Below are 288,358 nucleotides of genomic sequence, written 5' to 3' on the forward strand. Positions count from 1 at the left end.
AGTGGTTTATCCCCACATTTGGGGTATCAGCGTACTCAAGACAAATTGTACAATAACTCTTGGGGTCCAATTTCTTCTGTTACCCTTGGGAAAATAAAAAATTGGGGACGAAAAGATCATTTTTGTGTAAAAAATGATTTTTTATTTTTACGGCTCTACATTATAAACTTCTGTGAAGCACTTGGGGATCGAAAGTGCTCACCAAACATCTAGATAAGTTCCTTGGGGGGTTTAGTTTCCAAAATGGGGTCACTTGTGGACGGTTTCCACTGTTTAGGCACATCCAAACGAGAAATAACACCTGCAGACCATCCCATCAAAGTCTGCATTCCAAAACGCCACTACTTCCCTTCCGAGCCCCGACGTGACAGTAGTTTTCTCCCACAAATGGGGTAGCGTAGCAACATACTCAGGACAAATTGGCAACAACTTATGGGGTCCAATTTCTCCTGTTACCCTTGGGAAAATAAAAAATTGGGGACTAAAAGATCATGTTTGTGGAAAAAATGTTTTTTTTTTTTTAATTTTCATGCCCGGGCGCTATAAACTTTAGTGAAATACCTGGGGGTTCAAAGTTTTCACTACACATCTAGATAAGTTCCTCGGGAGATCTAGTTTTCAAAATGAGTCACTTGTGGGGGCTTTCACTGTTTAGGCACATCAGGGGCTCTCCAAACGCGACATGGCGTCCGATCTCAATTCCAGCCAATTTTGTGATGAAGAACTCAAACGGCGCTCCTTCCCTTCCGAGCTCTGCCATGCGCCCAAACAGTGGTTTATCCCCACATATGGATAATAGATCATTGTTGTTGAAAAAATTTGATTTTTTTAATTTTACGGCTCTACATTATAAACTGTGAAGCACTTGGAGGTTTAAAGTGCTCTCCACACATCTAGGTAAGTTTCTTGGGAAATCTAGTTTCCAAAATGGGGTCACTTGTGGGGGTTTCCATTGTTTAGGCACATCAGGGGCTCTCCAAACATGACATGGCGTCCGATCTCAATTCCAGCCAATTTTGCGTTGAAAATTCAAACGGAGCTCCTTCCCTTCCGAGCACTGCCATGCGCCCAAACAGTAGTTTACCTGTACATATGGAGTATCAGCGTACTCAGGACAAATTGTACAACTTTGGGGTCCAATTTCTCCTGCTACTCTTGGGAAAATAAAAAAATTTGGATCTGAAGTAATTTTTTTGTGGAAAGTTAAATATTCATTTTTTTTTAAAGAAACAGAGTTGAGAGTTGACCAGTGATTTCTCATTTTTACAACATTATTTTTTTTAAACATTCTAAAATTTCCTGTGAAGCACCTGAAGGGTTAATAAACTTCTTGAATGTGGTTTTGCGCACCTTGAGGGGTGCAGATTTTAGAATGGTGTCACTTTTGGGTAACTTCTATCATATAGACCCCTCAAAGTGACTTCAAATGTGATGTGGTCCCTAAAAAAATATGATGTTGTAAAAATGAGAAATCGCTGGTCAACTTTTAACCCTTATAACTCCCTAACAAATAAAAATGTTGGTTCCAAAATTGTGCTGATGTAAAGTAGACATGGGGAAAATGTTATTTATTAAGTATTTTGTTTGACATATCTGTGTGATTAAAAACTCAAAGTTGGAAAATTGTGAAATTTTCTAAATTTTCCATTTTTTTCACAAATAAACGCAAGGCATATCAAATATTATGCCAAATATTACCACTATCATGAAGTACAATATGTCATGAGAAAACAGTGTCAGAATTACCGGGATCCATGGAAGCGTTCCAGAGTTATTACATCATAAAGGTACAGTGGTCCGAAAAGTTAAAATTGGCCTGGTCATTAACATACAAACCACCCTTGGGGGAAAAAGGGTAAAGTAGATATCAAATGGATATCGTAGTGTGTCAAAGTATATTAAATTGATTACTGCCACGATTCTCAGTAATCAAAATGAAACAAAGTGCAATATCTCTTTTATAAGTCAATTGATACGTTAATCAGAATTGTTCCATTATGCCTATTATTTATAGGGACAATAATTATTCTCTTTTATAGACTTTTTGATACACCTATCTACTATATAATTGTCTAAGGGTCACTTCCGTCTGTCCTTCTGTCTGTCACGGATATTCATTGGTCGCGGCCTCTGTCTGTCATGGAAATCTAAGTCGCTGATTGGTCGCGGCAAAACAGCCACGACCAATCAGCGATGGGCTCAGGTCGGGCCGCCCCTTCCTCCCCGCAGTCAGTGCCCGCTCCATAATCCCCTCCAGTCAGCCCTCGCACAGGGTTAATGGCAGCATTAACGGACCGCGCTATGCCGCGGTGTAAAGCACTCTGTTAACGCAGCTATTAACCGTGTGTGACCAACCTTTTACTATTGATGCTGCGTATGCAGCATCAATAGTAAAAAGATCTAATGTTACAAATAATAAAAAAGGTTATTCTCACCTTCTGACGTCGCGGCTGTCCTCGGCAGTGCAAGCGGCAGGTTCCGGTGCCAAGCATGCTATGCGAGAAGGACCTGCCATGATGTCATAGTCATGTGACCGCGACATCATCACAGGTCCTGCGCTCATACCAACCCTGGGACCGGAAGCTGCTGCATGCAACGCACACAGGCGCTAGGACTTCAAGGGGCCTTTGGAAGGTGAGTATATGTTTATTTTTTATTTTAAGTCAATTCTTTTTTTTAACAGGGATATGATGCCCACATTGCTATATACTACGTGGGCTGTGCAATATACTACATGGACTGTGCAATATACTACGTGGCTGTGCAATATACTACGTGGGCTGGGCAATATACTACATGAGCTGGGCAATATACTACGTGGCTGTGCAATATACTACATGGGCTGGGCAATATACTACGTGGGCTGGGCAATACACTACGTGGCTGTGCAATATACTATGTGGCCTGTGCAATATACTGCGTGGGCTGTGCAATATACTGCATGGGCTGTGCTATATACTACGTGGGCTGTGCAATATACTACGTGGGCTGTGCAATATACTACGTGGGCTGTGGTATACACTACGTCACCTGTGTTATACACTATGTCACCTGTTATACACTACGTGGCCTGTGTTATATACTGCGTGCGTGGGCTATTATATACTACGTGGCTGTTATATGCTATGTGAGCTGTTATACACTCCGTGGGCTGTGCTATATACTACGTGGCTGTGCCATTTACTACGTGGGCTGTTATATAGCACAGCCACGTAGTATATACTACTTGGCCGGTCGCGAACAATCAGCGACAGGCGCAGTCCGGCAGCGAATTGGTGTGGGATTTGAACCACACTTCGCTAATTGGTCGCGGCCGGCCGAATCCTGTGTATTCAATGTATTATTCTAAAATCTTCATAAATAAACTACATACATATTCTAGAATACCCGATGCGTTAGAATCCGGCTACCATCTAGTTATTTATATAGGACCTATTATTTACAAGTTCAATAATATTTATTCTCTAGTATTGACAATTTGATATGATAAACAGTACTGATTTTTGTAATATAAAGAACGAGAAACATTTTTCAAATAAAAGTTATGTTTATTGATCAAAATCATTTACATTTTATAAAGACGTATTAATAAATTTCATTGTTCAATTAGATTCAATCAGTTACATCACATTTCTTGAACTCCACAATACACCGAAAATAAACAAATCAAATCAATTATCACTGAAAACTCATTGCTAATAGTATTACAATCATATAGATTGCACATTGTAGGTCCGTTAAAAAGCTACAAATGAATATAAACACATTGTGGAGTCAGAGTACTGAATACAAAGGACACTGTACTATATCTAATTATGTTGAAGGATCTGAGAGATCTAAATAAACATGACTTATTGCCTCAGCTGATGTGTTCGTGGGAGACCGCTTTCATACAAACACATCTAATTTTAAGTTGAAAGAAGTAAATTGAGGCAAGTGTCAGCTGTTTTCAGTTCAGTGAAGGATCTATTCATAGTGACAGAGACCTGCATATTTGGTAATTATTGAGACTTGCAATTTTTAAAGTTTGAACCAACTGAATTGCGCATTACAAAATCAAACTACAAGGTGGGCCATTTATATGGATACATCTAAATAAAATGGCAATGGTTGGTGTGAAGGAAGCCCTGTTCCTCCCACGTCACCAATCCGTGACGTCACTACACAGGCACAGCTCTCCGGCACCCCCTTTGTCTCTCAGGTCAGTAAGGGAACTGCACCTAGAGCAAATGGCCGCCGGGGAGGCTGCCCTGTTACCCATGCTGGGTATTCTAAGATTCGCAATCAGAGTAAAAGGATCAGCCTAAAATTAATTTATGATTTAATTGCCTTAAGGGCGCACTAGTTAATTACAAGAAATATACAATCACAATATATCAAGAGTTACAGTCAGAGCAAAATATAACAATAATAATACAAGGCTTAAAAGGTATACAGCTGGAGGTCAATTTACCAGGTTGAAGGTCGCTTGTGGAAGCCGGGGGGCTTGGCGTTCTGCAGGTCCACGACTTAGTTGCCGGGCAGCCCCCAGAAAGCGTGTGCTTGCTCCCCTCTGGCTGGCATATGCCCTGTTCCTTAGTTAGTCATCTCCTTCTGTGTGTCACACTCTCCAAGTGTCCTCAGCTCTTAAACCTTGCTGTGCCCCTCTGCCTGTAGCTGGGTGGTCTTAGCAATCTCCACCCCTCTGCCTCCCTGCAAGATTCATTCCAATATCTAATAAATGGGATAACTTCTCTCAGGATGATCGGATCAGCACACGGGCAGTACCAGCGCCTGTGGTTTGTTCTGCCGGTCGTACTGGGATCAAACCTGGACCCATTTGGTCCCTGTGGGAGGCTGATCCCTATATCTCGGGTTTCAGACCTCCCACGGACACGGGAGTCGCACTGTTAGATGCACAATTTCTTTAGGGCGAGGGGGATATTTTTATGAGCCGGTACCTCGGATGATGCGTCCATAATTCACGATTCCATGTTGGAGACGGTTTGACTGGACGGCCATAATAAATGTGTATCCTGTGACCACTTGACATGCGTGCTATAATTAAGCCCCCAAGCACTTCCAAGCTCCCGGCTGGTGTGGCTTCCTCACTGAGCTTTGAAGTGCTATCTGCCTGCCAAATTGTGCTCAGCCAATTAACATACTGAAAGGAACTTTATTCATTAGAAAAGGTGGGGGCCAGGAGCACTCTTCTCTGCAGACCTGTGACCAGGAGACAAAATGGAGTTACGCCAATCTCTGTTAGTATGCCCGTCCAAGATGGCGGCTGTTCCCTCATCACAGTTGGTGATATCAACTTCCTGTTTGTGGCACATTAGTATATGGGAGGGGGGAAACTTTTCAAAATGGGTGGTGACCATGGTGGCCATTTTGCATCCAACTTTATTTTTTCCAATGGGAAGAGGGTCATGTGACATCAAACTTATTGAGAATTTCACAAGAAAAACAATGGTGTGCTTGGTTTTAACGTAACTTTATTATTTCATGAGTAATTTCCAAGTTTATGATCACTTATAAAATGTGTTCAAAGTGTTGCCAATTGTGTTGGATTGTCAATGCAACCCTCTTCTCCCACTCTTGACACACTGATAGCAACACCGCAGAAGAAATGCTAGCACAGGCTTCCAGTATCCATTGTTTCAGAAGCTGGTGTCATCTGAAGGCAATTGTCTATGCTGTAAAGATGCGAGATGTGTAGCATCTGAAATAACGGATACTGGAAGCCTGTGCTAGCATTTCACTTTGATTACTGGGAATCGAGGCAGTAATTAATTTAATACACTTTGATACACTACAAAATCCAGATGATATCTATTTAATACACTTTAATGTCAATTTAATATATCGTGTCAGTAATCTTTTAATATACTTTAATATCAATTTGATATCTATTTAATACATTTTAATATCAATTTGATACACTTTGATGTGACTTTGATATCAATTTGATAGGGGGCAGGGCAACTGTCAGATTTCTTTTGACGAATCATCCCTCCCCCTTACTACTTTTGTCTTCTCTGGAATTAATGTGAAAAAGACAAAAAATAGTTTTTAGTTAGATATTTTGTTGTTTTTTTTTTCAGTACAATGTGATTTACAGTCGATGAAAGAAAATTTGTTTTTTGACCATTGTTTTGTTTTTTGTAGCTTTTGGTTTGTTTCTGATGAAAATAAAAGATGTTTTGTCATGACGGGTGCTTTTAGTTTTTCCTCTTTCCATGTGAAGTGCATCAGATGGAAAAAGGAAGATGTATTTTAGCTTCAGGTATTTGTTTTTTTTTCCTTGTGGATTACATCTGATAAAGAAAGAAGATGGATTTTAGCGTCAGATATTTATTTGTATTTCATTGTTCCTCGTGGATTACATCTGATGAATAAAAAAAATTCTTTTTAACAACAGTTTTTTTGTTGCTCGTTGAAGATTATATCTAATGAAGAAATAAGATGGATTTTAACGTGGCTATTTTTTAGATTTTCATTGTGCATTGTGGATTACATCTGATGAAAAACGTAAAGGGATGTTTTGCTTTGGGAATTGTTTCATTTTTCCATGTGTTTTACATCTGATGTAGAAAACAAATGGATTTTAGTGTCGGCTATTTTTTCCTTTTTTGTAGTTCCTTGTGGATTACATCGGATGAAGAAAGAACATGGATTTTAGCTGTAGCTATTTTTCTGCTTTTTTTTATTTTTCCTTGTGGATTACATCTGTTAAAGAACATGAATTTTAGCGTTGGCTAGTGTTTCGTTTTTTATTGCTCCTTGTGGATTACATCTGATGAAGAAACAAGATGGATTTTAGCACCTTTTTTTGTTTTTCGTTGTTAGATGTGGATAACATTTGATGAAGAAAGAAGATGGATTTTAGCGTCGTCTAATTTTTTGTTTTTGGTTGTTCCTTGTGAATTAAATCCGATGAATAGAAGATGGATTTTAGATTCGGGTATTTTTTCATTGTTTCTTGTGGATTATATCTGATGAAGAAAGAAGATGGATTTTATCAACAGATATTTTTTCCTTTTACTTTGTTTTTGTGGTTTACATCTGATGTAGAAAGATGGATTTTAGCGGCGAGTATTTTTTCATTTTTCGTTGTTCCTTGTGGATTGCATCTGATGAAGATGGATTTTAGCATCAGGTATTCTTTCATTGTTTCTTGTGTAATACATCTGCTGAAGAAAGAAGATGGATTTTAGCATCAGCTGTTTTTTCATTTTTCATTGTTCCTTATGGATTACATCTGATGAGGAACGAAGATGGTTTTTAGCAACGGGTATTTTTTGTTTTTAGTTGTTTTGTCGACTACATCTGATGAAAAAAGATGGATTTTAGCTTCGGGTATTTTTTCTTTGTCCCTTGTGGATAACATCTGATGAAAGAAGATGGTTTTTAACGACAGGTATTATTTTGTTGTTCGTTGTGGATTACATCTGATAAAGAAAGAAGTTGGATTTTAGCGGCGGCTAATTTTTGTTGTTTTGTTGTTCCATGTGGATTAAATCTGATGAAAAAAAGATGTATTTTAGCTTTTGGTATTTTTTTGCTGTTATTTGTGGATTACATCTGGTGAAGAAAGAAGATGCTTTTTAAAGGCTTTTTTTCATTGTTCCTTGTGGATTACATATGATGAAGAAAGAAGATGGATTTTAGCATCGGGTATTTTTTCGTTGTTTTTTTTGGATTGCATCTGATGAAGAAAGAAGATGGATGTTAACGACGGGTATATATTTTTTTTCTTGTTCCTTGTGGAGTAAATCAGATGAAGAAAGAAGTCAGTTTTAATTACAGGTATTTTTTGTTCATTTGTGTTTCTGGTATGATTATATTGTCACGCACAGTGGGGGAAAGCCTAAGTTCAACATCAAGGGATGATCGGAAGGAAGTTCAGACACTAGGGAAAGGGTGAGTGGAGACCCCTAGGCAGATCTAATAACACCCTACCTGCCCAACCGTCCCTAAATTGGTTCCTCACCTATCTTGAGTATGAAACCTAAGCCCTGTACCGCCCTAGAACTAAGCTGTTGCGGCTCCTCAGTATTATTGCTGTGGGGAGACCTGCACATAGCAGCAAGGGAGTTGAGCAAAACACCGGGTTACTAACCAGGTTACAAACAGGACCTGAACCATCCGATAGAGTGGGAGGTGGTCGGGGGCGGAGCCAGATGCCAGGGTGCAGAGGAGACGATACACACAGGAAAATACTCAAACAAGGTAAGATCAGAACAAGATCACGAATTACCAAAGGGTAGAGACATGGGATTGTCAGAAGAGAAGCCAGAGGTCAGAAATCCTAAAGAACAAACGAGCACATTAACGCACGGAGAACAAGGAACACAATTACAAACCGAGCAGACACTCCAGGGGTCAGGCACACAGACTAGAACGAAAGTATAGCTGACAGGAAATCCTAGTTTGGAGTGAGTATAAGTACCCCTCCCAGATCCAAAGGGAGGCCAGCAAAATTAACCCTGAGAGAACAGGACATTAACCATATCCTAACCTCTTAATGGGGGGTCCACTAGACCCCCAGGCTTCTAAGGGCACCTGGCATGAAAAGCCCACCCCAGTCAATCAGCGTGCACAGAACTGTCCGGAACCCATGACCGATCCTCAATGGAATATCCCTTCCAGTGGAATAGGTACTGAAGCCCCCGGCACACCCACCTTGAATCAGTGATGCGCCCTACCTTGTATTAAAGCTGACCCTCTAGCAACACTGGCAGAACACTGGATGAGGAATCCTCTCTAACCATCCCCACAGGTTTTAATAGGGATCTGTGGAAGACATTAGATATTTTGAAGGTGGCAACTGCAATCTATAGGCCACGGGCTGATCACCTACACAATCTTGTATGGACCTATAAACCTGGGGCCCAACTTCATGGAGGATATCTTAAGTTTGATGTTAAGGGTAGACAACCACACCTTCTCCCCCACAGCCAATGCAGGAGCTGACCCCCTCCTCCTGTCCGCCAAATGTTTGTACCTCTTCTGGACTTTGGAGATGTTCCCTTGAACCTCCTTCCAAAGGGTTATTAACTGTTGCACCATACCCTCAGCACCAGGGCAACCAGAATCCATGTGGGAAAATTCTCCAAACTGCAGAACAAACCCATAATTGACCTGAAAGGGAGATTTACCAGTAGATTGATTAATACGACAGTTAAACGCAAATTCTGCCATGGGCAATACCTCACACCAGTCCCCCTGTCTGTAAGAGGCCAGGCACTCAAAATTTGTTCCAACGACTGATTCATACATTCAGTCTGTCCGTTAGATTCCGGGTGATAAGCTGAGGAGAAAGACAACGTAACCCCCAACCTCTTACAAAAAGCCCTCCAAAACCTGACCACAAATTGCACACCACTGTCAGACACCACATTCTGTTACCCCATGCAAATGAACTATTGTTTAATTCATGTTTTGGGTCATTTCAATCTCTTATGTCTTGAGGTTCATTATTTGATGTTATGGCTCTCCTCAACAATGGACCACATCAGTGTTCGGATGCACAAACTTAAGGTACCGTTACACTAAACGACTTACCAACGATCACAACCAGCGATACGACCTGGCCGTGATCGTTGGTAAGTCGTTGTGTGGTCGCTGGGGAGCTGTCACACAGACAGCTCTCTCCAGCGACCAACGATCAGTGGAACGACTTCGGCATCGTTGAAACTGTCTTCAACTATGCCAAAGTCCCCCTGCAGCACCCGGGTAACCAGGGTAAACATCGGGTTACTAAGTGCAGGGCCGCGCTTAGTAACCCGATATTTACCCTGGTTACCATTGTAAAAGTAAAAAAACAAAAAACAAAAACAGTACATACTCACATTCTGATGTCTGTCACGTCCCCCGGCGTCCACAGGGTTAAAACGGCTTTCGGCAGGAGCGCTGCTATTGCATGTGCTGCTGCCGAGAGCTTCCCTGCACTGAATGTCTCAGCGCCGGCAGTAACAGCAGTGACGTCACCGCTGTGCTCTGCTTTACGGCCGGCGCTGACACATTCAGTGCAGGGAAGCTCTTGGCAGCAGCGCGTGCATATTAGCAGCGCTCCTGCCGAAAGCAGTTTTATCCCTGTGGACGCCGGGGGACATGACAGACATCAGAATGTGAGTATGTAGTGTTTTTTTTTTTTAACTTTTACAATGGTAACCAGGGTAAATATAGGGTTACTAAGCGCGGCCCTGCGCTTAGTAACCCAATATTTTCCCTGGTTACAACTGAACACATCGCTGGATCTGCGTCACACACGCCGATCCAGCGATGACAGCGGGTGATCAGCGACCAAAAAAAGGTCCTGATCATTCCCATCGACCAATGATCTCCCAGCTGGGGCCTGATCGTTGGTCGCGGTCACACATAACGAGATCGTTAGCGGGATCGTTGCTACGTCACCAAAAGCGTGACGTTCCAACGATATCTTTATGTGTGACTCAGCCTTTAGACCCCTTCAACATTAATGGACAATTGACACAGGAAAGGGAAATAAACCAGCCCTTCTTTGTATTCCCATTAAGGTAGTTTGTGTCATATTTCTCAAAGGACCAATATCGGATTTTAGAAAAAAGTCACCTATTTATTTTATTTTTTTAGATAGGTTCTCAAATTCTTTGATGTTGGGTAAATATTTGGATAACATTCCCCAGTGTATTTTAACAATTGTGGCATTTGTCCACTCTCCTCACTATAAGTTTTTACCAAAGTTCTTTTAAGTTCCTTTCTATTCGTTTTTTGCTTTAACAGTTAGCCTATCCAATGACATGACTTTTTCCCCATTGTGTGTCCAACAGATTTTTGGGGTATCCCAAAATTTTAATTTATTTTGTTAACTCCATCAGGGAATTTGTGGATTCAAAATTGTCGCTTACTATCCTTCTTGCTCTAAGGAACTGCCTATATGGTATTGACTCCAGTGTTTTCTTTGGATGTTTATCTCATATTTCAATATGTCATTCTTGTCTGTGGGTTTCATATGAAGTGCAATACTTAGCTTATTACATTTTGTTCCACCCAAACGTCCAAGAACTGTACACATGTTTTAGAGTGAACTAAGGTGAATTTTATAGTTGGGTCTATTTGATTCAGAAATAGATGGAAGTCAAATAACTCTTCTTGTGTACCCATCCAGAGGAGGAAGACGTCGTTATTGTATCGCCACCACGCCAGTACTTTCCGTAAGTGGTGGGACACAGACAAAGTCCTCCTCCAATATGGTCATTACAGTGGTTACATAAGCAGGTGCCTTATTTGCTCCTATTGCGGTTCCCCCGTTTTTGCATATAAAAGCCCTCCCCAATGTAACTCCCATTTAAGAATAATATCCAATAATGAAATAATAAACTTCACCTTTTTTGATAATCTTAGAAGTGAGTTTCCTTTTTACTTGTGTTTGGCCCCTTTCAATCGATATATAAAGACAGGTAACGTCGGAAGACGCCAGGATAACGTCTTTAGTCAGTTCTACCTCATTTAATTTCAACAAAAAATCTGTAGTATCTTTCATATAGGATTTAGATTCCTTAGCTAAAGGAATAATGATTTTATTCAAGAAAAAACCCATTTTATTGAAAACTGAATCTACCATCGAGAAGATTGGCCGTCCTGGCAGATTTTCAAGTGATTTATGAATCTTCAGGAGAATGTATAGCATTGGTGTCACCGGATACTCCACAAACAAATAATCAAAGATCCTGGTTCCTTTATGGCTATATCTGGAATCTGTTTTATTTCTTTCTGTATATCAAATTTGGGGTCTCGATTCAGGTTCTGATCTACATCCATATCACTAAGTTGTCTCTTGATTTCACCAATGTATGCTTGTTTGTCCGTGACGACAACAGAACCCACCTTGTCAACCGGCTTTATAGATAGAACGGAGGTCACCAACACAAAAAGGGGACTTGAAAATCCTCCAAAAATTAGAAGAAAAAAAAAAAAAATCACAGAAACAAAAGCAGAGATGATTACCTGCTCAGGCCTCCAAACAAATGCACTGACAGGGTGCAGCGGACCCGAATAATGATGGCAGAAACACGTGCAGCTATACCGATATAGCAATCACTCTCCACCTACCAATCCATGGAGGGGGTGACTGCTTGGTATATTAGTGCACAAAATATATAAGATAATCTGTAGGTGGTGTTATTCACATAGGCAATGTAGAGCATCTGGCTAACAGCCTATTAATAGCGCACATACAGGCGGGTCGCCCAGTGCTACAACATGCATGCTGTGTGAACAGAGGCCACAGTTTACAGAGCAATCAGGGTCCAACTGCACCCTGTAAGCTAAAGTGCAAAAAAAACATAATATATGTAAGGTGTTCGTTAATATTGGGACCACAATACGTAAGCTGCCAACCCGCATCAAGGGTGCACTAATATACCAAGCAATCACCCCCTGCCTAAACAGTGGAAACACCCCACAAGTGACCCTTTTTGGAAACTAGACTCCTTTGGGAACTTATCTAGATGTGTATTGAGCACCTTCAAACCCCCAGGTGCTTCACATAAGTTTATAACGTTAAGCCGAGAAAGTAGAAAATCTAATTTTTCCCACAGAAATCTTTTATAGCTACAAATTTTTTATTTTCACAAGGGTTAGGCCGGCGTCACACTGGCGAGTTTTACGGACGTAAGAGCGCAGAAACTACGTCCGTAAAACTCGCATTACATACGGCACAATTATTCTCAATGGGGCTGCTCCTATTAGCCGTATATTACGGTTCAGTATTATACGGCTTTCTACGGCCGTACAAAATCGCAGCATGCTGCGTTTGTCAGCGTATTGCGCTAATAATACGCCAATGAAAGTCTATGGGGGCGAGAAAAATACGGATTCCACACAGACCTGCAGTGTGACTTGCGAGAAATACGCAGCGGTGTTAGTGAAAAGTCGGTAATTCAATTGCCGGCTTTTTCCTTCTCCTTCACAAACCCGACATGATATGAGACATGGTTTACATACAGTAAACCATCTCATATCCCCATTTTTTTTGCATATTCCACACTACTAGTGTTAATAGTGTGTATGTGCAAAATTTGTGCACTGTAGCTGCTAAAATAAAGGGTTAAATGGCGGAAAAAATTGGCGTGGGCTCCCGCGCAATTTTCTCCGCCAGAGTGGTAAAGCCAGTGACTGAGGGCAGATATTAATAGCCAGGAGAGGGTCCATGGTTATTGGCCCCCCCCGTGGCTAAAAACATCTGCCCCCAGCCACCCCAGAAAAGGCACATCTGGAAGATGCGCCTATTCTGGCACTTGGCCACTCTCTTACCACTCCCTGTAGCGGTGGGATATGGGGTAATGAAGGGTTAATGTCACCTTGCTATTGGAAGGTGACATTAAGCCAGATTAATAATGGAGAGGCGTCAATTATGACACCTATCCATTATTAATCCAATTGTAGGAAAGGGTTAAAAAAACACACACATGATTAAAAAGGATTTTAATGAAATAAACACAGCGGTTGTTGTAATAATTTATTGTTCTCGCAATCCATTTGCAAACCCTCGCTTGGCAAAATAATAAACGCACAATATACATACCTTCTGATGTCAGATCACGTCCCACGATGTAATCCATCTGAAGGGGTTAACTAATATTACAGGCAGGAGCCCTGCTAAATGCAGCTGTGCTCCGTGCCTGTAATCCCCCGGCGAATGAATGAAATGTAGGTCAATGACCTACATTTCCTTCAGTCGCGGTGATGCGCCCCCTGGTGGATGTCCTCATATGACCTGGAGCGTGGGAAAAAGTTCCCAGGCTGCAGTTCATGAGAACATCCACCAGAGGGCGCCTCACCGCGACTCAATGTAAGTACAGATCACTGCTTTCCTTTCAGCACCCGGGGGATTACAGGCACGAGCGAGTGGTTTATCGCAGCTGTGCCTGTAATATTAGTTAACCCCTTCAGATGGATTACTTCGTGTGACGTGATCTGACATCAGAAGGTATGTATCTTGTGCGTTTATTATTTTGCCAAGCGAGGGCCTGGAAATGGATTGCGAGAACAATAAATTATTACAACAACCGCTGTGTTTATTTCATTAAAATCCTTTTTAATCATGTGTGTGTGTTTTTTAACCCTTTCCAACAATTGGATTAATAATGGATAGGTGTCATAATTGACGCCTCTCCATTATTAATCTGGCTTAATGTCACCTTCCAATAGCAAGGTGGCATTAACCCTTCATTACCCCATATCCCACCGCTACAGGGAGTGGGAAGAGAGTGGCCAAGTGCCAGAATAGGCGCATCTTCCAGATGTGCCTTTCTGGGGTGGCTGGGGGCAGATGTTTTTAGCCACGGGGGGGCCAATAACCATGGACCCTCTCCTGGCTATTAATATCTGCCCTCAGTAACTGGCTTTACCATTCTGGCGGAGAAAATTGCGCGGGAGCCCACGCCAATTTTTTCCGCCATTTAACCCTTTATTTCAGCAGCTACAGCGCTGAAATTTTGCACATACACACTACTAACATTAGTAGTGTGGAATATGCAAAAAAAAAGGGGATATGAGATGGTTTACTATATGTAAACCATGTCTCATATCCTGTCGGGTTTGTGCAGGAGAAATGAAAAGCCGGCAATTGAATTACCGGCTGTTCACAGATATCGCGCTGAATGAAATCTAAATACAGAATATATATATATGTGTCTCAATGACATATATATATATACTGTATATATGTTTTAATGAACATTTGAGCACATAAATCCATTAGATGTCGGTTTTGCAAGCCTGCGCGAAAATCTCGCAGTACGGATGCCATACGGATTACATACGGAGGATGCCATGCGCAAAATACGCTGACACACCCTGCCTACGGATCACTATTTTGGGAACATTTCACCGTATTTCGGCCGTATTACGGCCGTAAAATACGGACCGAATTGTCTTAAGCCGAGTGTGACGCCGGCCTTTCAGGAGAAAATGAACCCCCAAATTTGTTGTTTATTTTCCCTTAGTTCACTGATGCCCCATATGTGGTCGAAAGCTACTTTGAGGCACAGTGCAAAGTTCAGCAGGGAAGACACACCATATTACAGTGCAGATTTTGCTGCACTTGTTTAAGGGTGCAATGTTACATTGGCAAAATGCCTGAGGTGCCAGAACAGAACCCCCATAAATGACCCCATGTTACAAACTAAACCTCTAAATGAATTCATCTATGGGTGCAGTGATTATATTGACACCACACATGTCACAGACTTTTATACCATTGGGCAATGAAGAAAGAATAATTTACATTGTTACCACCAAGATTGTGTGTTCGCCCCAAGTTTTACATTTTCATACTGGGAAATGGGTAAAAATGGCACCAAAATTTGTCCCACAATTTCTGCTGAACGTAGAAATACCCCATATGTGGATGTACAGTACTGCTTAGCCATACGGAGAGACTGAGCGCTATTTGCCTCCTGGAGTGCAGATTTTCCAAGAATAGTTTGCGGATTCCATATAAAGAGTCCCTAAGTGCTAGAAAATAATAATAATAATAATAATAATTTTTATTTATATAGCGTCAACATATTCCGCAGCACTTTACAATTAAGCGAGGACATGTACAAACAATAAATTCGGTACGAGTTAAGACAATTTAAACAGTGACATTAGGAGTGAGGTCCCTGCTCGCAAGCTTACAATCTACAAGGAAATGGGGGGACACAATAGGTGAAAAGTGCTTGTTATTTCAGGTCTGGCAATTATAATACATAGGGATTTTCATGCAAAGCTGCATGATCCGGTCATCAGCCCGTGTGTTTAAGTGCAATAGTCAAGTATCAAGTGCAGTTAATCGTATGCATGGAGGGTGTGGAGACAGATGAATAGTAGGGTGCAGATTCAGAGTAATATTTGGAAGGAGGGAACAGGGCAAAGTTAGTTTACTGAGTAGTTGATGTGGTAGGCTTGTTTGAAGAGATGTGTTTTCAAAGCGCGCTTGAATAACTCGGGGCTAGGTATTAGTCTGATCGTCTGGGGAAGTGCATTCCAGAGAGCTGGCGCAGCACGAGAGAAGTCTTGGAGACGGGGGTGTGAGGTTCGGATTACAGGGGTGAGAAAAGGGTCGGATTCTGGAGATGTTTTTAAGATGCAGGTGACAAGAGCGAGTGAGTGATCGGATATAGGGAGTAAAGGAAAGTTCGGAGTCGAATATGACCCCAAGACAGCGGGCATGCTGCTTGGGAGTTATGGTTGAACTTTCCAGGGTAATTTCGATGTTTGGTAGAGTGAGGTTAGTAGAAGGGAGAAACACAAGAAGTTCCGTTTTGGAGAGATTTAGTTTCAGGTAGAGGGAGGACATGATGTTAGAGACCGCAGACAGACAATCCTTGGTATTTTGAATTCGGGTAGGGGTGATGTCGGGGGAAGAAGTGTATAATTGGGTGTCATCAGCATAAAGAGGATACTGGAACCCAAATCTGCTGATTATTTGTCCAATAGGGGCCGTGTAAAGAGAGAAGAGGAGGGGGCCTAGGACTGAGCCTTGCGCAACCCCGATAGTAAGGGGACGAGGAGAGGAAGAGGAGCCGGCAAAAAATACAGTGAAGGAGCGGTCAGAGAGGTAGGAGGAGAACCAGGAGAGGGCTGTGTCCTTGAAAAGCAGAATCCCCCCTCAAGTGACCTCATTTTGGAAAATATAACCCTTTTGGAATTTATCTACAGATGTACTGATTATTTTGACTCCATGGGTGTTTTCCAGAAACAAGCAGCAGTGGATGTTGCGGATTGAAAATTATAAACTGCAGTGGTAGTGACCAGTACGCTGTAGTGACTAGTACATTATGCCCAGCTTATGCTTTAGGAGACACACACACACACCTGTAAATTAGGCAGGCTCTCCTCACTACAGAAAAGCCAAACAAGTGGGCGCTAAACGATGTATAGGCACACTGGGGCTCCGAAAGGACAGGGTCATTTGGATTTTGGAGTGGAGAATGTGCTAAATTTCTTTTGGGGAGTGAGGAGACATTAAGCTTTTAAAGAGCCTTTGTGCTACCCGTAACAGGGAAGCCCACTATATTTCCGTTAACAGAACACGGACCTGAGTGGGGACATGTTTTTTGTGGATTGAGTTGACGCTGTTATTAGGAATATTTTACATAACATTTAGGATCACATTTAGCCGGCACTCTACGCTGAGCACTTACATCGGGGATTCCATCTAAATCTCTGAGTGACGAGAAGATGAAACTCCCGATGGATACATTCACTATAATGAGGCAGCAGAGTTACTTTGGACTCCGTACGGCCTCTGTCCAGCGTTATCCTTTTCAGACGTGCACATAACTGTGGCTAATGGCACTTTTAGGCAATCTTAAAAAGACAGATACCGCTGGATCACAGGTCAGATGTCATCCACAGTGCCTCCATCTGCCTCATAGGGAATGTTCCGCTGTGTGTTCTGTCTGACTCACGTATTTCAGAGATTTACACGGAAACCCTAATGTAAGTGCTCAGAGTAAAGTGCAGGATAAATGTGCGCCGAGTCTTACTGTGATCTTTGGGAGGCAGAATGAAAAGACCAACAACATATGAAGAATTGGGTTTATTTATTTTTTATGCCGTTCCTCGTGCAGTATAAGTGATTAGGCGACTATTTTTAGGGACGGTGCAATTACTGCGATACCAGATTTCTATTGGGTTTTTAGGTTTGGCTGCTGTCACAAACTAAAATACACTTTATTGCGAAAATTAGTTTTTGCATGACAATATTTAGACAGTTATAATTTTTCCATATTTCAGCCGACAGTCATGTGGGGGCTTGTTTTTTGCGGGACGAGTTGACATTTTTATTGGTACCATTTTCAGGCATGACATTTTTTGATCACTTTCTATTCCAATTTTTGTAAGTTAAAAAACAAAAAGCAATTCCTGAATTGCTGGTTTTTATTCATTCTGTTTTTTTATACCGTTAAGCGTGTGATAAAATTTAATAGCTTTATTCCGGGAGCTATGCTTATTTTTCTGCTGATGGAGCTGTATGGCAGCTTGTTTTTTGCGGGACAAGATGCAATTTTCATTGATACTATTTTTATTTACATTCATCTTTTTGATTCCATTTTATTGCACTTTTTTCAGTGGAATGATAAAGCATTGTTTTTGCCTCGTTTTTTTTATTTTTTACGGTGTGCACTGAAGGGGTTAACTAGTGGGACAGTTTTATAGAGCGGATCATTACAGATGCGGCGATACCAAATAGGTGTACTTTTATTGTTTATTCACAAATGTATTTATTGGAAAAATGTGTTTTTTTCAGTTCTTTATATGAGGATTAAAAAAAAAAAAAAAAAAAGAAGAAGATCTTTGGTCTTGCTCTCTGCAGGCACTGCGAAGCCACCTTCCCTTAAGGACCCAGCAGCCATCTTGTAGCCGGGGGTCTCCATGGAGGCCATCAGTGCAGATATAAATATAAATTGTTCTTTTATTCTATAAACTACTGACATCATGTCTCCAAAGTTACAAGCAATAAATTTTGCATTTATATTCTGAAAATGAGAAATGGTCAAAAAAAGAAAAAAAAAAAAAAAAAGTGCTGGCAGACCTCAAATAATGCAACGAAAACAAGTTCATACTCATTTAGAAACAGTACTAATGTTTTAACTCAGGAAGAGTTCAGAAATCAATATTTTGTATAATAACCATGATTTTTTTTTAATCACAGCTTTCATGCATCTTGGCATGCTTTCCACAAGTCTTTCATACTGCTTTTGGGTGACCTTATACCACTCCTGGTACAAAAACTTAAGCAGTTCTTCTTTGTTTGATGGCTTGTGACTATCCATCTTCCTCTTGATTACATTCCAGAGGTTTTCAATGGGGTTCAGGTCTGGAGATTGGGCTGGCCATGACAGGAATTTGATGTGATGGTCCTTCATCCACACCTTGATTGACCTAGCTGTGTGGCGTGGTGCATTGTCCTGCTGGAAAAAAAAAACAAACAGTCTTCAGAGTTGGGGAACATTGCCTGAGCACAACTATTTTTCCAGGATAACCTTATATGCAGCTTGATTCATACGTCCATTGCAAAGATTAACCTGCCCAATTCCAGCCTTGCTGAAGCATCCCCAGTTCACCGCTGATACTCCACCAAATTTCACAGTAGGTGCAAGACACTGGCTTGTATGCCTCTCCAGGTCTCGGTCTAACCATTAGATGACCAGGTGTTGGGCAAAGCTGAAAATTAGGCTCATCAGAGAAAATTACCTTACTCCAGTCCTCCATGGTCCAAACCTTATGGTCTTTGAGAAGAAAATGAGAGCCAGGCTGAAGTTTGCCATTGACGAAAGGCTGTTTTCTAGCTTTACATGACCTCAGTCCTGCCTCTAGGAGCTTGTTACGAATGGTTCTTGCCATGCACTTCACCCCAGCTGCTACTTTTTGTAGCTCACTTGATGTCATTGTCATCCTGCGGTTGCTGAGTGACATTCGAAGAAGAGGACGGTCATCCCGGTTCAGTGGAGAGTCGTTTTTGCCCTCTGCCGATCTGTAGCTTTGTTGTCCCCAATGTCTGTAGATTGACCTTATTGCAATTGACTGCCGTCTTAGAAATTTTAAGGATAGCGGCAACATGACGCTCACTGTGTCCCTCGGCTAGTATAGCCAGAATTGAGCCCTTTTCCTCACTCAAGACTTTTCAACTCTTTTGGCATATATAAAAGTTATTTTTTCATTCCTATTACTTTTGGGATATTACTAGCACTTGTTTTTCCATCCAGCTTGTCCTATTGCAAGAGGATTGTGAACACCACACCAGTGTTTTTTACACTTTCTTTCGTTAAATAAGATTTGGTTCAGGTGATCACCTAATCAGAAGCACATTAAGTAGAATGAGGTGTACTCTGGTTGGAATTCAACTGACACTGGAATAGCTGTCAGACATGTAGAAAAGCTAATTTTTTATAAAACTGTGCAGTGGTCTAAATTTTTGCCAGAGCTGTATATACTGTTATTATTATTTTACCATCTAGACAGCTGGAGCAAGGTTGAATTCTTTGCGATGTACTGATCTCAATATGTAGCCTCTGGGATTCCATAAAGGTAGGGAGATTCACAGCAACAATGGCACTGCACTACCTATCCACAACAGTAATTAACCCAGTCTGATAGGAAGATCAGTTTATCAGATATGGCAATATGTTAAAAGGCATCATCCGAAAAGGACAGGCGCCTAGTATAGTAGTTACTGTAGGCGCCAAAGTTGCAGAAGGAGAGTAGTTGCTCCCAAAACAAGGGTGCACAGGAACAGGAGACCAAGCATATCGCTGGAAATAATTGGTGCTTCCCCCAAAAAATGGATAGAGCCATGAGGCAGATGCTTGCACATACACCTGTGTGGAACCTCCTCTCACTTATCCACTGCTGAGTAGGAGCATGATGGAAGCAGATGACCGAGGATGGCATCAAACGTCCACAGCAGGTTAATGGCAACAGTTTCCTGGGTAACTGGCAAAAATGATTTGGGAGTATTTTTAGTGTCAGAACAAGATGTTGGTGAAGCTGCACAAGCTCAAGAAAACCTGCATGGCTAAGCTGTACACAGGATGGAAGACAGGACAAGAGAACCTATGTTCCCGGTTGTTATCTTAGAAGCGCACGCACGCACACACACACACACACACACACACACACACCCCACTATAAAATTTTATGCATTTTGGCTCGTAATCTACATCTAATCTTCTGGAATAGTTAGAAGTTATGAATATGCCCCTTAGTGAACGTTATAAAAATATGGCCAAGATAACCTAACAATTACTGTGGGCCAGGGTGGATTGATTTAAATCACGCCGATTTAAATCATGATTTAAATCACGATTTAAATCAAAAGATTTTTTTCTATTTAAATCGGATCGATTTAAATCATGATTTTAATCATGATTTAAATCACTGATTTAAATCAAAAGGTTTTTTTAATATAAATCACGATTAAAATGAGAAGTGAGAGCAGTGCGCATGTGCGCCCATAGTTACACGGACGAAACTAGGGGCAACGATCTAACGCCAGGGTGAGGGGGGGACCCCAAAGTAAGTAAAAATCTTTTTTGTTTTACTATATGGCAATAGGTAGGTGTTTAAAAGCAGCATGTCTTAATTGTATAAACTATTAATAGCCTCCACATTTTGTTCATACTGCCCCTTTAATTCCACACTTCTAGCTTGGTTTCACTTTTGGTTTAGTTTCTTTTTCCATTCAGTTGACATGCCCAAACTTGTTGGATAGTCAGCAGTACTTGGCTGTAGTAACAATCAAACTTCATAAGTGATCTGTGTGAGCCATGGCAGGTCGTAAGAGAGACCCTATTTGGGTTCATTTTGTTGAGATGCCAGCAGCAGATCTTGGAAAGAAAGGTGCAAGAGCAAAGTGCAAATACTGTCAAAAGGATATCCAAGGACTTGTTTGCCGTTTGAAATCACATTATGAAAACTGCAACCAGAAGGGAAATGAAGATGTTGATAGTGAAGTGTTTCTTTGGTCATCTTCATCACCGCACTTCTCATGATGTTGCCTCATTCACGCCACCAGGCCTTGCATCTCTTTGTTGCATCGTTTGCATTTTGCACGCATGCCTGCCTTACCGATAGGCGAAGGAGCTTCATTAAAATATTCCCAAACTGGGTCTCTTTTACGGCCTGCTGCCATTATAAGGAAAGAATGTAATAAACCTCAGATCGTACACACAAACAGATCCAGACTTGTCTGTCTGTGGCTATGCTGCAGTATTGTGCTCAAAGTTTCACTTTCATTTTTTTGTCTGCTTGCCCTTCCTCCTCAAAACACTTAGATTCACATTCTTCTTGTGTTGTGCAGATCTATTCCACTCCAAACAATCAGAAACATATTGTCTAACTTCTTGGACTTGGCACTGAAGGGGTTGATTCTGTATTCATAGGTTTGTAGAACAATAGGATTAAGGTCTTTTTCTCAACTCTGTTCATGTTGTAACATTTTTGCCATGAAGAAGAGGCTGGGACCTCTGCAGAGTCAAATTCAGTTTTGAGAACTGCGTAAGTAAAGCGAGCGTCTGTGATAATATAGGAGAGAAACTGCCCACTAATCCTACAGAAACCTCTGGAAGAGCATGGCATTGTGAATGTTACACATATACAGCCTTTATTCTACTGAGTTAAACAACTCAGCTTTATCTCATGATGGAAGAACCTTTGGATGGTAAAATATTTTTCTCAAAAAGCAGTTTATTGAAAAAAATCCAATTTAAATCAAAAAAATCCGATTTAAATCAAAAAAATCCGATTTTTTTGATTTTTTTTAAAAAACATTGATTTTTATCCACCCTGCTGTGGGCTGAATAAAATAAGGATGACATTTGCACTAGAAAAAAAAGTGTACTTTATTGTAACTTTAAGCAAACATGATAATCTAGTGCAGTATTCAGATCAGACCTCAGTTCTTGCCACATTTGGGATGTTTAGTCAGAGTTTGATAGGACTAGAAAACAAATTTAGTAAGACATCTAGCACACTGTATTTGCAGACATAAAACACAAAAGCACAGACTGTCAATCTGCATAATTCACTACTAGTTAGCATTTACTATCCTTGTAACTATAGTAAAAATGTGTTCATCTACACATACACACAATTTCATCTATTGACAGCAGTTTAATCTAATAACACGATTTAACACATACTCAATTGTAAAGTCAGCCATGAATTTAGAAAAAGGACCCTAAAATAATGTTTTTTGGAAAGCGATATCTAGCAAAGCGCAAAGATATGGGCAAACTTAGCACCATTTATACAATTCGCATTGAGTGCTCCCATACATAGTCACACTACTTTCATAGAAACCCAGGCACATATGGATTTACACCAAGTTACTGGTGAAAAGATGGGCTTTGCCTGAGAATCATTTGCTGTGGATAAGTAAATGCAAAAGTCAATACACTATTAATAGATATAAAGTTGAGCAATTGTTGCACCGGAAGATTGAATTTAAAATACAAGAGGTTTGGTACTTTACATAAAGAAAAATATTCCTTTGCTTGTGCATGGACATTACTACTGCATGCTCCTAGCATGAGAATTGATGATCTAGAGATTATATTAATGCTGGCAGTGACTTAAAGGAAGGCAGAAATTCAATAAACCGTACTAGCACAGCAGTTGGTAGCAGAACTGCCAGCACTAATAAAGACCTGAGTATTGTGGCAGGAGGCATAAGTACTTCTGTCCTGTCTGTAGTTTAGTGGGTCACACAGATGAGTCTGACTAGAGAATGTGGGATTAAGTTAGAAGCTGAGGTTGATACAGGATGAGGTGAAAGTAGTGAGGTCACTGATCTTCTGAAGACTCTTCTGCTGTACCCCCCTCATCATCGTCTGCCTGAGAAGATAAAAAAAAAAATGTTTAAAGTCTTGCTTTTCAGATTTTAGTTATGTTATGACCCATTTAGCATTTTAGAGAACAAAGCACAGTAAAGACCACAAGTTACCAAAGCCAGTTGTTGAAATGTACACCAGAAAAATTAAATCAATCATAGCAATTCCTTTTTGAACAAACAAAGGTTCACTTTAAATCAATAGATCTAAGAATAATAATAAGCTCCACAACTGGATGTGTTTATCTCACTGCAGGAACATTTTATTTAATCTAATAAATGTTCCGCTGCTGTGTACTGTGTAATGGCCGTGCCTGACTGTACAGGAACATGGTCTGATCATACCACATACTCAGTGTATATGATATAATAGTACATATATATTGTAGCGTGGCTAAAGGTTGTATAGTTGATGGGAGGTATGTATCCCATGTCGGGGCCCCACCTTAGCAACTGTACGGTATATACTCTTTGTCGCCATCGCTCTCATTCTTTAAGTCCTCATTGTTCACATCTGGCAGCTGTCAATTTTCCTCCAACACTTTTCCCTTCACTTTTTCCCCCATTATGTAGATAGGGGCAAAATTGTTTGGTGAATTGGAACGCGCGGGGTTAAAATTTCACCTCACAACATAGCCTATGACGCTCTCGGGGTCCAGACGTGTGACTGTGCAAAATTTTGTGGCTGTAGCTGCGACGGTGCAGATGCCAATCCCGGACATACACACATACATACATACACACATTCAGCTTTATATATTAGATATACCTGCATGTAATCTCCTGTATATAGTATATACCTGTGTGTCATCTCACCTATATATAGTATATATCTGTGTGTCATCTCCTCCTGTATATAGTATATACCTGTATGTCATCTCCTCCTATACATAGCATATACCTGTGTGTCATCTCTCCTGTATATAGTATATATCTGTGTGTCATCTCCTCCTGTATATAGTATATACCTGTGTGTCATCTCCCCTGTAAATAGTATATACCTGTGTCATCTCCTCCTGTATATAGTATATAGCTGTATGTCATCTCCTCCTGTATTAGCCCTCGTTCACACGTTATTTGGTCAGTATTTTTACCTCAGTATTTGTAAGCTAAAATGGCAGCCTGATAAATCCCCAGCCAACAGTAAGCCCACCCCCTGGCAGTATATATTAGCTCACACATACACATAATAGACAGGTCATGTGACTGACAGCTGCCAGATTCCTATATGGTACATTTGTTGCTCTTGTAGTTTGTCTGCTTATTAATCAGATTTTTATTTTTGAAGGATAATACCAGACTTGTGTGTGTTTTAGGGCGAGTTTCGTGTGTCAAGTTGTGTGTGTTGAGTTGCGTGTGGCGACATGCATGTAGGGACTTTTGTGAGATGAGTTTTGTGTGGCGACATGCGTGTAGCAACTTTTTGTGTGTCGAGTTGTATGTGACAGGTTAGTGTAGCAAGTTGTGTGCAGCAAGTTTTGCGCATGGCGAGTTTTATGTGTGGTGCCTTTTGAGTATGTGCAAGTTTTGTGTGAGGCAACTTTTGCATGTGTTGCAACTTTTGTGCATGTGGCAATTTTTCTGCGTGTGCAAGTTTTGCGTGTGGCGAGTTTTCCATGAGGTGAGTTTTGCACGTGTGGAGAGTTTTGCATGTGGAGAGTTTTGCGTGGCGACTTGTGTTTCTACTTTTATGTGGCGAGGTTGGTGTATGTGTGGTGAAATGTGCGGTGAGGGTGGTATATGTGTTCGAGCATGTGGTAGTGTGTGGCGCATTTTGTGTGTGTTCATATCCCCGTGGTGGTGTGGTGATTATCCCATGTCGGGGCCCCACCTTAGCAACTGTACAGTATATACTCTTTGGCGCCATCGCTCTCATTCTTTAAGTCCCCCTTGTTCACATCTGGCAGCTGTTAATTTGCCTCCAACACTTTTCCTTTCATTTTTTCCCCCATTATGTAGATAGGGGCAAAATTGTTTGGTGAATTGGAAAGCGTGGGGTTAAAATTTCACCTCACAACATAGCCTATGACGCTCTCGGGGTCCAGACGTGTGACTGTGCAAAATTTTGTGGCTGTAGCTGCGACGGTTCAGATGCCAATCCCGGACATACATACACACATACATACACACATTCAGCTTTATATATTAGATATATATACACACACATACACTGGGTGTGAGCGCAATCGCGATCTGCCCATGCCCATTAACTAGTTAATCGCCACTGTCAAACTGACAGCGGCATTTAACAAGTGCTGCCGGCCGGAAGTACGCGCATCGCTGCCCCGTCACATGATCGGGGGTCATCGGTGAGTTGTCATCATAACCAGAGGTCTCCTCGAGACCTCTATAGTTGTTGATTGCAGATTTAGACATTTTTCTAATTTTGGTTATAGACATTACCACAATGAATTTTAAACAAAACAATTCAGATGCAGTTGAAGTTCAAACTTTCAGCTTTCATTTGAGGGTATCCACATTAAAATTGGATGAAGGGTTTAGGAGTTTCAGCTCCTGAACATGTGCCACCCTGTTTTTAAAGGGACCAAAAGTAATTGGACAGATTAAATAATCTTAAATAAAATGTTCATTTTTAGTGCTTGGTTGAAAACCCTTTGTTGTCCATGAGTTCAAGACTTCAGGCAGTCATAGCCATCACCAGACACGGTTTCCTCCTTTTTGATGCTCTGCCAGGCCTTCACTGTGGTGGTTTTCAGTTGCTGTTTGTTTGTGGGCCTTTCTGTCTGAAGTTTAGTCTTTAACAAGTGAAATGCATGCTCAATTAGGTTGAGATCAGGTGACTGACTTGGCCATTCAAGAATATTCCACTTCTTTGCTTTAATAAACTCCTGGGTTGCTTTGGCTTTATGTTTTGGGTCATTGTACATCTGTAGTATGAAATTACAACCAATCAGGTTTGCTGTATTTGGCTGGATCTGAGCACACAGTATGGCTCTGAATACCTCAGAATTCATTCGGCTGCTTCTGTCCCGTGTCACATCATCAATAAACACTAGTGACCCAGTGCCACTGGCAGCCATGCATGCCCAAGCCATCACACTGCCTCAGTCGTGTTTTACAGATGATGTGGTATGCTTTGGATCATGAGCTGTACCACGCCTTTACCAGAATGATGGAAAGAGAAAAGTATGGCAGAGGTTGATCTTGGTTACATCTGTCCAAAGAATGTTCTTTCAGAACTGTGCTGGCTTTTTAGATGTTTTTTTTTAGCAAAGTCCAGTCTAGCCTTCCTATTCTTGATGCTTATGAGTGGCTTGCACCGTGCAGTGAACCCTCTGTATTTACTTTCATGCAGTCTTCTCTTTATGGTAGATTTGGATATTGATATGCCTACCTCCTAGAGAGTGTTGTTCACTTGGTTGGCTGTTGTGAAGGGGTTTCTCTTCACCATGGAGATTATTCTGCGATCATCCACTACTGTTGTCTTCCGTGGGCGCCCAGGTCTTTTTGCATTGATGAGTTCACCAGTGTTTCTTTCTTTCTCAGGATGTACTAAACTGTAGATTTTGCCACTCCTAATATTGTAGCAATTTCTCAGATGGGTTTTTTCTGTTTTCGCAGCTTAAAGATGGCTTGTTTCACCTGCATGGAGAGCTCCTTTGACCACATGTTTACTTCACAGCAAAACCTTCCAAATGCAAGCACCACACCTCAAATCAACTCCAGGCCTTTTATCTGCTTAATTGAGAATGACATAATGAAGGGATTGCCCACACCTGTCCATGAAATAGCCCTGGAGTCAATTGTACAATTACTTTTGGTCCCTTTAAAAACAGGGTCGCACATGTTAAGGAGCTGAAACTCCTAAACCCTTCATCCAATTGTAATGTGGATACCCTCAAATGAAAGTCTGAACTTCAGCTGCAGCTGAATTTTCTTTAAAATTCATTGTGGTAGTGTCTATAACCAAAATTAGAAAAGCATTAAGCTACTTACAGGTAGCAGCATTTTTCAGAGGCCCATGACAGCACTATGAGAGAGGGGATCCGCCCTTAAGGAACAGGAAACCTACAGATACAAAAAGGGCAGCTCCTCTCCCATGCATCAGTTGTATTTCAGAGCCTTGAGAGGACTACCGCGGTTAGTGGCATACACATATACATTATATACATTTTGAAAACGAAAATATTCTATTAAATTGTAGCTAGACACCATACGTGAGATCTACATAACACACTATATACAAATTAGGAAGTGCAACCCCCACGTGAATAGGGAGGGAACTAAGGGGGCTGTCATGGGCCTCCGAAAAATGCCGCTACCTGTAAGTAGCTTAATGCTTTATTCGGACTCCCATGACAGCACTACGAGAGATTTACAGAGATGTAAGCTACCTTAGGGAGGGACTATAGTCTGCAGCACCCTTAACCCGAAGGAGAGATCAGAGGAGGACCCCAAATCCAACCGATAGTGCTTAAAGAACGTGGAAGGGGATGACCAAGTGGCCGCCTTACATATTTGTTCCACCGATACTCCAGATCTTTCTGCCCAGGATGACGCCATGGCCCGGGTGGAATGTGCCTTTAGATTCTGCGGAGCTGGCCCCCCACACGCTGTATAAGCCATAGAGATAGTTTCCCTAATCCATCTAGCCAGTAAATATTTTGACACTCTACAACCTTTCTTTGGACCTTGGAAGGAAAGAAGCAGTGCCTCATCCTTCTTCCAACTATCGGTGACTGAAATATACTGTAGAAGAGATCTCTTAACGTCTAACGTATGAAGCTCCTACTCTTTAGGATTAGATGGATTAGTAACAAAAGATGGTAAAACTATCTCCTGTGACCTATGAAACCGTGTTGCTACCTTTGGCAGATATGCTGGGTCTGGTCTAAGGACTACCCTGTCAGACAGGAACTCTGTATATGGGGGAAGCCTGGAAAGTGCCTGGATATCCCCTATCCTGCGAGCTGAGGTTATGGCGATCAAGAAGGCTATGGCGATCAAGAAGGCTGTCTTAAGTGTCAACATTTTAATCGAGGCCTCTTGTAGAGGTTCAAATGGGGGTTTTGTTAGTGAGGATAGAACTAAATTTAAATCCCACGGAACCGATCGGTCTTTATACACTGGTCTAGTTCTACAGACTGCCTTCATAAACCTCGCTATCCAATAGTTGTTAGCTATATTACAGGAAAACAGGGCACCCAGAGCTGAGACCTGTACTCTAAGGGTACTAGTAGAGAGTTTTAGCTCAAACCCCTTCTGTAGAAACTCTAAGATTTGTTGTATCGGCACCCCTTCTTGGATATTAAACTTTGAAACGGTCAAGAACTTCCACCAAGTCCTAGAGTAGATTTTTGTAGTTATTTGTTTCCTACTCTTTAGGAGCGTTTCTACCAAGTTCGGAGAGAAGCCTATATCTACTAACAGTGACCGTTCAAACTCCACGCCGTTAAATGGAGCGCTGCCACTTGTGGATGGGAGATTGGTCCCTGAGAAAGTAAATTCGGGATCTCTGGCAGTACCCAGGGATCCGATACAGACATTGTCCTGAGCCAGGCAAATCAGGTTCTTCTGGGCCAAAAGGGGGCGATAAGAATGACTTTTGCCCGATCTTCTCTGATTTTCCTCACCACTAGAGGTATCAGATTCAGTGGTGGGAAGGCATAAGCCAGTGGAAAGTCCCATTTTATTAGAAATGCGTCCACCGCCAGGGGATTCTCTCTGGGATTCAGAGAGCAAAAAAGTTTTACTTTTCTGTTGCCTCTGGTGGCGAACAGATCCACCACTGGTTGACCCCATCTGTGGATGACACAGTTGAAAATGTCTTCGTTGAGAGACCACTCTCCTTGTCTCAACATGTTTCGACTTAGGAAATTTGCTGTTATATTTTCCTTTCCTTTGATGTGGAGAGCTGTCAAAGATTGAAAATTGAGCTCTGCCACCTGGAACAAGCGATCCGTGATCTGCATTAATCTCTCGAAACGTGTTCCCCCTTGCCGGTTTATGTAGGCGACTGCCACTCTGTTGTCCGACAGAATTCTGACGTGCTGGCCCTGCAGATATATGAGGAATTTTTTAACAGCCAATTCAATTGCCAACAACTCCCTTTGATTGGATGAGAATATTGTGAAGGGTTCCCATTGTCCCTGGACCACCATGTCCCTCATATAGGCTCCCCACCCCGAAGAGCTGGCATCTGTGGTTATCACCTGGGTGACATTTACTATCCAGGGCACCCCTGCTGATAAATTCTGTTTGTCTAACCACCACCTAAGGGAATTTAGTGTTATTGGCCCAAACGTTAATTTCCCATTTAACACGCCATTTAAGGCTCTGTCATGGAATAAAACTTTTTGCAGGGATCTGGTGTGGAACTGAGCCCACTTAACAGCTGGGATGCAAGATGTGAGTGACCCAAGTAGGGACATTGCTTGCCTAAGTGTCATGGAGGGTGTTTTAATTGCTTTTAACACAACTCTGAATTAGCTCTATTTTTTCTATAGGGAGAAGACACTGCTGTGTTACTGAATTCAATATTAACCCAAGGAATTTTTGCATATTTAGAGGCTGTAACTTAGATTTTTCGAAGTTTATGATCCAACCCAGATGTTCTAGTTTAGCTTTAGTAATCTCCCATTGTGACAGACAGTGATCTACTGAGTTCCCGACAATGAGGAAATCGTCTAAGTAGGGGATAAGGACATGTGATTCCCTTAAATGCGCCATGACTTCCGCGATTATTTTAGTGAACACTCTAGGAGCAGAAGTTATCCCGAAGGGGAGTGCCCTGAACTGAAAATGTTGAATCCTTCCCTCCATTAGCAGTGCTACCCTCAGGTATTTTTGAAAATCAGCATGAATGGGTACATGATAGTAGGCATCTTTCAAATCCACTACTACCATAAAACAGTTTTCAAAGAGCATTTTTATTGTCGAATTGATGGACTCCATTTTGAAAGTATGCTTTACCAAAAACTTATTGAGACCCTTAAGATTAATAATGGTTCTAGAAGTGTTATCTGGTTGTGGGATTAGGAAAAGGGGAGAGTAAAACCCTTTCCCTGCCTGGAAATACGGTACTTCCACCAAAACATTTTTAGAACAAAGAGTCCTCACTTCCTCTTCCAAGGCAATTTGTTCAGTGGGAGATGCTGATGCATGGGAGAGGAGCCGCCCTTTTTGTATCTGTAGGTTTCCTGTTCCTTAAGGGCGGATCCCCTCTCTCGTAGTGCTGTCATGGGAGTCCGAATAAAATGTTCTCTGTCCAAATATATATATATATATATATATATATATATATATATATATATATATATATATATATATATATATATATATATATATATATATATATATATATTCGCCGCGTTCAGAATCGCCCGATCAATGAAAAAAAAAAAAAAAAAAGAAAAGAGGATTACCCTGATCGCTAAACAGCGTAGCGAGAAAATAAAACCAAACGTTTTTTGGTCGCCGCGACATTGCATTGAAATGCAATAACGGGCGATCAAAATAACGTATCTGCACAAAAATGGTATCATTAAAAAAGTCAGCTTGGCCTGCAAAAAATAATCCCTCAGGCAACCAGAGATCACGAAAAATGGAGACACTACGGGTATTGGAAAATTGCACAATTTTTTTTTTTTTTAACCAAACTTTGGAATTCTTTTTTCACCACTTAGACACCAAATATGTCTAGGTTCTCTTTTATCTATGAACTCGTAATGACCTGGAGAATCATAACGGCAGGTCAGTTTTAGCATTTAGTGAACCTAGCAAAAAAGCCAAACCCCCCCCCCCCCAAAAAAAAAGTGTGGGATTGCACTTTTTTTGCAATTTCATCGCACTTGGAATTTTTTTACCCATTTTTCTGATACACGAGACATGGTAAACCCAATGGTGTGGTTCAAAAGTACAACTCGTCCTGCAAAAAACAAGCCCTCACCTGGCCATATTGACGTAAAAATAAAAAAAGTTATGGCTCTGGAAAGAAGGGGAGGGAAAAACAAAACAAAAATCTCCAGGGGTTAAACAACCACAAGTTAGATTTAATCAACCAAGGTATCATTTTAATCAGTACAACAGCGCTAACCTTCAGGTTTTAAATGAAAAAGGGAAGCAGCAAATTGGTGAGAAAATTAAAAAGTGCCGTCAATCCTGCACACAGCAATGTGCCAGCACGGTCTTCACAGTGCTCGCTCTGTTGTCGGCTTATAAATTGTAATAAGCCACCCACAGAGCAGTGTCACTATACCCAGCAGTGCAGGAGACTAATCCTGCCTCTGGTCTCTGCTGGATATAGTGACACTGCCATGTTGCCAGCTTACTACTATTCTAGGAACAGAGACGTGCATAGACGAGACAACCCCTGAAATGAGCATTACTGATTTGACTTCATTTCAGGGAGGGGGCATGGGCTATGACAGTGACCACAGCCTCTGCCGGCTGATGACACCGAGTAGCTCAACACACACTGTGATTCTCAAATGAATAGTCATCAGACTGGAAATAGAAAAAAAAAATACATTAGGTGTTAGTGTAGTTAGGGAATGGTTGGAAATTTTTAAACCAAGTATATTAGAAAATATCTAATATAGTGCAGGTTGGGACCTGTTCGAAGTCTCTATAGACTGCACCTGTGCAGTGTGGCTGACTCAAAGACAAATCCAGCGGTGACAGGGAGGAGGATGAAGATGGAGGAGAGCAGCGCCGGAGATCGTGGTATGTATAGGCGCTGACTGCATATTGCAGTCTCCGGCACCAGGAGGACATACCAACCGCAATCTCCATCGAGGCTGGAGGAGGAGTGTGACGCCAAAGTCAGCTCCTGAGCATAGCGCAATCTTGGCACCATTTTGTTGAAGACAAATTTGCAGCGTCTTCAACAAAATGGCACCAATAACAGTATTAACACATGAGGACTCAAATAACGCAGACGATGCGCTGCAGGGTATGGGGGGGAAAGGCAAGAAGTAGTGTTTTGTATGTATCTATGGATGGCTGAATCAACAGCAGCGCAGGCAAGATGGGGAGCCAGGATGGAGAAGCATAGACCATGAAGTGGGAGCATATTCCAGGATAGTAGAGGAGAATGGGGAAGCATATTCCAGGATGGTGGACCAGGATGGGTTGCATATACTAGGATGGAAGAGCGTATTCCAGGATGGAGGACTAGAATAGGGGTGCGTACTCCAGGACGGGGGAGAGTATCAGGATGGATGAGCAGGATGGGGGAAGAATTCTGCTTCAGTCATGGGGACAGGGGCGGCGCTGGTCAGTCATCGCTCCGAGAACACAGAGCAGCTGCTGTAACAGTGCCCCTGACCGACCGCTACTCCCTTTGTAGAGCCAGTGTCAGGGCCAGGAGCACAGGTACATCGGCCATTCTGCATACTCAAGAGCACCACCCCCGCCACCATGACTGAAACCAAATGCTGGTGGGGAGAATAAAGTCTATTTTCTCCTAGCTGCATTCAGCTGCGTGCAGGCCCATGCTGCCATTAACTTGCAAATTAACCACATATTGGCAGGTTACGGTAATAGTGTTACTTCTGACGACAAGATCCCTTTAATTTTGTAGTACAATACTTCAATGAAATGGCACCGGAGTCCGTGCATGCGCATACCAGTCTATCTGGCGAATTTTTATTTTTTTTAAGACACTGTCTGCCAAATCCTCTGATGATGCTGTAGTACAATACTTGTACAATATAGCTCACTGATATAAGATAATGAGGGGGCCCTGGCTTCACTTGATGCAGCGAAGGCTTTTGATTCTGTAGAGTGGCCCTTCTTGTCTGCATGTCTCCAGAAATTCACATTTGGCCCTAAATTCACCAATTGGGTCCACATGTTGTATACAACCCCTACAACTCAATTACTAATCAACATTTCATCCGATCCCTTCCCCCTTGGAAGGGGGATGAGGTAGGGCTGCCCTTTATCCCCTGCCTCATTTGCTTTAGCCATAGAAGCTTTAGCAGTAAGAATACGCTCCACATCAACAATTGTGGGCATTACCATAGCAGATCAAACTGATACTATTGGTCTACACGTGGACAATATGGTAATATTTATGGACAAGGTTGAAGAAATTTTACCACAGGTCATATAAACAATAGACACATTTAGGAAATATTCCGGACTCTACAGAAATTGGGGTAAGTCAGCACTAATGCCTCTCCAACATTCATCAGGTGTCCATTTGAAGAAGCTATCCCTACTCCAGACTATGTCTCAATGTAAATACCTGGGCATTTTTTATACAGAGATAGCAAAAATGAGTTCCCATCTAACATCTCCCCCCTGCTTGACCACGCTAAACTTAAATTCACACAATGGAGCAAATTACAACTTTCATTGGAAGAATACATCTAGTTAAAATGATTCTACTCCCTAAATTTAGGTATATTTCAACATAGGGGGTACCCTACCCAAGTCTCTTTTCAACTCAACTCATTAATCACTGGAATTATCTGGGGAAACTCTAGGCCTAAACGTAAATTGTCAATTCTACAAAGGACAAAAAAAGCAAGGCAGGGTAGCGCTATCAGACTTCTTTTTATACTACCTAGTGGGACAGCTTAGGGCAATTGACTCATGGATGCCAGATACTGGTACTCCTCTGCCTAAACCACTTTGTGTGCAATGTGAGAAATACATGCAGCTAAACGCTCCAGTCCCAAGTACCGGCGGCAGTGCCAGGTATTGATGCACGGGTTTCTCGCATTGCACACGCAAGTGTGACCCTGGCCTAACTCAGAGAATCACTTAGCACAAGCAGCAGGGACAAAGTGTTCAGTTTTTCTGTCTACAGAAATCCCAATAAACATTCCTAGGATGTTACCCATCCTTAAGCTTGCCCACACAATCTGGAGACAAGCTAAAAAATCGTAGTTACTTACCGATAACGGTATTTCTCTGATCCCATGATGGCACCACGGAGAGAGGGGTCCGCCCCAGGGACAGGAAACCTACAGGTGAAAAAGGGCGTACCTCTCTCCCACATCAGTTGGTTTACAGAGCCTTTATACAGAACTTCAGCTGCAACTCAACATTTGCACAAATTAAAATTTAACCAATTCAACTTAACAGAGGCACCGTGACTAAGCTAATGACTAATACATTATAGTGTGCACACCTGTGTGTGAAAAGGGAGGGAATATACGGGTGCCATCATGGGATCAGAGAAATACCGTTATCGGTAAGTAACTACGATTTTCTCTATCCCCCATGATGGCACCACGGAGAGATTTGCATAGATTGTAACTCTTAGAGAGGGACCACTGCCTCTAGAACCCTTCACCCAAAGGTGAGATCTGAGGAGGTCAAGTCTAAGCGGTAATGTTTGAAAAATGTAGATTGGGAAGACCAAGTGGCAGCTCTACATATCTGTTGTATTGATGCGCCAGCTCTCTCCGCCCAGGATAATGCCACTGCTCTGGTTGAATGGGCTTTTATATTCTCCGGAATGGTTGCCCCACAGGATGAGTAGGATAGAGTGATGGCGTCTCTTATCCACCTCGCCAAGGTGGCTTTCGATGCTTTCTGTCCCTTCCGTGGACCCTGGAAGCAGACAAACAGAGCCCTATCCTTCCTGCACTCCCTAGTGGCTGACAGATATTGGACCAGACACCTTTTTACATCTAGGGTATGCACTGTTTTTTCCCCCTCATTTTTGGGGCTGGGACAAAAGGAGGGCAAAGAGATCTCTTGGGTTCTATGAAATTGTGACGACATTTTAGGGAGGTAAGCCGGGTCAGTCTTAAGAATGACTATCTTCGAGAATCTGAGTAAAGGGTGGGCATGCAGACAGCGCTTGTATATCGCTAACGCGACGGGTCGAGGTTAAGGCTACCAGGAGTGTGGTTTTTAAGAGATAAAATTTTTAAAGGAGCGTCTGCCAGGGGCTCGAAGGGAGGTTTGGTTAGAGCATTTAGAACAAGGTTTAGATCCCAGGGAGAAGAAGTATGGAGGGGAATAGGCCCGGACCTACTTGAAGCTCTAATGAACCTCATGATCCAGCGATTTCTGGCTAGATCATGGTTATACAAAGCCCCCAAGGCTGCTACTTGAACCTTTAGAGTGTTTGTAGCTAGACCTTTTTCCAGTCACTTCTGCAGGAACTCAAGGATTTTCTGTATTGGGATTTCCCCTGTTGGGTCTGCGCCGGATACTGACATGAATTTTTTCCACACTTTCCCATATATTTTGGTGGTTACAAGTTTCCTACTCTGTAATAGAGTGGATACTAGATTGGGGGAGAAACCCTTATCGCTTAGTAGCTTCCTTTCAAAAGCCAAGCTGTCATGTGTAGACTCTTTACATTGGGATGGAAAACTGGTCCCTGAGATAACAGGTTCGGAGTGTCTGGTAGGACCCAAGGGCTTGATATGGACATTTTTCTTAGCCACGAAAACCATATTCTGCGGGGCCAGAATGGAGCTATTACTATCACTGTTGCTCCGTCCTCCCGAATCTTCCTCAGCACTAAGGGAATGAGGGATATCGGAGGGAACGCGTAAGCGAGACTATAGTTCCAGGGAATTGTGAAGGAGTCTAGCACTACTGGGCCCCCCCGGGGATCAATTGAGCAGAATGTGTCTACTTTCTGGTTTTGACTGTTAGCAAACAGGTCTATTTCTGGATGTCCCCAACGTTTTATGATCTGGTTGAACACTGATTGTATTAGCTCACACTCCCCTTGTTTTAAGCATGTCCTGCTCAAGAAATCTGCAGTTCGGTTTTCTCAACCTTTTATGTGGAGAGCTGTCAGGGATTTTAGATTGTGTTCTGCTATGTGGAATATGGATTGGGTTACCCCCATTAATGCTGACCTGGTGCCCCCCTGGTGGTTTAGGTATGCTACCACTACCTGGTTGTCCGAAAAGATTTTTACGTGATGGGAGTAAATGAGCTTTAGAAAGTGCGTTAGGGCCAGTTTTACCGCTAACAGTTCTTTCATGTTTGAAGAGGCTAGCTGTTGATTTTGGCTCCAATTCCCCTGTGTCACTTGATCGTCTATGTGTGCTCCCCACCCCCAGGGGCTTGCATCCGTCGTTAGGATTTTTTCCGTCGGTAGTGCCCAAGGAACCCCTTTGGTTAAATTCACTGGGTCTGCCCACCATAGTAGGGAGTGTATCGTGTTTGATGAGATACTTAATCGCCCGTCTAAATTTCCACGCAGAGACATGCTTGAATCTAATGTTTCCCATTGCAGGTCCCGGGTGTGACATTGTGCCCACTGTACTGCCGGGATACAGGCGGTCATAAATCCCAACAGGGACATCGCTATTCTTAGAGTAGTGACCGGGGATGTTGTCATCTGTAACACTATCTGTGTCATTTTTTGGATCTTCCCCTGTGGAATATAGCATTTCTGCGTGGTCGAGTCTAGGACTATCCCCAAGTACTCCTGTACCTGGGTTGGCACTATTCTGGATTTGGGCATGTTCAGTAGCCAACCTAGACTCGTCAGTGAAGCTATGACCATCTCCAACTGTTTGCAATGTTGGGATGAAGTTCCTGCCACCAGGAGATCGTCCAGATAGGGAACTATTAGGACATTCTGTTCCCGTATGTGGGCCATTACCTCTGACATTTTTGTGAATACCCGTGGTGCGATGGCTAACCCGAAGGGGAGAGCCCTGAATTGGTAGTGTTTCACTTCCCCCTGGATAGTCACTGCCAGTCTGAGGTATTTTTGATGGTTGTTGTGGATAGGCACATGGTAATACACGTCTCGTAAATCTAGAACAGTCATGAAGCACAAGGGAAAGAGCATCTTTACACAAGATTTTATTGTCTCCATTTTGAAATGTTGAATCTCGAGGAAATTGTTTAATCTTTTGAGATTTATGATCGTCCTGTGCGATCCGTCCGGTTTCCTGCGAAGGAAGAGGGGAGAGTAGAAGCCCATACCTTTCTCCTGGTAGGGGACACTCCCTTCTGAATTAAGTTCAAAATCTCTTCCTGAAGAGCTGACTGTTCGTGTGATTGTCTGAGGTGTTATCATGAAGGAATTGCCGGGAGGGGTGTGGAATTTCAGTTTGAGACCTTCTCTTAAGGTACCGTTACACTAAACGACTTACCAACGATCACGACCAGCGATGCGATCGTTGGTAAGTCGTTGTGTGGTCGCTGGGGAGCGGTCACACAGACAGCTCTCCAGCGACCAACGACCAGGGGAACGACTTCGGCATCGTTGAAACTGTCTTCAACGATGCCGAAGTCCCCCTGCAGCACCCGGGTAACCAGGGTAAACATCGGGTTGCTAAGTGCAGGGCCGCGCTTAGTAACCCGATATTTACCCTGGTTACCATTGTAAAAGTAAAAAAAAAAAAAAAAACACTACATACTCACCTTCTGATGTCTGTCACGTCCCCCACCGGCGGCTTCCCTGCACTGAATGTGTCAGCGCCGGCCGTAAAGCAGAGCACAGCGGTGACGTCACCGCTTTTTTTTATCCCCGGCTTTGTCTAAGATGTCATCTAATGTTGACCCAAATAAGAACTCGCCTTCACATGGTATTGAGCATAATTTGGTTTTTGTTTGCAAATCCCCTGGCCAGCATTTTAGCCACAGGGCACGTCTTGCGGCGTTTGAGAAGGAGGCTGACCAGTCTGGCTGAATCTACTGATGCGTCGGCCAAAAAGGCTGCCGCACCTTTCATAACAGACACTGACTTTTGAATTGTCTCTCTTGAGACCTTTTCTTTTAATTGGGAATCTAAGTGCTCGAGCCATACCATTAAAGCGCGGGCAGTACAAGTGGCCGCAATGGCCGGTTTTAATCCACCTCCTGCTGCTTCCCAGGAGTTTAGAAAGTTTTGGCTTTTTTGTCCATCGGGTCCTTTAAAGGTACCCATGTCTTTGAATGGCAGGGCGAATTTTTTAGAGGCCTTTGCTATGGCCACATCTAACTTTGGCGCCTTACTCCGTGATGAGCAGGCTGGGTCGTCGAAGGGGTATTTCCTCTTGGGGGTTAAGAGAACTTTTTTGTCTGGTTTCTTCCATTCTCTTTTAATTAGGGAGTGAATCTTTTCATTTATTGGGAACGCTCTCCTTTTCTTTTGTTCCAGACCACTGAACATTATATCCTGCGCCGTTTTTTTAGGGCGTTCGTCTACCAGACCCATTGTTGCCCTGACGGCTTTCACGAGGGCGTCGGTCTCTTCGATAGGGACGCAACTGCATCCCCCTTCTGAAGATAGCGAAGAGGACTCGGAGGCTGATGAATCACTAGAATCGGATATTTCACTCTCTGACTCCTCCATACTGGATTCAGGGCGTTTTTTCTTTGAGGTCTTAACGCCCTTAAGGGCACTCTCCACCTGGCTCCTTATTAGTGACTTTAGGTTTGAGGCAAACGCCGGGCATTCTTCCCGAATTGTTTTTTCTATGCAATTGCTGCATAGCTTTTTCTCCCATGAGGAAGGTAACTCTTCCGGGCATATAGCACACACTCTGTGCTTTGATTTGGTTACACATTTCTTTCCCTAGAAGAAAAGAGTATCTCTGTATTAAACTCAGGACTTTCACGTAGATCACTCACCCTCCTGTGGACAAGAGATACCGTCTCGGGCCTGGGGACTATATCCACTGCTGGATTCGTCACAGGTCGCGTGGTTTTCGCAGAAGCTCGGCTGCGTTGTGACCCTGAGCGTCCACTGCTGCTGCGCTGCTGAGAGGAAGTGTTTCCCTTGCGCTGATGCTGTGTCCGCTGTACCTGCGCTTGCTCAGGAGATAACTGTATAATCTCCTGCGCATCCTGCTGCTCCTGGTCGCTCATAGTGGCCTCCGCACTGTGATTAGTGCAAAGGAGGTTTGAATTGTCCACATTTTCCCGCCTGGAGGCGCTCCCTTTATGCTTTGCGCCGCCGACGGAAGTGATGATCTGCGCATGCGCACTGCTCGTTCTCATAAGGGAGAATATAAGCGGGGACGCGCGCCCCTCAGCGTTCTGCCTGCCGGCGCCCGCCCGCACACATGCTCGCCCTGGCAGCGATGGCGCCGGCGTTTCAGCGGTCCCACGTGTCCGGCGTCTCTCCGCCCAGGACTCCACATACCGGCATCTCGCCTGGGACCCCATGGGACGGTAGCCGCCGTTACCGCTGTGCAGCGGTACGGAGGCTCTCGGTGACTGCCGCCACCTGCCTTCTTCCTCTTTTTTTTTCTTTTTCTCTCTGGGGAAGGCAGACTTAATCCTCTTCACTGCCTCCCCCTCCTCACTCACCCTCCAGGTCCGCCGAGCCCAGCGGTGGTGCTTCAGGGAAGGAAAAAAGGGGGAGAGAAAAACCGCTCGACCCAGCCGTGACAGGGCGCCCCCTGCCAGGAACCGAACAGGATCAGCCCCTGGTTTCCACGAAGGATCTTCAGGTACGTGCTGTAGGTTCCCCGTCAGGGACAGGAAACCAACTGATGTGGGAGAGAGGTACGCCCTTTTTCACCTGTAGGTTTCCTGTCCCTGGGGGCGGACCCCTCTCCATGGTGCCATCATGGGGGATAGAGAAAAGTAGTTGATTTCACTGAGATTGTGGCAGAAATGCCACTCTGGCACAACACATACTTCAAATCTCTACAAGAACATCCCTCCTCTTACTTTCAATACATTTCTGGAGATCCAGAAAGCAAAGACTTATATAATCAAAATATACTAATGTATTTGGACTGCGTACTGAGTCTGTATATGTTCTAAAGAGCTCAATTCTTCAGATACCTACAACTTAGGTCAGCAATCAAATCCTGTATAGGTACAGGCACACATCTTTTTTTTTTTTCTCAGACAAATTTTTTTATTAAGAATATCACAGTATTCATAGTACAATAATACTTTCATTTTAGATTTTAACTGTAACAAACCCCAACATCACCAACTTATCCCCCCACCCCCTCCCATTTAGACAGCTCACACTCTTTCATTAACATATCCTCCAAAGATGCATATTAGCCATTATCCCCAACCGTAACCGCATAGACAATACTTCCTCCAGATCTAGGCTGGTCATGATCCTCGAAGCTTTTCCCCTTTCTAGTTCATTTCCAGCCAAGGAGTCCACAATTTGTCAAACACCCCCATTTTCCCCCTTTTCTTGTAAACCCCTTTTTCTAGAGCAAGACCATGCTTCACATATTTAAGGTATTCTCCCTCTTGAAGGCGAACCGGTTCCTCTTTTATCCAATTCCTCACTATTACTTTTAGAGCCATATATATTAATCTAGCGATTGTTATTTTCAGGGAGATATCCACTTTAATTTCCTTTACATAACCCAGCAAACAAACCACCGGTTCTCTTGGTACCACACATCTATAAGATCCTTCCACACGACTCAAAACCACCAACCAAAAAACAGCCAATCTTGGACACGTTCACATCATGTGAAATATTTCTGCATTTTCATTCTTACACCTCGGGCATTCAGAGTTAGCTTGCAACCCTGCCTTATACAAAACATCCGGAGACTTATACACTATTTAAAATATAGAGCTGAGACAACCTATACGGTTCACTCAGTGACAATTTTGGTATCCATTCCAGCACAGATTCCCACGTTTCATCCGCCTTGACCATCTGCGTCAACATACACTTCCACCTCCTCATAACGCACTCCCGCAGGAACCAATACTGACACTCCCTTTGAATACGTAGAGAAAGTAGAGTGGTACGTTTACTGTATCCAGCGCCTACATAACACATCAACCCTATCACGCACCAAGTGTGTCTCCAGCAGACATATCATAGAGACCCTTTGATCTTGAGCATACTGTAAGCTCGCCGCCCGTCTGGTCTTATCCGCTAGGCCTCATACATTCCAACTCAATATTTTCATACGGTCCCCCATCATGCCACTCATTCTTCAAAATATCCTCACTCCCAAATGCAAGCTGTCTAAACCCCCCTGCCGCCCTTTCAAATCCCAGCTCCCAACCCTAACCTCCCCACAACTATAACTTCTTCCTCTCATCAAGAGCGGGGCTCCTCTGTCCATTGCAAACACTCTTCCTTAGTTTACCCTCTCCTCCCGCCACCATAAAAAAAACAGAATTCTTAACAATTACATAACAAAGTAAAGAAATTACAAAACATAATTGCAGTACACCGTTTAAGCCCTTCTTCTCCCTCCATATTAACTATTACTGCACCAATCAATCAAAATGGCCAAGCTCAACACCTCAAAAGTTGAAAATAACCCAATTATTGAGCAGGTATATTATATACATAGTTCTCCTCCTCCAGAGACAAGGGAATAACACGTATCTGGGTCTCCACTGATTCTCAGTCTCCTTTAGCTTTTAATTTCTTAGCATTAATGTCAATCCACTGGGTAGCGTCCTCTGGGTGAGTATAATATAACCTCTTTCTCATCTTTCAGGATACATTGGGTGCTTATCTACAGCATTCCAGAATGCTGTAAATAAGCCTCTGATGCTGGTGGGCTTAGCTCATCGTTGATTTTGGGATCGTTGATTTTGGGGTTGACAGGTTCCCTTTAAATCACAGGACCACAAGATTATATCTCCACTCCATACACCTATCTACTATCAGCAATCATGGGCTCTACGCCTTTGGCAGTTAAGGGAAAATGGCAGCTCTTGATTCCTAACATTCAGGAGGAGGACTGGGAGGAGATGCCAAGGTCCTCAATCAAGATTTCCCCATCAGCTAACAAAATGACACAATTATATGTAATCCATCAAGCATATCTTACACCAGCTAAATTAGTAAAAATGGGTCATTCTCAGACCTCGGAATGCCCGAGGTGTCATGAGTTGGAGGCCGACTTCATATATATGATGTGGAGGTGTACAGTAATACATTCTGGCAGGAGGTTACCACCTTCTTGTCATCCCTAACAGCAATACCAATTCCCCTGGATCCATTAGTGTGCCTGTTTGGTGTTGTGGAAGATGATAATTGGGACCATTATATTAAAATATTTCTCCGAGAGACGCTATTTTTGGCCAGGAAATTTATTGCGCCGAAATGGATGGGTAGTTTACAGTCAACACAGATCCTGGGTAGAACTTGTTAATTCAGTGATTCCATACAAAAACACAGTCTATCAAAATAGAGGGTGCCCTGGGAAATTCTATAAAATATGGGACTTCTGGAACTCAACACCCATCACTATCTAACAAGTGCCTAAGAATACTGACGTGGAGGGGGGTTGTGCCCAAGCCACATTTACAGGTGCGTCGGGTTTTCCAGCAGAAAAGTTATTCTTTAGTTATTGTTATGTAAATGGTTATTGGATATCGATCTCCAAGTTTCGAGGTCGAAATTATATGCGATCCCGTAAATATATGAGATAAGTTAGAATGAGTGGTTATATATTTCACATACATCTAACCACAGTATAACATTGCTGGACGGTTAATGATCAGACATGGGAATTAACACGTAGTAATTTATACATTGATGCTTCTAATTTTGTAAACCACTGTAATAAAGTATACTCCTGTTAATGGACATGGGAAATGTGTTTGTACCGCATTTTTCACGCCATTAAACGCACTTTTTTCCTCCAAATTTGGGAGGCAAGGGTGGGTGTGTCTTATGGTTGGAATGTAGCATGTGGGGAGGGGGCAGCGGCGGAGTGGGATCACAAGAGGCAGGAAAATGTCCCCGCTGCAGGAATCCGGTCCTGATACTTAGGGTGAAGGAATATTCATTAGCCGCTTCCCTGCCCACCTGTCATCGCAGAGCAGTGAGCAGCAAATGAATATTCTTTCACTTAAACAGCAGACCCACATGGTTTCCCCAGCGCCTGATTCCTGCAGCAGCTGGGGAGATCTGTGTCCGGTGAAGGAGGGGGCAGGAGCACGGTGCCACAGGAGGGAGGGATGTCGCATACCTGACAGCACTGATGCAATGCTGAGTGCTCTGTGGAGGACGTGTGCAGAGGTCATTAAGAGGGCGGGCTGGAGCATCTCTTAACCGCACAAAGCCCTGCCTCTTCATGTCGTCATCACAGGTCCTGCAGACACCTCAATACAAATGGTGCAGCTTTGTCTTACATGATCTGTTGTGACACTGTATATTCAAATTCGCAGACAGTGGCTGAAAAAAAAAATGCTGCCGGAAATGTACCAATAAAAATACTCGCCAACTGGGCATAGAAAAGGTTCAACAGCTAGTCTTAAATTATAAGCTTACATAGATAGGTAGTAGCTCAACTAATTTGCCATTGGACCACTCCTTTAACGTCTTAGCATCAAGTCTGGTCACATAGTGCTTAGCATAAATGAATATTCCTCATTGATGCGGTCTTTGATAATCATAGAGGTAATTTAAACACTAAATTTAGTTGTTGTGGAGTGTATTCATTTTGCAGCAACAGATTTGGAGCAAAATGTAAGCTTTTTAAATGAAAGTTATATTAACTTTACTTTCACGTTATGGGTTAAACATGTTTTATGGAACTTCGTCTTGTAAAAATTTTGGAAACTTCAGTGAGAATGAGTAAGGCCAAGTTCACATTTGCGTTAGTCAGAACGGCATAGGGCTGCGTACTTTTTCCCTTCATATCCGCACAGCTGCGAATGCGTACTGCGTACCTATCTTTAACATTGCATTCAACGCATGTCCCTGCGTACCCAGAGTTTCGACGTGCCCGCCGACCGCACAGGAAATTGCTGCGTTCCCATACAGTCAGTGGGCACATCAAAACACCGCATCCAATGCATGTCCCTGCGTACCCAATGTTAAATATAGGTATGCAGGACGCATGCGCAGCTGTGCGGATATGAAGGGAAAAAGTATGCAGCCCGAATGTGAACTTGTGAATATAAATGTGAACTTAGCCTAAGGGGTGAAAAAAAAAATTGCTGGCCTCAATTTTTTTTTTTTTTTTTTTTTTTTTTTAACTGTTGTATTTTCACAACTCAAAGTTAAACTTCTGTGAAGCACCTGGGGGTCCAAGGCGCTCCAACCATACATCTAGATACATTTGAGGAGTCTAGCTTCCAAAATAGCATGACTTGTGAAGAGTTTCCACTGTTTTGGCACATCAAGAGCTCGCCAAACGTGACATGGCGTTCGCACCTGATGTGAGCGGTTGGCTTCTGTAGCTCCTCCGCTGTGACCCTGCATTTATCCTGACATAGGTCCTCTCTGGGAGCCGGTAATGCGGTGCACTGCTGAGGGAGGATACCGGAGGTCGGTCCCGACGCTCGATGCTGTGGAGAGATGCGGATATGGTCTGGAAGCGGCAACAGGACGCCAAGGCAGGAGTGGCGAGTCGGACCCAACATGGCGCTGACAGTGTGGAGGCGGCAGAAAGAGCAGACGCTGCAAATGCCTCCTACGCAAGGAGGCTAGAGGTGGCTGCCAAGCTGGAAAAGTATGCCTGGGTGGATGGAGCAGGGAAAACTATGGCTGATGAGGAAGAGGAACAGGCTGTAGAGAAAATTAAAGAGCAAGGAGAAGGTTCAGAGGCTGATACGGAACAGAGGGGCCAGAATAGGGAGGAAGAAAGGCAGGAATACGAAGAAGTGGAGCAGGAGACTGGAGGAGCCTATAATAGGGGAGCCGACATTGCAAAACATTTATGATTTGATCAGATCATGCAAAACTGCAATAACGACCCTTAGGCTGCCGTTACACTATCAGTATTTGACATCAGTATTTGTAAGCCAAAACCAGGAGTGGGTGATAAATGCAGAAGTGGTGCATATGTTTCTATTATACTTTTCCTCTAATTGTTCCACTCCTTGTTTTGGCTTACAAATACTGATGTAAAATACTCACCAAATACTGCTAGTGTGACGGCAGCCTTAAGGCCCCGTCTCACATAGCGAGATCGCTGCTGAGTCACAAGATTTGTGACGCAACAGCGACCTCAGTAGCGATCTCGCTATGTGTGACACGTACCAGCGATCAGGCCCCTGCTGTGAGATCGCTGGTCGTGTCGGAATGGCCTGGACCTTTTTTTGGTCGTTGAGGTCCCGCTGACAGCGCTGAATCGGTGTGTGTGACACCGATCCAGCGATGTCTTCACTGGTAACCAGGGTAAACATCGGGTTACTAAGCGCAGGGCCGCGCTTAGTAACCCGATGTTTACCCTGGTTACCAGCGTAAATGTAAAAAATAACAAACAGTACATACTCGCCTTCTGATGTCCGACAGGTCCCTTGCCGTCTGCTTCCTGCTCTGACTGCCGTACAGTGAGCGCAGCACAGCAGTGACGTCACTGCTGTGCTCTGCTCTCACTGTACGGCACTCAGAGCAGGAAGCAGACGGCAAGGGACCTGACGGACATCAGAAGACGAGTATGTACTGTTTGTTATTTTTTACATTTACGCTGGTAACCAGGGTAAACATCGGGTTACTAAGCGCAGCCCTGCGCTTAGTAACCCGATGTTTACCCTGGTTACCCGGGTGCTGCAGGGGGACTTCGGCATCGTTGAAGACAGTTTCAACGATGCCGAAGTCGTTCTCCTGATCGTTGGTCGCTGGAGAGAGCGGTCTGTGTGACAGCTCCCCAGCGACCACACAACGACTTACCAACGATCACGGCCAGGTCATATCGCTGGTCGTGATCGTTGGTAAATCGCTATGTGAGACGGGGCCTTTACACAGAGTGGATGGGACAAAGGAAGAAGTGAATACAATAAAGGCAGAGATTACCAAAATGGATAAGAGTGGGTGAGGTGGAGGAGAGAGTAAGCGTGCTGGAGGATCAACCCTCTAAAATGCAGAGGTCTCGCACTCCGTGCCTGCAAAAATGTGCTGCTCTGATTAATAAGAATGATGATCTGGAAAAATAAATCAAGATCAAGGAGGAATAATGTGAGAATTGTGGGCATCCCTGAGAAGACTGAAGGAAATGATCCTACAAAATGTATTGAGAAATAAGTCCGTGACAAGATAGGTGTTGATAACCTGTCTAAGTTATTTGTGGTGGAAAGGGCACACGTGTTCCTATGAGACCTCTCCCGCCGGGGTTTTCCCCCTCATACTATCCTTGCTAGGATCCTTAACTATAGAGACATACCATACTGAGGAGTGCCTGTACAGCGGAGGACATGTGCATTAATGGCCAAAAGATTTCTATTTATCCAGATTACTCGGCTGAGGTGCAAAAGCAGAGAATGAGTTATGGATCGGTTAAAAGAAGATTGAGGGACCTGAACTTGATTTACTTTACTCTTTACCCTGCAAAACTAAGTTGTAGCCCTGGAGGCGGTTCACTTCTTTCCAACACCAGAAGAAGCCACTAAGTGGCTGGACTTGAATAAAAAGCATTAAGCTACTTACGGGTAGTGGCATTTTTCGGAGGCCCATGACAGCACTACGAGAGAGGGGATACGCCCTTCAGGAACAGGAAACCTACAGATACAAAAGGGCGGCACCTCTCCCTATGCATCAGTTGTATATTAGAGCCTGAGAGGACTACCGCGGTTAGTAGCACACAAATATTATATACAGTTTATATACAAAACTAATCCAATGCAAATACCATACGTGAGATCTATATATATCTCATTATATACATTATAGGAAGTGCAACCCCCACGTGAAATAGGGAGGGAACTAAGGGTGCTGTCATGGGCCTCCGAAAAATGCCGCTACCCGTAAGTAGCTTAATGCTTTATTCGGACTCCCATGATAGCACTACGAGAGAATTACAGAGATGTAAAACTACCTTAGGGAGGGACTATAGCTTGCAGCACCCTTAACCCGAAGGTGAGATCAGAGGAGCACCCCAAGTCCAACCGATAGTGCTTGAAAAAGGTGGAAGGGGACGACCACGCAGCTGCCTTACATATCTGGTCGATTGATACTCCAGATCTTTCCGCCCAGGATGTAGCCATGGCCCTGGTGGAATGCGCCCTCAGATTCTGCGGAGCCAGACCTCCACCTGCAGTATAAGCCAGAGAGATAGCCTCCCTAATCCACTTCGCTAGTGTGTACTTCGAAACTCTAAGCCCTTTCCTAGGACCTTGGAAGGATAAAAATAACGCATCCTCTCTCTTCCAAGCGTTAGTGACTGATATACAGTGCCTACAAGTAGTATTCAACCCCCTGCAGATTTAGCAGGTTTAAGGTACCGTCACACTAAACGATATCGCTAGCGATCCGTGACGTTGCAGCGTCCTCGCTAGCGATATCGTTTAGTTTGACACGCAGCAGCGATCAGGATCCTGCTGTGATGTCGCTGGTCGCTGAATAAAGTCCAGAACTTTATTTGGTCGTCCGATCGCTGTGTATCGTTGTGTTTGACACCAAATGCAACGATACCAGCGATGTTTTACACTGGTAACCAGGGTAAACATCGGGTTACTAAGCGCAGGGCCGCGCTTAGTAACCCGATGTTTACCCTGGTTACCAGCGTAAAAGTAAAAAAAACAAACAGTACATACTTACATGCGTCCCCCAGCGTCTGCTTCCTGACACTGAGCGCCGGCCCTAAAGTGAAAGTGAAAGCACCAGCGGTGACGTCACCGCTGTGCTTGTTAGGGCCGGAGCTCAGTCAGTGTCAGGAAGCAGACGCTGGGGGACGCATGTAAGTATGTACTGTTTGTTTTTTTTACTTTTACGCTGGTAACCAGGGTAAACATCGGGTTACTAAGCGCGGCCCTGCGCTTAGCAACCCGATGTTTACCCTGGTTACCCGGGGACCTCGGCATCGTTGGTCGCTGGAGAGCGGTCTGTATGACAGCTCTCCAGCGATCAAACAGCGACGCTGCAGCGATCGACATCGTTGTCGCTATCGCTGCAGCGTCGCTTAATGTGACGGTACCTTTAGACATTTGGAATTAACTCGGCATTGTGACATTTGGACTGTAGATCAGCCTGGAAGTGTGAAATGCACTGCAGCAAAAAAGAATGTTATTTCTTTGTTTATTTTTTTTTTAAATTGTGAAAAGTATTTTCAGAGGGTCATTTATTATTCAACCCCTCAACCCACCAGAATTCTGTTTGGTTCCCCTAAAGCATTAAGAAGTAGTTCAGGCACAAAGAACAATGAGCTTCACATGTTTGGATTAATTATCTCTTTTTCCAGCCTTTTCTGACTATTTAAGACCCTCCCCAAACTTGTGAACAGCACTCATACATGGTCAACATGGGAAAGAAAAAGGAGCATTCCAAGGCCATCAGAGACAAGATCGTGGATGGTCACAAGGCTGGCAAGGGGTACAAAACCCTTTCCAAGGAGTTGGGCCTACCTGTCTCCACTGTTGGGAGCATCATTCGGAAGTGGAAGGCTTATGGAACTACTGTTAGCCTTCCATGGCCTGGACAGCCTTTGAAAGTTTCCTCCCGTGCCAAGGCCAGGCTTGTCCGAAGAGTCAAGGCTAACCCAAGGACAACAAGGAAGGAGCTCCGGGAAGATCTCATGGCAGTGGGGACATTGGTTTCAGTCAATACCATAAGTAACGTACTCCACCGCAATGGTCTCCGTTCCAGACGAGCCCGTAAGGTACCTTTACTTTCAAAGCGTCATGTCAAGGCTCGTCTACAGTTTGCTCATGATCACTTGGAGGACTCTGAGACTGACTGGTTCAAGGTTCTCTGGTCTGATGAGACCAAGATCGAGATCTTTGGTGCCAACCACACACGTGACGTTTGGAGACTGGATGTCACTGCATACGACATCAAGAATACCATCCCTACAGTCAAGCATGGTGGTGGCAGCATCATGCTGTGGGGCTGTTTCTCTGCCAAGGGGCCTGGCCATCTGGTCCGCATCCATGGGAAGATGGATAGCACGGCCTACCTGGAGATTTTGGCCAAGAACCTCCGCTCCTCCATCAAGGATCTTAAGATGGGTCGTCATTTCATCTTCCAACAAGACAACGACCCAAAGCACACAGCCAAGAAAACCAAGGCCTGGTTCAAGAGGCAAAAAATCAAGGTGTTGCAGTGGCCTAGTCAGTCTCCTGACCTTAACCCAATTGAAAACTTGTGGAAGGAGCTCAAGATTAAAGTCCACATGAGACACCCAAAGAATGTAGATAACTTGGAGAAGATCTGCATGGAGGAGTGGGCCAAGATAACTCCAGAGACCTGTGCCGGCCTGATCAGGTCTTATAAAAGACGATTATTAGCTGTAATTGCAAACAAAGGTTATTCCACAAAATATTAAACCTAGGGGTTGAATAATAATTGACCCACACTTTTATGTTTAAAATTTATAAAAATGTAACTGAGCAACAAAACTTTTTGGTTTGTAAGATTTATGTATCTGTTAATAAATCCTGCTCTTGTTTGAAGTTTGAAGGCTCTAACTTTTTTGCATCTTATTAAACCTGCTAAATCTGCAGGGGGTTGAATACTACTTGTAGGCACTGTATTCTAACAGGCATCTCCTAACATCTAACGTATGGAGTAGTTCTTCCTTAGTATTAGAGGGGTTAGGGAGGAATGATGGTAACACTATCTCCTGTGATCTGTGAAAATGTGAGGCAACTTTTGGCAAATAGGCGGGGTCCGGTTTTAGGACTACTCTGTCCTGTAGAAACTCTGTATACGGGGAGAGTCTAGAGAGCGCTTGTATGTCCCCTACCCTACGAGCAGATGTTATTGCTACCAAAAATGCTGTCTTGAGGGACAATAATTTAACTGAAGCCGAATGTAAGGGCTCAAACGGTTCTCTAGTCAAGGCTGACAGGACTAGGTTGAGATCCCAAGGTACCGACCTGTTCTTGTGTATAGGTCTAGCTCTACTAGAAGCTTTTATAAACCTTGATACCCAATAATTATTAGCAATGTTACAAGAAAACAGGGCCCCTAGGGCTGAGACTTGTACTTTTAACGTACTTGTAGATAGATTTAGCTCTAACCCCTTCTGCAGGAATTCTAAAATTTGGTTAATTGGTAACCCTTCTTCGATTCTAAAATCTGAAGAGGCCAAGAACTTCCTCCAGGTTCTAGAGTAGATCTTTGTTGTTATATTTTTTCTACTCTTCATAAGGGTATCAATTAAATTTTGGGAAAAACCTCTGTTTTTTAATAATGACCTCTCAAACTCCATGCTGTCAAATGGAGCCCCTTCACCTGCGGATGGGTGATCGGACCTTGATGGAGTAAATTTGGAATGTCCGGGAGTACCCAGGGGTCTTCCACCGACATGGTCCTGAGCCAAGCGAACCAAGCTCTCTTGGGCCAGAAAGGGGCGACCAGTATGACCCTTGCTTGGTCCTCCCTTATCTTCCTGACCACAAGAGGTAATAGGCCCAGCGGGGGAAATGCATAAGCCAATTGTAAGTCCCATTTGATCAGGAAGGCGTCCACTGCCAACGGATTCTCCCTGGGATTCAGGGAACAGAATTTTTTTGTTTTTCTGTTGTCCCTGGTGGCAAACAGGTCCACGTCTGGATGACCCCACATGTGGACAATGTGACCGAAGATGTCTTTGTTCAGGGACCATTCCCCTTGTTTTAAGGTGTTGCGGCTTAGAAAGTCCGCTTTTATGTTTTCTTTCCCCTTTAAGTGCAGAGCAGTTAAAGATAGTAAATGGTTCTCTGCTGTCTGGAGAAGGCGGTCCGCTACTCCCATCAGAGATTCGGAATGTGTTCCACCCTGGTGATTTACGTAGGCTACTGCCACCTGGTTGTCGGAGAGGATCTTGACGTGGTGACCCTGTAGATACACGAGGAGTTCCTTAACTGGCAATTCAATAGCCATTAACTCTCTCTGATTAGAAGAGGCTGATGTTTGAGGGTCCCATAGCCCTTGAACTACGATGTCACCCATGTGTGCCCCCCATCCCGTAGGGCTGGCGTCTGTTGTTATTACACGAGTCACATGCGTCACCCAGGGAACTCCTGCCGATAGATTGTCTTCTACTAGCCACCATCTGAGAGATGTAAGCACTACCGGACTTAACTTCACCTGACCCTGCAAGGACCCCTGTAAGGCTCTATCATTATCCAGAACCTCAAACTGTAAAGGTCTGGTATGGAATTGGGCCCAACGGACGGCAGGAATGCACGAAGTTAGGGATCCTAACAGTGACATAGCCTGTCTAAGGGTCATGGATGGTTTATTAATTAATCGCCTTTGACACCTGTTGTTGAATGTGGAGCAATTTATCAGGCAGCAGACAGCATTGTTGGGTTTCTGAATTTAATAACAGTCCGAGGAATCTCTGAATTTTAGGGGGCTGTAAACGGGATTTGTCATAATTTATAATCCAGCCCAGACGTTCTAGTTTGACTATGGCTGTCTTTGCTTGTGAAAGGCAATGATCTGCTGAATTCCCCACAATAAGAAAATCATCCAGATAAGGTATTATGAGGATATTGAATTCCCGCAAATGTGCCATAACCTCAGCGACTACTTTAGTAAATACCCTAGGTGCTGCTGAAATGCCGAAGGGAAGGGCTCTATATTGAAAACGACAAACAATTCCCTCTATAGACACCGCCACCCTCAGGAACCTCTGGAAGTTCTCATGGATAGGTATATGATAGTATGCGTCCTTAAGATCTACAACTACCATAAAGCAGTGTTTGAACAACATCTTTATTGTAGAACTGATAGACTCCATTTTGAAGGTTTTATTAACCAGGAACTCATTAAGGGATTTAAGATTAATGATAGTTCTAAACGACTTATCTGGTTTTTGAATCAGAAATAAAGGAGAGTAGAACCCTCTTCCTTTTTCTGAATCTGGAATCTCAATCGGCACTTTTTTAAGACATAGATTCACGACTTCCGCTTCCAAAGCTGTCTGTTCCACAGTGGAGGAACGTAAGGGGGTGAGTTTAAATTTATCACGAAGCCAGTGGTTAAACTCCAGTCTCAGACCGTCTGATATAATGCCTCGGACCCAGTCACTATTAGTGATGTCAGACCATACGGAAGAGAAGGCTGCCAATCTCCCTCCCACAGGGATTGCTAGTCATTGGTCTAACTTTTTCCGTTCTTTTGAGGAACGGCGGAACATATAGCCCGGACCTCTCTTGCGTCTATCCTCCCATCTGAAATTATCTCTAGAGGGTGAGGACGCGCGTTTCCTTCCGCGACCAAACCTCCTCCTGTTGAAAGGGCGACGGTAAGATGCTGATGCCAGATTAGGGAACTTCTTATCATCTCCTGCTTTTTCAAGCAACTCGTCCAGATTTGGTCCGAAGAGATATTCCCCCTTGCATGGGATAGCGCAGAGCTTGGATCTTGACTGGATGTCACCAGACCAACACTTTAACCATAAGGCTCTACGAGCCGCGTTGGAAAGACCTGCTGCTCTGGCCGCCATTCTGACAGAATCCAATGAAGCGTCCGACAGGAAGGCCGCAGCATCTTTAATTACTGGGAGCGCATTCAGGATTGTATTCCTGGACGCACCTTCCTTAAGTTGTGACTCCAACTGATCCAGCCAGACCATTAAAGATCTGCCTGTACATGTTGCGGCCACTGCTGGTCTCAGAGATCCGGCCGCCATCTCCCAGGTACCTTTAAGGAAGGTGTCTGCCTTCCTATCAAGTGGATCTTTAAGGGTCCCCATATCCTCAAAGGGTAATGAGGCTTTTTTGGACGCCTTCGCCACCGCAGCATCTAGTTTAGGGGCCTTGTCCCAGGTATCAACGGCTGCATCCTCAAAGGGATACCTGCGTTTTAATGCTGGTGGTAACGAGCCTTTCTTCTCCGGTTTCTTCCACTCTCGGAGAATTAAATCCTGAACTTTATCAATCACCGGAAAAGATCTACGTCTTTTATGGTCTAATCCGCTGAAAATTATTTCCTGTCTGGAAGGTTGCGTTTTAGGCTCTTCCAGGCCCATCGTACTTCTGACTGATTTAACTAGTTTATCAACTCGGTCCAGAGGTAGACAAAATCGGCCAGAGTCCTCTTCCGATGACGAGGAAGAGGGAATAGAGCCATAGAAACCTTCCTCTCTTTCTTCCTCCGAAGACTCAGAGATTAAGGGAGTTTTATGTTTCGAACCTCCCGCCTGGGATAGAGACCGCAGGGATTCCCTTACTTCCATACGGATCATCTCTTAAGTTAGCCGTACTTGCAGATTCTTCCGCTACCTAGGGGAGGACAATAAGGTGATACCATCTATCCGACCTGATGTCCCTTAACCCCTACCACACCTGTAGACCTCACCGTCTGCTGTATACAGGGGGCACATAATTTTTTGGGACAAGAATCTGGTAAAGGGATTCCACATAGGGCGCACTCCTTATGTTTCGTCTTTGCACTTTTCTTTCCCTAGAATGACAAAGTATAAGGGGGGCCCGCGTCACTGAGTGAACATTCACGTAGATCACTTACCAGCGTACGCCAAACAAAGGTACCGGAACACGAGGGGGTTCTTTCCCAGTCGAAGCTCTCGATCCCTGCTTGGACGAGCTTTTGCGGCTGGACTGGTCACTCCTGACATGCTCCTTCTCCAAGGGCTTCTGTCGCACATCCAGTAGCTGAGGCTGCTCACCATCACTCACCATGATGGAAATGTGGCCAAAAGCAGGGCTCTAAATCCGACACCTGCTTAAATCCCCCTGAGTTCCGGTCAGCAGGCTGCCTGGCATCATCCCATTGGTTTCTGCTGACCAGACCGCAGCTGGGAGGTCAGCGGTGGTTAATGAGGAATCCGGTGTCCAGGATCGATGGGCGCCGCCATCTTGGATAGACTGCGCATGCGCAGCCATCCAGTGACCCGGAAGCGCCTGCTGACTCCGCCCCCGGCGTCACAGCACTCCGGAAATGCTCCTGAGAGCGGTGCAGGACGCCGGAGATGTACAACAGCGCTCCGGTCGGCGTTTCTCTCCTGCCACCGCTACCCCACCACACCGCCGCACTGCTGCATGGACCAAGGGGGACGGTTATACTCACCAACGCCGGCACAGAATGGAGATCAGGAATCCTCCGGACCCTGCTGCAACACGCCACCGACGTGCAGTCCAGCCAGGACCACCGTGGCGTCTCCAGGGAGATCCGCACCGGCCGAGGTAGGAGACCCCCCCGCTACCAGATTCGGCCGGCCGGCCTGGGATCCATTACGAGGATTTTCATCTGTAGGATCCTGTCCCTCCAGGAACAGGAAACCAACTGATGCATAGGGAGAGGTGCCGCCCTTTTGTATCTGTAGGTTTCCTGTTCCTGAAGGGTGGATCCCCTCTCTCGTAGTGCTGTCATGGGAGTCCGAATAAATAAACTTGTAGTTGATAAGGAGGGAGGGAAGTGAAAGGACGATGATGAAGATGTGGTTGCCTTAGGCTACTTTCACACTAGCGTCGGGCACTGCACGTCGCAATGCGCCGTTGTGGAGAAAAAATGCATCCTGCAAAGTTGCCCACAGGATGCGTTTTTTTTTTCCATAGACTTATTAGCGATGCAGTGCCACACGTCGCAACCGTTGCGTCGTGTTTTGGCGGACCGCCGCCACAAAAAAAGTTACATGTAACTTTTTTTGTGCGTCGAGATAGCCATTTTCGACCGCGCATGCGCGGCCGAAACTCCGCCCCCTCCTCCCCGGACCTTGCAATGGGGCAGCGGAAGAGTCGTAAGACTGCTTCCGCTGCCCACATCGGGCATTTTTTGCACAGTATGCGTCGGTACATCGGGCCGACGCAGCGCGACGGCCCCGTACCGACGCTAGTGTGAAAGCAGCCTTATAGAAGCCTTTGGACTCTGTTTTATTAGCTGTTGCGGATCTCAGGGGGACTTATTGAAATAATGGTGCTTTATGTATGTGGAGGGGTTGGCGAGGTGTTAATAGTTACATAGTTACAGCGGTTTACAGTCACTGCGGGAAGGCTAGCTAGATGCTGGACTACTCACTCTCTGATAAGAGGTGAAATATAACAGCGGATTAGTTATGGTTTACAGTGTTAATAAATATTGGGGAGGGTCGGGGTTCATTGTAGGAAAACGGGACTTACTGCATATAGAGAGCAGAACTCTATTTTAAGGGGTCAGGAATTTGCATATGTGAGGTTATATGGTGGGAGACAAAATTAAAGCTGGAATACAAGAGGACTGTCGGAGGGAACTCGGAAAACGGCAATTATGGAATATGTGAGAAAACGATGCCCATATGTCACTTGTCTCCAGGAGACTCATTTACTCAAAGAAAAGGTGAAAGTGTTGAAAAGGAGGTGGATTGGAAAGTCCTATTCTACGCATTCTTTGTATGCTAGGGGGGGTCTCAGTATTGATAGGGGCATCCACACCCTTTGAAGAAATTGAGAGCTATGTAGATAAGGAAAGGCAGTATGTTCTGATACTTTGTATAATTTATGGGCAACCATTATGTATCGTGGCTGTGTATTTCCCACCCCCATATTCTGGGAAAAAGGTACAAGAAATATTTGAATTATATAAACGGGGTATGGGATTACCACTGTTAATTATTGGAGATTTCAATAATGTGATGGATGGTGGGACAGCATTAGCAAGGTTTGAGCAAGGGCTTTAAAAAACAGTTGGCATTTGGGAACTATATGAAAGAATTGGGGATGGTGGATCTCTGGAGAGTGGGGAATGAGAACAAAGTTTGTTACTCCTGTTATTCTGCAACTCATGGGTCTCTTTCCAGGACTGTCCTAGCACTAGGTAATGATTTATTGACGCATATGGTTTGTTCGGTAGAATATCTTCAGAGAGTGATTTCAGATCACAAGCCTATAGAGTTACTAATTAAACAGAAGGGAGGGATGTTTGGACAGGGTGGTGGGTGGAAATTTCATCCCTTATGGCTTGAGCATATCAATATGGATAATATCAAGAAGGAGATTAAAGAATATTGGCAGTTTATCGAGAATAGTGCTGATAAGCGGATAGTTTGGGATGCAATGAAAGCTTTCCTGAGGGGCCTCCTTTTTAGGGAGACCTCTAGATGTAAATCCAAATCTAGGATGGAAGATAGGGAAGTCAGAGACATTAGAAAGGGCAGAAAGATATGTGTTGGGTCCATCAGAGGTGACTCAATGTAGATTCAGGGAAGCCCAGGAAGTGATTAATAAGTTGCACATGAAAAAAGCGGAGAGAAGAAGAAAATTTGAGAAACTAAGAGGGGGAAAGAGTGGGACACTTGCTCTCGGTAGTAACAGCGGCAGAGAATGACTCGTCGTATGTATACAAAATAAGGACAGATGAAGGGACTGATGACAGATATAGAGGATATTTTGGGGGAAATTAGAAGATTTTATGAACAACTGTATTCATCTGGATTGAGGGCCACATTAGGGGACATAGACTTCCTTGGTGAGGCGAGACTTCCCAGGATTGGGGATTATGATAGGAGGAGGTTGGATGAACCTATAACGGAAGAGGAGATTAAAATTGCTATCATGTCAATGACCAATAACAAGGCCCCTGCAGCTGATGGACTTCCGGTTGAGATATATAAGAATTTGATGGATGTATCAGTGGCTAAATTAAAGGTAGTGTTTGATGAGGCCTTACAGAAAGGGGAGCTGCCGGAGTCCATGAGAGGTAATAGTGGTGGTTATTTTGAAGGAAGGTAAGAACCCGGGGTTGGCGGAATCCTATAGGCCGATTTCATTGCTGACGGCAGGTGTTAAGATTTTGTCTAAGGTAGTGGCTAACCGTTTGGCAGGTGTGGTCCAGAATCTTGTTCATCCTGATCAATCTGATCTGGTTTTATACCAAACAAGTCTACAGCCACAAATTTAAGTAGACTATTCTTGAACTTACAAATGCCGTCGGACAATGGGGTTAACAGGGTTGTGGTATCACTGGATGCGTGTAAAGAGTTTGATAGTGTTGAATGGTCCTATCTTTGGGAGGTATTGAGATCTTTTGGTTTTGGGCCGACTGTTATGATCCTTAGTGGTTGAGGATCACAAATTACTCCAGCTAAGTAACAAACATAGGACAAGCTCTAGGGAGGTGGCAAGCAGGACTGACCGCAAATCTGAACCTAACCAAACACACTAGAAGTAGCCGGTGAACGTGCCTGAATTCCTAGACGTCTCGAGCCAGCCTAAGGAACTAACTACCCCTAGAGAGAAAGAAAGACCTCTCTTGCCTCCAGAGAAATAATCCCCAAAGATATAGAAGCCCCCAACAAATAATAACGGTGAGGTAAGAGGAAGGCACATACACAGGGGTGAAAGCAGATTCAGCAAATGAGGCCCACTAATACTAGATAGCAGAAAATAGAAAAGGGAATCTATGCGGTCAGTAAAAAACCCTTACAAAATATCCACTCTGAGATTTCAAGAACCCCCACACCAACTAACGGTGTGGTAGGAGAAACTCAGTCCCCTAGAGCAACCAGCATGCGAAGAAATCACATTTTAGCGAGCTGGACTAAAAACATAATGAACACTGATAATCAAAAAATGATCAAACAAAAACTTAGCTTGTCTTGGAGAGACTGGAAGCAAGGTAGACACACGGAATCTGAAGAGCACTGAATACATTGATAGCAGGCAAGGAACTGAGTATCCAGGTGGGCTAAATAGAAAACCAACCAAGGATAACGAACCAGCTGATGAAGCCAACCTGCAAAAGGACAACACTACACAGTACCGCTTGTGACCACTAGAGGGAGCCCAGAAATAGAGTTCACAACAGCCGACCTTTATTTCATGGGTGAGACTATAGTATGCTTCCCTGACTGCTAGGGTGAGAGTCAATGGACAGTTGTCTGGAAGTTTTGGCCTGTATAGGGGGGACGAGGCAGGGGTGTCAGCTGTCTCCGCTACCTTTCGCGTTGGCAGTGGGGCCCCTGGCACAGACAACTAGAAATGCGGGCTCGGTTCAGGGGTTTCAGTATGGTCTAATGGAGGAAAAAATAGCTCTGTATGCAGATGACCTGTTGCATTTTTTTGGAAGACCCGGGAGAGTCCTTCTTGGGAGCGATGAATATTCTTAAGACATTTGGAGATATATCGGGTGTTGAAATTAATTGGGAGAAGTCTAATATTTTGGTGGTGGATAAAGCGTGTGATGATATTCTGATATCAGGGGAGGGTAGTAAGTTGACAGTGGTTCAACAGTTCAACAGTGGGTGTCCAGATGTCTCTTCCTCTCTCGAGATATGTTGACCTGAATTTGTACTCATTGCTGGATAGATTTAGGAAGAAAATAGGGGCATGGTGCAGATTATACCTCTCAGTGGTGGGAAGGATAAACTTAATTAAAATGATTCTTATGCCCCAATTACTGTATGTACTGCATAACACCCCCGTTTGGTTTTCCCGGAAGTGGTTTCATACCATTAATTCTATATTTCGTGACCTTGTCTGGGGGAAGAAACAGCCAACAATTAGGCTAGAATTGCTCCAGAGGCCAAAGGACGGAGGTGGATTGGCACTTCTGAACCCTTGGATTTAACTTTTTGGCAGCGCAGGGTCAACAGATGAGAGGGTGGACAGAGGTGAATGGAGCGGGCTCGGTTCAACAGATTTTGGTTTGGTTATTGGGAAGGGATCCATTAGTTAAGGGCTTGGAGGCAGGTAGTTTTAAAGTTTGGAATGGCCTATCCTACTTTTGACATTATTTCAAAGGGTGTGGGAGGCAGTTAAAAAGACAAGGGAAGTGGGACTCCTAACAAATCTTTCCCCAATATGGCACAACGAAGTATTACCGGAATTAAAATGGGGGAATTAAAAAATTGGAAAATACTGGGTATTCAATATATGGCCCAGATGCAAGACGCACAAGGACTGACATCTTTTGAGGCACTGCAGGAGAGCTACGGGCTGCTGGAGACTTGCAGGTTTCAATATGGACAGCTGAGACATGCCTATTTAGCACAGAGTAAAACAGTTAACATGGAGATTCATAAAGACATTCTGGTTGACTGTTTGTGCAAAGGGAGGAACGAAAGGGGTGGTTTCAGATATCTATAGGGATTAGCTTTATACCTTCAACATATGCCCAATTAAAGCAAAAGAAATGGGAGGAAGAGCTAGGAAGGAGAGAGGAGGATAAATGGGAAGATATCATGGAATATATCCCCCAGTTATCATTAAGTAAGCCGGGTAGACTCTCACAAATATATGTACTCCATAGAGTATATAAAACTCCAGATAAGCTGTATAAAGCTGGGCTGAGACAGACCTCTGGGTGTCCATGGTGTCTGTCCAAGGGGGCAGGGATTCTGCATATGTCATGGCAATGTCCGAGGCTGAACCCGTATTGGCTAGATGTAGGGGAAGCATATGGCTGTAAAATTGAAAGGGATCCTGTGATATGTATTTTGGGTTACGTGGAAGAGATTCGTATGCAAAATTATCATAAACTGGCTATAGACAGATTATTGTATGTTGCGCGAAAGCCAATTGCCAGACACTGGTTGAGTGAAGAACTGCCGACGCTGCGAGAATTCTATAGACAGTGATATGGTTGTTAATATGGAAAAGGGTATTTACGAAAAAAAGGAAAAGTGTGAAAACCTTTGAAACACTATGGAAACCGTGGATGGAGAGGAGCAGATCCCAATGGGGTGTCGTTTTAGTATGTAGGCACTGTATGTTATTGTCCAATTGCTGTTCATATAGGTATTAAGGGGGGGTGGGGCTTAAGGGATTGTTTCAAAATCTGTAAACATGTCTATTTCCGTTTTGACACAATTGTGTTTGTCTGTCAATTTGAATACTGTTAATAAAAATTGATCTGATCTAAAAAAAAAAAAAATTATTGGATTCCTGCCAATATTGCATTCAAAATGTCAAACTGTGCTCCATCCCTTCTGAGAACTGCTATGCGCCAAAAAGTGTTTTCTCCCACATATGCGGTATCGGCGTACCTTAGAGAAATGGTACAATTCTTGGGGTTCATTTTCTTTAGTTACCCTTGTGAAAATTTGAAAAAAAAATTTGTTCTGAAGTATGTTTTAAAAAAATAAAGTAGTTCATTTTATTCATTCCACATTGCAAAAATTCATGTGAAGCAAGTTTTTTTTTTTTCCACGAACGCAAGTCTTATTGGATAAAATTTTACTACTATTGTGAAGCCCAATGTCACGAGAAAAACTCAATCAGTGAGATCCACTGAAGCTTTCCAGTTATTACTACAAAGTGACACTGCTCAGAACTGTACAATTTTGCCTGGTCATTAAAGTGAAAACAGGCTTGGGGGGGGGGGGGGGGGGGATACAGAGTTAATATATAAAACACATTTGTTTTCGCTGCCTTCGTAAATGTCTGATCAAAATATAACATTAATTTAACTCTATCATTAAATGCAGCACAGAGAATGAAAAAAATCAAAATGTCAGAATTACCGTTTTCGGGGCAGACATGACATTGCAATAAGAAGTGATTTAAAAATCTTATCTACCCCAAAATGGTATCAGTAAAAACACTAAGCTCAAGGCAAAAGAATAAACCATCACACAGCACAATATCCCGAAAATGCCCCCCTCTCCCCCCAAAAAAGTGTTATGGGTCTTGGAAAAGAGAGACAAGCAAAGGTTTTTTTTATATTTAAGTGGTGAAGAAAATTCAGAAATTTGTTAAAAAAAACAACAAACAAACTGATACTTCTCTGTTTAATCACACGGATCTGGAGAATCACATTGACAAATCAGATTCACCACATAGGGAACATGATAAATAACGCCTCCTCCTCACTGCCACCCCGCCCCCCACAAAAAACAAAAAAGTGAAATTGTACGCTTTCAATTTCAATGGAGCTTCCCCCCCCCCCTGCTTTTCAGTGAATCACTTGATAAAATGAATGAGGTTATTCAAAAGCACAACTCATCCAGCAAAAATCAAGCTCTCATACAGCTGGGGGGGGGGGGGGGGTGTCGGCGTTCTGGCTACTTCAAGTTTTTTGACCTGCAATTGTTTTATCGAGATCATCCGACAGCTTTAACGGGTGGAGCAGCAGTCTATACGAGGAATAACACTTTGCTACTCATGCACAAGCTGTGCAAAGTCATTTGTGCCTGACCAGCAAAACTTGTAATAGAAAGAAAAAGAACATGCCCACAAAAATGGGAACACCCGCAACAAGTTAAAGATATGTACTTTATTATCAGATCCAAAAATGAACAATTAAGCAGGACACAACAATTAAAAACCACCAAGAGTACATATGCTAGTCGTGCCTTAACCCATTCATGACCTTTGGATTTTCCGTTTTTCAGTGTTCGTTTTTCGCTCCCCTCCTTCCTGGAGGCAAAACTTTTTTATTTTTCCGTCAATATGGCCATGTGAGGGCTTATTTTTTGCGTGCCAAGCTGACGTTTTTAATGGTGCAGATACGTTCTTTTGATCGCCCGTTATTGCATTTTAATGCAATGTCGCGGCGACCAAAAAAAAGGTAATCTTGGTGTTTCAAATTTTTTTTTTTTTTTTTTTTTTTACACACTACACCGTTTAGCGATCAGGTTAATTTTTTTTTTTATTGATCGGGCAATTCTGAACGCGGCCATACCAAAATACGTGTATATTTGTTTTTATTTTGAATGCGGCGAAAGGGGTGTGATTTAAACTTTTATTTATTTTTTTAATTTTTTTCATATTTTAACTTTTTTTTTACTTTTGCCATGCTTCAATAGCCTCTATATTAACGCCACAGTTCCAGAGTGACTTGTCAATTCAAACCAGACAACCCCTTTAATCAAAATTTAGAACGCTGCTCCAAAAGGCCCCAATGTTTACACAATCCCATATGTGCACAAGACAAAATTATTTTCTGGAGCACATCTGGGTTACCTATTTTACTGTACATACACATATGGAGGGGTTTTTCTTTCCTTTATTGGTTTTGGAGCAGAAGTTCTCCAAATTCTCAAAAACTTGGCGTTTCTGGTAAGTTTAATCTCTGCAAAAATACTAGTGTGCACCTACAGTTAGAGAAATTCTGAGAGTTTTATAAGCTCTGTAGAGAAGATTATATCTGAAAGTCTGTGCATCAGACTGAACTTGATTGCAAGTGAAACTGAGTCCTAGAACTAACCCCTCAGACACGTGTCCCACATCTTTCCTACTTTGCCCTTTCCTCAACAGAAAATTCGTAAAAAGGGGTTATCCAGACTTGGACTCAAGTCTGTCACTATGACTGCATACTTGTAAATTCTCACAGCACGATCAAAGCACAGGTCAGGATTTGGGAGCTGGTGATCATGTGACTGGAAGTATGGCTTGCATACCTTTGGCCACTTTCCGACTAGACGTGCCTGGCCTCCCTCAATTTGCTTGTATTGAGAAAGGCCGTGCACGCCTAGTCGACATGTGACCGCATTAATAGAAATCGCACACCTGCACACTCCCAGAGAATCCAAACAGCAGACACTGTGCGCTGTGATGATTCACAAGTCACGTACAGACTGCAGACATAGAACCACAAGCCTGAACAACCTCTTTAAATGTGAGGAAAGTAAGTTTACAAAGGGCAGACATTAGGTACCTGGTTGTTTCTGCAGTGGCAACGAGTCCCTGCCCCCCCTGCAAAGTCTCTAGACTAGGTGTTTTATTGCCCCCAAATGAGCTCTCAATCTCTCGCAAAAAAAATAAATAAATAAATAAAACCACATAGGGGCAATACCAAGATGAGAGCGGCAGCATTATAATTTTAGCTGAATTGCTTTTACCCATCACTGATGTCAGGGGATAACACCAAGTGTTTCTCTTAAGTTGTACCACCTTTTAATCCGATTTAGAATAAAGATATTTAGCTTTAAATGTTTAGCTGCAGAGAACATACTGAAGGGCAAGGAAAGGAAGAAAGTCGGCTGCCAGGAGAAACTTAACAGGTTCCGACTTCCGGTGAGCTGTACAGGATGAAAGCCTAATATTCTGTCTACACATTAGTGTATGTACTTGGTTGTTAGACTAAGGTTCCTTTTTCCCACCTTCATATAATGAGAGGGATGTAAGAAGCGAGATGAAAAAGTACCGTAAAATCGAGAATTTTGATGGGTAAGCATTATGTGTGAAAGCATTACAAATTACTGGAGTGCTTCTTTAAACACAGACATGTGTACATAAAAGCTGCAGACCGATTCATTAAAAAAAAAAAAAAAAAATCTTACTGTACTCTGAAGACACTTACTTGCTTTTTGGGTGCTTTATTTTTCCCACTGTCAGATTTCTGAAGGGAAAAGAAATATACGACAAACCTCCAATTAGTAAAGAGACTGAAGTCACATACAGTACATTTGGAGTTGCAGTACAAGTTTTTAAACCTGCCGTTCTATTCATATTGGCTATACATTTGTACTGTTCGGGTCAGTCTGTTAATTTTTAAAATTTAGCTACTCTAAGTGTATTTGAATACCAGTTGCATTTAAATGTATGTGAACATGGTTGGTCAAAAACAAATGAAAAATAAAAAGCAAAGCTTTGGTTTTCTAAAGAAAATAAAGCAAAGGGTTGTAAAGGTTCACTTATTGCTATATTTTTTCATTCTACACCGAAATAACTCCCATTACATGTTGTAGTGAAAATATTTATACAAAGCCCATATTTGTTTTGTTTTATGCAGTTTATTGGTGTTCCGATGAGGGTTCATTTCACGCCATAAAACAAATGGCAGATACATCAACGTTATAAAATAAAACCATTGGTCAGATTGTTTTTGCGTCTGCTTGCGTAAATAGCCATTAGTTGATCTAGTTTATCAATTGCTCCTTTGGTATTATAATCCAATGTCATCTGTGGCTTTGTCATCCCAATAACTTACTGTACTGTCATGGTGCATCATGCTTTTCAGACTGACCTGTTTGATTTTTGGGGGAATGTAACCACTGTTGTATCTCCAGTACAGTAAAATGTTGAACTATGAACATATTTTACCAAGCATACCATGCGGAAGATCAGACTTGCTTTTTCCTACAGTACCCAGCATTGCAAGTTTTCATTTTAGCAACAGCTGATCCAGTTGGCGAGATGTAAAAAAAATTCACATTTAAGAACACATTTGTGCACCAGTTTGCTTCATTGTCTTAGTTAATAACCCGCCCAACCCATCCTCATACTTAGACCAAAAGATTCCCAGCACCTATATCTCTTATACATGCACAGAAATTGTAAGATATGAAGTTTCAAAAGTCCCACATTTTAGAAAATTTTAACGGACATCCTGTATTTTGATAAATGTTTTTTTCGTATGGAATTGAAATCAACTAATGCGAATCATGATAGATGGCTGTGAATTACCCATCCACTATATTGCCAGTAGTTTCATGGCCAAAAACTAAGTTTTGCGCAAGAAAATCTTAATGTAGTGATCCCATATGCCTTCCTCTAGCATCCCAAACAAGCAAATCAATGAATAACAGGGAATGGAAATTAAAAAAGGTAGATAATAAAGTAGTCACCTCATTAGAAAAGGATAAAACTATTGAGCAAGCCAAAAAGATATGCACAAAATCTGCATCCCAAGTGACATCTTAGACCAGGGGTGGGGTAATTTTTTTTCTGCGAAGGGCCATTTGGATATTTATACCATCCTTCGGGGGCCATACAAACTCCACCCACAAAGTACATCCTGATTCTGGCACTGGTGTCAGGACGTAATCTTTCATTGCATGCCCTTCAGTGTTCAGTAGCGAACAGTGTGTGTGCGCGTGCGTGCGCGCCAACAGAGCAAGAAGAAATTATTGAGCTGGTGGCAATCAAAATACAGCTCCCTGCCCAAGAACGCAGTAACTGAGAATCTGCTCGGGGGCCTGATAAAATGTCATCGAGGGCGGTAAATGGCCCTGAGGCCTGAGGTTCCCCACACCTGCCTTAGACATTGAGGTAAAATAACACCCCATTGAAATAATTGAATGAGTGTAAGATATAACTGGTAAATTATATATAGTTGAGTAATCTTATTGTTAGTAGGAGTAGACTAGAGTAGGGACTCCAAGATCCCCTCCCACTCCACCTCCTTAATATTTGGGATTAAGAGTCTCCATTTATATATTACTATCAATGTAGTTAAATTCAAGCCTGTAGATAATAGATGTGTATAGACTGAATGTGATGGTGTGATATGCTATGTGGGTATCATTTTTGTGTATATTTCTATTTTACTTATTTTCATGATGTTCTCTTGTAGAAGGAGTTATTTGCTAATTGATAAATGGCTGTTGCTGCCATCTGATATCAGCCCCCACAGCATTGTATTGTTTGCTAATATGCTAATGACATGTTGACCTAGCTTGTTGAAACAATGAGCCCCTGAGACCTTCCCCCTCCTGACCTGTGAATAAGAAGGGAGACTTAAAAATATCAGGGCAATGAGACACAGATCAGTCCTGTGTGGAACGATGATGTGTTCACAGCATCTCAGAGGATAGCATAGTCCATATACTCTTCTTTCTCTCTGTCTGCTGGATTGTTGGACTTTCATCCTGTTACTGAACTACATTCGGATTTTGGACTATTTTATCCTTTGTGTGGTGGATCGTATATGGACCTTTCGTATTTTTTCCTTAATAAAGGTCTTGGAATTGTTTACTATACTCTAGCTCTGTTGATTGTGTGATACCGGAGAAGGACCCCGTTACACTGGATATTAGACCTTGCGAACCCTGAGATATAATAACAATCAAGGGATAGTATGATATGGATCTGTTCACATTCAGATTTGTTGTTAGATGATATTGAAGTGCAACCCTGAGCTGAAGGTATCTAAAGAACTGGATCTTGGAATATGGTATTTAAGTTGTATGCTCAAACTACGGTACAGTAATATATTTCCTTCAAAAAGGTCTTTCAAAAAACACACATTACCAATATTCCACAAAGAAGCAGATGGATGTTCCATCAAGGTCAGAAAATATAGGTTCCCCCACAATAGCATTTCAGCCATGACACTATTCCTAGACTGTCTCCACACTAAACAAGCTAATTTAAGTAAAGGCCGCGGGTTGGGGTGGGTGGATAATAGATTTATCTAATTCCAAAAGGCTATTAAACATTCAGTTCTAGCTGAACATGCCAAATGGTTCTCCGCTAAAAATCAGGCATCCAGTTATGGATTGCCTTAAGTTGACACACCAGATAGCACAAATAAAATTTAGGTAGAGCAGTCATTTTTTGGCCTCTAGAGAGGATAATTTAAGTTTTGATCTGGAATTACCCCAAATAAAACATGGATATCAACGCGTTAAGAGATTTAAAGAAGGACTTGGGAACTATTACTGTGCTATGTTGCTACATAACTAAATTTAGGGAGCAGGAATAAATAAGTATAAATCAAGTTTCTCTGCCCTGGCACAGATCATAATAATTTACACCACAAAGAAAATGTAAGTTTCACATAATCTAATAAGGGAAACATTAGTGAGAAAATCTCTTCTGTAGACTTTTTGAATAACAATGCCCAACAAACAGGCTCTCCATGCTTGTGTTGTGACAGTGAAAGTGCCGTGACATGCAGCTGCAGCGCTGGACAGCAGATCAGCCGAAGCGATCCAGGTATCAGCATTCCCTACGCAGATTTTTTGGTAAGCGTTATAGCTTGCTGAATAAAGAGGGACCCAGACAGATTTGCTCATCTCAAGTCAATACACAATGCAGCCAGTGTTCAAAGTGGAAGGGTAAATGGATCACGCGCCACAGTGTATACACATGAATGTGCATTTAAAAAAAAAAAAATTGGAGGAAATACACCAACATAAGATGCCGTATATACCCGAGTATAATCCGACCCGAGTATAAGCCGACCCCCCTAATTTTGCCACCAAAAACTGGGGAATTTTAATGACTCAAGTATAAGCCTAGGGTGGAAAATGAAGCAGCTACTGGTAAATTTCAAAAATAAAAATAGATACCAATAAAAGTAAAATCGAGATATCAGTAGGTTAAGTGTTTTTGAATATCCATATTGAATCATGAGCCCCACAATGCTCCATACAGTTTATGATGGGCCCTATAAGATGCTCCATATTAAAATATGCCCCATATAATTCTGCACAAATGTTGATTATGGCCCCATAAGATGCTCCATAGAGATATTTGCCCCATATGCTGTTGCTGCGATTAAAAAAAAAAAACAAAACAAAAAAAAAACCCACATACTCACCTCTCGTCACTCAGGCCCCCGTCACTTGCAATACTCACCGGTCCTCGTTCCAGCCAGGCTGTGTCTTCCGCGTCCTCTGCACTAACGTTCAGGCAGAGGGAGCGCACTAACAACATCGTCACGCCCTCTGACCTGTGCGCCACTGCAGAGGATGCGGAAGATGGAGCGGCGCCGGAACCAGGAGAGGCGACTATCGCGCAATGCTCCCCCTCCCCATTATACTCACCTGCTCCTGGTGCGGACCCTGCATCTCCGGGCGCTAACAGATTCTTTCAGCATTGAGTGGTCACCGTTACCGCTCATTACAGTAATGAACATGCGGCTCCACCCTATGGGAGTGGAGTCTAGTCCATATTCATTACTGTAATGAGCGGTACCATGTGACCGCTCAACGCTAGAAGAAGCGGTCAGCGCCCTGAGATGCAGGGACCTCGCCAGGAGCAGGTGAGTATGTCACAGTCGCCGCTCCACCTCCCTCGCCGACCCCACAGGGACAATAGCTCGAAAATGGGCTGAAAATCTCGGCTTATACTCGAGTATATACGGTACCTAAAGTTATGCATCAGGTTCAAAGGGTCAGATTAGATCCATTTCATTTGTAATGCCCCATTCAGTACTACATCAATACAAATTAGCAAAATGAAAAGACACAGTACCTGTGTATGGTGATGAGACAGAGCCACTGGACATAAGGTGTGGATGGATGGAGCGTCCCCCCTCACCCAGATATATGTTCACCACATAGCTTCTTCTAGAAGCACTTAAGCTTCCATGAAGGTCTACCCAATGTTTTGTCTAATCGGAGAGTCCGCATCAGCGGGCTATGATCAAAGACTCCTCTAATCCCATGTTCTCCACTTTCCAGCCAAACCACCACATTACTAGAGCCAAATATATATAGTCTAATCTTAATAGTGTGAATCTTGTTGATGAATGACATGTACAGTGGGTACGGAAAGTAGTGAACCCCTTCAAAATTTTCACTGTTTGTTTTATTGAAGCCATTTGGTGAATTCAAAAAGTTCAATTTTTTTCCCCATTAATGTACACTCTGCACCCCATCTTGACTGAAAAAAACAAAAAACAAAACACAAATGTAGCAATTTTTGCAAATTTAATAAAAGAAAGTGAAATATCACATGGTCATAAGTATTCAGACCCTTTGCTCAGACACTCATATTTAAGTCACATGTTGTCCATATCCTTGTGATACTCCTTGAGATGGGTCTACTCCTTCATTGGAGTCCAGCTGTGTAATTAAACTGATAGGACTTGATTTAGAAAGGCACACACCTGTCTATGTCTGAGTGCATGTCAGACAAAATGAGAATCATGAGGTCAAAGGAAAGGCCAAGGAGCTCAGAGACAGAATTGTGGCAAGGCACAGATCTGGCCAAGGTTACATCAGAATTTCTGCAGCACTCAAGGTTCCTAAGAGCACAGTGGCCTCCAAAACCCTTAAATGGAAGAAGTTTGGGACCACCAGAAGTCTTCCTAGACCTGGCCATCCAGCCAATCTGAACAATCGTGGGAGAAGAGCCTTGGTGAGAGGTAAAGAACCCCAAGATCACTGTGGCTGAGCTCCAGAGATGCAGTAGGGAGATGGGAGCAAGTTCCACAAAGTCAACTATCACTGCAACCCTCTACCAGTCGGGCTTTCATGGCAGAGAGGCCTGACGGAAGCCTCTCCTCAGTGCAAGACATAAGAAAGCCCGCATAGTTTGCTAAAAAACACATGAAGGACTCCCAGACTATGAGAAATAAGACTCTCTGGTCTGATGAGATGAAGATAGATCTTTTTGGTGATAATTTTAAGCGGTATGTGTCGAGAAAGCCAGGCACTGCTCATCACCTACCCAATACAATACCAACAGTGAAACATGGTGGTGGCAACATCATGCTATAGGGGTGCTTTTCAGCTGCAGGGACAGGACCACTGGCTGCCATTGAAGAAAAAAATAAATGTGGCCAAGTAAAAGATATCTTGGATGAAAACCTCTTCCAGAGTGCTCTGGACCTCAGACTTGGCCGAAGGTTCACCTTCCAACAAGACAATGACCATAAGCACATAGCTAAAAAAACAAAGGAGTGGCTTCAGAACAACTCCGTGACCATTCTTTACTGGCCCAGCCAGAGCCCTGACCTAAACCCAGTTGAGCATCTCTGGAGAGACCTGAAAATGGCTGTCCACCAACACTCACCATCCAACCTGACGGAACTGGAGAGGATCTGCAAGTAAGAATGGCAGGGGATCCCAAAATTCAGGTGTGAAAAACTTGTTGCATCAATCCCAAGAAGACTCACGGCTGTACTATCGCAAAAGGGTTCTTCTACTCCATACTGAGCAAAGGGTCTGAATACTTATGACCATGTGACATTTCAGTTTTTCTTTAAATAAATTTGCAAAAACTACTACATTTGTTTTTTTTTTCCAGTTAAGAGGAGGTGCAGAGCGTACTTTAATGAGAAAATGAACTTTTTTTGAATTTACCAAATGGCTGCAATGAAACAAAGAGTGAAAAATTTAAAGGGGTCTGAATACTTTCCGTACCCACTGTATTCTTTCACTAATGGGTGATGTAACCTCCACAGATCAATCCATTACTCTGACAGAACAGTGGAGAATTATGTAATCACGTGAGGGCTATCTGTTCTATGAAAATTACTGGCCATGATTTAATTAAAATCATCCATGAATACAACGTGAGCATCAGAGTAATTTATTGCAAAACGCACTGCATTTTGGATAATCGTTAATTTAGTCAGAGGTAGATTGTAGATACATAACACATTCTTTAGAATTGATGGCATTTACAAAAACAAAACTGTCCCTCTGGATCCCTACGAGCAACTCTAATATACCATCTGATGGCCTTATGAACTAGAAGAGAAACTCTCCTCTCAAGTTACTTGTGTGGAAGAAAAGTATGTACCCATGGTTTTTTTTAACCATTTGCCTGCGTCTCTAGTAAGATGTGTTTCCACCATAACCAAAATATGCAGATAATCTTTGATCTGCAAAAATACCTTAATCCTTTTCCCGTGGGGCGGGGAAATTTAAGGCCTCTCACAATTCAAGTCATACATTTCAATTGCGAAGCTATGTGTGCGATAAAAAGGGGGGGAGAGAGTGGGGGCATATTAGGCATTTCAATATAATAAGGCCCTCTGAGCATACAGTTGTGCTCAAAAGTTTACATACCCGGGCAGAATTTTTGCTTTCTTGTATGATAACACCTAAACTTTTTCTCCACTCATGGTTAGTGGTTGGATAAAGCCAAATTACCGTGTTTTCTCTTTTTCAAATCATGGCCCTCCACATCGCGGTCCAAAGGCAAAAAGCTGCATAATACACCAGAGCTATTAGGTGAGTTTTAACATCGTGCTCTACCCGCAAACCGGTGGCATCCGGGCATTTGCTTTTAACACTCAACTGGTGAGGTGGGGTTTTTGTCACGCAACTGGTGATGTGGGGTTTCCTATACCCCAGTGTTTAGAAATCTCTTATTTTTACAGAAAATGCAAAGATCACGTTTGTTTTAATCGTTTTCTTATTGGCAATTGATTACACATGAGTATAACAAGTTTTTGACACCCACAAGTATCGGAAAATGTACGGTAATACTTTGATAAAAATAAAGAAGTTTTCAAAATTTGGAAATGTGTAAAAAAGAATTACATGAGTGGAGATGTGGGGTTCAGCAAGGCCAAGACAGCACTTAGCGACAGCTAGCTCTGTTATGCGTGGCCAGAAGAGAGAGGCCTTGACGACATCCTGTTGACAAGGAAATGGATGGAAGCTAGTGAGACACGTATCCTCATACCAGCATTTTTCAATGAATGGCAGCCGAACAATAATTCCCTGGCGTGTGGGAAACCCCACCTCACCAGTTGAGGGTTAATGATGCGGTTTATTGATTGGATACTGCATCAACACTATTGGGAGTGAGTACATCTCTATTTAAGGAGGCATACAACAGTTTTTTTTTTACGTATCACATCTTTGATATGGGTCATGAAAGGACCTGTCAGGATAAACATCTGGTTCCTTGTCATTGCAGGAGCTTGTTACTTTTCCCCCGTAACTTTACACCCCTGATGAACCCCCAACATGGGGTAATTAACACATAGGGAGGAGAATACATCTACTTGTGGGCAATATAGCAGCCTTAGGCCGGCGTCACACTAGGTGTATGAAAATACGGTCCGTTTTTTTATGGCAGTAATTGTCCCAAAACACTGTTCCGTATTCAATGCGAGGAAGCGATTTTTTCGCACAAATTTATCCGTGTGTCATCCGTATGGCGATTTTTTTCTCGCAGGCTTGCAAAATGGTCATATCATGGATCCATCGGCTCAAATATTCTTAAAAACATATATACAGTGTATATGTATGTGTATATGCATGATATATATATATATATATATATATATATATATACACACACACACACACACACACACACACACACACATACATACACATACACACATATTCAATTGCCGGCTTTTCTCCTATCTCCTTCACAAACCCGACGGGTTGTGAGACATGGTTTACATACAGTAAACCATTTCATATCCCTCCTTTTATTACATATTCCTCTTTACTAATGTAAAAAGTGTCTTTGTGTCAAATTTGGGGGCTCTAGCTATTAAATTAAAGGGTTAAATCCCAGAAAAAAATTGGCGAGGGCTCCCGCACAATTTTCTCCGCCAGAGTGGGAAAGCCAGTCACTGAGGCCAGCTATTAATAGCCTAGAGAGGGACCATGGTTATTGGGCCCCCCTGGCTAAAAACATCTGCCCCCAGCCACCCCTGGAAGATGAGCCTATTCTGGCACTCATCCCACCACTACAGGGGAGTGGGAAGAGAGGCTATGGGGTAATGAAGGGTTAATGTCACCTTGCTATTGACTGTAAAACTTGGTGAATGAATGGAACTCATATGAACTCGAGCGTGGGAAAATATTCTGTAAAGTTCCCACACTCGAGTTCATATGATTTCATCCAGCAGAGGGCGCATCACCGCGACTCGAGGTAACTACAGTACATTCCCCTGCATTCCATTCATTCACCAAGTTTTACAGTCAGGAGCAGAGCTGAATTAGCAGAGTTCCTGGGTGTAAAATGATTTAACCCCTTCAGATGGATTTACAGAGTGGGACCAGACTAACAACGGAAGGTATGGAATATTGTTGTTTGTTTTTTTAACTTTATTTCAGGTGACAAGGGTCTTCAGGTGGATTAAGAGTATAATAAAATATTAAAACACCATGTGTCTATTTCATTAAAATACTTTTTAATAATGTGTGTGTTTTATTAACCATTTCATACTATTGGATTAATAATGTATAGGTGTCATAATTGACACCTCTCCATTATTAACCTGGCTTAATGTTACCTTACAATAGCAAGGTGACATTAACCCGTCATTTCCCCATATCCCACCGCTACAGGGGAGTGGGAAGAGAGAGGCTAAGTGCCGGAATAGGCTATTAATATCTGCCCTCAGTCACAGGCTTTACCACTCTGGCAGAGAAAATTGCACGGGAGCCTACGCCAATTTTTTCCGGGATTTAACCCTTTAACCCCTTCCCGACATCTGACGGTATAGTACGTCACATGTCGGGACCCCCGCTTTGATGTGCGCTCCGGCGGTGAGCGCACATCAAAGCCGGGACATGTCAGCTGTTTTGAACAGCTGACATGTGCCCGCAATAGGCGCGAGCAGAATCGCGATCTGCGCGCGCCTATTAACTAGTTAAATGCCGCTGTCAAACGCAGACAGCAGCATTTAACTACCGCATCCGGCCGTGCGGCCGGATATGAGCGCATCGCCGACCCCCGTCACATGATCGGGGGTCGACGATGCTCCTCCATTGTAACCATAGAGGTCCTTGAGACCTCTATGGTTACTGATTGCCGGTGGCTGTGAGCGCCCCCCTGTGGTCGGCGCTCACAGCACACCTGCAAATCTGCTGTGTAGCAGCGATCTTATGATCACTGCTGCATAGCAGAGCCGATCGGGCTGTGCCTGCTTCTAGCCTCCCATGGAGGCTATAGAAGCATGGCAAAAGTAAAAAAAAAAAAAAGTTTTTAAAAATGTGAAAAAAATAAAAAATATATAAAAGTTTAAATCACCCCCCTTTCGCCCCAATCAAAATAAATCAATAAAAAAAAAAACCCCAACACATATTTGGTATCACCGCGTTCAGAATCGCCCGATCTATCAATAAAAAAAAGCATTAACCTGATCGCTAAATGGCGTAATGAGAAAAAAATTCGAAACGCCAGATTTAGGTTTTTTTTGTCGCCACGACATTGCATTAAAATGCAATAACGGGCGATCAAAAGAACGTATCTGCACCAAAATGCTATCACTAAAAACGCCAGCTCAGCACGCAAAAAATAAGCCCTCACCTGATCCCAGATCACGAAAAATGGAGACGCTACGAGTATCGGAAAATGGCGCAATTTTGTTTCGTTTTTTGCAAAGTTTGGAATTTTTTTTCACCACTTAGGTGAAAAATAACCTAGTCATGTTAGGTGTCTATGAACTCGTAGTCACCTGGAGAATCATAATGGCAGGTCAGTTTTAGCATTTAGTGAACCTAGCAAAATAGGCAAGCAAAAAACAAGTGTGGGATTGCACTTTTTTTGCAATTTCACTGCACTTGGAATTTTTTTCCCGTTTTCTAGTACACGACATGCTAAAACCAATGATGTCGTTCAAAAGTACAACTCGTCCCGCAAAAAATAAGCCCTCACATGGCCAAATTGACGGAAAAATAAAAAAGTTATGGCTCTGGGAAGGAGGGGAGCGAAAAACGAAAACGGAAAAAGCTCCGGGGGTGAAGGGGTTAATTTAATAGCTGGAGCCCCCAAATTTGACACAAAGACACTTCTTACATTAGTAAAGAGGAATATGTAATAAAAGAAGGGATATGAGATGGTTTACTGTATATAAACCATGTCTCATATCCTGTCGGGTTTGTGAAGGTGATAGCAAAAGCCGGCAATTGAATTACCGGCTTCTCTGCCATCTAGCGCTGAAATTATATAAATATATATATATATATCTCCATCTCTATCTCTCACTGACTTTCATTGGCGGATTTTTTGCGCAATACGCTGACAAAAGCAGCATGCTGTGATTTTCTACGCCCGTAACATACCGTATATTACGGATGCGTAATATACGGCAGATAGGAGCTGCCCCATAGAGAATCATTGGGCTGTGTGCAATACATATTTTCTGGACGTATTTTCTGCGCTCATACGTCCGTAAAACTCGCTAGTGTGACGCCAGCCTTACACTTGGGGAATGTCCTTGTAAGGGCAGGAACAATGGAGGGGTACGACAGGGGATTGTATTGTAGGACCAAACAACCTCCATCATACACAGATTTATTTTGGCTCCTGCGCCTTCAAACCTGCTGAGGATAAAATAAACTGTATATTGGCAAGACCAAATCATTTTCTATTTTTGAGCACTGGTTTATCTTGAGCACTAGCACTTTATCACATCTATTGCTGGTCGTCACATTGCTTTTATTATATAGTTTTAGGTGACATTAATAAAAGTTCTATTTTATGTTATTAGTTATAGGTTCTCTCCCTGCTGTAAACTTACAGTCTCCCCCCCACCTCAGAAGTGGGGCACTTATATCCGGCACACTCACCGCCACGCTCCCCAAGTAGCCTGCTGCAACCCAGGCACTTCGGGGGGAGACTGTCAGCTATCAAATACCTTTGGCGGCACCTGTCCACAACACAGTCTGTGGGGTTCGTAAGCTGGCCACCTCATCTGAGGATTTTGTTCCCAGGGATCCACATGCCGTACCAGATCAATGCCCACACAGCAGCAGCTCCTCTGATGTCTGGTGGTTACCGCCTTACCAGAGCTATAATTACAGGCCCATGGAGATAACAGGAGACCAGTATATTGAGGATAATAATCAGGATGGCGGGAGCTCAGCACACATGCGACCTCTCAGCTCCGCAGCAGCGCCACATCCTCCCCCTTCCACGCCTTACTCTGTATGTATTGTTTGAACGGGCTCCTATCTCAGAATGCCACACGTTGTTCATCCACAGTGATTTTCACCAGTACTGTATAAAATTTGGAAGAATCAATTTACCCCAAACTTCTCAAGTAGCGGCTAGTTATTAGAGAATTATCTGATGCTAGCAGAGTACAACTTTACTGCCAGGGAAGAAGGCTGCAAGTTCCAAATTACATTTTTGTTTTTAAACTAAATTGCTTGCATCAGACTAGTTGTCCGGGTATTGTGCCTCATCAGATTCAACTTCAGAATCAAATTCTCGTTATCACTTTCCCTGCTACTTATGTGGTTCTAATCTTCAGATACCTTCTCCAGTTGGATGATATATTCTTCAGCATGAGGTGTTGGCAAGCTTTTACAGTTCAGCTTCACTCAATGGACATCTTCGCCACATTTTTATCAAACTTTCCAAATAATGGACACTCAACTTTCATGGGGTAAAAATCATTGTTGTGTAATAAAATAGTATAATAACATTGCAGCAAACAACCAGTTTAGCAACAAGAGCTTATATACACTACAGCGAAACAAACTTGCACAGACCTGTTCTCAAAACCCATCTATCTGCAGTGACTTGCAAATGGATAGAGCACATGGACTGGCAGGAACTGAAAAAAGCGACAAAACACTTGACAATAAATAATCCACAATTATACTATAAATCATTTGACTGAAAATATGGCAGGAGATTTGGTTAAAATACTATCGGGTCATATTGACAAACAGTACATATGCACTTATTTCATACCTTTAAATAAAAAAACAAAAAAAAAAAAACACCTCATAACACCTACCCATAAACTCATCTAACCACGATTTCCAGATCCTCAAATAATCTGCAGCTTTAAACTTTTTTGGGTCAAAAAGACCCGAACAGTACCGCAGGGTTATAAAAGTCACAAGTCAAATCTGTCTTGCAGCTTATTTGCATAGTTAATCAAGGACACTTTCAAAAACGGTCAAGAGTGGTGTAAAATTGCAGCGATGCATATTTCTGCACAAAAGAAAAGAAAGGTACTAAAGGATTTGATATTTTGAATATTCTATAACTAGGATGGCTGAAAAGGCCCCTCCTACTTGTAAAATGTGGGTATTTTAGCCACATTTCATAACCAGGCATACAGCCATGAAGTCTCAATCACAACATAGGAAGTAGTATAGGTCCATAGAGCAGAGCAGGGTGAACATAGAGTTCTATTACATTATGACATTTTGTTGTCTATATTTTATATATCTCTAACAAGCGAGTACATTCCTCACATTTTTGTAAATATATCTTTTCATTGGACAACACTGAATATATGACACTTCGATACAAAAGTAGTCAATGTACAGCTTGTATAAGTAAATTTGGTGTTCCCTCTAAATAACTCAACACAGCCATTAATATCTAAACCGTTGACCCAATTAGCCATTTTCCCTCCCTGGTGTCATGACTCGGTGTTACAAGGTTTCCGTTGTGAACAGTAAGCAGGCGTGTTAAATTTGGTGTTATCGCACCTCATGGCAAAGAACTGAGGATCTGAGAAAAAAATTGTTGCTCTACATAAAGATGGCCTAACCTAGTAGAAGATAGCAACACCGTGAAACCGAGCTGCAGGATAGTGGTCAAAACCACGGAGCGGTATAACAAGACAGGTTCCACTCAGAACAGGCCTCACCATGGTTGACCAAAGAAGTTGAGTGCATGTGCTCAGTGTCATATCCAGAGGTTGTCTTTTCAAAATATATATGTGTGAGTGCTGCCAGCATTGCTGCAGAGGTAAAAGGGGTGGGGGTAGGAATCAGACTATAAGACCGCATGCCACACACTGCCTCAAGTTGGTCTGCATGGCTGTCATTCTAAAAGGAAGCCTCTTCTAAAAATGTGGGTTCATTGAGGGACCCATGAATGCCAACATGTACTATGAGATGCTGCACGATTCCCCCCCTTGCAGACACCGGGCCTCAGGGCAGTATTTCAACATGACGACCACTGCCTTGCAAAAGAAACTGAGGGTACAGGTACTAACTGGCCATGCATGTCTACAGACCTAAACCCTATTGAGCATCTGTGGGGCATCCTCAAATGTAAGTGCAAGGACTCGAACATAAGCGTGAAAGTGGATTCCAGTGGCAACCTGTGAAGCTCTAGTGAACTCCATCCATAAGAGTTAAGGCAGTGCTTAAATAATGGTGGCCACAAAGTATTGACACTGGTTACAATTTGGCCATTTTCACATCGGGGTGAAACTCACTTTTGTTACCAGATGTTTAGATATTAACCCATTCATGACCCAGCCTATTTTGACCTTAATGACCTGGCTATTTTTTGCAATTCTGACCAGTGTTCCATTATGAGGTAATAACTCAGGAACGCTTCAACGGATCCTAGCGATTCGGAGATTGTTTTTTTGTGACATAATGGACTTTATGTTAGTGGTAAATTTTGGTCGATAATTTTTGCGTTTATTTGTGGGAAAAAAAAACAAACAAAAAAACGGAAATTTGGTGATAAATTTTGAAAATTTCGCAATTTTCTAATGTTTAATTTTTATTCTGTTAAACCAGAGATTTGTGTGACAAAATAGTTAACAACATTTTCCACATGTCTGCTTTACATCAGCACAATTTTGTTAACAAATTTTTTTTGCTAGAAAGTTAAGGGTTAAAATTTGACCAGTGATTTCTCATTTTTACAACAAAATTTACAAAACTTTTTTTTTTTTTTTTTTCGGGACCACCTCACATTTGAAGTCAGTTTGAGGGGTCTATATGGCTGAAAATACCCAAAAGTGACAACCATTCTTAAAAACTGCACCCCTCAAGGTGCTCAAAACCACATTTAAGAAGTTTATTAACACTTCAGGTGCTTCACAGCAGCAGAAGCAACATGGAAGGAAAAAAAATGAACATTTAACATTTTAGTCACAAAAATGATCTTTTAGCAACAATTTTTTTTTTAATTTTCCCAAGGGTAAAAGGAAAAGCTGGACCCCAAAAGTTGTTGTCCAATTTGTCCTGAGTACACCGAAACCCCATATGTGGGGGGGTACCAGTGTTTGGGCGCACGGCAGGGCTCGGAAGGGAAGGAGCGCCATTTGACTTTTTGAATGAAAAATTGGCTCCAATCTTTAGTGGACACCATGTTGCGTTTGGAGAGCCCCTGTGTGCCTAAAGACTGGAGCTCCTCCACAAGGGACCCGATTTTGGAAACTAGACACCCCCCCCCCATGGAACTTATCTAGATGCATAGTGAGCACTTTGAACCCCCAGGTGCTTCACAAATTGATCAGTAAAAGTAAAAAAAGTACTTTGTGAAAAAAAAAAAAAAAAATTTCTTTTAGACTCAATTTTTTCATTTTCACATGGGCAACAGGAAACAATGGATCCTAAAATTTGTTGGGCAATTTCTCCTGAGTACACAGATACCTCATATGTGGGGGTAAACCACTGTTTGGGCGCACGGCAGGGCTCGGAAGGGAAGGAGCGCCATTTGACTTTTTCAATGAAAAATTAGCACCAATCGTTAGCGGACACCATGTCGCGTTTGGAGAGACCTGTGTGCCTAAGCATTGGAGCTCCCCCAAAAGTGACCCCATTTTGGAAACTAGACCTCACAAGGAACTAACCTAGATGTGTGGTGAGCACTTTGAACCCCCAAGTGCTTCACAGAAGTTTATAAAGCAGAGCCGTGAAAATAAAAAAAATTTTCCCCTCAAAAAATAATTTTTTAGCCCGCAATTTTTTATTTTTACAAGGGTAACAGGAGAAATTGGACCCCAAAAGGTGTTGTCCAATTTGTCCTGAGTACACGGATACCCCATATGTGGGGGTAAACCACTGTTTGGGCACACGTCAGGGCTCAGAAGGGAAGTAGTGACGTTTTCAAATGCAGACTTTGATGGAATGGTCTGAGGGCGTCACGTTGCATTTGTAGAGCCCCTGATGTGCCTAAACAGTAGAAACCCCCCACAAGTGATCCCATTTTGGAAACTAGACCCTCCCAAGGAACTTATCTAGATGTGTGGTGAGCACTTTGAACCCCCAAGTGCTTCACAGAATTTTATAACGCAGAGCCGTGAATATAAAAAAAATAATTTTTTCCCACAAAAATAATTTTTCAGCCCCCAATTTTTTATTTTCCCAATGGTAACAGGAGAAATTAGACCCCCAAAGTTGTTGTGCAGTTTTTCTTGGGTATGCTTATGCCCCATATGTTTGGGTAAACCACTTGGAAGGGAGGGCGCACCATTTGACTTTTTGAACGCAAGATTGGCTGGAATCAATGGTGGCGCCATGTCGCGTTTGGAGACCCCCTGATGTGCCTAAACAGTGGAAACCCCTCAATTCTAACTCCAACACTAACCCCAACACATACCTAACCTTAATCCCAACCCTAACCATAACCCTAATCCTAACCCTAACACAACCCTAACCATAACCCCAACACACCTAACCCTAATCTTAACCCTAATTCCAACCCTAACCCCAATTCCAACCCCAACCCTAAGGTTATTTGCCCACGTTGCGGATTTTTCCGCACCTTTTTTGGAAAAATCCGCAGGTAAAATGCACTGCGCTGTACCTGCGGATTTATCGTGGATTTCACCTGCGATTTTACACCAACGGATTTCTATTGAGAAGCAGGTGTAAAATTCTGCGGAATCCACACAAATACAACGCAGCGTTTCCACACAGTATTTTCCGCACCATGAGCACAGCGGATTTGGTTTTCCATAGGTGGAATCGGCACGCGGGGGGAGCTGAAGACCAGTTGGAGGGGAAAGGAAGGCAGCGGAGGACAGGACGGAGGGGAGAGGAAGGCAGTGGAGGACAGGACGGAGGGGAGAAAAGACTGACGGCGGTCTCCAGCCGTGGCTGATAATATTGCAGCATCGGCCATGGCTGGATTTAAATATTTCACCACGTTTCATTGGTGAAATATAACGATTGCTCTGATTAACTGTTTCACTTTCTACAGCCAATCAGAGCGATCGTAGCCACGAGTCACCCCCCCCTGGGCTCAAGTACAAGCCCCCCTGTTCCTGCAGGTCGGGTGAAATTTCAGTTAACCCTTTCACCCGACCTGCAGGAATGCGATCATTCTGTGACATCATATGCGTCACAGGTCGGATTGGCACAGACTTTATGATGCATACGCTGTGTCGCAGGTCGGGAATGGTTGTGTGTTAGAGGGTACACCAAATTTCACTGTTCTACAAGCTGTTCACCAACTACTTTATATTGTATCAAAGCGTCATATCTTCAGTGCTGTCACATGAAAAGAAAATAATTACATATATGTGAGGGGGGCAATATTATGATATACTGTAAGTGTTACAGATTCTCTCTGCCTCAGTATATAGTGAATGGTTCCATCGGGGTTACGCCTGAATCACATTTTTGTGGGATTTACATGGAAACTCCGTTATAAGTGTTCAGCATAAAATATATAACACAAGAATGTGATTCCAGCCTTATACTGAAAAAGAACAATAATCTTATGCACCCAAAACTATTACCACTAAACACCCCAAAACCTTGCGTCAAACGAGCTCAGGTCAGTCACTGGCCACTGGAAATATAGGGGTTCCCACATTAATGGTAAAACAAAGGCTCTGGAAAAAAAAAGAGACATGGCTCCTGTTCCCTCAAATATAATCCAGTAAAAAGCTGCATGCCCAAATCTAAATGCCACCCTCCTGAGCTCCACTCTGCTGAAACTGCAGTAAGCAGCCACATGTTTGGCATTCTTGTACTGGGGAGAGCCAACTTAATTTAAGGGATGCATGACAGATTTGCAATTTTCCAGAACAAAAACTATGGTATTGATGTTACAAAATAGTTGCTGCAGCCGTAGCAGAATTCATTTGGAGTTGCAATTCTACAATGGAGTCTTCCCTGAAGAATGCACGCCACCGAAACGCACGTAGGGGTTGTGGCACCATTGCTGATCACAATCTACTATACCCTCTTAAGCATTGTATATGTATATATTGTTAGCACCTCCGGTTTCTTTTCCATTGCATGGTAAGCCCTATGCACTTTATAACTGACTCCGTACAAACAGGTCTACACTTTGTCCATTAAAGTTTGGTGTAAACATTCATCCTTATTTAGAATTTGCCTTGTTGCTATTTTGATATAGTTTCCTGCTGAGCTGTGGTGCCACAAATACTGTATATTTCTTGCTTGCTACTGAGCATACCGGCCCACATGCTTTTTTACTCTTTAATGACTTGTGTCTCAATAAAGGTTTTTGTTATATTGTAGTTTTGTGTGCGCCTTTTTTTCTTCATACGTTCTGAATGGAGTCACTTCTGCTGTTTTGGTACCTGAGGGGCTCCACAAATGTCAGCTGCAAACTATTCCATCAAAATCATTGTTCAAAAAAACATTGTGCTCCTTCCTTCTCAACCCTGACGTGTGGACAAATAGTTTGACGACAGCACCGTGTTTGGGAGAAATTGCACAATAAATTGTGGGGTCCAGTTTCACCCATTATGTCTTGTGTAATCAACAAATTTGCAAACAAACATTTTAGTAGTAAAAATGTAATTTTTATTTTCACGTCCCAATGAGATCAAATTCTGCGACGCACCTGTGCGTTCCAAATACTACATCCCTAGATGAAGTCCTTAGGAAGTGGAATTTCCAATATGGGGTCACTTGCGGGGGTTACAGCTAATCTGACACCTCATGGTTTCCACAATCTATTCAAATGGAATCTGTGTTCTAAAAAAAAAAAGTAGCGCTCCATTCCATCCAATCCCTACCATGTGCTTAAAACAGTACTGTGCAAACTATGTGTGGTAAAAATGGATAACAAATTAGGGAGTCTATTTTCTCCTATTACTCCTCGTGTAAATAAAATTTGGTGCCAAGACTGTATTTTAGTGTGAAAAAAGTAATTTCTGTTATAACAAATTATAGTTTTGCGAATTACCTGTAGGTTACAAATGCTCAATACACCTCTAGATGAATTTCTTGAGGGGTCTAGTATTCAAAATGGGGACACTTGTGGGAGGGTTTCTGCTGTTTTGCCATGTCAGGGGCTCTGCCATATGCCCAAACAGCAGTTTTTGACAACATATGGACATCTTAGTGTACAAAAGAAATTTTGTTGAATTATGGGGTCCGTTTTCTCCAATTATCTATCGTGAAACTTAAAAATTTTGGGCAAAAAACATAAAAAAAAAAATTCACACCCACATCTTACAGAGTTATGTGAAGCATCTATGGGTTCAAAATACTAGAGACACTCCCAGATTAATTGCTTGAGGGTCTAGTTTCCAATATGGGGTTGCTTATGGGGGGCGGGAATCTGCTGTTTTGGTACCTCAGGGGCTCTGCGAAGACCATGTCTTATATGCAGTCTGTTCCAGCCAAATTTACATTCCAAATAACAAATGCCGCTTCCTCCCTTCTGAGCCTTGCCGTGTGTCCAAACAGAATTTTTGACTAACAGATGCCGCTTATTCCCTTCTGAGCCTCGCCATGTGTCCAAACAGAACTTTTTGACTACATGTGGGGTATCAACTTGCTCAGAAGTGGGTGACAAACTCTGCAGCCCCTTTGGAATATTACCTCTTGCAAAGGTGAATAATTTGGGACTAATGCAACATGTGAAAAAAAAAATCATTAGAGGACGACCTAATGTTATCAAATTCTGTGCTATACCTGTGGGTTCAAAATACTCCTGGATAAAGTCCATGAATGGTGTAGTTTCCAAAATGGTGTTAGTAGTCAGAAGTTTCTGCTGTTAAGGCACCCTGCAAATGCGACACGACACCCATAATCTATTTATGTTCCTAAATTCAAACAGTGGTCCTTCCCTTCAGAGCCCTACCACTTTTCCAAACCGGTTTCTCACCACATGTGGGGCATCAGTGCGCTCAGAAGAAAATGGGTAACAAATTATGGGTCCATTTTATTGTGCTACTCGCTGCAAAACTGGGAAAAAAAAAAAAAAGAAGAAGGGGTTAAAGCAACATTTTAGAGTAAAAATAATTTTTTTCATTCCGCTTTCCATTAAGCGTAAAGTTCTAAGGGATCTGAAAGGCATCTACCGTATAAGGGTTTTCCCTTAGGTTTAGTGAACAGTACTTTCACTTTCCTGCTCCATTTGTCAGCAAACAAGTCTACACTGTGTGCAGAATTAGGCAAGTTGTATTTTGATCACATGATACTTTTTTATTAACATTGTCCTACTCCAAACTGTTCATGCTGGGGAGCCAACTACTACCAAGTAAATCAGGTGATGTGCATCTCTAATGAGGATCGGTGTTGTCTAATTACATCAAAACCCTATATAAGGTGTGCTTAATTATTAGGCAACTTCTTTTCCTTTGGCAAAATGGGTCAGAAGAGAGATTTGACGGGCTCTGAAAAGTCCAAAATTGTGAGATGTCTTGTAGAGGGATGCAGCAGTCTTGAAATTGCCAAACTTTTGAAGCGTGGTCACTGAACAATCAAGTGTTTCATGGCAAATAGCCAACAGGGTCGCAAGAAGCGTGTTGGGCAAAAAAGGCGCAAAATAACGGCCAATGAATTGAGGAAAATCAGGAGTGAAGCTGCCAAGATGCCATTTGCCACCAGTTTTGCCATATTTCAGAGCTGCAATGTTACTGGAGTAACAAGAAGCACAAGGTGTGCGATACTCAGGGACATGACCAAGGTAAGGAAGCCTGAAAAACAACCACCTTTGAACAAGAAACTCAAGATAAAACTATCCCCTGAAACGGAGTTTAGGGACATCTTGTTTCAGTCTGTTGCAGCTTAGAAAGTCTGGCTTGGTGTTCTCTGCCCCCTTTATGTGCAGCAATGTTTGGGATAGAAGGTATTGCTCTACCAGCTGGAAGACTTGGTTGCTGCTTTCATTAGGAAGTGGGATCTGGTCCCCCCCCGGTTGATATTCGCCACTGTAGCCAGGTTGTCTGACATGACAATGTGGCAACCAAGGAGGGAAGGAAGAAGGCCCTTTAGAGCTCTTCCTACAGCCCACAACTCTTTCAGATTTGACAATTGACCATTCTCAAAGAGTGACCAAGAACCCCGAATTGTGAGATCTCGCAGGTGTTGTGATCATGTTGCTCACAGGCTTTATCCATTAGACCCCTGATGTTAGGCTTGCCCTGTGTCCACTACAAGAGGGAGTTTCTGGTTTCTAAAGTTCCACCTTCCCTTCTAAGCGTCTTTAGCAACATGTGCGAGAAAGTTTCCAACTGAAGCTGCCTCCTGTGGAGTTGGGCCACATCACCGCTGGGATGCAGGATGTTAAGAGTTCCTAACAAGGACACTGCCTTTTGTAGGGTTATTTTCGGAACTTCAATTGCTGCTGAGGCAAGGTCAACTAGCTTGTCTACCGTATATACTCGAGTATAAGCCGAGGTTTTCAGCCCAAATTTTTGGGCTGAAAGTGCCCCTCTCGGCTTATACTCAAGTCACGGTCGGCGGTGGGGTCGGCGGGTGAGGGGGAGAGAGCGTGTCGCATACTCACCTAGTCCCGGCGCTCCCCCTGCCTGTCCCAGTCTTCGGTGCCGCAGCTCGTCCCCTGTTCAGCGGTCACGTGGGACCGCTCATTAGAGAAATGAATATGGACTCCACTCCCATAGGGGTGGAGCCGCAAATTCATTCCTCTAATCAGCGGTAACGGTGATCGCTGACAGAGGAAGAGGCTGCGGCACCTGGAGACCAGCTGTCCGGGATAAGGAGCCAGGGACGCCGGGAGCAGGTAAGTATCTCAGTTACCTGTCCGCGTTCCACACGCCGAGCGCCGCTCTGTCTTCGCGTCCTCTTGTTCTGACTGTGCAGGTCAGAGGGCGCGATTACGCATATAGTGTGCGCGCCGCCCTCTGCCTGATCAGTCAGCGCGGAGAGACGCCGGGACGGGACGCTGAGGAGCTGCAAGCAAGAGAGGTGAGAATGTGTGTTTTTTTTTTATTGCAGCAGCAGCATTGTATATTGCACAGATTTATGTGGAGTATCTATGGGGCAACGGTGCAGAGCATTATATATATGGCACAACTTTATGTGGAGCATCTATGGGGCCATAATCAAAGGTGCAGGGCATTATATATGGCACAGCTATCTATGGGGCCATAATCAAAGGTGCAGAGCATTGCATATGGCACAGCTTTCTATGGAGCATCTATGGGGCCATAATCAAAGGTGCAGAGCATTGTATATGGCACAGCTTTCTATGGGGCCATAATCAAAGGTGCAGAGCATTGTATATGGCACAGCTTTCTATGGGGCCATAATCAAAGGTGCAGAGCATTTTATATGGCACAGCTTTCTATGGAGCATCTATGGGGCCATAATCAAAGGTGCAGAGCATTGTATATGGCACAGCTTTCTATGGAGCATCTATGGGGCCATAATCAAAGGTGCAGAGCATTGTATATGGCACAGCTTTCTTTGGAGCATCTATGGGGCCATAATCAAAGGTGCAGAGCATTGTATATGGCACAGCTTTCTATGAGGCCATAATCAAAGGTGCAGAGCATTGTATATGGCACAGCTTTCTATGGGGCCATAATCAAAGGTGCAGAGCATTGTATATGGCACAGCTTTCTATGGGGCCATAATCAAAGGTGCAGAGCATTGTATATGGCACAGCTTTCTATGGAGCATCTATGGGGCCATAATCAAAGGTGCAGAGCATTGTATATGGAACAGCTTTCTATGGAGCATCTATGGGGCCATAATCAAAGGTGCAGAGCATTGTATATGGCACAGCTTTCTATGGGGCCATAATCAAAGGTGCAGAGCATTGTATATGGCACAGCTTTCTATGGGGCCATAATCAAAGGTGCAGAGCATTGTATATGGCACAGCTTTCTATGGAGCATCTATGGGGCCATAATGAACTGTGCAGAGCATTATATATGGGGCAGCTTTATGTGGAGCATCTATGGTGCCATAATGAACAGTGCAGAGCATTATATGTGGCACAGCTTTATGTGGAGCATCTATGGGGCCATAATGAACAGTATGGAGCATCTATTTTTAATTTTGAAATTCACCGGTAGCTGCTGCATTTTCCACCCTAGGCTTATACTCGAGTCAATAAGTTTTCCCAGTTTTTTTGTGGCAAAATTAGGGGGGGTCGGCTTATACTCGAATATATACGGTAATTTGTTCTTGGGTAAAAGTGAAGACTGAAGTTCGAAAGGTAGAATGACACAGGAATACTGCATTCTTACTCAATTTAGCCTTGATTTGTGAGCATTTACAATCCAGCCAAGATTTTCTAAGATGACTCCTTAGATTTCCCCAGTATCAGGAAGTGATCAAGGTAAGGAACAATAATTGTGTTCCGGAAGTGAAGGTAGGCAGCAATCTCTGCTATTAACTTGGTGAACACAGATAAGGATTTGTGGATAATCTGCGCTGCTGGTATCCCATATAATAAATCCAAATCCAGACAAATTACATGCCGTTATTCTTTATTTAGTCTAGGCTTTTCAAAGTACTACAGACTTCATCAGGACAAAAAAGCAGAGTTCACACCACAATGCAGTTACATTTAATTATATTTGATAAATTTAACTGCATTGTTGTGTGAGCCATGCTTTTTCTGTAGTACTTTGAAACGCATATACTAAATAAAGAATAACAGCATTTACTTTGTCTGGATTTGGATTTATTATATGGGATACCAACAGGTCCAGGTTATCTAGGAAATGTGAGCCTATGGTTCAGACTATAAAAAGCTAGGTTACACAAATAAGTGTTCACATGTGAAGGCAGGCCAAGGGCTGATGTGATCCATAATTAATTTCTCCTCCTCTCAGGAAAACAGACGATAAATACCTCTAACGTTTCCTTCTAGTTATTTATCCTTTATTTTATTACAGTTTTTGCGTTTTTGTGTTTAGCTTTGTGTTTACTTTGTTATATGTTTATTGTAATCACTGTATATTTTTACATTAAAGCTGAAGGCTTCTTTCACATTTACGTCAGTACGTGGCAGTCGCTAGGCGTCGGCGTGACATAACGACGGACGTTGTGAAAATTCTGTGCAAGGTGCATAGTAAAGTCCCAGGGAGGAGGAGGTGGAGTTCTGGACGCGCCTGCGCACTTAAAATTGCAGGACCCGACGTACGAAAAAACGTTCCCTTGAACGTTTTTTTCGCTACGGCGGTCCGCCAAAAACCGACGCATCCAGTGCACGACGTATGGAACGTGTGTCCATACGTCGGTAATACAAGTCTGAGGAAAAAACGCATCCTGCGGGCAACTTTGCAGGATGCGGTTTTTCAACAGAACGACGCATTGCAACGCTTGGCAAAAGACGGAAATGTGAAAGTAGCCTAACCCCTTTACCTCCAAGGGTGGCTGGCATGTTAATGACCAGGCCAATTTTTACAATTCTGACCATTGTCCCTTTATGAGGTAACTCTGGAACGCTTCCATGGATCCCGATGATTCGGACATTGTTTTCTTGTGACATATTGTACTTCATGATAGTGGTAAAATTTCTTTGATATGACTTGCGTTAATTTGCGGAAAAAAACAGAAATTTGGCGAAAATTTCTCGATTTTCCAACTTTGAATTTTCATGCCCTTAAATCACACAGATATGTCACACAAAATACTTAATAAGCAACATTTTCCACATGTCTACTTTACATCAGCACAGTTTTGGAACCTACATTTTTTCTTGTTAGGAAGTTACTACGGTTAGTAATGTGGTGTTCCACATCAATGCAATATCTGGGGATATAATTGAGAAGTCTCTGATGCCAACTGTATCAGGCCAACTTCATCCCTCTTAACATGTATTACAGCCGATCTTCAAAGATATGGGAGAGCTAGGTTGTCCTGGTTTGGTAGAATAAATGTCATCAAAATGGATATTCACCCCAGACTGTTGTACCTGTTCCAGGCAGTCCCGGTGATACTCACAGGTAATTTTTTTAAGCATCTAGACACAGTCTGTAGTAAGTTCATATGGGGACTGAAGAGACCTCAACTTGCTTGCTGACTGCTTAGCAAACGCAAATCAGAGGGCGGTACGGGCATGCCGAACTTGAGAAACTACCATTGGGCCTTGGACTGGATTCATGATCAGGGAGGAAAATAATGGGTCTCAATAGAAAGATCTCTTTCACCACTGGCACTGACTTCGCTACTTCGGACCCCTAAGATACATTGTAACTGGACCAACTTTCTACCTTTTCTGACACATGATCGTGCCAAAATAGGAGTCCCATATTTTAAAGTAGGAGTTTCTCAAACAGCCCCGGGGTCCCATGACCCCAGTGTTTGACAATCCAGAGTTTCCCCCGGGGGTTGGAGTAGGGTAGTTTTTGGTGTGGTCCAACACACCTAAACTCCGAGTGATGCACATTTCTAGGACATTAGAGGGACAGCAATCACTGGCAGAACTGAGGGAGGAATTTCCAGATCTCCACATCTCATGGTTTGCATATTTGCAACTACGTTCCTTCGTGTCGTCCCCCCAGCCGGCTCCTTTAAACGAGACAGATCTGACGCCACTGTAATCATTGATGATGCAAGAGACGACCCTTGCACACTCACTCAATCTCAAAAGTATACTCAATTCTTATGTCAGAGAGAGCTGAGAGTAAGTCACGGTTTGCCTTGGATTAGGAACGGGAGATTGGGCTAGAGTTTTCTTTTGAGCAATGGAAAAAAGCTTTATTTTGTGCACACAGGCTCCCTTTGGCTTGTAGGGCTCATGAAACAAACTTTAAACTTTTAACTAGGTGGTACAGATGTCCAGCCCATCTTCATAAGATATATCCACTGGTATCTGACCTCTGGTGGAGATGCGAGGCATCTGAGGCTACCATGCTCCACATCTGGTGGGATTGTCCATCAATTAAAAAAAGACTTTGGAATAAGCTCTTTGAATGATGTCACCAGAAACCTTTGAATAAAATTCAAAGTAACCCACAGCTGGGCCTACTGTCAATGATCGCAGGCTCCTTCAGGAGCATCAAGGTAGGACTCCTAAAACATTGCATAACGGCCACTCAACTATCATTCCTAGGAAGTGGCGTTCTAAGATAGCCCCAAGTATCGAGGATTGGATAGCTGAACTGGATTTCCTATATAGAATGGAGAGGCTATCCACCGTTTTGACACAGTGCAAGGATACATTTGACAAAACATGGCAGGAATGGATTAGGTTTCACAAATCGTCGGAATTTCTAACACTCTTGGAGACAAATTAGCAAAGTAGGGTAGAACAGAGAGGAAGTTAGCACAAACGGGGGAGATTCTACTCTTCTCATACTTCACCCCTCAGTTCCCTTCTCTTCACCCCTACTTTCTTCCGTCAGACCTACTATTTCTTCCTCTCTTTACCCGATTGTCTTGCAGTTGTACTTGACTGTTTTGCTTTTCCTTGCATGGATACTTTTTGTATGTTATATATGAAAAAATCCAATAAAAACTGTTTACGAGAAAAGTTGACCAGCATTTTCTCATTTTTACACCATTTATTTTTTTTTTTACGGACCACATCACATTTGAAGTCACTTTGAGGGGTCTATATGAGAGAAAATACCCAAAAGTGACAACATTCTAAAAACTGCACCCTTCAAGGTGCTCAAAACCACATTCAAGAAGTTTATTAACCCTTCAGGTGCTTCACAGGAATTTTTGGAATGTTTAAAAAAAAAAAAACATTTTACTTTTTCACAAAAATACGTACGCTACTTACCTGGTAGCAGTGTTTTTTCAGGAGCCATGACAGCACAACGAGAGAGGGGATCCGCCCTTCAGGGACAGGAAACCTACAGACATAAAAGGGCGGTACCTCTCTCCCGCATCAGTTGGTTCCAGAGCATGAGAGGACCACCTTGGTTAGTAACACAGATGCAGCATACAATTATGTACATTTTATTATATGAGTGAACATGGAAGAGGAAAAACACGAAAGTGACACATCATCCAAGAAAAGAATAGGGTAGAGAATATAAGGGTGCTGTCATGGCTCCTGAAAAAACACTGCTACCAGGTAAGTAGCGTACGTATTTATTCAGTCGCCATGACAGCACAACGAGAGACTTTCAGAGAAATAAGAAACATTAGGGAGGGATAACCGCCTCAAGTACCCTTCTCCCAAACGTGAGGTCTGAGGAACTACCCAGATCTAATCTGTAGTGCTTAAGAAAGGTAGAAGGAGAAGACCATGTGGCCGCCTTACATATGTCTTCTATCGATACTTCTGCTCTCTCCGCCCACGAAGATGCTACGGCCCTCGTGGAGTGTGCCTTTATACCATCTGGAACTTCGTTGCCACCTGTCGTATAAGCGAGAGAGATCGCCTCCCTGATCCATCTGGCTAAGGTGTTTTTAGATACTCTAAGACCCTTCCTCACTCCCTGATAAGCTACAAATAAGGAGTTATCTTTTTTCCAGCTATTCGAAACAGAAATATATTTAAGGAGGCATCTTCTTACATCTAAGGAATGAAATCTACGTTCCTTATCATTGGAAGGATTAGAGCAAAACGAAGGTAGGACTACTTCTTGTAATCTATGGAATTTTGAAGCAACTTTTGGAAGGTAGAGGGGATCAGGTCTTATGATTACTCTATCCTCCCTAAACTGCATGTATGGTGGATGTCTGGAAAGTGCCTGTAGATCACTAACCCTTCTTGCAGATGTGAGAGCGACCAAAAGGGCTGTTTTGATAGAAAGGATTTTTACAGGGATAGTATCGATAGGCTCGAATGGAGCTTGCTAAGGCGGAGAGTACTAGATTTAGGTCCCATGGGACTAACTTTTGTTTTATGATTGGTCTGGACCTAGTCACTGCTTTAAAAAACCTAGAAATCCAGTGATTGTTGGCCAAATTAAAATTGTATAGCGCCCCCAAAGCCGATACTTGAACTCTGAGAGTACTTGTGGCCAGGCCCATCTCTAGACCTTTCTGTAAAAATTCAAGAATCTGATTTATATCTGGTTTTTGGTCAATCTGAGCCCCTGTACTAGAAAGAAATTTTTTCCACACTCTAACATAGATGTTTGTTGTAATGGGTTTTCTACTCTTAAGGAGTGTATTTATTAGACCTTGAGAGAATCCTTTCCCCCTTAGTAACAACCTCTCAAACTCCACGCTGCTAGGTGTAAGTTGGCTACTCGCGGATGGAGGATTGGGCCTTGGGAGAGCAGATCTGGCAATTCTGGAAGAATCCACGGTTGGCAGACAGACAACTTCCTCAGCCACGGGAACCATGCTCTTTTGGGCCAAAATGGGGCTATTAAGATTACCCGGGCTCTGTCCTCCCAAATCTTCCTCAGAACTAATGGGATTAGGTTTAGAGGGGGAAAAATATAAGCGAGACTGAAGTGCCATGATATCAGAAAAGCGTCTACTGCATATGAGTTGTCTTTTGGATTTAGGGAGCAGAACTGATGTAATTTTTTGTTCTCCCTGCTGGCAAAAAGGTCTATGTCTGGACAACCCCACATCTGTATGGTCTGCTCGAAGACAACCGGGTTCAGCGACCACTCCCCCTGTCTGAGCATGTTGCGGCTTAGATAGTCGGCTTTGGTATTGAGACTTCCTTTTATATGAAGAGCCGTTAGGGAGAGAAGATGTTCTTCGGCCATCTGAAAAATATGATTTGCGACCTTCATTAATGAACTGGATCGCGTACCTCCTTGACGATTAATGTAGGCCACGGTTACCCGGTTGTCCGATAACAGCCTCACGTGTCGACCCTGTAGGGGTATAAGGAACCTTTTTAAGGCGTTTTGTACGGCCAATAGCTCTTTCAGATTGGAGGATGAGTCCAGCTCAGACTGAGACCATAACCCCTGAACGCAATCCTCCCCTAAGTGAGCCCCCCAACCTTTAGGGCTAGCATCCGTAGTTAACACTCTGGATATATGATTTGTCCAAGGGACCCCCCTACAAAGATTTGATGCGTGTGTCCACCAAACAAGTGAATGCGTAGTTTCCGCAGAAAGTGAAAATTTACTGTCGAGGTGAGCTTTTAGACGACAGGAATTGTGTAAGACGTCCCATTGTAGTGTTCTGGTATGGAACTGCGCCCAGAGAACCGCCGGGATACAAGAAGTGAGGGAACCCAAGAGCGACATTGCACTTCTCAAAGACACTAAGGGATTGTCGATTGCCCTGGTGACTAGTTGTTGAATCTTAGTTATTTTTGCATCCGACAGGCGACATTCCTGCCGGCTAGAGTCTATAATAAATCCCAGAAACTCTTGTGATGTTAGGGGCTGTAGACGTGATTTTTTAAGGTTGATAATCCAGCCCAGTCTGTGCAATGCTCCCATCACCTTCTCTAGCTGATCCTTGCAATGTAATTCTGAATGACCTACAATCAGTAAATCATCCAAGTATGGGATTATTAATATGTCCTGTTCATGCAGGTGTGCCATAACCTCCACCATGATTTTTGTAAACACCCGGGGTGCGACAGCGACTCCGAAGGGAAGTGCCTGATATTGGAAATGCTCTACCGTGCCGGCAAGTGAAACCGCCACCCTAAGGAATTTTTGGTGATCTACATGTATTGGAACATGGTAGTAGGCATCTTTGAGGTCTAAGATGACCATAAAACAATGGTTGAAAAGTAACTTTATTGCCGTTTTAACTGATTCCATCTTGAAGGATGGAATCAACAAAAAATTGTTCAGTCCTTTTAAGTTAATAATTGTGCGATATGAACCGTCAGGCTTTTTGATAAGGAATAGAGGGGAATAGAACCCCCTACCTTCCTCTTCTGTAGGGACTCTAATCAGAACCCTCTTCTGTTGGAGTTCCCGGACTTCCGACTCCAGCGCCAACTGCTCTGTAGAGGAGGAACGAACAGGTGTCATCTTAAACTTGTCCTGAGGAATATGGTGGAAATCAAATTTTAAGCCCATTTTCACAATGTCTAGAATCCATGGACTGCTCGTGATCTGTACCCAGGCCGGGTAGAAGGCCAAAAGCCTACCCCCCACCTGGTCCGCCAGTCATTGTGGTTTCTTGAAATCTCGTGAAGGATTAAATATAAATCCTTTACCCCTTCTTCTGTTACTGTCGTATCTGTTAGAATCCCTGTTAGAATCTCTGTTGGGTCTTCTGCGGTCAGACCATCCTCTATTGGAGTCCCGTCTGTAGAAGGGTCTTCCTAGAAAAGGGAAGCGTTTCTTACTATCTCCCGCCTTTTCTAACAGTTCATCCAGGACAGGTCCGAACAAATGAGCTCCTTCGCAGGGAATGCTACACAACTTTGTTCTGGCCTGCAAGTCCCCTGGCCAGCATTTTATCCATAGCGCTCTCCTGGCTGTGTTAGATAACGCTGAGGACCTGGCAGCCAATCTGACCGAGTCTGCTGACGCGTCTGAGAGGAAAGCTGCAGCATCCTGTATTATAGGCATAGAGGCTAATATTTCAGATCTGGGAACTTTATCCCTGAGCTGATCTTCAAGGTGACCTAACCACACCATCAAGGATCGAGCTGTACAGGTGGCTGCTATAGCAGGCCTCAAGGATCCAGCCGAAGTCTCCCATGCTCCTTTAAGGAAGCTATCAGCTTTCCTGTCTAATGGGTCCTTAAGGCTCCCCAGGTCGTCAAAGGGAAGAGATGTCTTTTTGCACGCTTTGGCGACTGCCGCATCTAGTTTCGGGACTTTATCCCATGAGGATGAAGCCTCCTCCTCGAAGGGATATCTTCTTTTAAATGCAAGCGGAAGTGACCCCTTTCTCTCGGGCTTCTTCCATTCCTTTGAAATCAGCGTTTTAACCTTATCGACGACTGGAAAGGCCCTTCGGGATTTTCGCTCTATACCCCTGAACATAACGTCCTGAATGGAGCACTCTGCCTGGGTGTCCTCTATCCCCATCGTACTGTTGACCATCTTAACCAGATGGTTGACTCTATCAAGGGACAGACAGGCCCGACTAGACTCCAATTCCTCAGAGGAGGCAGATGATGGAAGGGACCCCGAGCTCAGCTCCCCCGAGTCCGATAGCACTTCTGATACAGGGGATGAATTTTTAACTTCAATTATACGAGATCTGGATCTTACAGAACTTCTAACTACTTGTCTAACCATATCCTTTATTGCAGAGGTTAGATCAGGAGCCTCTTCCTGTAGTAACTGTTGTATACAGGATTTGCATAAACTTTTTAAATGACCATCCGGAAGCGGCTCTGCACATTCGGCACACTGCCTATGTTTGGCCTTAGTTAGACATTTCCTCCCCTAGTAAGGAGAGAGGGAATATAAGGGGAACAATCAATCAATAAGTGAACTTTCACGGAGATCACTTACCCAGCCAGAAATGAGTGGTACCGTAGACGGGGGGTCCTTCGTAGCCGATGATCCCTTACGGCTTGAGGACTCTGGTCTTGGCTTCTGGGCCTCTTTAGCTCCACCAGCGCGGCTACTGCCACTAGACCGACGCTGGGAGCTTCTCCGAGGCTTCTCAGACTGAAGTGGCTGCTGCTGGCCGCTCTGAGTTCCTTCTGGCGACTCCATTATGGACTGCGTTCGGAACACTTAGCAGCCCATGTGCGCAGCATTAAATAAGCCTCCATGCCCCCAGGGTACCACCCCCAGATGGGGTTCAGCAGGGAACTCCAGGTGCCGGTGACGATATGCATATCGTTAGGGTCCACTGCTCCGTGCTGCGGCGCCGCTGCCCGCCGATTGGACCGACGGACCCCCCCCCGGGCCCAGGCACGCCCCAGACGCCGGCCGACGGCGCTACTGCACATGCCCGGCCGCGTCATCAAGCCGCACCGCCGCCGCGTCATCCGGACACGCCCCTTCCGGACGCCGCAGCGGCCGCAAGCAGAGAAGCAGTTCAGGACGGCAGTAGACCCCCCGGACCGATATGGACCCCCACCGCAGGGCACGGGCAGACCCGGAGGACTGGCAGACGCAGCACCAAGCCCCCCATACAGCAGGTACAGCTGCGGCCACCATAGCCACCATAGAAGCCAGCCTATATTCTAAGGCTGCTTCCTCCTGCTGACACCTACACAGGCAGTCCCCCTGCCGTGTGGTGCTTCCTGCCCCCTGAACAGGCCGAGGTAGGGGACCCCCGCTACCTGCATCAGCGTGTCAGGAGTTGGATCTTCATATCTTCGACCTTCTTCACTAGGCCTGCCTGAAGAGGTTCCACTGTCAGGGACAGGAAACCAACTGATGCGGGAGAGAGGTACCGCCCTTTTATGTCTGTAGATTTCCTGTCCCTGAAGGGCGGATCCCCTCTCTAGTTGTGCTGTCATGGCGACTGAATAAAATTTACTTCAGATCCAATTTGTTTTATTTTACCAACGGTAATTTGTCCTGAGTACTCTGATACCCCATTCATGCTGGTAAACCACTGTTTGGGCACTTAGAGCTCGTAAGGGCATGAGCGCAGTTTGACTTTTTCAACACAGAATTGGCTGTAATTGAGATCAGATGCCATGTCGCGTTTGGAGAGACCCTGATGTGCCTAAACAGAGGAAACCCCCTCCAATTCTAACTCCAACCTTAACCCCAACACATCCCTAACCCTAATCCCAACCCTAACCAACTCTAGCCCCAATCCTTAATTCAGCACCAACCCTAACTTTAGCCCTAATTCTAACTAATGGGAAAACTGAAATACAATTTTTTTATTTTATTATTTTTCCCTAACTAAGGGGGTGATAAGGGGGGTTTGGTTTACTATTTATAGCGGGTTTTTATGTTTGGCAGCTGTCACACACTAAAAGACACTTTTTATGGCAAAAAATAGTTTTTGCATGACCACAATTTGAGATCAATAATTTTTCCATATTTTGTCCCACAGTCATGCGAGGTCTTGTTTTTTTGCAGAACGAGTTGACGTTTTTATTGGTACCATTTTCGGGAACATGACATTTTTTGATCACTTTCTATTACGATTTTTTGGAAGACTGAATGAGCAAAAACCAGCAATTCATGAATTTTTTTTTTCTTTTTTTTTTTTTTTTTGGGGGGGGGGGGGGGGGGGGTGCATTTACAAAGTCTGGTAAAATTGATCTGGCGGTTTTATTGTTCAGGTCAGAATGATTACAGCGATACCTCATTTACAGTCATGGCCAAAAGTATTCACACCCCTGAAATTCTGTCAGATAATACTCAGTTTCTTCCTGAAAATGATTGCAAACACAAATTCTTTGGTATTGTTATCTTTATTTAATTTGTCTTAAATGAAAAAAACACAAAAGAGAATGAAGCAAAAAGCAAAACATTGATCATTTCACACAAAACTTCAAAAATGGGCCAGACAAAAGTATTGCACCCTCAGCCTAATACTTGATTGCACAACCTTTAGCCAAAATAACTGCGACTAACCGCTTCCGGTAACCATCAATGAGTTTCTTACAATGCTCTGCTGGAATTTTAGACCATTCTTCTTTGGCAAACTGCTCCAGGTCCCTGATATTTGAAGGGTGCCTTCTCCAAACTGCCATTTTTAGATCTCTCCACAGATGTTCTATGGGATTCAGGTCTAGACTCATTGCTGGCCACCTTAGAAGAAGTCTCCAGTGCTGTCTCAAACCATTTTCTAGTGCTTTTTGAAGTGTGTTTTGGGTCATTGTCCTGCTGGAAGACCCATGACCTCTGACGGAGACTGTTATGATCCGGTGACCTTGGAGCCGCATGAAACTTTCTCTGGAGTAGGTGGAAACTGTACTGACCGCAGATCCTGAACTAACACCGCAACTAGAAGTAGCCGTGGGGTGTGCCTAACAAACCCTAGACACCTCGACACAGCTGGAGAACTAAATACCCCTATAGATGGAAATAGGAATACTAGCTTGCCTCAGAGCAGAACCCCAAAGGATAGGCAGCCCCCACGAATATTGACTGAGTAGGAGAAGAAAAGACACACGCAGGCAGAAAACAAGATTTAGCAAAAGAGGCCACTCTAGCTAAATAGGAAAGGATAGGACAGAATACTAGGCGGTCAGTATTAAAACCCTTCAAAAAATATCCACAGCAGATAATACAAAAAATTCCACAATCTAACTAAAGACGTGGAGTGAATATCTGCAACCCCAGAGAATCCAACAAGACTGAGAAAATACTGACACAATCTAAGCTGGACAAGAAAACACAAAAGAATAGCACTGAATTATGAAGCACACAGCATGCGTGCCACAGAAACAAAACCAGACACTTATCTTTGCTGATTTGGCAGAAAGGCAGGAGAAACCAGGCAGAGGTCCAACACCTCCCAACAACAATTGACAACTGGCAAGGACTAATAAATCCTGCACACCTAAATACCCCAGTCAGAACTGCAATCAGCAGATACACCTGACCAGGACTGCAACTCAGGGACAACTGCATTACCACCTACAACCACCAGAGGGAGCCCAAAAGCAGAATTCACAACAGTACCCCCCCCTTGAGGAGGGGTCACCGAACCCTCACCAGCGCCCCCAGGCCGATCAGGACGAGCCAGATGAAAGGCACGGACCAAATCAGCAGCATGGACATCAGAGGCAAAAACCCAAGAATTATCCTCCTGGCCATAACCCTTCCATTTGACAAGGTACTGAAGCCTCCGCCTCGAAAAACGAGAATCCAAAATCTTCTCAACCACATACTCCAACTCCCCATCAACCAACACAGGGGCCGGAGGATCAACAGAGGGAACAACGGGCACCACATGTTTCCGCAATAAAGATCTATGGAAGACATTATGGATAGCAAAAGAGGCAGGAAGGGCCAATCGAAAAGACACCGGATTAATAATCCCAGAAATCCTATAAGGACCAATAAACCGAGGCTTAAACCTAGGGGAAGAAACCTTCATAGGAACATGACGGGAAGACAACCAAACCAGATCCCCAACCCGAAGCCGGGAACCAACACACCGACGACGGTTAGCAAAACGTTGAGCCTCCTCCTGAGACAACACCAAATTGTCCACCACATGAGCCCAAATCTACTGTAACCTGTCAACCACAGAATCCACACCAGGACAGTCGGAAGGCTCAACCTGCCCAGAAGAAAAACGAGGATGAAAACCAAAATTGCAAAAGAAAGGCGAAACCAAAGTAGCTGAACTAGCCCGATTATTAAGGGCAAACTCGGCCAATGGCAAAAAGGCCACCCAATCATCCTGATCAGCAGACAAAGCATCTCAAATAGGTCTCCAAAGTCTGATTAGTTCGCTCGGTCTGGCCATTTGTCGGAGGATGAAATGCTGAAGAAAAAGACAAATCAATGCCCAGCCTAGCACAAAAGGCCGCCAAAACCTAGAAACAAACTGGGAACCTCTGTCGGACACAATATTCTCCGGAATACCATGCAAACGAACCACATGCTGAAAAAACAACGGATCCAAATCTGAAGAGGAAGGCAATTTAGGCAAAGGCACCAAATGAACCATCTTAGAAAACCGGTCACAAACAACCCAGATAACCGACATCCTCTGGGAAACCGGAAGATCAGAAATAAAATCCATAGAAATATGCGTCCAGGGCCTCTCAGGGACCGGCAATGGCAAAAGTAACCCACTAGCACGGGAACAACAAGGCTTGGCCCGCGCACAAGTCCCACAGGAATGCACAAAAGAACGCACATAAAGTGACAAGGAAGGCCACCAAAAGGACCTACCAACCAAATCTCTGGTACCAAAAATACCAGGATGACCAGCCAACACAGAACAGTGAACCTCAGAAATCACTCTACTAGTCCATCTGTCAGGAACAAACAGTTTCCCCACAGGACAGCGGTCAGGTCTATCAGCCTGAAATTCCTGAAGAACCCGCCGTAAATCAGGGGAAATGGCAGAAAGGACCACCCCTTCTTTCAGAATGCCGACCGTTTCAAGGACCTCAGGAGAATCAGGCAAAAAACTCCTAGAAAGGGCATCAGCCTTAATATTCTTAGAACCCGGAAGATACGAAACCACGAAATCAAAACGGGAAAAAACAAGGACCATCGAGCCGGTCTAGACTAGACAGACTGTCTAGACTCGAGGTAAATCAGATTCTTATGATCAGTCAGGACCACAATACGGTGCTTAGCTCCCTCAAGCCAATGTCTCCACTCCTCAAACGCCCACTTCATAGCCAACAACTCCCGATTGCCGACATCATAATTGCGTTCAGCAGGCGAAAACTTGCGGGAGAAGAAGGCACACGGTTTCATCAAGGAACCAACAGAATCCTTCTGAGACAAAACGGCCCCTGCCCCAATCTCAGAGGCGTCAATCTCAACTTGAAACGGAAGAGAAACATCCGGTTGGCGCAACACCGGAGCAGAAGTAAATCGGCGTTTAAGCTCCTGAAAGGCAGAGACAGCCGCAGGGGACCAATTCGCCACATCAGCGCCTTTCTTCGTCAAATTGGTCAAGGGTTTAACCACGCTGGAGAAATTAGCAATGAAACGGCGATAAAAATTTGCAAAACCCAAACATTTCTGAAGGCTCTTCACGGGTATAGGTTGAATCCAATCATAAATGGCCTGAACCTTAACCGGATCCATCTCCATAGATGAGGGAGAAAAAATGAAGCCCAAAAAAGAAACCTTCTGCACCCCAAAGAGACACTTAGACCCCTTCACAAACAAAGCATTGTCACGAAGGATCTGAAATACCATTCTGACCTGTTCCACATGAGACTCCCAATCATCGGAAAAAATCAAAAGATCGTCCAAATATACAATCAAGAATTTATCAATATAAGTCCGGAAGATATAATGCATGAAGGATTGAAAAACCGATGGAGCATTAGTGAGCCCGAATGGCATCACAAGGTATTCAAAATGGCCTTCGGGCGTATTAAACGCAGTTTTCCATTCATCACCCTGTTTAATACGAACAAGATAATATGCCCCCCGAAGGTCAATCTTAGTAAACCAATTAGCCCCCTTAATCCTAGCAAACAAACCAGAAAGCAAAGGTAAAGGGTATTGAAACTTGACCGTGATCTTATTCAAGAGGCGATAATCAATACAAGGTCTCAACGAGCCATCCTTCTTAGCAACAAAAAAAAATCCCGCTCCCAACGGTGAAGAAGATGGCCGAATATGCCCTTTCTCCAGAAACTCCTTAACATAACTCCGCATGGCGGTATGTTCAGGCACAGACAGGTTGAAAAGTCGACCCTTAGGAAACTTACTGCCTGGAATCAAGTCAATCGCACAATCACAGTCCCTGTGCGGTGGAAGGGAACTGGACTTGGGCTCATCGAATACATCCTGAAAATCAGACAAAAACTCTGGAATTTCAGAAGAGGAAGAAGAGGAGATTGACATCAAAGGAACATCATTATGAACCCCTGACAACCCCAACTAGTCACAGACATAGACTTCCAATCCAACACAGGATTATGTACCTGCAACCACGGAAAACCCAGCACGATAACATCATGCAAATTATGCAACACCAGAAATCGACAATCTTCCTGATGGGCTGGCGCCATGTGCATGGTCACCTGTGTCCAAAACTGAGGCTTATTTTTAGCCAAAGTGTAGCATCAATCCCCCTTAAAGGAATAGGGTTCTGCAAAGGCTGCAAGGGAAAACAAAAAAAAAACACTCCCCCCCCCCCACAAAGGGAAGGAGCACCATGTTGTAGTGTACATTTTGTGGTTATGGCTTGCAGAAACCTCACAAGTGACTCCATTTTACAAAACTACAGTTCTCATTGAATTCATTCAAAGTACTGCAGTGCGCAGGCGCCGGAAAGGTCAGAGAGGCCCGGCGCCTGCGCACTGCAGTACTTTGCGCTGCCCTCAACAGGGCAGGCAAAGTACGCCTGCGCCGGAGCCACGGCGTAAAGACCCGAAGAGGACGTCATGGAATGAAGATGGGAGGCGCCGGAGCGGACCGGAAACACCCATCCGACCGGACCGGGACCGCCCCTGGGTGAGTATAATCTAACGTCTTTTTCTCCTCTTTCAGGTAACATCGGCAGCTTATCTACAGCATTACAGAATGCTGTAGATAAGCCCCTGATGCCGGTGAGCTTACCTCACCAGCCATTTTGGGGGTGACAGGTTCCCTTTAACTACCGCTTCCGGCCGCGCGGCTAGAAATGCGCGCATTGCCGACCCGTCACATGATCGGGGTCAGCGATTCGTCGGAATAGTAACCAGAGGTCTCCTTGAGAATCACACGAGTGTAATACAAGTGGGAAGGACCCGAGTGGAAACTTGGTGATTTTTTTCTAGATTCAATTGAAGCTTGAAGCTTTTTATTGGGAATATTTTACATAACATTTTGGATCATAGTAATCCAGCGCTCTACGCTGAGCACTTACATTGGAGTTTCCAACTAAATTGCCGAGTGACGAGATTCAGACGAGGAATCAATTCACTATAAGTAGACAGTAAAGTGACTCTGGACTCAGTCTGGTCTCTTTACAGCGGTGTCCAAAACTGGTCGACCACACTTATGTGCATGCTTAAAAAGAGTGACACCGCCAGGTCATAAGCCAGACAGCATCCACAGTGCCATCTGCCTCATAGGGAATCTTACGCCTGGGGTTCCATCTGAATCATGCATTTCAGAGATTTACATGGAAACCCAGATGTAAGAACTCAGCGTAGAGCATAGGATAAATGTGAGCAGAACCGTACTGCAATCTTTGGGAGGTATAATGAACAAATCATGTAGTTATATGAAAGCTTGTTTTTAGTGGGATGAGCTGACGTTTAGCGGTACCATATTAGGGAACATGATTTTTCATACCGTTCATGTGGTAAAAATAAGGCAGCTTTATTCTCTGGATTTACCGCAATGCCACTTTTTAGGTTTTGGCTCTTTACAATCTATTTTGCAGAAAACAGTTTTTTGCACAGCTTTATTCAGAGATCTAACACTATATTGGGCTTATTTTTGGCAGGACAAGATTATGTTTTCAGCTATACCATTTTTAAACTTGACTTTTTGATGGCTTTTTTCAGTTTTTTTTTATTCAGTGGTACGATGAAAAAGTTGGGAGTATGCCACTTTTTTCTCTACCCCAGTGTTTACTGAAAGGGGGGGGGGGGGTGTGTTCAACTAGTAGAACAGTTTTGTAAGTCAGGTCGTTCGAACGTTGCATTGCCAAATGTATACTTTTGCTTATTTTTCCTTTTACATAAATATATTATTGGATTAATATTTTCTTTTGTACTTTATTTTGACTTTTCTTTTTTTAACTTCCCCTGCTCTGAGGCTATGTGCCCACGTTGTGGATTAGGCTCAGAAATCTTTGTGCGGATTCTGCATCGCTTGGCAGAAAACGCAGGTGCAGATTTGTCGCTTTTTTGGTGCGAATTTACTGCGTTTTTTACCCCTACGGATTTCTTAAAGGCTGTGTGCACACGTAGAATGGTCCACTGTGGATTTTTCAACAGCGGATTTGATAAAGCTTGCTGCGTAATGTAAACCGATGCGTTTCCGCGCATTTTTTTCGGCAGCATGGGCACAGCGTTTTCAGTTTTCCATAGGTTTACATTGTACTGTAAACTCATGGGAAACTGTTGCGGATCCGCAGCGTGTGCACAGAGCCTAATTGAATGGGTACAAAAACGCTGCAGATCCGCAAAAAAGAATCCGCAGCATTTGAGCGCGGAATTTTCCGCACCATTAGCACAGCGTTTTTTCTCATTGATTTACATTGTACTGTAAATCACTTGCGGATCTGCAGCGTTTCTGCACGGTAAAAAATGCTGCGGATCCACAGGAAATCCGCAACGTGTGCACATACCCTGATACTCTCCAATGCTTCTGCATTGCAGGGCATCAGATCGTAGTCTCAGACAGGGAGGAGACACATCAGCTCTTGCTGTCAGTAGAAGCTTCAAGGCCAGTGGCTGTCATTCGGCAGAAGGTCACCATGGAAACCATCAGAACAACACGCAATTGCACTGTGTCAATCAGAACAAACCACAGCCCATGCTGGTCACATGTAAAGGATGGGCTGTAGTCTAAAGAAACACTGCTCCTGAGACATGTGCCTCAACAGACAGGAGCAGTATCATAAGCACATATACCTAGACAAGCCCAGTAGAAATTTATGACAGGATCATAAAAGGCTCCTCTTTGGCTGAATGAGCACAGAAGCTGGAGAAAAAAAAATTATTTGTTTCCAGACAGCTGGGGAGAAGGTTTTCTCTTATCACACACTTTGAGGCTATGTTCACACATCAGCAAAAACCTGATCTCTTGCCAGAGAGAAAGGAAATTAAAAAAAAAAAAAAAGGGGATGCCGACATGCAGGTTTTGTTGGCTGTTTTTTTGCTGCGTTCTTTAGAATCTCAAAGTTCAGCTTTGCTTCCACCATGCAAGCATGAATAATACAAGGTGTTAGGCCAAGACATGAATCCATAAAACCATTTTTTTTTTGTCAATTTGATAAAATTAGTGGAATATGATTTGTCTGAAAAAAAATAAATAAAAAAACAGTTCTGAGATAAGATATGCAAGTTCTACACAAGGAAAAAAAAAAAAAAAAAGTGGTGATCCACCTAGTTTTATACCCACCTTACTATTTGCAGTTCCTTGGTTTGCCTTTCCTTTCTTTGTACTGCCTTTAGGACGACCACGTGGACGCTTTGTAGTAGGAGAACCACTTGGCTCCTGCACACAGATTTTAAACATTTAGGCACTAGTTGCTTGAAATGATGCATCATGTAAAACGATTCACAGTCAAACGCAAAAAAGCCAAATACTAGTCTATTTGTGAAAAAGTAATTAGTAACTCAACCCATGACCATTACTACCAGAAAGAAGGGTTATCATCACCATTAGATGGAGGTCAAACAGACATCTTAAAAGAAAATCTATGCAATCACTTATGTAAGCGTTTTGCATAAATCACTAAAAATTATATTGCCAGTGACTGACTGCTGTTTAATGTCGTCAATAGAATAATAAGTTTTGAGTTTCAGTTAACTATTCTGTTACAGCATATTTACCATCTCTACATTGAAAGCCAAGCCATGCACTGCTGCCATCCGTTAAGAACATGCACTATTCACAAAAAAGTTAGGGATATGTGGCAGTGAGGATATGGCTGCTTACTAAAGACTATAGGACAAATGGAAGCAGAGCGGAGTCAACACCTCTACGAGAGAGACTTTCTAGCATGGAGCACCTGTTTTGCTGTGTTTTATTAGATCTTTTCTTCCTGCGCTTTATTAGTGATTTGCTTGCTTCTCAGTTCCTCAGGAATCAATGTTCCATTCAGTGACAGCTATACACAAGATCTAGCCTGCTCATCTTCCTCTGCTTACTAAGGTTAGACAGACTGCTAAGGGTAAATGTAAAGCAACCATCCTGTCAATCCATTGTTTTACCAGCCTAGGCTCATTGTGTGGATGTAAATAGTAGACCCAGGGGAGTGGTCACCATAGGGGGTCTCACATCAACCCCATATGATGGAATATGCTTTGTTCTGTGAGCTAAAGAAAAATGTTTAAGGGGGAGGGGAAAAATAGACACAGGGGTTGAATCAGGCAGTTTTTGAGAGACTTTGATATGAGAAGATCTGAGCTGGGATGGATGGATGATCTATGGAGTTTTTGGACATTGTATGTTGGCCATCTACATGGATTTGTTGTACAACCATGGATGTATGGAATAAAAATATTTGCATCGTTAACCTGCCTAGTTGATTATTACAACCCACAACCTCAGATCTTCACAGTGGCTTTCAAGGCAAAATTTCAGGATGAACCTAAAAGTCATTCTAACCTTTTCAGGTTAACTTAATGTGACCTCTAAACTTCCGAATGCACATGTCAAACTGTTTAAAGGGAACCTGTCACCCCCAAAATCTTTCTGTAATGCTTTAGATAAGCCCCCAATGTATCCTGAAAGATGAGAAAAAGAGGTTATATTATACTCACCCAGGGGCGTTGCCGCTGCGGTCCAGTCTAGCGCCTCCCACCTTCTTACGATGACGTCCTCTTCTTGTATTCACGCTGCGGTTCCTGCGCAGGCGTACTTTGTCTGCGCCTGCGCACTGCAGTACTTTGCTCTGCCCTCAACAGGGCAAAGTACGCCGGAGCCGCAGCATGAAGACAAGAAGAGGACGTCATCCTACGAAGATAGAAGGCCCCGGACGGGACCGCGATGCCCATCGGATCGGACCGCAAAACCCCCCCCCCCCCCCCACAGGTGAGTATAATCTAACCTTTTTTTTTTTTTCATCTTTCAGTATACATCGGGGTCCTATCTACATCATTACAGAATGCTGTAGATAAGCCCCTGATGCTGGTGGGCTTAGCTCATCTAAGATTTTGGGGGTGACAGGTTCCCTTTAACCCCTTTCTGACCTCGGACGGGATAGTACGTCCGAGGTCAGAAGTCCCGCATTGATGCGGGCTCCGACGGTGAGCCCGCATCAAAGCCGGGACATGTCAGCTGTTTTGAACAGCTGACATGTGCCCGTAATAGATGGCGATTCTGCCCGCGCCTATTAACTAGCGGCATTTAACCGGCGCTTCCGGACGGAAATGATCGCATCGCCGACCCCCGTCACATGATCGGAGGTCGGCGATGCTTCAGCATTCCTTGAGACCTCTATGGTTACTGATCCACGGTAGATGTGAGAGCCACCCTGTGGTCGGCGCTCACAGCACACCTGCATTTCGGCTACATAGCAGCGAACATCAGATCGCTGCTATGTAGCAGAGCCGATCGAGTGGTGCCAGCTTCTAGCCTCCTATGGAGGCTATAGAAGCATGGCAAAAGTAAAAAAAAAAAAAAAAAAAAAAAAAAAATATATATATAATAGTTTAAATCACCCCCCTTTCGCCCCAATCAAAATAAAAAAAAAAATAAAAAAAAAACCTTCACATATTTGGTATCGCCGTGTTCAGAATCGCCCGATCAATAAAAATAAGCATTAACCTGATCGCTAAACAGCGTAGCGAGAAAAAAATTCGAAACGCCAGAATTACGTGAGGGCTTATTTTTTGCATGCTGAGCTGGCGTTTTTAATGATACCATTTTGGTGCAAATACGTTCTTTTGATCGCCTGTTATTGCATTTTAATGCAATGTCGCGGCGACCGAAAAAATGTAATTGTGGCGTTTCAATTTTTTTTCTCGCTACGAAGTTTAGCGATCAGGTTAATCCTTTTTTTTGATAGATCGGGCGATTCTGAACGCGGCGATACCAAATATATGTAGGTTTGATTCTTTTTTATTGATTTATTTTGAATGGGACGAAAGGGGGGTGATTTAAACTTTCATATTTTTTTTATTTTTTTTTTTTACTTTTGCCATGCTTCAATAGCCTCCATGGGAGGCTAGAAGCTGGCACAACTCGATCGGCTCTACTACATAGCAGATCGCGGCTATGTAGCTGAAATGCAGGCTTGCTATGAGCGCCGACCACAGGGTGGCGCTCACAGCAGGCTGGGATCAGTAACCATAGAGGTCTCAAGGACCTCTATGGTTACCATTCTGATGCATCGCTGACCCCCGATCATGTGACAGGGGTCGGCAATGCGCTAATTTCCGTCCGGAAGCGCCGGTTAAATGCCGCTGTCTGCGGCATTTAACTAGTTAATAGCAGCGGGTGAATCGCGATTCCACCCGTCGCTATTGCGGGCACATGTCAGCTGTTCAAAACAGCTGAGAAGTTCCGGCTTTGATGCGGGCTCACCGCCGAAGCCCTGCATCAAAGCGGGGTATCGGACCTCGGACGTACTATCCCGTCCGAGGTCAGAAAGAGGTTAAGAATAAAGTCTCAATGAAATAATGAAACACACAGGTTTAACATCTTTATAACAATATCAATCCAAGCAAAGCCCTCGCTCTTCTGAAAAAAAAAATCCAAAATAAAAAAACAACAATATTCCATATCTGTACAGTCAAGTCCCATGCTGCAATCCATCTCAAGGGGTTAAATAGTTTACAACCCGGAGCACTGCTAATGCTACCGGGTCGAGCTGTATACCACCCACGGAGGAATGAATGAAAAGCTGCCTGCGCAGCCTCCCCGCCTGCCCAGACATGGACTCAGCGTGGGAAAGTTTCTTAACATTTTCCCACGCTGTCAGTTCACCCCGGGTCAGGCAGGAAGTCTGCACAGCCTCAGTGACGTCAGTGAGTCATGGAGGCTGGCAGACTCCCCACTGTATATTTGTTTTCATGAATATTTGAGCCCATAGATCCATTATATGTCCATTTTGCAAGCCGGCGAGAAAATCTCAAAAATACGGATGCTTACATGCGAGAAAAATCGCATCATCGCACTGCACACTGATGACATACAGATCACTGTTCAGGGAACATTTCTGCGATTCCCGTCCGTGTAAAACAGACAGATTTTTTTATACGTTGTGTGTGACTCCAGCCAAAGGCTGATAAGTGGACATCCTTTGGCCACATCCCAGACTGATGACTGCTTAATTGTGAACAATAGGGTTGAGCGAAACGGGTCGTTCATTTTCAAAAGTCGCCGACTTTTGGCAAAGTCGGGTTTCATGAAACCCGATCCGACCCCTGTGTGTGGTCGGCCATGCGGTACGCGACTTTCGCGCCAAAGTCGCGTTTCAATGACGCAAAAAGCGCCATTTCTCAGCCAATGAAGGTGAACGCAGAGTGTGGGCAGCGTGATGACATAGGTCCTGGTCCCCACCTCTTGGAGAAGGGCATTGCAGTGATTGGCTTGCTGTCTGCGGCGTCACAGGGGCGTTCCCGCCGACCGCCATCTCACTGCTGCTGATCTGAGCTTAGAGAGAGGTTGCTGCCACTTCGTCAGAAGCAGGGATAGCGTTAGGCAGGGTCCATTAACCACCAAACCGCTTGTGCTGTAGCGATTTCCACTGTCCAACACCACCTTCGGTGTGCAGGGACAGTGGAAGCTACATTTTTTTTTTTTTCCTCAGCGCTGTAGCTCATTGGGCTGCCCTAGAAGGCTCCCTGATAGCTGCATTGCTGTGTGTACGCCACTGTGCAAACCAACTGCTTTTTTCAAAGCACAAATCCTCTTGTTCCTTCCTTTCTGCACAGCTATCTTTTTTGTTTGTCCACACTTTTTATTTAATTTGTGCATCAGTCCACTTCTTATTGCTGCCTGCCATACCTGGCTGAGATTACTGCAGGGAGATAGTAATTGTAGGACAGTCCCTGTTTTTTTGTTTTTTTTGTGGGAGATTAAGATTGGCATTTCTGCTAGAGTGCCATCCCTGTGTGTGCCATCTCTCACTCAGTGGGCCATAGAAAGCCTATTAATTTTTTTGCTTGATTTGGGTTCTAAAATCTACCTGAAAAAAATCACTACATCAATCATTGGGAGAAAAATATTGGCCTCAGGGCTTGTGTGCCACTCCTGACTCCTGTGTGTGCCATCTCTCACTCAGTGGGCCATAGAAAGCCTTTTTTTTTATTATTATTTGGTTTCTAAATTGTCCCTGAAAAAATCATTTTATCTTATTTGGTTTCTAAAGTCTCCCTGAAAAAAAAAAAAAAAAAATAGGTGGGAGATTAATATTGACATTTGTGCTTGAGTGACAGTCCTGCGTGTGTGGCATCTCTGTGATTTGGTGCCACAGAAAACAGAGTGTGTAACATTGGGCCTGATTTTCCTTGTGGTCTCACCAACCTGTAAAGGGATATTGAAATCATACTGAAGTTATAGCTCACCGTGTAAGTTGTTTGACAGCAACAAATAAAGTTACTTTGGTTAAGTTTTTAAAACAATGAGGAAGTCTTGTGCAAGAGGTCGTGGCCGTGGGCGTTCATTGTCAGCTGGTAATGATGGTAGTGGTAGTGGAGCATCAGGTGGTCGTGGGGATAAAAATATTCCACCTAAGTCTGGAGCTGTGGAGCCAGGTTCGTTGTCTGGCTACACAAGGCCTCGAACGCTCTCTTTTCTGGGAGTAGGAAAACCGCTTTTAAAGCCGGAGCAGCAACAGCAAGTTTTGGCTTACCTTGCAGACTCAGCCTCTAGCTCTTTTGCCTCCTCTTCTGAAACTGGTAAATGTAAAAACAGCGCGTCGCTTGTGGATGTTCACGGTCAGACACAAGTCGCTTCCTTGTCCTCTTCAGTAAAAACAACAACAAGAGAGAAGGATGCAGCAGGCGACACAACGGGTTACTCCATGGAGCTCTTTACACATACCGTCCCTGGCTTAGAAAGTGAAACACTTAACAGGCCATGCCCATTACAAGTAGATTCTGACATGGAGTGCACTGATGCACAGCCACAGCCAGAGTACTATGCTGCTCCTTTGACTCAGACCACAACATTGCCCTCTCAGGGTACTGATCCACAATCAGACCCTGATGAGACTATGTTGCCCCGCCACGAACGCTATACCACCGACCGACACAGTGACACAGACGAAGTTGCACACGAGCTTGAAGAGAAGGTAATAGATGACCCAGTTGTTGACCCCGATTGGCAGCCATTGGGGGAACAGGGTGCAGGCGGCAGTAGTTCAGAAGCGGAGGTGGAGGAGGGGCCGCAGCAGGCATCAACATCGCAACAGGTTCCATCTGCCGGTCCCGCATCTGGGCCAAAACGCGTGTCAAAGCCAAAACCTGTTGGAGGACAGCGTGGCCATCCGGTTAAAGCTCAGTCTGCAATCCCTGAAAAGGGATCCGATGCTAGGAAGAGTGCAGTCTGGCATTTTTTTAAACAACATCCAATTGATCAGCGCAAAGTCATCTGTCAAAAATGTTCAACTAGCTTAAGCAGAGGTCAGAATCTGAAAAGTCTCAATACTAGTTGCATGCATAGACACTTAACCACCATGCATTTTCAAGCCTGGACTAACTACCAAACGTCCCTTAAGGTTGTAGCACCCTCGGCCAATGAAGCTAGTCAGCAACGCAACATCATTTCCGTCACTGTAAGGCCACCATTTTCCGCACCACCGGCAGTATCTGTGCAGGTTTCTTTGCCAGCCAAAAGCAGTCAGGGTCAGGGAATCACCAGTTTTGTAGGAGGAAATATTGCATCTAGGGCACCGGCGGAAACAATACCGTCTCCAACCGTCTCTCAGTCTGCCATGTCCACCGGCACACCCGAAAGTACCACGATCTCCAGCTCTCCAGTCCAGCTCACCCTACATGAGACTCTGGTTAGAAAAAGGAAGTACTTATCCTCGCATCCGCGTACACAGGGTTTTAACGCCCACATAGCTAGACTAATCTCGTTAGAGATGATGCCCTACCGTTTAGTTGAAAGCGAAGCTTTCAAAGCCCTGATGGAGTACGCTGAACCACGATATGAGCTACCCAGTCGACACTTTTTTTCCAGAAAAGCCATCCCAGCCCTGCACCAGCATGTTAAACAGCGCATCGTCCATGCACTCAGGCAATCTGTGAGTACAAAGGTGCACCTGACTACAGATGCATGGACCAGTAGGCATGGCCAGGGACGTTATGTGTCCATCACGGCACACTGGGTGAATGTGGTGGATGCAGGGTCCACAGGCGACATCAATTTAGGGACAGTTGTGCCTAGCCCACGGTCTAGGAAACAGTTGGCTGTAGGCGTTCGCACCCCCTCCTCCTCCTCCTCCTCGTCCTCCTGCAGAAGCTACAGCTCTTCCACAGAACGCAGTCTGCCAACCACTCCATCGGCAGATGACACTGTTGCACACCAGTTGTCCCATTATGGGCCAGCTACTGGCAAGCGTCAGCAGGCTGTATTGGCTATGAAGTGTTTGGGCGACAACAGACACACCGCGGAAGTTCTGTCCGAGTTCTTGCAACAAGAAACGCAGTCGTGGCTGGGCACAGTAGATCTTGAGGCAGGCAAGGTAGTGAGTGATAACGGAAGGAATTTCATGGCTGCCATCTCCCTTTCCCAACTGAAACACATTCCTTGCCTGGCTCACACCTTAAACCTGGTGGTGCAGTGCTTATTGAAAACTTATCCTGGGTTCTCCGACCTGCTCCTCAAAGTGCGTGGACTTTGCTCACATATCCGACGTTCGCCTGTACACTCCAGCCGTATGCAGACCTATCAGCGGTCTTTGAACCTTCCCCAGCATCGCCTAATCATAGACGTTGCAACAAGGTGGAACGCAACACTGCACATGCTTCAGAGACTGTGCCAACAGAGGCGGGCTGTTATGTTTTTGTGGGAGGATACACATACACGGGCAGGCAGTAGGATGGCAGACATGGAGTTGTCAGGTGTGCAGTGGTCGAAGATACAAGACATGTGTCAAGTCCTTCAGTGTTTTGAGGAATGCACACGGCTGGTTAGTGCAGACAACGCCATAATAAGCACGAGCATCCCCCTAATGTGTCTGCTGATGCAAAGTTTGACGCACATAAAGGATCAGGCTTCTGCACCAGAGGAAGAGGAAAGCCTTGATGACAGTCAGCCATTGTCTGGTCAGGGCAGTGTACAGGACGAGGTAGCGGGCGAAGAGGAGGTGGAGGACGAGGAGGATGATGGGGATGAGTATATTTTGAATGCGGAAGCTTTCCCGGGGGCACTGGAAATTGGTTGCGTGGCAAGGCCGGGTTCTGGTTTTTTGAGGGACACAAGTGACGTAGATTTGCCTGAAACTGCCCCTCAACCAATCACAACCGGAGATTTGACAACTGGAACTTTGGCCCACATGGCGGATTATGCCTTACGTATCCTAAAAAGGGACACACGCATTACGAAAATGATGAACGATGACGATTACTGGTTGGCCTGCCTCCTTGATCCACGCTATAAAGGCAAATTGCAAAATATTATGCCACATGAGAACTTGGAACTAATATTAGCAACCAAACAATCAACTCTTGTTGACCGTTTGCTTCAGGCATTCCCAGCACACGTGATCGTTCTCACACGAGCTCCAGGGGCCAGCAGACTAGGAGTGTTAGGGGTGCACACATCAGAAGTGGCGTTGGACAGAGGGGTTTTCTGACCAGGTTGTGGACTGATTTTGCTATGACCGCAGACAGGACAGGTACTGCTGCATCAATTGAAAGTGACAGGAGACAACATTTGTCCAGTATGGTTACTAACTATTTTTCATCCCTTATCGATGTTCTCCCTCAACCGTCATTCCCATTTGATTACTGGGCATCCAAATTAGACACCTGGCCTGAATTGGCAGAATATGCATTGCAGGAGCTTGCTTGCCCAGCAGCTAGTGTGCTATCAGAAAGAGTATTCAGTGCTGCTGGTTCAATATTAACCGAAAAAAGGACTCGTCTGGCTACCCAAAATGTTGATGATCTAACATTCATTAAAATGAACCACAACTGGATTTCGAAATCTTTTGCCCCACCTTGCCCGGCCGACACCTAGCTTGCCTATGAAAAGCTCTTGCCTGTGGACTACTGTGAATTACTTTTCTAATGTCTAATTTGCTGCAGCTGATTGTCCAGCATACGACATGTTTACACCTCCCTAAATGGCCAAACTCCCCACACGGGGCCGTGGTATCGCGACTTGGCGCAAGCACCCGTGAGACTGCTGTTTGTCTGAAGAGGTGGGTGTGCTCGCTTTTGGTCGACGGCATTGCTACTGGGTCCCTCATAGTACAATAAAGTGTCTCTGGCGGTGGTGGTGCGCACCCAACGTCAGACACACTGTTGTAACATGAGGGGCCCTGGGCCTGTACCGCCGGCCACAAGAGAGTTCACCCACCCCCAGGTCAAACATTGCTCTACCACTACCACAGTTATCTCTCACACTTCCACCAATGTTTAGTCTATGCGCTGACATCCTTCCATACCTGCCACTGACAATGCCATTGTGTTGACATGTATGATGGTACTTAACATAGTCAGGGGCAGTGTCCTCTATTTACCACAGTAAATACTTTGCGCTAAATTAGTAGGTCTGAAACAACACAGAGGATCCCACCCCTGAACCTAATGATTGCACCCTTTAGTGTTTTTGTTTTGTTTTAACGCGAGACATTCACATTTATTTGTTGTTTTTGACTACTAACTGGCAGACACTCATTACAATCGGCCTCCGTTGACCAGACCACTGCTGCCCGTGTACCCCTGGAACCTATTTTACAGTGCCTACAGCCAGCCCATTTTATCATGTTAGGCCTTCCAAGCCTGTCTGCGGTCCCTCCTTCCACTAGGCCTCCACTGACCTGACCACTGCTGCCCGTGTACCCCTGGAACTAATTATAAAGTGCCTACAGCCAGCCCATTTTATTATGTTAGGCCTTGGAAGCCTGTCTGCGGTCCCTCCTTCCACTAGGCCTCCACTGACCTGACCACTGCTGCCCGTGTACCCCATGAACCTATTTTACAGTGCATAGAGCCTATTTTTTTATTTTATTTAATATTAATAAAGCCATGATGGACTACGCTGTACCACGCTATGAGCTACCCAGTTGACAATTCTTTTGCGAGAAAAGCCATCCCACCCCTCCACCAGCATGTTAAAGACCACATTGTCCTTTCATTCTGTCAATCTGTGAGTCCAAAGGTACACCTGACAACAGACACATGGAGCGGTAGGCATGGCCACGGAAGGTTACGTGTCCTTTGTGGCGCAATGGGTTAATGTATTGGATGCATGGTCCACACAGGGGACAGCCTGGTAAGTCTGTCTGCAGTCCCTAATTCAAGTTGTCCTCAAATGAATAAATCTGAGCTTCCACCTTCTGGCTCTCATTAAGTGCTGTTTTTTAAAAGATTGGTGGTTCCGGCCTACTAACGGTGTCTGCCCCTGCCTGGTGTTGTCCTCAACTGAATAAAGCTGAGCTTCTACCTTCTGGCTCTCATTAAGTGCTGTGTTTTAAATAAAAAAAATGGTGTTCAGGGCCTACTAACGGTGTCTGCCCCTCCCTGGTGTTGTCAACTGAATAAAGCTGAGCTTCTACCTTCTGGCTTTTGGCCTACAGTAGCAAATATTAAACTGCATTTGGCCTATTAGTGTGTTTGGGCCCTTAAAACAGTGTCTGCTGCTCCTGGGTTTGCTACTCCACTCAACAAAGCAATGCCGCCTGTTTAGTCCTGTTACCAATTTTGAACTGCATTTAGCCTACTTTATTCTTTGGCCCTATATCTGTTTCCTCCTCATCCTGCCCATTCCCCAGCCACTGCTAGATGAGTCTGCTGGTACATTGACCTAGACCACTACATTCCCCTTGCACTCTACACAGCCAGAATCTGACCCTGCTGAAAGTAAGGTTCCCCTTCCCGCATGTTATACCACCTTACACAGGGACAAAGAGGAAGTTGCAGATGAAAGTGCAGGTTCCTTCATCAGGTGGGGGGGGCATACTCGTTGGCGACGTCACTGGCACAGGGCCCCTCAGAGTACGCAAAAGTGTCGCTGCTGGTGGGAGGCGCCCCCGCCGTGCAAACACACCGCTGTACTTTGAGGGGCCCTGTGCCAGTGCCAATGCCAACGAGGGGGCCTCCCTGCTTGCTTAGGATCACAGCACTTGCAAACTTGACATACTTACCTCTCACTGCTCCACCGCCGTGACGTAGTCCACGTTTCCTGGGCCCACTAAAAGCTTGAACCAGCCCTACCCTCCACAACTTTTGCAAAATGACCCCCAAGTTCCAATGCCCAACTATTATTATAAAGTTAATTAAGATTGACAAGCTTCAGAAACAAGAGTGGATGTTTTTGGCATTAAAATGGGCACTGTAGGTGTTTTCCTGGCCTCCACTCACTGCCGACTATGCTTCCCTATTGACTTGCATTGGGTTTCGTGTTTCGGTCGATCCCCGACTTTTAGCGATAATCGGCCGACTGCACTCGACTCGACTCTGGACAAAGTCAGGTTTCACAAAACCCGACTCGACCTTAAAAAAATGAAAGTCGCTCAACCCTAGTGAACAATGCTCTTTGGAACCAGATGATGAATGCTACAACTGCAGGCACATATAAAGGAGGTGAGAGGCACCCAAGTTTCATGTCAGACCACTTGAAACAGCTTATATCGGCAGTGTTTGCGTGCAAGTCAACCTGTAAGGGTAACCAACCACACCACCAGGCACAAGCGTCATCCTCATGGGGCAAGTAGTATCTACACTGGACGAGGGACCAGTGGGCCTCAGTTCTGTTCACTCATGAAAGTCTATTCATGCTGTTCAGAAATGATAACTGCCAATGACATTGGGCAGGTGTGTCTAGTCACTACAGAACGGACCTTCACTTTGTGAATGGTAGTGACAATCTCATACTACTTGAACAGCATTAATCCAGTCATTGTGCACAAACACAGACCTAACTTCAACTTCATGGATGACAATGCTCCAGCTCAAAGTCATTAAGGAACGAATGCTGGTGACTGGGGTACCTCAAATGGAGTGGCATGCACTTTCTCCAGACCCAAATCTCATAGGAAACCAATGGGATCAGCAAAGTCGCCAGGTAAAGGCTCCTAACTCTGTACTCCAGATCCTCAATAACCTGAGGGCTGCCCTTCAAGAGCAAGATACCATACAATAACTCAGCTTGTGAACAGCACGAGCCCTGGTCTTCAAGTTGTAATAGATACTCAAGGCCACATGACAAGTTACTGAAACGGACATTTTTTGTTGGAGTATACCCACCACTGTTGGCTTTGGTTTCAATACATTGTTTCTAATGAAGAAATGACCACTGCATGCATGCTTCTACGTAAACCATCAGGGTATGTGCACACGTCAGGATTTTTTGCGTTTTTTCCGCTATAAAACCGCGATAAAAACGTGAAAAAAACGCTAACATATGCCTCCTATTATTTACAGTGTATTCCGCATTTTTTGTGCAAATGTTGCGATTTTTTCCGCGAAAAAATCGCATCGCGGAAAAAAAAGCAACATGTTCATTAAAAATGCGGAATTGCGGGGATTCCGCACACCTAGGAGTCCATTGATCTGCTTACTTCCCGCACGGGGCTGTCCACACCGTGCGGGAAGTAAGCAGATTATGTGCGGTTGGTACCCAGGGTGGAGGAGAGGAGATTCTCCTCCACGCACTGGGCACCATATAATTGGTCAAAAATAAAAGAATTAAAATAAAAAATAGTCCTATACTCACCTTCGATGTCCCCCGCAGTGTTCCCACCTCACCGCTGCATGCTGCCGCTTCGGTTCCTATAGCTGCTGTGCGGTGAAGGACCTGTGATGACGTCACTGTCTTGTGATTGGTCGTGAGCGGTCATGTGACCGCTCACATGACCGCGACGTCATGGAAGGTCCTGCGCGCACACACCAGCTATAGGAAGAGGAACGGACGCCGCTGAGGAGATGTCTGGGTGAGTATAAGCATTTTTTTTTATTTTTTTTATTATTTTTAAACATTCTATCTTTTACTATAGATGCTGAATAAGCAGCATCTATAGTAAAAAGTTGGTCACACTTGTCAAACAGTATGTTTGACAAGTGTGACCAACCTGTCAGTCAGTTTTCCAAGCGATGCTACAGATCGCTTGGAAAACTTCAGCATTCTGCAAGCTAATTATGCTTGCAGAATGCTTAAAAAAACCGCGAAAAAAAAAAACGCAAAAAAAAAAAATGCGGATTTCTTGCAGAAAATTTCCGGTTTTCTTCAGGAAATTTCTGCAAGAAATCCGGACGTGTGCACATACCCTCACTGTAGTAGTGTGAACTTTGTTTTCCATAAATTTCACCCAAAAGCCAAATATCCCTAACTTTTTGTAAGTAGTGTATATTAAACTCAAAACATCAGATTATCCTGACAAAGATTAGAGTTCATAGTCACATAAGAAAACAAAACCTCACAATGGATGAGAAGACATAGGCACAACAAGTCATTTAAATTAGAAGAAAAAAAAATGCAAACAAGTTTTGAGTCCAATAATCACATTGGAATATAAAAAGTAGCGCCCGTGGGAAAAAAAATCTAGTTAAGTGCTAGTGTAGTTATTGTAGTGTTATTTAATAACTAGATGGAGGCCCGATGCTATCGCATCGGGAGGGCGGTAAGGTCACGATGTCGGCAGGCTTTGCAGCATTGAGAATCTCTTCCCTCCATCTATCCACTCTCTTTCCCCATGCACTGACTTCTCACATCTGTCCTCTCTTCTTTGACCTGTCTACCCCATGTGCTATCCCCAGGGCCGGACTGGCCATTTGGCAATTCTGGCAAATGCCAGAAGGGCCTGTCTGGTTGTGGGCTGCCTGGACTGCTACGTTGTTAAAGGGAACCTGTCACCACGTTTTTGGAAGATGGGATAAAAATAGCGTTAAATAGGGGCAGAGGTGGGCGTTACATTAGTGTGTGTGTTATGCGTTTATTACCCACCTAAGTTGCCGAAATAACTTTGCAAAGTCTCCGTTTTCGCCTGTCAATCAGGCTGGTCAGGTCGCATGGGCGTTGTCTTCCCCCAGATTTGGCGTAGTTTTCCGTTGGTGGCGTAGTGGTGTGCGCATGCCCAAAGTCCGGAATCCTCTTCCAGGGGATTTAAAATAGCGCGGTGTTCGTTATTGCATTGGTGATCGGTGGGCGCGGCCATCTTCCTTTGGCCGCGCGTGCGCAGAAGCGGCGCTCTGCTGGCCGCGGATTCAGGAAAATGGCCGCGGGATGCCGCGCGTGCGCAGATGGATATCGCGGCGGCCATTTTCCTGAAGCCGCGGCCAGCAGAGCGCCGCTTCTGCGCACGCGCGGCCAAAGGAAGATGGCCGCGCCCACCGATCACCAATGCAATAACGAACACCGCGCTATTTTAAATCCCCTGGAAGAGGACTCCGGACTTTGGGCATGCGCACACCACTACGCCACCAACGGAAAACTACGCCAAATCTGGGTGAAGACACCACGCCCATGTGACCTGACCAGCCTGATTGACAGGCGAAAACGGAGACTTTGCAAAGTTATTTCGGCAACTTAGGTGGGTAATAAACGCATAACACACACACTAATGTAACGCCCACCTCTGCCCCTATTTAACGCTATTTTTATCCCATCTTCCAAAAACGTGGTGACAGGTTCCCTTTAAGAGAATCAGTGTTTTCAAGACACCCACGCTGTTAAGAGTTGTGACGGAGCACAAAGTTGCTTACTCCATCACTTACCCCAGCATGCCATGGGTATCATTAGAAATATTGGTCTAGTAGTAAATCTTCCTTTCCTCCATCCAGGGTAATATTAGTAACATATCCCATCTGGTTCTTGGGGGCGGGGACAACATGGGCCTGTGTGATTTCAAATGCCAGGGCTGAATTTCATCCCCAGTCCGTACCTGGCTATCCCCCTTGTCTGCGTTCTCTCCTTCCTATGCTGTACCGTTTGAGCCGTTTACCCACTGTGCTGTCTCTCTCACCCCTGGGCGCTTTCTCTCCCCCATCTGCTGACTTCTCCTCTCATGTCATCTCTTTGACCTGTGTACCCCATGTGCTCTCCCCCTTGTCTGCTCTCTCTCTCCACCACTGTGCTGTCTTCTTCCCTCATGTGTTCTCTCGTTTGAGCTGTTTACCCCGTTTGTCCTCTTTCCTATGTGCACTCACCCCTCCCCCCTGTGTTAAAATGAAAGCAAAGTAGGTAAAGTTAAATCAGACCGCCGCCATCTTTGTGCAGACAGATAGCGGCGGTCACATTAAAACTGCATGCGCTCCTCCTGTACAAAGATGACGATGGTCAGAATCATTTGGCTGATCCCGGCGGCAGCGTGTTCGACAGTGTTCCGCTGGTGGTAATGCGCAAGAGGCTGGTACCACCAGCAGTTTCCACATTGAGACACCCATCACTTTGGTGTCCCAATATGGCGGTCGGTGAACTTCCACAGCTTGGAATTCTGGGATCCGAACACCTCTGGACGGAACAGGATATGATGACATTACAAGGTAAGTATATATTAAGATAACTCAGTCTTTTCTACATTACAGGGAATCACTGTTTTAATCAGTAGTTTATCACTAGAGAACTAGTAAGCCTTTAGGTAGTCAAGCATATGCATCAACTCTGTATAACCTCATCGAATCCACTGATTTGCAGCTTTCAGTGTACACAGTACATGGGCAGAAAGCTGTCAATGGTGTGGGTTGGCTTATACAGAGCTCAGCATTCAGATAACTGGTGGATCTGCAGCAGAAAAAAAGTGTATTAAAATGACAGCAAGCAGCCTAGCAAGTCCCACACCGCTGGAACCAGGGTCTCTGCCCCTACATCATGCTGCTCACAGATGGAGCAACAAGACCCTGGTGACATTCCATTTAAAAGGTGTTCTCCACCCCAGATGCAGGCAGTTTTGTGTATTTCGCTGTGCAGCACAAGGCAGACAACTGTAGTGATTTTTTTTTTTAATCTTCTTACTAGCACTTTACAATTTAACCCCTATTAAATTCTTACGCTGCTGAACGAAGAGGATTTTATAATTACATAGTATACTCAGAACATAAGCCATCAAATGATCTTACCCTGCTTTCCTTTGAATCAATCACTGCCTCTGATTGGGAGGACACTTTAGTTGGTTGATGTGAAGGCTCCTAAGTAAGGTAAAGACTAGGTCAATACACAATATCACGTTAGAACAAGTTGCACAACATCAAAAAAATTACACTTCCAAGTCAAATGCAAGGAACATGTCAACCGTTGTGCTGTCTGACAGGGGCTAGAAGAGGCAAGAGAGCACTCATCATGGTTAGGAGCTTAAAGGGAACCTGTTAGCCTTTTTGGCCGATATAAGGATATAAGACATGGCCACCGCCTTTCAGGGCTTATCTACAGCATCCTATAATCTATTCTATAATGCTGGAGATAAGCCCCCGATCCGACCTGCAAGACATGAAAGATTTCCCATCTTCTTGCGATAAGTACGCCTGCGCAGGAGCGCGATGCTGGGGAGCCTGTGAAGCAAGCAGGAGGGCAGCATCACAAGAAGATGGGAGGCGCCGGACCTGGAACTGTGACACCCATCGGACCAGACCAAGACCACCCCCCCCCCCCCCCCCCGCTCCCAGTGAGTGTAATATAACTTATTTTTCTTCACCTGCAGGTGGGACAGGGGCCTTATCTACAACATTATAGAATGCTGTAGACAAGCCCTGATAGGCGGTGGCCGTATATTAGCCCCTTCGTGACAAAGCAAATTTTAAAAATCTGACCAGTGTCACTATGTGATAACTCTGGAACGCTTCAACAAATTCCAGTGATTTTGATACTGTTTTTTCATGACATCATACGTTATGATGACGGTAAATTTAGGTTGATATGTTTTTTGTTTTTTTTTTAATACACATAAAACAGAAGTTTGACAAAAATGAAAAAAAAAAAAAAAATTAGCAATTTTCAAACTTTGAATGATTATCCCTTTAAAAGGGAATCGGTCACCACTATTTTAGCATATCATGTAAAAGTATCATTTTATGTAGTGTCAGCTCTGCATTATACAAGTACTTTTTATACCCCTTGACTCCCCACCAATGATACATAAATACAGTTTTTATTCCTCCCGCGGTGTATGTAAATATGCTCAGTCGGATGGGCGTGGCTTATTGTCCATCTCTCCCCCTCCTGGCTTGCTCTACGCCTTCCTTTTTCGGGTTAATTCCTGCGTTCGCGTAGAGTTACTGCACGTGCGCATTCAAATGGTGCCTCGCGCATACTTGTATAATTCTGGGCCATAGAGAGCCACGGTGAATGTGTAATACTGATTTCATTCTTTGCCCACAGTTGGGCAAAACATACTGCGCAAGAGGCCATTTGAATGTGCACAAGCGGTAACTGTACGCCATCTGCGATATTCACAGAGACTAATACTTACAGCAAGACGTGGGGGGGGGGGGGGGGGGGGGCTGGTGGAGATGGACAATAAGCCCCGCCCATAGGACCGAGCATATTTACATACACCGTGGGAGGAATAAAAATGGTATTTATGCATCATTGTTGGGGAGTCAAGAGGTATAAAAAGTACTAGTATAATGCGGAGCTGACACGAAATTGAATGATATTTTTGCATGATATGCCAAAAAAGTGGTGACAGATTCCCTTTAATTCAGATAGTCATACCATAGCAAAACATTAAATACCGTATGTACTCGAGTATAAGCCGACCCGAGAATAAGCAGAGACCCCTAATTTTGCCACAAACAAAAACTGGGAAAACTTAATGACTCGAGTATAAGCCTAGGGTGGAAAATGCAGCAGCTACTGGTAAATGTCAAAAGTAAAAATAGATACCAATAAAAGTAAAATTAATTGAGATATCAGTAGGTTAAGTGTTTTTGAATATCCATATTGAATCAGGAGCCTCATATAATGCTCCATACAGTTCACGATGGGCCCCATAAGATGCTTCATATTAACCTCTTTACCCCCAAGGGTGGTTTGCACGTTAATGACCAGGCCAATTTTTACAATTCTGACCACTGTCCCTTTATGAGGTTATAACTCTGGAACGCTTCAACGGATCTTGGCGATTCTGACATTGTTTTCTCGTGACATATTGTACTTCATGATAGTGGTAAAATTATATATAACTTGCGTTTATTTGTGAAAAAAAAACTGAAATTTGGCGAAAATTTTGAAAATTTTCACAATTTTCCAACTTTGAATTTTTATGCCCTTAAATCACAGAGATATGTCACAAAATACTTAATAGGTAACATTTCCCACATGTCTACTTTACATCAGCACAATTTAGGAACCAAAATTTTTTTTTGTTAGGGAGTTATAAGGGTTAAAAGTTGACCAGCAATTTCTCATTTTTACACCACCATTTTTTTTTTTTTTTTTTTTTTTTTTTTTTAGGGACCACATCTCATTTGAAGTCATTTTGAGGGGTCTATATGATAGAAAATACCCAAGTGTACCCAAAACTGCGCCCCTCAAGATGCTCAAAACCACATTCAAGAAGTTTAACCCTTCAGGTGTTTCACAGGAATTTTTGGAATGTTTAAATAAAAATGAACATTTAACTTTTTTTCACACAAAATTTATTTCAGCTCCAATTTGTTTTATTTTACCAAGGGTAACAGGAGAAAATGGACCCCAAAAGTTGTTGTACAATTTGTGCTGAGTACGCTGATACCCCATATGTGGGGGTAAACCACTGTTTGGGCGCATGGCAGAGCTCGGAAGGGAAGGAGCGCCATTTGACTTTCAATGCAAAATTTACTGGAATTGAGATGGAACGCCATATTGCGTTTGGAGAGCCCCTGATGTGCCTAAACATTGAAACCCCCCACAAGTGACACCATTTTGGAAAGTAGACCCCCTAAGGAACTTATCTAGATGTGTTTTGAGAGCTTTGATCCCCCAAGTGTTTCACTACAGTTTATAACACAGAGCCGTGAAAATAATTTTTTTTTTTTTTTTCCTCACAAAAATGATTTTTTAGCCCCCAGTTTTGCATTTTCACAAGGGTAACAGGAGAAATTGGACCCCAAAAGTTGTTGTCCAATTTATCCTGAGTATGCCAATACTCCATATGTGGGAGGGAACCACTGTTTGGGCGCATGGCTGAGCTCGGAAGGGAAGGAGCACGGTTTTACTTTTTCAATGCAGAATTGGCTGGAATTGAGATCGGACGCCATGTCGCGTTTGAAGAGCCCCTGATGTGCCTAAACAGTGGAAACTCCCCAATTCTAACTGAAACCCTAATCCAAACACACTCCTAACCCTGACACACCCCTAACTCTAATCCCAACCCTAATCCCAAAAGTAAATGTAATCCAAACCCTTACTTTAGCCCCAACCCTAACCCTAGCCCTAATGGGAAAATTGAAATAAATACATTTTTTTAATGTTATTATTTTTCCCTAACTAAGGGGGTGATGAAGGGGGGGTTTGATTTACTTTTATAGCATTTTTTATAGCGGATTTTTATGATTTGCAGCCGTCACACACTAAAAGACGCTTTTTATAGCAAAAAAAGTTTTTGCGTCTCCACATTTTGAGACCTATAATTTTTCCATATTTTGGTCCACAGAGTCAAGTGAGGTCTTGTTTTTTGCGGGACGAGTTGACGTTTTTATTGGTAACATTTTCGGACACGAGAGTTTTTGATCGCTTTTTATTCCGATTTTTGTGAGGCAGAATGACAAAAAAAACAGCTATTCATGAATTTCTTTTGGGGGAGGCGTTTATACCGTTCCATGTTTGGTAAAATTGATAAAGCAGTTTTATTCTTCGGGTCAGTACGATTACAGCGATACCTCATTTATATCATTTTTTTGTGTTTTGGCGCTTTTTATACGATAAAAGCTATTTTATAGAAAAAAATAATTATTTTGGCATCGCTTTATTCTGAGGACTATAACTTTCTTATTTTTTCTTTGAGGACGCTGTATGGCGGCTCGTTTTTTGCAGGACAAGATGACGTTTTCAGCGGTACCATGGTTATTTATATCCGTCTTTTTGATCGCGTGTTATTCCACTTTTTGTTCGGCGGTATGATAATAAAGTGTTGTTCTTTGCCTCGTTTCTTTTTTTTCCCCCCTACGGTGTTAACTGAAGGGGTTAACTAGTGGGACAGTTTTATAGGTTGGGTCGTTCCGGACGCAGCGATACTAAATGTGTACTTTTATGGTTTTGTTTTTTTTATTTAGATAAAGAAATGTATTTATGGGAATAATATATTTTTTTTTTCTTTATTTAGGAATTTTTTTATTTTTATTTTTCCACATGTGGAAATTTTTTTTTTATATTTTTACTTTGTCCCGGGGGGGAAATCACAGATCGCTGATCTGACAGTTTGCACAGCACTGTCAGATCGGCGATCTGACTTACAGTGCTGCAGGCTTACCAAGCGCTTGCTCTGAGCAGGCACTCGGTAAGCCACCTCCCTCCCTGCAGGACCCAGATGCCGCGGCCATTTTGGATCCGGGGACTGCAGGGAGAGGAGGTAAGAGACCCTCGGAGTAACGCGATCACATCACGTTGCTCCGGGGGTCTCAGGGAAGCACGCAGGGAGCCCCCTCCCTGCGCGATGCTTCCCTGTACCGCCGGCACACCGCGATCATGTTTGATCGCAGTGTGCCGGGGGTTAATGTGCCGGGGGCGGTCCGTGACTGCTCCTGGCACATAGTGCCGGATATCAGCTGCGATAGTCAGCTGACACCCGGCCGCGCTCCCCCCGTGAGCACGGCCGATTGCGCTGGTCGTACTATCCCGTCGGTGGTCATACGGGCCCACCCCACCTCGACGGGATAGTACGTCCAATGTCAGAAAGGGGTTAAAATATGCCCCATATAATGCGGATTATGGCCCCATAAGATGCTCCATACACTATTATGCCCCATATGCTGTTGCTGCGATAAAAAATAAATAAATAAAAATAAATGACATACTCACCTCCCGTCGCTCAGGCCCCCGACACTTGCTATATTCGCCTTTCCCGTTCCAACCGCCGGCCGCCGCTGTGTCTTCCCCGTCCTCTGCACTGACTGTTCAGGCAGAGGGCAGCGCACACACTAATCGCCTCATCGCGCCCTCTGACCTGAGCGTCACTGCAGAGGACGCGGAAGACGGAGCGGCGCCGACGGTGGAACAGGGGACAGGTGAATATCGTGCACTGCCCCAGTCATACTCACCTGCTCCTGGCGCGGTCCCTGCATGGCCCTGATTCTCCGGGCGCTGACAGCTTTTTTCCTGTATTGAGCGGTCACATGGTACCGCTCATTATAATGAATATGCGGCTCCACCCCTATGGGAGTGGAGTCGGGTCCATATTCATTACTGTAATGAGCGGTACCATGTGACTGCTCAATACAGGAAGAAGCTGTCAGGGCCCGGAGAACCAGGGACATGCAAGGACCACGCCAGGAGCAGGCAAGTATGATTAGACAGCTTTCGCTCCCCCTCTCCTGCCGACCCCTGGGAATGACTCGAGTATAAGCCGAGTGGGGCAATTTCAGCCTAAAAAAAAAATAAAAAAAAAAAAGGAATGGGCTGAAATTCTCGGCTTATACTCGAATATATACAGTAATATTTCCCACATCTCTGCTTTACATCAGCACCATTTGTAAAATGTTATTTTATTTTGTTAGCATTTTAGGAGGTTTAAAAATGGAGCTGAAATTCTTAATTTTTTCAAGGGAATTTACAAAAATGTACAAAATTATTATTATTATTATTATTTTTTTTTTTATTATTATTTTTTTTTGGGGGGGGGGGTCTATCCATGTTTGAAGTGACTTTAGGGGTCCTATATATTGGAAGAACCCCAAAAGTGATACCATTTTAAAAACAGCACCCCTCGACATTAAAATTTTCTGTCACAGTTTATTAACTAGGGATGAGCTAATATACTTGTTACTCGAGATTTCCCGAGCACACTCGGGTGTCTTCCGAGTATTTTTTAGTGCTCGGAAATTTAGTTTTTCTTGCCGTAGCTGAATGATTTACAGCTAGTACCCAGGCTAAGTACATGTGGGGGTTGCCTGATTCCTAGGGAATCCCCACATGTAATGTAATCAAGCAGGCTAGTAGCTGAAAATCATCCAGCTGCGGCGAAGAAAACAAAATCTCCGAGCACTAAAAAAAACAAACAAAAAAAAAAACCCGGAAACCCGGGAGGACACCCGAGCGTGCTCAGGAAATCTCGAGTAACGAGTTTATTCGCTCATCACTATTATTAACCCTGATTTTCAGCAATTAATGCAAAGTGACACAACCAAATTAAAAAGTGTATTTTTACCAGCTAAATGTTGCTGACTTTTGAACAGGCCACTGTAGCTGGCAGACTAAGGCCGTTATTTGGTCATTAATTGCCATGGCAAACATCAGGACCACACAATCGTGATCTCAGGGTTCCGATGGGGATAAAGAGGAAGAAGCCACACTCTTTTAAACATTTATATGATATAGTCATTATTGACAGCAGCATCTAAGGGGTTAAACATATGGACAGCGACAACACTGATCATGGCTGATGCAGCAAATTGTAACCCTGTAGTGTACAGCAGACAGCTGCTGGATTGTCACCTGTATGGGAATGCTAGTCTATTATATCTCAAGTCAGTTAAAAGACGTATTGATTGTCATTAAGGGGTTAAATCGGCCAAACCACAAGGACAATTTTATATTACAGGATGATTTATGTAAACTAGAAGCTTGGGCTGATAAATGGCAAATGAGCTTTAATGGGGATAAATGTAAGGTCATGCACTTGGGTAGAAGTAATAAGATGTATAACTATGTGCTTAATTCTAAAACTCTGGGCAAAACCATCAATGAAAAAGACCTGGGTGTATGGGTGGATGACAAACTCATATTCAGTGGCCAGTGTCAGGCAGCTGCTACAAAGGCAAATAAAATAATGGGATGCATTAAAAGAGGCATAGATGCTCATGAGGAGAACATAATTTTACCTCTATACAAGTCACTAGTGCGACCACACTTAGAATACTGTGCACAGTTCTGGTCTCCGGTGTATAAGAAAGACATAGCTGAACTGGAGCGGGTGCAGAGAAGAGCGACCAAGGTTATTAGAGGACTGGGGGGTCTGCAATACCAAGATAGGTTATTACACTTGGGGCTATTTAGTTTGGAAAAACGAAGGCTAAGGGTTGATCTTATGTTAATGTATAAATATATGAGGGGACAGTACAAAGACCTTTCTGATGATCTTTTTAATCATAGACCGGTGACAGGGACAAGGGGGCATCCTCTACGTCTGGAGGAAAAAAGGTTTAAGCATAATAACAGACACGGATTCTTTACTGTAAGAGCAGTGAGACTATGGAACTCTCTGCCGTATGATGTTGTAATGAGTGACTCATTGCTTAAATTTAAGAGGGGACTGGATACCTTTCTGGAAAAGTATAATGTTACAGGGTATACATATTAGATTCCTTGATAAGGCGTTGATCCAGGGAACTAGTCTGATTGCCGTATGTGGGGTCGGGAAGGGATTTTTTTTCCCCCATGGTGGAGCTTACTCTTACCACATGGGTTTTTTTTGCCTTCCCCTGGATCAACATGTTAGGGCATGTTAGGCTATGGGTTGAACTAGATGGACTTAAAGTCTTCCTTCAACCTTAATAACTATGTAACTATGTAAACCAAGTGACAGGTTCGCTTTAACTATAGTAGGCGCTGAGATGCTGATTAATATGATACACAATGTGAAGGGATCCGCTCAGTGGCTGCTGAATACTCGCCTTATGAAGATCAGAAAATGACCTCTTCTGTGCTCCAGTGTGCTATGGGGTGGGACATGTTGCCCGTTAACAGTGGGAGCCGGTGTCCTGCGTGCAGGACTTCAATAAAATGGTGCCGAAGGAGGAACATGCGCAGAGCGAGATCTTAACTTAGCCAAAATATATATCCGAGCATGTAATGCCTCCACAGCTCCCACTGTGCATGCGCCATCAACACAATGATGGCAGAGGCACATAATTTTAAAAAGGACGCAGGTCACCGAATAATCAGTGACCTGTATAAGAAACAAGGGAGGCTGGTGGGTGGGTGGAGAACGAGAAGACGAACCTGCCCCCAAGCACCGAAGACATTTTCTGAAAACTTCATTAGGTGAGTATTCAAGAGTCATTGAGCGAATCCCTTCACATTAGGTATCATATTAATCTGCATCACAGTGCCATTATACCCATGCCTTTAGTATATAGGGCTTAATCCTGCTGAGAGGTTCTCTTTAACCCCTTCATGACCCAGCCTATTTTGACCTTAATGACCTGGCCATTTTTTGCAATTCTGACCAGTGTCCCTTTATGAGGTAATAACTTAGCAACGCTTCAACGGATCCTAGCGATTCTGAGATTGTTTTTTCGTGACATATTGGTCTTCATGTTAGTGGTAAATTTAGGTCGATAATTTCTGCGTTTATTTGTGAAAAAAAATGAAAATTTTGAAAATTTTGCAATGAAAAGGTATTTTTTTTTTTTCCACAAAAAAATTATTTTAGCCTCAATTTTTAGCCTTTCAATCCTGAGTACGCCGATACCTCATATGTGGGGGTAAAACACTGTTTGGGCACACGGCAAGGCTCGGAAGGGAAGGTGCGCCATTTGACTTTTTGAATGGAAAATTAGCTCCAATCGTTAGCAGACACCATGTCGCGTTTGGAGAGCCCCTGTGTGCCTAAACATTGGAGCTCCCCCACAAGGGACCCCATTTTGGAAACTAGACCCCCCAAGGAACTTATCTAGATGCATAGTGAGCACTTTAAACCCCCAGGTGCTTCACAGAAGTTTATAACGCCGAGCCGTGAAAATAAAAAATAATTCTTCTTTCCTCAATTTTTAGCCCGGAAAATTTAATTTTCCCAAGGGTAACAGGAGAAATTGGACCACAAATGTTGTTGTCCAGTTTGTCCTGAGTACGCCGATACCCCATATGTGGGGGTAAACCACTGTTTGGGCGCACGGCAGGGCTCGGAAGGGAAGGCAGGCCATTTGGCTTTTTGAATGGAAAATTAGCTCCAATCATTAGTGGACACCATGTCGCGTTTGGAGAGCCCCTGTGTGCCTAAACATAGGAGCTCTCCCACAAGTGACCCCATTTTGGAAACTAGACCTCCCAAGGAACTAATCTAGATGTGTGGTGAGCACTTTGAGCCCCCAAATGCTTCACAGAAGTTTATAACGCAGAGCCATGAAAATAAAAAATATTCTCTTTTCTCAAAAATGATTTTTTAGCCCGCAATTTTTTATTTTCCCAAGGGTAACAGGAGAAACTGGACAACAACGTTTGGGGTCAAATTTCTTCTGAGTACGCTGATACCCCATATGTGGGGGTAAACCACTGTTTGGGCACACGTCGGGGTTCGGAAGGGAAGTAGTGACGTTTTGAAATGCAGACTTTGATGGAATGCTCTGCGGGTGTCACGTTGCGTTTGCAGAGCCCCTGATGTGCCTAAACAGTAGAAACCCCCCACAAGTGACCCCATTTTGGAAACTAGACCTCCCAAGGAACTAATCTAGATGTGTGGTGAGCACTTTGAACCCCCAGGTGCTTCACAGAAGTTTATAACGCAGAGCCGTGAAAATAAAAAATCATTTTTCTTTCCTCAAAAATAATATTTTAGCCCGCAATTTTTTAATTTTCCCAAGAGTTACAGGAGAAATTGGACCCCAAACTGTTATGACCCCAATGGCGAGGGTCTCAGAGGAACTAGTAAGTCTGCAAAGTACAAAAAAATCCAGCTCATAGGGCAGTGGAAACTGGGTTGACCATATATCTACTCCTAACGCCAACACTAGAAGTAGCCGGGGAACATGCCTACGTTGGTCGCTAGATGTCTCGCGCCAGCCGGAGGACTAACTACCCCTAGAAGAGGAAAACAAAGACCTCTCTTGCCTCCAGAGAATAGACCCCAAAAGTAGGATACAAGCCCCCCACAAATAATAACGGTGAGGTAAGAGGAAATGACAAACACAGAGATGAACTAGGTTTAGCAAAGAGAGGCCCGCTTACTAATAGCAGAATGTAGTAAGATAACTTATATGGTCAACAAAAACCCTACAAAAATCCACGCTGGAGATTCAAGAACCCCCGAACCGTCTAACGGCCCGGGGGGAGAACTCCAGCCTCCCTAGAGCTTCCAGCAAGGTTAGGATACAGATATGTACAAGCTGGACAAAAATACAAACAAAAACAAATAGCAAAAAGCAAGAAAGCAGACTTAGCTTAATCTAGCAGGAACCAGGATCAGTAGACAAGAGCACAACAGATTAGCTCTGATTACAACGTTGCCAGGCATTGAACTGAAGGTCCAGGGAGCTTATATAGCAACACCCCTGACCTAACGACCCAGGTGAGCATACAAGGGATGGCAGACATTCCCAGAGTCAAATCACTAGTAACCACTAGAGGGAGCCAAAAAGGTAAATTCACAACACCAAACGTTGTTGTCCAGTTTCTCCTGAGTACGCTGGTACCCCATATGTGGGGGTAAACCACTGTTTGGGCACACGTCCGGGCTCGGAAGGGAGAAAGCACCATTTGACTTTTTCAACGCAAGATTGGCTGGAATCAATGGTGGCGCCATGTCGCGTTTGGAGACCCCCTGATGTGCCTAAACAGTGGAAACCCCTCAATTCTAACTCCAACACTAACCCCAACACGCCCCTAACCCTAGTCCCAACCCTAACCACAACCCTAACCCCAACACACCCCTAACCCTAGTCTTAACCCCAATTCCAACCCTAACTAATTCCAACCCTAACCCTAAGGCTATGTGCCCACGTTGCGGATTTGTGTGAGGATTTACCGCGCATTTCCAGTGTTTTTTGTGTGGATTATGGAGCAGGTGTAAAACGCTGCTGAATCTGCACAAAGAATTGACATGCTGTGGAAAATACAACGCAGCGTTTCCGCGCTGTATTTTCCGCACCATGGGCACAGCGGATTTGGTTTTCCATAGGTTTACGTGGTATTGTAAACGTGATGGAAAACTGCCACGAATCCACAGCGACCAATCCGCTGCGGATCCGCAGCCAAATCCACACCGTGTGCACATAGCCTAATTCTAGCCCTAAGTGCAACCCTAGCCCTAAGTGCAACACTAGCCCTAAGTGCAACACTAGCCCTAAGTGCAACCCTAGCCCTACCCCTAATGGAAAAACAAAAATAAATATATTTTCTGTACTTTATTATTGTCTCTACCTATGGGGGTGATAAAGGGGGGGTTTATTTACTATTTTTTTTTATTTTGATCGCTGTGATAAGTTCTATCACAGCGATCAAAATGTACAGGGAACGAATCTGCCAGCCGGCAGATTCGGCGGGCGCACTGCGCATGCGCCTGCCATTTTCCAAGATGGCGGCACCTGTTATGATCCGGTGACCTTGGAGCCGCATGAGACTTTCTCAGGAGTAGGTGGCACCTGTACTGACCGCAAACCCTAAACTGTCACCGCAACTAGAAGTAGCCATGGGGTGTACCTAACACATCCTAGACACCTCGACACAGCCGGAGGACTAAATACCCCTATAGATGGAAATTCTATCTTGCCTCAGATCAGAACCCCAAAGGATAGGCAGCCCCCCACAAATATTGACTGAGTATTAGAGGAAAGACACACGAAGGCAGAAATCAGGATTTAGCAAAAGAGGCCACGCTAGCTAAATAGGAAAGGAAAGGATAGGACAGAATACTAAGCGGTCAGTATTAAAACCCTAAAAATATCCACAGCAGATAATGCAAAAATTCCACCATCTAACTAAAGACATGGAATGTATATCTGCATCTCCTGAGAATCCAACTTGACTGAAATATCCAAACACAGTCTAAGCTGGACAAGAAAAAAAACATTGAATAGTACTGAATTGTAAAGCACACAGCATGTGTGCTGAAGAAACAAAACCAGACACTTATCTTTGCTGATTTGGAAGCAGGTCAGGAGGAACCAGACAGAGATGCAAAACCTACAAGAACAATGGACAACTGGCAAGGGCTAATGAATCCTGCACACCTAAATATCCCAGTCAGAGCTGCAATCAGCAGGGACACCTGCCCAGGATTGCAACCCAGGGACAACTGCATTACTACCAACAACCACCGGAGGGAACCCAAGAGCAGAATTCACAACAGTACCCCCCCCCTTGAGGAGGGGTCACCGAACCCTCACCAGAGCCCCCAGGCCGATCAGGACGAGCCAGATGAAAGGCACAGACCAAATCAGCAGCATGGACATCAGAGGCAAAAACCCAAGAATTATCTTCCTGGCCATAACCCTTCCATTTGACAAGGTACTGAAGCCTCCGCCTCGAAAAGCGAGAATCAAAATCTTCTCAACCACATACTCCAACTCCCCATCAACCAACACAGGGGCCGGAGGATCAACAGAGGGAACAACGGGCACCACATATTTCCGCAAAAAAGATCTATGGAAGACATTATGGATAGCAAAAGAAGCCGGAAGGGCCAATCTAAAAGACACTGGATTAATAATCTCAGAAATCCTATAAGGACCAATAAAGCGAGGCTTAAACCTAGGGGAAGAAACCTTCATATGAACATGACGGGAAGACAACCAGACCAGATCCCCAACCCGAAGCCGGGAACCAACACACCGACGACGGTTAGCAAAACGTTGAGCCTCCTCCTGAGACAAAACCAAATTGTCCACCACATGAGCCCAAATCTGCTGCAACCTGTCAACCACAGAATCCACACCAGGATAGTCAGAAGGCTCAACCTGCCCCGAAGAAAAACGAGGATGAAAACCAAAATTACAAAAGAAGGGCGAAACCAAGGTAGCCGAACTAGCCCGATTATTAAGGGCAAACTCGGCCAATGGCAAGAAAGCCACCCAATCATCCTGATCAGCAGCAGACACAAAGAATCTCAGATAAGTTTCTAAAGTCTGATTAGTTCACTCGGTCTGGCCATTTGTCTGAGGATGAAATGCGGAAGAAAAAGACAAATCAATGCCCAGCTTAGCACAAAAGGCCCGCCAAAACTGAGAAACAAACTGGGAACCTCTGTCGGACACAATATTCTCCGGAATACCATGCAAACGAACCACATGCTGAAAAAACAACGGAACCAAATCAGAAGAGGAAGGCAATGGCACCAAATGGACCATCTTAGAGAACCGGTCACAAACAACCCAGATGACAGACATCTTCCGGGAAACCGGAAGATCAGAAATAAAATCCATAGAAATGCGCGTCCAGGGCCTCTCAGGGACCAGCAAAGGCAAAAGCAACCCACTAGCACGGGAACAACAAGGCTTGGCCTGCGCACAAGTCCCACAGGACTGCACAAAAGAACGCACATCACGTGACAAAGAAGGCCACCAAAAGGACCTACCAACCAAATCTCTGGTACCAAAAATACCAGGATGGCCAGCCAACACAGAACAATGAACCTCAGAAATCACTCTACTAGTCCATCTATCAGGAACAAACAGTTTCCCCACTGGACAGCGGTCAGGGTTGTCAGCCTGAAATTCCTGAAGAACCCGTCGTAAATCAGGGGAAATGGCAGAAAGGACCACCCCTTCTTTCAGAATGCCGACCGGTTCAAGGACCTCAGGACAATCCGGCAAAAAACTCCTAGAGAGGGCATCAGCCTTAATATTCTTAGAACCCGGAAGATACGAGACCACGAAATCAAAATGGGAAAAAACAAGGACCATCGAGCCTGTCTAGGATTCAGCCGCCTGGCAGACTCGAGGTAAATCAGATTTTTATGATCGGTCAAGACCACAATACGGTGCTTAGCTCACTTGAGCCAATGTCGCCACTCCTCAAACGCCCACTTCATAGCCAACAACTCCCGATTGCCGACATCATAATTGCGTTCAGCGGGCGAAAACTTACGGGAAAAGAAGGCACACGGTTTCATCAAGGAACCAACAGGATCCCTCTGAGACAAAACGGCCCCTGCCCCAATCTCAGAAGCGTCAACCTCAACCTGAAACGGAAGAGAAACATCCGGTTGACGCAACACCGGGGCAGAAGTAAATCGGCGTTTAAGCTCCTGAAAGGCAGAGACAGCCGCAGAGGACCAATTTGTCACATCAGCGCCTTTCTTTGTCAAATCGGTCAGGGGTTTAACCACACTGGAGAAGTTAGCAATGAAACGGCGATAAAAATTAGCAAAGCCCAAACATTTCTGAAGGCTCTTCACAGATGTGGGTTGAATCCAATCATGAATGGCCTGAACCTTAACCGGATCCATCTCTATAGATGAGGGAGAAAAAATGAAGCCCAAAAAAGAATCCTTCTGCACCCCAAAGAGACACTTAGACCCCTTCACAAACAAAGCATTATCACGAAGGATCTGAAATGCCATCCTGACCTGTTTCACATGAGACTCCCAATCATCGGAAAAAATGAAAATGTCATCCAAATATGCAATCATGAATTTATCAAGATAATTCCGGAAGATATCGTGCATGAAGGACTGAAAAACAGATGGAGCATTAGAGAGCCCAAATGGCATCACAAGGTATTCAAAATGGCCTTCGGGCGTATTAAACGCAGTTTTCCATTCATCACCCTGCTTAATACGAACAAGATTATATGCCCCCCGAAGGTCAATCTTCGTAAACCAACTAGCCCCCTTAATCCTAGCAAACAAATCGGAAAGCAGAGGTAAAGGGTATTGAAACTTGACCGTGATCTTATTCAAGAGGCGATAATCAATACAGGGTCTCAAGGAGCCATCCTTCTTAGCAACAAAAAAAATCCCGCTCCCAACGGTGAAGAAGATGGCCGAATATGTCCTTTCTCCCAAGACTCCTTAACATAACTCCGCATGGCGGTATGTTCAGGCACAGACAGGTTGAAAAGTCGGCCCTTAGGAAACTTACAGCCTGGAATCAAGTCAATCGCACAATCACAGTCCCTATGCGGTGGAAGGGAACTGGACTTAGGCTCATCAAATACATCCTGGAAACCAGACAAAAACTCTGGAATTTCAGAAGTGGAAGAAGAGGAGATTGACATCAAAGGAACATCATTATGAACCCGACATCCCCAACTAGTCACAGACAGACTTCCAATCCAACACAGGATTATGTGCCTGCAACCACAGAAAACCCAGCACGATAGCATCATGTAAATTATGCAACACCAGAAATCGACAATCTTCCTGATGGGCTGGCAACATGCACATGGTCACCTGTGTCCAGAACTGGGGCTTATTTTTAGCCAAAGGTGTAGCATCAATCCCCCTTAAAGGAATAGGGTTCTGCAATGACTGCAAGGGAAAACCACAACACCTGGCAAACTCAAAGTCCATTAAGTTCAAGGCGGCGCCTGAATCCACAAACGCCATGACAGAAAATGATGACAATGAGCAGATCAAGGACACCAATAACAGAAATTTAGGTTGTACAGTACTGATGGTAAATGAACTAGCGATCCTCTTTGTACGCCTAGGGCAGACTTAAAAGACATGAGAAGCATCGCCACAATAAAAACACAACCTATTCTGACGTCTGAATCCCTGTTCCGTTCTAGACAGAATCCTATCACACTGCATTGACTCAGGCATCTGCTCTGAGGACAACGCCACAGCGCGCAGTTCTGCGCTCCCGCAAACGCCGATCAATCTGAATGGCCAGAGACATAGAATCACTCAGACCGAAAGGCGTGGGAAACCCCACCATAACATCTTTAACGGATTCAGAAAGACCCTTTCTGAAAATTGCCGCCAAAGCATCATCATTCCATTTAGTCAACACAGACCATTTTCTAAGTTTCTGACAATACAATTCTGCCGCTTCTTGACCCTGAGACAGGACCAACAAGGTCTTCTCCGCATGATCCACAGAATTTGGTTCACCATATAATAATCCTAAAGCCTGAAAAAAGGCATCTACATTAAGCAAGGCCGGATTCCCAGATTCCAGGGAAAATGCCCAATCCTGAGGATCGCCACGCAGCAGGGAGATGACAATTTTAACCTGCTGAATGGAATCACCATAGGATCGAGGTCTCAGAGCAAAAAACAGTTTACAGTTTTTAAAACTCAAAAATTTGGACCTGTCCCCAAAAAACAAATCAGGAGTAGGAATCTTAGGCTCTAAAACTGGAGTCTGAACAATATAATCAGAAATACCCTGTACCCTAGCAGCAAGCTGGTCTACACGAGAAGCTAATCCCTGAACATCCATGCTAGCACAAGACTCCTCAGCCACCCAGAGAAAAAGAGGGAAGAAAAGACAAAACAGGCTACAGAAAAAAAAATAGGTATTAAGCTTACCGTTAATTATGTTTCCAGGAGTCCATCCTGACAGCACTATGGAGGACGTCCTCCTCCCCCTTGCTGGGACAGGAAACACACGAGAGTTCAAAAGGTCCGGTCCCACCCCCATTCCTCAGTGTTGTAACAAGAACCGCCTCAAGGGAGATGCAAAAAAATAATATTTAATGGTAAAGAACATAACACCATATATCAGGAACATATTACATCATATGTTTAGGAAATACTACAGACATGTCAGGTTCATATTACAAAGGCATAGTCATATTAACAGGGAGGGAATTACCCGTGCTGTCAGGATGGACTCCTGGAAACATAATTAACGGTAAGCTTAATACCTATTTTCCAGGACGTCATCCTGACAGCACTATGGAGAGTACCAAAGCACCTCCTCAGGGTGGGATTACCGCTTGGAGAACTTTTCTCCCGAATGCAGTATGCTGACCGGACAAAACATCAAGTTTATAATGTTTGCAGAAGGTATTCACACTAGCCCATGTAGCGGCCTTACAAATCTGCTCTAGAGAGGCGCCTGCCCTCTCAGCCCAAGAAGTAGCCATCCCTCTAGTAGAGTGTGCATGAAGACCTTTTGGAGGAGAGATGCCCTCCGACTGATAGGCCTCAGAGATCACAGACGTGATCCATCGAGCAATGGAGGCCTTAGAGGCCTTCTTTCCCTTATTTTTACCCCCAAACAAAATAAACAGGTTTGGATCGATTCGCCATGGGTTGGTGGCTGATAGGTAGTCGATGACCGCCTGTCTGACATCCAAGGAATGCAGAGCTTCCTCTTTAGAATTGGAAGGGTTACAGCAAAAGGATGGTAACACTATCTCTTGATTCCTATTTTTTAGAGTTCCCACTTTTGGAACGAACGAGGGATCTAGTTTGAGAACCACACAATCATCTCTAATCTGGAGGTACGGATCCCGTGTGCACAAGGCTTGGATTTCCCCCACCCTCTTAGCTGTGGTGATCGCCACTAAGAATGCCGTTTTACGTGTCAGGGCTGAAATGGACATGTTATCTGCCGAGGCGTAATTATTTTTGCAGAGGAAATTCAGGACAAGGTTAAGATCCCAAGGAGGAGTTAACTGTCTAATGGTGGGGCGCAATCTTTGGGTGGCTCTGATAAACCTAACTATCCAGGGATGTGTTGCTAGGGGATAGTCTAGAAAGGAGCTTAGTGCGGAGATCTGCACCTTTAAGGTGCTTGGCCTAAGCCCTTTATCGAACCCCGACTGTAGAAAATCCAGAATTCTGGGTAAGTCGGGAGTGCCTGCCGCAACCTCGGACCTGCCACCCTCCAGACAGAAACGTCTCCAGATCTTCAAATAGATTGCTGACGTGACCGGCTTTCTACTAGCCTTGATAGTGGATATGACCTGGTCAGACAGGCCTCTTGCCCTCAGGATGTTCCTTTCAGGATCCAGGCTGAGAGGTGTAGCTTTCTCTGGATCCGGATGGTACACTGGGCCCTGGTGGATTACATCTGGTCTGTGAGGCAGTTCTACTGGACTCTCTATCGCCAGGTCTACCAGAAGAGAGAACCAACTCCTTCTTGGCCAGTATGGAACTACCAAAATTACTCGAGCCTGTTCTTTGATCTTCCTGAGAACAGCCGGGATTAGTGCTAGAGGAGGGAAAGCATATGAGAGGGGCTCTGTCCAACTCTGACTTAGACCATCTATTCCTTCCGGCAGATCCCGAGGGTTCAGAGAGAAGAACCTTGAGACCTTCGAGTTTCTCCTGTTCGCGAAAAGGTCTATACTGGGAGTGCCCCAACGCCGGCACAGTTCCTGGAAGATGTTCTGGTTGAGTTCCCACTCTGTTGCGACCACTCTTCTTCTGCTCAAGTAATCCGCTATGACGTTCTGGGAGCCCTCCAAGTGGATTGCAGAGATGGAGAGGATCGATTTTTCTGCCCAACGAAATATTCTCCCCGCCAGCTCCTGGAGAAGATGGTGCCTTGGACCTCCTTGGTGTTTTAGGAAGGAAACAGCTGTCACGTTGTCGGACAATATCCTTACATGACGATTCTCCAGCGTGCGCCGATTTCTTCTCAGGGCTTCCCAGACAGCATACAGCTCTCGGAAGTTGGACGAGTTGCCGGCTACATCTGGAGGCCATTGTCCCTGGAGAATCCTTCCTTCTAGGTGAGCTCCCCAGCCCCAGGCGCTGGCATCTGTGGTAACTACCACGTGAGGGTCGGTAGTCCATAGTACCCCGATTCTTAGATTCTTTGGGTCTGTCCACCAAAGGAGCGAACTTCGTACTGGACCTGGAAGATATAAAATACTTTCCAGAGAAGATTGACGACGGTCCCACTTGGAGAGGATTAAGCTCTGCAGTGGTCTTGAATGGAACTGTGCCCATCTTACGCATGGTATGCATGCCGCCATTAGGCCTAGCACTCTCATGGCCATTCTTATTGAGACTCTGCGTTCTAGTAGGAGTCTGACATGGACTTGTATTGACTCCAGCTTGGATTCGGGCAGAAGGGATATTCTGTTTGCAGAATCCAGACAGACACCCAGGAAGATCTTTTTGTGTTCCGGAATCAGATCTGATTTCTGCCAGTTGATGATCCATCCCAAGTGTTCCATTACAGCAATGGTCCGGTTCCTGTGATCCGTTAAGACCTCTGGTGTTCGTGCTATCAGCAGAAAGTCGTCGAGGTAAGGGACTATTATAATCCCCTGGCTTCTTAGGAAAGCCACTATCTCTGAGACCAGCTTTGTAAACACGCGAGGTGCTGAGGCAAGTCCAAATGGAAGGCATTGAAACTGGTAGTGGCAGGTCCCGGACGGCAGAACTACCACGAACCTCAGAAACCTCTGAGATAGATGGTGGACAGGGACCTGGTAATAGGCACTCTTCAAATCGAGAGTGCACATCACCGCATTCCGATCTATGAGGAGGATTGCAGAACGGATGGACTCCATGCGAAACCTCTTGTACCTGACCCAGGCATTCAGAGGCTTCAGGTTTACTATTGTACGTGAGTCGCCGGACGGTTTTGTAATGGAGAACAGGGAGGAGTAATGACCCTGGCCTACCTCTAGCGGAGGTACTGGAATTATGACCTTCGAGGCAAGCATGTCCCTCAGGTCTTTTAACATGGGAGAGTCTTGCATAACCACCGTAGGTACGATGTACCTGTCTGGCGGAGGCGAGTAAAACTCTATGCTGTAGCCCTCTGAGATAGTACGAAGGACCCATTGATTTTGCGTGACTCTGCTCCAGTTTACCGCGAAATGGCGCAGCCTCCCCCCTATAAGAGTGGCGTCATTGTGGTTTAGTTTTAGAGGAGGGGCTGAAGAAGAAACTCCTGTTCTTACTACTCTGGCCACGGGAACCCCTGTTAAACCCTCTATTGGACCTTCCCCCTCTGAAGTCGGACCCTCTGAAGTCAGACTGTCGTCTAAAGGGAAATCCCCTCCGAAAGGAATGAGACCTCTTAGGCTTGTCCTCTGGGAACCCTTTTTTCTTGTCTGAGGCCGACTCTAAGATGGTATCGAGGGAAGGACCGAAAACTCTTGCACCTGAGAAGGGGATTGAACATAACTTTGTTTTGGACGCATTATCGCCCGACCAAGACCTTAACCAGACCGCTCTTCTAGCCGCATTGGACAATGACCCATTTCTGGCTGAAAATCTGACTGACTCAGCCGTCATGTCAGATAGAAAAGCTGTGGCGGACTTCATTATAGGGAGAGAGTTTAAGATCTCTGACCTTGGGGTCTTACTAGAGAGATGCTCCTCTAATTGACCCATCCAGAGGTGCATAGACCGGGCTACCGAGGTAGCTGCAATATTGGTTTTAATTAGAGCCGCGGAAGACTCCCAGGCTCTTTTTAGCAATATGTCCGCTTTACGATCCATTGGATCGCGCAAGGTTGACGAGTCCTCGAACGGAATAGCAGTCTTTTTGGCGACCTTCGCCACCGGGACATCCACCTTGGGTATCTCGTCCCAAAGCTTAACATCCTCCGGCTCAAAGGGTAGGCGCGACTTAAAGTCTTTAGACAGTGTCAGCCGACGTTCCGCCTCCTTCCATTCTTCGAGCACCATGGCCTTGATATGCTCACTGACCGGGAAGACTGTCTGCCGACGTGACATAAGTCCCCCGAACATCAGGTCCTGCCTGGTTTGCGGCTTAGATGTTTCCTCTACTTGCATGGTGCATCGCACCGCCTGCACCAGCTCATTTGTGTCCTCCGCCTGGAAAAGGTACTTCCTCTGGCGGTCCTGGCTTCCAGAAGGAAGCTCGCCCTCTTCCTCGGAGACAAGGTCCTCAGAATCGGACCTGTCCTCAGAAGTATATTCCAACTCCCGCCTGGCCCTTTTGCGACTGGGCATAGGGCTGGATTTTTCGACCATGGTAGCTAGGGAAGCCTGGACCTCTTCTCTGATTAGGGACCTCATCTCAGATAATAAGGTGGGCTGCTCCTCTCTCATAACCTTGGATGTGCAGTCTGCACATAAGGTTTTGCCATGGGTGTCCGGGAGTTTAGCGTTACATAGTGGACATCTGCTGGACTTCCCAGAGGCTTTTCCAGATCTTTTAACTTGACCAGGGGGGACGGCTGGAGTTCCCTTATCCTAAACGATATAAGATAGGGAAGGTGACAGGGTGGCTTTATTACTGGGTGTCAGGGGAGTTTGCGCTCTGCGCACTTACCCCATCCTCAGGTGTCATGCTCTCCATAGTATCCAGAGTGTGACCGCTGCAGCGCCTCTCAAACGCTACAATACCTGGGATCCACGCTGGAGTGCACGCCTTCCCTGTATATCAGCGTTACCGGAAGTCGCAGTAACGGATGCCGCAAACCGGAAGTGACGCGGTCCCCGGAACTTCCGCCGGAAGAGTCAGAGCCCGGCGTTCACGCTGCTGAGTGCTACTGACCTCGGGAACCGCGTCCGCAGCCGAGAGCCCCCCCCCCGGGAGGAGCGGCTGCTGGTCTTTGGAGCAGAGGGACCCCCCTCTGGAGGGTTTCTGCCCTGAGCGTCTTGACAGGGGGAAGGATCTGGCAAGCCACACGATCCCCCTGAGCTCCGGTAAGCTGCGCAGCTTCTCTCATGTGTCCCTTGCAGGGACAGGAAAAACACTGAGGAATGGGGGTGGGACCGGACCTTTTGAACTCTCGTGTGTTTCCTGTCCCAGCAAGGGGGAGGAGGACGTCCTCCATAGTGCTGTCAGGATGACGTCCTGGAAAATGGCTCTTTCTTCCCTTCTTCTGAGATGCATTTAACTCATTGTTGGCCAGTTGTACTGTTATGATCCAGTGACCTTGGAGCCGCATGAGACTTTCTCAGGAGTAGGTGGAACCTGTACTGACCGCAAACCATAAACTGTCACCGCAACTAGAAGTAGCCGTGGGGTGTACCCAACACATCCTAGACACCTCGACACAGCCGGAGGACTAAATACCCCTATAGATGGAAATGGGAATTCTATCTTGCCGCAGATCAGAACCCCAAAGGATAGGTAGCCCCCCACAAATATTGACTGAGTATTAGAGGAAAGGATCATCAGGATTTAGCAAAAGAGGCCACGCTAGCTAAATATTAAAGAACTAGATGGCAGCCCGATTCTAAAGAATCGGGAGTCTAGAATCCATATATACTTTATTTATTCAAATGTAAGAATAATACAATTAATAAATAATAGTAAGAAAGAACAAAAAATGGCTGCACTCACCAGCTCTTGACAATTCTTGACAGTACGGCACATTTCTGATTGGTTGCCGCCTGCCGCGAGCGACCAATCAGAAAAGTGCCGCGCACCACGAAGGCATATATCTTTGTCCACCCTGAGCGGGTGTAGGACGCTGGTGACGTCACTTATCTCCGGACATTATCTCCGGACAAAGCCACGGAAGTTGGCACAAATTGCCGGAAGTAGTATTCTAGGCAATTATATATTAGATTTTAATGTTATCAGTGTTTACCTTTGAACGTTTATATTGTATTGTCCTGTCACCAGCCATGTGTACGATTATCGGCCGAAAGCCTCTCTGGAACCAATAATCACCCCATGTAAAGGTATCTTTATAAGTTAAAGATTCAGAATACTATGACTTTTATCATATCCTGAACAGTCAAGTTCTTTATGAACCGTTAAGGTTTTCTGGTTGAAGTAAAAAAAACTGAGTGTTTACAGTTTGAAACCATAAAATGTTGAAAAATTATGTCATTCTTGAGTATATCACTCAATGGTGCTCATAAACGTGTCAAATTTGATCTATAATATACTTTAATATACGTTACTTTAATCTTTAATATACTTAAGAACAGGGCCCCAGACATCACACAGGGGGTCTGAAACACCGCACAGTGGTCCAAAATATCGCTGTGCTCTGCCTGGGGCCCCATATGCTGCCTGGGGCCCCTGTGCTCTGCCTGGGGCCCCATATGCTGCCTGGGGCCCCTGTGCTCTGCCTGGGGCCCCTGTGCTCTGCCTGGGGCCCCATAGGCTGCCTGGGGCCCCTGTGCTCTGCCTGGGGCCCCATAGGCTGCCTGGGGCCCCATAGGCTGCCTGGGGCCCCTGTGCTCTGCCTGGGGCCCCATATGCTGCCTGGGGCCACTGTGCTCTGCCTGGGGTTCCATATGCTGCCTGGGGCCCCTGTGCTCTGCCTGGGGCCCCATGTTCTGCCTGGGGCCACTGTGCTCTGCCTGGGGCCCCATGTTCTGTCTGGGACCCCATATGCTGCCTGGGGCCCCTGTGCGCTGCCTGGGGCCCCTGTGCTCTGCCTGGGGCCCCTGTGCTCTGCCTGGGGCCCCTGTGCTCTGCCTGGGGCCCCTGTGCTCTGCCTGGGGCCCCTGTGCTCTGCCTGGGGCCCCTGTGCTCTGCCTGGGGCCACTGTGCTCTGCCTGGGGCCACTGTGCTCTGCCTGGGGCCACTGTGCTCTGCCTGGGGCCACTGTGCTCTGCCTGGGGCCATTGTGCTCTGCCTGGGGCCACTGTGCTCTGCCTGGGGCCCCATATGCTGCCTGGGGCCCCATATGCTGCCTGGAGCCCCATATGCTGCCTGGGGCCCCTGTGCTCTGCCTGGGGCCCCATGTTCTGCCTGGGGCCCCTGTGCTCTGCCTGGGGCCCCATGTTCTGCCTGGGGCCCCTGTGCTCTGCCTGGGGCCCCTGTGCTCTGCCTGGGGCCACTGTGCTCTGCCTGGGGCCACTGTGCTCTGCCTGGGGCCCCATAGGCTGCCTGGGGCCCCTGTGCTCTGCCTGGGACCACTGTGCTCTGCCTGGGGCCCCATATGCTGCCTGGGGCCCCTGTGCTCTGCCTGGGTGTAGGACACTGGTGACGTCACTTATCTCCGGACATTAGCTCCGGACATTAGCTCCGGACAAAGCCACGGAAGTTGGCACAAATTGCAGGAAGTAGTATTCTAGGCAATTATATATTAGATAGGACAGAATACTAAGCGGTCAGTATTAAAACCCTAAAAATATCCACAGCAGATAATACAAAAATTCCACCATCTAACTAAAGACATGGAATGTATATCTGCATCTCCTGAGAAACCAACTTGACTGAAATATCCAAACACAGTCTAAGCTGGACAAGAAAAAAACATTGAATAGTACTGAATTGTAAAGCACACAGCATGTGTGCTGAAGAAACAAAACCAGACACTTATCTTTGCGGATTTGGAAGCAGGTCAGGAGGAACCAGACAGAGGTGCAAAACCTCCAAGAACAATGGACAACTGGCAAGGGCTAATGAATCCTGCACACCTAAATATCCCAGTCAGAGCTGCAATCAGCAGGGACACCTGCCCAGGATTGCAACCCAGGGACAACTGCATTACTACCAACAACCACCGGAGGGAACCCAAGAGCAGAATTCACAACAGGCACCCATGCGAGAAGACAGAGGACACTGGGACTAGGTAAGTATGGGGGGGGGGGGGGGCGCGGTGGGAAGGCGCTTAGGACAGGACGGAGGGGTAGGGAACACTGACGGCAGCTGCAGATAGCCGCCGTCAGCCGGTGGGGGGGCCAGATCGGGGTCTCCAGCCATGGCTGATGCTATTGCAGCATCGGCCATGGCTGGATTGTAATATTTCACTAATTTTCATAGGTGAAATATTACAGATTGCTGTTGAAAGTGAAACAGCCAATCAGAGCGATCGTAGCCACGGGGGGGACGCGATCCGACCATGGCGCATATGCTGCATCACAGATCGGATTGGCACAGGTTTTCATGACGCATACGCTGCGTCAAAGGTCGGGAAGGGGTTAACCAGTCACCATGTGCCTTTAACAACCATGGGTGGGCAGCGCCCCATCGAGTATGCATGTATTCCAGAAAGACACGTAGTGGAAATTGCAGAGTGAAAGTTGCAAATATGCTATGGTGGTGCCCAGTTTGTGCTTCTGGAGCCACATACCAGTAAATTAAATGGGCTTTCCACACTGCTTTAATGGCAAACATGTGGATGCTAAACGCAGTTTAGGCTCAAAAGAGGGGGAGGTGCACAACTGGATTTGGGAGAGCAGATGTTGCTGGATTTCTTTTGGTAGAAGAACGTTTATCTAGAGCTTTTATGCTACCAGTTACATGGACACCCCCTTATATTTCTGCCAACAGCTGACGGACTTGAGTGGGAACTTGTTTTTTGTGGGCTGAACTAAAGCTTTTACTGGTGGCATTTTAGGGTACAGAACATTTAGAATCAGTTCACATTTATCCTGTGCTTTATCCCGAGCACCTACATCAGGGTTTACACATAAATCTCTGAAATACACGATTCCGATGAAACCACCAATGGATATATTCACTATAATGAGGCAGCAGAGTTACTTTGACACTGCTTAAGAGGCCAAACGAAGTACAATCTTTTCAGAGGTGCAAAAACTGCAACCAACTCTGCTTTTGTGCACTCCTAAAGATAAACCACCACCAGATCAAAAGCCAGATGAAGTCCAAAATGACTCATATGGATTGTTCCCTTGGGGGTTGTGTGTGAATTGAGCATTTCAGAGATTTACATAGAAACCTGATGTAAGTAGTCAGTGTAGAGAGCAACATGTGAACTCTGGGCCTTACTGCGATAGTTGGAAGCAGAATGAAAAAAGAAAAAAAAAATTGCAAAATAATTTTTATCTTTACACACACCTTGCAGTATAACCGATAAAACAGACTTATTTTTCAGGTCATTACAATTACAGCAATACCTCATTTATAATTTTCCTGAAGCCCCGGGCAGCAGAGCGCTCCATCTGCGCATGCGCGGCCACAGAAAGATGGCCGCGCCCACCGGTAAAGGGCTGAATAGCGCAGATCGCGCTCTTTTTCATCTCCTGGGCAATGGATATTCTGTTGGACATGCGCACACCACTACGCCACCAACGAAATGATGAGCCTGATCTGGGGAAAAACAGCGCTGTCAGCACGCCCATAGGACCAGACCAGCGTGAGTGACAGCAGAAAACGGCGACTTTACAAAGGTATTTCAGCAGCATAGGTGGGTAATAAAGGCACACAAAAGACACTAATGTAACGCCCAGCTCTGCCCCTATTTAATGCTTTTTTTTTAGCTCATCTTCAAAAAAACGGGGTGACAGGTTCCCTTTAAGGCATAAGCCTTTTTTGCAACACTGAGGCAACATTGCAAAGATGGATCAAATTGAGTGCGCTGCTGGATGTAGAGAAGCGAATCGCATATGGATGCGTAACCTGCGTCGAAGAACTGCTGATGCAGCCCGACAGAGGGCGGGCAGAGCAAAAGAAATGAATGAAGTAACTGAATCACGTAGAGCGTCTAATGCTGCACGACACCGAGCAACACGCAATGCACAAAGTGATACACATATTTCACAAAAAAAAAAAAAAAAAAAACGAACAAGATAGAATACATGTCCAAAATGCAAGAGCCACTCGACGACGGCAAGTTACATTTGCCGCTAGAGGACTTCTCAATCAAATTGATGAGACGCGTATTGAAGAGCACTATGCTGGCAAACTGACATTTCGATGTCAGTTTTGCCAATCTAAAAATTTCAAAGACGAAATGGCACAGGACAAAACATTCCCTTCCTTCTGCAAGAGAGGGCGCATCCAATTACGCCCCATTCGTATGGATGATCAATTAGTCAAGTTGATGAAAGGAAAGCATCAGCAGTCAAATAACTTTATGGCTAATATAAGGCAATACAATAGCTCGCTTGCTTTGGCATCAATGGGACCACAAGTAGCGCCACCTCCTGGGCATGGTCATACTGTTTTTGAATTCATGGACAAATTTACCACAGAACTGCCCCCACTGCATCCCACTGTGGGAACTACTCCCAAGTTTGCCCAGATTTGGATCTTCGACAGTGAAGAAGCATTAAATACAAGAAGTCAAGCAAATAAAAAGTGCCTCCCAGCACTGCCATCATCTCTTGGAGAGAAAATGAAAGCAATTAACCCACTCGCAAGAGTCTTCACAATGATGAGGGAATTTGAAATAGAGGAAGAGAGGATTGCTGAATTAGAAAAATCGCGATCCACTTGAAATAACAATGTCAATTATAAATGCCTACAATGATGACCAGAGGTGCTACAATGCACCAAGGTGCAATGAAGTAGCTATAATTTATCAAAAAGCAATGGGTGAACCCCCATTTAATAGGGACATCAGAGTTCACCTCAAAAGTGAAAACCAGACTGTTCAAATCAGCTTTCTTCACAGAAAGTGTGATGCAATGACATATCCACTTCTATTCCGATATGGGGACAGTGAATGGACAATACATTTGACAACTCCAATTGCCCCAAGTGTGCATCATCAAGGAATTGGTGACATTCATCTACCATCATCCATACCAGTGGATCCAGACAAGAGAAGAAAAAAAAAAAAAAAAATCACCCTGTTCCAGTACTATGCATACAGGTTTGCCATTCGTGACGAGTTCAATCCCCTTTTAAATGCTGGGAATTAGACAACTTATCGTTGACAGTTACATCAAAATTGAATCCGACAGGATCGAATATATAAAACAAAATCAAAAGGCATTACGCGTTGACAGTTATGTCGTCTTTATGGATCACATCCATAATGCTGCGTTACACCAAGAGCTAAAAAGCTGGGACACCAGTAATTTTACCGTCCACTTTCATTGGAAGCCAATCAATGTTGAGATATGTGCTTCAATAAAAAGTGTTAAATATCTTTTCAAATGTGTACAAAAGACATGACTGTGCCAATACCCAGTTTGATACATTAAACTAGAATGAACCAGCCATGTACTTAGATTCTCTGTATATAAGCGCACCTGAAGGCACGTGGAGAATCAGAAAAAATAAAATGCATGATGCTTCACATACCATTAAAAGGCTTGCTGTTCATCTTGAAAATATGCAGCAAGTGTTTTTCGAAGATGGTAATGTGGATATGGTGATTTCAGACTCAAAAGCCTCTACTCTGCAGGCTTATTTTGAGCTAAACAGAGTTGATACTTCTGCCCGTCAGCATTTGTACAGTGAAATCCCTGAACACTATGTCTGGGATAGAAAAGCTGTACCAGAAGGATGGAAAAAACGACGGGCTCAATTTGGGAGAACAATTGCCCAAATGTATACAGTCTCTTTAACAGATGGTGAGCTGTATTACCCAAGACTCCTTTTACTTCACGTAAGAGGAGCAAAGTCTTATGCTGACTTAAGGACCGTCAATGGATTCGTACATTACACGTATAAAAATGCGTGCATTGATCATCTTTTGGAAGACGATTCCCAATAGGAAGACGGTGTAACGGATGCAATCGCTTTCCAAATGCCCTACCAACTTCATGAATTATCTGCTATAATTTGTGTATATGGTGAAAACAGCAATATATAATAGTTTAAATGTATCATATGATCCTACCAAAATTTTGAGAACAGAGCATAAGCAGGAATTAAAACATAACTTTTAATGTATAACCAAATAAAGGAATATATTAAATAAACTGTCACCCCCCCAAAAAAGTGTATCAATAAAAAAAAGCACTACTGGGTATACCCCGTCAGGGGATTTTTGGGTGACAGTTTATTTAATATATTCCTTTATTTGGTTATACATTAAAAGTTATAATTTGTGTATATGGGAAACCAGCTAAACCACTGGCATTATGGCAAAAATTTAAAACCGAATTTATGGAGGATTATACCAGGCGGTATACTCCAGAAATTGCTGAGCAACTGGCTCTTTGTGATATTAACCCCTTCATGACCCAGCCTATTTTGGCCTTAATGACCTTGCCGTTTTTTTGAAATTCTGACCAGTGTCCCTTTATGAGGTAATAACTCAGGAACGCTTCAACGGATCCTAGCGATTCTGATATTTTTTTTCGTGACATATTGGGCTTCATGTTAGTGGTAAATTTAGGTCGATAATTTCTGAGTTTGTGAAAAAAACGGAAATTTGGCGAAAATTTCACATTTTGAATTTTTATTCTGTTAACCCCTTCCCAACCTTTGACGCCAAGTAGGCGTCATGAAAGTCGGTGCCAATCCGACCCATGACGCCTATGTGGCGTCATGGAATGATCGCATCCCTGCAGAGCGGGTGAAAGGGTTAACTCCAATTTCACCCGATCTGCAGGGACAGGGGGAGTGGTACTTCAGCCCAGGGGGGGGTGGCTTCACCCCCCCGTGGCTACGATCGCTCTGATTGGCAGTTTCACTTTCAACAGCCAATCAGAGCGATTTGTAATATTTCACCTAAAAAACTGGTGAAATATTACAATCCAGCCAAGGCCGATGCTGCAATATCATCGGTCATGGCTGGAACCACTGATGTGACCCCCCCAAGCCACCGATCTGTGCTCCGCTCCCCTCCATCTTGTGCTCCGCTCCCACGTCCTCCTGTCCGCTCCCCCCGTGCACCTATGCCACCCCCCCCCCCCCGTGCCCCGATCTCCCCACCCCCCCCTATACTTACCGAGGCTCCCGGTGTGCATCCGTCTTCTCCATGGGCGCCGCCATCTTCCAAAATGGCGGGCGCATGCCCAGTGCGCCCGCCGAATTGGCCGGCCGGCAGATTAGTTGCAAGTACATTTTGATCGCTGTGATAGAACCTATCACAGCGTTCGAAATGAAAAAAAAATAATAAATAACCCCCCCTTTATCACCCCCATAGGTAGGGAAAATAATAAAATAAAGAAAATATTTTTTTCTTCTTTTTCCACTAGGGTTAGGGTTAGAACTAGGGTTAGAACTAGGGGTAGGGTTAGGGTTAGGGGTAGGGTTAGGGCATGTGCACACAGTGCGGATTTGGCTGCGGATCCACAGCGGATTGGCCACGGATCCGCAGTGGATTGGCCGCTGCAAATTCGTAGCAGTTTTCCATCAGGTTTACAGTACCATGTACACCTATGGAAAACCAAATCCGCTGTGCCCATGGTGCGGAAAATTCCGTGCAGAAACGCTGCGTTGTATTTTCCGCAGCATGTCAATTCTTTGTGCAGATTCCGCAGCGTTTTACACCTGTTCCTCAATAGGAATCCGCAGGTGAAATCCGCACAAAAAAACACTGGAAATCCGCTGTAAATCCGCAGGTAAAACGCAGTGCCTTTTACCTGCAGATTTTTCAAAAATCGTGCGGAAAAATCTCACACGAATCCGCAACGTGGGCACATAGCCTTAGGGTTAGGGTTGGAATTAGGGCTAGGGTTGGAAATAGTGTTAAGATTAGGCTTGTGGTTAGGGTTACGGATAGGGTTAGGCTTGTGGTTAGGGTTACGGATAGGGTTAGGGGTGTGTTGGGGTTACAGTTGTGGTTAGGGGTGTGTTGGGGTTAGGGTTGTGGTTAGGGTTATGGCTACAGTTGGGATTAGGAGTGTGTTGGGGTTAGTGTTGAAGTTAAAAGAGGGGTTTCCACTGTTTAGGCACATCAGGGGTCTCCAAACGCAACATGGCGCCACCATTGATTCCAGCCAATCTTGCGTTCAAAAAGTCAAATGGTGCTCCCTCCCTTCCAAGCCCTGACGTGCGCCAACACAGTGGTTTACCCCCACATATGGGGTACCAGCGTACTCAGGACAAACTGGGCAACAACTGTTGGAGTCCAATTTCTCCTGTTACCCTTGCAAAAATAAAAAATTACTTGCTAAAACATAATTTTTTGAGGAAAGAACAATTATTTTTTGTTTTAACGGCTCTGCGTTATAAACTTCTGTGAAGCACTTGGGGGTTCAATGTGCTCACCACACATCTAGATAAGTTCCTTGGGGGGGTCTAGTTTCCAAAATGGGGTCACTTGTAGGGGAGCTCCAATGTTTAGGCACACAGGGGCTCTCCAAACGCGACATGGTGTCCGCTAACGATTGGAGCTAATTTTCCATTCAAAAAGTCAAATGGCACGCCTCCCCTTCCGAGCCTTGCCGTGCACCCAAACAGTGGTTTACCCCCACATATGAGGTATCGGCGTACTCAGGAGAAATTGTCCAACAAATTTTAGGATCCATTTTATCCTGTTGCCCATGTGAAAATGAAAAAATTGAGTCTAAAATAATTTTTTGTGTGAAAAAAAAGTACTTTTTCATTATTACGGATCATTTTGTGAAGCACCTGGGGGTTTAAAGTGCTCACCACACATCTAGATAAGTTCCTTGGGGGGTCTAGTTTCCAAAATGGGGTTACTTGTGGGGGAGCTCCAATGTTTAGGCATACGGAGGCTCTCCAAACGCGACATGGTGTCCGCTAAAGATTGGAGCCAATTTTTCATTGAAAAAGTCAAATGGCGCTCCTTCCCTTCCGAGCCCTGCCGTGCGCCCAAACAGTGGTTTACCCCCACATATGAGGTATCAGCGTACTCAGGACAAATTGGACAACAACGTTCGTGGTCCAGTTTCTCCTTTTACCCTTGGGAAAATAAAAAAATTGTTGCTAAAAGATCATTTTTGTGACTAAAGTTAAATGTTCATTTTTTACTTCCATGTTGCTTCTGCTGCTGTGAAACACCTGAAGGGTTAATAAACTTCTTGAATGTGGTTTTCAGCACCTTGAGGGGTGCAGTTTTTAGAATGGTGTCACTTTTGGGTATTTTCAGCCATATAGAACCCTCAAACTGACTTCAAATGTGAGGTGGTCCCTAAAAAAAATGGTTTTGTAAATTTTGTTGTAAAAATGAGAAATCACTGGTCAAATTTTAACCCTTATAACTTCCTAGCAAAAAAAAAAAATTGTTTCCAAAATTGTGCTGATGTAAAGTAGACCTGTGGGAAAAGTTATTTATTAACTATTTTGTGTCACATAACTCTCTGGTTTAACAGAATAAAAATTCAAAATGTGAAAATTGCGAAATTTTCAAGATTTTCGCCAAATTTCCGTTTTTTTCACAAATAAACTCAGAAATTATCGACCTAAATTAACCACTAACATGAAGCCCAATATGTCACGAAAAAACAATCTCAGAATCACTGGTCAGAATTGCAAAAAACGGCAAGGTCATTAAGGCCAAAATAGGCTGGGTCATGAAGGGGTTAAACCAGAGAGTTATGTGACACAAAATAGTTAATAAATAACGTTTCCCACATGTCTACTTTACATCAGCACAATTTTGGAAACAAATTTTTTTTTTGCTAGGAAGTTATAAGGGTTAAAATTTGACCAGTGATTTCTCATTTTTACAACAAAATTTACAAAACTCTTTTTTTTAGGGACCACCTCACATTTGAAGTCATTTTGAGGGTTCTATATGGCTGAAAATACCCAAAAGTGACACCATTCTAAAAACTGCACCCCTCAAGGTGCTCAAAACCACATTCAAGAAGTTTATTAACCTTCAGGTGTTTCACAGCAGCAGAAGCAACATGGAAGTAAAAAATGAACATTTAACTTTTTAGTCACAAAAATGATCTTTTAGCCTCAATTTTTTCATTTTCACATGGGCAACAGGATAAAATGGATCCTAAAATTTGTTGGACAATTTCTCCTGAGTACACAGATACCTCACATGTGGGGGTAAACCACTGTTTGGGTGCACGGCAAGGCTCGGAAGGGGAGGCGCGCCATTTGACTTTTTGAATGGAAAATTAGCTCCAATCGTTAGCGGACACCATGTCGCGTTTGGAGAGCCCCTGTGTGCCTAAACATTGGAGCTCCCCTACAAGTGACCCCATTTTGGAAACTAGACCTCCCAAGGAACTAATCTAGATGTGTGGTGAGCACTTTGAACCCCCAAATGCTTCACAGAAGTTTATAACGCAGAGCTGTGAAAATAATAAATGTGTTTCCTTTCCTCAAAAATATTTTTTTAGCCCAGAATTGTTTAATTTTCCAAAGGGTAACAGGAGAAATTTGACACCAAAAGTTGTTGTCGAGTTTCTCCTCAGTACGCTGATACCCCATATGTGGGGGTAAACCACTGTTTGGGCGCACATCAGGGCTCGGAAGGGAAGTAGTGACATTTGAAATGCAGACTTTGATGGAATGGTCTGCGGGCATCATGTTGCATTTGCAGAGCCCCTGATGTGCCTAAACAGTAGAAACACCCCACAAGTGACCCCATTTTGGAAACTAGACCCACCAAGGAACTTATCTAGATGTGTGGTGAGCACGTTTAACCCCCCAAGTGCTTCACAGAAGTTTATAACGCAGAGCCGTGAAAATAAAAAATCATTTTTCTTTCCTCAAAAATTATATTTTAGCAAGTAATTTTTTATTTTTGCAAGGGTAACAGGAGAAATTGGACCCCAACAGTTGTTGCCCAGTTTGTCCTGAGTACGCTGGTACCCCATATGTGGGGGTAAACCACTGTTTGGGCGCACGTCGGGGCTTGGAAGGGAGGGAGCACCATTTGACTTTTTGAACGCAAGATTGGCTGGAATCAATGGTGGCGCCATGTTGCGTTTGGAGACCCTTGATGTGCCCAAACAGTGTAAACCCCTCAATTCTAAGCACGGGGGGAGCAGGCAGGAGGACGGGGGAGCAGACAGGACGACGGAGGGGAGTGGAGCACCAGACGGAGGACCAGGGGGGAGATCGGTGGTGGTGGTGGGGGGGGGGGTACATAAGTGTTTCCAGCCATGGCCGAAGATATTGCAGCATCGGCCATGGCTGGATTGTAATATTTCACCAGTGTTTTTTTTAGGTGAAATGTTACAAATCACTCTGACTGGCTGTTGAAAGTGAAACTGCCAATCAGAGCGATCTTAGCCACGGGGGGGGGGGGGGGGGGTGAAGCCACCCCCCCTGGGCTGAAGTACCACTCCCCCTGTCCCTGCAGATCGGGTGAAATTGGAATTAACCCTTTCACCCGATCTGCAGGGACGCGATCATTCCATGACGCCACATAGGAGTCATGGGTCGGATTGGCACCGACTTTCATGATGCCTACGTGGCGTCAAAGGTCGGGAAGGGGTTAATGAATTGTTCTTAAGCAATAAAGAGTCCTGTACTGACTAAGGATTGACAACTACATTACTACAAAACGGTAGCACCTACCATTCCAAGTTTGGCCTTGGAATTACAACAAATGAGACCAGTGTCAAAACTTAAGCCAACCTCACTTCAAGCAAAGGAGCTTAGGGAGTCATCTGTCGTTATTTGGGGCGAAGTAACAACGACTCCCTGTTTTCATATGAACGCTGTGGATAATTTACTCCAAGACATATGTTGAAAAAAAAAAAAAAAAAAATCGATCATTTGGTGGAAAAGTTTTCATAAACGGTGGTGACTTTCGTCAAACGCTACCAATAGTGGAAGGTGGAAAAAGAGCCCAAATTGTACAGTCCACCATTAAATACTCAAAATCCTGGAATCAGTTTTCACGGTTCCAGTTACCACAGAACATTAGAAAGTCTCAGGACGAAGTTAAGTACAACTCATGGTTACCGAAACTTGGCAATGGAGAGTTGTCAAATGTATATGGTCTACCAGAAGGCACAATTGAAATCCAGAATTCTTTTATTGAAGAGAGTGCTTTAATTACAGCTAATTTTTTGGCGAGTCAATTGAGATTACCCATGCAATTGTAGAAGCAATTGCCAATAAAGCAATTCTTACGCCACTGAATGACGACGTTCACCTTGAACTTGACTAAGAATTTTGTCATTAAAGGCATGAACACTCAACATATCCTTCCGTCGACAATTGCAGAAGAGGAGGGTGTGATATATATATATATATATATATATATATATTTATTTATTTATATTTTATAGTGAGGCGGTGAGCCCTGTTACAGCTAGGGGGCGCTGTATGTGCTTTGCAGAATGTGCATAGAAGCGTAGTGAGGCCATGAGGGCGTGCTACAGACACAGGTGTGGCTGTAATTACAATAGTGAAGCAGTGACTGATTAAAAAGCCCTGTAGTAGTGGGGGAGGTATGCCAGTGTGTTCTTGGAAGCAGACAGGACAGTTGTCTGCAGAGCTTTCTGTGTGGAGCAGCACAGAGGCTAAAGGAACCAGAGAGACTGACACCCTGCGTCTTGGGCTTACGTGTACCCGGCTGCACTCCAGAGGATAAAGAGTGCAGTGCGCTGAGTGAGTACAGAGACTTGTTACCGGCGTGCGGTCACCCAGGGAAACTGGACAGAGGGAAGTACGGCTTGTGTATTGACTGCGCCATATAGCCATGCATTATTAATGGACTGTATGAAGAAGCCGTATACCATATTGACTGTGTGAAGTAATACAAAAAAAAAAAAAAAAAAAAGAACGTTTTGTTTGAACTTGTTTGGGTCACTGCCGTTTCTCTGTGTACGGTCATACCACTGCATTACATACTAGAGATAATATATATACCATACATACATACATACATACATACATACATACATACATACATACATACATACCCTAGACTGTGGCCCGATTCTAATGCATCGGGTATTCTAGAATATGCATGTCCCCGTAGTATATGGCCAATGATGATTCCAGAATTCGCGGCAGACTGCCCGTCGCTGATTGGTCGAGGCAACCTTTTTGACATAGTCGCCATGGCAACCATTATGACATCTACGTCGATACTGTGCCTGTCGCTGATTGGTCGAGGCAACCTTTATGACATCACATCACACCAATCAGAGACGCAGGATTTCCAGGACAGACAGAAAAACCCTTAGTCAATTATATATATAGATATATATGTGTGTCACTTCTCTGTCTTTCAGTCACAGAAATCCCAAGTCGCTGTCAGACGGCCACGACCAATCAGCGACGGGCACAGCGCGGCCGCGAAATGGCCGCTCCCTACTCCCCTACAGTCAGTGCCCGCTCCATGCTCCCCTCCGGTCAGCGCTCACACAGGGTTAATGGCAGCGTTAACGGACCGCGTTATGCCGCGATGTAACAGTCCGTTAACGCTGCTATTAACCCTGTGTGACCAACTTTTTACTACTGATGCTGCCTATGCTGTTAAAAAAATAAATAAATAAATAAATTATATCCTCACCTTCTGTCGACCCCCGGATCCAGCCCAGGCCTTTCCGGCTCCCTGCGACAGTCCGGTCCATGCATTGCGGTCTCGCGAGATGATGAAGTAGCGGTCTCTCGAGACCGCCACGTCAATCTCACGAGACCGCAATGCACCCTTGGGACGAGAGCGTCGCGAGGAGCATCGGTAAATGCCTGGGCTGGATCCGGGGACCAACAGAAGGCGAGTATATAACTTTTTTTTTTTTTTTTTTTAACAGGGATATGGTGCCCACATTGCTATATACTATGTGGGCTGTGTTAGATACTGTGTGGGCTGTGTTATATACTACATCTTTGTGCTCTACACTATGTGGGCTGTACTATACTACGTGGCTGGGCAATATACTACATTGCTGTGCTCTATACTATGTGGCCTGTGTTATAAATTGCATGGGCAGTGTTATATACTACGTGGCTGGGCAATATACTATGTGGGCTGTGTTATATTTCTCTGCTGTATCTGTGCATCATGAATTGTGGTATGTGTTAAAGAGGGGGGTCCACTGAGACTCTTTCGCCCGGGGCCCTTAAAAACCTGGAGCCGGCCCTGGCTTCACTGATTGGTCACACCCGGCCGCGAACAATCAGCGACAGGCGCAGTCCGCCTGCAAATTGGCGTGGAATTTGAACCACGCTTCGCTAATTGGTTGCGGCCGGCCGAATCCTGTGTATAAATTGCATTATTCTGAAAACTTCATAAACTACATAGGTACATATTCTAGAATACCCGATGCATTAGAATCAGGCCACCATCGTGTGTGTGTGTGTGTGTGTGTGTGTGTGTGTGTGTGTGTGTGTGTGTGTGTGTGTGTGTGTGTGTGTGTTTATATATATATATATATATATATATATATATATATATATATATATATATATATATACATACATATACACACACACACATACTAGCTATTGAACCCGTTCTGCGGCCATTTATATTGGCATATGGTCTCTATCCTGGTATGTGGTGCTTCCATCCTGCGCCCTTATCTTGTCGTGTGCTGCTACCATCTTGCGCCCCCATCCTGTCATGTGCAGCCCCCCATCTTGTTTTGTGAGCCTCCATTTTGTCATGTGCTACTCTCTTCATGAGCCCTCATCCTGTCCTGTGCTCCCATCCTTGCACCCCAATCCTGTCATGTGGTGCTCCCACCCTGCGTTCCCATCCTGTCATGTGGTGCTCCTCATCCTGCTCCCCCGTTCTGCCATGTGCTGCTCCCATCCTGCGCCCCCGTTCTGCCATGTGCTGCTCCCTTCCTGCGCCCCTATTGTTATGTGCTACTGACATCCTGCGCCCCCGTTATGCCATGTGCTGCTCACATCCTGCACCCCCGTTCTGCCATGTGCTCCCATCCTGAGCCCCCATTCTGTAATGTGCTGCTCCCATCCATATGCCCTGTACGCTGCATCAATAAAAGTTGATGGTCCCCCATAAGATGCTCCATAGTATATGCTCCGTATGCTGCTCTATAAAGGTTGATGGCCCCATAATATGCTCTATAAAGGTTGATGGCCCCCATAAGATGCTCCATAGTATTATATGCCCCGTATGCTGCTGCGATATAAAAATTCTAAAAAAATATAAAACGTAATCACCTATTGTCGCTGGGCGCCGAGTGCCTGAGCAGACGGGAACACCGGCGCGCTATGGGGGTCAGGTGCCGGTATCGCCGCTGGCTCAGGCTCCTGGCACTTGCTATATTCACCTGTCCCCCGTTCCACCGCAGCGCACCGCTCCTTCCGGGTGCTCTGGCTGTGACTGTTCAGTCAGAGGGCAGCACCGGTGCACACTAATCGCATCCTCTGACCTGAACGTCACAGGCAGAGAACGTGGAAAACGGCTGCGCAGCGGTGGAACGTGGACAGGTGAATATAGCATACTCACCATCCTGGTACGTTTCTGCTTCTCCGTCGGAGATCACGGTATGCATTCAGTGCTTACGCATACCGCGATATCCTCTGGGCTGCGTCACTCTGTGGGGTCCAGACTGCACAGGCGTTTGCGCAGTCTATACAGTGGTGGGACAGAGTGACGCTCCCAGCGTTCTATGTATTTTCAGAGACCAGTAGTGTCTTTATTTTTCGGGATCTTGGGTTGGTTGAGGGCTTATTTTTTGCGTGCCGAGCTGACATTTTTAGGATTACCATTTCAGTGCAGTGCGTTCTTTTGATCGCCCGTTACTGCATTTCAATGCAATGTCGCGGCGACCAAGAAAAAAAGGAATTCTGGCAGTTTTAATTTTTTTTCCTCGCTACGCCGTCTAGTGATCAGGTTCATTTTTTTTTTTTTTTCTTTTTTTTTTAATTGATCGATCAGGTGATTCTGAACGCGGCGATACCAAATGTGTAAGTTTGATTTTTTTTTTGTTTGTTTTATTTTGAATGGGGTGAAAGGGGGGGGGGGGATTTAAACTTTTTTTTTTTTACTTTTGCCATGCTTCAATAGTCTCCATGGGAGGCTAGACACTGGCAGCCTGATTGCTCCTATGTAGCTGAATTACTACATTGCAATGAGCGCCGACCACAGGGTGGCGCTCACAGCAATCTGGCAACAGCCATGCCCTCTCCTGCTCCCACCTGATAACACTATCTCTGCTCCTTCTCACTGCTGGTGATCTCTCTCAAAATCCTGGTCCTCCTCACCATATTCCCACAGTCATTTCTACCTCCCATCCACGCTCCATCACAAACTTCCGTAACCTCTCTAACCTTATACCCATTCGCCCAGCCCCCACTTCCCCAGTCCCACTAACAGGAGCTCTGTGGAACGCTCGCTCTGTCTAACAAGCTTTCCATGATCTTTTTGTTACTACCAAACTTTCCTTCCTCGCCATCACCAAAACCTGGCTCACCCCTTCTGACACAGCCTCCCCTGCTGCACTCTCTTACGGTGGCTTCCACCTTTCTCACACACCCCGCCCCAGCAGCAAGCATGGCGGAGGAGTTGGTTTTCTCCTGTAAGATAACTGCTCCTTCACCCCAATCCCACTGCCACCCTCTGTTACCCTCCCTTCCTTTGAGGTGCACTCTGTGCGCATCTACTCCCCCTCCAACCTTCAACTGGCTGCCATTTACCGCCCCCCAGGGCCAACCACCACCTTCTTTGACCACTTCACCACCTGGCTACTTCATTTCCTTTCTGCGGACATCCCCACTATCATCATGGGCGATTTCAACATCCCCATTGACGCTTCCCTCTCAGCTGCCACTAAACTTCTATCTCTCATTTCCTCCTTCGGCCTCATTCAATGGTCTTCTGCAGCCACTCACAAAGATGGTCACACACTGGACCTCATCTTCACCCGCCTCTGCTCCCTATCTAACTTCTCTAACTCACCTCTTCCTCTCTCTGACCACAACCTTCTCACATTCTCATCTCTCTCCACTCCATGTCTACAATCCCCACCCCACAAACTTTCACAACCTCGCAGAAATCTTAAAACACCTTGACCTACATTCATTCTCCGAATCCCTCCTCCCTCTCACAGACACAAGTTCCATACACAATGCGGATGACGCTGCCGCTCTATATAACACAATAGCTGTAGCTTTGGAATCTGCTGCCCCACTTACACATACCAAAGCTCGCAAAATCAACAGACAGCCCTGGCACACCAGCCTGACCAAAGAACTGAGGCGAGCTTCCAGGGCTGCTGAGCGCAGATGGAAAAGATCCCACTCCAACGAGCACTTCATCGCATTCAAACAGTCCCTCACTACTTTCAAGACCACACTCGCCACAGCTAAACAAACCTACTTCTCATCTCTCATATCCTCCCTGTCTCACAACCCTAAACAGTTATTCAACACCTTCAATTCTCTCCTCCGTCCCCCAGCACCTTCTCCCTCCCCACTTATCTCCGCTGAAGACTTTGCCTCATTTTTCAAGCAGAAGATTGATAGCATCAGAGACAGTTTTGGTCAAAAAGCCCCAGAGCCCTTCTTCCCGACTTCCCAGCCCTCCACCTCCAAAACCAACTTCACCATTACAGAAGATCAACTCTCCACTCTACTCTCAAGATCGCATTTCACCACCTGTGCACTTGACCTGCTCCCATCCCACCTCATCCCAAACCTCACCAGTCTTCATCCCAACCCTAACCCATCTCTTCAACCTATCACTAACAACTGGTGTTTTCCCCTCAAGCTTTAAACATGCCTCCATCACACCTATCCTCAAAAAGCCCTCTCTTGACCCATCCTCTGTATCTAGCTATCGCCCTATATCACTTCTCCCCTATGCCCCCAAACTACTGGAACAACACGCCTACCTTGAACTGTCCTCCCATCTCTCTTCTTGCTCCCTCTCTTTGACTGCTTACAATCTGGCTTCCGGTCACACCATTCCACTGAAACTGCCCTAACTAAGGTCACCAACGACCTCTTAACCGCCAAGAGCAAGCGACACTACTCTGTCCTCCTCGACCTGTCGGCTGCCTTTGACACAGTGGACCATTCCCTATTATTACAGACCCTCTCATCCCTTGGCATCACAGACTTGACCCTATCCTGGATCTCATCATACCTAACAGACCGGACATTCAGCGTCTCCCACTCACACACACCACCTTCTCACCTCGCCCCCTATCTCTCGGAGTCCCACAAGGTTCAGTCCTTGGGCCCCTGCTCTTCTCCATTTACACCTTTGGCCTGGGACAGCTCATAGAATCTCATGGCTTTCAGTATCACCTCTATGCTGATGACACACAGATCTACATCTCTGGACCAGATATCACCTCCCTACTAACCAGAATCCCTCAATGTCTGTCCACTATTTCATCCTTCTTCTCCGCTAGATTTCTGAAACTTAACATGGACAAAACAGAATTCATCATCTTTCCCCCATCTCACGCGACCCCCCCCCCCCCCAACGAACCTATCCATTACAGTAAATGGCTGCCCACTCTCCCCAGTCCCACAAGCTCGCTGCCTCGGGGTAATCCTTTACGCTGATCTCTCCATCAAACCACATATCCAAGCCCTTTCCACTTCCTGCTGACTTCATCTCAAAAATATTTCATGAATCCGTTCATTCCTCAACCAAGAATCTGCAAAAACCCTAGTCCATGCCCTCATCTCTCGCCTTGACTACTGCAACCTCCTGCTCTGTGGCCTCCCCTCTAACACTCTCGCACCCCTCCAATCTATTCTAAACTCTGCTGCCCGACTAATCCACCTGTCCCCCCACTATTCCCCTGCCTCTCCCCTCTGTCAATCCCTTCACTGGCTCCCCATTGCCCAGAGACTCCAGTACAGAACCCTAACCGTGACGTACAAAGCCATCCACAACCTGTCTCCTCCATACATCTGTGACCTAGTCTCCCGGTACTTACCTACACGCAACCTCCGATCCTCACAAGATCTCCTTCTCTACTCCCCTCTTATCTCCTCTTCCCCCAATCGACTACAAGATTTCTCTCGCGTATCACACCTACTCTGGAACCCTCTACCACAACACATCAGACTCTCGCCTACCATCGAAATCTTCAAAAAGAACCTGAAGACCCACCTCTTCCGACAAGCCTACAACCTGCAGTAACCACCGATCAACCAAACCGCTGCATGACCATCTCTATCCTCACCTACTGTATTCTCACCCATCCCTTGTAGATTGTGAGCCTTCGCGGGCAGGGTCCTCACTCCTCCTGTACCAGTTATGACTTGTATTGTTTAAGATTATTGTACTTGTTTTTATTATGTATACCCCTCCTCACATGTAAAGCGCCATGGAATAAATGGCGCTATAACAATAAATAATAATAATAATAATAATAATAATAATAATAATAATAATAATAATAATAACAACCACCATAGAGGTCTTCAGGAAACCTCTGGTTGTTATGCCAACGCAACCATGACCCCCGATCACATGACGGAGTTCAGCGGTGCACGCCTGATGGCCGGAAGCGTTTGTTAAATGCCGCTGTCAGTTTGACAGCGGCATTTAACTAGTTAATAGCGGTGGGTGGATTGCGACTCCACCCACCGCTATTGCGGGCACATGTCAGCTGTACAAAACAGCCGACATGTCCCGGCTTGGATGTGGGCTCACATACACACATCAAAAGGCGGAGATACGACATGCGCAGTAATAGTACTGCGCATGTTGCAAAGTTAAAGAACAACCACAAGATGGATTTAATCAACCAAGGTATCATTTGAATCAGTAATGACAGGTTCTCTTTAAGTTCCCACATCTATCATCATAACTTCATTTTGTATAAAAAAATACTGCGGCAATTTTGTTTTCACCCATACAAGTCAAATGAAGCAGTACTTCAGGCACTCACCAGGATGCAACACAGTCCACGATCTGGTCAGGCACTGACATAGCTTGAGGAGATGTCACACTGTGGCCCATGTTTAATTGCAACATTGACACATTGCTTAAGCAAGCATGGTGGCTCAGTGGTTAGCACTGCAGCCTTGCAGCGCTGGGGTCCTGGGTTCAAATCCCACCAAGCACATTTGCAAGGAGACCATGTTCTCCCTGTGTTTGTGTGGGTTTACTCCGGTTTCCTTCCACATTCCAGAGACATACTGATAAGGAATCTAGATTGTGAGCCCCATTGGGGACAGGGTTAACGTATGTAAAGCGCGGCGAACTATGACAGCGCTATATAAGCAAAGCATAATAAATAAGCAAACTGACCACTGCAAATGTCTGTGCTGGATACAGATGGATGTCAATAGGCATCACTTCATTTGTTTTCATTTCTCTTTATAGATTCAAATCCCATGGGGAATCCATTTATGCCCTAAAAGAGGAACCATTTATATTCAAATACAAAAATAGAATAGGTTTGATGAATTGTTTTGCACCTTCATGAGGGGGTGGGCTGTGGGGAGAAACAGACTTCACTTTTGCCTATAATATAATGGCAAATAGAGCAAAGCCTGTTTACACCAGTACATTATATCAGGGAAAGACTACTACTACTACTAAAGTCTTTCGGAAGAGAACATTCACTAAAAGGTATATTCCTTTTGTATGAAAAATGTAAAGTATTGTAGGGTAAAACCGCTAAAATGCTTACAGACTGGACATGCTGCAGTTTGAAAAACATTGCAGCTCAAAAGCACAATGAATGAGTTACAAAAATAATTTTGCAGTTACTGAAAAAATGCTGTGGTTATTCCACACAAAAGCAGCAAAAATGCTGTGTGGACAAACTTTAACGCCTTCACAACCTTTGTTGGGAAGGGGTTCCAGACATTGACGTATGGGTACGTAATAGCGATAATGCAACCATTATCTGCAAGTACGGTGATCACATGAAGGTGCCTACTGTTTGACAGGAGGGCACCAGGACTCATTGCCAACGGAAAGGGAGCGGGGGACCCCCCCCCACAATCGCTGTGATTAGCTGTTCAAAATTGAATAGCCAATCACAACGATTTCAATGTTTAGGCAAGTGAAATTACCTGAAATGTTGAAGTCTATCAATGATCGGTGCTATAACAGCACCAATCATGGGCTGGTGCTATTGAACAGCAGCGTCTGCAGCCCCAGCACTGATTGGAGCAATCGGACAATGACATTCGACCGCAACAATCAGCAAGCAGGAACGGAGTTTTAACTCAATGAGTGCTCTGCCTCATTCGAGCTTGGAGACGTGTGCAGAATGGTCAATGTCGTTCTGCTGCGGATCTACTGGGCCTTGTGGTGGCACAGACTTTTTGCCTGTGCCACCACTTCTGCTATTGCTGCTGATTGAAGACTAGACGATGCTCCTGTCTGGTTCTCTTTTTTTCTATTCCACTCTAATCACCCTCTCCTCCCTTTCCACAACCCACCTTCTGTCTCCAAGCACTGATCAGTACTTGATCAATCGATATTTGGCAGCTTTTTCTTCTTTTCCACCATCTCCGTGCATGGGTCCTGCAGCCATCAAGCCAGTGATGCATATCACTGATCGGCACCCAAAAAGTATGAGCCACATGTTCCTGATTTTGTGGCTCAACCAGGAATCCAATTTGTATCTAACAACATCACAGAAATTGACTTTCAAAATCTCCCCCTGAAAATTTTGTAAACTCCATAGTGGCCTGTCAAATTTGTACGCTTAATTTTAAGTCCAAAATCCTACATCATTTCTACTCAGTCTATAGAGGTCCTGTTGAAGAAGGATAAAGCCCCAAAACTTCATTTATCACATGGGGATAGGAAAGAAACCAGGACTTCGGCAATTTTAAGAGTATTGATGTTTTAGATAACACTCCAGTGTTCAGCATGGCTATGACCTGGAAACGCTTTAAGGCCATTCACAAATTCTTGCATAATATTAATAATAATAATAATAATTAATAATAATAATGCAGGGTCCTCCTTGAGATGACCCCAACTTTGACAGACTTCAAAATTCGTAAGGCCATTAATCACTTCAACAGATTTTCTGAGGTGTACACGCCCAAAAAAACACATCTGTGTAGACGAGTCCCTAATACACATTCAAAAGGCGGCTTAAGTTCCGGCAATACATGCCCAGTAAGAGGTCCAGGTAGGGAATAAAATTGTACAAACTGAGTGTACTTCAGGGTAGACCACAGCTTTAGCATTTATGAAAAGGACACCCAGATTTAACACTCTGAATCAACCTTCTGTCCTGGGAGTGAGTGGAAAAATTAGCAGGTAATTGGTACACCCACAGCTGTATCAGTACCTTTATGTAGATGACTTCTATACCATCAATCCACTCTTCAAATTCCTCTCTGCCAAAGCTACAACAGCATGGAACTGTGAGCAAAAATCAGACAGGTCTTCCTAGGTTGCCAATTAGGCAGCTGCTCAGAAAGGGTGAGAGCAGAGCCCAATGTAGCAAGAACATGCTGGTGGGTCAAGTATAAAGACAAGAGTGATGTCTTTCTTCACCACCATAAATAGTAACCGCATACCCATTGCTGCACAAGGTACCTCTACATGGGTCCACAAACCAGACACTGTATTAGGGTACAATAAAAACATGATGCAAAGGTGGGGGCAAGGTGAAGGGGTGGAGTTGATCTCTCCAACCAAGTACTCTAGTGCAGTGCGGAAAGCTAAGATGTTGCACAAAAAGCTTGGTGTACAAATGGCAATGGCTGGCAATTTGAGGACCTCCTTATAATTTCAGGAGGTATTGATCAAGGTGAGGGCCCTCAAAAGATAGTCATTTCTCAAATGAGGCAAAGTATGTTTCAAAAGGAGGTTAAGAAAGGACACCGCTTAGCAATGCGACACCTGCCTGAAAAAACCTGGCCTGTGTATAAAAGACTGTTTAACAAGGGAATCTGTCACCGCCTGGACGACTGAGCCATTACTGTGGCCATACAGGTAATAGAATGGTTAAACCAGTCTTACCTGTATTCTCATAAATGTGAAATAGATCTTGAGAAATTAATTTATAATGCTATATGCTAATGATTTCTTCCAGACTCTGGGATGTGCGGTGCCTGGAAGAAATCATTACCTCCTGACTTAATTATAAAAGTCTCCCATCAGCATCACACTGACCTGTTTGGTGTAGTAATCCCATGCGTGTGGTCACGTGAACCCTGTCCTCCCTCCTATGGGCAGTGTGTGCACTAAACTTCAGCGCAGGTAAGTTTCTGCTACGGCAACGTAACTCACCCATAAAAGAGGGGACAGGATTCACGTAACCACGCACATGATTACAGTGCCAAACAGGTTAGTGTGACGTTGATGGGTGGTGGTACCATTATAATTAAGTCAGGCACTGCACACCCCAGAGCCTGGAAGAAATCATTAGCATATAACATTATAAATGAATTTCTCAAGATGTGCCTCAGTGAATGGATTCCTCAGGGGTTTCAGGGAATCACATTTTGTAGATTTAGATTAAAACCCTGATGTAAGTGCTCAACGTAGAGTACAGGATAAAAGAAATCCAAAATGCTTGTACCCAAAATGCCACCAATAAAAGCTTCCACTCAACCCACAAAAAAATTCCCATTCAGGTCAGTCATCTGTGATATAGGGGGGTGTCCACATTACTGGTAGCAAAAAGGCTCTGGAAGTGTGAAATGGCTCCCACCAAAGTCCACACTTGAGCCCCACAGTGTGCCTAAACTGCAGTTAGCGTCCACATCATTAATCTAGCAATCATAACATAAGAAAATGAAAGAAGATCTGTGCGAGTGCTCCAATTCTTTTAATTTCTTATGTTTTACCTTGATGTTATCTATGTGAATGCACCACCCTACAGAGAGCCTAAAGAGGCATACTGAGGTGTGAACCAGTGAACATTGCTTATTTTCAGCGACTGGCACCCAATTCTCTTTTTACAAATAAATGTAGCAAGTATAGCCCACTTAATTTACGGGGTGACAATCTCCAGAAGAATAAGCTGGACACTACAATGGTATATTTGCATTTTCACTCTCCAACATCCTTTGCTTCTCTTTTCTGGAAAACATCCATGGAGTCAAAAATCATCACTAAACCTCTAGAATTCCCAGAGGGGTGCAGTTTCCAAGTTGGGGTCAATTGAGGGAGATTCTGCTTTTCTGACACTTAGGGGCTCTGTATATGTCCGCAGGATATTCTAGAAAAATGTGTTCTCAGAGACAAATAGCGCTCCTTCCCTCCAGGGTCTCGCCGTGTGGCCAAACAGTTTATGCCACGATCATATGTAACAAGTTATGTGGTCATTTTTACCTATTTCTCCTTGTCAAAAAGTAAGTCTGGGGCAAACACATAATGGTAAGATTTTTTTTTTTTTCTTCAAAGCTCAATGGTATAAAGTTTTGAGAAACATGCATCAATATGATCACTGCACCCCTAGGTTATTTCATTAAGAAGTGTAGTTTATAAAACGGGGTCATTTGCGTCAGGACAGCAGTACCCTCATATCAGCAACTCTGCCAAAGTGACATGGCACCCGCAAACCATTCCATGGCCATGGCCCCATTATCGGAGACATATCAGGGAGAAACCTAGGAGGCCACGCCCCATTCTCTGCAAAGAGTTTGTATGTTCTCCCAGTGTTTGCGTGGGTTTTCTCAAATTCCCTCCCACATTCCAAAAGCTACCGTATACTGATAGCCCAATTGAGACAGTACCCATAGGGTCTGTAAGGCTCTGTGAAACTATATGAGTAAAATAAATAGTAACAGTAGGGAGTTTCACACTGCTGTGTGACAATGTCCCTGAAGTGAGTGGGGTGGTGGAACAGTGAGGAGCAGCTGCTGTCACACTTAAGTGCAAGTGTTTTAAAGGTAACAGAACTGCACTGGGCATCTTATCCGTATAGTGCATGAGTGCAGGAACAGTACAACATTTTTTTCTCTCACCAGGGTGCCACTTGAAGTGTAGTTTGTGTGGAAACCCCTCTCATCTTTGTAGGTAAAAAAATAATAATAATTAAAACAAATGTGATAAGGAGAGTGTTCAAATGCTGGTATTCCCCACCACCACCGTACCGGAGAACAGGGCTTGATGTCAGCTGGCAATATAAAGCTGACAAATTCCCAATACTATTACCCTACTTGCCACAGCACATGGCAAGAGCAGAGGCTAAGCTTCAAAATTGGTGCATCTTATGGATGTGCCATTTCTGGGGCGGCTGAGAGCTGATGTTTTTAGTTTGGGAGCGGGCCAATATGCATGGCCCTTTCCTAGCCTATTAATATTTGCACCTATTGTCTGGCTAGCCTTTGCTGGTTATTCATTATAATAGACCTCACATCTTTTTTCGAGGTCCCCATTTTAAAATAACCAGTAAAAGCTAAGTATACAATTGTGAAGTGATACTAATAGCCTGGAAGCTCCATGTGAATTAACCCCTTCCCAGGCTAGAAACATCAGTCCCCAGTTGTCAGCTTTCCCTCTGCTGAGTAAAATTTCTGGTGCTCCCACGCCATTTTTTTCTGTAATTTATTGATTTATTAAGTATATGTACAGTAAGTTACACACTGTATTAATTATGTCACTCATCTCCCTCTATCGAAAAATATGTATTACTAGATGGTGGCCAGATTCTAAAGTATCGGGTATTCTAGAATATGTAGGTAGTATTATAGCACAGGCTACGTACTATATTGCACAGTGACGTAGTATATAACACAACCAACGTAGTATATAACATAGCTACGTAGTATGTAACAGCGTACATAATATATAGCAGAGCTACGTAGTATATAACACAGCCATGGAGTATATAACATAGCCACGTAGTGTATTGCACAGGTATGTAGTATATTGGTCAGCCACGTAGTCTATAGCAGAGCCACGTAGTATATAACATAGCCATGTAGTATATTGTAGAGCCACGTAGTATATAACAGTCACGTAGTATATAACACAGTCACGTAGTGTATTGCACAGCTATGTAGTATATTGGTCAGCGACGTAGTGTATAGTAGAGCCACGTAGTATATAACATAGCCACGTAGTATATTGCACAGTCGACGTAGTATATGACAGAACTGCCACTGCCACATAGTATATTGCACAGCTATGTAGTATATAACACAGAGCACGTAGTATATTGCACAGCCACGTAGTATATAGCACAGAGATGTAGTATATAACAGAGCCCACGCAGTATGTAACACAGCCCATGTAGTATATAGCAATGTGGGCACTATATGTGTGGTTAAAAAAAAAAAAAAAGTTAAAATAAAAAATAAACATATACTCACCTTCCGAAGGCCCCTTGAAGTCCTGGCGCCGGTGTGCGGTGCACGCGGCAGCTTCCGGTCCCAGGGTTGGTATGAGCGCAGAACCTGTGATGACATCGCGGTCGCATGACGGTGACGTCATGGCAGGTCCTTCTCGCATAGCATCCTTGGCCCCGGAACCTACCTCTTGCACTGCCGAGGACAGCCGCGACGTCGGAAGGTGAGAATAACCTATTTTTTTTTTATTATTATTATTTGCTGCATAAGCATCATCAATAGTAAAAATTCGGTCACACAGGGTTAATAGCTGCGTTAACGGAATGCGTTACACCGCGGCATAACACGGTCCGTTAACGCTGCCATTAACCCTGTGTGAGGGCTGACTGGAGGGGATTATGGAGTGGGCACTGACTGCGGGGAAGAAGGAGCGGCCATTTTGCCGCCGGACTGTGCCCGTTGCTGATTAGTCGTGGCGATGGTCGTGGGCGTTTTGCCATGACCAATCAGCGAATTGGATTTCCATGACAGACAGAGGCCGCGACCAATGAATATCCGGGACAGTCAGACAGAAAGAAAGACAGAAGGACAGACAGGAAGATGGAAGTGACCCTTAGACAATTATATAGTAGATGAAAATCTTTAAAATGATAGAATTACTGTATGTAAAGCTGAAGTTAAAAATTGCACTGCATGCGAATGTCATACAGATGCCAAGTGAGAAATCGAATGACACGCCTGACTTTTTAGGAACAACATTGAATAGAGTGTATTAACGCTGATGGGAATGAGCCCGAATTCTCTAAGGGACTCAACACGAAAGTGTAACCTACTGTCAAAGGGTATCACGTATATTTTGCAGTTGTACTTTGGTAGCATAGGGGTAAAAACAGGCTTCGTGTTAAAGGGGTTATCTGGTCCAAATCGATGTCTGCAGTCACTCTGTGCGACTACAAACTTGTATGCTGCGGCTTTAGCCGGTTACTGAGCCGGGACCGGAGGGAACGTACGAGTTATACGTAGTCCTGGTCAGAGCTCATCCAGTGGGGGAGGCCTTGCTCCATACAAGTATATTGAGTGAGGCTGCCACCAATGGACGGGCTCTGACCGCGAGTATGTAAAAAGCATGCATACTCTGGCTTCGTCTCAGAAACTGGCGAACCCCTTCAGCACACAGTGTGTGTGCAGGGGGCATTCGTAAGTCTGCAGTCACAAGTGGTTCAGTTCCCCCTTCTTTATTTTAGACAGAGGAAGAAGACAAATAAAAGCTTGCACTGTAGCACTTACCTGTGGCTTTTTTCGAGGACGACCTCTACCTCGTTTCTCAGCCTGCTCTGCAGAAGCCCCTTTTGCAGTAGTTTTAGCCTTTGATTCACTCATGCTTACAATCTGAAACAGACTGGAATGTAACAAGATCCTTAATTGAATAACATTTATTTTTACCTGACAGTTCAGCGCTGCAGTAAAATGACTGAGCTCAGTGTCTGGCTCCATCTACATCGTTTTTATAAAGCTAAATAACTGTGCGGAAAGTTTTCTGATAGGTTATAAGTAGGGATGAGCAGCAGCTTCGGATAACTCCTTATCCAAATAGCTACAGCGCTTGCCAAATAGTTGCCACAGGAACCCAGATAACTGGAGAACGCCCGATAATCAGCTGTTCCAGTCCGCAGCTGCATGTGTTGCGGCTGTGTGACAGTCACAACAGATGCACTGAGAGCCAAACAAAAAGGCTCTCCATGCATGTGCGTACTGTGACTGTCACAGAAGCTGCGGCACCGAAGAACTAATTATCGGGAGCGCTCCAGGTATCCGGATTCCCGATACAGCTATTCGGATAAGTAGTTATCTGAAGCTATTCGATCAACCCTAGTTATAAGCCCTTAACAAGAAGTGTGGCTACGTTTTCACAGTCTCCCTGCCTGCAGCCTTCAACCCCTTCACGACCATGAATATGTATGTAAGGGCTGTCCCACACGTCCAGATAATTCCGGTACCGGAAAAAAAATCGGTACCGGAGTTATCCGTGTCCGTGAGCTCACGTAGGCCATACGTGCGGAACACGTGTGCCGCCCGTGTGCCGAGTGGGTACCACACGGAGCGTGTGGTACCCACGCGTGTGGAACACTGCATCGTGCGTTTGCTGCATAGAGGATATGAATAATAGTGTTTAAAATAAAGATCTATCTGTCCGCCGCCCTCCCACCCCCTGTGCGCCCCCCCGCTGTTCTGAAAATACTCACCCGCTCCCTCGTTGGCTGTCGCTGCTTCCTGGTCTGGCCCCATCTTCTCCTGTATGCGGTCATGTGGGGCCGCTCATTTACAGTCATGAATAGGCGGCTCCACCCCTATGGGAGGTGGAGCCACATATTCATGACTCTAATCTGCGGCCCCACGTGACCGCATACAGTAGAAGGGGCGGCCAGACCAGGAAGCATCGACAGCCAACGAGGGAAGCGGGTGAGTATTTTCAGAACAGCGGGGGGGGGCGCACAGGGGGTGAGAGGGCAGCGGACAGATAGATCTTTATTTTAAACACTATTATTCATATCTTCTATGCAGCAAACACTGCTGCAGGGAAGATATGAATCGCGGCTTCAGCACCATGTGGGGGGGACAGCGCTTACTGTAGCGCTGTCTCCTGCACGCCACACGGACTGCACACGGAGAAGATCCGTGTGTGGTCCGTGTTTTACACGGACCCATTGACTTTAATGGGTCCGTGTAATACGTGCGCTCCCACGAACACTGACATGTCTCCGTGTTTGGCACACGGAGACACGGTCCGCAAAAAATCAATGACATCTGCACAGATGCATTGATTTTTATGGGTCTACGTGTGTCAGTGGCTCCGGTACGTGAGGAAACTGTCACCTCACGTACCGGAGCCACTGACGTGTGAAACCGGCCTAAAAGGTTTTGACCCGGTCTTTGATGCAGGCTTAATCCCCGCACTTGACAACTGATATCATTAGCCATTAAGTGCCTTTAACAGCCACAGGTGGAGCACCAGCGGATTTTAACCTGGTAAATTCCGCTATCACTGAAAACAGGATTTAGCATGCACCAGCCGGAAGCGCCTCACAAATGCTGCTCATCATGTGAACGTAGGGCGTCGATGAGTTGTGATGACAGCAGGGGTCTGTAGAAGACCGCCATGCATGTCATTGCGAATCTTCTGTGAACGCTGGCTCGTGGCCAGGTTTCATAGATCGATTTCTTCTGAAAGCCCTGCTATGCATAACACAGGAGATCGGATGATCGCAGATTCAAGTCTTTTAACCCCTTAAGCCCCGAGGGTGGTTTGCACGTTAATGACCGGGCCAATTTTTACAATTCTGACCACTGTCCCTTTATTTGTGAAAAAAAGGGAAATTTGGCGAAAATTTTGAAAATTTCGCAATTTTCCAACTTTGAATTTTTATGCCCTTAAATCACAGACATATGTCACGCAAAATACTTAATAAGTAACATTTCCCACATGTCTACTTTACATCAGCACACTTTTGGAACCAAATTTTTTTTTGTTAGGGAGTTATAAGGGTTAAAAGTTGACCAGAAATTTCTCATTTTTACAACACCATTTTTTTTTCGGGACCACATCTCATTTGAAGTCATTTTGAGGGGTATATATGACAGAAAATACCCAAATGTGACACCATTCTAAACTGCACCCCTCAAGGTGCTCAAAACCACATTCAAGAAATTTATTAACCCTTCAGGTGTTTCACAGGAATTTTTGGAATAGTTAAATAAAAATGAACATTTAACTTTTTTTCACACAAAATTTATTTCAGCTCCAATTTGTTTTATTTTACCAAGGGTAACAGGAGAAAATGGACCCCAAAAGTTGTTGTACAATTTGTCCTGAGTACGCCGATACCCCATATGTGGGGGTAAACCACTGTTTGGGCGCATGGCAGAGCTCAGAAGGAAAGGAGCGCCATTTGACTTTTCAATGCAAAATTGACTGGAATTAAGATGGGACGCCATGTTGCGTTTGGAGAGCCCCTGATGTGCCTAAACATTGAAACCCCCAACAAGTGACACCATTTTGGAAAGTAGACCCCCTAAGGAACTTATCTAGATGTGTTGTGAGAACTTTGAACCCCTAAGTGTTTCACTACAGTTTATAACGCAGAGCCGTGAAAATAAAAATTCCTCTTTTTTTTTTTTTCACAGAGATGATTTTTTAGTCCCCAGCTTTGTATTTTTACAAGGGTAACATAATAAATTGGACCTCAAAAGTTGTTGTCCAATTTGTCCTGAGTACGCTGATACCCCATATGTGGGGGGGAACCACTGTTTGGGCGCATGGCAGAGCTCGGAAGGGAAGGAGCGCCATTTGGAATGCAGACTTAAATGGATTGGTCTGCAGGCGTCACGTTGCATTTGCAGAGCCCCTGATGTACCTAAACAGTAGAAACCCCCCCACAAGTGACCCCATATTGGAAATTAGACCTCCCAAGGAACTTATCTAGATGTGTTGTGAAAACTTTGAACCCCCAAGTGTTTCACTACAGTTTACAACGCAGAGCCGTGAAAATAAAACATCTTTTTTTTCCCACAAAACTTATTTTTTTAGCCCCCAGTTTTGTATTTTCCCAAGGGTAACAGGAGAAATTGGACCCCAAAAGATGTTGTCCAATTTGTCCTGAGTACGCTGATACCCCATATGTTGGGGTAAACCCGTTTGGGTACACGGGAGAGCTCTGAAGGGAAGGAGCACTTTTACTTTTTCAACGCAGAATTGTCTGGAATTGAGATCGGATGCCATGTCCCGTTTGGAGAGCCCCTGATGTGCCTAAACAGTGGAAACCCCCCAATTATAACAAACCCTAATCCAAACACACCCCTTACCCTAATCCCAACGGTAACCCTAACCACACCCCTAACCCTGACACACCCCTAACACTAATCCCAACCGTAAATGTAATCCAAACCCTAACCCTAACTTTAGCCCCAACCCTAACTGTAGCCTTAACCCTAGCCCTAACCCTAGCAATAGCCCTAACCGTAGCCCTAACCCTATCAATAGCCCTAGCAATAACCCTAGCCCTAACCCTAGCCCTAGCCCTAACCCTAGCCCTAACGGGAAAATGGGAAATAAATACTTTTTTTTATTTTTTTATTTTTCCCTAACTAAGGGGGTGATGAAGGGGGGTTTGATTTACTTTTATAGCGGGTTATTTAGCAGATTTTTATGATTGGCAGCCGTCACACACTGAAAGACGCTTTTTATTGCAAAAAATATTTTTTGCGTTACCACATTTTGAGAGCTATAATTTTTCCATATTTGAGTCCACAGAGTCATGTGAGGTCTTCTTTTTTGCGGGACGAGTTGACGTTTTTATTGGTAACATTTTCGGGCACATGACATTTTTTGATCACTTTTTATTCCGATTTTTGTGAGGCAGAATGACCAAAAACCAGCTATTCATTTATTTCTTTTGGGGGAGGCGTTTATACCGTTCCGCGTTTGGTAAAATTGATAAACCAGTTTTATTCGTCGGGTCAGTACGATTACAGCGATATCTCATTTATATCATTTTTTTATGTTTTGGCACTTTTATACGATAAAAGCTATTTTATAGAAAAAAAAATTATTTTGGTATCGCTTTATTCTCAGGACTATAACTTTTTCATTTTTTTGCTGATGCTTTATGGCGGCTCGTTTTTTGCGGGACAAGATGACGTTTTCAGCGGTACCATGGTTATTTATATCTGGCTTTTTGATCGCGTGTTATTCCACTTTTTGTTCGGCGGTATGGTAATAAAGCATTGTTTTTTGCCTCTTTTTTTTTTCCTCACGGTGTTTACTGAAGGGGTTAACTATTGATATAGTTTTATAGGGTGGGTCGTTACGGACGCGGCGATACTACATATGTGTACTTTTATTGTTTTGTTTTTTTTATTTAGATAAAGAAATGTATTTATGGGAATAATATTTTTTTTTTCTTTATTTAGGAATTTATTTTTTATTTATTTTTTTACACATGTGGAAAAAATTTTTTTTTTACATTTTTACTTTGTCCCAGGGGGGGGGGGGGGACGACATCACAGATCGTTGATCTGACAGTGTGCACAGCACTCTGTCAGATCTGCGATCTGCTGTACAGGGCTGCAGGCTTACCAGCGCCTGCTCTGAGCAGGCACTCGGTAAGCCACATCCCTCCCTGCAGGACCCGGATGCCGCGGCCATCTTGGATCCGGGACCTGCGGCGAGGAGGGAGGTAGGAGACCCTCGGAGCAACGCGATCACATCGCGTTGCTGCGGGGGTCTCAGGGAAGCCCGCAGGGAGCCCCCTCCCTGCGCGATGCTTCCTTATACCGCCGGTACACCGCGATCATGTTTGATCGCCGTGTGCCGGGGGTTAATGTGCCGGGGGCGGTCCGTGACCGCTCCTGGCACATAGTGCCGGATGTCAGCTGCGATATGCAGCTGACACCCGGCCGCGATCGGCCGCGCTCCCCCCATGAGCGTGGCCGATCGCGTATGACGTACTATCCCGTCGGTGGGAATTAAGGCCCACCCCACCTCGACGGGATAGTACGTCATATGGGATTAAGGGGTTAATAGGACTATTGAAGTCACTGAAAAGTGTGAAAAAAGTTTACAAAATATGAAAAAAAAATTAAAAAAAAAAAAAAAAAAAATTCAAATTACCCTCCTTTTGCCCCATTAAAAATAAAACAAAAAAAAATACATATATTTGGCATTGTTGCGTTAAATGTCTGAAAAATGTAAAAAATTCAAATTGTTAAACGGTGTAAAAAAAATCAAAACGTCGATATAAGAGGTGATCAAAACATTGTATCCATCTCAAAATGGTAAATATCAGCTTACAGTGCAAAAAAAAAAAAAAAGCCATCAACCAGCCTAGATCCAGAAAAATTAAACACTGAAAATGGCGACAAGCAAAATTTGTTCTTTTTCAAATGTCGTAATTTTTTTTAACCACTTAAAAAAAATATATAAAAACTATATGTTTGGCTTCTGCATACTTGCACTAATTTGGGAAATCATTGTCAATTCAGTTTTAGTATTTAGTCAACATGGTAAACAAACAACTGGAGCTGCTCTTTTTTGCCATTTCATTGCACTTACCGTATATTCTCGAGTATAAGCCGAGATTTTAAGCCCAAAAATGTAATAAACTGTATGGAGCATTATATTTGGCACATTGTTATATGGAACATCTTATGGGGTCATAAAGAACTGTATGGAGCATTACATGTGGCACATTGTTATATGGAGCACCTTTATGGGGCCCATCATGAACTGTATGGAGCATTATATGGGGCTCCTGATTCAATATGGATATTCAAAAAACAACCTACTGATGTCTCAATTTTACTTTTTACATTTACTGGTAGCTGCTGCATTTTGCACCCTAGGCTTATACTCGAGTCAATAAGTTTTCCCAGTTTTTTGTTGCAAATTTTGGGGGGTCGGCTTATACTCGGGTTGGCTTATACTCGAGTATATACGGTATACGTTTGAATGACACCCTTGAAATTACCATATGGTATACTGGGAAAAAAAAGTGCAACACGTCCTGCAAAAACAGCCCTCATTTGGCTATATTGACGGAAAAATAAAAGTTATGGCTTTGGGAAGAAGGGGAATGAAAAACAGAAGCGCAAGGTCATGAAACTGTTAAATATGCTGCTACAGCATTCCTCCACTGAATCTTTAAGGGTACGTTCCCACGGTCAGTAAACGCTGTGGGTTGGACGATGCATACATCCACAGTGTCCAGATGTTGCAGTATAGTGGATGGGATTTTAAGAAATCTCATGCCCACTATGCGTGCACTGACGTCCGTGGAAACGGACATGCGGTGCGTCTTTCCATGTCAATTTATCTTGGAGATGCGAATCACCGCAAGATAAATCTCACCCGTACAATGTATTGGACGCAGTGATTCCACACAGTATATTAACACTGGCCACGTAATATATAGCACAGCCCACGCAGTACATAGCAGCCACGCAGTATATAGCACAGCCCCCACAATATATAACACTGGCCACGTAATATATAACACAGCCCACGCAGCATATATCATAGCCACGTTAGTATATAGCACAGAGATGTAGTATAACAGAGCCCACGCAGTATATAACACAGCCCACGTAGTATATAGCAATGTGGGCACTATATGCGTGGTTAAAAAAAAAAAAGACTTAAAATAAACATATACTCACCTTCCGAAGGCCCCTTGAAGTCCTGGCGCCTGTGCGCGGTGCACGCGGCAGCTTCCGGTCCCAGGGTTGGTATGAGCGCAGGACCTGTGATGACGTCGCGCTCACATGACAGTGACGTCATGGAAGGTCGTTCTCGCATAGCATCATTGGCACCGGAACCTGTGGGCGACGTCGGAGGGTGAGAATAACCCTTTTTTTAATTATTCTTATTTGTAACATACGCAGCATCAATAGTAAAAAGTTGGTCACACAGGGTTAATAGCTGCGCACTCCGGTTGCGCAGCTATTAACCCTGTGTGACCAACTTTTTACTATTGATGCTGCCTATGCGGCATCAATAGTAAAAAGATCTAATGTTAAAAGTAATTTAAAAAAATAAAAAATAGTTATATACTCACCATCCATCGGCCCCTCGGATCCAGAACCGGCCTTTCCCACTCCTCGCGACGCTCCATGCATTGCGGTCTCGCGAGATGATGACGTAGCGGTCTCGCGAGACCGCTACGTCATTATCTCGCGAGACCGCAATGCACTCTTGGGACCGGTGTGCGCGAGCAGCGTCGGTAACCGCTTTACCTGAATCCGGGGGCCAACGGAAGGGGAGTATATAACTATTTTTTAATTCTTTTTTTTTTTTTTTTTTTTTTTTAACAGGGATGATGCCCACATTGCAATATACTGCGTGGGCTGGGCAATATACTGCGTGGGCTGGGCAATATACTGCGTGGGCTGGGCAATATACTGCGTGGCCTGTGTTGTACACTCCGTGGCCTGTGTTGTACACTCCGTGGCCTGTGTTGTACACTCCGTGGCCTGTGTTGTACACTCCGTGGCCTGTGTTGTACACTCCGTGGCCTGTGTTGTACACTCCGTGGCCTGTGTTGTACACTCCGTGGCCTGTGTTGTACACTCCGTGGCCTGTGTTGTACACTCCGTGGCCTGTGTTGTACACTCAGTGGCCAACTGCGAACAATCAGCGACAGGCGCAGTCCGGCTGCGAATTGGCGCAGGATTTGAACCATCGCGGCCGGCTCCTGTGTATTCAATGTATTATTATAAAATCTTCATAAACTACATACATATTCTAGAATACCCGATGCGTTAGAATCGGGCTACCATCTATCTAGTAGATATATATATACATATATTATACACACAGACAGGGGTTGGACAAAATAATGGAAACACCTAACGTTTTGGCATCATAATCTTCGAACATGTGATATGATAAACATGCAAACCGTGACATATGGTAATGTTTAGTAGATGATTATTTGTGATGTGTATGTAAATTAACTGTTTGTTTTGCAGAATTGTAAGAACATTGATGAGAACCTGATACCAATGGCAGACCTCAGATTTTCAAAGAGGAAAAATTGTTGGTGCTCGTATGGCAGGCGCTACTGTAACAGAAAGTGCCCGAATGCTTGGCATGTCAAGAGGTACTGTCTCCAAAATAATGACTGCGTTTGAAAGAGAAGGAAAAACGTCCGCAGCAAAGCACAGGTCCAGCCGAAAGTCCAAGTTGACAGAGACCAACGGACTCTAAAGCGAATTGTGAGAGGATCGCAAGACCACGGCTCCGAAAATCACTGCTGAGCTCAAAGAACACCTACAGAACCCAGTTTCCACAAAAACTGTTCGTCGGGAGCTGCACAAATCTGGATTCCACAGAAGAGCTGCAATTAGAAAACCGCTGCTCTCAATTACCAATGTTTCCAAGCATTTAGAGTGGTGTAGAAACCTCCAGAATTGGTCCCTCGAGCAGTGGAAACGTGATATTCTCAGACGAATCATCGTCTACCCTATTTCCGACCTCCGGCCGAGTGTACATTTCGAGACAGCCGGAAGAAGAATTCCATCCAGGAGTGCCTTCTCCCAACCGTAAAACATGGTGGAGGTTCTGTGATGATCAGGGGTGCTATTTCATGGAAGAATTAACAGCCGAGATTATTTAGGCATTTTGGGCGGCCAAGTGCATCCAATGGTTCAAGCACTTTTCCGGGAGCGGAACGCCATCTTTCAGGATGATAATGCACCAATTCATACAGCTAGAATCGTTAAAGCATGGCACGAGGAACATTGTAATGAAGTTGAGTATCATCTGGCCCCCACAATCACCAGTCCTCAACATTAGTGAGCATTTATGGTCGATTTTAGAGATTCAAGTTAGACGTCAATTTCCGCCGCCATCATCGCCCAAAGAACTTGAAGGGTGTTTTAACTGCAGAATGGGCTAAAATTCCTTTGGAAACAATTCACACCTTGTATGAATCCATACCTCGGAGAATTGAGGCTGTAATCGCTGCAAAAGGTGGACCTACACCATATTAAACTAACTTTTGTTGATGTTTCCAGGTGCTTCCATTACTTTGTCCAACGTGTGTGTGTGTGTGTGTGTGTGTGTGTGTGTGTGTGTGTGTGTGTGTGTGTGTGTGTGTGTGTGTGTGTGTGTGTGTGTGTGTGTGTGTGTGTGTGTGTGTGTGTGTGTGTATATTATTTTTTTTTTTTTATATTGGATTTAAAAAAAAAAAAAATTGCATGGGGTCCCCATTCTAAGACTAGGAAAGGGCCATGGATATTGGCCCTCCCCGGCCTAAATAACAGCCCGCAGACACCCCAAAAAATTCTGGAGCCTTGCCCAGCTCTTCCCACTTTCACTAGTGTGGTGGCAAGTGGGATAATATTTGTGGGGTTGTCAGAATTGTATAGTCAGCTGACATCAAGCTCACAGGTTAGTAATGGAGTGGCATCTATCGGACGCCCTCATTAATAACCTAGTGTCTAATGTAATAAAGACAGACAAAGTCCTTAAACTGAAATAAAAACTCCCAGACCCTCTTTTAACCATGACTGCTGTGACTGGTCTCCAAGCCATCCATATCGTTGTGGGACATGACCATTAATGGATTATCGGCAGAAAGAAGTATAACTTTGCTTTTTATTTTAATTGTTGATGAATAAATGGTTAAAAGAGTGTTTATTTCAAATAAAGGACTTTACTTGTCTACGTCTTTGTTACATTTGAAAACGGGGTATTAGGGGTGTCTTATAGATGCCTCTCCATTACTAACCTGTGAGCTTGATGTCAGTGGCCATAAAACAGCTGACATAGCCCCCAAAATTGGCAAATCTAGTGGATGCTCCATTTCTGGAGAAGCTGCAGGTTGCTATCTTTAGGCTGGGGAGGGACAATATCTATGGCCCATTCTCAGTCTGAGAATACCTATCACAGCTGTCTGCTTTAGTTTGGCTAGTTATCAAAAAAAGGGGGTGATTTTTTTTGTTTAAATAAAAAAAACAATGTGGGAACCCCTCCATTTGACATGTTTATCTCAGTTCACAGTGCCCGTTTCACACGAGCACACGGCCACTGTGAACTGAAATAACCTTACTGTTGAGGGGTTGATGTCAGCTGTTTTATGGCCACTGACCTCAAGCCCACAGATTAGTAATGGAGAGGCATCTGTAAGTTGTCCCTTTACTAACCCTATAGTTAGTTTGTAATAAAGACACAGTAAGAATAAAGTATTTTATTTGAAATCAAACTCTCCACCCTCCTTTACCCATTTACTTAAAGTAAAAATAAATTAAACACCCTATCTCCTCACCTGTATGACAAGAAAATCCACATCTGTCCCACTTGCTGTGAGAATTTTCCAACACAGTGACATCAGTGAGGTGACCAGGGTTCAACAGCTATGAACCCCGGTGATCTTTCCTACGTCAGCACTACACACTGTAGGAGCGCAATCATACTCCTGTCTCACTGAGCCACTGCATCACTGATGTCACTGCTCTGCAAATCTGGTACGTTGTGGGACAGATATGGATCGTCTTCGGACAGGTGAGGAATTTTTTGTCTTTTAGAGAGGACATGGGCATCAGTGTTTTATCTTCTCATCAGACAGAACAGAATAACTTTGCTTTTTTATTCCTAAAATTAATAGGTAAAATAGGGTGAATTTTATTTCAAATAAAGGACTTGAGTCTTGCTTTGTCTTACAATCTTACTAGGGTTAGTAATGGGGGTGCCTTATAGATGCCTCTCCATTACTAACCTGTGGGCTTGATGTCAGCGGCCATAAAACAGCTTACATCAACCTCACAACTATTACCCCACTTGCCACTGCACCAGGGCAAGTGGGAAGAGACGAGCAGATACACCTTTTCTGGCTTGGCTGCAAGCTGCTATTTTTAGGCTGTGGAGGGCCAATATCCATGGCCCCTTCCCAGTCTGAGAATACGAACCCCCCCTGCTCTCCCTTAGCTAGTTGTCAAAAATATGGCGTGAGGACCCTTCTATTTTTGATAACCAGCCAATATAAAGCTGTCATCTGGGGTTGTAACCCACAGCTGTCAGCTTTACCTGCGCTGGTTATCAAAAATAGAGGGGTCTCCACACTTTTTTTATTGCACAGGTGCCAGCTGATGAATACTCTCACCCGCTTCACCTGCTCTCGCTTCCATCAGTGAGAGCAGGTGTAGGATGATGAGTGTAACACTCACAGCTAGTGGCTCACACACAGTCATGTGACAGCATGGAAACCACAGCTCTCTGACCAGCAGTAATGAACTTACCGCCAATTAGTGCCGCCAGTTTTTCTTGCTTTGTTTTGCGTAAGAAACAACTGATGTTCGGGTTGCCGAACTCTAAAAGTAACACGGAGTTACTGGAGAAGTCAGCGTTCGGGGTCTGATGCCCAGACAACCTTTACTGTTCAGATTCACCCATCACTAGTCATTTTCTGAAAACTTCTTAAGATGAGTATTTAGCTGTCACTGAGCGGATCCCTGCACATCAGGTATTATATAAATCAGCAGCACAGCGCCATTATAGCCACGCCTTTATAGGGCTAAATCCTGCTGACAGGTTCTCTAAGAGAAAAACTTGAGGCAGAAAGACCCAGTAACCAGTGAAGTCAGATGCAGTAAACACCTGGCAAAGCAGTCATTACCTGCAAAGGATTCTCTACAAAGTATTAAAAATGAACATTTTATTTATAGGAAAGGTAATTTGTCTAATTACTTTAGATCCTCTGAAGTGGGGAGAGTAGATAAACAGGTGCAATTCCTAAACCTTTCACAGGATATTTTTGTTCAATTCCTTTAATTAAACCTGACAGTCTACACTTGAGCAGTGTTTCATTTAAAATAAATAGCATCACAGACTGAGGCTGGTTTCACACATCCTGAACTTTACTGGAGATATCAGTGTCCGTGTGTGTACTTTGTGCGGCACACGTGTGCCGCTCCAGTACCACACGGACAGCCGCTGGGGAAGCAGCCCTACAGTAAGCGCTGTTCCCCTGCGTGTGGTGCTGAAGCCGGCTGTCATCCGTTCTCCCCTGCTCAGCCGGCATTCTCCCACGGTCCTGAGGTCACAGGAGTTCATGCCGGCGAGCATGCACAGACTCAATGACGTCGCAGCTAGTTACTGAGTCTGCGCCTGCAGCGTCTCATTCATTCCCCAGTAGATTACAGCCAGGGGCGGTCACATTAGCAGCACTCCCGGTTGTAAACAGTCTATCCCCCAGATATGGATTACGGCGTGGACTGACTGTACGCCGGACAGGTATATTGCTGGTTTATTATTTTTACTTTTTTTTTTTTCCAAGAGATCGAGGGCTTTGCTTGGATTGGCAGACTAATAAAGATGACAAAACTGTTTATTATTTTATTTCGTTAAAGACTTTATTCTTACTGTGTGCTGTTTTATTAACCCTTAAACAACTATAGGATTAGTAATGGAGAGGTGTCTTATTAACATCTCACCATTACTAGGCTGGCTTAATGTCACCTTACAATAGTAGCGAAGTGGGAAGAACCAAATTGGTGCATATAATAGATGCACCATCTCTGGGCAGCTGTATTTAGGCTAGGGGGGGGGGGGGGGATATCCATGGCCCCTTTCCAGCCTGAGAAATAGCAGCCAGCATCTGTGTGTTTTGCCGGGTTGGTTGAAAAACGGAGGGGGGACCCCACGCCGTTTTTTTTTTTCCTTTAATTCATTCTCCCCTGTTCATGCTGCTCCCGGCAGAGCAGGAGAGAAGGGATGACAGCCGGCTTCAGCACCACATGCAGGGGAACAGCTCTTACAGCAGAACTGCTTCCCTGGCGGCCATCTGTGCACACGGAGGACAGTGTACACTGTTCTCCGTGTGCGGTACATTTTGCAGCCTGCGTGTTTTACACACGGTTGTCAAAACAAGCTGACATGTGCATGCATAGACCCATTCATTTTTAATGGGTCTACGTGTGTCAGTGACTCCGGTACGTGAGAAAACGGTCACTACACGTACCGCAGGCACTGATGTGTGAAACCGGCCTGAACTGGATTTTGAAAGTGCAAGAAGTAGTTTGGGGGCAGGGAAAACCTTGTCGACATATCTTTTAGGTTTTTGTTTTGGTTATTTTTAACATTTATGGAACCTACTTGCAGAAAATGGGGCCCAATCTAGCGCTACTGTAAATGGAGAGAAATTTGCAGCACAGTACTCATTTCTAGGAGAGCTGAAAGTCGCTGAGCGAGTGCGAGTCACCAGTTTAGGAAGTCCCATAGAAGTAAATGGATAGAGCATTGCATCTGCAGCCACTTTTCCATTCACAACACTCTGGGACAGATGTGGATACTATAGCACATATGTGTATATTCCCTAAACGTCTAAGGTCGGAAAATGAGGCTGGAGAATGGGCGAGATGAACCACATAGCAAGGTAAGGCAGACACGTTCTTAGACCCACAGCCAAGACCCCCAAAGTCCTAGATAACCCCTTTCATGCGATTCTTGGTGACGGTCTCTTGCTACTAAAAGTCCTGGACCTCCATAAACACAGCTATCTCGCTGCAGTTCTTAAAATGGAGAAAAGGCAATAAAGTGGCCGAGGGCACGTGCTCCATTGCATAAAAGATAAATAATAATGCAACTTCCCCATAGGTCTCTGATCCATCATGGCATTAATACCTGGCTGGCCTAGGAGCCCCCACACTGGCTACTTGGGCTAACTAGTCACAATCACGCCCCGAGTTTGGGCACCAGGAAGCCTTCGCTCAGCACGCGCTGCGCCCATTCATCTCAGTCTCCACCATGCAGCCAGGCGCCATGCCGCCAAGGGGTCGGGCTCCCCTCCTCCCCCCGATACCGCAGCCACACACTAGAGCTCCCGAGCCAGCCAGCTCTCCATGTCGCCACATTACTACCCGCGCTCAGTGCACGGACCCCCGGCATCGTCCTGCGCCCCATTATCCCCCAAATTCCCCACCGCCAGAAGAACACAATGCTTACCCTATCTGTGCAGGAAAGGACAATTACCCCTGCCCCTCCCCCGCTCCTATATTTATACTAGCGGAGAAGATTAAAGGCTTGGAGGGCGGGCTTGTGTCCTGCGATGTCATCTGTAGGAGGAAAGAAAGGCGTCGTCCAATCCTCCGCGCCAACCTGCTATTATTATCAGTGGCGGCCGTGTGGGACACGTGACGGCGCCTCCATAGGCTGCACAGCAGGTGACGCGGGAAATCACCTCAGAGCTGCCCCTGACAATGGGACATCCTCCTCCGTCCCATGTGCCCGCGCTGTCGCCCAGCCATGGCCATGTGGTCAGGGCCGTATTTAGAGTTTATGCTGCCCTAGGCACTTTTCGTGGTGCCTCCCCCATTGGTGAGTATGACTAATGCAGACCCTGTCGGCAGTGACTAAGGCTACTTTCACACTAGCGCCGTGCACTGCACGTCGCTATGCGTCGTTTTGCAGAAAAAACGCATCCTGCAAAAGTGCTTGCAGGATGCGTTTTTTCTCCATTGACTTGCATTAGCGACGCAGTGTGACGGTTGCGTCGCCACCAAAAAACGTTGCATGTAACGTTTTTTGGTGCGTCGAGAACATCTTTTCCGACCGGCCATGCGCGGCCGGAACTCCGCCCCCGCACCTCACAATTGGCCAGCGGATGCGATGAAAAACAGCATCCGCTGCCCCCGTTGTGCTGCGCTTTCAAAGCTAGCGTTGGTGCGCCGCAACGACGCATAGCGACGTGCAGTGCACGACGCTAGTGTGAAAGTAGCCTTAGGCTACTTTCACATCAGCGATTTTTGCCATTTGCGGAAGATCTGGCAGTTTTTCTGCATCTGCCACATAGCAGATCACTTACGGCAACACTGTGTTCGGCCTCATTCATTCCCTATGGGACTTGCAGACATGTGCAGCACTTGCGGTTTTGCCGTGATCCGGAAAATGCGGTACTTGCAGCAATGGAAAGAAAAGTTGCTAGCAGTGTTTTTTGTATCACCACAAGTGCCGCACATGTCCACAAGTACACATCACTACCTGACCCTGCACCTTGCTAGCTCATCCCTAGCATCCCTCTCTGACCTAAAACTACACTATAAAGCTTAGAAAAACAATTAACTGACATTCCTACGATAATGAGGGCTCCAGGCTACGGCGTAAGTGCATTGTTTTCCCTGTGGAGGGATTCAGGAAGACGGCCGCCACAGGCGGCGCATGTGCAGACTGAGATCGCATCTGGACCAAGATCCGAATCTCCACCTTCGGTGGCCCACAGCTTCAAAAATATGGCCGGCAGGAAAGCAATGCACTCCATTTAGCTCTTACCACCAACATTGGGCCCGCAGCATTGCACGGATGTGACACCCCCTCCTCCCATTCAGGGCCCGCTGCATTGTTCCACTTCTGCCACTGCAGACTTCCAGAGAAAGGGACTCTGCCTCCTGTGATCCTGTTTACAAGGCGGGAGACCGCTATTACTGGATCGGGGACGCTATTATAGGGCAGGGACATGTGTATGTATGTGCACACACACAGACTGCACAGGGGGACACAGTAGGCACACACAGACTGCACAGGGGGACACAGTAGGCACACACAGACTGCACAGGGGGGCACAGTAGGCACACACACACAGACTGCACAGGGGGGCACAGTAGGCACACAGACTGCACAGGGGGACACAGTAGGCACACACACAGACTGCACAGGGGGACACAGTAGGCACACACACACAGACTGCACAGGGGGACACAGTAGGCACACACACACAGACTGCACAGGGGGGGCACAGTAGGCACACACACACAGACTGCACAGGGGGGGCACAGTAGGCACACACACACAGACTGCACAGGGGGGGCACAGTAGGCACACACAGACTGCACAGGGGGGGCACAGTAGGCACACACACACAGACTGCACAGGGGGGGCACAGTAGGCACACACAGACTGCACAGGGGGGGCACAGTAGGCACACACAGACTGCACAGGGGGGGCACAGTAGGCACACACAGACTGCACAGGGGGGGCACAGTAGGCACACACAGACTGCACAGGGGGACACAGTAGGCACACACAGACTGCACAGGGGGAGCACAGTAGGCACACACACAGACTGCACAGGGGGGGGCACAGTAGGCACACACAGACTGCACAGGGGGGGCACAGTAGGCACACACACAGACTGCACAGGGGGGGCACAGTAGGCACACACAGACTGCACAGGGGGGGCACAGTAGGCACACAGACTGCACAGGGGGGGCACAGTAGGCACACACAGACTGCACAGGGGGGCCACAGTAGGCGCACACAGACTGCACAGGGGGGCACAGTAGGCACACACAGACTGCACAGGGGGGCACAGTAGGCACACACACAGACTGCACAGGGGGGGGCACAGTAGGCACACACACAGACTGCACAGGGGGGGGCACAGGGGGACACAGTAGGTACACACAGACTGCACAGGGGGACACAGTAGGCACACACACAGACTGCACAGGGGGGCACAGTAGGCACACATGGACTGCACAGGGGGGCACAGTAGGCACACACATACACTGCACAGGGGGGCACAGTAGGCACACATACACAGACTGCACAGGGGGGCACAGTAGGCACACATACACAGACTGCACAGGGGGGCACAGTAGGCACACACACAGACTGCACACACCCATCACAAGCCAGTGCCACCAGTGCCCAGCAGTCTCCAGTGAGCAGTAGAGCAGAGCCTCAGCAGGATAACCCCGCAGCAGTGTGCCGGCATGAGTGCCTCACTTCAAGTCGAGGTCTCGCTCTGGCCCAGTGTTCTCCACTTACCTGTCAGATCCCAGGACCATCCTAACCAGCTGCGATCTGGACTGGGGGCGCTGTGCCGCTCTGGATCTCCTCCTTCCAGTCAGGTGAGTTCGGCAGACACTGACTGCACACAGAGTGGGCGTGTCTGTAGTGCAGGGATGCAGCTGCCGACACCCAGCCTTTAACCCAGCAAGCAGCCAGAAGCTGGGGGACCGTCCCAGGGGCATCTGAACCCTGCGCCCCAGCCCAGCCTGCCCCTGGTGGGATCCGATACTCCCACAGCAGCCGGAAGACAGGTGGGTGGGCGGCCCGACACAGGACTATGAGGCAGAAACTGAACTTGGCGCCTCAGCGAGGAGGGGGTAGGGCTTGCACTGTGACTTGTTTCCGGATCCCTGTGCAGTACACAAGAGGGCGGCGCGCTGTATCTGACACCCCCGCAGCAGCCATAAGACTTAGGAGGGCGGGAGAAGGGAGGGAAGGAGGGCGGGAGAAGGGAGGGAAGGAGGGCGGGAGAAGGGAGGGAAGGAGGGCGGGCGGACCCGGACAATTAAAAAAAAAAAAAAAAAAAAACCCTTGCCTTGCTCAGGTGCCGCCCCCCCCGCATCTTACCGCCCTAGGCACGTGCCCTCAAGTGCCTAGTGGCAAATACGGCCCTGCATGTGGTGACGGCCTGCTCCCACCGTCTGCAGCGTGCATGTACGTCTGGGTTTATCTGCAGGCGATAGCAGAAAAGGCACACTTGTGGCATGTCTGCTTATGAGGGATGATGGCAAGCAGATGTCAGACGTTTAGCACTTTGTGTCCTCAGTATAATGCAGTGCAGACCACCATTAGGCCGGCCTAACACTAGCGAGTTTTATAGACGTATGAGCGCATAAACTACATCCGTTAGATTCGCATTACACACGGCCCAATGATTCCCTATGTCCCAGCTCCTATCAGCCGTATTTTACTGATCCATATTATACGGTCTTGTACGGCCGTAGAAAATCGCAGCATGCTGCGTTTGTCACCGTATTGCGCAAAAAAATCGCCAATGAAAGTCTATGGGGGCGAGAAAAATACGGATTCCACACGGACCAGCAGTGTGACCTGCGAGAAATACGCAGCGGTGTTAGAGAGAAAAGCCGGTAATTCAATTGCCGGCTTTTCATTTCTCCTTCCCAAACCCGACAGGATATGAGACATGGTTTACATACAGTAAACCATCTCATATCCCTTCTTTTTTTGCATATTCCACACTACTGTTAGTAGTGTGTATGTGCAAAATTTGGGTGCTGTAGCTGCTAAAATAAAGGGTTAAATGGCGGAAAAAAATTGGCGTGGGCTCCCACGCAATTTTCTCCGCCAGAGTGGTAAAGCCAGTGACTGAGGGCAGATATTAATAGCCAGGAGAGGGTCCATGGTTATTGCCCCCCCCCCCCTGGCTACAAACATCTGCCCCCAGCCACCCCAGAAAAGGCACATCTGGAAGATGCGCCTATTCTGGCACTTGGCCACTCTCCCCACTCCCGTGTAGCAGTGGGATATGGGGTAATGAAGGGTTAATGTCACCTTGCTATTGTAAGGTGACATTAAGCCAGATTAATAATGGAGAGGCGTCAATTATGTCACCTATCCATTATTAATCCAATTGTATGAAAGGGTTAAAAAACACATTATTAAAAAGTATTTTAATGAAATAAACACAGGTTATTTTAATATTTTATTGCTCTCTCAATCCACCTGAAGACCCTCGCTTGGCAAAATAATAAACCAACAATATACATACCTTCTGTTGATCTGTCACGTTCCACGAAGTAAATCCATCTGAAGGGGTTAAATCATTTTACAGGCAGGAGCTGTGCTAAAGCACTCGCTGGTGCCTGTAAACCCTGGGTGCTGAAAGGAAAGCTGGGTGATCTGTACTTACATTGAGTCGCGGTGAGGCGCCCTCTGCTGGATGAACTCATATGAACTCGAGCGTGAGAACTTTTCCAAGGCTCCAGTTCATGAGTTCAGCCAGCAGAGGGCGCCTCACCGCGACTCAATGTAAGTACAGATCACCCAGCTTTCCTTTCAGCACCCAGGGTTTACAGGCACGAGCGAGTGCTTTAGCACAGCTCCTGCCTGTAAAATGATTTAACCCCTTCAGATGGATTTACTACGTGGGAAGTGACAGATCAACAGAAGGTATGTATATTGTTGGTTTATTATTTTGCCAAGCGAGGGTCTTCAGGTGGATTGAGAGAGCAATAAAATATTAAAATAACCTGTGTGTTTATTTCATTAAAATACTTTTTAATAATGTGTGTGTGTTTTTTTTATCCCTTTCATACAATTGGATTAATAATGGATAGGTGACATAATTGACGCCTCTCCATTATTAATCTGGCTTAATGTCACCTTACACTAGCAAGGTGACATTAACCCTTCATTACCCCATATCCCACCGCTACACGGGAGTGGGAAGAGAGTGGCCAAGTGCCAGAATAGGCGCATCTTCCAGATGTGCCTTTTCTGGGGTGGCTGGGGGCAGATGTTTGTAGCCAGGGGGGGCCAATAACCATGGACCCTCTCCTGGCTATTAATATCTGCACCCAGTCACTGGCTTTACCATTCTGGCGGAGAAAGATGCGCGGGAGCCCACGCCAATGTTTTCCGCGATATAACCCTTTATTTTAGCAGCTACAGCGCCCAAATTTTGCACATACACCCTACTAACAGTAGTGTGGAATATGCAAAAAAAAAGGGGATATGAGATGGTTTACTGTATGTAAACCATGTCTCATATCCTGTCGGGTTTGGGAAGGAGAAATGAGAAGCCGGCAATTGAATTACCGGCTTTTCACATATATCGCGCTGAATTAAATATAAATACAGAATATATATATATATGTGTCTCAATGACATATATATATATATATATATATATATATATATATATATATATATATATATATATATATATATATATATATATATATATATATATATATATATATATATATATATATATATATATATATATATATATACTGTATATATGTTTTAACGAACATTTGAGCACATAAATCCATTAGATGCCGGTTTTGCAAGCCTGCGAGAAAATATCGCAGTACGGATGCCATACGGATTACATACGGAGGATGCCATGCGCAAAATACGCTGACACACCCTGCCTACGGATGACATACGGACCACTATTTTGGGGACTTTTCTGCGTATTACGGCCGTAAAAAACGGACCGTATTTACATACGCTGAGTGTGAGGCCGGCCTTAGACTTCAGAAATAAATTAGCCCGCTGCTAGGGCTGGTGGAACACACCAAATACTATTAAGGAAGATGTAAGCCCGGGGTCCACTGTGCAGTGATGGAATCTGCTGCTAAGTAATGGCGGCATTACACCTAAGTACACAAGTACACACGGGTTAACGTCACCCGGTGTGAACAAACGCAAACTCTGTTGCTCCACAGAGTCACAGAGCACAAAAGGAACGTTGAACCCTGCTAGCTGTCACGGGGCGCAGCAGAGCAGGAGCTAGTGGGATCCCTAGCACTCTCTCTCTCCCCCCCCCCCCCCCCCACTAAACTGGTGGGTGAACCCGCTCTGTCATTTGGGCTTTTGAGCCCATGCCTGGCGACAAAAGCTGGGTTCAAACAGGAATTCCCACCCTACTCTGAAAACGGAACTGTGCTCTGCTTGTAAGTGCAGATGCAACTGCAAAACCGCTAACTCTGAGCTATAGCACATGGAGTGCGCACAGCATCGCGCTTGCGAATGCCGCTAAAGATGCTGATCAAGTGTGTGGCGGTGGCTAAGCCACTAACTGGCGCTGTATCCTAGCTCCACTCACCCTAATGCCCATGGAAAGGGAACATTAAGGCTCTTTCACCAGATACAGTCATACAAGCACACACACAATTTTGGTTTATACTAGCGCATGGCCAAGCGGCCATGCAAACCTTTTAGAGATGCAGCCTTCCTAGTGGTCCAATCAGAGCCGCTACAGGACCTGAGCATGTGACATCCAATGAGAGGTTGTCCCACGGGCATGCACAGTAGATGAAAAGCAGGACTTAGTCCCTGGAACGGCTGCTCGCGGCTGATCAATGCAGGTTACAAAGGCTGCACCTGGGACAGCAGCTGTAACCAGACGCACAGTATCAGCTTGAGCCAGACTCTGGAAACCAATGTCTCTGCTGAGCAGACTCCACTGCAGCCGAGGAAGAATGGGAGATCGCAGAGGACATGGTTTGAGATTCCCCCTGTGCAGCGGCAGGAACTCGACACCTAACATTACCCCCCCACCCCCCTTGGGCCTCGCTATGCTCAAAGGCAGCAATGAGCTGAGGAGCCCAAATGTGCTCAATAGGCTCCCAAGTCCTGTCCCCTGGGCCATGACCCTTCCAATCCACCAAATAATACTTTTTGGCACGTACCACCTTACACCCAACGATAGCGTTCACCTCGTAATCGTCCATGGACGAGCCCGATGTCCCGGCAGATGACTCGGAAAACCGGACATGTGAACGGGTTTTAGGAGGAACACATGGAAGGTGTCGGTGATACCTAGGCGTGGAGGAAGGGCCAACTGATAGGCCTCTTCAAGGTTCTGGAGAAAGTCAACCCCATGGTCTATGTAGCGAGGTGCAAACTTAGTGGACTCAACTCGCAGCCTGATGTTACGGGCGGAGAGCCACACTAAGTCGCCAGGAGCAAAGGTCGGAGCAATGTGCATCAGCGGAGACCCTCATTCTCTCCTTGGAGGTCTGGATGGCATCCTGTGTGCGGTCCCAAATGTCATGTGCCTCCACCGCCCAGTCTGCCACTCTAGAGTCGGTGGATGGCATGGGCACAGGGACACGTGGATGCTAAGGAGAAATGGGGTCTGCTCAGTGGAGTTGGCTATGGCGTTGTGCAGTGAAAGCTCCGTCCAAGGTAGCAAGGATGCCCAGTCATCCTGCCTGACCGAAACAAAATGTCGCAGGCATGTGACCAGGGTCTGGTTGGCCCTCTCTACCAACCCATTCGTCTCGGGATGGTACGCTGAAGAGAGATTCAGCTCAATGCGGAGTAGACAGAGCTCTCTCCAGAACCGAGACGTAAACTGGGGACCCCGGTCACCGACAATTTTTTCTGGCGTACCGTGCAGGCGGAAAACATGCTTAATAAATAACGCCGCCAAGGCCCATGCAGAAGGTACCTGCAGAAGAGGCACCAAGTGCACCATTTTGTAAAAATGGTTGGTGACAACCCAGATAACAGCCCAGCTAAGAGACTTGGGTAAGCCCACCATAAAGTCCATCCTGACCATTTCCCAGGGCCTGTCTGCCACCAGCAGGGGGTAAAGTAACCCAGCAGGCATTTGCCGAGGAGACCGATTCTTGGCGCAGGAGACACACGCCCGAATATAGTCTCCAACGTCATGTGCCATATGCAGCCATCAGTACGTCCTCGCCAGGAGCTCAGATGTCCTCTTGGTCCCAAACTGTCCACCCACCCTGAACAAGTGAGCCCAAGAGAGAACCTCCGGTCGCAAACTGGGTGGTACAAAGGTCTTGCCGGGAGGCTGGCTGCTACGGGGTGCATGAGTTTGGGGAGAAGGCCCGGTGCCCCCATCCAATGTCTGTGTCCTATAAATCAAAGGCTGGTGGGAATACATCTATGCAGGAGAAGTCATACTGTGGGGGCTTTATCATAATGTGTGTGAACTGTATGGACATTATCATGGAGAGCAGGGCCTCTACTATGAAGTGGGGGACATCATTTTTGTTATGGGGTCACTACAGGGTATGGCCAGACTGGAGGAAACAAGCAGCCCCGGCATTCAAACCCCAGCAGTCCACATATCATAAGACCTTGGGCATTCTTTTGGAATAGGACTGCTCCAGCACCGACGGATAAGGCATCCACCTCCATTATAAGGCTATGTGCACACGTTCATTTTTTTTCGCGTTTTTTTGCTATAAAAACGTGAAAAAAAACGCTTACATATGCATCCCATTATTTTCAATGTATTCGCATATCTTGTGCAAATGTTGCGTTTTTCTCCGTGGAAAAAACCGCATCGCGGAAAAAAACGCAGCATGTTCATTTATTTTGCGGAATCGCTTATTTTCCGCACCCATAGACTTGTATTGGAACTCTTGAAATCCGCAAACATAAAAATATTTGCGGATTTCAAGCATATTTGCTGCAGTTAAAAACGCCGGAAATTACATAATGGCCATCCCATCATGACAGTGCGGCACCCCAGGGTCCTGGTCATCACAGTGATATTGCTTTCCTCTCGGGCAGAGTGATGCTTCGTTTGGAGGTAAAGAAAGATAACTGCATCCAGGTATCACAAACATTCAACACATTTCACACTCCAGACCACCAAGGGGAGCTTCTGCTCCTATTTATTAGGTCACTCCCCACATATATATATATATAACTGGTAGTCTGTAGGGAGAGTTAGTTAGTTCCAGAGAGGAGTTCTGGCAGAACATTCCAGACTTGACTCTGAGGTGGACAGAGGGTCCAAAGAAGCTGTGCATGCCCTCAGAGCTGCAGCTACCAGAAAGAGACATTCAGAAGGCAGAACTGTATTGCAGCGAGTGTGAAAGAAGTCGTAGCAAAGGAGAGGATACCAATGGGGGACCAGCCCTACACATGCTGCCTCCTTCTGAGGCGCAGAATCCCGGTAGCCGGAACACTGAGGGAGTAAGGACCTTTACGCTTTGCTCCAGAGACCGGCAGGACAGCTAATTGCAAGTTACCTGTCCGCACTTACACCCAGGAGGCACGGTGACAACTACAGAGCCAGGTTATCTAAGAGACCCTATAAACAGGCTCAAGTCACCAGTGATACGGGTATTGTCCTATCCTATATGGGGGACAGAGAGAGCGAAACATCGCATCTGTGAGACCCTTATGTGAAGCCATAGGCAGTAAGGGGCTACACCACTGCAGCGCAAGGGAAGGCTACTGATTTCCACCTGGACAAGGGGACTCTAGACTTGCCTCCAAACCGGCCGGACTCTGCCTGCCATGTGATCTGGTGCCTTGGACTGTGGATGCTGAAGTCTTCAGTAAAGGTAAAGAGACTGCAACCTTGTGTCCTCGTTCTTCTCTGCACCTCTCACCATCCACTATCTACACACCGGGAAGCCCTGGGGACATACTTCACCTGTGGGAAGGTATACCATCTAGCTGCCATAACATCACCCCAGCGGACCCCTTAAAGCAGCGTCGGTCACCCTGACCGAATACCACAGGTGGCGTCACGAGCATTCCCCTTAAAGACCTTTCCCTTTTACACGGACGTCCCTGGGCCATGGACTGGGTCAGCCACCGTGACATCCCCCTGTGAACCGCAGGACCCGGTACCGAGTACCCCACGGCCCCATGGGGGTGATCCAGGGGTGAACCTAGCCTCTCTGCTGCCTGAGGTGAACTGCAAAATGGCGCCGGACAACATATTACCACCACATAGTGACTGAATACTACAATACTGATCATTAACAAAAAAAAATACTAATATCACCTTAAGTGCTATTATACACAGGAGATCTGTACTTAGTATGCAGTGTCTGTGTACAGGTAATACAGTGATCACCGATGACATTATACACAGGAGCTCTGTCTATAGTGTCAGTGTACAGGTAATACAGTGTTCACCAGTGACATTATACACAGGAGCTCTGTATATAGTGTATAGTGTACAGGTAATACAGTGATCACCAGTGACGTTCACAGGAGCTCTGTATATAGTGTCAGTGTACAGGTAAGATAGTGATCACCGGTGACATTATACACAGGAGCTCTGTATATAGTGTATAGTGAACAGGTAATACAGTGATCACCAGTGACATTATACACAGGAGCTCTGTATCCAATGTCAGTGTGCAAGTAATACAGTGATCACCGGTGACATTATACACAGGAGCTCTGTATTTAGTGTCAGTGTACAGGTAATTCAGTGATCACCAGTGACATTATACACAGGAGCTCTGTATACAATGTCAGTGTGCAGGTAATACAGTGATCACCGGTGACATTATACACAGGAGCTCTGTATATAACGTATAGGTAATACAGTGATCACCGGTGACATTATACACCGGACCGCTGTATATAGTATGCAGTGTATAGTGTGCGTGTACATGTAATACACTAACTCACCAGTGACATCTCTAGGTGAAGTCCATCATCTTTGCTTTTAATCTTCATCCAGCACAGACCGCCATCATGTCTTCCAGCCAGGGCTCATCTCTGCAGGAAATAACAAAGTTCTCTAGAGCACCACTTCCAGAACACATTACTTAATTTTACCCCAAAGCCTAAACTACACCAGATGAAGAAAAAAAGTGACTGTTGCTCTGCACCTTAACAGGACCGCCTTCCTTATTTAAAACAGAATCCTCACAAAAAAATTAAATGCATGACTGCAGTAATAATATCCCGTAATTAGCATATAAATCAGGAATTGAACAATCCACAAAATAGATTATCTGTGTAGAAAGGTGCATATTAAAACTTATCCTTTATTAGGTAAAATTGTAAAAAGCCAAATTAGTCAAACAAAAACAAAGGGGTACCACAGTGAAGGAAGTGCCCTATAACCAACGAACAGAAAAAAAGGGGGGGGGGGGGGAAGGGTTGTTAAAAAGGTACCACCGGCCTCTCAGATCCTCAATATTAATCTGACCTGATAGCAAAATGACTATAGTTGTTATAGGGAAAGGAAAAACAGAGAGAAAGAAAGGAGAAAGTAAGAACAGAGAGTGAAAGAAAGAGGAGAAAGAAAGAACAGAGAGAGAAGGGAAGAACAGGGAAAGAAAGAGGGGAAAGAAAAACAACAGAGAGCGAAAGAGAACAGAGAGAAAGAGGGGAAAGAACAGAGAGAAAGGAAGAACAGAGAGAAAAGAAGAACAGATAGAAAGAGGGGAAAGAAAAAGAATAGAGAGCGAAAGAAAGAACAGAGAGAAAGAGGGGAAAGAACAGAGAGAAAGAAAGAGGGGAAAGAAAGAAAACAGAAAGAAGGAAAATAGAGAGAGTGAGAAAGAGGGGAAGAAACAACAGAGAGATAGAAAGAACAGAGCGAAAAAAGAAAGAAAGGAGAGAAAGAAAGAAAAAAAGAACACAGATAGAAAGAAAGAACAGAGAAAGAAAGAATGATTAGAGCAGGAAAGAAAGAACAGAGAGAGAAAGAAAGATTACCTGAGCCTCCCGATGCAGGACATATCATGATCCGCTCACATGGCCGGCATCCCCGATTCCAAGGCGATCCCGCTGTCGGAGGACACGGTGATGGATCTGAATCATTCCCTGAAGTGCCTCCATGGTTCCGTCACAATCTCCTCCCGAAATTACCTCATTTTCTGTCAGCTTCCAGCACGTCACTTCCGGTGGGACATCACGTGCGAGTTTTAAAGTGCTCCTCGGGGCTCCGCCGTGTACTCCTGTGCCCGCGGGAAAAGTAAGCTCCTGGCCGGGACAGCGGGGCAGACTCTCAAAATCGGGACTGTCCCGCTGGATCCAGGATGGTTGGGAGGTATGAAATCTGCTCCTCACCATTCACCGACTTCGTACACGCACGGCTCCACACACCTCGTACACACACGTTTCCGCTTTGTATGCCTTGTACACACACAGCTCCGCTCCGTACACCTCGCGCACACACACGGCACCACTCAGTGCACATGCGGCTCTGCTCCGTACACCTTGTACACACGCGGCCATGCTACGTACACCTCGTACACATGCGGCTCTGCTCCATACACATTGTACTTAAGCAACTCCGCGCCGTACACACAAGGCTCTGCTCCGCTCTGTACACACATGGCTCAGCTCTGTACACTTCGTACACACAGGGCTCCATTTCGCACACCCCATACAGATCCGGCTCCGCTCTACACCCCGTACACACGGCTCAGCTCCGTACACCAAGTACACACACGGCTCCGCTCCATACACCTTGTAAACACACGGCTCCCCTCCATACACCACGTACTTATGCAGCTCCGTGCCATACACCCCGTAGACACATGGCTCTGCTCTGCTCCGTTCACATACACGGCTCAGCTCCATACACTTCGTACACCCCGTACACACGCGGCTCCACTCCATACACCCCGTACACACGCAGCTCCGCTCCATACACCCCGTACACACGTGGCTTCGCTCCATACACCTCGCACACACACGGCTCCACTCCGTACACCTCGTATACACACGGCTCTGCTCCGTACAACTCGTACACACGTGGCTTCGCTCCGTACACCTCGCACACACACACGGCTCCGCTCTGTACACCTCGTACACACACAGCTTCGCTCTGTACACCTCGTACACACACGGCTCCGCTCCGTACACCTCATACACACGCGTCTCCGCTCCGTACACCTCGTACACACACGGCTCCGCTCCGTACACCTCGTACACACGCGGCTCCACTCCGTACACCTCGCACACGCGGCTCCGCTCTGTACACCTCGCACACGTGGCTCCGGTCCGTACACCTCGTACACGCGGCTTCGCTCCATACACCTCACACACATGCGGCTCCGCTCCATACACCTTGCACACACATGCGGCTCCGCTCCATACACCTTGCACACACGCGGCTCCGCTCCATACACCTTGCACACACGCGGCTCCGCTCCATACACCTCGTACACACACGGCTCCGCTCCGTACACCTCGTACACACACGGCTCCGCTCCGTACACCTCATACACACGTGGCTTCACTCCATACACCTCGTGCACACACGGCTTCGCTCCATACAATTCGTGCACACACACGGCTCCACTCTGTACACCTCGTACACACACGGCTCCATACACTTCGCACACACACGGCTCCACTACATCCACACTGTAAGGCTAAGTGCACACATTGCAGAATTGCCGCGGAAATTTCCGTGGCAATTCTGCAACTCCTGCCATGGGTATATCGCATGCGGAATTGGCATGCATATTCCTAGCGTTTTGCAAGCATAATTAGCTTGCAGAATGCTAGCGTTTTCCAAGCAATCTGTAGCATCGCTTGGGAAATTGATTGACAGGTTGGTCACACTTGTCAAACATAGTGTTTGACAAGTGTGACCAACTTTTTACTATTGATGCTGCCTATGCAGCATCAATAGTAAAAAGATATAATGTTAAAAATAATAAAAAAAATGTTTATACTCACCTTCTGATGGCTAATTATGCTTGCAAAACGCTAGGAATATGCATGCCAATTCCGCATGCGATATACCCACGGCAGGAGTTGCAGAATTGCCGCGGATATTTAAGCGGCAATTCTGCAACGTGTGCACTTAGCCTAATGAACATGTTGCGTTTTTTTTCTGGAAAGCGCTTCCGCTCAGGAAAACAACGCAGCATGTGCACAAAAAATGCGGATTGCATTCTATTAAGTAGGATGCTTAATGTGAGCGTTTTTTCCATGTTTTTTCGCTATAAAACGCGAAAAAAAAGCGACGTGTGCACACAGCCTAAACCCCTCCTGACCCCACACAAAGTTCCCCTCATCCTGCACCAAGACAACCAGCACAGCAGAGTCCTGCATGCATACACCTAGGCCACTGATCATGTGACCCTTGACTCCTCTCCTCCTGTGACCTCATCACAGGTCCTGTGTGCGCAGAAACCAGAACAGCCTTCTTTCAGCAGCCCAAGCAGATGCAGGAGAGGAGCAACTTCAGCTTCAGGACCTGTAATGATGTCATGATCACGTGACCGGTCACGTGAGGCGGGGAGGGCTGGAAGGAAGGATTCAGGTCAGGACGCAAATTCAGTTACTATAGCGGCAGAATCTGCCTCCCTCTCTCTCCATTGAAGGCAGTGCCGCTTGAGGCAAAGTACTCAATTTGCCAAATGGTAGCGGCGCCCCTGGGGTGATCCACCATGCATGCGCAACCCATAATCCAGGAAGACGAGACTCCCAGATCATGCCAGTCTTCCTGGATTATGGCTGCCGACATGGCGTGGTATGACCGGATGAGCCTGGATGTGCCGAAGATGATCAGTGTGGTAAGTGTGTGTGTGCGTGTGTTGTCTGACATAGGCCGATGAGACTACTACTCCCATCGGCCTATGTCTGTTCCCTACACAAGTCGTGGCAGCAGGCTCAGCTTGATGGGAGCAGTATTTCCCATCGAACTGTCCCTGCTGTTATGTCCTTATCCGAATTTAGCAGCTCCCCCCACCCCCTATTTTCCTAAATAAAAATGTCCTATTATTTCCCCCAGGGCTGTGGAGTCGGAGTTAGTTTTGGTTGGAGTCGGAGTCAGTAGAAATGTACCGACTCCGACTCCAGCTTTTAAAAAAATGTATTAATATTTCATAATTGAACTTTCATATGAATTTTATAAATGTTACTCAAATATATATGTTCTATAAAACTATGAACAACAGTGATAAGCAGTTCTGCTTAAGATAGAGACATTTCTTACTTCTTGTGTGTCACTGTTCTCCACTGCCCTTATCTAATCTTATACTTGGTTAACCTCATGCTGCCCCAACCCCCCTACTTACAATGTATGAAACTGAAAGTGAAAATGTGTTGCAAATTCTTAGTAGTAAAGCTCCTCCTCTAGACTAGATGTTTACTAGGTGTGCGTCTTCTAAGCATCTCACAGCTGCTACTCAGAAGAGGAAGACTGTAAGAAGTATTATCCTTTCAACAAACTTTGCATCAGTTAACTGTGAGTACATGAGGAATAACAGTATTACTGACCACTATATCAGTTGTACGACCTGGCAATAATTTTGTACAATTGTTTTTAGGAAAAACAATTGTCATTTGGATTGTGAATGCAGAATTACAAACCTGAGAATGTCAAAGAAGCATCACATTAAATCAGCTGTATTTGAACATTTCACCATCACTCACGATAGAAAACATTATGTCTGTCAGTGTATGACAAATGATCCAGACGAAAACAAATGCTGTGAAGCCAAGATCAGTGCATATTCAGGCAAAGATAAAAATGCTCCTACCAGAGCTTCTAATCTAAAGAGACATTTACAGCGCTTTCATCCAGAAGTACTGAAAGCAGTGGATGAGAAAGACTGCATCCAAACCAATGAACCAGTGCCCATCTCTTCCAGCCAAACAAAGGAGCAGAGAACTTTGCAGCCATCAGTTGCAAGATATTTTGTCAGTGACAAAGTTACTGTGACAATGACAGTAGATACATTTAAAAAACAGATCATAGAGCTTGTTGTAAAGGATAGTGTGCCTATTTCATTATTTTCACGACCAGCTTTTATGTGTCTGAATGGGGAAATGGCCCGCAAGCTTGGTGTTTCTCTGGAGAGAGAGAGTATTAGAAAATTAGTAATCGAAAAAGCTTTTAAACAAAAGGAAGAACTTAAAAAAACTCTCAAGGACGCTTTCTGTTTCTCAAAATGGATGCCTGCACACGTCACAGAGTGAACTATTTTGCCATCAATGTCCGATTTGTTTGTGACAAAAATGAAATAGTTACCAAGACATTGGCAGTAAAAGACACCAAAGCTCATCACACCAGTGAGTTTCTCCAGGTCTTGGTGGAAAAGGTTCTGCAAGACTATGAACTTAAAAAAGAGCAAGTTCTTTCTGTCGTAACTGACAATGCTTCAAATATGATAAGTACTATTAAGCTAATGAATGATAGTAATGATGGTGACCAGCAGCTAGAAGAACATTCTGGGTCCACAGACACAGAAATGTTTGAAATAGAGGAACACAGTATTGTAACTGAGGAGCAAACTGAAGTTGCTTCAGATGAACAGCAACATGATAGTTTAGATGATCTTGTTGAAACTGTGTCAATATGTTCTTTCATTCATCACATGCGCTGTGTTGTGCATACGCTACAGCTGGCTATAAGAGACAGTCTGCAAGAAGAACATGCTGCTGCACTTATTGGCAAGGTGGGAAACAAATTGGCCATTTATGAAGGAGTCGGAGCCGGAACCTGATAAAATCCAGGAGTCGGAGTCGCAACTGTGGCTTACCGACTCCACAGCCCTGATTTCCCCCTTATACATTGTCCCCTAATAATATTTTTCATTGGTGGCCAGTGGTTACTAATTGCTCTTGGCCCATGTCCCCAAATTAGCCCATTATTAATTATTTAATTAGTCCCCATAAAATATTTTTCATTGGTGGCCAGTGGTCCCTAAATTAGCCCATTATTAATTAATTATTGAATTAGTCCCCATAAAATATTTTTCATTGGTGGCCAGTGGTTCCTAAATTAGCCCATTGTGTATTAATTATTTAATTAGTACCCCAAAAATAATTTTCATTGGTGGCCGGTGGTCATGTCCCTATATTGTCCCATTAACTTAGTCCACAAAAATGAATTTTCATTGGTGGCCAGTGGTTACCTGTAGAAATAAATTATAATTACCGGTACCTGTCCCCGCCGATCGCCATCTAAAAATAAATGTGAAACAAAAAACCCATACTCACCTATACACCGAATTCCATGAAGCTCTCGTCCAAAATAAAGTAAAAAAACAAACCACAATATATACCTACCCTCCGCAGCATCCAATTAAAACGAGTGTCCCACGATGATCTAGACCGGCGCCGACAATACAATGAATGGGGCCGTAAAGCGGCTGACCGGAGGTGAACTCGGGAGCGTGGGAAATTTTCAGTTCATCTCCGTTCAGCCGGGAAGGCTGAGCAGAGATGAAATCAGTGGTTTACAGTTGGGCTGGTGCATTAGCACCAGTCCCCGTTGTAAACTTGTTAACACTTTGATGGATTACTACTGCGTGGTACTGGACTGAACGACGGAGAGGTTTTTTTGTTTTTTTTTAAAGTTTCTTTTTTTTTTAATAAAAGATTGTGGTAAAAAATAATTTTTTAATAAAAATGTTTTCAGGCTGCTTTCACAATAGCGCTTTCCTGACCTGCGTACCTAATGTAAAAGATAGGTACGCAGGCCGCATGCGGACATAGACTAAGACGTAGCTGAGACATAGCTGAGCGGCGGAGGTGCGGCAGGATTAAGCCCCTGCCGCACCTCCGCCGCTCAGCTATGTCTCAGCTACGTCTTAGTCTATGTCCGCATGCGGCCTGCGTACCTATCTTTTACATTAGGTACGCAGGTCTTGCGGATGCCTCCGCATGCGTCATTTTGACGATGTTCTAACGCAGATGGTTGGATTTTTTTTTCTCCGCATCGTCAAAATGACGCATGCGGAAGCATCCGCATAGATTCGCATGATCTGCGTACCTAATGTAAAAGATAGGTACGCAGGCCGCATGCGGACGTAGGCAGAGCTGAGCGGCGGAGGTGCGGCCAGGGCTTCATGGAGGAAGTCCGCAGCTCAGGAAAGTGCTAATGTGAAACTAGCCTACTCAATGTGTGTATGTCTTTTTTTAGCTAACTATTGTAGGGTTAATAATGGATAGGTGTCTTACTGACGCCTCTCCATTATTAACCCAGCTTAATGTCACCTTACAATAGCAACATGACATTAACTCCTTATTACCCCATATCCCACCGCTTCTCGGGAGTGGGAAGAGAGAGGCTAAGTGCCAGAATAGGCGCATCTCACAGATGTGCATTTTCTGGGGTGGCTGGGGGCAGATGTTTTTAGCCTGGGGGGGCCAATAATCATGGTCCCTCTCTAGGCTATTAATATCTGCCCTCAGTCACTGGCTTTCCCTCTCTGGCGGAGAAAATTGCGTGGGAGCCCACGCCAGTTTTTTACAGGGTTAGGGTTGTGTCTAGGGTTAGGGTTGTGTCTAGGGTTAGGCTGTGTGCACACGTTGTGGATTTAATTGTAGATCCGCAGCGTTTTTTCCTTGTGGAATTGCATTAAATCCGCAATGTAGTGCAAAACTAATGGTAGTCAATGTGAACCGCATTCTAGATGTGCACATGCTGCGGAAAAATCCAGCATGTCACTTTTGTGCGGAACTGCATCGTTTCTGCACCCATTGACTTCCATTGTGTGGGTCAAATCTGCAGTTAAACCGCAGATGTAAAAACCATCTGCGGATTAGCTGCGGATTTGGGTGTCAAAAACGCTGCAGAAGGAAGTGATGTCATGAGTGTGGACGGAGTGAAGAGAAAATGAAGTCGTACCGTCGCATGGGGATAGATGTGAGGCATATGGTGGAAATGGTAAGTATGGTAAATGTGTGTGTGTCTGTCTGTCAGTATTGACTCATTGTAGTCATTCGTCGGATGGGACTACTCCCATCGAAATCTGATGATGGGAGAGTTGTCCCATCGTCAGGCGGCTGACTACAATGGGTTAAAAACACCAACACATAACATACATGACATGCACAATACAACATTTAGTTACATACTCACCACATACGTCGCCGAAGGCCACCATCCACGATGATCCCGTTAAAAAAAAATCCCTTTTCCGTCGTAATCCATTATAGGTTGTCACACGACGTCCTCCGGTGATACACTGCAAGAGTTAATCGCTCCTGCAGTGTATCGGAGCTGCCCGTTAGTTTGCTGGAGTTAAATGAACTCCGGGAGCTCACTTTACAGCACTTGAACTGCTGTGAAATTTTCTCACGCAGCAGTGTCGTAAAGTGAGAGTCCCGGAGTTCATTGAACTCCGGTAAACTCTCGAGCATGCACAGTCACAACCAGGAGCTTTTGCTTCTGTCAGTGTATTTTGGAAGCCGTGGAGAGCAGTCACATCTCCTGATGTGACTGTTCTCCATGGCAGATCGTCATGGGACATTCGATATTAATAGACTACATCGGAAAGGACAAGAACAGATCGTTTGATGGTAAAACTTTGAATATTAAAATACTTTTTTCATTGTCTTATTTTTTAACTCATTACTTTTGGGATTAATAATGGATAGGCGTCTTATTGACGCCTCTCCCTTATTAACCGGGGTTAAGGTCACCTTACAATGATAAGGAGACATTAACCCCTTATTACCCCATATCCCACTGCTACTCGGGAGTGGGAAGAGAGAGCCTAAGCGCCAGATTTGGCGCATCTTACAGATGCACCATTTCTGGGGCAGCTGCGGGCTGGTATTTGTAGCCAGGGGGGCCAATATCCATGGCCCCTCTCTAGGCTATGAATATCAGACCGCAGCTGTCTGCGTAGCCTTTTCTGGCAATAAAATATAGGGGGACCCTATGTCATTTTTTTCTGGGGTCCTCCTATTTTAATAGCCAGTAAGGCCACGCAGACAGCTGCGGGCTGATATAGCCTGGAAAGATTAACCCCTTCCCAGGCTACAAGTTATCAGTCCGCAGTCGCTGGCTTTCCCTTTCTGGACATGAAAATTGGGCGTGAGCCTACGCCATTTTTTTGGGGGGGGATTACTAATGGATAGGCATCTTATTGATGCCTCTCCATTATTAACAGGGGTTAAGGTCACCTTACAATGGCAATAGTAATTACAACAATTGACACCGCTACCAGGCAGTGAGAAGAGAGGGACTAGGCCGGGATGACACATGTGATAAACACAGCCAATTCTCTCTTGTTAATACCCGCCATTGCCGCTGTTACTCATGATTGTAGCCTGCGGCCGCAGAGCAATGCATGGAGCTGCACACTAAGCTCTGAAGTGCATGCGCCAAGGCCGGGTATTAACATGCATGACTTGGCCGTGTTTCTCGCATGTGTCATCCCGGCCAAGGGCCATCTTAGGCCTCTTTCCATTGTTTCTATCTGTGTTGCCCCCGCCCGACTGACACAGATTTTACGACGGATACTGCGCACGACGGATGAAACAGATGGCCATCCATCACAATCCGTCGCCAGTCCAAGTCTATGACAAAAAACAGGATCCTGAAAATCTTTTTGCAGGATCGAGTATTTGAAAAAAACAACGGATTTGGACGGGAGGAAAAAAATGGAAATGTGAAAGAAGCCTTACTGATGCGCCTTTTATGTGTTGTCTGTGTGCCGATGTTTTGAGTCCGGTGGTTTTCCAAAACCATGTTACATTGTAGGGTTAATATCTGCCCTCACTAACACTCTCTCTATGGGTATACATATGTATTTATAATATACCGTATTTTCCGGCATATAAGACGACTTTTTAACCCCTGAAAATCTTCTTAAAAGTCGGGGGTCGTCTTATACGCCGGGTATCGCCTTGCCGGGTGTATATGGTGGGTGGGGGGGGAGTGGGCCTGATGACGACGAGGGTGCGTCTCACAGGAAAGTGAGTATCCTCCATTACCTCATTGTATCACTGCAGCGTGGGGTCTCTGCTGGGAGCGGTGGCGGCTGTGCTGTGGGGCGGCGGCTCCTCTTCTTCAGTGTGGGGCCTCTGTGCTGCTGGGCGGCGGCGGCGGCTTATCTTCAGGCAGTCGGGGCTCCTCCGGTATCTCCTTAAAGCCCAGAGGCCCTGCCGGCAACTCCATCGGTGCAATGCAGTGGCCTCCGGGAACATGGCCGCTGCTCAGATTCAGATCTGAATCTGAGCATGCGCCGCCCCCAGCGGCCATTTTCCCGGAGGTCACCGCATAGCAGCAATGGAGCTGTCTCCGGGAAAATGGCCGCTGCTCAGATTTAGATCTCGTCTCCCGAGATCTCGGGACGAGATCTGAATCTGAGCAGCGGCCATGTTCCCGGAGGCCACTGCATTGCACCGATGGAGTTGCCGGCAGGGCCTCCGGGCTTTAAGGAGATACCGGAGGAGCCCCGACTGCCTGAAGATAAGCCGCCGCCGCCGCCCAGCAGCACAGAGGCCACACACTGAAGAAGAGGAGCCGCCGCCCCACAGCACCCACGCGGCACAATGAGGAGCAGCAGCCGCCGCTCCCAGCAGAGACCCCACGCTGCAGCGATACAATGAGGTAATGGGGGATACTCACTTTCCTGTGAGACGCCCCCTCGTCGTCATCAGGCCCACTCCCCCCCCCCCAAAAGGCACAAAAGTCAACGGCCCTATAAGACGACACGGTTTATAAGAAGACCCCCGACTTTTAAGAAGATTTTACATTTTAACTGGAAAAGTTGGGGGGTCGTCTTATACGCCCAGTCGTCTTATACGCCGGAAAATACGGTATATATATATATATATATATATATATATATATATATATATATATATATATATATATGTTATATATCACATATATAGGTGTGTCTAGATTTCTCTATTTTTTTATAATAAATACATTTCATGTTTGTATAACTATTACATAGGAGTGTGTATTTTTAATTAAATTTGGCTATCCATTATAGATAAGGGACATGCCAGCCATCTGGGACCCGGACGATAAGGCCTACAAAGATAAATTTGCAAGGGATAACTGCTGGACAAGGATTTTCCAGGACCTATATCCTGATTATGATGGATACAACTGTGCCCTGCAGCTGAAAATTAGTAATTATGTTTTTACAGTCTTTACTAAAAATCATTTTTTAATGGAACGTAATGATCATATTATTTTATTCTTTTAGATAAAGATGTCAAACAACGGTGGAGGTCGGTTCGAGACCGTTTTCAAAAATCCAGAACACCCTTGGGAAGAGCGTATCTTCCCCGGCAAAAGGGAACTTTAGTTTTTATGAAGACTTAACTTTTTTGTTGACCAGCAGGACTTTGAGGAGGTGATTTGTTATGAATAAAAGTGAATGCAGTAATGATGAATATAATTTTTTGTAACAAACTAAAAAATTCCTTGTCTTTGTTTTCACAGCACAGAAGGGAACACTTCGGCTTCGGAGCCCGCAGAGGACGCCACCCAAGATACTTCTGGAACATCAGAGTCAGCAGATGATGTTTCTTCATTTGGCGCACCAGCCTCTATCCCAGTTGTAGCAGGAACTCCTGCTGCATTCTGTTCCGGTTCCACATCTTCTGGGACGGCTTCAGAAGACCAAAATGATGCCACCCAGAACACAAAAACCTCTGTCAATCCGGTGCCATTAACTGCCCCCCCCCAAAAAAAAAAAAAAAAAAGGGTCAATGACACAATAGATCTTAACAAATCTGCAAAGGAGGACTATATGGATTTATTTGGCTCAAGTATAGCGGGCAAGGCACGGTTATTGGCACCGGATAGACAGAGCAAATTTATGACCACTGTGCATGCTCTGTTGGATACCTTTGAAGAACCTGGACCAATTGCCCCCCTAGCATTGTCATGGGGGTCACACAGAGTGTGCGGCCAAAACCACCACAACCGTAGCATGACCAACGCTATCACCGGCCTACCAGCCATCATTACTATTACCGTATTTTTCTGACCATAAGACGCACTTTTTTTCCTCCAAATTTGGGAGGAAAGTGTGGGTGCGTCTTATGGTAGGATGTGGGGAGGGGGGCAGCAGCGAGTGGGATCGCACTGTTATCCCACTTCAGGAGGCAGAAAAATGTCCCCACTGCCGGGAATCAGCTGCTGGGGAAACCATGTGGTCCCGATGATTAAGTGCAGTGAATATTCATTAGCTACTCCCCGCCCACCTATCAGCTGAGCGGTGAGCCGGGAGCACCAAATGAATACTGCACTTAAGCAGCGACACACATGGATTCCTCAGCGCTGATTCCTGCAGCAGCTGGGGAGATCCGTGTGTCCGGGGGAGGAGGAGGCAGCAGCAGCAGGGGCCAGGGGAGAGGAGATCGCTGGTACATTCCTGGGCTGGACGCTGAGTGCTGTGCAGTGTGCACAAGGAGGACCTGTGATGATGTCAGAAGTGGGCGGGCTGGAGCATCACATGGCAGCACAGAGCCCTCCCTCTTCTTGACATTATCACAGGTCCTTCAGACTCCAACACTAGAATCTGCTGTCTTCCATTACCTGTGTTGTGGAAAGGCAATAAGAGGGAGGGCTCTGTGTGTGCAGCCATGGGATGCTTTTACCTCACCACAGTGGCTGGCTGCCACAATTAAGAGGTTAGTCTTTCCAAAACACAATAAAGCACTCTGCCACTCCTTTAGTGAACTATAACTCCCAGCATGTCATAGGATCTGCAGGACATGTTGGGAGTTATAGTTCTCCCATGGGATTTTAAAGCAGCACTCCAGTGTTATTTTGCAGTGCTGGAGTGGTGCTTTCAATATAAGCCCTGTGCCCCCATCCTTATACTCACCCTCCAGTATCTTCATATAGTACTCTACAGACACCACACTGGTCCCGCAGCTTCCAACATAATAACATACTATTATATATAATAACACCACATATAATAGTATGTTATTAAATATTTTACCACATTTTTTTGCTTCAAATATTTTTTTCCCTATTTTCCACCTCTAAAACCTGGGTGCGCCTTATAGTCCGGTGCGTCTTATAGTCCGAAAAATACGGTATTCTGATAGCAACTCAGAAAGCTTTGGTTTTGCCCCTGACTATACAAATTTAAATTAGTTGAAAGTGTCACAGACAAGTTTATAATGTAGGTCCATGAGTCTGGCACACTGTTTTTGTTTACCAACACCCAACTTTGTTTTGCAACCAATAGACAAATCAACTCATTTTCTATAATTGTGATTTTTTTTTTACAAATAAATTTTATTTTGAATAAAATTGAAGTTAAATTTTGATATTAACTAAGCTCTGACTACGTTGTTCATACAGTATTTCTATGTTTTAAATAAATTTATATTTTCAACATTTCATGATGTATTTAGTCAACTATAAAATAAGGGGTATATAACATGGTTTTTATTAATCCAAAAAATTATTTTAAATATATCAACTCCAGAAAATTAGCAGGATTTAAAAAAAAAAGGATTTGGGGACCTATTGAAGATACGAGATTAAAATATCTTCCTAGGCCTACAACTCCTGACTCGGGCCCGATGAAGCCACTATGGTTACCCTTCGTTCACGGCACCGCACACATCACTGCACACACACAATTGGTCCTCAGCATTATATAACTTAATCACACAAACAGTGATTGAGAAGAGATAATAATGTGACGGTTTCTTTTTCCCATCACTCATTATACTAAAGAGAAAAATAACAGTATAATTTTAAATAAACCCAAAAATAGTAAGATTAGTAATATTTTTTAATACATGAAAAGATATTACAAATGTTTGGCCAAAAAAGTGTGATTATTTTTCTTGGTCTTCGATTTAGTTTTCTGTCTTCGATTTAGTTTTCTGTCTTCGATTTAGTTTTCTTCCCTCCTCTGCTGCTCCAGCTGCACATCACCGACACAGGAGTATTGCCAGAGCACGGCACCTTCTGGACTCAAAGTAGTCAGCAAAGGTTTCTCTCACACATGCACCAGAGCTGGATGGTCTTCCCTGACACACGTTGGTCACTGGATTTAATACAGTCTGCTGGTGTTCCACATCTATGTCAGTGCTGTACTCACTAGCATAGTTGTGGAGCACACAGCAAGCCTTAATCACAGTGTCAACGATGTCAGTATCCAGCTGGATGGGTATGTGAAAGATCCCCCACTGACTACTCATCATGATCCCAAAGTTGCATTCCACATATCTTCGTGCACGACTCAGCCGATAATTAAAAATCCTTTGTTGGGCATCCAGTCCCCTTCATGGGTATGGGTGCAGCAGGTTGGTCGTTAAAGCAAAGGCCTCATCCGATACCATCACAAAGGGCGCTGGATGTGTGGAACCCGGCAAAGGTCTTGGGGCTGGGAGCATTCCGCCATCTTGAAGAATTTGCATCCCAATCTGTGACGTTCGCAACACCCGAGAATCCCCAGTACTACCATAGGCACCAACGTCAATGGCAACAAATTTGTAATGGGCATCAGCTTCCGCCATCAGGACCACAGAAAAATACTTCTTATAATTAAAGAAGCGTGATCCTGATCGTGGTGGCTGCTGAACCCTTACATGTTTACCATCAACTGCACCTATGCAGTTTGGGAAATTGGCCACAGACTGAAAGCCTGCTGCAACCTGCAGCCAAGTCTCCTCGGTTGGGGAAGGCATCACGATGGGCTGCAACTTCTGCCAGATGACGGTACATGTGCACCTCACAATTTGAGAGATGGTAGATTTACCAACTCTAAATTGGAGGTGTAGGGATGTATAGCTCTGTCCTGTGGCCAGAAAGCTGCAAGGAAAAGATGATTAGTAATGTCACCCTCAAGTTAAAGGAAACCTGTCAGCAGTTAGGGCTGCTATGCCACCGCCTTTCTGTTGTTTTTCAAGAGCATCTTCGAATGCTGTCAATAACTCACCAGTCAAACATTATAACGCAAAAAATTTAGAGCTGACTTACCTTAGGGGAAGTGCACAGTCACATGGGTTTAGCAGGTAATTGTCCAGCGCCCCACCAATGCCATAATGCTATGTTCATGGTTCTACTGCGCAGCTGTACTTGTCTTCATTGTGAAGGGAAGAGCAAATTTTGGCATGGCGCAGGCACGGGAAAACGTTGGAGTCCCAGCACATGCGCACCTCAGTACTTTGCTCTATCCTCAGCATGGCAGAAAAGTACGCATGCACATTACAACAATGAAGCAAGCAGGAGGGTTGCGTCGCAAAAACATAGGAGGCGCGTGAGCCACACCTGCGTCACCCATCTGAGCATACGGCCCCACAGGTAAATATGACAAAAATAATTATTCTATGGTTTGTTGTTTGAGCTGGGTGGCTGCACAATCAATTTAACAATGCAGTAGATACGTCCGTTTTCAACATGTTCTATAGCGGCCAAAAAGGCTGACAGGTTTGTTTTACATGTCACAATACTAACGGTAAGGACAAATTGACCAGTGATATCTGTGTACAGGCGTGTCACTGTGTGAGGCATTAGTAACACATGGATGGCCACCATGGAAGAAGAAAAGCGCTGGTCACCAGCAGCAGGTGATAAAGAATTTGTGTGCTGAACCGGGGAGAATAATGAGATCCTCTTCATCAGCTTCCGCTGGGGAACAGCGCTTTGCTTCTTTCATGGTGGCCATCCATGTGTGCGCCCGAAGAATGTAAAAAAAAAACCCAAAACCCTAATTTCCATAAAACCAAGCTGACATGTGCATACACCCAATCATTTAAAGGGAACCTGTCACCCACAAAATCGAGGGTGAGGTAAGCCCACCAGCATCAGGGGCTTATCTACAGCATTCTGGAGTGCTGCAGATAAGCCCCCAAAGTATCCCAAAAGATGAGAAGAAGAGGTTATATTATACTCACCCAGGGGCGGTCCCGGTCCGGTCCAATGTGCGTCGCGGTCCGGTCCAGCACCTCCTATCTTCATCAGATGACATCCTTTTCTGGTCTTCACCCTGCGGCTCCGGTGCAGGCGTACTTTGCCTGCCTTGTTGAGGGCAGAGCAAAGTACTGCACTGCGCAGGCGCCGGAAAGGTCAGAGAGGCCCGGCGCCTGTGCACTGCAGTACTTTGCTCTGCCCTCAACAGGGCAGGCAAAGTACGCCTGCACTGATGCCACAGTGTGAAGACCAGAAGAGGACGCCATCTGATGAAGATGGGAGGCACCGGACCGGACCGTGACGCCCATCGGACCGGATCGGGACCGCCCGTGTGAGTATAATATAACCTGTTTTTCTCATCTTTACGGTACATCGGAGGCTTATCTACAGCTTTCCAGAATGTTGTAGATAAGCCCCTGATGCTGGTGGGCTTAGCTCACCGTCGATTTTGGGGGGGGGACAGGTTCCCTTTAAATGGTCATGTGTCAGTGACTCCAGGACATGGGAAAACTTTCACCACACGTACCGTAGACATTGACATGTCAAAGAGGACTTATGACATACAAACAAATCCAAAAATACTTACCGCAAGGTGATGAGCAGCCTTTCTTCAGCAGAGATGGACTTCCTCATGACTGTGTCCGTGTATGTCAGTTCAGCTCACAGTAAAGACAGAAGCCGTTCAAACGCTGGGATGCTGAGCCGACAAAGCGACACAAAATTATCTGGGTATCTGGAAAAAAGGAATAAAGTTCGGTCAGACATGGATAAGTTTACAGGAAGTCAATTTACATAAGAAAAACTTACCTCTTCAAATCTTGGTATAGAACACGAAAATGTCCCTTTGCAGTCCGTTGTGCAACTATTGGGTGGACCCACATTTTTTGGGTTCTTCTGGTCTGCGACTGTAGAAAAAAATATGGGTTACTGCACAACACAGTCAAAAAAAGAGACATGTAATATCATTTTACACATAGTGTAGCTTACCTGCAATCTTTGCTGATTCAGATACTACAGCAAAACCCCTAGCATCTGGAGGCGTTGTTGCCTGCGTATCCGTAGATTACTCTCCACACGCTCTTCGGCAAGCGGTGGGCTACGTTCTTCGCTGCGTTATTCATTAGTACGATTAGAATTCATGGTGATGGCTTTCAGAGAGTGTGCTATGGCTTTCCAAAATGGAGATTGAGAATGACATCACGTAATTTTTTTTTTTTTTTTAAAGTTTGTCTCTATTTAGCTTGTCAAAAACGCTTACAAATCCGCATGAAAAAACGCATAAAAAACTGCACAAAATCCGCATTAAAAAACACACAAAAAATGCACCAAAACTGCACTGAAAATTCCGCACCAAAAACCGCATAAAACCCTCAATAAATCCGCAGCACTAGTTGGAAAAACCGCAGCTGCGTTTTCTGCCAGGAGATGCAAATTTTGTGCAGAAAATTCTGCACCCAAATCTGCAACGTGTGCACGCAGCCTTAGGGTTGTGTCTAGGGTTAGTGTTAGGGTTGTGTCTATGGTTGTGTGTAGGGTTAGGGGTGTGTTGGGGTTAGGTTATGAGTTCGAATGGGTAGTTTTTCACTTTTTCTGTCCATTATGTGATGCTTATGTGTTATTTCTCCATTTTGTTAGGGCATTTGCTTCACAATTTGTACCTTAGATTATGTTAAACGAGCCGTTTAGGGGGTTTGTGTGTGTGTCTTTGTGCTAGTCTAGATATTGCTCTTATATTTTTATTAGTCCACAATTAATTTTAAAAAATATTGTTCCTTGTAATCTGAAACATTTTAGATTGAAAAACACCCTGAGGTCTGGGACCGCACCAGTGAGGAGTACAAGGGGTCATCGTCAAAGCGTGATGCCTGGCCAGACATTGTTACTGAACTATATCCACAGTGGCCAAACCTACCAAAGCAGGGGAAAAAAATTATTTCTAAGTATTTATTATTTCGAATGTGAGGAAATTCTAAGAAATAAAGTTTTTAAATGTATTTTTATTTTATATTGTTTCATTTCAGTGGACGATGTAAAGAAAAGGTGGCGGTCGGTGACAGACCGCTTTATGAAGTCACAAAAGACACCAAGTGGCAGCTCTCCACCAAGAAAGAGGGAGCTCTCCACCAAGGAAGAGGGTGCCATATGCAGACCAGCTGCAGTTCATATTGAATAGCAGGAGTTTGCGGAGGTAGATTATATAGAAAAAATTTTTTGTTTACTTCATGATTTCAAATAGTCATTTTTTTAACATGGGTTTTTTATTTGGTCTACAGAACTGAAGGCAATATCTGTGGCCAAATACCACCGGCCCATGAAGGAGACACCCCGGAGCACGATATAGGAGAGGATGTTGAGGATTGCACAATGTTCACCTCACAAGATTTTCCGGTGGCCAGGAGTTTGTCAGCGATGTCAGAAGATGTTACAGCTTCTTCTGGTGTAATGGCCATTTAGGCTACTTCGGTCGAAGTTGTGTCGGAGTCCAATGATGCTGCTCCTGCCTCGGGCGCTGCCTCCAGCTCTGCTGGTGGCGTGTCGAGGAACACAGGGCTGGGGGCTGCTTCTGCCCGTCCCGTGGCAATGAGAAGGGCGGCACCCAAGAAGGCCAAAAACACTAATATTATTGAAAACCTAACAAGTAGAACCCTCAATCTGCAAATGCAGATGGAAGTAAATACAAGCAGCAGATGGAGGAGGATTACTGGAACTGGTGTATGCAGCAGGATCACCACACAGGTTCACAGGAGCAGGTATATAGCCAGGGAGTACTCAGAGGTCAGGAGCTGGATGCAAGTCAGAATGCTCTAGCACAGACTGAAGGCTGGGGTGGAGTTTTATAGCAGGAAGACGCAGTGCACATGAGACCAAAGACACCATCTTGGAAAAGGGCAGTAATGCACAAAAGGTAAAAAATGTTCAGAGTTCTGACATTACTCCCTCCTTAGAAGCGGCCTCAGGACGATCCTGGACCTGGTTTCTCAGGCAATCTCTGATGAAAACGAGAAATCTTCTGTTGAGCATTGATGTTTTCCACAGGTTCCCAAGAGTCTTCCTCAGGGGGATATCCCTGCCATCTTATCAGACATTGGAGCGGATTCCTGCGAATCCTGGAATCAATAATTTCCTCCACCACAAATTGTTCTTGCTCATCAATCACCACAGGCTGCGGAGGTGGCACAACACGTCCCTGGAAGGTATTAGGAGATACAGGCCTTAGCAAAGATACATGAAAAACTGGGTGTACCTTCATAGTCCTAGGCAGCTTCAGCCGGCAGGCCACAGAGCTCACAATACCGTTGATCTTGAAAGGGCCAATTAATTTCTGTCCAAGTTTTTGTGAAGGAACGTTTAACTTCAGATTCTTAGTGGCTAACCACACGGAATCTCCTACCTTGAACATGGGTGCAGGTTTATGGAATCTATCAGCCGATCTCTTATAACGTTCTTGAGCTGTGGTCAGGGATTCCTTTAGAACCTCCAGATTTTGTCTCATCGCAGTCAGCCTTTCCTCCACTGCCGGAACCGGAGAATTAATTGGAGAACTGGGTAAAATACACGGATGATAACCCAGATTGGCAAAGAAAGGTGTAAATTTAGTGGAGGCGCTCTGAGAATTATTATATGAAAATTCGGCTAACGGCAGCAACTCCAACCAATCTTCCTGGAGATGGCTGACATAGCATCTTAGATATTTTTCAAGCGTCTGGTTGGTACGCTCAGTCTGACCATTTGTCTGGGGATGGTAAGCGGAAGAGAGACAGACATTAATATTGAGTGCAGAGCAAAACCCCTTCCAGAATCTTGAAGTGAACTGTACTCCATGGTCAAAAAGGAATAGCTGCCCCAGGAAGCAGCTCAATGGGACAGTCATAATGCCTGTGTGGAGGAAGCTGATCTGCATTCTTCTTGTCACAGATGTCAGAGAACTCTTTATATGCTGGAGGTAAAGTAAATACCTGTACATGTGGTTTCGTAGCCGTGGACTCCGGGACAGCTTCTGTTAACGCTGAGTTGCTCCTTGTTGGAAACGTAATCTCCTTGGTCTCCCAGTTGATAATTGGGTTATAAGAACGCAACCAAGGAATGCCTAAAATCACAGGAAAATGAGGAGAAGAAATTAGCAAGAAAGAAAGTTGCTCCTGATGATTAGGCTCCAACACAATTTCAAGGGGTACGGTCTCCTGATCCACAGGCCCAGAGATTAAAGGTGACCCATCCACTGTTTCCATGGTAATTGGAGAGGCTCTTTGCTGAATTTCAATACCATGTTCCTTGGCAAATGCGATATCCATGAAATTGCCACCTGCACCAGGGTCAATCATAGCTGCACTGGAAATCCACTGTCCTGAACACAGGACCTTAATAGGGAGAGAACTGTGAGAGTTCTTTTCCTTCAGCTCCTTGGGGGGTGAAGTCATAGAAAGTGAATGGAATACAGCGTTTAAAGGCAGGCTACATTCAGAGATGTCAGATTCATGATCACAGTTGTCATACTCCCCTACTGCTGCTAGCACCTTGTTAGGCCATCTAGGACACTTAGGACAATTGATCAAGAAGTGGTCAGACTGGCCACAGTAGAAACATAGACTTTCACGAAGGTGATGCTCCCGGCGCTCATTGATCTCGCGCCTCTGAACGGAATCAATTTGCATGGGCACCTCCTCCACCTCCCGAGAGGTTTTACCTGCAGGCTCTTTGGAAGGAAGGGAAAAGTTAGAAATTCGGTTATAAGCAGCAAATTTCTCCTGCCTACGCTCAGTAAGGCGAATGTCTATGCGCACACAATGCTGTATAAATGTCTCTAGCTCTTGGGGTGTCTCTGAGCGAGCTAATTCATCTTTTATAATACTAGACAGACCCCTTTTAAAAATAGGCAATTGTGCATAACTGTCCCAATTGGTATCTACCGCTAATCTCCTGAATTCAGTGGCATACTCAATAACAGAATGTTTAGCCTGGCGTAAAGACAACAAAGCAGATTCAGCGGTTGCACGGCGATTAGGGTCATCAAACATTAATGCCATAGCGGCCAAGAAATCATCCAAGTTATTTAACCATGGGTCACGAGACTCAATCATCGGATTCGCCAAGGTGAGCGCTCTTGCGGTCTGCAGCATTATTACACACAATACTTTGGATCTATCAGTAGCATGCACATCAAAATATTGCATACATTGATTCACAAAGCCACGAAATTTGTCGCGATCACCATTAAATCTGAATGGGGGCAACTTAGGTGGGCTAGCTGGTGGCGGTTGCCCAGAGGGTAAAGTCACTTGTGCAGCTATTTGCATGCTTATGTCCTGAAAAGCCCGTCCATACTGGGACTCTATGCCAGCAAGTTTGTTTTCCTGGGCTGCCATGCCGGTTGCTTAAGTCCTGCAAAGTCTGTCCAAACACTTGTTGATTGAGTTCAAAGCTTCCAAACTTCTTTTGCAGACCTTCCACATCTTTCTGTAGTGATCTAATTATGGAAAACACCTGCTCTAGTCTGCTTTCTGCAGTCATTGTTCCAGCAGTCTCCTTTTTTATGGCTAGAGTATCCTGTAATAATTATAGGGGATAACTCAGGAGACTCTTTGCGTGGAACAAGACAACTACAGGGCACAGTTTTATAAATGGTAAAATCTATATTATCACACGGTGATTCAAACAGGTGCAGAGAGAAACTCAAGTCCACAACACTTGGAGTAAATATTAAATGCAGCTTAGCAGTATATAGGAAACTTCAGAGGAAAATGCAATCAAGCAGAAAGTCTATGAAGCACAATTATTCTTGAGGATACTTGACACGAATAAATCCTTGTCTTAGTCCAAACACAGGTAGATAAGCTTATAAGGCAGTTCAAATAATATCTTAGCTCAACCAAGGAGGCCTGGTTAATAGTCTCAGGTTTTTGCAGAGCAGCAAACGCTTACATGTCCAGCAAATGCAGATGGAAGTAAATACGAGCAGCATATGAAGGAGGATTATTGGAACTGGTGTATGCAGCAGGAACTCAGAGCAGAGTAGCAGGATCACCACACAGGTTCACAGGAGCAGGTATATAGCCAGGGAATAATCAGAGGTCAGGAGCTGGATGCAAGGCAGAATACTCTAGCACAGACTGAAGGCTGGGGTGGAGTTTTATAGCAGGAAGACACAGTGCACATGAGACCAAAGATGCCATCTTGGAAAAGGGCAGTAATGCACAAAAGGGAAAAAATGTTCAGAGTTCTGACAGCCTCTACAACAGGTGGCACCCTCCCATATGGCCATTTTGTGGTTGTGCATCTGTTGGTGTGTTGTGGTAACGTTTGTGTCTGACCTACTGCACTTCACCCCAACTCAGCGGGTTTTGTTTAACTGGGTCTTGTCGCGTCGGTTTGGCCAGCCATACCCTGTGATTGTAGATCCGCGAAGGAGGAGAAGAAGAATGTGGGTGCATCCTCTTTTGACCCAATGCCTCACTAAAGGCCATTTTAAGAGGCTCTATACATCTCTGCGTGCACATCCTGATAAGTTTTACTTATACTGTCGAATGACCATACCAACATTTGATATCTTGTTGGAGACAGTACGTCCAGGACTCACGTATCAGGACACCAGGATGCGAAAAAGCATGTCCGCAGAGGAGCGTCTTCTCCTTACGTTATGGTATGTATTCAACATCCTCACATACTGTATGTTGATGATGTTTTTTTTTTCAGGGTTGTTTGCTATCAGCTATTTAAAAAAATATGTGCTACTTAGGAGCAAACCACAAGATAAAGATATATTTGTAATGTTCTACGTATGTACACTAGGTAAATATTGATAAATTTCATTGATATTCCAGTGTTTTTTCTTAAACAACATACTTGTGCTTTATCATGTTTTCTCCACACTATTGTTACATAACTAATTTTTTTTTTGGTCCTTTCAGCTTCCTGTCAACTGGCTTGTCTTATGCGGGACTACACCTGGAGTTTCTCATTGGTCGCTCCACGATTTCTGGCATTGTGCGCTCAACATGTATTGAAATATGGGAGAAACTACATGAACTGGTCATGCCTGAGCCCAAAATGGCTGATTGGCTAAAAATAGCCCGTGGTTTAAAGGACACTTGTGACTTCCCACACTGCATTGGAGCCCTGGATGGGAAACATATCAGGCTGCGTAAGCCGCCGAACTCTGGTTCCCAATTCTTCAATTATAAGCAGTTTTTCTCTGTAGTTCTGTTAGCTGTAGTTGACAGTAACTACAGGTTTATAATTGTAGACAATGGGGCCTATGGGCGAACAGGAGACTCAAGGGTCTTCAATTCATCCATTATGGGTCGGCGGCTACGTGAAAACCAGTTAGACCTCCCACCACCACAACAACTCCCAGGCTCCAATGCTCAACCAGTGCCATATGTTCTTGTGGGAGATGAGGCCTTCCAATTGACAAGGAATGTCATGAGGCCTTATCCCAGGCGAAACCTGGATCACTGGCGGCGTGTTTTTAATTTGAGGCTTTCCAGGGCTCATAGACTGGTGGAGTGTGCCTTTGGGATTCTGTGTGCCAAATGGGGTCTCCTCCAGTCTGCCATTCAGCTGAGTGAGGCTACTATTAATGAAATTATAATAGCGTGTGTTGTTTTGCACAATTTTACAAGACTTCATGATTGTCCGTCATCTGTTGTTGGTGAAGAAATGTTGCCCAATGTGAGTAGCCCTACTCCACATGGCCCTCCTCCATGCCGTCCCCTTTCTGGAATCAAAGTGAGAGATATTTTCACAAATAATTTTGTTTCTCCTCAGGGTGCTACTCCCTGGCAAGATTATGCTGTTTCTCAGTTGTGATTTCCTTATTTTCAAAACATATTTGCACCATATAAATTTTGTTTCATACAGAAACTGTACTCTGTATGCTGTATTTACTTAATTACCAGATGCTTATGAACAGAGCATATGTGTGTGATGTAAGAATGATTGTCCCACAAACGTCAATTGGCTTTTGACAACATTTTTTACTAAGAGCAAAAGCCTTTTGTTGTAAACTTTCAACCATATTTGTTTTATATGGGTTTTTTTTGTTTGTTTTTTTTTGTTTGTTTTTTAAAAACCACAAAAGAACAAAATGCAATTACAGCACAAAGGTAACCAAAACATGGTTACACGTAACAAATGAAAAAAAAACCCTTTTTATTACAGATTTCTGTAAGTTGGTGGAGGTGATGGCGGCAGTTCAGGGTCCTGCTCAGGTGGCCTTTGTTGGGCCAATTATCCTTCAGCCTGTGTGGATGCTGTGTGTGGTGGATCAAAATACAGGCCTTGTTCATATTGGCCAGTTGGGTATTGGCCATAAGGGATTTGTCTCCTCATGCTGAGGAACATATTGGCTGGACTCATACCCACCACCAAAATTGCCATGTCGTCCAAACCCAGGTTGGGACCAGCCTACAGCACTGGGTCTGGAAAAGTGGCCATATGGGGAAGGTTGGTTGTAGGCTGCCATATGGTACGGTGCTGGCCTTGGTTGATTTTGGGTTGGGAGGGGTTGAGGTGTAGGCACACGTGGAGGAGGTGCTTCAAATCCTGATTGACCATGCACCTATTGATTTCGTGGAAGGCACAAGAGGTTATGTGGTGAAAGCTGCCTTCTCTCAATAAATTCAAAAACCTCATAGGGGTCATTTGGGGCGGTGCTTAAATCAATCAGGATTTGAATACACCTTCTCATACGTAGCCTCACCTCACGGGGAATGGGACGAAGGTACTGGGCCAGGCTGCGAGCAAAGGCCTCCTCACCATCATCCGTGGCTGCCCTGGCCAAATAATTGAGGACCTCAGTGTCCAATTCCCTCCTAGTGGCTTGCAGCTCTCTCCTTCTGCGGCCCAGATGCCTGTGGGGAGGACACCAGTGGGACAGTAGGGCTGCTGCTGTGTCCATGCGCTTCTTCCTGGCTTACAGGATCAGATGCTGCTGATGATGTTGGTGCTGCATCTTCGACACTTGTTGCTGTCTGTTGTGATGCAGAAGCCGATGGTCCAGGGAGGATGGATCTAGAAGAGGCCAAAGATGGGCCTGCCACCTCATCATCAACAGCAACTGGATCTATTACAACCTCCGAGTCTGACCCGGTCTCCCTCTCAGTGAGGTTGGACTGTGTTCTGGTATGAAAAAAAAAAAATAAATAGTTGAGTCATATTCTTACATAATTTACTTAGACATGTGTGACATCGTCTCACGGTAATTAGCTACACGCAACCTACGATACTCACAAGATCTCCTTCTCTACTACCCTGTTATCTCCTCATCACACAATCGTATACAAGATTTATCTTGTGTATCACTCCTACTCTGGAACCCTCTACCACAAAACATCAGACTCTCGCCTACCATTGAAAGCTTCAAAAAGAGCCAGAAGACCCACCTCTTCCGACAAGCATATAAACTGAATTCACCAACAATCGACCACACCACTGCATGACCAGCTCTACCCTTGCCTACTGTATTTTTACCCATCCCTTGTAGATTGTGAGGCTTTGCGGGCAGGGTCCTATCTCCTCCTGTACCAGTTCTGACTTGTATTGGTTAAGATTAGTTACCTTTTTTTGATTCTGTATACCCCTCCTTACATGTAAAGCACCATGGAATAAATGACGCTATAACAATAACAAATAATAATAATAAGAAGAAGAAGAATAATTGTGTTGTGAGGTTTTTACTTACTGTCTTAGATCCATACTGGGATCCAAACATGAAAGTCGATCGTAGTATATGTACTTTCTTTTTTTTGGTTGTTGCTGGTGAGCCACTTCTTGCCCGCTGCTGCCTTTCCCGCCGATATTGGACCCTGATGCTGCGCCATCGTGTCATAACATCATCCACTGCAATGACATGGTAACAAATATTCTATAAGCTCATTCTGCACATTGTTTAAAACAGTTGGCATTGATTGATCATATTGTAAGGATGCTAATAAAATGCCTTCTTAAATGATTTCCCTAAAGTTTAAATTGCTTACAACAGCAAATAGATTATACACAATAAAATGAAACAACACAAGGACAGGGTTCACTCCCCTCTGTACCAGTCTGGCGTTAACAAAAATAGTACCTAAAACAACATCTATATTATCTATGTATGTAAACACTTTCTCATGTTCATGATCTTTGTTTTTGAACAAAAATAAAAAAAAAAAAAACACAAGGCAAAAAAAAAATCTGCCAGAAATCATGTAGGTAAAGCATTTTTCAAGGTTAATTAATGTCACAACATGAGTGTACTTACAAAGTTGTGTCTGCTCCGCACGTGGCCGTTGGGCATAATCTGGGAATATGATCCCGCAGATGGTCCTCCAAGCTGCCTCTTTCCTGGACCGGTTGGAATAATTTGGATCCTGCTGGTCCCAGATTTCAGGCCTTTCTGGGACCAGGATGAGGAGCATATCAACGTTAATGATGCTTGCCATGCTGCTTGCAACTCCGTGGAGGCGAGCGCCAGACTTCCGGGATGTCTGTGTGGCTTTTTGCGCTAATTAGCATGTCTGAGCTTCCTGATTGAGGGCTTGGCACATTTCCTGGCACCTGGAGATGTCTGGCGTATTTCTTGCAAGTCATACTGCTGGTCCGTGTGTAATCCGTATTTTTCTCGCCCCCATAGACTTTCATTGGCGTATTTTTTGCGCAATACGCTGACAAACGCAGCATGCTGCGATTTTCTACGCCCGTACAAGATCGTATAATACGGATCTGTAAAATACGGCAGATAGGAGCTGGGCCATAGAGAATCATTGTACCGTGTGCAATCCGTATTTTCTGCGCCTCTCATACGTCCGTAAAACTCGCTAGTGTGACGCCGGCCTTATAATTAAAGAAGCCTGATCGTGGTGGCTTCAGCACTCTCACATGTTTGCCATCGACAGCACCTATGCAGTTGGGGAAATTGGCTACAGTTTGAAAGCCTGCTGCAACCTGCAGCCAAGTTTCCTCGGTTGGGCAAGGCATCACGATCGGCTGCAACTTCTGCCAGATGACGGTACATGTGCACCTCACAATTTGAGAGATGGTGGATTTGCCAACCCTAAATTGGAGGTGCAGGGATGTGTAGCTCTCTCCTGTGACCAAAAACCTGAAAAAAAAAACATTTAGAATACCTAATAAAGTTAAAAATATGTATACCATGATAAAAAATACGATTCATGGGCACTATATCTGTCAGCCTTATGACGCAGTGTGGCAGCATTATGGGGACACTGGCAGCATTATGGTGCAGTGTGGCAGCATTATGGGGGCACTGGCAGCATTATGGCAGCATTATGGGGGCACTGGCAGCATTATGGCGCAGTGTGGCAGCATTATGGGGGCACTGGCAGCATTATGGCGTAATGTGGCAGCATTACGAGGGCACTGTGGCAGCATTATGGCGCAATGTGGCAGCATTATGGGGGCACTGGCAGCATTATGGCGCATTGTGGCAGCATTATGGGGCACTGGCAGCATTATGGGGGCACCTGCAGCATTATTGCGCAGTGTGACAGCATTATGGGGCACTGGCAGCATTATGGCGCAATGTAGCAGCATTATGGGGGCACTGGCAGCATTATGGCGCAGTGTGGCAGCATTAATTATGGGGGCACTGTGGCAGCATTAATTAGGAAAAGCAAAGTGTGCACATCTAATGACATTATCTTACCTGCTCGCTGTGGTGGTGGTGGCAGAAGCTGTAGCATAAGCAACAAAAGCTGCTTCTGTTCTGGGGTAAGACGCCACTGGGGCTGAACGTGCGGCATGTTCAATCCAACAAGAAAGCAAAATGGAGAAGAGGGGTTGGACCAGGAAATGACCTCATGAGAGCCCTTTTTTTAAAAAACCAACTTTATATGTGCTTGAAAATGCAAAAAAAAGCTAATAAAATGCATAAAAAACGCATGCGGATTTCCTGGGAGTGGTGTCAGGTTTTTCTCAGGAAAATTCTGCACACATTCCTGTACGTGTGCACATACCCTAAACGGTTTATCTACATTGGGGCGATGTACAATGGGAGCGCTAGTGAAATGGGACTTGATAGAGAGGAAGGCCTTGGAGACCTCCTCTGACCACAATTTGGGATTTGCTCCCTTCTTGGTGAGGGTTACCAAGGGAGCTATCAAAGTTCAGAAGTGGGGAATGAACTGGCGATAATAGTTAATGAACTCCATAAAGCACTGCACCGCTTTGAGAGAATGGGGTTCCTGCCAGTCCATCACAGCCTGTAGCTTGGCGGGATCCATAGCCAATCCTTGGGCCGAGATGCTATAGCCCAGGAAAGGCAAAGACTCCTGCTCAAACACACACTTGGCATAGAGGGAGTTTGCCCGTAGGAAGTCGAAGACTTTGCAAACATCTCTCTGGTGGGAGTCTGTATCTGGAGAGTAGATGAGAATATCATCCAGATAGACTACAACCGAGGTGGAGAGCATATCCCGGAAGATATGGTTCACAAAGTCTTAGAAAGCGGTAGGAGCATTACAGACCCGAAGGGCATCACCAGGTATTCATAGTGCCCGTCCCTGGTGTTAAATACCCTCTTCCATTCGTCCCCCTCACGGATAAGAATCAGGTTGTAAGCACCCCACAGATCAAGCTTAGCAAATACCCTCGCTCCCCGCTCCTGTTCTTAACGGTGATGGTGAAGAAGAATCCCTCCCCTGCAGGTGACACTGACTTCCTACTGAATCCTCTTGCCAGATTCTCCTGGATGTATTGGGTCATCGCCTCTGTCTCCGGGAGACATAGGGGATAGACTCGACCCCAGGGAGGCTCTGCACCAGGCAAGAGACCAATAGGACAGTCATAGAGGCAGAAGGGTCTCTGCAGCCCTCTTGGAGAACACGTCCACATAGGGCCAATAGTGCTTGGGGAGAGAGGAAAGATCTGCAGGTAGCTCTGTAGTTGCAACCTGAACACACTCCCTCAGACATCTACCCTCACAAGATTCATTCCATACCAAAATTCTCCCTGAGGACCACTCTATATGTGGGGAGTGGTGACGTAACCAGGGTATCCCTAACAGGATCTCATCAATTCCCTCGGGAATGACAAGTGATGAGATAATCTGATGTGATGGTGACATAGACAGAGTAAAAGGCATGGTTTGATGACTTATCTCTGAGGGCAGAGTCGACCAATTTACCACTCGCACGGTCACTGCAGAGCACTCTGCACCACATGATCATCGTGTTCCCACAGCGGCGTAGCCCACTCCAACGCCCTATCCGACATGAGGGATATAATAAATCCCACCTTAGCCCGCTCCGTGGGAAAACGTGCAGCCAGGAGCTCAAGATGTATAGAACACTGGCTCATGAATCCCCGACACATCTTACTGTCACAAGTAAACTTGTCTGGCAGCGGGAGACGGGATAACGTCGGAGCAGGGGTGGCAGTGGACAAATCGCTGCAGCCACGCTAGCAGCCTGAACAGCAAATGCGGTAACATCCATGGCTGAGGTTGTGCGCTCGAAAGCCGCCAATCTGCCCTCCAGCTGCTGGATGTACCGCTGTAGTCATTGTTCGTCCGCCATTACTAGCTAGACCCTGGCGCTAGTACAATGTTAGGGCTGGCTGAACACACCAAATAATATTAAGGAAGATATAAGGTGCGGTCGCAGCCTGGGGTCCACCGTGCAGTGATGGAACCTGCTACTAAGTAATGGCGGGATTACACCTAAGTACACACGGGTTAACGTCACCCGGTGTGAACAAACGGAACTCTGTTGCTCCACAGAGTTGCAGAGCACAAATGGAATGTTGATCCCTGCTAGCTGTCACAGGGCGCAGCAGAGCAGGAGCTAGTGAGATCCCTAGCACTCACCTCCACTAAACTGGTGGTTGAACCCGCTTTGTCACTCTGTCACTGTGGCTTTTGAGCCCGCACCTGAGGATGCCCGGAGACAAATGCTGGGTTCAAACGGGAATTCCCACCCTACTCTGAAAAGCAACTGTGCTCAGCCTGTAAGTGCAGACACAACTGCGGAACCGCTAACTGTAAGCTATAGCGTATGGAGTGTGCGCAGCATCGTGCTTGCGTACGCCACTAAAGACACTGATAAAGTGTGTGGTGGTGGCTAAGCCACTAACTGGCACTATATCCTAGTGCCACTCACCCTAATGCTCATGCCACAACCGAAGGGAAGGGGAACATTAAGGAGCTTTCACCAGATACAGTCATACATGCACACACACAATTTTGGTTTATACTAGCGCATGGCCGAGCGGCTATGTGAGCCTTTTATAGATGTAGCCCTCCTGGACCTTCCTGCACACATCTATGCAGGGGAAGTCATACTGTGGGGGCGTTATCATAATGTGTGTGAACTGTATGAACATTATCATGGATAGCGGGACCTCTACTATAAAGGAGTGGGGGGCATCATTTTTGTTATGGGGTCACTACAGGGTATGGCCAGACTGGAGGAAACAAGCAGCCCTGGCATTCAAACCCCAGCAGCCCACATATCATAACACTCATCATCCCCAATCAGCGAATTTTGTTTTCCCTTGTCATGCCCCTCACTACTCTCTTAAAATAGTCATTTGAAAAGCCACATGTGAATGGCGCCTCAGTGCGTATGATTGACCACACAGCTTTAATTACATGCTACTCTTCAAAGCTATTCTCCTGGGATCGTGGGGGTCCCAGTGGTCAAATCTGCAATGAACAGAAAGTCATCACCTTTCTAGAAGAAAGGGGATAACGTCCAAACTTGGGTTAACCTATTTAAACAGGTTTTTTGAGATTTACGTTTATTTGCCCATAGGGATGTAGAAAATAATAAACCAATAATGAGACGCCAGAAGTCCAATGTCGCATCTCTGAAAACAAGACAGGAGGAGTGGTACTGTGCAGTGTATAGATAAAGCATAATTCAGATACTGATGATACAGGACAGGAGAAGTGGTACTCTGCAGTATGCCGTATTTTTCGGACTATAAGACGCACCTAGGTTTTAGAGGAAGGATATTAGGAAAAAAAGAAGCAAAAAAATTTGGTCAATTCTGTACTTAATATCTCCTATCCTGGTATATATGGTCCGCTCATCCCCATCCTGATACATATGGTCCCCTCATCCCTATCCTGGTATGCATGGCCCCCTCATCCCTACCCTAGTATGCATGGTCCCCCTCATCCATACCCTGGTATGCATGGCTCCCTCATGCCCATCTTGATATGCACGGCCTCATCCTTATGATTGCCCCCCCATCCTGTTATGCATGACCCCATCAGAAAACATTAAAAAACAAACCATTATACTTCCCGGTGATCCCTCGCAGCATCCTGTTCCGATGCCAGCAACTGCAAAGCAGTGAGTATTCATTGCTCTCTAGCGAGCATAGTGCCAGCCGGAGACTTCCTGCTGCTGCCCTTGGTCACGTGTGCTGCTACTTAAGAGAAATGAATATTCACCCCATTCCATGAATATTAATTTCTCTTAACTATTGTGACTGCCGACAGCAGCAGGAAGTCTTCAGCTGACACTGTGCTCGCTAGAGAGCAATGAATGCTCACTGATTTACGCGCACAGTCCCGGTGTACAGAGCATTGAGTATTCCGGCAGCTGTGCTCTGCTTGTGAGCAGCGCATGACGTCCCTGCCATGCGCTGCTTACTAGCATAAAGCAGTTGCTGGCTTCGGAACAGGACACTGCAAGGGAGTGCCAGGAAGGGAAGTATAATGATTTGTTCTTTTAATGTTTTCTGATGGGGCCATGCATACCAGGATAGGGGTGGGGGCCAATCATACCAGGATAAGGAAAGGATGCGACTAATCATATCAGGATGCCATTAAGAGAAATTAATATTCATTGCCCTCCATGCCCATGGGTGAAAAATTGGGAAAACTTTGAAAGTGTCCCCAAGTGCAGTGGCAAAAACCATCAAGCGCTACAAAGAAACTGGCTCATCTGAGGACTGCCCCAGGAAAGGAAGACCAAGAGTCACCTCTGCTTCTGAGGATAAGTTTATCTGAGTCACCAGCCTCAGAAATCGCAGGTTAACAGCAGCTCAGATTAGAGACTAGGTCAATGCCACACAGAGTTCTAGCAGCAGACACATCTCTACAACAACTGTTAAGAGTAGACTTTGTGCAGCAGGCTTTCATGGTAAAATAACTGCTAGGAAACCACTGCTAAAAGACAGGCAACAAGCAGAAGAGACTTGTTTGGGCTAAAGAACACAAGGAATGGACATTAGACCAGTGGAAATCTGTGCTTTGGTCTTATGAGTCCAAATTTGAGATCTTTGGTTCCAACCACCGTGTCTTTGTGCGAAGCAGAAAAAGTGAACGGATGGACTCTACATGCCTGGTTCCCACCCTGAAGCATGGAGGAGGAGATGTGATGGTGTGGGGGTGCTTTGCTGGTGACACTGTTGAGTATTTATTCAAAATTGAAGGCATACTGAACCAGCATGGCTACCACAGCATCTTGCAGCGGCATGCTATTCCATCCGGTTTGCGTTTAGTTGGACCATCATTTATTTTTCAACAGGACAATGACTCCAAACACACCTCCAGGCTGTGTAAGGGCTATTTGACCAAGAAGGAGTGTGATGGGGTGCTACGCCAGATGACCTGACTGTTAGAATCTGTTTTGTTTTGACCATCCGCCATCTTGTTGTGGTTTTCTGGCTGCTGGTCTTTTTCCCCTGGTGCTGGGTTATCTTGGTCAGGTGATTGTATCACCCTTTATTACGCAGCACTTGCCTCCCTTTCCTTGCTGGACATCAGTGTTAATCCGCTAGAGTTCTGGCTAGGTGCTTAGACAGCTTTCTGTGTTTGATATTTTGCAGTTCTGGGATCTCTGGTTCTGCTGTCTTTTGTTTCTGTTTTCAGTTTGTTCCTGCAGCCTTCTCTGTGTTTCCTATTAGGAGGTGACTTGTTTTTTGTACCCAGTCCTTAGATCTTTTAGGGACCGTCGGTGGGTCTATTCGCAAGGAATGGGTCGCCCACTCCATCGTAGGGTTTCAGCCTAGTCTTAGCGCAGGGTCAGCTTTCCCCCTTCTCTCCTAGTTCTGTGCTGCAGTTTCATAACAGTTTGTCCAGCCACAAATATATAAAAAAAATATTCCCGGATTGTTTCAATATGTGCAGCATCCAGGGACTTGCTCAACACTTGCAACGGTTATCTTTGGAAGTAACCACCCTTTAACAGCACATGAGTAGTTGCTCTGGAGCACGCCCTGAAGAACCTAAGGTAGGATTACCTGAGTTTTTTTCTGGTAAATGGCAGGAATTTTTTACGTTTAAAACTGCATGTTTACTATATTTTCGGCTTAGACCCAGATCCTCAGGGAGTGAATTACAGCGTGTGAGGATTATTATGTCTTTATTGCAAAGTGAACCCCAAATCTGGGCGTTTTCATTACATCCTGAAGATCCTTGTTTGACATCAGTAGAAGCATTTTTTTCTGCTATGGGGTTGTTATATGAGGATCCTGCTCGGGTCACATCAGCTGAGGCAGAGCTCAGATGGCTTAAACAGGGCTCTGTGGATGCTGAGAGGTATTGCACCCTGTTCAGATGATAGTCCGCAGAGGTCAGGTGGAATGACCCAGCGCTCAAGAGTCAGTTTTTAGCAGGTTTGCGTCTAAAGGCCCCGTCACACATAGCGATTTACCAACGATCACGACCAGCGATACGACCTGGCCGTGATCATTGGTAAGTCGCTGTGTGGTCGCTGGGGAGCTGTCACACAGACAGCTCTCTCCAGCAACCAACGATCAGGGGAACGACTTCGGCATCGTTGAAACTGTCTTCAACGATGCCGAAGTCCCCCTGCAGCACCCGGGTAACCAGGGTAAACATCGGGTTACTAAGCGCAGGGCCGCGCTTAGTAACCCGATATTTACCCTGGTTACCAAAAAAAACAAACAGTACATACTCACCATCTGATGTCCGTCAGGTCCCTTGCCGTCTGCTTCCTGCTCTGACTGAGTGCCGCCGTACAGTGAGAGCACAGCGCAGCGGTGACGTCACTGCTGTGCTGTGCTCTCACTGTACGGCCTGCAGTCAGTCAGAGCAGGAAGCAGACGGCAAGGGACCTGACGGACATCAGATGGTGAGTATGTACTGTTTGGTTTTTTTTACATTTACGCTGGTAACCAGGGTAAACATCGGGTTACTAAGCGCGGCCCTGCGCTTAGTAACCCGATGTTTACCCTGGTTACCAGTGAAGACATCGCTGGATCGGTGTCACACACACCGATTCAGCGATGTCAGCGGGACCTCAACGACCAAAAAAAGGTCCAGGCCATTCCGACACGACCAGCGTTCTCGCAGCAGGGGCCTGATCACTGGTATGTGTCACACATAGCGAGATCGCTACTGAGGTCGCTGTTGCGTCACAAAACTTGTGACTCAGCAGCGATCTCGCTAGCGATCTCGCTATGTGTGACGGGGCCTTAAGAGTTAAAGATTTGCTCATCCTGCACCTGATATGCATTTAGCTATCCGTGTGGATAGAAGATTAAGATATGAGGAGTGAAGATAAGACCCTTATAATGCTGGACCCAGTCTCTCAGGATAGCCCCGTCGGCAGTGGGGAACCGATGCATCTTGGGGTGATGTCCTCTCGTTCCCAGGAGAGGGAGAAGAGGTTCGCTGAAGGGCTATGCTTGTATTGTGGTAAGGCTGAACATTTTATTAAGCAATGTGAAGTTTGCATAAGGAAAGAAAAAAAAAAGGTCAGTAGGAGAAACACTCCAGTTTGTATTACATTTTTACGGTCAGCAGGAGTTTTTTTTTCCTGGTAATACCACATATCATGGTCATTCCATTGATGTTGAGGTAATGGTGGATTGTGGTTCTGCACTTAATTTGATTGATCAACAGTTCCTGGACAAATATAAGTTTGATTCTAAACCATTGTCATCTCCTATTCCTGTTGTGGCTATTGATAACACTCCTCTGGAACATGGGTGTATTTCTCGAAAGGTTACCAGGTTCCCACTTATTGTGAATATGGAACATCAGGAGTGTATAGACTTGTTTGTTCTTGCTAAATTACCTTGCCCAGTCATCCTGGGTTTACCCTGGTTAAAAATGCACAATCCTTTGCTGGACTGGTCGTCTAGTACTATAAGGTCCTGGGGTCAGGGGTGTTATGGTAATTGTTATAATGTTCACATTGCTGCTGTTGTGAAGAAGGAGCTACCTGAAGCCATTCAGGATTTCTGGAGGGTATTTTCATTGGTCAACTCGCTAGCTCTACCACCCTATAGAGATTATGACTGCTATTGAGTTCTTTCCAGGTGCCACACATCCTAAGAGTTGTTTATTTAATCTGACGATTCTCGAGAGGGAGGCCTTAAAGGAATACCTACAGACTAGTTAAGCTGCAGGTCATATAAGACCCTCTAAATCCCCTGTGGCTGTAGGATTCTTTTTTGTCAAAAAGAAGGATGGGGGCTTTAGGCTGTGTCTGGGTTTTCAGGAGATTAATAAGATCACTGTGCACAATCCTTACCCATTGCTGCTAATTCCGGATTTGTTTAACCAACTAACCGAAGCAAAGTGGTTCTCTAAGATTGACCTTCGTGGGGCATATAATTTTCTGCGGGTGAAGGAGGGCGATGAACGGAAGACAGCCTTTAATACCCCGGAAGTTCATTTTGAGTGTCTGGTGACGCCTTTTGGCCTTACTAATGTGCCTGCGTTTTATCAAAATTTCATTAATGACAGTCTGAGGCCGTTTTTCAGTAGGAGTGTTATTGTTTATTTGGATGATATTTTGATCTATTCAGCTAATCTGGAGTCGCATTGGCAGAGAGACCGCGAAGTTCTACAGATTTTAACTGAAAACTCACTCTTTGCTAAATTGGAGAAGTGCGAGTTTGCGGTACAGAAAATGAGTTTTTTGGGGTACCTTGTCTCCAGTGATGGGTTTGGGATGGACCCGGTGAAGGTGACCCAGTGCTGGACTGGCCTAGGCCTGAATGTTTGAAGTCGGTTGAGAGATTTTGGGGGTTTGCCAATTATTAAAGTAAATTCATAAAGAATGTTTCTGTGATCGCTAAACCTATAACTGATCTCACCAAGAAGTGTTCTAATACTGTCCAATGGTCCTCTGAGGCTGTTAAGGCTTTTGAGCATCTCAAGGAGAGGTTTAGCTCTGCTCCTGTTTTGATTCAGACAGATGAGACCAAGCCATTTCTGGTAGAGGATGATGTCTCTTCAGTAGGGGTGGGGGCAGTTCTGTACCAGGAGGAAGAGGATGGGGTGCATCACTGTGCTTTCTTTTCTAAAAAATGTTCGAAGACTGAGCTCAACTATAATGTTGGGAACAGAGAGTTGCTGGCTATTTAACTTGCGTTTGAGCATTGGCGACATTTTTTGGAGGGGGCTAGACATCCGATACAGGTTTTAACGGATCATAAGAATCTGAAATATCTGGATGCTGCTAAACTCTTGAATGACCATCAAGCTAGGTGGGCACTGTTTTTTTGCCCAGTTTCATTTCTCTGTCACATATATCCCTGGGACAAAGAATGTTAAAGCAGATGATTTGTCTCATAGTTTCTCTCCAGCAGTTAATACTGAGAAGGAGGAATGTATTTTGCAGAGAATGGTGGTGGTGGCAGCATTGGGTTCTGAGTTGGAGAGTAGCATCCTAGAGGCCCAAAATGCTGCACCAACTAACACTCCGTATGGAAACATTTTTGTGCCTAGAGCCTTGTGGAGAGCTTTGTTTGCTGAATCTCAGTTGGTGGGTCATCCTGGGATTTCAGAAACTAGAAAGTCGATCAGTCGAAGTTTATGGTGGCCAGGGTGGCAAAGAGAAATCATCAAGTGGGTGCGTCAGTGTTCTGCATGCGCTAGGTCGAAGGCCTCACATGCCCCGGCTGCAGGGCTGCTGTGCCCTTTGGAGGTTCCTAGTTCGCAATGGTCACATCTTGCTATGGATTTTATCACCGATCTGCTGGTCTCTGAGGGTTTTTCTGTCATCTGGGTTGTTATGGACCGGTTTAGTAAGATGTGTCATCTGGTCCCGTTCAATAAATTACCCTGTGCCAATACTCTAGCTAAGGCATTTGTGAAAGAGATTGTCAGGCACCATGGGGTTCCCACGGACATTGTCTCCGATAGAGGACCACAGTTTGTGGCTCACTTTTGGCATGCTTTTTGTGACAGATTAAAGGTACATTTGTCATTTTCGTCAGATTATCATCCAGAGTCCAATGGACAGACCGAAAGGAAGAACCAGGACGTTGAGCAGTTTTTGAGATGTTTTGTAGCAGACAATCAGGAGATGTGGTTGAAATATCTACCACTAGTTGAGTTTGCTCTTAATAATTATATGTCTTCCTCAGCTGAGTGTTCTTTTTTTTTGCAGTACAGGTAGGCATCCATTTTTCAGTCCATTTTCAAAGATTGGGGCAGCGGTGCCTGAAGAGGAGAGTTTTTTCTGGAAATTTGGACAGGGTTTGGACCAATGTACGCAATAATCTGAAAGAGGCAAATAGGAGGTCAAAGAAATATTTTGACAAGAAAAGAACGGAGGCATTGTTTGCAGTTGGGGACATGGTCTGGTTGTCCTCCAGGAATCTGCGTTTGAAGATCCCTTCTAAAAAACTGGGGCCTAAGTTTGTAGGACCCTTCAAAGTGGTTCAGGTGGTCAACTCTGCCGTGGTGAGATTAGACCCCCTCGTCCTGGAGAATTAATTCAGTTTTTCATGTATCTTTACTGAAGAAAGTTGACACACCAGATAAGGAGCCTATGCCAACTGTTCCTCCAGTTGATGAGGACGGCGAGTTTGAGATTTCACGCATTTTAGATTCCAGGTGGCACAGATGAAGTTTGCAGTATCTCATGTCCCGGAAGGGTTTTGATCCTGAGGATAATTCCTGGGTGAAAGCTGAGAACGTCTCAGCCTCAAGGCTGATTAAGGCTTTTCACAGGAGATTTCCGATTAAGGTTTGGCCAAGAGGATCAGGAGGATCCTCGTAAAAGGGGAGGTACTGTTAGAATTTGTTTTGACCATCCGCCATCTTGTTGTGGTTTTCTGGCTTCTGGTCTTTTTCCCCTGGTGCTGGGTTGTCTTGGTCAGGTGATTGCATCACTCTTTATTACCCAGCACCTGCCTCCCATTCCTTGCTGGACATCAGTGTTAATCCGCTAGAGTTCTGGCTAGGTGCTTAGACAGCTTTCTGTGTTTGATATTTTGCAGTTCTGGGATCTCTGGTTCTGCTATCTTTTGTTTCTGTTTTCAGTTTGTTCATGCAGCCTTCTCTGTGTTTCCTATTAGGAGGTGACCTGTTTTTTGTACCCAGTCCTTAGATCTTTTAGGGACCTCCTTCCCCTTATCTATAGGTCTTCTCTGAGTTCAGACCAGGATCGTCGGTGGGTCTATTCGCAAGGAATGGGTGGCCCACTCCATCCTAGGGTTTTAGCCTAGTCTTAGTGCATGGTCAGCTTTCCCCCTTCTCTCCTAGTTCTGTGATGCAGTTTCGGAACACTGGCCTACAGAGTCACCAGACCTGAACCCAATCGAGATGGTTTGGGGAGAGCTGGACCGCAGAGTGAAGGCAAAAGGGCCAACAAGTGCTAAGCATCTCTGGGAACTCCTTCAAGATTGTTGGAAGACTATTCCCGGTGACTACCTCTTGAAGCTCATCAAGAGAATGCCAAGAGTGTGCAAAGCAGTCATCAAAGCAAAAGGTGGCTACTTTGAAGAACCTAGAACATGAGACATAATTTCAGTTGTTTCACACTTTTTTGTTAAGTATATCACTTGTGTTAATTCATAGTTTTGATGCCTTCAGTGTGAATGTGCAATTTTCATAATCATGAAAATACAGAAAAATCTTTAGTTGAGAAGTCCAAACTTTTGGTCTGTACTGTGTATATATATTTTTTACATAGATAGATGGAAGAAAAGCCGGTAATTCATCTGCCGTGTTCTGTAAAATCACTGCAGGAGCCGACTTGATAGATGCGATGGATTTCATACAGTAAATACAAATGGAATAGGTACATATATAGATGTCAGTGACAAATACAATTAGTACAGTGTGTGCAGCTTACTGTACATTTATTTAATGAATAAAAGATTTTTTTATTTTTGCAAAAACTGGCGTGGGCTCCCACGCAATTTTCGTAACCAGCAAAGGGAAAGCAGACAGCTGGGGGCAGATGTTTATAGCCTGGGAAAGGGGTAATAGCCATGGATACTGCCCCACCAAGAAAAAAACCATCAGCTCTCAGCCACCCCAGAAAAGGCACATCTCTAATGCATCAATTCTGGCACTTAGCCTCGCTTTTCCCACTTGCCCTGTAGCGGTGGCAAGTGTGGTGATAGTTGGGGGGGTTGATGTCACTTTTGTATTGTCAGTAGTGTTGAGCGATACCGTCCGATACTTGAAAGTATCGGTATCGGAAAGTATCGGCCGATACCGGCAAAGTATCGGATCCAATCCGATACCGATACCCGATACCAATACAAGTCAATGGGACTCAAGTATCGGACGGTATTCCTGATGGTTCTCAGGGTCTGAAGGAGAGGAAACTCTCCTTCAGGCCCTGGGATCCATATTAATGTATAAAAGAAAGAATTAAAATAAAAAATATTGCTATACTCACCTCTCCGACGCAGCCTGCACCTTACCGAGGGAAGCGGCAGCGTTCTTTGTTTAAAATTCGCGCTTTTCTTTCCTTACGTGAAGTCCCGGCTTGTGATTGGTCGCATGCCGCCCATGTGGCGGCGACGCAACCAATCACAGCAAGCCGTGACGTAATTTCAGGTCATTCTGTATTTTAAAATTACGCTCCGGCTTTGTGATTGGTTGCGTCGCAGTCACATGTGCGACGCAACCAATCACAGCAAGCCGTGACGTAATTTCAGGTCCTTAAGGATTTTAAAATTACGTCCCGGCTTTGTGATTGGTTGCGTCGCAGTCACATGGGCGCCGCAACCAATCACAAGCCGTGACGTCACGGGAGGCTGGACACGCGCGCATTTTAAAATGGGCGCGTGTCCAGCCTCCCGTGACGTCCCGGCTTGTGATTGGTTGCGGCGCGGTCAACCAATCACAAGCCGGGAGGCTGGACACGCGCGCATTTTAAAATGGGCGCGTGTCCAGCCTCCCGTGACGTCCCGGCTTGTGATTGGTTGCGGCGCGGTCAACCAATCACAAGCCGGGAGGCTGGACACGCGCGCATTTTAAAATGCGTTTTAAAATGCGCGCGTGTCCAGCCTCCCGGCTTGTGATTGGTTGACCGCGCCGCAACCAATCACAAGCCGGGACGTCACGGGAGGCTGGACACGCGCCCATTTTAAAATGCGCGCGTGTCCAGCCTCCCGGCTTGTGATTGGTTGACCGCGCCGCAACCAATCACAAGCCGGGACGTCACGGGAGGCTGGACACGCACCCATTTTAAAATGCGCGCGTGTCCAGCCTCCCGGCTTGTGATTGGTTGACCGCGCCGCAACCAATCACAAGCCGGGACGTCACGGGAGGCTGGACACGCGCCCATTTTAAAATGCGCGCGTGTCCAGCCTCCCGTGACGTCACGGCTTGTGATTGGTTGCGGCGCCCATGTGACTGCGACGCAACCAATCACAAAGCCGGGACGTAATTTTAAAATCCTTAAGGACCTGAAATTACGTCACGGCTTGCTGTGATTGGTTGCGTCGCACATGTGACTGCGACGCAACCAATCACAAAGCCGGAGCGTAATTTTAAAATACTGAATGACCTGAAATTACGTCATGGCTTGCTGTGATTGGTTGCGTCGCCGCCACATGGGCGGCATGCGACCAATCACAAGCCGGGACTTCACGTAAGGAAAGAAAAGCGCGAATTTTAAACAAAGAACGCTGCCGCTTCCCTCGGTAAGGTGCAGGCTGCGTCGGAGAGGTGAGTATAGCAATATTTTTTATTTTAATTCTCTCTTTTACACATTTTTACATTAATGTTGTTTCGATACCGATACCCGATACCACAAAAGTATCGGATCTCGGTATCGGAATTCCGATACCCGCAAGTATCGGCCGATACCCGATACTTGCGGTATCGGAATGCTCAACACTAATTGTCAGGTAACATCAAGCCCCGTGGTTAGTATTGGAGAGGCGTCAAGACGCCATTACTAACCCAATATTTTTTAGCAAAAAATTATAAGTGGACTTTATTGGGCCCACATGGCGTGGTGCAATGTTTCGGCTTCCAAAAGCCTTTTTCAAGCAGTGAATAACAGTTGAATACAAGTGTATATATATATATATATATATATATATATATATATATATATATATATATACTGTATATATATATGCAAATTAATAAAGTACAATTAACATAATAATCAGAAAACATTTTGTAAATTATTTTTCACATTTTCATATAATCCGTGTTATCTATTCAATTAAAAAAAGTGAATGTGCTTTAAAGGGAACCTGTCACCCCGTTTTTTCGGTATGAGATAAAAATACTGTTAAATAGGGCCTGAGCTGAGCATTACAATAGTGTAGTTTGTGTACCCCGATTCCCCACCTATGCTGCCGAAATACGTTACCGAAGTAGTCGTTTTCGCCTGTCAATCAGGCTGGTCAGGTCAAAAGGGTGTGGTGTCCTCCCCCAGATCTTGCGTAGTTTTCCGTTGGTGGCGTAGTGGTGTGCGCATGTCCAAGGTCCAGAATCCTCTGCCAGGGGATTTCAAAGAGCGCGGTGTCCGTTATTGCATTGGTGATCGGTGGGCGCGGCCATCTTCCTTTGGCCGCGCGTGCGCAGAAGCGGCGCTGTGCTGGCCGCGACGCTCTGCTGGCCGCGGCTTCAGGAAAATGGCCGCGGGATGCTGCGCGTGCGCAGATGGATATCGCGGCGGCCATTTTCCTGAAGCCGCGGCCAGCAGAGCGTCGCGGCCAGCACAGCGCCGCTTCTGCGCACGCGCGGCCAAAGGAAGATGGCCGCGCCCACCGATCACCAATGCAATAACGGACACCGCGCTCTTTGAAATCCCCTGGCAGAGGATTCTGGACCTTGGACATGCGCACACCACTACGCCACCAACGGAAAACTACGCAAGATCTGGGGGAGGACACCACACCCTTTTGACCTGACCAGCCTGATTGACAGGCGAAAACGACTACTTCGGTAACGTATTTCGGCAGCATAGGTGGGGAATCGGGGTCCACAAACTACACTATTGTAATGCTCAGCTCAGGCCCTATTTAACAGTATTTTTATCTCATACCGAAAAAACGGGGTGACAGGTTCCCTTTAAAGTGCTCAGTGACTGTTTAACCCCTTCATGACCCAGCCTATTTTGGCCTTAATGACCTTGCCGTTTTTTGCAATTCTGACCAGTGTCCCTTTATGATGTAATAACTCGGGAACGCTTCAACGGATCCTAGCGATTCTGAGATTGTTTTTTCGTGACATATTGGGCTTCATGTTAGTGGTAAATTTAGGTCGATAATTTCTGCGTTTATTTGTGAAAAAAATGGAAATTTGGCGAAAATTTTGAAAATTTTGCAATTTTCACATTTTTAATTTTTATTCTGTTAAACCAGAGAGTTATGTGACACAAAATAGTTAATAAATAACATTTCCCACATGTCTACTTTACATCAGCACAATTTTGGAAACAACATTTTTTTTTGTTAGGAAGTTATAAGGGTTAAAATTTGACCAGTGATTTCTCATTTTTACAACAAAATTTACAAAACCATTTTTTTTAGGGACCACCTCACATTTGAAGTCAATTTGAGGGTTCTATATGGCTGAAAATACCCAAAAGTGACACCATTCTAAAAACTGCACCCCTCAAGGTGCTCAAAACCACATTCAAGAAGTTTATTAACCCTTCAGGTGTTTCACAGCAGCAGAAGCAACATGGAAGGAAAAAATGAACATTTAACTTTTTAGTCACAAAAATGATCTTTTAGCAACAATTTTTTTATTTTCCCAAGGGTAAATGGAGAAACTGGACCACGAACGTTGTTGTCCAATTTGTTCTGAGTACGCTGATACCTCATATGTGGGGGTAAACCACTGTTTGGGCGCACGGCAGAACTCGGAAGGGAAGGAGCGCCATTTGACTTTTTGAATGAAAAATTGGCTCCAATCTTTAGCGGACACCATGTCGCGTTTGGAGAGCCCTCGTGTGCCTAAACATTGGAGCTCCCCCACAAGTGACCCCATTTTCGAAACTAGACGCCCCAAGGAACTTATCTAGATGCATAGTGAGCACTTTAAACCCCTAGGTGCTTCACAAATTGATCCGTAAAAATGAAAAAGTACTTTTTTTTTCACCAAAAAATTCTTTTAGCCTCAATTTTTTAATTTTAACATGGGCGACAGGATAAAATGGATCCTAAAATTTGTTGGGAAATTTCTCCTGAGTACGCCGATACCTCATATGTGGGGGTAAACCACTGTTTGGGCGCATGGCAAGGCTCGGAAGGGAAGGCGCGCCATTTGACTTTATGAATGGAAAATGAGCTCCAATCGTTAGCGGACACCATGTCGCGTTTGGAGAGCCCCTGTGTGCCTAAACATTGGAGCTCCCCCACAAGTGACCCCATTTTGGAAACTAGACCCCCCAAGGAACTTATCTAGATGCATAGTGAGCACGTTAAACCAACAAGTGCTTCACAGAAGTTTATAATGCAGAGCCGTGAAAATAAAAAATAATTTTCCTTTCCTCAAAAATGATTTTTAGCCCAGAATTTTTTATTTTCCCAAGGGTAACAGGAGAAATTGGACCCCAAATGTTGTTGTCCAGTTTGTCCTGAGTACGATGATACCCCATATATGGGGGTAAACCACTGTTTGGGTGCACGGCAGGGCTTGGAAGGGAAGGCACGCCATTTGGCTTTTTGAATGGAAAATTAGCTCCAATCATTAGCGGACACCATGTCGCGTTTGGAGAGCCCCTGTGTGCCTAAACATTGGAGCTTCCCCATAAGTGACCCCATTTTGGAAACTAGACCTCCCAAGGAACTAATCTAGATGTGTGGTGAGCACTTTGAACCCCCAAGTGCTTCACAGAAGTTTATAACGCAGAGCCATGAAAATAAAAAATAATTTTTCTTTTCTTAAAAAATTTTTTTTAGCCCTGAATTTTTTATTTTCCAAAGGGTAACAGGGGAAATTTGACCCGAATAGTTGTTGTCCAGTTTCTCCTGAGTATGCTGATACCCCATATGTGGGGGTAAACCACTGTTTGGGCACACGTCGGGGTTCGGAAGGGAAGTAGTGACGTTTTGAAATGCAGACTTTGATGGAATGCTCTGCGGGCATCACGTTGCGTTTGCAGAGCCCCTGATGTGCCTAAACAGTAGAAACCCCCCATAAGTGACCCCATTTTGGAAACTAGACCCCCAAAGGAACTCATCTAGATGTGTGGTGAACACTTTGAACCCCTAAGTGCTTCACAGAAGTTTATAACGCAGAGCCGTGAAAATAATAAATACGTTTTCTTTCCTCAAAAAAAAATTTTTTTAGCCCTGATTTTTTTATTTTCCCAAGGGTAACAGGAGAAATTTGACCCCAAGAGTTGTTTTCCAGTTTCTCCTGAGTATGCTGATACCCCATATGTGGGAGTAAACCACTGTTTGGGCACATGCCGGGGCTTGGAAGTGAAGTAGTGATGTTTTGAAATGCAGACTTTGATGGAATGCTCTGCGGGCGTCACGTTGCGTTTGCAGAGCCCCTGATGTGCCTAAACAGTAGAAACCCCCCACAAGTGACCCCATTTTGGAAACTAGACCCCCAAAGGAACTTATCTAGATGTGTGGTGAGCACTTTGAACCCCCAAGTGCTTCACAGAAGTTTATAACGCAGAGCCATGAAAATAAAAAATAATTTTTCTTTCCTCAAAAATAATTTTTTAGCCCGCAATTTTTTATTTTCCCAAGGGTTACAGGAGAAATTGGACCCTAAAAGTTGTTGATCAGTTTCTCCTGAGTACGCTGGTACCCCATATGTGGGGGTAAACCACTGTTTGGGCACACGTCGGGGCTCAGAAGGGAGAGAGCACCATTTTACTTTTTCAACACAAGATTGGCTGGAATCAATGGTGGCGCCGTGTCGCGTTTGGAGACCCTCTGATGTGCCTAAAAAGTGGAAACCCCTCAATTCTAACTCCAACACTAACCCCAACACACCCCTAACTCTAATCCCAACCCTAACCACAACCCTAACCCCAACACGCCCCTAACCCTAGTCTTACCCCTAATTCCAACCCTAACCCTAAGGCTATGTGCTCACATTGCGGATTTGTGTGGATTTTTCCGCAGTTTTTGAAAAATCTGCAGGTAAAACGCACTGCGCTTTACCTGCGGATTTACCACGGATTTCCAGTGTTTTTTGTGTGGATTTCACTTGCGGATTCCTATTATGGAGCAGGTGTAAAACGCTGCGGAATTGCACAAAGAATTGACATGCTGCGGAAAATACAACGCAGCGTTTCCGCGCTGTATTTTCCGCACCATGGGCACAGCGGATTTGGTTTTCCATAGGTTTACGTGGTACTGTAAACGTGATGGAAAACTGATACGAATCCGCAGCGACCAATTCGCTGCGGATCCGCAGCCAAATCCGCACCGTGTGCACATAGCCTAATTCTAACCCTAATTCCAACCCTAACCCTAATTCTAACCCTAATTCTAACCCTAATTCTAACCCTAGCCCTAAGTGCAACCCTAGCCCTAAGTGCAACCCTAGCCCTAAGTGCAACCCTAGCCCTAAGTGCAACCCTAGCCCTAAGTGCAACCCTAAGTGCAACCCTAAGTGCAACCCTAGCCCTAAGTGCAACCTTAGCCCTAAGTGCAACCCTAAGTGCAACCCTAACCCTAAGTGCAACCCTAAGTGCAACCCTAAGTGCAACCCTAGCCTTAAGTGCAACCCTAAGTGCAACCCTAAGTGCAACCCTAGCCCTAAGTGCAACCCTAAGTGCAACCCTAACCCTAAGTGCAACCCTAAGTGCAACCCTAGCCCTAAGTGCAACCCTAAGTGCAACCCTAAGTGCAACCCTAGCCCTAAGTGCAACCCTAAGTGCAACCCTAAGTGCAACCCTAGCCCTAAGTGCAACCCTAAGTGCAACCCTAAGTGCAACCCTAGCCCTAAGTGCAACCCTAAGTGCAACCCTACCCCTAACCCTACCCCTAACCGTACCCCTAACCCTACCCCTAACCCTAATGGAAAAACAAAAATAATTATACTTTCTATATTTTATTATGGGGGTGATAAAGGGGGGGATTTATTTACTATTTTTTTTATTTTGATCGCTGTGATAGAACTTATCACAGCGACCAAAATGTGCAGGAACGAATCTGCCGGCTGGCAGATTCGGCGGGTGCACTACGCATGCGCCCGCCATTTTCCAAGATGGCGGCGCCCATGAAGAAGACGGCCGGACACCGGGAGGGACATCGGAGCTAGGTAAGTATGGGGGGGTGGGATTGGAACACGGGGGGGGGATCGGAGGACCTGGGGAGCGGACAGGAGGACCGGGGGAGCCGACAGGAGGGAGGAGGGGAGCGGAACGGAGATCGGGGCAAAAAGGACGACTGGGGAGGTGATCGGTGGGGTGGGGTGGGGGCAGATCGGGGTCTCCAGCCATGGCAGATGCTATTGCAGCATCGGCCATGGCTGGATTGTAATATTTCACCATTTTCATAGGTGAAATATTACAAATCGCTCTGATTGGCAGTTTCACTTTCAACAGCCAATCAGAGCGATCGTAGCCCCCCCTGGGCTGAAGTACCACTCCCCCTGTCTCTGCAGATCGGGTAAAATGGGAGTTAACCCCTTCACCCGATCTGCAGGGACGCGATCATTCTGTGACACAGCATATGCGTCACAGGTCGGATTGGCACCGACTTTCATGACGCATACGCTGTGTCACAGGTCTGGAAGGGGTTAACATACAGTAAAAAGACATATATTGCTTATTACAATTCAAGTGATATCATGTGCATCACGTCACTATATTATCACTAGAGATGAGCCACCTCCCCAGTGTTCGGGTTCGGTTCGGTTCGTCGAACAGGGACGTGTTCGACGAACACCGTCGAACCCCATTGAAACCAATGGCAGGCAAACACAAACACATACAAACACATGGAAAACACATAGAAAACACCTTAAAAGGTGTCCAAAAGCTGACAAACTGCTCAGAAGACACAACAAACACATGGAAAAGTCACAACTACATATAGTCATGCGAAAAGAAAAGAGGTGGAGGAGTAAAAGGAGGAGGAAACACAGATATAGGCATGTCATGCCCTTCTAAAATCAAGAAAGGCTGGAGTAAAAATCGAAACTCACTCTACCAACACCCAGACGTCTTGACAAAAAAAATAAAAAAATAAATATCTTTAGGTGGAATGGCGGCGGGTCCATTCAGAACACTCCTTAGAAGACGTAGTGGTACCCCCGTTGTGAGTTGTGCCAAAAAATGAACCCAATACATTCAGACTAATCCACCATTTGTCATATCCAAGGGGCAGGTCCGTAAACGACAACATCGACGTGGAACAAAGTACAGTACTATGTACTGTACCTCCTTTGACGAGGCAATCAGGCGGGTCAAGAAGTTGGTAAGGGGCACCCTAATGGCCAAAACAGACATTGAGGGGGCGTTCCAGTTACTACCTGTGCCTCCGAATAGTGTCCTCCCATTGGGCTGCTTCTGTGAAGGAGCATACTACATAGATCGCTGTTTGCCCATGGGGTGCTCCATATCCTGCTCACTATTTGATGCGTTTAGTTGCTTCCTCGAATGTGTCATCATGAATGTTTGTAAGGCGGCACATATTATTCATTACCTCGACGACTTCTTATGCCTGGGCCCAAAAGATTCGCCACAGTGTGAAAACACGCGGTAGTCCACCTGTGAGAAGGAGACAGCTGGAGGGAGAGTGGACACCCCAGAGCCGAGGGGTTAGATTGAGAAAGAAAGAAGGCGGTGTAGCTTGCTTCATGGGTGGGGTACGCTGCTGAGTAGCACCAAATTCTACTAGGCCCAAAAGGATTTCCTGGGCCAGATGCCATTAAAAATAGTACTTAGGTAAACAGGCGGTGTAGCTTGCTTCATGGGTGGGGTACGCTGCTGAGTAGCACTAAATTCTACTAGGCCCAAAAGGATTTCCTGGGCCAGATGCCGTTAAAAATAATACTTAGGTAAACAGACGGTGGTTGACCCGGCCCACTAGGCCACATTGTAGCACAGTGAGCTTCCCACTGCAACTTATGCCTCATATCCATGTGACGGTTCATGCATGAAGTACTGAAGCTAGTGATTTTTTGGCCTCTACTGAGATTTTGTTGACAAATCTTACAGACAACATGAGTTGGGTCATCCTTTGCGATGTCAAAAAATGCCCAGGCTATGCAAGGCTTAGAGCCCGTGCGACCTGAAGAGCCACCACAACTTCTGGTCTGAGGCACAGTTGGGGTTGAGGATGCAGTTGTTGACGTTCTTCCAGTACTCCGTCTCGGTCCAGGAAGGTGCACCATTACCTCGTCGTCAGACTCGTCACTAGCATCCTCCTCCACCTCCTCTGCTGACCTCATGGACTGGCGGACTGGGGGTTGACAGTAAGTGGGGTCTACAACCTCGTCATCATCATCCTGTGTGTTCTCACCCCCGTCGTCCTAAGAGCCAACCTCTTCCTGCCCCGACCAAAAAGTCAAGTTTTCGTTCCAATCAGGTATCTCAGTCTCATCATCATCTTCCTCATTGTCTCCACCAACAGGAGTTACAGTTTGGGAACGAGGGTCTACATTATGCTCAGAACTTTCTTCATCTGGGCCTGGATCCGACTCACAAAGATTCTGGGCATCAGTGCAGATCATTTCCTCGTCTGGATTCACAGAAGCTCTGGAGCAGACCTCTGATTCCCAGAATATAGTATGCGTAAACAGCTCTACAGACTCAACCATGTGTGTTACCCCATGCTCAGACGGGCAGCTGGAGACTTGGGAGCTGTGAGGAAGCAAGTGCGATTGGGGTGACAACTCTGAGGACTGGAGTAGTTGTGATGTTGAAGTTGACATGGAGGAGAGCCCACTTGAACGAGCACTTGATATCCGTTCAAGCACCTGCTGTTTTTGTGCCGCATCTGGAATTTTTTGCGATGCTTGTAGCGATGGTCGTAAGAAAGGGATCATATCAGATTGTCCACGAAAAGAAGTAGACATCTTACTTTGGCTGGAAGATGGTCTTTCTTCTGCAAAATGTTACTGTTGCTTTACCACCTATCCCACGGACACAACCTTTTTTTCCCTTTCCAACACGCCTATTCCCCTTTCCACCAGCAGCAGGCCTTTTGACACTCATTTTAGTGCTTAACTAATTGGCAACTCTGTATCTGTAGTTGTTGGCATAACAACCAATGGATGAAAACCAAGCAGAACTGAGTGGCCAAACTGTGGTACTAGGCCCAAAACTATTAACTGGATTAGATGCAGTAAAAATTGAGATACACAGGCGGTATAGTTTGTATCACAGGCTGGCTACTCTGCTGACGTGCAGACACTGCTCCTAGGCCCTAAACTATTAACTGGATTAGATGCAGTAAAAATTGAAATACACAGGTGGTATAGTTTGTTTCATAGGCGGGCTACTCTGCTGATGTGCAGACACTGCTCCTAGGCCCTAAACTATTAACTGGATTAGATGCAGTAAAAATTGAGATACACAGGTGGTATAGTTTGTTTCACAGGCGGGCTACTCTGCTGACGAGCAGACACTGCTCCTAGGCCCAAAACTATTAACTGGATTAGATGCAGTAAAAATTGAGATACACAGGCGGCATAGTTTGTTTCACAGGCGGGCTACTCTGCTGACGTGCAGATGGAGCGGCTCCCAGACGCAGGACAGCGGTGTACTCGGTACCGGGTCTCTCGGTTCTGAGGATGTCATGGTGGCCTGACCCGGTCTGTGGTCCTGCTAAGGGGAGCCCAATAAAAGGTGTAGGTGGTGGTGTAGGTCACAGGTAATAACGAGGACACAGGGTTGCAGTCTCTTTACCTCTTTACTGAAGGCTTCGGGATCCGCAATCCAGAGCACTGCTAACAGGGCTGGCTGAGACCGGCCGGTCCGAAGGCACATCCAGAGTTCCCTTTACAGGTGGAAATCAGTGGCCTTCCTACCAGCGCCTGTGTGTTGTATTACTTCCCTGCTGAGCACCACGGGATAGTTCTCACAACTGTCGTGTATGTTTCTGTTCTTTCTCTCCGTCCCCCCAGATGATATGGCTACGACGCACCCGTATGACGGGGTAGGCCTGGAGTTATTTTATAGGGACCCTAGAGACGCCCCTCTCCTACAATTGCCTCCGTTGTCTTCATTAGGTGTAAAGGTGAGACAGCCAACCTAAAGTTAACTGCCCGGCCGTAGTTCAAAGTAATGCGTAGAGTCTCTTACTTCCTCGGCGTTCCGGCCGCCGGCTACGCGCCTCAGAAGGATGTTGCTGATCTTGGGGCACGACTCCTTCTGGTTCTATCTCCTTTGTGCTGTGATCCCGCTTCTCACTTCTCCACAATATGCTTCGCTTCGTGTCCTTTCTTAGGAGTCTGCCGCTATAAGGCACAGGCACGGCTCCATAACGATCTGTCCTTTCCTAGGGCTCTGCCAGGATCCCACCCCTGACAAGTCCTCTCTCGAGCTCTCCCCAGCTACTTTCTCCCTGACTTCCTATCCAACCCCCAGTTTTACCCATGTGTGAGGAGTGGCCTAGTAGATAGGACCTTTTGCTCCCCCTGGGGGCCGGAGTGTGAAGTGTAATGTGTGTCTGTGATACCTGCAAGGTGAACTCTTTTAGTGCAGTCAGACGTACCATCACTCCCCTTAGTGGCGGAGCGACAGTACTGCAACGACCAGGACTCTGGGGCGCTGCACTCCCCCCCCGGTTAAATCCAGTACTCCCGGACTGGGAAAAGAAGAACAACAATACATGTTAGCAAAAGACATACAAAATTGTGAAATGCAATAAACAAGTAAATGCTATAAACAAGTAAATATAGCAGTGCTTCCCTTTATGGGAGGTGAGGACACTTGAACGTTGCGAAAGTTTTGGTCATGCACAGTCCATGGCTCCCAGTTCTGTGGTTGTAACTTTGAAACAGCAGGGACCCCGGGTAAACAAAGGGGTCCCTTTTGAAAGTTTTGGAGCAATTCACTGTCCATTACTCCATTGTCCATTTTTAAACCTGTAACAAAGATATTTACACAAACATTTACAACCAAATAGCAACTTTCGTTAATATCTCCTAGTTTTGTAGCAAAGTGGAGTTTGATTCTTGGTACTACGTGTAGACCTCCGCAGTACGGGGGTTGCTATTGGCTTAACAGGGCCCACTGAGCTCGCTATTGCTTGTGTAGTGCACTGTCTTCTAGCTACACTTCTAGTGAGTCTGGGTAGCAATGGCACACTGGAGCTCTCAGGGCTGCTGCTACTAATGGGGGGTATGGCAGATTCACCGATAGCAGAGGGATGACTTTCCGGTTCAACCATTGGCATGGCATCCTCTGGTGGGGTCTGCTGTGATTGCAGGTCCGGATGATCTGGCACCACCTCTAGTTCTGGCGGTTTCACTTGACGAAATGTTAAGACGGGCACCACAATGGCCTGATTTATTTGAGTCCAAGTCTGGGGAAAATCACCAAGAACAGTGTGTATCATCTTCTCCTCTTCTACAGGTGGAGAGGTTCCTGGACCTGTTTCCCTCTCTCTCAACTTATCAGGGCATGTTTTAAGGTGGTCTCGGGATACTACCGTTGAGGTTTGGGGTGAGCTGGACCGCAGAGTGAAGGCAAAAGGGCCAACAAGTGCTAAGCATCTCTGGGAACTCCTTCAAGATTGTTGGAAGACTATTCCCGGTGACTACCTCTTGAAGCTCATCAAGAGAATGCCAAGAGTGTGCAAAGCAGTCATCAAAGCAAAAGGTGGCTACTTTGAAGAACCTAGAACATGAGACATAATTTCAGTTGTTTCACACTTTTTTGTTAAATATATCACTTGTGTTAATTCATAGTTTTGATGCCTTCAGTGTGAATGTGCAATTTTCATAATCATGAAAATACAGAAAAATCTTTAATTGAGAAGTCCAAACTTTTGGTCTGTACTGTGTATATATATTTTTTACATAGATAGATGGAAGAAAAGCCGGTAATTCATCTGCCGTGTTCTGTAAAATCACTGCAGGAGCCGACTTCATAGAAGCGATGGATTTCATACAGTAAATACAAATGGAATAGGTACATATATAGATGTCAGTGACAAATACAATTAGTACAGTGTGTGCAGCTTACTGTACATTTATTTAATGAATAAAAGATTTTTTTTTTTGGCAAAAACTGGCGTGGGCTCCCACGCAATTTTCGTAACCAGCAAAGGGAAAGCAGACAGCTGGGGGCAGATGTTTATAGCCTGGGAAAGGGGTAATACCCATGGAGCTTCCCAGGCTATTAATATCAGCTCACAGCTGTATAATTAGCCTTTACTGCCTATTAAAATGGGGAATCATAAAAAAAGATGTAGGGTCCCCCTATAATTAATAACCAGCAAAGGCTATGCAGACAGCTGTGGGCTTATATTAATAGCCTAGGAAGGGGCCATGGATACTGCCCCACCAAGGAAAAAACCATCAGCTCTCAGCCACCCCAGAAAAGGCACATCTCTAATGCATCAATTCTGGCACTTAGCCTCGCTTTTCCCACTTGCCCTGTAGCGGTGGCAAGTGGGGTGATAGTTGGGGGGGTTGATGTCACTTTTGTATTGTCAGGTAACATCAAGCCCCGTGGTTAGTATTGGAGAGGCGTCAAGACGCCATTACTAACCCAATATTTTTTAGCAAAAAATTATAAGTGGACTTTATTGGGCCCACATGGCGTGGTGCAATGTTTCGGCTTCCAAAAGCCTTTTTCAAGCAGTGAATAACAGTTGAATACAAGTGTATATATATATATATATATATATATATATACTGTATATATATATATATGCAAATTAATAAAGTACAATTAACATAATAATCAGAAAACATTTTGTAAATTATTTTTCACATTTTCATATAATCCGTGTTATCTATTCAATTAAAAAAAGTGAATGTGCTTTAAAGTGCTCAGTGACTGTTTAACATACAGTAAAAAGACATATATTGCTTATTACAATTCAAGTGATATCATGTGCATCACGTCACTATATTATCACTAGAGATGAGCCACCTCCCCAGTGTTCGGGTTCGGTTCGGTTCGTCGAACAGGGACGTGTTCGACGAACACCGTCGAACCCCATTGAAACCAATGGCAGGCAAACACAAACACATACAAACACATGGAAAACACATAGAAAACACCTTAAAAGGTGTCCAAAAGCTGACAAACTGCTCAGAAGACACAACAAACACATGGAAAAGTCACAACTACATATAGTCATGCGAAAAGAAAAGAGGTGGAGGAGTAAAAGGAGGAGGAAACACAGATATAGGCATGTCATGCCCTTCTAAAATCAAGAAAGGCTGGAGTAAAAATCGAAACTCACTCTACCAACACCCAGACGTCTTGACAAAAAAAATAAAAAAATAAATATCTTTAGGTGGAATGGCGGCGGGTCCATTCAGAACACTCCTTAGAAGACGTAGTGGTACCCCCGTTGTGAGTTGTGCCAAAAAATGAACCCAATACATTCAGACTAATCCACCATTTGTCATATCCAAGGGGCAGGTCCGTAAACGACAACATCAACGTGGAACAAAGTACAGTACTATGTACTGTACCTCCTTTGACGAGGCAATCAGGCGGGTCAAGAAGTTGGTAAGGGGCACCCTAATGGCCAAAACAGACATTGAGGGGGCGTTCCAGTTACTACCTGTGCCTCCGAATAGTGTCCTCCCATTGGGCTGCTTCTGTGAAGGAGCATACTACATAGATCGCTGTTTGCCCATGGGGTGCTCCATATCCTGCTCACTATTTGATGCGTTTAGTTGCTTCCTCGAATGTGTCATCATGAACGTTTGTAAGGCGGCACATATTATTCATTACCTCGACGACTTCTTATGCCTGGGCCCAAAAGATTCGCCACAGTGTGAAAACACGCGGTAGTCCACCTGTGAGAAGGAGACAGCTGGAGGGAGAGTGGACACCCCAGAGCCGAGGGGTTAGATTGAGAAAGAAAGAAGGCGGTGTAGCTTGCTTCATGGGTGGGGTACGCTGCTGAGTAGCACCAAATTCTACTAGGCCCAAAAGGATTTCCTGGGCCAGATGCCGTTAAAAATAGTACTTAGGTAAACAGGCGGTGTAGCTTGCTTCATGGGTGGGGTACGCTGCTGAGTAGCACTAAATTCTACTAGGCCCAAAAGGATTTCTTGGGCCAGATGCCGTTAAAAATAATACTTAGGTAAACAGACGGTGGTTGACCCGGCCCACTAGGCCACATTGTAGCACAGTGAGCTTCCCACTGCAACTTATGCCTCATATCCATGTGACGGTTCATGCATGAAGTACTCAAGCTAGTGATTTTTTGGCCTCTACAGAGATTTTGTTGACAAATCTTACAGACAACATGAGTTGGGTCATCCTTTGCGATGTCAAAAAATGCCCAGGCTATGCAAGGCTTAGAGCCCGTGCGACCTGAAGAGCCACCACAACTTCTGGTCTGAGGCACAGTTGGGGTTGAGGATGCAGTTGTTGACGTTCTTCCAGTACTCCGTCTCGGTCCAGGAAGGTGCACCATTACCTCGCCGTCAGACTCGTCACTAGCATCCTCCTCCACCTCCTCTGCTGACCTCATGGACTGGCGGACTGGGGGTTGACAGTAAGTGGGGTCTACAACCTCGTCATCATCATCCTGTGTGTTCTCACCCCCGTCGTCCTCAGAGCCAACCTCTTCCTGCCCCGACCGAAAAGTCAAGTTTTTGTTCCAATCAGGTATCTCAGTCTCATCATCATCTTCCTCATTGTCTCCACCAACAGGAGTTACAGTTTGGGAACGAGGGTCTACATTATGCTCAGAACTTTCTTCATCTGGGCCTGGATCCGACTCACAAAGATTCTGGGCATCAGTGCAGATCATTTCCTCGTCTGGATTCACAGAAGCTCTGGAGCAGACCTCTGATTCCCAGAATATAGTATGCGTAAACAGCTCTACAGACTCAACCATGTGTGTTACCCCATGCTCAGACGGGCAGCTGGAGACTTGGGAGCTGTGAGGAAGCAAGTGCGATTGGGGTGACAACTCTGAGGACTGGAGTAGTTGTGATGTTGAAGTTGACATGGAGGAGAGCCCACTTGAACGAGCACTTGATATCCGTTCAAGCACCTGCTGTTTTTGTGCCTCATCTGGAATTTTTTGCGATGCTTGTAGCGATGGTCGTAAGAAAGGGATCATATCAGATTGTCCACGAAAAGAAGTAGACATCTTACTTTGGCTGGAAGATGGTCTTTCTTCTGCAAAATGTTACTGTTGCTTTACCACCTATCCCACGGACACAACCTTTTTTTCCCTTTCCAACACGCCTATTCCCCTTTCCACCAGCAGCAGGCCTTTTGACACTCATTTTAGTGCTTAACTAATTGGCAACTCTGTATCTGTAGTTGTTGGCATAACAACCAATGGATGAAAACCAAGCAGAACTGAGTGGCCAAACTGTGGTACTAGGCCCAAAACTATTAACTGGATTAGATGCAGTAAAAATTGAGATACACAGGCGGTATAGTTTGTATCACAGGCTGGCTACTCTGCTGACGTGCAGACACTGCTCCTAGGCCCTAAACTATTAACTGGATTAGATGCAGTAAAAATTGAGACACACAGGCGATATAGTTTGTTTCATAGGCGGGCTACTCTGCTGATGTGCAGACACTGCTCCTAGGCCCTAAACTATTAACTGGATTAGATGCAGTAAAAATTGAGATACACAGGTGGTATAGTTTGTTTCACAGGCGGGCTACTCTGCTGACATACAGACACTGCTCCTAGGCCCTAAACTATTAACTGGATTAGATGCAGTAAAAATTGAAATACACAGGTGGTATAGTTTGTTTCACAGGCGGGCTACTCTGCTGATGTGCAGACACTGCTCCTAGGCCCAAAACTATTAACTGGATTAGATGCAGTAAAAATTGAGATACACAGGCGGCATAGTTTGTTTCACAGGCGGGCTACTCTGCTGACATACAGACACTGCTCCTAGGCCCTAAACTATTAACTGGATTAGATGCAGTAAAAATTGAAATACACAGGTGGTATAGTTTGTTTCACAGGCGGGCTACTCTGCTGACATACAGACACTGCTCCTAGGCCCTAAACTATTAACTGGATTAGATGCAGTAAAAATTGAAATACACAGGTGGTATAGTTTGTTTCACAGGCGGGCTACTCTGCTGATGTGCAGACACTGCTCCTAGGCCCAAAACTATTAACTGGATTAGATGCAGTAAAAATTAAGATACACAGGCGGCATAGTTTGTTTCACAGGTGGGCTACTCTGCTGACATACAGACACTGCTCCTAGGCCCTAAACTATTAACTGGATTAGATGCAGTAAAAATTGAAATACACAGGTGGTATAGTTTGTTTCACAGGCGGGCTACTCTGCTGACGTGCAGATGGAGCGGCCCCCAGACGCAGGACAGCGGTGTACTCGGTACCGGGTCTCTCGGTTCTGAGGATGTCATGGTGGCCTGACCCGGTCTGTGGTCCTGCTAAGGGGAGCCCAATAAAAGGTGTAGGTGGTGGTGTAGGTCACAGGTAATAACGAGGACACAGGGTTGCAGTCTCTTTACCTCTTTACTGAAGGCTTCGGGATCTGCAATCCAGAGCACTGCTAACAGGGCTGGCTGAGACCGGCCAATCCGAAGGCACATCCAGAGTTCCCTTTACAGGTGGAAATCAGTGGCCTTCCTACCAGCGCCTGTGTGTTGTATTACTTCCCTGCTGAGCACCACGGGATAGTTCTCACAACTGTCGTGTATGTTTCTGTTCTTTCTCTCCGTCCCCCCAGATGATATGGCTACGACGCACCCGTATGACGGGGTAGGCCTGGAGTTATTTTATAGGGACCCTAGAGATGCCCCTCTCCTACAATTGCCTCCGTTGTCTTCATTAGGTGTAAAGGTGAGACAGCCAACCTAAAGTTAACTGCCCGGCCGTAGTTCAAAGTAATGCGTAGAGTCTCTTACTTCCTCGGCGTTCCGGCCACCGGCTACGCGCCTCAGAAGGATGTTGCTGATCTTGGGGCACGACTCCTTCTGGTTCTATCTCCTTTGTGCTGTGATCCCGCTTCTCACTTCTCCACAATATGCTTCGCTTCGTGTCCTTTCTTAGGAGTCTGCCGCTATAAGGCACAGGCACGGCTCCATAACGATCTGTCCTTTCCTAGGGCTCTGCCAGGATCCCACCCCTGACAAGTCCTCTCTCGAGCTCTCCCCAGCTACTTTTTTCCTGACTTCCTATCCAACCCCCAGTTTTACCCATGTGTGAGGAGTGGCCTAGTAGATAGGACCTTTTGCTCCCCCTGGGGGCCGGAGTGTGAAGTGTAATGTGTGTCTGTGATACCTGCAAGGTGAACTCTTTTAGTGCAGTCAGACGTACCATCACTCCCCTTAGTGGCGGAGCGACAGTACTGCAACGACCAGGACTCTGGGGCGCTGCACTCCCTCCTGGTTAAATCCAGTACTCCCGGACTGGGAAAAGAAGAACAACAATACATGTTAGCAAAAGACATACAAAATTGTGAAATGCAATAAACAAGTAAATGCTATAAACAAGTAAATATAACAGTGCTTCCCTTTATGGGAGGTGAGGACACTTGAACGTTGCGAAAGTTTTGGTCAGGCACAGTCCATGGCTCCCAGTTCTGTGGTTGTAACTTTGAAACAGCAGGGACCCCGGGTAAACAAAGGGGTCCCTTTTGAAAGTTTTGGAGCAAATCACTGTCCATTACTCCATTGTCCATTTTTAAACCTGTAACAAAGATATTTACACAAACATTTACAACCAAATAGCAACTTTCGTTAATATCTCCTAGTTTTGTAGCAAAGTGGAGTTTGATTCTTGGTACTACGTGTAGACCTCCGCAGTACGGGGGTTGCTATTGGCTTAACAGGGCCCACTGAGCTCGCTATTGCTTGTGTAGTGCACTGTCTTCTAGCTACACTTCTAGTGAGTCTGGGTAGCAATGGCACACTGGAGCTCTCAGGGCTGCTGCTACTAATGGGGGGTATGGCAGATTCACCGATAGCAGAGGGATGACTTTCCGGTTCAACCATTGGCATGGCATCCTCTGGTGGGGTCTGCTGTGATTGCGGGTCCGGATGATCTGGCACCACCTCTAGTTCTGGCGGTTTCACTTGACAAAATGTTAAGACGGGCACCACAATGGCCTGATTTATTTGAGTCCAAGTCTGGGGAAAATCACCAAGAACAGTGTGTATCATCTTCTCCTCTTCTACAGGTGGAGAGGTTCCTGGACCTGTTTCCCTCTCTCTCAACTTATCAGGGCATGTTTTAAGGTGGTCTCGGGATACTACCGTTGAGGTTTCCCCTCCATCTTTGCTGATGAGACAGACCTTTGTATTGTCGAAATTGGATGGCAGGATGGTATACGGTTCCACTTCCCATTGGTCGTCAAGCTTGTGCAATCTCCTCTTCCGTTTGAGTACTTGCTCACCGGGTGACAAGGGAATCGCAGGAGCAAGCTGATTGTAGTCCCTTTCTTGTTTTTGTTTGGCCTGGGCCAGACTTCTTTCCACACATTCCTGTATTTTGCGTTACCTTTGCTGCCTTTCTGCATCCCAATCTGCATCCGGCGAGGTATCTTCGGGGGTTAGGACCCACATGTCCAGATCAACAGGTAACTTGCTAGATCTTCCTCGCATCAGATACGCTGGAGTGCAGTTGGTGGAATTCACTGGGATGTGGTTCTACATGTCTAACAGGTCAGGCAACTTTGTTGGCCACAAGTTCCGTTCCTCTACAGGCAAGGTCTTCAGTAAGTCGATCACCACTTGGTTCATCTTTTCACACATCCCGTTGGTTTGTGGATAGTACGGTGTGGTTCTGATCTTCTTACACCCGTACAGATTGCAGAACTCCTGGAACACCTCCACTTCAAATGCTGGTCTGTTGTGAATTCTGCTCTTGGGCTCCCTCCGGTGGTTATAAGTGGTAGCGCTGCTGTCTTTGGATCGCTGCATTCATCAGGTGTGTCCACTTATTGCAATTCTGACTGGGCTATTTAGTTTTGCTTGACCCTTTAGTCAGTGCCAGTTGTCCATTGTTCCTGGAGGATTCACATCCCTGCCTGGTCTCTCCTGCTTTGCTGTTCATTTCAACAAAGATAAGTTCTGGCTTTGTTTTTTGCAGTCCACATGCTGTGGGCTTTATTGTTCAGTTCTTTTCCATGTTTTTGTCTTGTCCAGCTTGGTCTGCATAAGGATTTGTTCAGCCAAGCTGGTATCTCTGGAGATGCAGATATACCCTCCATATCTTTAGTTAGATGTGGAGATTTTGTATTTTCTGTGGTGGATATTTTCTAGTGTTTTAATACTGACAGCATAGTACTCTGTCCTATCCTTTCTATTTAGCTAGAGTGGCCTCCTTTGCTAAATCCTGATTTCAGTCTGCGTATGTTATTTCCCTCTCCTCTCACAGTCAATATTTGTGGGGGGCTGTCTATCCTTTGGGGATTTTCTCTGAGGCAAGATAGTTTTCCCTTTTCTATCTCTAGGGGTATTTAGTCCTCCGGCTGTGTTGAGATGTTTAGGGAGTGTTAGGTACATTCCACGGCTACTACTAGTTGCGGTGTTAAGTTCAGGGTCTGCGGTCAGTACAGGTACCACCATCTCCAGAGTACGTCTCATGCTTCTCCTAGGCCACCAGATCATAACACTGGTCCCTGATCGGTCAGTACCTTCTCCGTGTACCCATGGGGCCTACAGAAGTACTGCTGGAAGGTTTTGGCGGCTGTCCTGGCCATTAGTGTTGTGAATTCCGTCCTTGGGCTCCCTCCTGTGGTTGTGAATGGTACTTTTGTGAGTTCTGCCCTTGGGCTCCCTCTGGTGGTTTCGAGTGGAACTGCTGCTCCTTGAGTTTAGCTGTAGCAGCTGCTTTCACTGATCATCTCTCCTGGCTTTGCTATTTAACCTGGCTCTGGTCTTCAGTTCATGCCAGCTGTCAATGTTTCTGGTTTGGGATTCAGATCTCTCCTTGGATTTCTCTGATGGCCTGTCCATTTCAGCAAAAGATAAGTTTTTACTAGTTCTTTGTTGTCCATTTGCTTTGGACTTTATTGCTCAGCTCATGTTATGTTTCCTTTTGCCCAGCTTGTCATTATGAAATATTCAGGCTAGCTGGAAGCTCTGGGGAAGCAGATTTGCCCTCCACACCGTGAGTCGGTGTGGAGATCATTTTTGTAAACTCTGCGTGGATTTTTAGTTTTTAATACTGACCGCACAGTATCCTTTCCTATTCTGTCTATTTAGATTAGTATTGGCCTCCTTTGCTAAAATCTGTTTTCATTTCTGTGTATGTTATTTCCCTCTACACTCACAGTCAATATTTGTGGGGGGCTATCTTTCCTTTTGGGAATTTCTCTGAGGCAAGATAGCTTTCTGTTTCCATCTTTAGGGGTAGTTAGTTCTCAGGCTGTGACGAGGTGTCTAGGGAGAGACAGGAACACTCCACGGCTATTTCTAGTGTTGGTGTTAGGATTAGGAACTGCGGTCAGTAAAGATACCACCTCCTCAGAGCTTGTCACATGTTGCTCTTTAACCACCAGGTCATATCAGTGTTGCTCCTTAACCACCAGGTCATAACACATTAGATCTTTGACCGGCACAACTACCAGGAATCTGGAGTAGTGATCCACGATGGTAAGGGCGTAGATATAGCCTGACCGGCAAGGTGTTAGCTTCACATGATCTAGCGCGACCAGTTCGAGCGGCCATTTGGTGATGATGGGCTGCAAGGGAGCCCGTTGGCTATCACGGTCCTTCCTGCGTAGGCTACATGGGCCACACTCCCGACACCACTTCTCGATGGCTTTCTTCATGCCAATCCAATAGAACCTCCCTCGGAGTAGCCTCTCCAACTTCCTCCATCCGAAGTGTCTGGCCCCATCGTGGTACGCTCCCAGAACCATTGGCGCATCTCACCTTGGAACCACTATCTGCCATACCAATTCATGAGTGCGTGGGTCGATGCTTCTCCGGCACAGCTTACCATCATGAATAAACAGTTTTCCTCTCCCCTTCCACAGCTGTTGTGTTTCTTGTGGATCATCCGGGCCGGGGTGCAAACCTGCCTGCGTCAGGAGCTCTTTCACCCAACGGACCGTGAGGTCACCAACCTGGGTCTCTGCCCATCCGTGGTGGGGCAGGGGATTCGGCGTGGCATCCTGTTTGTTCTTGTGCCTGTTCTTCACATGATGGGAGCACTGAGTGGCTTTGGGGCGATGGAAAGCGGGCAGCTCTACCTCTTCAAGTGCCTCTGGGTCCTCCCCCGTTTCTGGCAAATTGGGCATCCGGGACAAGGCATCGGCGTTCGCATTCTTGCGTCCTGCCCGGTACTTGATGATGAAGTCGTAATTGGACAGCCGGGCCATCCACCGCTGTTCCAAGGCCCCGAATTTTGCTGTGTCTAAGTGCGTTAGTGGATTATTATCCGTGAAGACGGTGAATTTTGCGGAGGCCAGATAGTGCTTGAACCTCTCCGTCACTGCCCAAACGATGGCGAGGAATTCCAGCTTAAAGGAACTGTAGTTGTCAGGGTTCCTTTCTGTGGGATGAAGATTCCTGCTGGCGTAAGCGATTACCCTCTCCTTGCCTTTCTGGACCTGGGACAACACGGCTCCTGCTATGATGACCTGGTGGTTAGGAGCACTAGGAATGACCTGATGAGCAAACTAGAAATACAGGACAAGCTCTGGGAAGTGGGAGCTCTGCTGACCGCAACCCCTAATCCTATCACAAACAACTAGAAATAGCCGTGGAGCGTACCTGACTCTGCCTAGATGCCTCTTCACAGCCTAAAAGCTAACTACCCCTAAAGATAGAAAATAAAGCCTAACTTGCCTCAGAGAAATTCCCCAAAGAAATAAGCAGCCCCCCACAAATATTGACTGTGAGTTAAGATGGAAGTCACAAACACAGGAATGAAATAGGTTTCAGCAAAGGAGGCCAGACTTAACTAAACAGACTGAGGATAGAAAAGGTATCTTTGCGGTCAGCATAAAAAACTACCAAAAAACCACGCAGAGTGTGCAAAAGAGACCCCCGCACCGAGTCACGGCGTGGAGGTGCCACTCTGCATCCCAGAGCTTCCAGGTAGCCGGGCAAAATCATGATAGCAAGCTGGACAAGAAAAACAGTGGTAAACAAATAAGCTAGCAGGGACTTAGCTTTTGCTGGAGTAGACAGGTCATCTGAAAGATCCAAGAGAGAACTGAACCAGTACTAGAACATTGACAGCTGGCATCAAGTAACGATCTAAGTGGAGTTAAATAGAGCAGCAGCCTAGAACTAAACGAAGTCAGCTGAGGAAGGAACCTCAGAGCCAGCAGCTCCACTCACAGCCACCAGAGGGAGTCCATGGACAGAACTCACCGAAGTACCATTCATAACCACTGGAGGGAGTTCGAGAACAGAATTCACAACAATACCCCCCCCCCTTGAGGAGGGGTCACCGAACCCTCACCAGAGCCCCCAGGCCGATCAGGACGAGCCAAATGAAAGGCACAAACAAGATCGGCAGCATGAACATCAGAGGCAACCACCCAGGAATTATCCTCCTGACCATAACCTTTCCACTTGACTAGGTACTGAAGTTTCCGTCTCGAAATACGAGAATCCAAAATCTTCTCCACCACATACTCCAACTCCCCCTCAACCAACACCGGGGCAGGAGGGTCGACGGAGGGAACCATAGGAGCCACATATATCCGCAACAACGACCTATGGAACACATTATGGATGGCGAAAGAAGCTGGAAGGTCCAAACGAAATGACACAGGATTAAGAATTTCCAAAATCTTATAAGGACCAATGAAACGAGGCTTAAACTTAGGAGATGAAACCTTCATAGGAACATAACGAGATGATAACCAAACCAAATCGCCAACACGAAGTCGGGGACCAACACAGCGACGGCGGTTAGCGAAACGCTGAGCCTTCTCCTGGAACAATGTCAAATTGTCCACCACATGAGTCCAAATCTGCTGCAACCTGTCCACCACAGAATCCACACCAGGACAGTCCGAAGGCTCAACCTGTCCTGAAGAAAAACGAGGGTGGAAACCAGAATTACAGAAAAAAGGCGAAACCAAAGTGGCCGAGCTGGCCCGATTATTAAGGGCGAACTCAGCCAAAGGCAAGAAGGACACCCACTCATCCTGATCAGCAGAAACAAAGCATCTCAGATATGTCTCCAAAGTCTGATTGGTTCGTTCGGTTTGGCCATTTGTCTGAGGATGGAAAGCTGAAGAAAAAGACAAATCAATGCCCATCTTAGCACAAACGGACCGCCAAAACCTCGAAACAAACTGGGAACCTCTGTCCGACACAATGTTCTCCGGAATGCCATGTAAACGAACCACGTGCTGGAAAAATAATGGAACCAAATCAGAGGAGGAAGGCAATTTAGGCAAACGTACCAAATGGACCATCTTAGAGAAGCGATCACAAACCACCCAGATAACCAACATCCTTTGAGAGACAGGGAGATCTGAAATAAAATCCATGGAAATATGCGTCCAGGGCCTTTTCGGGACCGGCAAGGGCAAAAGCAACCCACTGGCACGAGAACAGCAGGGCTTAGCCCAAGCACAAGTCCCACAGGACTGCACAAAAGAACGCACATCCCGTGACAAGGAAGGCCACCAAAAGGATCTAGCCACCAAATCCCTGGTACCAAAGATTCCAGGATGACCAGCCAACACAGAACAATGAACCTCAGAGATAACTCTACTAGTCCATCTATCAGGTACAAACAGTCTCTCCGCTGGGCAACGGTCAGGTCTATCAGCCTGAAACTCCTGCAGCACCCGCCGCAAATCAGGGGAGATGGCAGACAAAATTACCCCCTCTTTGAGAATACCAGCCGACTCAGGAACTCCCGGAGAATCAGGCACAAAACTACTTGAAAGGGCATCAGCCTTCACATTCTTAGAGCCCGGAAGGTACGAAACCACAAAATCAAAGCGGGAGAAAAACAGCGACCATCGAGCCTGTCTAGGATTCAACCGCTTGGCAGACTCGAGATAAGTCAGATTCTTGTGATCCGTCAAGACCACCACGCGATGCTTGGCTCCTTCAAGCCAATGTCGCCACTCCTCGAACGCCCACTTCATGGCCAACAACTCTCGATTGCCTACATCATAATTGCGCTCAGCAGGCGAAAACTTTCTAGAAAAGAAAGCACATGGTTTCATCACCGAGCCATCAGAACTTCTTTGAGATAGAACAGCCCCTGCTCCAATCTCAGAAGCATCCACCTCGACCTGAAACGGGAGCGAAACATCTGGCTGACACAACACAGGGGCAGAAGAAAAACGACGCTTCAACTCCTGAAAAGCCTCAACGGCCGCAGAAGACCAATTGACCACATCCGCACCTTTCTTGGTAAAATCAGTCAATGGTTTAACAACACTAGAAAAATTAGCGATGAAGCGACGGTAAAAATTAGCAAAGCCCAGGAATTTCTGAAGGTTCTTCACAGAAGTAGGCTGAGTCCAATCATAAATGGCCTGAACTTTAACAGGGTCCATCTAGATAGTAGAAGGGGAAAAAATGAAGCCCAAAAATGAAACCTTCTGAACTCCAAAGAGACATTTAGACCCCTTCACAGACAAGGAATTAGCACGAAGGACCTGGAACACCATTCTGACCTGCTTCACATGAGACTCCCAATCGTCCGAAAAAAACAAAATATCATCCAAATATACAATCATGAATCTATCCAGGTACTTTCGGAAGATGTCATGCATAAAGGACTGAAACACAGATGGAGCATTAGAAAGTCCGAATGGCATCACCAGGTACTCAAAATGGCCCTCGGGCATATTAAATGCTGTTTTCCATTCGTCGCCCTGTTTAATACGCACAAGATTATACGCCCCTCGAAGATCTATCTTGGTGAACCAGCTAGCCCCCTTAATCCGAGCAAAAAAATCAGACAGTAATGGCAAGGGGTACTGAAATTTGACGGTGATTTTATTGAGAAGGCGGTAATCTATACAAGGTCTCAGAGAACCATCCTTCTTGGCCACAAAAAAAAAACCTGCTCCCAACGGTGACGACGACGGGCAAATATGCCCTTTCTCCAAGGACTCCTTTACATAACTCCGCATAGCGGCGTGTTCTGGCACAGATAAATTGAACAGTCGGCCCTTCGGAAACTTACTACCAGGAATCAAATTAATAGCACAATCGCAATCCCTATGAGGAGGTAGGGCACTGGATTTGGGCTCATCAAATACATCCCGGTAATCTGACAAGAACTCAGGGACTTCAGAAGGATGGGAAGACGAAATTGACAACAATGGGACATCCCCATGTACCCCTTGACAACCCCAACTAAATACAGACATTGATTTCCAATCCAATACTGGATTATGGACCTGTAGCCATGGCAAACCCAAAACGACCACATCATGCAGATTATGCAACACCAAAAAGGGAATATCCTCCTGATGTGCAGGAGCCATGCACATGGTCAATTGAGTCCAGTACTGAGGCTTATTCTTGGCCAAAGGCGTAGCATCAATTCCTCTCAATGGAATAGGATACTGTAAAGGCTCCAAGAAAAAACCACAGCGCCTGGCAAACTCCAAGTCCATCAAATTCAGGGCAGCGCCTGAATCCACAAATGCCATAACAGAATAGGATGACAAAGAGCTGATCAGAGTAATGGACAAAAGAAATTTTGGCTGTACCGTACCAATGGTGGCAGACCTAGCGAACCGCTTAGTGCGTTTATGACAATCAGAGATAGCATGAGTGGAGTCACCACAGTAAAAACACAGCCCATTCTGATGTCTGTATTCTTGCCGTTCAGCTCTGGTCAAGGTCCTATCACATTGCATAGGCTCAGGCCTCTGCTCAGAAGATACCGCCAAATGGTGCACAGTTTTGCGCTCACGTAAGCGTCGATCGATCTGAATGGCCAAGGACATAGACTCATTCAGACCAGCAGGCGTGGGGAATCCCACCATAACATCCTTAAGGGCTTCAGAAAGACCCTTTCTGAAAACTGCCGCCAGGGCACACTCATTCCACTGAGTAAGCACAGACCACTTTCTAAACTTCTGACAATATACCTCCGCTTCATCCTGACCCTGACACAAAGCCAGCAAGATTTTCTCTGCCTGATCCACTGAATCTGGTTCATCATAAAGCAACCCAAGCGCCAGAAAAAACGCATCTACATTACGCAATGCAGGATCTCAGCATTGTGATGGTATGTTCATCCAGCTCTCCTATGAAGTGCACATAATACATCACCCAGCTTTGCACATAGACTTTCCTCTGCTCCTAGCATTGTGATGGTATGTTCATCCAGCTCTCCTATGAAGTGCACATAATACATCACCCAGCTTTGCACATAGACTTTCCTCTGCTCCTAGCATTGTGATGGTATGTTCATCCAGCTCTCCTATGAAGTGCACATAATACATCACCCAGCTTTGCACATAGACTTTCCTCTGCTCCTAGCATTGTGATGGTATGTTCATCCAGCTCTCCTTTGAAGTGCACATAATACATCACCCAGCTTTGCACATAGACTTTCCTCTGCTCCTAGCATTGTGATGGTATGCCTTTCAGCTAACCCCCAACTTACTCTGTGATATTTATGACCTTGTTTACTTAGTCTTGATTGTATGCATCTGGTCGACCCTTAATTCTCTGACCAAGATGAGCAGAGACCACTCCTCTCTGCTCCACACCTGAACGCACTTAGTTTTCCATATATTGCCTAGCACAAGTCTGCATGACTTCAGTCTGCAGTGTGATCCCTAGAAGTGTGTTCTAAAAGTGTGGATTACATTAGAATTAAAACCTGAATTGAACCTGAAGGGAACTGAAGGTAACTGGCCAGTCATTGTAAACAATGTTTCTGTTTGTTGTCACTTTTACCCCTATAATCTTTCACTTTCTGCTACCTCCCCCAATCCCCACACCAAGTAAGGAACTGTTCATCTCCTCTTCAATCCTCCCCATCCATCTCACCGCCTCCTCTGAACTGTTCCTTAACATACAATCCTCTGTCTCAAAGCACAGGCAGCCCCCTCACGCCCTCTCCTGCTCCCACCTGCTAACACTTTCTCTGCTCCTTCTCACTGCTGGTGATATCTCTCCAAATCCTGGTCCTCCTCACCATATTCCCACAGTCATTTCTACCTCCCACCCACGCTCCATCACAAACTTCCGTAACCTCTCTAACCTTATACCCATTCGCCCAGCCCCCGCTTCCCCAGTCCCACTAACAGGAGCTCTGTGGAACGCTCGCTCTGTCTGTAACAAGCTTTCCTACATCCATGATCTTTTTGTTACTACCAAACTTTCCTTCCTCGCCATCACCGAAACCTGGCTCACCCCTTCTGACACAGCCTCTCCTGCTGCACTCTCTTACGGTGGCTTCCACCTTTCTCACACACCCCGCCCCAGCAGCAAGCATGGCGGAGGAGTTGGTTTTCTCCTGTCAGATAACTGCTCCTTCACCCCAATCCCACTGCCACCCTCTGTTACCCTCCCTTCCTTTGAGGTGCACTCTGTGCGCATCTACTCCCCCTCCAACCTCCAACTGGCTGTCATTTACCGCCCCCCAGTGCCAGCCACCATCTTCTTTGACCACTTCACCACCTGGCTACTTCATTTCCTTTCTGCAGACATCCCCACTATCATCATGGGCGATTTCAACATCCCCATTGACGCTTCCCTCTCAGCTGCCACTAAACTTCTATCTCTCTCTTCCTCCTTCGGCCTCACTCAATGGTCTTCTGCAGCCACTCACAAAAATGGTCACACACTGGACCTCATCTTCACCCGCCTCTGCTCCCTATCTAACCTCTCTAACTCACCTCTTCCTCTCTCTGACCACAACCTTCTCACATTCTCATCTCTCTCCACTCCATGTCTAGAGTCCCCACCCCACAAACTTTCACAACCTCGCAGAAATCTTAAACATCTTGACCTACATTCATTCTCTGAATCCCTCCTCCCTCTCACAGACATAAGTTCCATACACAATGCGGATGACGCTGTCACTCTATATAACACCACAATAGCTGTAGCTTTGGAATCTGCTGCCCCACTTACACATACCAAAGCTCGCAAAATCAACAGACAGCCCTGGCACAGCAGCCTGACCAAAGAACTGAGGCGAGCTTCCAGGGCTGCTGAGCGCAGATGGAAAATATCCCACTCCAATGACCACTTAATCGCATTCAAACAGTCCCTCACTACTTTCAAGGCCACACTCGCCACAGCTAAACAAACCTACTTCTCATCTCTCATATCCTCCCTGTCTCACAACCCTAAACAGTTATTCAACACCTTCAATTCTCTCCTCCGTCCCCCAGCACCTCCTCCCTCCCCACTTATCTCTGCTGAAGACTTTGCCTCATTCTTCAAGCAGAAGATTGATAACATCAGAGACAGTTTTGGTCAACAAGCCCCAGAGCCCTTCCTCCCAACTTCCCTACCCTCCACCTCCAAAACCAACTTCTCCACCATTACAGAAGATCAACTCGCCACTCTACTCTCAAAATCACATCTCAACACCTGTGCACTTGACCCGCTCCCATCCCACCTCATCCCAAACCTCACCACAATCTTCATCCCAACCCTAACCCATCTCTTCAACCTATCACTAACAACTGGTGTTTTCCCCTCAAGCTTTAAACATGCCTCCATCACACCTATCCTCAAAAAGCCCTCTCTTGACCCATCCTCTGTATCTAGCTATCTCCCTATATCACTTCTCCCCTATGCCTCAAAACGACTGGAACAACACGTCTACCTTGAACTGTCCTCTCATCTCTCTTCTTGCTCCCTCTTTGACCGCTTACAATCTGGCTTCCGGTCACACCATTCCACTGAAACTGCCCTAACTAAGGTCACCAATGACCTCTTAACCGCCAAGAGCAAGCGACACTACTCTGTTCTCCTCCTCCTCGACCTGTCGGCTGCCTTTGACACAGTGGACCATTCCCTATTATTACAGACCCTCTCATCGCTTGGCATCACAGACTTGGCCCTATCCTGGATCTCATCATACCTAACAGACCGGACATTCAGCGTCTCCCACTCACACACCTCCTCCTCACCTCGCCCCCTATCTGTCGGAGTTCCTCAAGGTTCAGTCCTTGGGCCCCTGCTCTTCTCCATTTACACCTTTGGCCTGGGACAGCTCATAGAATCTCATGGCTTTCAGTATCACCTCTATGCTGATGACACACAGATCTACATCTCTGGACCAGATATCACCTCCCTACTAACCAGAATCCCTCAATGTCTGTCCACTATTTCATCCTTCTTCTCTGCTAGATTTCTGAAACTTAACATGGACAAAACAGAATTCATCATCTTTCCCCCATCTCACGTGACCCCCCCAACGAACCTAACCATTACAGTAAATGGCTGCCCACTCTCCCCAGTCCCACAAGCTCGCTGCCTCGGGGTTATCCTTGACGCTGATCTCTCCTTCAAACCACATATCCAAGCCCTTTCCACTTCCTGCCGACTTCAACTCAAAAATATTGCACGAATCCGTTCATTCCTCAACCAAGAATCTGCAAAAACCCTAGTCCATGCCCTCATCATCTCTCGCCTTGACTACTGCAACCTCCTGCTCTGTGGCCTCCCCTCAAACACTCTCGCACCCCTCCAATCTATTCTAAACTCTGCTGCCCGACTAATCCACCTGTCCCCCCGCTATTCTCCGGCCTCTCCCCTCTGTCAATCCCTTCACTGGCTCCCCATTGCCCAGAGACTCCAGTACAAAACCCTAACCATGACGTACAAAGCCATCCACAACCTGTCTCCTCCTTACATCTGTGACCTCATCTCCCGGTACTTTCCTACACGCAACCTCCGATCCTCACAAGATCTCCTTCTCTACTCCCCTCTTATCTCCTCTTCCCACAATCGTATACAAGATTTCTCTCGCGTATCACCCCTACTCTGGAACCCTCTACCACAACACATCAGACTTTCGCCCACCATCGAAACCTTCAAAAAGAATCTGAAGACCCACCTCTTCCGACAAGCCTACAACCTGCAGTAACCACCGATCAACCAACCGCTGCATGACCAGCTCTATCCTCGCCTACTGTATTCTCACCCATCCCTTGTAGATTGTGAGCCTTCGCGGGCAGGGTCCTCTCTCCTCCTGTACCAGTTATGACTTGTATTGTTTAAGATTATTGTACTTGTTTTTATTTTTGTTTTTATTATGTATACCCCTCCTCACTTGTAAAGCGCCATGGAATAAATGGCGCTATAACAATAAATAATAATAATAATAATAATAATCTCCTGGCGCAAGGGAAAATGCCCAGTCTTGAGGGTCGCCACGTAGCAAAGAAATAATAATTTTTACTTGCTGAATGGGGTCACCAGAGGAGCGGGGTTTCAAAGCAAAAAACAGTCTACAATTATTTTTGAAATTCAGGAACTTAGATCTATCCCCAGAAAACAAATCAGGAATTGGAATTCTGGGTTCTAACATCGGATTCTGAACGACATAATCTTGAATGCCTTGTACCCTTGCAGTGAGTTGATCCACACAAGAGGACAGACCTTGAATGTCCATATCTACACCTGTGTCCAGAACCACCCAGAGATTTAGGGGAAAAGAAAAACAAAACACGCTGCAGAGGAAAAAAAAATGGTCTCAGAACTTCTCTTATCCCTCTATTGAGATGCATTAACACTTTACGGGCCAGCTGTACTGTTATGATGACCTGGTGGTTAGGAGCACTAGGAATGACCTGATGAGCAAACTAGAAATACAGGACAAGCTCTGGGAAGTGGGAGCTCTGCTGACCGCAACCCCTAATCCTATCACAAACAACTAGAAAGCCGTGGAGCGTACCTGACTCTGCCTAGACGCCTCTTCACAGCCTAAGAGCTAACTACCCCTAAAGATAGAAAATAAAGCCTAACTTGCCTCAGAGAAATTCCCCAAAGAAATAAGCAGCCCCCCACAAATATCGACTGTGAGTTAAGATGGAAGTCACAAACACAGGAATGAAATAGGTTTCAGCAAAGGAGGCCAGACTTACCTTTTCTATCCTCCAGTCTGTTTAGTTATCTTTGCGGTCAGCATAAAAAACTACCAAAAAAACACGCAGAGTGTGCAAAAGAGACCCCCGCACCGAGTCACGGCGTGGAGGTGCCACTCTGCATCCCAGAGCTTCCAGGTAGCCGGGCAAAATCATGATAGCAAGCTGGACAAGAAAAACAGTGGTAAACAAATAAGCTAGCAGGGACTTAGCTTTTGCTGGAGTAGATAGGTCATCTGAAAGATCCAAGAGAGAACTGAACCAGTACTAGAACATTGACAGCTGGCATCAAGTAACGATCTAAGTGGAGTTAAATAGAGCAGCAGCCTAGAACTAAACGAAGTCAGCTGAGGAAGGAACCTCAGAGCCAGCAGCTCCACTCACAGCCACCAGAGGGAGTCCATGGACAGAACTCACTGAAGTACCATTCATAACCACCGGAGGGAGTTCGAGAACAGAATTCACAACAGGCTCCCATTCCTACGTTGCTGGCATTCGTATACAGCACAAACGGTTGGTCATATTCAGGGTAGGCCAGTACCTCTTGTCCCGTCAGCGCCAACTTCAAACAAGTGAATGATCCTTCCAATCCCTCGTTCCAATCAAATGGGGTATTCTTCCCATTGGTCTTCTTGGATTGGCCCACCAACAGGTCTTGCAATGGCGCGGCCTTCTTGGTGAAGTCCTTGATAAATCTCCTGTAATAGCTTACCAACCCGAGGAACTGCCGGACTTCATGGAGGTTGCTGGGCTTCGGCCAGTCCTTGATCACCGTAACCTTGTCGGGGTCTGGGGCCACTCCTTCAGCACTCACCACATGGCCTAGGTACTGCACTTTGGGTTTTAGAAGATGGCATTTGGACGGTTTCACCTTTAAGCCAAAGTTGGACAGGGCTTCAAACACCTCGGCCAGGTGCTTCAGATGGTCTTCATAGGTTTTGGAGAAGACAATGACATCGTCCAGATACAGCAGCACGGTTTCAAAGTTCTTGTGTCCCAGACAGCACTCCATCATTCTCTGGAACGTTCCTGGGGCATTGCACAATCCAAAGGGCATGTAGTTGAATTCGCAGAGACCCATCGGCATCGTGAAGGCCGTCTTCTCCTTGTCCGCCTCTGCCACGGGAACCTGCCAGTACCCACTGGTGAGATCCAAGGTAGAGAAGTAGTTAGCAGATTTTAAAGCAGCCAGGGACTCCTCTATCCTGGGCAGTGGGTATGCATCCTTATGTGTAATGCGATTTAACTGCCCATAATCAACACACATCCTCATTGTGCCATCTTTCTTCCTAACGAGGACTAATGGAGCTGCCCAGGGGCTACAACTGTCTCTCACTACCCCAGCCTCCTTCATCTCTCGCAACATGTCTTTGGCACACTGATAATGAGCTGGGGGTACAGGACGGTATCTCTCTTTTATGGGTCGATGGTTTCCTGTGGGGATATGATGTTGGATCCCTTTTACCTGCCAAAAATCTAGGGGTGTTTGCTAAATACCCGCTCGTACTCATGAACCACCCTGTAGGCCCCCTGTTTCTGGTGAGATGGGGTAGAGTCAGTTGCTTTCGGTTGCCCTGTAGAACCGTTGTTCTCCGCCGGATTGGACGGAACCAAGGGTCCGGGAGCCTGTATCACACTACTATTAATAGTGAACAGTTTGGCAAGTGTGGCATATTTGGTTAGATGGACTTCCTCCTCCCCACAGTTAAGAACATGTACTGGCACCCTCCTCTTGCAGACGTCAACCACCCCTCTGGCTGTCAGGAGGGTAGGCCTATTATCTGAATATATGGGTTCTACCAGGGCCTGATAGTCTTTACCCCTGAGGCCTATGGCTGCCCGACACCATATCAACATTTCACTCCTGGGGGGTATTGCAATGGGGTTTGAATCACTCACTGTAACACGACCAATTTCACCACCAGTCAGCTCCACCTGCTGTCTCTGCATAAGAGCCCTGATTTCTTTTTGCACTTTTTGCAGGGCGCATTGTTCACTGTAGCCAGCTGTTTCTGCTACCTGCTGTAACAAGACAATAACTTCTGCAAGACAGTTTTCTATGACATTAGTACCAATGGTCATCATGGGATTACATTCGCGATGGTCAATATCAACAATTACAATCCCTTGGGCCTCCAATTCTACCCGCCCCACTTTGATGGTGACCTCTTTATACCCCACTTGTGGCAATGGCTGACCATTACTGGCTATTATGGTGAAATCATCATCGGGGCCACGGGTAATGTCGGTGTCCTCCCAATAACATTTATAAAGGATGTAAGGCATAGTCGTCACCTGGGAACCGGTGTCCAGCAAAGCGTTCATGGGGATACCGTCGATCATGATGGGGAGAACCGGTCGCCCCCCGATGTATTTGGCTCTCCAGTTCTGCGGGCCTGATCGTCCTACTCCTGGGGGTTGGCCCTCTGCCCCAGGGGTTGCTCATTTAAATGACAGTACCTTGTAAGATGGCCCACCTGGTGGCAGTGGTGGCAGATAGGTCGTCCGTCCCGATGAAAGCGATCGTCGTCCCTGCCTCTGGTCGGCGGAGTCCTCCTCCGTCGCTGCCAGGGGACATCTTCCGGGCTGGAAGCCAGCTGGATCTTCTCCTTGGGGGCCTCCTGTAGAGACTGTACAGTCCGGGCTAGGGTAGCAACGCTCTTGGTCAGCTCCTGCATCTGGAGGCGTAGTCCTGCAGGGGAGTCGTCTTCCAGGGTCTGGGCATCGGCCTCGGCGGAAATTGGAGTATCCGGTGCCACCTCCTGGTGGTTCGTGAGGGCTGGACGCCTGGGAAGTACGGCACGGCTGGGTTGTTGCTCCAGTAGCACCTGGATGGCTTTGTCTTTGAATTGCGCAAAAGTCAGATCTGGATTCTGCATGGCCAGGAAGTGTAATTGAGCCCTTTGGTGATTGCACAGGAGCCCCTCGATGAACCGCTCTTTCAGGAGTTTATCTTCATCTTGCATGCTGTTTGGGTCACTCTGCTTGATGGCCCACGGCGCCTCCTGGAGATTAAGGGCATAGTCCCGTAAGCTATCCTGCGGCCTCTGTTTGCACCCATAAAACGTCAACTTAATTTCTGTAGCGGTGCGGGTGTCAAAGGTGGCTTTAAGCTTTGCAAAGACCTGCTGCGCAGTTCCCTTATCCGCGGCGGGCCAGGACTTCACTTCTCTCAGAGCCGCCCCAAAGAGTTGGCCTGTTATCATATGAACTTTCTGAGGCTCTGTCAAGGCATAGAATTCGAGCAGGCTGCAGATCCCCTCTTTAAAGTCAGTTAATGTATGTGATTCTCCAGAGTATCGCGGGAGCCAGGCTACTCCAGGTAGGTACAGCATGGAGAAGGGCATTATGGCTGTTGTAGCCGTGGCAGTATCCAGCTGGCTGATAGGGGCGACAAGCTCTGCGGCAACCGGCGGTGGTACAAGGCCCGCGGCTGCGTCTACTGTGGGGACCAGAGGTGCCCCTGGGTCTGTGGCTGCGACCACCACTTCCGCTCCTCCCAAATCAGACATGGCCGTTCTTCCCCCCCGCTAACCTGCCGGAAGTCAGGGTTCCTCTTCCGGGATCGGCGCTGCACCGCGTCTTCTCGTTCCGCGCTCTTTTTGGCCAGCTCCGCCCACAAAACTATGGCTCCTCCCCTCGTGCGTGGTGATGGCGGATTTTTGGCGGCAAATAGCAATACACAGTCTTTGCAATAAATCACGGTTTAGCACAATTCAATCACAGTTCCAAGGCACACATGACCTGATTCTTCAGCCTTAAGTAGATCCTGTTCCTGACGCCAAGTTTGGAGCGGTCCCCAGACGCAGGACAGCGGGGTACTCGGTACCGGGTCTCTCGGTTCTGAGGATGTCACGGTGGCCTGACCCGGTCTGTGGTCCTGCTAAGGGGCGCCCAATAAAAGGTGTAGGTGGTGGTGTAGGTCGTGGGTAATAACGAGGACACAGGGTTGCAGTCTCTTTACCTCTTTACTGAAGGCTTCGGGATCCGCAATCCAGAGCACTGCTAACAGGGCTGGCTGAGACCGGCCGGTCCGAAGGCACATCCAGAGTTCCCTTTACAGGTGGAAATCAGTGGCCTTCCTACCAGCGCCTGTGTGTTGTAGTACTTCCCTGCTGAGCACCACGGGATAGTCCTCACAACTGTTGTGTGTTTCTGTTCTTTCTCTCCGTCCCTCCAGATGATATGGCTACGACGCACCCGTATGACGGGGTAGGCCTGGAGTTATTTTATAGGGACCCTAGAGACGCCCCTCTCCTACAATTGCCTCCATTGTCTTCGTTAGGTGTAAAGGTGAGACAGCCAACCTAAAGTTAACTGCCCGGCCGTAGTTCAAAGTAATGCGTAGAGTCTCTTATTTCCTCGGCGTTCCGGACGCCGGCTACGCGCCTCAGAAGGATGTTACTGATCTTGGGGCACGACTCCTTCTGGTTCTATCTCCTTTGTGCTGTGATCCCGCTTCTCACTTCTCCACAATATGCTTCGCTTCGTTTCCTTTCTTAGGAGTCTGCCGCTATAAGGCACATGCACGGCTCTGTAACGATCTGTCCTTTCCTAGGGCTCTGCCAGGATCCCACCCCTGACAGGTCCTCTCTCGAGCTCTCCCCAGCTACTTTCTTCCTGACTTACTATCCAACCCCAGTTTTACCCATGTGTGAGGAGTGGCCTAGTAGATAGGACCTTTTGCTCCCCCTGGGGGCCGGAGTGTGAAGTGTAATGTGTGTCTGTGATACCTGCAAGGTGAACTCTTTTAGTGCAGTCAGACGTACCATCACTCCCCTTAGTGGCGGAGCGACAGTACTGCAACTACCAGGACTCTGGGGCGCTGCAAAGACACTGCTCCTAGGCCCAAAACTATTAACTGGATTAGATGCAGTAAAAATTGAGATACACAGACGGTATAGTTTGTTTCACAGGCGGGCTACTCTGCTTACGTGCAGACACTGCTCCTAGGCCCAAAACTATTATCTGGATTAGACATAGCTCCCATCCGTCCCTCATTGTGCGGGACTGTCCCAGTTTTGAGCCTTTGCCCCGCTGTCCAGAACGGGACGCTCTGCTTCCCGCAGACAGCAGGAGAAGCATCCGATGCACCCTCTTGTGTTAAGCCATGCCCCTTACCCTTCCGTATGCAGTGCAGTACGTATCAGCCGGTCATCCCTGCACCACAGAGCCTTACACCACATATTGGCTGCTCTGTGCGCACAAGACCTGTGATGAGGTCACAGGAGGGGAGGAGTCAGGGGTCACATGATCGGGACCTCCGTGGATTGCAGGACTCGGCTGTGCTGGTTGCCAACTTGCCACATGGTGCTGCTGGATGAGGTAAGTAAGCTGCCTTGTGTGGTGTCAGGAGGTGTTTACAGTGTGGATGTAGCAGAGCCACAGTATGTACGAGGTGTATGGAGCGGAGCCGTGTGTGTACAGTATGGAGCATCATGTGTGGCCATTATACAGTATGGAGCATCATGTGTGGTCATTATACTGTATAGAGCATCATGTGCAGTCATTATACAGTATGGAGCATCATGTGTGGCCATTATACAGTATGGAGCATCATGTGCGGTCATTATACAGTATGGAGCATCATGTGTGGTCATTATACTGTATGGAGCATCATGTGCAGTCATTGTAAGTACAGAGCATCATGTGTGGTCATTATACAGTATGGAGCATCATGTGCAGTCATTATACAGTATGGAGCATCATGTGCGGTCATTATACAGTATGGAACATCATGTGTGGCCATTATACAGTATGGAGCATCATGTGCGGTCATTATACAGTATGGAGCATCATGTGGGGCCATTATACAGTATGGAGCATCATGTGCGGTCATTATACAGTATGGAGCATCATGTGGGGTCATTATACAGTATGGAGCATCATGTGCGGTCATTATACAGTATGGAGCATCATGTGCGGTCATTATACAGTATGGAGCATCATGTGCGGTCATTATACAGTATGGAGCATCATGTGCGGTCATTATACAGTATGGAGCATCATGTGCGGTCATTATACAGTATGGAGCATCATGTGTGGCCATTATACAGTATGGAGCATCATGTGTGGCCATTATACAGTATGGAGCATCATGTGTGGTCATCATACAGTATGGAGCATCATGTGTGGCCATTATACAGTATGGAGCATCATGTGTGTTTTTTTGTTTATTATTAATGTATATGAAACACTGTGATCAGCAGTGCTAAATGGGTGTGGTTGGGATGTGGATATGGGTGTGACTAATTATGAATGGGTGTGGTCAGAGGCGTGACCTAATATTTGGCTACTCTGCTGATGTGCAGACACTGCTCCTAGGCCCTAAACTATTAACTGGATTAGATGCAGTAAAAATTGAGATACACAGGCGGTGTAGTTAGTTTCACAGACGGGCTACTCTGCTGACGTGCAGACACTGCTGCTAAGTCCCAAACCCCAAAACGATTTACTGGGTTAGATGCAGTAAAAATTGAGATACACAGCCGGTGTAGCTAGTTTCACAGGCGGGCTACTCTGCTTACGTGCAGACACTGCTCCTAGGCCCTAAACTATTAACTGGATTAGATACAGTGAAAATAGAGATACACAGGCGGTGTAGTTAGTTTCACAGACGGGCTACTCTGCTGACATGCAGACACTGCTACTAAGCCCCAAACCCCAAAACGATTTACTGGGTTAGATGCAGTAAAAATTGAGATACACAGCCGGTGTAGCTAGCTTCACAGGCGGGCTACTCTGCTGACATGCAGACACTGCTACTAAGCCCAAAATGATTTACTGGGTTAGATGCAGTAAAAATTGAGATACACAGGCGGTGTAGCTAGCTTCACAGATGGGCTACTCTGCTGACGTGCAGACACTGCTACTAAGCCCCAAACCCCAAAACGATTTACTGGGTTAGATGCAGTAAAAATTGAGATACACAGCCGGTGTAGCTAGCTTCACAGGCGGGCTACTCTGCTGACATGCAGACACTGCTACTAAGCCCAAAATGATTTACTGGGTTAGATGCAGTAAAAATTGAGATACACAGGCGGTGTAGCTAGCTTCACAGGCGGGCTACTCAGATGACTATCAGACAATGCTACTAGCCCAAAAGGATTGGCTGAGCTAGATTACACCAAATGCTGTGACTAAGGGTACTGTCACACAGTGGCACTTTGGTCGCTACGACGGTACGATCCGTGACGTTCCAGCGATATCCATAAGATATCGCTGTGTCTGACACGCAGCAGCGATCAGGGACCCTGCTGAGAATCGTACGTCGTAGCAGATCGTTTGGAACTTTCTTTCGTCGCTGGATCTCCCGCTGTCATCGCTGGATCGTTGTGTGTGACAGCGATCCAGCGATGCGTTCGCTTGTAACCAGGGTAAACATCGGGTTACTAAGCGCAGGGCCGCGCTTAGTAACCCGATGTTTACCCTGGTTACCAGCGTAAAAGTGAAAAAAAAAAAACGTACATACTCACATTCCGGTGTCCTTCAGGTCCCTTGCCGTCTGCTTCCCGCTCTGACTGACTGCCGGCCGGAGCAGAGCACAGCGGTGACGTCACCGCTGTGATCTGCTTTCACTTTACGGCGGCACTCAGTCAGAGCGGGAAGCAGACGGCAAGGGACCTGAAGGACACCGGAATGTGAGTATGTACGTTTTTTTTTTTTTTTACTTTTACGCTGGTAACCAGGGTAAACATCGGGTTACTAAGCGCGGCCCTGCGCTTAGTAACCCGATGTTTACCCTGGTTACCCGGGACCTCGGCATCGTTGGTCGCTGGAGAGCGGTCTGTGTGACAGCTCCCCAGCGACCACACAACGACTTTCCAATGATCACGGCCAGGTCGTATCGCTGGTCGTGATCGTTGGAAAGTTGCACTGTGTGACAGTACCCTAACACTTGCACAGCACTGGCTCAGACCTGCCTGGCAAACAGTGCTATGAACTGCTGTAACCTACCCTGAAAAGGGCTGATATTACAACTAGTCCCGACTCCTCCTGACTCCCTAAACCTATCTCTCTGACAATTCGCTCCAAATATAACACTCTTAGTCTGTATAGCACCCACAGCAGCAGCGGTGCTGTCTAACACTAAGCTGCAGCAGTGAGGAAATGGTGGCGACGGGGCAAATGGCTGGTTCTTATAGGGCAAGGACATGTGACATACACAGCCAATGACACATGCCCTTGCTTGTGTGCATCACATGCACATTGCTGTGTGTGTGTGCACTGCTGATAGGCTGAGAGACTGCACCGCCCCTCTGTAAATGCGGGAAAGAAAAAAAAATGGAGATCGGCGTTATTTCAGCACAGATCTATCCACCGGCCCGCCCCCCCGCACACTATACACTGAAACAGTCCATTAACGATGATAAACAGTTTTAATGTGCAAATCAAGCTAGGCTTTTGATGAACAAACAGTTATCGAACAGAAACTCGAACAGCCAAATTTTAAGCAAATTGTTCCGGTTCGTCGAACGACTCGAACACAGCCCAAAATGGCTCGAATTTGAAATTGGCGAACAGTTCGACTCGAACACCGCTCATCTCTAATTATCACTCACCCAGGTGTGCATTGCCATAATCGCTATTTTCTTTGACACACATGCCATAGTCGGCGTGTTTGGGGTGTAGCTGCGTATGCACTGCACGTCATATCCCTGTCACTAGCTGCATAGCCAATCAAAAAGCTAATTCAACTGAATATTTCCTGTGAATGCTCATAAAGAAAAATCGAATGCTCATCAGCACCATGTTTGGTGTGGCATATTTCATTGATAATACTGCGCGTGCGCATCGTCCTATACCTGCATTATACATGGCTGGAACTTTGTTACAATAGCATCTAGGAGCATTAGGATATGTGCACACGTTGCAGATTTCCTGCAGATATGCAGCTTTTTTTCTGCGCTGAAACGCTGCAGATCTGCAAGTGATTTACAGTACAATGTAAATCAATGGTAAAAAAAATGCTGTTCTATTGGTGCGGAAAAATCTGCATGGAAAACGCAGCAGATTAAAAAAAGGACCATGTCACTTCTTTTGTGCAGATCTGCTGCGTTTCTGCACCTATTCCATAATAGAAATCTGCAGGGGGGAAAAAAAGGAAGAAATCTGCAGAAAAATCTGCAACAAGTGCACATACAAAAAAAAGGCGCAGATTCTGACCTGCGTTTTCTGCCAAGAAAGGCAGCATCTGCACAGAAAATTCCACAGTCAAATCTGCAACGTGTGCACATAGCCTTATAAGTATGGCACTCAAAATATGAAAAAACATTTATTTACGAAAAAGATCTCCTTATATACATAAAATATTACCATATTAGTGCCAAATTACTGTTTTAGTCAGAGGTGTATCTGGCACCCGAGGCAAGAATTCAGTTTGACGCCCCCCTCCCAAGGACATATTTGCACAATTAGTCGTGTACAGACGTGCTGCTCTCCCTAATACTTTCAATGCTCAGAGAAAAACTGAGAGAAGTGTGAACAAAAGCTCATTGCCACAGGACCATAAGTATGAAAATCGCATATGAGTAGTGTTGAGCGATACCTTCCGATATCGGAAAGTATCGGTATCGGATTGGATCGGCCGATATTCAAAAAATATCGGATATCGCTGATACCGATACCCGATACCAATGTAAGTCAATGGGACCAAAATATCAGAATTAAAATACACCCTTTCTTTCCTTGTAGGTTCATTCTACATGAAGGAAAACAACTAAGAATAATGTAGGATGTATTGGGGGAGGTGGCGGAGACAATAAAGGCATAGAGGTTTAGACCAATCAAATAAAATAGCAGGAATTTTTTTTTTTTTTTTAAGACGTTCGGAGTTACAAAGATATTGACTATGTTAAGATTATTTTTATTTTGTCAGATATTGATGTTTCACTACTTCCATGCCCTTCACCTTCTTTTTTACTTCTCCGACACTTTCTTCTTCATTATCCTCAGCAGCAGCATCTTTGACATCAACTTCTTCTTCACCTTATTCATCTTCTTCTTCATCTTCTACCTATTTTTTTTGTTACATTCTTCATATTCTTTTTATTCAACTATTATTCTTCTTCATATTCTACTTCTTCATCATATTCTTATTTGTGACAGGCATTCCTGTAGTTGTTATCTATAACAGTTTGAAGATTACACCTTCCGTTCTGCCTGTCACAAAAGAGTTACAACAGGATTTGTCCGTGTCCAGTTAGGCCTGCAGCAGCAGGCTTTTTCCAGGGGCACCACGAGGAGGAACGGACTCACCCCCATATACTGCTTAGTCTTCTTCTGCTTATAATTTAGATAATATCTTTTGCTGTGATGTTTAATCTTATGCTTAATGTTCTTCTGCTCTTTGTTCTGCAGCCTCTTGTTCTTCTGCTTCTCGGTCTTCCGGGTCGTCGTCTTTAGGGTCTTGACCTTGGAAATGTAGCAGAAGGTACAAGAAGGCTGAGAAAATGCCAAGAACCAGCTGATGGAACTGGAACTCGGATGGCTACCCGAAGGTCCAAGAGCCAATGGAACTACCGAGGACCAGCTGACATTACTGGAACCCGGTTACTAAGCAGGAGGTACCCGTGCCAGAAAGCACTACCAAGGACCACCTGACGTTGGTGGAACTCGGATACCCAGAAGGAGGCACCTAAGCCAAAGGCTCTGCCCGGAACTAGCTGACGGTACTGGAACCAGGATGGGGAGCAGAAGGTACAAGAGCAAAAGACACTGCCGAGAACCAGCTGACGGTACTGGAACCCGGATGGGTAGCCGAAGGTCCAAGAGCCAATGGAACTACCGAGGACCAGCTGACGTTACTGGAACCCGGTTGCTAAGCAGGAGGTACCCGTGCCAGAAAGCACTACCAAGGACCACCTGACATTGGTGGAACTTGGATACACAGAAGGAGGCACCTAAACCAAAGGCTCTGCCTGGAATCAGCTGACGGTACTGGAACCAGGGGGACCTATTCAAGATTGTCTTCCTAGAGCCCCAACTAGCGGTGTTGGAGCCAAGGGTCAGCAGGGGGAGCAGAGTGTAGGCCGAAGCCTGCACTGGAGACAGTTTAATATCTGTTGTGTCTGCGTGGCATTTGCAGGACACTTTGCCGGCTACACAGCAGGGGAACAGCTGGCGTTACTGAACCTCACTGACACAGTGGCGGGTGTTTTTCTCTGTGCAGCCAGCACTTCCGAGCACCAACTGGCGGTGTTAGAGCCCAGGGAATCAAGGAGGAGCAAAGGAGCAGAGTGTAGGCCGAAGCCTGCACTGGAGGCAGTTTAATATCTGTTGTGTCTGCGTGGCGTTTGCAGGACACGTTGCCAGCTACACAGCAGGGGAACAGCTGGCGTTGCTGAACCCCACTGACACAGTGGCGGGTGTTTTTCTCTGTGCAGCCAGCATTTCCGAGCACCAACTGGCGGTGTTAGAGCCCAGGGTCAGCAGGAGGAGCAGAGTGTAGGCCGAAACCTGCACTGGAGGCAGCTTAGTGTCTGTTGTGTCTGCGTGGTGTTTGCAGGACACTTTGCCGGCTACACAGCAGGGGAACAGCTGGCATTGCTGAACCCCACTGACACAGTGGCGAGTGTTTTACTCTGTGCAGCCAGCACTTCCGAGCACCGACTGGCGGTGTTAGAGCCTGGGGAATCAAGGAGGAGTAGAGGAGCATAGTGTAGGCCGAAGCCTGCACTGGAGGCAGTTTATTGTCTGTTGTGTCTGCATGGCGTTTGCAGGACACGTTGCCGGCTACACAGCAGGGGAACAGCTGGCGTTACTGAACCCCACTGACACAGTGGCGAGTGTTTTTCTCTGTGCAGCCAGCACTTCCGAGCACCAACTGGCAGTGTTAGAGCCCGGGGAATCAAGGAGGAGCAGAGGAGCAGAGTGTAGGTCGAAGCCTGCACTGGAGGCAGCTTATTGTCTGTTTTGTCTGCGTGGCGTTTGCAGGACACGTTGCCGGCTACACAGCAGGGGAGCAGCTGGCATTGCTGAACCCCACTGACACAGGGGTGAGTGTTTTTCTCTGTGCAGCCTGCACTTCCGAGCACCAACTGGCGGTGTTAGAGCCCGGGGAATCAAGGAGGAGCAGAGTGTAGGCCGAAGCCTGCACTGGAGGCAGCTTAGTGTCTGTTTTGTGTGCGTGGCGTTTGCAGGACACATTGCCGGCTACACAGCAGGGGAACAGCTGGCGTTACTGAACCTCTCTGACACAGTGGCGGGTGTTTTTCTCTGTGCAGCCAGCACTTCCGAGCACCAACTGGCGGTGTTAGAGCCCAGGGAATCAAGGAGGAGCAAAGGAGCAGAGTGTAGGCCGAAGCCTGCACTGGAGGCAGTTTAATATCTGTTGTGTCTGCGTGGCGTTTGCAGGACACGTTGCCAGCTACACAGCAGGGGAACAGCTGGCGTTGCTGAACCCCACTGACACAGTGGCGGGTGTTTTTCTCTGTGCAGCCAGCATTTCCGAGCACCAACTGGCGGTGTTAGAGCCCAGGGTCAGCAGGAGGAGCAGAGTGTAGGCCGAAGCCTGCACTGGAGGCAGCTTAGTGTCTGTTGTGTCTGCGTGGCGTTTGCAGGACACTTTGCCGGCTACACAGCAGGGGAACAGCTGGCATTGCTGAACCCCACTGACACAGTGGCGAGTGTTTTTCTCTGTGCAGCCAGCACTTCCGAGCACCGACTGGCAGTGTTAGAGCCGGGGAATCAAGGAGGAGCAGAGGAGCAGAGTGTAGGCCAAAGCCTGCACTGAAGGCAGCTTATTGTCTGTTGTGTCTGCGTGGCGTTTGCAGGACACATTGCCGGCTACACAGCAGGGGAACAGCTGGCGTTACTAAACCCCACTGACACAGTGGCGAGTGTTTTTCTCTGTGCAGCCAGCACTTCCGAGCACCAACTGGCGGTGTTAGAGCCCGGGGAATCAAGGAGGAGCAGAGGAGCAGAGTGTAGTGTCATGATCTCTGCAGGCAGAGATCATAGCAAGCCTATAGAGGGACAAGCTCTCGGAAGATGGAACTATACTGACCATGAACTAAGCCTGCCGCGCAACTAGAAATAGCCAGGTAGCATTTCCTATTAAACGCTAGATGCCCAGCTCTGGCCTAAGACCTAAATAGCTAGCAAAGGGAAATATAAGACCTGGCTCACCTCTAGAGAAATATTCCAAAGAAGACAGTAGCCCCCCACATATAATGACGGTGAGTTCAGATGAAACAACAAACGCAGCAGGAAAATAGTCTTAGCAAATTTGAGGTCCGCTTACTAGATAGCAGAAGACAGATAGTATACTTTCATGGTCAGCAGAAAAACACTAACAAAACACCATCCAGAGATTACCTTAAACTCTGGCATTAACTCATAACGCCAGAGTAGCAATCCCTGATCAACGAGAGCTTTCCAGACACAGTAACAAAACTTCAGCTGTGAACTGGAACAAATAGGCAAAACAAAACATGGACAAAAGTCCAACTTATCAGTAGTTGTCTAGAAGCAGGAACAAGCACTGAGAGGCATCAGATAACATTGTTGACCGGCAAGAAACCACCAGAGAAATGAGCTTAAATAGCGACACCCACTACTGATGGAATCAGGTGAAACAGGAAAGAGGATGACAAGTCCAATTCCACAAGCGGCCACCGGGGGAGCCCAGAATCCAAATTCACAACAGTACCCCCCCCTCAAGGAGGGGGCACCGAACCCTCACCAGATCCACCAGGGCGACCAGGATGAGCCCTATGGAAGGCACGAACAAGATCAGAAGCATGAACATCAGATGCATTGACCCAAGAATTATCCTCCTGGCCGTAACCCTTCCAGTTGACCAGATACTGGAGTTTCCGTCTGGAAACACGAGAGTCCAAAATTTTCTCCACAACGTACTCCAACTCACCCTCAACCAACACCGGAGCAGGAGGCTCAACTGAAGGTACAACAGGTACCTCATACCTGCGCAATAACGACCGATGAAAAACGTTATGAATGGAAAAGGACGCAGGGAGGTCCAAACGGAAAGAAACAGGATTAAGAATCTCCAATATTCTATAAGGGCCGATGAACCGAGGTTTAAACTTAGGAGAAGAGACCCTCATAGGGACAAAACGAGAAGACAACCACACTAAATCTCCAACACAAAGCCGAGAACCAACACGACGATGACGGTTGGCAAAACGCTGAGTCTTCTCCTGGGACAACTTCAAATTGTCCATAACCTGTCCCCAGATGTGATGCAATCTCTCCACCACCGCATCCACTCCAGGACAATCCGAGGATTCCACCTGACCGGAGGAAAATCGAGGGTGAAACCCCGAATTACAGAAAAACGGGGACACCAAGGTGGAAGAACTGGCCCGATTATTGAGGGCGAACTCTGCCAATGGCAAAAAAGCAACCCAATCATCCTGGTCAGCAGAGACAAAACACCTCAGATATGTCTCAAGGGTCTGATTAGTCCGCTCGGTCTGGCCATTAGTCTGAGGGTGAAAAGCAGATGAAAAAGACAAATCTATGCCCATCCTAGCACAGAATGCCCGCCAAAATCTAGACACAAATTGGGTACCTCTGTCAGAAACAATATTCTCAGGAATACCGTGCAATCGGACAACATTCTGAAAAAACAGAGGAACCAACTCAGAAGAAGAAGGCAACTTGGGCAGAGGAACCAAATGGACCATTTTAGAGAAACGGTCACAGACCACCCAGATGACAGACATCTTCTGGGAAACAGGCAGATCTGAAATAAAATCCATCGAGATGTGTGTCCAAGGCCTCTTAGGAATAGGCAAGGGCAACAGCAGTCCGCTAGCCCGAGAACTACAAGACTTGGCCCGAGCACAAACGTCACATGACTGCACAAAGACTCGCACATCTCGTGACAGAGAAGGCCACCAGAAGGATCTTGCCACCAAATCCCTGGTACCAAAAATTCCGGGATGACCTGCCAATGCAGAAGAATGTACCTCAGAGATGACTCTGCTGGTCCAATCATCCGGAACAAACAGTCTATCAGGCGGACAACGATCCGGTCTATCCGCCTGAAACTCTTGCAAGGACCGCCGCAGATCAGGAGAAACGGCCGACAAAATTACTCCCTCCCTAAGGATACCTGTGGGTTCAGAATTACCAGGAGAGTCCGGGTCAAAACTCCTAGAAAGGGCATCTGCCTTAACATTCTTAGAACCCGGTAGGTATGACACCACAAAATTAAAGCGAGAAAAAAATAAAGACCAGCGCGCCTGTCTAGGATTCAGGCGTCTGGCAGTCTCAAGATAAATCAAATTTTTGTGGTCAGTCAATACCACCACCTGATGCCTAGCCCCCTCGAGCCAATGGCGCCACTCCTCAAACGCCCACTTCATGGCCAAAAGCTCCCGATTCCCAACATCATAATTCCGCTCTGCGGGCGAAAATTTGCGAGAAAAGAAGGCACAAGGCCTAATGACGGAGCAGTCGGAACCTTTCTGCGACAACACTGCCCCAGCTCCGATCTCCGAAGCGTCAACCTCAACCTGAAAAGGCAGATTCACATCAGGCTGACGCAACACAGGGGCAGAGGCAAAACGGCGCTTAAGCTCCTGAAAGGCCTCTACAGCATGAGGGGACCAATTAGCAACATCAGCGCCTTGTCTGGTCAAATCAGTCAGTGGTTTAACGACATCCGAAAAACCAGCAATAAATCGGCGGTAAAAGTTGGCAAAGCCCAAAAATCTCTGAAGACCCTTAAGAGAGGAGGGCTGAGTCCAGTCACAAATAGCTTGCACCTTGACGGGATCCATCTCAATGGAAGAGGGAGAAAAAATATACCCCAAAAAGGAAATTTTCTGGACCCCAAAAACGCACTTAGACCCCTTCACACATAAAGAATTAGACCGCAGAACCTGAAAAACTCTCCTGACCTGCTGGACATGAGAGTCCCAGTCATCAGAAAAAATCAGAATATCATCCAGATATATTATCATAAATTTATCCAGAAAATCGCGGAAAATATCATGCATAAAAGACTGGAAAACTGAAGGGGCATTAGAAAGACCAAAAGGCATGACCAAATACTCAAAGTGGCCCTCGGGCGTATTAAATGCGGTCTTCCACTCATCCCCCTGCCTGATCCGCACCAAATTATACGCCCCACGAAGATCAATTTTAGAGAACCACTTAGCACCCTCTATACGAGCAAACAAATCAGTAAGCAATGGCAATGGGTATTGATACTTAACAGTGATCTTATTCAGAAGCCGATAATCAATACATGGTCTCAAAGAGCCGTCTTTTTTTGAGACAAAGAAAAACCCAGCTCCCAAGGGAGAAGAAGATGGACGAATATGTCCCTTTTCCAAAGACTCCTTTATATATTCCCGCATAGCAGCATGTTCCGGCACAGACAAATTAAACAAACGACCCTTTGGATATTTACAACCCGGTATCAAATCTATGGCACAATCGCACTCACGGTGCGGAGGTAACGACCCAAGCTTGGGTTCGTCAAAGACGTCTTGATAATCAGAGAGGAACTCAGGGACTTCAGAGGGAATGGACGACGAAATAGAAACCAAAGGTACGTCCCCATGAATACCCTTACATCCCCAGCTCAACACAGACATTGCTCTCCAGTCCAAGACTGGGTTGTGAGACTGCAACCATGGCAATCCCAGTACCAAATCGTCATGTAAATTATACAGCACCAGGAAACGAATAATCTCCTGGTGATCCGGATTGATACGCATGGTTACTTGTGTCCAGTATTGTGGTTTATTATTGGCCAATGGGGTGGAGTCAATCCCTTTCAGAGGAATAAGAGTCTCCAAAGGCTCTAAATCAAAACCACAACGATTGGCAAAGGACCAATCCATAAGACTCAGAGCGGCGCCAGAGTCAACATAGGCGTCCGTGGCAATGGATGACAAAGAGCAAATCAGGGTTACAGACAAAATAAACTTAGACTGAATGGTGCCAATGGAAACAGACTTATCAAGCTTCTTTGTACGCCTAGAGCATGCCGATATAACATGAGTAGAATCCCCACAATAGAAACACAATCCATTCTTCCGTCTAAAATTCTGTCGCTCGCTCCTGGACAGAATTCTATCACACTGCATACTCTCTGGCGTCTTTTCCATAGACACCGCCAGATGGTGCACCGGTTTGCGCTCCCGCAGACGCCTATCAATCTGAATAGCCATTGTCATGGACTCATTCAGACCTGCAGGCAAAGGGAACCCCACCATAACATCCTTAACGGCATCAGAGAGACCTTCTCTGAAAGTTGCCGCCAAGGCGCACTCATTCCACTGAGTAAGCACAGACCATTTACGGAATTTTTGGCAGAAAACTTCAGCTTCGTCTTGCCCCTGAGATAGTGCCATCAAAGTTTTTTCTGCCTGAAGTTCCAAATGAGGTTCCTCATAAAGCAAGCCCAAGGCCAGAAAAAACGCATCCACATCGCGTAACGCAGGATCCCCTGCTGGCAATGAGAAGGCCCAATCTTGAGGGTCACCCCTGAGCAAGGAAATCACAATCCTAACCTGCTGAGCAGGGTCTCCAGCTGAACGAGACTTCAGGGACAAATAAAGCTTACAATTATTTCGGAAATTCTGGAAGCTAGCTCTATTCCCTGTGAAGAACTCCGGCAAAGGAATTCTCGGCTCAGATACCGGAGCATGTACCACAAAATCTTGTAAATTTTGTACTTTCGTGATGAGATTATTCAAACCCGCAGTTACACTCTGGAGATCCATTATTGTCAGGTGCACACAGAGCATACAGAGATTAGGAGGAGAGAGAGAAAAAAGACTGCAGCAAGGCAGACTGGAGGAAAAAAAAAAAAAAAATTCCAGCAGACTTCTTATAACTCTCCTTTCTCAACCTGGGTCTTTAACACTTTAACGGCCGGTCAAACTGTCATGATCTCTGCAGGCAGAGATCATAGCAAGCCTATAGAGGGACAAGCTCTCGGAAGATGGAACTATACTGACCATGAACTAAGCCTGCCGCGCAACTAGAAATAGCCAGGTAGCATTTCCTATTAAACGCTAGATGCCCAGCTCTGGCCTAAGACCTAAATAGCTAGCAAAGGGAAATATAAGACCTGGCTCACCTCTAGAGAAATATTCCAAAGAAGACAGTAGCCCCCCACATATAATGACGGTGAGTTCAGATGAAACAACAAACGCAGCAGGAAAATAGTCTTAGCAAATTTGAGGTCCGCTTACTAGATAGCAGAAGACAGATAGTATACTTTCATGGTCAGCAGAAAAACACTAACAAAACACCATCCAGAGATTACCTTAAACTCTGGCATTAACTCATAACGCCAGAGTAGCAATCCCTGATCAACGAGAGCTTTCCAGACACAGTAACAAAACTTCAGCTGTGAACTGGAACAAATAGGCAAAACAAAACATGGACAAAAGTCCAACTTATCAGTAGTTGTCTAGAAGCAGGAACAAGCACTGAGAGGCATCAGATAACATTGTTGACCGGCAAGAAACCACCAGAGAAATGAGCTTAAATAGCGACACCCACTACTGATGGAATCAGGTGAAACAGGAAAGAGGATGACAAGTCCAATTCCACAAGCGGCCACCGGGGGAGCCCAGAATCCAAATTCACAACAGTGTAGGTCGAAGCCTGCACTGGAGGCAGCTTATTGTCTGTTGTGTCTGTGTGGCGTTTGCAGGACACGTTGCCGGCTACACAGCAGGGGAACAGCTGGCGTTGCTGAACCCCACTGACACAGTGGTGAGTGTTTTTCTCTGTGCAGCCTGCACTTCCGAGCACCAACTGGCGGTGTTAGAGCCCGGGGAATCAAGGAGGAGCAGAGGAGCAGAGTGTAGGCCGAAGCCTGCACTGGAGGCAGCTTATTGTCTGTTGTGTCTGCGTGGCGTTTGCAGGACACGTTGCCGGCTACACAGCAGGGGAACAGCTGGCGTTGTGGAACCCCACTGACACAGTGGCGAGTGTTTTTCTCTGTGCAGCCATCACTTCCAAGCACCAACTGGCGGTGTTAGAGCCCAGGGAATCAAGGAGGAGCAAAGGAGCAGAGTGTAGGCCGAAGCCTGCACTGGAGGCAGTTTAATATCTGTTGTGTCTGCGTGGCGTTTGCAGGACACGTTGCCAGCTACACAGCAGGGGAACAGCTGGCGTTGCTGAACCCCACTGACACAGTGGCGGGTGTTTTTCTCTGTGCAGCCAGCATTTCCGAGCACCAACTGGCGGTGTTAGAGCCCAGGGTCAGCAGGAGGAGCAGAGTGTAGGCCGAAGCCTGCACTGGAGGCAGCTTAGTGTCTGTTGTGTCTGCGTGGCGTTTGCAGGACACTTTGCCGGCTACACAGCAGGGGAACAGCTGGCATTGCTGAACCCCACTGACACAGTGGCGAGTGTTTTTCTCTGTGCAGCCAGCACTTCCGAGCACCGACTGGCAGTGTTAGAGCCCGGGGAATCAAGGAGGAGCAGAGGAGCAGAGTGTAGGCCAAAGCCTGCACTGAAGGCAGCTTATTGTCTGTTGTGTCTGCGTGGCGTTTGCAGGACACATTGCCGGCTACACAGCAGGGGAACAGCTGGCGTTACTAAACCCCACTGACACAGTGGCGAGTGTTTTTCTCTGTGCAGCCAGCACTTCCGAGCACCAACTGGCGGTGTTAGAGCCCGGGGAATCAAGGAGGAGCAGAGGAGCAGAGTGTAGGTCGAAGCCTGCACTGGAGGCAGCTTATTGTCTGTTGTGTCTGTGTGGCGTTTGCAGGACACGTTGCCGGCTACACAGCAGGGGAACAGCTGGCGTTGCTGAACCCCACTGACACAGTGGTGAGTGTTTTTCTCTGTGCAGCCTGCACTTCCGAGCACCAACTGGCGGTGTTATAGCCCGGGGAATCAAGGAGGAGCAGAGGAGCAGAGTGTAGGCCGAAGCCTGCACTGGAGGCAGCTTAGTGTCTGTTTTGTGTGCGTGGCGTTTGCAGGACACATTGCCGGCTACACAGCAGGGGAACAGCTGGCGTTGCTGAACCCCACTGACACAGTGGCGAGGCGAGTGTTTTTCTCTGTGTAGCCAGCACTTCCGAGCACCAACTGGCAGTGTTAGAGCCCAGGGTCAGCAGGAGGAGCAGAGGAGCAGAGTGTAGGCCGAAGCCTGCACTGGAGGCAGCTTATTGTCTGTTGTGTCTGCGTGGCGTTTGCAGGACACTTTGCCGGCTACACAGCAGGGGAACAGCTGGCGTTGCTGAACTCCACTGACACAGTGGCAAGTGTTTTTCTCTGTGCAGCCAGCACTTCCGAGCACCAACTGGCGGTGTTAGAGCCCGGGGAATCAAGGAGGAGCAGAGGAGCAGAGTGTAGGCCGAAGCCTGCACTGGAGGCAGCTTATTGTCTGTTGTGTCTGCGTGGCGTTTGCAGGACACGTTGCCGGCTACACAGCAGGGGAACAGCTGGCGTTGTGGAACCCCACTGACACAGTGGCGAGTGTTTTTCTCTGTGCAGCCATCACTTCCAAGCACCAACTGGCGGTGTTAGAGCCCATGGAATCAAGGAGGAGCAGAGTGTAGGCCGAAGCCTGCACTGGAGCCAGCTTATTGTCTGTTGTGTCTGCGTGGCGTTTGCAGGACATGTTGCCGGATACACAGCTGGGGATCAGCTGGTGTTACTGAAACTCAATAACACGACAGCAAGTGTTGACTGTGCAAACGGCACTTCCGAGCAGCAACTAGAGGTGTTGGAGCCCAGGGTCAGCAGGAGGAGCAGAGTGTAGGCTGAAGCCTGCACTGGAGCAAGTTGAAAGGGAACTTTTAACCCCCAGGCGTTTGTTGCTGAAAGAGCCATCTTGTGCAGTACTAATGCTGCAAAAGGAAAAGGTGGCTCTTTTAATTATGCTCCTTGTAAACGCTGAACTAGACACTCATGAAATGTGTCCCCTCACACCGTTAAACCGTGCCGGAGGTGGGACTTTCCTTTGTAATGTGACACAGCACAGACGTCATTCCTACACCCTTGGTGCTGTGCGCCGCCTCCTCAGCGTTGTTTGAATCTGTCCCGGAGCCAGCGCTGTTATGTTATCCCTTGGCCATGCGCACTTATCGCTGCCCGTCTTCTGACATCATTTGTTGTCAGACTGGCTGCGCCTGTGCGGCTGCGCTGCCCGAGATCCCGCCTCGCAGTGTCGTCTAATGTAATCCCACTGTGGGCCTGGGATCCATGGGCATGCGCAGTGCATATCCTCGCCTCTCACTCCCCTCCTTCCGGCTTCTTCAGACTGTGCGGCGTCACGGCCGTGGCATGCTATTAGGGATCAGCTGACGGCGCACAGCCTGAAGAAGGCGGAGGGAGATGAGTGAGAGCCTGAGGTGAAAATATGCACTGCGCATGCCCTTGGATCCCAGGCCTGCAGTGTGATTACATCAGAAGACACTGCGAGGCGGGATCTCAGGCAGCGCGGCCGCACAGGCGCAGCCAGCCTGACACCAAATGATGTCAGAAGATGGGCAGCTGTTGTGAATTCTGCTCTTGGGCTCCCTCCAGTGGTTGTAAGTGGTAGCGCTGCTGTCTCTGAATCACAGCATTTATCAGGTGTTTTCACTTTTTGCAATTTGGACAGGGCTATTTAGTTTTGCTTCACCCTTTAGTCAGTGCCAGTTGTCCATTGTTCCTGGAGGATTCACATCCCTGCCTGGTCTCTTCTGCTTTGCAGTTCTTTTCAACAAAGATAAGTTCTGGCCTTGATTTTGCTGTCCACATGCTGTGGTCTTATTGTTCAGTTATTTTCCATGTTTTGTCTTGTCCAGCTTGGTCTGTATAAGGATTTGTTTAGCCAAGCTGGTATCTCTGGAGATGCAGATATACCCTCCATGTCTTTAGTGAGCTGTGGAGTTTTTGTATTTTCTGTGGTGGATATTTTCTAGTGTTTTAATACTGACCGCATAGTACTCTGTCCTGTCCTTTCTATTTAGCTAGAAGGGGCCTCCTTTGCTAAATTCTCATTTCAGTCTGTGTATGTTTTTTCCCTCTCCTCTCACAGTCAATATTTGTAGGGGGCTGCCTGTTCTTTGGGGATTTTCTCTGAGGCAAGATAGTTTTCCCTTTTCTATCTCTAGGGGTAATTAGTCCTCCGGCTGTGTCGAGATGTCTAGGGAGCGCTAGGTACATTCCACGGCTACTTCTAGTTGCGGTGTTAGGTTCAGGGTCTGCGGTCAGTACAGGTACCACCTTCTCCAGAGTACGTCCCATGCTGCTCTTAGGCCACCAGATCATAACAGTACAACTGGCCAACAATGAGTTAACCGCATCTCAGAAGAAGGGAAGGAAAATGCTGAGCCATTTTTTTTTCTGTAGTCTGTTGTGTTTTTTTTTTCCTCTTCCCTCTTTGCCTCTGGGTGGCTCAAGAGTTCGGCACTAGTATGGATGTTCAGGGATTGGCTTCTCATGTGGATCAACTTGCTGCTAGAGTACAGGGTATTTCCGATTATATCGTTCAGACTCCAGTTTTAGAGCCTAGAATTCCAACTCCTGATTATTTTTTGGGGGATAGGTCCAAATTTCTGGGCTTTAAAAATAACTGTAAACTGTTTTTTTCTCTGAAACCCCGTTCCTCTGGTGATCCCATCCAGCAGGTTAAAATTATTATATCTCTGCTGCGTGGTGACCCCCAGGATTGGGCATTTGCCCTGGAACCTGGGAATCCGGCGTTGCTTAATGTAGACACCTTTTTTCAGGCGCTTGGGTTATTGTATGACGAACCTAATTCAGTGGATCATGCTGAGAAGACCTTGTTGGCCCTGTCTCAGGGTCAAGAAGTGGCAGAATCATATTGCCAGAAGTTTAGAAAATGGTCTGTACTGACTAAATGGAATGAGGATGCCTTGGTGGCAATCTTCAGAAAGGGTCTTTCTGAATCCATTAAAGATGTTATGGTGGGGTTCCCCACGCCTGCTGATCTGAGTGATTCTATGTCTCTGGCTATTCAGACTGATTGGCGCTTGCGCGAGCGCAGAGTTGTGCACACTATGGCATTGTCTTCCGAGCGGAGTCCTGAGCCTATGCAGTGTGATAGGATTGTGTCTAGAGCTGAACGACAAGGATTCAGACGTC

The 288,358-nt window shown here is 45.6% G+C and overlaps 1 protein-coding gene and 1 long non-coding RNA gene across 5 annotated transcripts; one reads left to right on the forward strand and one right to left on the reverse strand.

Moving 5' to 3' along the window:
• Positions 1–22,333: 22,333 nt before the first annotated feature.
• On the reverse strand, positions 22,334–183,469 carry HMGA1 (high mobility group AT-hook 1). Of its 4 annotated transcripts, none has more exons than XM_077295488.1 (6): positions 183,210–183,348; positions 169,001–169,112; positions 119,492–119,560; positions 103,710–103,805; positions 63,246–63,284; positions 22,334–23,352 (listed from the first exon to the last, which is right to left on the reverse strand). In XM_077295488.1, exons 2-6 carry the CDS (start codon positions 169,091–169,093, stop codon positions 23,302–23,304), a joined length of 348 nt encoding a protein of 115 aa, XP_077151603.1. In that variant the 5' UTR covers positions 169,094–169,112; positions 183,210–183,348; the 3' UTR covers positions 22,334–23,301. The 4 variants fall into 4 exon arrangements, with proteins under 4 accessions (XP_077151603.1, XP_077151604.1, XP_077151606.1 ...); XM_077295489.1 differs by lacking the exon at positions 183,210–183,348 and adding an exon at positions 175,925–176,078; XM_077295491.1 differs by lacking the exon at positions 103,710–103,805 and having other exon boundaries at positions 183,210–183,469.
• On the forward strand, positions 183,459–207,661 carry LOC143815834 (uncharacterized). Its single transcript, XR_013223812.1, has 4 exons — positions 183,459–183,581; positions 205,190–205,331; positions 205,409–205,558; positions 205,648–207,661. It is a non-coding gene; the product is annotated as an uncharacterized LOC143815834 (long non-coding RNA).
• Positions 207,662–288,358: the final 80,697 nt, after the last annotated feature.

This window comes from Ranitomeya variabilis, chromosome 3, assembly GCF_051348905.1.
Source record: "Ranitomeya variabilis isolate aRanVar5 chromosome 3, aRanVar5.hap1, whole genome shotgun sequence".
In the NCBI taxonomy this organism is placed as follows: Eukaryota; Metazoa; Chordata; class Amphibia; order Anura; family Dendrobatidae; genus Ranitomeya; species Ranitomeya variabilis.

Coding starts and splice junctions, on each gene's coding strand:
- HMGA1 (XM_077295488.1), bottom strand. CDS start 169,093: ATGAGTGAATCAAAGGCTAAAACTACTGCAAAAGGGGCTTCTGCAGAG. Junction 119,561..169,000: donor GTCCTCGAAAAAAGCCACAG/GTAAGTGCTACA, acceptor TACCTTACTTAG/GAGCCTTCACATCAACCAAC. Junction 103,806..119,491: donor TTGATTCAAAGGAAAGCAGG/GTAAGATCATTT, acceptor ATCTGTGTGCAG/GAGCCAAGTGGTTCTCCTAC.